At 38.6% G+C, this 239,365-nt stretch overlaps 7 protein-coding genes across 9 annotated transcripts in view; 3 read left to right on the top strand and 4 right to left on the bottom strand.

Annotated features, from left to right (window-relative positions):
• The window catches only part of LOC117393236 (phospholipase B1, membrane-associated-like), an 18,370-nt gene extending 5,857 nt beyond the window's left edge, over nt 1-12,513 (top strand). Inside the window, exons 12-42 of the mRNA XM_033991427.2 lie at nt 51-116; nt 214-273; nt 413-487; nt 568-628; nt 889-947; nt 1,414-1,487; nt 1,567-1,610; nt 1,939-2,047; nt 2,427-2,478; nt 2,593-2,673; nt 3,009-3,074; nt 3,196-3,296; nt 4,215-4,296; nt 4,375-4,479; nt 5,071-5,166; nt 5,247-5,318; nt 5,395-5,472; nt 6,289-6,349; nt 6,433-6,491; nt 7,065-7,132; nt 7,204-7,247; nt 7,363-7,462; nt 7,534-7,585; nt 7,677-7,757; nt 7,897-7,962; nt 8,780-8,874; nt 8,961-9,042; nt 10,352-10,456; nt 10,547-10,642; nt 10,727-10,801; nt 12,120-12,513. Of these exons, the coding sequence (XP_033847318.1) occupies nt 51-116; nt 214-273; nt 413-487; nt 568-628; nt 889-947; nt 1,414-1,487; nt 1,567-1,610; nt 1,939-2,047; nt 2,427-2,478; nt 2,593-2,673; nt 3,009-3,074; nt 3,196-3,296; nt 4,215-4,296; nt 4,375-4,479; nt 5,071-5,166; nt 5,247-5,318; nt 5,395-5,472; nt 6,289-6,349; nt 6,433-6,491; nt 7,065-7,132; nt 7,204-7,247; nt 7,363-7,462; nt 7,534-7,585; nt 7,677-7,757; nt 7,897-7,962; nt 8,780-8,874; nt 8,961-9,042; nt 10,352-10,456; nt 10,547-10,642; nt 10,727-10,801; nt 12,120-12,380 (2,526 nt within the window). The 3' untranslated portion in view covers nt 12,381-12,513. The remainder of the gene's footprint in view (nt 1-50; nt 117-213; nt 274-412; nt 488-567; nt 629-888; nt 948-1,413; nt 1,488-1,566; nt 1,611-1,938; nt 2,048-2,426; nt 2,479-2,592; nt 2,674-3,008; nt 3,075-3,195; nt 3,297-4,214; nt 4,297-4,374; nt 4,480-5,070; nt 5,167-5,246; nt 5,319-5,394; nt 5,473-6,288; nt 6,350-6,432; nt 6,492-7,064; nt 7,133-7,203; nt 7,248-7,362; nt 7,463-7,533; nt 7,586-7,676; nt 7,758-7,896; nt 7,963-8,779; nt 8,875-8,960; nt 9,043-10,351; nt 10,457-10,546; nt 10,643-10,726; nt 10,802-12,119) is intronic.
• A 229-nt stretch (nt 12,514-12,742) lies between these two features.
• bpnt1 (bisphosphate nucleotidase 1) lies at nt 12,743-23,156 on the bottom strand. Of its 2 annotated transcripts, XM_055232287.1 has the most exons (10): nt 23,089-23,156; nt 22,579-22,700; nt 22,328-22,432; nt 21,683-21,790; nt 21,480-21,528; nt 20,810-20,893; nt 20,203-20,294; nt 19,554-19,751; nt 18,025-18,130; nt 12,743-13,253 (listed from the first exon to the last, which is right to left on the bottom strand). In XM_055232287.1, exons 2-10 carry the CDS (start codon nt 22,696-22,698, stop codon nt 13,108-13,110), a joined length of 1,008 nt encoding a protein of 335 aa, XP_055088262.1. In that variant the 5' UTR covers nt 22,699-22,700; nt 23,089-23,156; the 3' UTR covers nt 12,743-13,107. The 2 variants fall into 2 exon arrangements, with proteins under 2 accessions (XP_055088262.1, XP_033846743.1); XM_033990852.2 differs by lacking the exon at nt 20,810-20,893 and having other exon boundaries at nt 12,744-13,253.
• Nucleotides 23,157-23,874: 718 nt separating this feature from the next.
• Nucleotides 23,875-25,464, bottom strand: saysd1 (SAYSVFN motif domain containing 1). The gene is made up of 2 exons (XM_033990950.2): nt 24,991-25,464; nt 23,875-24,365 (listed from the first exon to the last, which is right to left on the bottom strand). The coding sequence occupies exons 1-2, from the start codon at nt 25,159-25,161 to the stop codon at nt 24,045-24,047; spliced, it is 492 nt and encodes a 163-aa protein (XP_033846841.1). The 5' UTR covers nt 25,162-25,464; the 3' UTR covers nt 23,875-24,044.
• On the top strand, nt 25,429-27,060 carry grcc10 (gene rich cluster, C10 gene). Its single transcript, XM_033990984.2, has 4 exons — nt 25,429-25,500; nt 25,742-25,795; nt 26,437-26,613; nt 26,691-27,060. Exons 2-4 carry the CDS (start codon nt 25,744-25,746, stop codon nt 26,828-26,830), a joined length of 369 nt encoding a protein of 122 aa, XP_033846875.1. The 5' UTR covers nt 25,429-25,500; nt 25,742-25,743; the 3' UTR covers nt 26,831-27,060.
• Nucleotides 27,061-27,131: 71 nt separating this feature from the next.
• On the bottom strand, nt 27,132-33,420 carry LOC117393234 (cytospin-A-like). The gene is made up of 12 exons (XM_055232246.1): nt 33,068-33,420; nt 32,233-32,358; nt 29,989-30,438; nt 29,836-29,909; nt 28,807-29,342; nt 28,651-28,732; nt 28,515-28,587; nt 28,413-28,446; nt 28,226-28,322; nt 28,037-28,153; nt 27,791-27,850; nt 27,132-27,707 (listed from the first exon to the last, which is right to left on the bottom strand). Exons 2-12 carry the CDS (start codon nt 32,270-32,272, stop codon nt 27,618-27,620), a joined length of 1,653 nt encoding a protein of 550 aa, XP_055088221.1. The 5' UTR covers nt 32,273-32,358; nt 33,068-33,420; the 3' UTR covers nt 27,132-27,617.
• Nucleotides 33,421-93,028: 59,608 nt separating this feature from the next.
• On the top strand, nt 93,029-117,288 carry LOC117393119 (disks large-associated protein 2-like). The gene is made up of 10 exons (XM_055232157.1): nt 93,029-94,093; nt 98,971-99,188; nt 100,163-100,316; nt 101,414-101,630; nt 114,187-114,545; nt 114,605-114,690; nt 114,772-115,163; nt 115,587-115,678; nt 116,676-116,828; nt 117,073-117,288. Exons 1-10 carry the CDS (start codon nt 93,044-93,046, stop codon nt 117,286-117,288), a joined length of 2,937 nt encoding a protein of 978 aa, XP_055088132.1. The 5' UTR covers nt 93,029-93,043.
• Nucleotides 117,289-122,847: 5,559 nt separating this feature from the next.
• On the bottom strand, nt 122,848-239,008 carry ptprk (protein tyrosine phosphatase receptor type K). Of its 2 annotated transcripts, XM_055232127.1 has the most exons (37): nt 238,670-239,008; nt 195,202-195,324; nt 187,150-187,310; nt 186,206-186,257; nt 186,055-186,113; nt 182,010-182,091; nt 180,070-180,185; nt 178,880-179,054; nt 171,521-171,633; nt 171,271-171,451; nt 157,988-158,170; nt 157,780-157,899; nt 157,218-157,327; nt 156,927-157,128; nt 156,745-156,850; nt 155,867-155,939; nt 155,650-155,772; nt 154,711-154,785; nt 154,549-154,585; nt 147,763-147,898; nt 145,786-145,815; nt 141,944-142,104; nt 138,357-138,544; nt 137,592-137,679; nt 136,844-136,920; nt 132,935-132,971; nt 132,770-132,867; nt 132,568-132,684; nt 132,294-132,448; nt 132,076-132,211; nt 131,180-131,329; nt 130,532-130,705; nt 129,265-129,396; nt 129,069-129,194; nt 128,814-128,977; nt 125,872-126,007; nt 122,848-125,146 (listed from the first exon to the last, which is right to left on the bottom strand). In XM_055232127.1, exons 1-37 carry the CDS (start codon nt 238,740-238,742, stop codon nt 125,090-125,092), a joined length of 4,326 nt encoding a protein of 1,441 aa, XP_055088102.1. In that variant the 5' UTR covers nt 238,743-239,008; the 3' UTR covers nt 122,848-125,089. The 2 variants fall into 2 exon arrangements, with proteins under 2 accessions (XP_055088102.1, XP_055088103.1); XM_055232128.1 differs by lacking the exon at nt 145,786-145,815 and having other exon boundaries at nt 122,856-125,146.
• Between the last annotated feature and the right edge of the window lie 357 nt (nt 239,009-239,365).

The raw sequence follows: 239,365 nt of genomic DNA, 5'->3' as shown, positions 1-239,365 counted from the left end.
TGATCTATTATCTAACTATCTCTCAATGTTGTTACTATTGTTTTTATCAGAGCAGTCCGTCTTATACTGATTCATACTACACAGATAAGCTGCTGGTTCAAATGTGGATACAAGTGGTGAGTTGGCTTTGGACAGCGTGTACGATTCCTCTGAACATTCACTCTATTGTCTTCTCTGATGAAAGATGTACACAATGTATGACTTGTATTGCAGCTACAGCCTCCAGTTGACGAAGCAAAACAAGGGGACATCGCTCTGCCCTGCCCCTCTGAGGTAAGAAACTGGACACAGCCACTCGCATAAGAGACATCCTGTACTATGTCGAATGGCTTTAACTTACTACTACTACTATTACTCACTGCTGTTAGTACTGCCTGTGTGTTTTTCATCTCGTACTTTATCTATCCTCCAGCTCCGGCCCTTTTTGAGGACGTCGTCAAACTCCTATTTAAAGGAAAACAATGATATGTTGCTGCTAATTGAACCAGTGAGTAGTGGGTTAAAATGGTGGATCTAAAGACTTTAGGGGTGGTTGGAATATTAGGGTTAATACAAGTTTTTACTCAGGTTTCAGGGACAGAGATGCCATGTGTGGACTTGAACCCCTCGCCTTCAATACCAAACTCAGGTAAGATACTGTGGGAGGACAGATTCTTTTGTTCTAAGGTATATCATTTAAATAGAATAGTCAAAAGTGTCACTACAGAACACATCTGGACGACTGAGAGATTTTTTTAATGTTTATAGAAAGAGTCTGTTTAATTATCATTGCAGGATCAGAATTGGTATGGAGTCTATTTCTCAGCATTGAAATCAACTTTGAAATTTTTGTATCGTGACAACACTTGATTTAAATAATATGAATATTTTGGTTGTGAATTTCTTTAGTGCATGAGCTGAGACCTGGAGATGTTAAAGTGGTGGCTGCCATGGGAGACTCTCTCACAGTGAGTGTGTTTCACTTAGATTTTAGTAAAAATGTATTCTGAGATTAATCAGGTGTTTCCTATTAATATTTACCATAGGAAATACTACTACTAGTGAAAAAAGTCATACTTAAAATAAGATACAGTCTGTAACTTTCTGGTGGTGGCCCATCACCTGCATTATTCCATGAAAATGCATTCACCATTGGGATAGATACTTTCATGCCTCTTCCAGACCAAATCAAATCTACAAATCTAGAGACCAAATCCTAATCTAGAAATATATTTTACTTGTTTAAGTGTAAATCATCATCAGTTCATATTCATTGGTTGAATATTGATTGGAATCACTAGTCAAAAATTCGATTGTTGAATTACAAAGTAAAGAAGTACTACGTGTACAATATCTGTATACAGAACACACAAGGTTTAAGCAGTAGTCCATGAGGCAGTTCAGTATTGTTTATAACCCTTTAATATTTTACAGGCAGGTAATGGCGTTGGATCAAATCCAAACAACCTTTTGGACGTCCTGACCCAGTACAGAGGCCTGTCCTGGAGGTTAGGACCAGTCTAATGAACATACACCTACTATTTGCAATATAAACTTTATCAGTTATTTTGTCCATTTGTTTTTCAGCATTGGAGGAGATGACAACCTGACCAGTGTCACCACTTTGCCCAGTAAGACATGATGGACATATGAATTATATTTCAGCCATTACAGAAATAAACAGACACAAGCCATGAAGGTTAACAACAGACTATGGCAGAGACCTGCAACAAAGCAAATGTAAAGAGTCTAGGACTGGTTAAGGTGAATGGTGAAGAGGAGGAGATGGTGAGACTGAGGGGGTGATGGTTCTGCTGCTGTGGAGAAGTTGGGACAGTGTAGGGGTGTGACAGAGTGTAAATATAAAAGTCTTGAGAGATAACTGGTTTATAGGAAAAGGTGACAGGCTGAATACATTTCCATGCTTTCAATTAATGTTACCTTGTTTTTTTCCGGCAGACATCTTGAAGCACTTTAACCCTAATGTGACGGGGTTCTCTCTGGGCACAGGCAAACAGACCAGTCCTCAGGCTGCTCTGAACCAGGCTGTGGGTGGAGCCACAAGCCAGTGAGTATACACTTTATATACACTCAATGGTGGTGACACAATAGGGCTGCAGCAATTAATCAACTAATCCTAACTAGTCCACTATGAAAACCATAGTTTTGATCATCATAAACGTTATCTGAACAATACAGCCTCTAAAAGGCATATGAAAAGACCTTTTTATAACAAAGAAAATGGCTTTTTAAAAACAAAAGCATTTCAGATTTTTCTCAAAATTACACTTTATTTGTAAATATTCACTATTTATAAGCCTTCAGTCAGCATACTTCAACAGGACAAAATAAATGGTTATATGTTTTACTGTCCTGTGCTGGCTCTGGAAGGCTGTGGTCCCTTATGTGGATATTCACATGTGACAGAACATAATTCTCTTGTTTAGGAGTTTGCTGACACAAGCCCAAGCTCTGGTGAAACGCATGAAGAACGACTCGGTAAAGCCACACAGTTTTACACAACATTTTGTCATCTACATGATGTACTTTGGACATTGTAACTCTTTTAAGTTATGTATCATTTATAATATTGTTTGTAACATTTCTTTTTAGAAAATAAATTTTGCGGAGGATTGGAAGGTGATCACTATTTTTATTGGGGGAAATGATCTGTGCGACTTCTGCAAAAATTCTGTAAGTATAAATACACTTTGGATTAGTGTTTTATATATATATATTAAAATTTTGAACTTGATTTGGATACTGAGGAATCGACTTGATACTCAATACTGATTCCAATACCACGCTGATTATTAAAAAAAACACTCTTTCTTTAGACAATAGAATGTGATTTTCAACCTTAAATCATGGTATTTTCTTTTATATTCCCATGTGGTCTTATATCTGTGTAATCCTTCAGTATCGATCAGTATCTGATTTCATTTTGACGGCCCTACTTTGGATACATCACAACTGTTATGTTTTCTAAGACGACCAATGACTCCTGCATTTCCCGCTCTTGGTTACAGCTGTTGTATTCTGTGGAAACGTACATTAAAAACGTGCGAGAAACCCTGGATTACTTGCACAAAGAGGTAACACTGCTATACTATGCTACTACTACTACCACCATTACTACTACTACACGCTACAATATCGTGTGCATGTGAAACAGCATTTAGTCCTTGGTTACTGATCATGTAGTTTGTGTTTTAGGTTCCTCGTGCTATGGTGAACCTAGTGGAGCCTCTTCACATCACACCACTCAGAGAAATGCACTTAGACACATCACTCAAATGTCCGACGTGGCTCGTAAAGTGAGTATAAAGTGTGGCAGCACTGATAATGTAATGTACCTATTCAAGATTATGCTACTATTATAATATTATTATTATGCTATTATTATACTATAGAGCTAATATCATAAATAAAAAGGATTTCTGTTGTTTTGAGCAATTTTCATCTACTTTACAATCAAGAAAAAATGAAATAGTGGCATGAAGTACATACTTTCATAATATATTAGCAATGCTTTTTGGCTTTAACCAATACTGACAAAATTTAGTCCATCATGCATCTTTTATTTGGAGCTAAATTAAATTAAATGTGTAATGGTAACACTTTATAATTAATAAACATTAATTAACAAATTGTTTATTAACAAGTAGTGGTCCAAGAAATTAAGAGTAAAAAGGTATTTGAGAAAAGTACTACTCAAGTAAGAGTAACATAAAGTGTAACTGTCAGGTCGTAACATCTGATTTACTATTTAAATTAGAAGGACACATTTAATTTATTAATTTGTCCTTCCAATTTTAATAAATGCACCAACTCTGATATTTTCAAAGATATACACAAAAAACATAAAATCTCCATCATAGCTGAAGGAGCGGTGCAAGAAACACATCATATTGCCAACCTAACTTGTAGACTTACACACAGTGGAAAGAGGAACCAAAACTTTAGTAGTAAGAGTACTGTTACTTCAACAAAATCATTATTCAAATAGGAGTAAAAGTATGCTGCTAAACGAGTACTCTGAAAATGCAAATTACAAAAAGTACAATTTATTTTTAAAAATACTCAAGTAAATGTAACTACCCAGTTACGCAGAGTACTACCCACCTTTGATTAAGTACTAAGCCTGAATCACTCTAAATAAACTAAAGGTGTAGTTATTTTGAAGTGGTGCCTGTGTAATGATTGTAAATAGTGTGTGATGTTGTTTCCTGCAGTATCCTTTGCCCCTGTGTGATCATGCCTAAAGACAACTCTGCAGCGATGCAGCAGCTGGAGACTCTTAACAGAAACTATCAGGTACAAATGTACCCACAATGTACACTGTCGTATATGTCTGTATTTTGCAGTCGTTGTATGTTATTCTTGTGTATTTAGACTGCACTGCATGAGCTGGTGGAGACCGGCCGCTATGACACCCACTCAAACTTCACTGTGGTGGTGCAGCCGTTCTTCAGGGAAATAGTTGTCCCCAGACTGCCTGTAAGTCATAGCATGTACTTATGTATAGTCCATAGCAGGGGATCTTTTTCACCTTGGAGCCTGGTGTTCTCTGTAAAAGGTAACTTGGGACATAATCTCATATTAAATGTATTATATTCTGATTTCTAAAGGCTGCCCTTAAGTGGTCCTACTTTGGGCTCCGGTCATATGGTTAAGAATAATTTTGGCATATAAACCGTATCTCACAAAATATTCAAGCCACATTATAATTAATTATTATATAATAATAATTGGCTAGTCTACTCACTCTTTAGTTCCTGCCCAAAGTCTGTATCCAACTTATTTCCATCCTGTGTATCCTTCTACTCTCATAACATACTAGTGTGGCATTCTCTTAACTTGACTCAAGTTGTCAGAGTGGCTGTCAGAATTTCATTTGTCTTTACTATTCAGTTAGTACCATGTTGGTAATAGCCACGCTGTAACCAACCCATTTCAAATACTTCACTCACCAATGTTGCCCAATCTTTCTGCAGTGAGGTGTGATATAGACTCTTTTGTTTTGTTCCTCATTATAGTGTACCCTAACCATAACTTTAACCTTTAACCCTGATTATTATATGCTTTCAGGATGGACGCCCAGACCGTTCATACTTTAGTCCCGACTGTTTCCACTTAAGTCAGAAAGCCCACAAGCTGATGGCCCGGTCTCTGTGGAACAACATGGTATTACTACAATTTATCTGGGTTTAATCCACTTGTTTCTGTGTTGTAAACTGGCAGTTTTCAATATCACTTCTTTTCAGCTGGAGCCACTGGGCAATAAAACCAGCAAACAGGATTTCATGACAGAAATAAAACTTAATTGTCCAACAAAGGTGAGAGAAAAGAAAAAACAAATAAACAAACAAAACATATATATACATGTATTTATGTATTTGTATTTCTCTGTAGACATCACCATACATCAGAACATACAACAACAGTGACTACATTTACCCAGGCCCCCCTCCAACCCCCAGCCCTATTACTGTAAGTTCTCTAATATATTTTTCCTGTGATTTTTCTTTTCTGCAACACAAAGGCAGTTTTGTACTGTGTTTCTTGAGATATTTTAAATGTTTATATTATTATTCAGAATGTCGTAACATTGGGGGGCTGCTCCCACCCTCTGGAACTCACCCCCACAGCCCACCCTTAAGTCGAGCTCACCACAGAGCTTCAAGTGACTGCTAATAAGCCACGTGCTCAAACTTGCATTTCCATGATCTGATTTTTATTGTTTTTATTGTATTATTTATCTTTTTTATTATTTATGTTTCCTTTGTAATGTAACGCATATGCATATTTACTAATAATTAAAGGTTCACTATGTAACTATACTGGTTGAGGTCTGCTACATGTTTGTCTCCATGGAGATGTTGCTTTGCCTGGAAAGTTCCAAAGTGTGGCTTTAAATAATCTAAATATCTTGAAACATATACTGAAACTGAACTCCCCACCATAGCTCTGTCTTGTAACTTGGCCTTGTAGCGTCACCATTTATTTAGATTAGTTTAATGCCATGCTGTGAAACATTCCAGTTCAAATGTTAAATAGTGCAACAACAACAATTTTCATCACAGAGTACAGAGTAGTCCTAAATAAAACATTTATGAGTCTCATATGAGGTATTTTGATTAGAATTACCAATACCAATGCTTAATTATGTATGATCATTTAACCACCCAACAAAATCAGACTATTAACATTTGACCAACCTTATGTAGCAAGGATATAAATGTTTTAATGACACCCTATTATTTGATTACACAGCGTAATTCCTGACTTAAATATCTTTCCCATCAGAACTGGGGCAGTGACTTCTCGTGTGTGGACCTTGCTCCATCTAACCCTGTGCCCACATCAGGTGAGACAGTCTTTATGGTCTTTGTTCTACAGTGGCTGAATATTATCTATACTTTCTAATGATATCTGTGTTTGAAACTATAGTTCACAAACTCCGACCGGCAGACATCAAGGTGGTAGCGGCGCTTGGAGATTCTGCCACAGTAAGATGATGTTAAGATTTATTACTGTTACGGATGGGAAAATATCTCGTACCACAGGACCTTTCAAGATCAAAATACAATAAAATTATCAGCCAATATTATTTAAATTGAAAATAAGGCAGGAAAAATATGTTAAAAATGCCATAAATTTACATATTTGCTAATAAGTACAACATATTCACAAAATCTCTTCTTCTGTTCTTTTGGTCCCATGTGTGTTATACGGTCTCATGGGAATTATATCATCCCATCTATAATTATTATAAAGAGGAATAGGAAATTAGTTGGGAGTCTAGAACTATCTTCTAGTAGATTATAATGCAACTACTACTTCTACTTGCTCGATATAGCCAGCCATTTATGAAGGATTCCCAAGCCAAAGCTCTTTTTCTATTTTAAGTGATGAAAACAACAATACATCCAAATACAACAGCATATTTTTTATCATAAGTAAATTAAAGCCAGAGTATGAAAGACCGAACTAGTTTTAAACCTGTAAATCTTGTGCTTTCTGCCATTGTGTACTTGAGCAAAAACACTTCACCTACATTGCGTCCTTTTGTCTTTTCACAGGCTGGAGTCGCTGCTAAGGCCAATAACTTGTTTGAACTGAGTAAACAATACAGAGGAGTGTCATGGAGGTAACATAAACACAAAATCACATAAGTCTACGTATGCAATCATAGTTTTACCGATACTTGTACTGTTTCAGCATCGGAGGAGACGCAAGTTTAGAGACTGTGACCACATTACCAAGTACGTTTTTACTCATGGCTTTTTATATTTTTAGCTTTGCCTTTGCTGTTTTGCTATTATAATTGTAATATTTGTTTTAATTATTTATTTATTTATTTTCAATTTCTCTTTCCAGACATTTTAAAGAAGTTCAACCCCAAACTTGTGGGTTTCTCAGTCGGTCAGCTGGCTTTCAGAAAAGGATTCAACATGGCCGAACCTGGAGCTCGGTCCTTGTATGTAAAACCAGCCAATACCACAATCCACTGATAATGGTTGATATTTATTACTCACTATTTTCTTACAGAGACATTCAAACACAAGTAGAAGCTCTGATTAAGGCCCTCAAGAACAACAAGGTCACTTTGTAATCCCCCCTCCCACCTACTCATATTAATATTACTTTGTGTATATTAAAAAAGTGGCAATGTGTTGTATTAAAAACCACAGGAGGTGAATTTTGAACAAGACTGGAAACTGGTTACAATATACGTTGGCGAAATGGACCTTTGTAACTACTGCTTTGACCAAGTAAGTCACAAAATTAAGCAACAACAACAACAATACTACTACTACTACTACTACTACTACTACTACTACTATTACTACTACTACTACTTCTACCAATGTATCAAATTTTTCACTATGTATTTTTAAATTGCTTCTGCAGTACAACCTCACAGCCAAACAATTCAGCAAAAACCTACAGAAAAGTTTGGACATGCTTCATCAAAGTGTAAGCTAAATGTTATTATTTATCATGATTAGTACTAGTAATGTTAAAGGTGCACTATGTAACTTTTAGGGTCCACCACATGCTTGTCTCCATGGTGATTACTCCATGGTGGTTACTGCAGTGCTTGTAATCTTCCACAGTATGGCATCAAACATATATATCTAACATTTATTTAAGTACAGGTGTTTTTATGACTAAAATACATAGAAAAAATGAATTCTTACTATGAGCAGAGTCTCCTCTCCACAGATCTGACCTGTAGCTTGGTCTAGTAGTGTCACCTGCTTGTCTTCCTGTAGATAGATACATTTAATGCCATACTGTGCGACATTGTTTGCCTGAGATCAAGACTACACACTTCTTCAATACTTAACGAAGATGTGAGTCTGGTCACCAATTTTCAGGTGGGAGTGATTGACAGATGGATTAGCCAATCAGGCCATATTGGAAAAAAATATTACATGGGACTAAAAATAACCAATTTCTGCAGAATCAATTAAAGTAGCAGTAAATTCTGTTAAGCTGGTGAGATAAATTTGATTTGATCTTTCATTTCACATGAGTCACTGAAAAAAACAAATCTGATTGCACCTTTGAAATGCAACGGAGGACGTGGGGACCAGACTGATATGAGTCTACATGAAAATACAAAGAGATTTCAGTCTGGATTTACCAAGAGACAATATTCTAGGCCAAACAGTAACATCACTGTGGAGAAAAGCAGGCTGCAGACCCTTCACCAGAAAAGTTACACAGTGCACCTTTAACTTCTTCAAACTGGAGGTGTGCTGATATTTGGATTTTTAAATTTCTTTAGGTACCTCGTGTGTTGGTTAATGTTGCCCAAGTTTTGCAAATAGATCCCTTGAAAACAGTTCAGAGAAACACAATTGGCTGTTCCCTGCTACAGAGGTAGACCATTTTCACATAGGAATTTTTTAATGTAATGCATAAGCTACAAGCTTATTCTTATGCTTTTATTATTATTTTTTTCACAGGACACATTGTCCTTGTGTCGTGAACCCATCCACAAACTCCCCGGAAATAGAAGTGATAAAACGGATAAATCATGAATATCAGGTAAGCATCCCCATTTCACTGTGTCAAAAGAGTAAAAGGGTAAAAAAAGAGAGATCAACCAGAGGAATACTACTGGAACTAGTTAGATTACGTTCAAGCATCAATATAAAAATATGATCTGGTCGCAGTATCTAGAGGAAGAGTCTTAATATAATTTCAGTAATCTTGTAATGCTGGCTTTGTATCTACCATTTCTTTACCATTGTTGGTATTTGTTGTCCATTACCATTGTTGGTATTTGTTGTCCATTACCATTGTTGTATTTTGCTGTCCATTACTATTGTCGTATTTATTGTCCATTACTATTGCTGTATTGGTCATTACCATTGTTGGTATTTACTGTCCGTTACCATTGTTGGTATTAATAACTTTCCTTACCATTGTTGGTACCTTATCCAATATGATGTAACACATAAGTTGCATGAGTCTAACTCATAGTCCCCAATGTAATCATGTAATACAATCATGAAAAGGAAGTAAAGTATGCTAAAGTTAAGAAATAATAGCAGAGGGGGTGGGATTAAATAAGTTTTCTTCTTCCCACTCCTTTTTGGGCAATCGGAGATACTCTTTTTCTTGTGTGTGTTTTGCTTGTCTGTTTTTGTTTATTTTTCCTTGTCTCTTGTATTATGTGTTGATTGACATCGATTGTGGCTGCCTAGGCTATGCAAGAGAAAAGATGTCTATTTGCCCAAGACAAAAAAAAAAAAAAAAAAAAAGATTTTGGTTAAACTCCATATCATCAGAAGCCTATATATATATATATATATATATATATATATATATATATATATATATATATATATATATATATATATATATATATATATATATATATATATATATATATATATATATATATATATATATATATATATATATATATATATATATATATATATATATATATATATATATATATAGTTTTTGCTCAAATAATAAAATAGTTTGCATCATTATATCAAAGTCTATATGATGGGTGTGGGCCGATCAAAAATTCTGATTATCGGTATAGGTGATCAGCCTCAAAAATGATTATTTTTACTGAACTAATTTACTATGCAACCAGTCATACAAACACTATACAAACAACACATACACTGACACTGACATGAAATCAGAGCTTTTCCTGTTTTAGGTCAATTAGGATTATCCAAATTATTTCTATTTGCTAAATGAGAAGGGGAAACAACTATAATATGGTTAAAAGCTCTGAAGTCAATTTTGCATAATAGGTCTGCTTTAAGTCGAGAATGCAATATTTATTCTCATTTCTTTTGTGGCTAATTTAATTTTCGTCTATTTTCAGGTCGAACTTGAGTTTCTACTCTCTAGTGATCAATATGACGGGAAAGAAGACTTTGCTGTGGTCCTTCAGCCTTTTTTGCACAATTACTTTCTCCCATACATTGGAGTAAGCAGCAATTAAAACCAAATACTAAATACAGTTATTATGTAATGTAATATGTCTCTGTATCTTGTTTACTCTTGTCCCATTTTGCAGGAGGGAGAGGTGGACACCAGTTTCTATTCCTTGGACTGTTTCCACCTCAGTGAGCGGGCACAGGCTGAGATGGCCATAGCTCTGTGGAATAATATGGTAAGATTAAAAAACACAAGTCAAAAAGACATGTAAATAAACTCTGGGATGTAGTATTTAATGTAATCTGACTGTGTTTGACAGTTGGAGCCAGTAGGAAGGAAGACAGCCTTTAACAACTACACATACGATCGCTCCAAGATCCACTGTCCCTCGCAGGTAAGAGCAAGTTTACACTTAAAAATAAGATACAAACACAATAATCACAGGCATAATTGATTTTAAAACCAAAAAACAGCTAATACAAAGTAGTAATACTTGTATATCAGATACTAGTCAATAGTTTTAGTAGAAAAATGCCTCCTCCAGCAACTACAGTCTACAGTGGAGGTGGTGAAGGGGATGGGTTGGAGAGGTTGAGAAGGCTGATGGTTCTGCTGCTGCAGTGGAAATGAGGTTGTGGCATATAGCTAAAATGCAGAAAGGAGGGGAAACAGAGAGGCAAACAAAGCAGGATGTGACTGGCTGTTTGTGGGGACATTTACATGGCTCGTAAAAATCAGATAGCTACGTTAATCAACCCAATAATTAATTAGATGTGACTTTTTTTTGTTTACATGCACAAAACAAATCTGATCATTGTCAGTGTCTGTTGTACTTAGAAGACAAAACATATTTTCACTTTAATTTTTTAATCGCACATTAGTTTGCCGTTTGCATATCTTTTTTTTATCAAACCATGCACAAGTGTGAACAAGCCATCACTGTCTATTAGAAGAGAACAGCACTGTATGAAATGTATCTATAATGGATTACTTCAAAAACTGAGAGAATTCCTCACCTGTTTGTTAATCATTGATACCAGAACATTTAATATCAGATCACATGACTGCATAAGACTAAGGAGTAGCTGCACCAGAACAGAGAGGGGAAAGAGGCTTTTAGAGCTTTTGCTTCACAAAAATGGAATATACTCCAAGGAAAAATAAAACTGGATACTTTTTTGACATTGTCGCAGTTTAATAATCTGTTAATGAACTTGTATACACACACCTGCACCTGTTTTTAATGTTTCATATGGACTTGTACACTGAGCCCAAGTGCACTCATTGTGTTCTCCTGTATAAATAAAGATAAAGAAGACAGATAGAAGCAGAAAAAAAATCAGATTACTCACATCAGATGTAACTGGCCGCAGTTATATGCACACTCAAAATCTAGTTAATATCAAATTTGTAGAGTTATAGGTTTTTTTAAATGATATAAGAGCAAAATCATCTAATTCCTTTCAGATCATGGTCCCTTTGACTTTACATGGCCTTTCAGTAATCTGATAAACCCAGAAATCAGATAACGATGCATGTAAACATAGCACTGGTAAAATTTAAGAGGTCTATAAGAAATCTGTACACAGTTGAAAATATGCCCTGACTTCAAAAATATGATCCAATGAGTCAAAATCCTTTACAAATCTTGTTAAAAACTTTTATTCACACTTTACAATTAACCATTATTATGTTCTTGACTCTCCTCACAGACCCACCCCTTCATCTTCACCAAAATGAACAGTTTACCAGAGCTTCCTGCAACTACCCCTCCTGCTACCACTCCCACAGTTTCCACAGCCCCCACCCCTCCTGTGACGGGACACGAGCCGCTGTGCCCCCCCAATGTGCCTGTGTGGGTCCCAGTACTGGCCGCCGTAGGGAGTCTGCTGGCAGGGTTTGCGGTTGCCTGGGTAGTTTGTTCATGTATAAAGAAAAACAGAAGTGTGAATATGAAAGGAACCAGCTTTTAAATATCGGTCACAATAGGAAAACAGCAAAATGTTCCCTGATAGTTTGTATTTATAAAAAAAATATATACTGTTTTATATGTTTGTCATGATATATCTGTATTTATTGACAAAAATACATAAAAAATACCTTTCAAAATGTCTCTGAGTTATTGAAACAGGCATAATTAATTGCTATTTTAAAGAATAGTTTAAGGTATGGTTGAATCTTAAAAAGGTATTCATAAAAACATACAGATTAGGTGATGCTGGTCAAAAATAATTAGCTGTGTCTTTAAACTTAAATGACTTGAAGTGGGTCAAACGTAATGGGCAGAAAGCAAGATCAAAAAAGGTATTATATATAAAAGACATAGAACTCAAAATGATTGTGTTAGTTTTAAATTTAATAATACAAATTAAATCAACAATGTATAGAGACATATATTGCGTAAATTTGTGTACAAAATAGCAATACAATAATATGGCACACAAAATCATAATTATTTTTCTTTAAGTGTAGCAGTTGTAGTACAGTTCACTTTTACCTCCAATGAGGTTGAAACCTCTGATAAATTTTAGGGAAATGTAGTACCTGCAGGCAGTGTTCAGTTTAAGAAAAAATAAGGACACCAGTATTATCAAAAATAATCATATTTCAAAAGCATAATTTATTTGTGTAAAGTAGTGTTATTAACCAAAGATTACTTTAATGATATGTTAAATCCAGCCCTGTAATTGTCAGGGCTGTTTACATGAGAGCCTGTAATACTGACGGAGGCACTCTGCTGGTGTAGTACTGGTGGTTTCTGAGAGTGGCCAGGACTCCGGCTGAGTTCATATGCTTCACGTCTGCTTCATAACGGTACGGGTTTCCATGGACATCTGTAAGTTTACCTGTAAAATACAAGTGCATTTTAGGAATGATGGAAATAATGTAAGGAGAAGACAGAGGTGTAGGCAGAGGGGGCTGTGGTATATGGGTAAAAAAGATTACGAAATAGTGCATCAGGGGCTGTTCATATAGAAATTCTGTGTATTTACAGTAAGAAGATAGCAAATATGTGGGTTAGGGTTATCAAAAATATCAAAAATACAAGATAATACAAGATAAAACAAGTATTGAAACTAGATACTGATTTGATAATAATAATAATAATATTAATTAAAACTGCAAGCAGTGATAAAGGCCCTCGCCACCCCTTGCGACCGCGGGGTACACGCCACCGCGGAGATCCTGCCTTTCGTTCCTGCCTTTCGTTCCTGCCTTTCGTTCCTGCCTTTCGTTCCTGCCTTTCGTTCCTGCTTACATCGCCCCTCCCCCCAAAATCAGCGACTGAGTAATACTACCCCATTCATTCCAATGAGAGCATTCATGACATTGTCACGCCTAAACGGTTGGAAATAGAGGTATGTCTTCATTGGCTTTTTTATTCAGTATGATGAGAGGAATATGTGTACCAAATTTTAATGGTCTATGACACAGTAAATATTTTTCATCCCAGTTAACCAAAACCCATGTATTTCAATGAGAAATGTCAGACATTGCCATGGCAACACCTTTGAAATTAGAGGTATGTTCTTATTGACTTTTTTGTTCAGGTTGCCAAGCCAAATGTCCATGCCCAATTTCAAATGTTAACGTCAAATTAATTTTTTTGGACCGATTCAAAAGTTCAAGGGGGCGCTGTGGAGTAAAAAAATTCTGACATATGTAAATTGTATATCATTTCGTGTAGATCAAGATTTTAAACAAAATGTATATGCCGGGAAATAGGACACTGCATGAGTGAGTTATGCTCACTTTAACACTTCAAAATATTGCTTTTTTCTTTGCAGGCTGGCCACACCCATATTTTATGATGTAGAAAAATCCAAGACAGTTCCCTATAATCCCACATGGGTCTAGTTCATTTTGACCAATTTGCAAATTTTTTGAATGAAAATCTGAGGCGCAAAAAATCCAAATGTGAGAGGTAAAATTTTGAAAAAATGGGGTTCCGTCCACAATGGCCGACTTCCTGTACGGTTTAGGGTGGGGTCATAATATCATTTTTTACTTGTCTTGACATGTTCTATGTTTGTACCAAATTTCATTTGTCTACGATGAAAAAGGTCTCTCATTGCCGCAATGTATTTCAAATTTTGAGGTGGCGCTATTGAGTCATTTTGATACATTAATTTTTTTGAACATCAAAATAATTAATTTTTCACCAATCTTGAATTTTGGGTCCAATAAAATTGACTTTTCGTTAACGTTCAGGGGGTCAAAAGTGGATTCAAAGTCGCGACCAAAATAAGAAGAAGAAGAAGAAGAAGAATGGAAACGCATTTTCCACCCATTATTTTTCTCCTAAACCATAACAGCTACAGTCATGTGACTTTCTCACATTGTGCCCCATCACAAATAAGGCCTCTGTGAATTTTTCCACAAGTCCACAACAAAGCGATTGTCTTCGACGAATTTTTGAATATAAAATTTGAAGAGGGCGCTAGAGAGCCATTTTGTCAGAGAGTGTCTTGATTTGCATATCATTGCGTTCAGCTCACAAATGTGCATAAACGCTGTATTAGCGTTTTCCCAACAAAAAATGTGTGAAAGAGAAATATTTTTTTGAAATATTCATAAATTTGCGATTTTGTTGAAAATTCACCCTGACCACACCCAAAGTCATAATCAAAGTAAAATTGATAATCTTTAATCACACATGGGTTTAGTGGGATTTGGCCAAATTTGAAGTGTTTGTGATGAAAACTGTGCGAGAAAATATCCTGAATGTGAGGGTGCGTACTTTTGTCGTTCCCGGGTTTGATCCAATATGGCCGACGTCCTGTACATTTTAGGGCGCGGCCATAATATAATTTTTGTTATGTCCCAATATGTTCTATTTTTTTATGTGAGTTTCAGATTTTTAAGTTGACTTTTTTCCGAGTCGGGCTCCCATAGGCCCCATAAAATCAAAGTTTGAGGGGGCGCTGTGGAGCAATATAAAATCTGACCTGTGTAAATTGTATATCTATGTGTTCAGATCAACATTTTGAATAAAAAAGTATATTCATGCCGGGACGTAGGACACTAACTGTGTGAGTTACATGCAATTAAAAACTTTTAAAAATGGCTTTTTTCTTTGCAGGCTGGCCACACCCACATTTTATTACTTAGAAAATTCCAAAAGAGTTGCTTATAATCCCACATGGGTCTAGTTCATTTTGACAAATTTGCAAGTTTGTTTAATGAAAATCCAAGGCGCAAAAAATCCAAATGTGAGAGGTAAAATTTTGAAAAAATGAGGTTCCGCCCACAATGGCCGACTTCCTGTAGGGTTTAGGGTGGGGTCATAATATCATTTTTTACTTGTCTTGACATGTTCTATGTTTGTACCAAATTTCATTTGTCTACGATGAAAAAGGTCTCTCATTGCCGCAATGTATTTCAAATTTTGAGGTGGCGCTATTGAGTCATTTTGATACATTAATTTTTTTGAACATCAAAATAATTAATTTTTCACCAATCTTGAATTTTGGGTCCAATAAAATTGACTTTTCGTTAACGTTCAGGGGGTCAAAAGTGGATTCAAAGTCGCGACCAAAATAAGAAGAAGAAGAAGAAGAAGAATAATGGAAACGCATTTTCCACCCATTATTTTTCTCCTAAACCATAACAGCTACAGTCATGTGACTTTCTCACATTGTGCCCCATCACAAATAAGGCCCCTGTGAATTTTTTCACACGTCCACGACAAATCGCTTGTCTTCTACGAATTTTTGAAAATGAAATTTGAAGAGGGCGCTAGAGAGCCATTTTGTGAGAGAGTGCCTTGATTTGCATACCATTGCGTTCAGCTCACAAATGTGCATAAACGCTGTATTAGCGTTTTCCCAACAAAAAATGTGTGAAAGAGAAATATTTTATTGAAATATTGCAAAAATTGCGATTTTGTTGAAAATTCACCCTGCCCACACCCAAAGTCATAATCAAAATGTAATTGTTAATCTTTGATCACACATGGGTTTAGAGGGATTTGGCCAAATTTGACGTGTTTGTGATGAAAACTGGGCGAGAAAATGTCCTGAATGTGAGGGTGTGCACTTTTGTCGTTCTCGGGTTTGATCCAATATGGCCGACGTCCTGTACATTTTAGGGCGGGGCCATAATATCATTTTTGTCATGTCCCGACATGTACTATTTTTTGATGTGAGTTTCGGATTTTTACGTCGACTTTTTTCCGAGTCGGGCTCCCATTGGCCCCATGAAAATCAAAGTTTGAGGTGGCGCTACCGAGTCATCTTTCGTTATTTTTTCTCGGGGTCTTTTGTGACAATTAGAGCTCGTCGAGTTCTAATTTTTGACACCACTCACTGCCATGTCGGGGCGTGTTTACTACTTGATTTTTGCCATTTTCTGGGTTTCGGACGCGGTTTTAATGAGTCCCTCGCCGGGACGGAGTCCCAGGCTCGGGCCTAATAATGCATTAAATTTATAAGCGCCTTTCAAAACACCCAAGGACACTTGGGAGATAGATACAAATTTGATAAAAACATACAAATACAATAAAACATGACAAATACTGATTGATAAAAGATGTGTGATTGGTTACAAGAGGTAGGACAGTCTGAACAGGTGAGTTTTAAGTCTGGATTTGAAGAGTGGAAGAGAGTCTAAGGTGCGGAGATCAGGAGGGAGAGAGTTCCAAAGCTGGGGGGTTCCCCATGGTCACAAGTCGGGCAGAGGGTACAGTGAGGAGGAAGAGGAGGAGGAGGAGGAGCGGAGAGTGCGGGCAGGAGCAGCAATGTGGAGGAGGTCAGATATGTATGAAGGGGCTAGGTTGTGTATTGCTTTGAAGGTGGTAATTAGTATTTTGAAGTTAATTCTCTGTTTTATGGGGAGCCAGTGGAGTTGTTGTAGGACGGGGGTGATGTGGTGGATAGTGGGGGTCCGTGTTATGACCCGGGCTGCAGAGTTCTGAAGGAGCTGCAGTTTCTGGAGGGATTTATTGGGGAGACCAAAGAGAAGAGAGTTCCAGTAATCAATGCGGGACGTTACAAGGCTGTGGACTAGAATGGCAGTGGTGTGAGGAGTGAGGGGGGGGCAAAGACGAGAGCTATTGCGTAAGTAGAAATATGAGGACCGGGTGACATCATTGATGAGTGAGTGAAAGCAAAATGAACTGTCGAGGATGACACCTAGACTCGTGACCTGAGGGGAAGGATGGACAGTTAGTTGAGTTGTTGATGTTGATTGAGCAGGTATCACTACTAAAAAAGAAATGAAAATGAACCTTTCCTCTATAGCTTTAGAACGATCTCGAGCTGTACCAGAACAAGTATAAGACACAGACTAGTATACACCCATGGACTACTATGAAGCCTACCTGGACGACTGAGGGATTACACAGATATAAGGCCACATCTCAATATAAAAGAAAGTGCTATTATTTAATGTTGAAAATCCCATTCTATTGTCTAAATACAGAGTGTTTTAAATTATCATCGTGGTATTGGAATCAGTATTGAGTCTATTCCTTAGTATCAAAATCGATTTTGAAATGTTTGTATCGTGACACTGATATGGGTAGAATTATACTGATTTATGGTTGTATGGAAAATACTGACACAAATTATAAGTGCAGAGGAATGAACAAAATTAAAGCAATGTAGACTAGAATACCTCCAACAGCATGTAGGATAGCCTCAGGTCCACAGGTGTCCCACTTTTTACAGCCAGGACTAGCAAACACGTATGCTGACGCCTTGCCTTCAATGAGCTGGATGATCTACAACATAATATAAGAAAAGAAATATTATCAAAAAGGACATTTTAACATCATACATTAGTACGTTAAAATATTGGACTCAGTCAATTTCATAATTTCATAATCAGTTTCAATATCATCTCAAGGCAGTGGGCTCTGTTTCATGGCCCTTGTGTGTGTGTGTTTTTTTTTAGATTCACTCTTTCACTCAGTCCTTCATTTCATAACAGGTGATGAATTTAAAACCCATCACTGTGCACTCTATGAAACTCTATGAAAAAGTAGGTTGTCCATGATAGACTGCCCGAATATCTCACTTGCTTGTTGAACTTTGATATGGGAACTTTTTAATACAAGATCTCATGATTGTCTACGTCTAAACTGGCCACTCAAACTGAAATGGGGAAAAAAAAGCTTTTGGTTATTTTGCTTCCCAAAAATGAAATATGCAAGGACAGGCAAAACTGAATACATTGGTGCAACTAATGCACTTTAATAATCTAGTGATAAACATTTATACTCACATCTGCTCCTCTTTTAAATGTTTTAAATGGACCTATGCAGTCATTTGTTTTACTTGTTTTTGTTTGTATTGTTCTGTATTTTAACAGGGCGCTCATGGAAAAGAGAGTCTGGTGCTCTCATTGGGCTCTCCCTGTTTAAATAAATAAAAATTAATCTGTATAAACTGAAAATGACTAAAATATGTCAAATCCATTCACCAGTGTTGGGGCACTATGGGTGAAAGAATAAAATTGCAGGGTTAAATTAGTAGCTGTGAGGAAAATTATAAATGGTCTTTTGTGTTTGTCATTCTGTTCATGGCAGCCGTGCGTCATCACTCAGCGGGCATTTTCCACTCAAGTTGAAAGTAAAAATCACGTGACTTAAGTACAATAAGTTATTTAATGTTTTACTCGATTGTGTTTAGATCAGAGTTGCCAAGTCTGCTCACAATTTTAACAGTCAAGTGTTGTTTTTTTTATTGGCTTGTTCCTGAGTGGCACTTTAAAGACATAAAATAGGTGAGTCCTTCTGTTTCACAATAATAGATCCACAAAAGACTGAAATACAGGCTACTAAAAGTTGATTAACGTTAATGCAGTTTTCGATGTTTACCTAATTACTTATTTTTGCACTTATTTTCATGGGGCTGGGGCCACTTGTTTAGGGCTTTTTTTAAATGGCTTAGTAGCTTATTGCTCTCTGAAAATCTGACAACACTGATTAAGACCTTTAAACAACTTAACAATCCTACTATAACAAACATTTGAACACTTTATTCTTGGTGACTAACTGTTTAGAGCTTAAAATTTTGTGTACGCAAACAAAACAAAACAAAAACAATAGCTGTTAGTGTAGGCAAGGTTGAGTGTAGGCAATAGTTTTGACAGAATCCTAGAATTAAAAGAAGCTCAGCATATACATTTGACTCCTCCCTCACCTTGTTTCCAGCTCCGCCCACTCTGACCACCTCGTGCGGCTCCATGGCGTCCACACATGCCGTCACCACCTTGTTGCTATGTGACCTCGTCGTTGTGACAATTCGCCTGTCTCCTGGGACTTCTTTCAGCTCAAACCCAAACGCACCCAGTCCCAGCACACCCCAGATGGTTCGGCCCAGAACTGCGTCTGCTCCCAGCTATCAAGACAAATGTATTAATGATTTATGACTAAAACAAGCACTTTTTACTTTTTGTTACAGTGAATTCAATAAATAAAATGCATTTGTGTTCAATTTGTATGCACAAATGTAATCTGAGAATCTGGTTTGCCAGGCTAGTCTGCATTCAAGCCTATATCAATTATAGAACTGTTGCTTGAATAAGATTTGGTCAACTGATGATTTAAAAAAAAAATAAAAAAAATAGAAGATTTAGAGTACAGTATGTTACTTTCCAAACCATACTTTGAAATATTCCCCAAGGATAAATAAGGACATAAAGACAGTAAAGACACATGTTTCTATATGGTTTTCATTGCAATAAAAACAACAAAAATGACAAGAAACATGCTTTTATTTGAATCTATTTATTGTCTAAAACATTACATACTGTGGCACAATTTATAATTAACAATGACAAAAAAAGCACCTGGTAGTTGTAGAATGGCTGGTTGATGACACCTGCAATGGCCTGTCCCCTGTGAGCAATGCCAATAAGAACGGTCACATTATCCAACAGCCCTGAAATGACAAAATCAAATAGATGCTTTAGACAATCTGATATATAATTAGTCTCTTAAAGGAACCATATTAAGGTATTTTCTGATCTATGTTATAATGTTGTTTCCTTATCAAAACATACCAGGAAGTACTGTGTTCTTAAATGATTCACTTTCACTAGAATCATTTGGTTGATTTCAGCTCTGGAATTATCAGTCTCTACTGAACTAAATGTAAAAAGTAGATGCTAACTTGAAAACTATCTCTACATGACATCACAAGGTGGAGCAGAGCATTTTGAGCTTTGGAGATCTGAAGGCTAATAATAAAGTGTTACTTAAACATGTGTGAATGAAACAAAACACAAGTATGTTTTCGATGGGGAAATAGCATTATAACATGACTTAAAGCTCACAAGAATATGTTTTGTGTTATATAAGACATTTAAAGTAAAAGCATGCAAGAATGAAGACAACAGCAAACATTTTGAGATTAGATGGCTAAAGTTTGTCTGGGCCTTAGTCGGTCACCCATACAGAGAGCAGCAGTGTGAAGCGGAGGAGTGTCCGACCGTGTGAGGGGGGCCCGGGGCTGTGTGTGCAGATGCAGGTGCCTGGAGGCTGAGGGTAGAACAGAGAGGAGCACAGAGAGACAGAGGGAGACAAGAATGTACAGCCAGCGAAATTTTAAATTTGCACTGTCAGTTTATATGATTTGTCATTTTAGATGTAATACTGTACTAGACTTTGACTGACTAACCAAATTAAAATTCCTATACTGTTTGATACATATACACTGACACCAAATTTCAAACTTATTCATATGACTGAGTTCTAGGTATGTCAAGCTTATTAAAGTCACAAAAACTAAAACAATATTAATAATGACAGTTTTAGAAGCAATATGAAGTCATTTTCATTCAATCAATAATCCAAAAGAGGACAATTAATGTGAAGTGCTTTTATCTGGCTGTTCATGTCATCTCAACTTTACTTATAAGATTAAAATTAAGTTGTCAATAATCATGAATAAGTGATATCATGGTGTTTTTTTCTCACTATAATTGTAACACTAACATTTGATATTGTGGAATCTCTACTGTATACACATAATTGTAACTTATTAATATTTTTCTCTTCAGTAACGTATAACAATGTAAAATATACTTGGATAATATATTTGGATATTGGGATAAATTAAATGTACCTTCTGTGTATTCCTTTGTCCCATCAAGAGGGTCCACCCACACCACAAGCTGAAGACAACAGACACAGGTTAAGCTCAACATTCTCCAAACTGAAATTTTAGTAAATATGTTTTATTTCCATAGAGAAGGTTTTCTGTAAATCGGTTTAACAACTGCAGATCTGAAATCATTTTTAAAATAGTTATATAGCTCATGCAGTTACCTCCTCCTCTTTCACATCAGTAAATTCAGCTGGACATGTTTTCTGGAAAATCTCTTCTGCCTGACCAGTCTCTATCAGGTCTTCCCTCACCTCCTCTGATGGGAGATCCTGTTTAACACACAAGCAGCAGGTTTGTTAACCTCAGGCAGTGATAAAGAAGACATGTTAATTAAATTGTTAATGATAGTTGAGACTTAATAGCAATATTAATCATAGGCCTATCACGATAACAAATTCTCAAGTGTGAAATATTGTTTAACTAAATATTGAGGATTAACGCCAATACATAATATGAAATCAAACCATGAAGCAGAATTATCCCCTAAAAAGTATTCGAAATGTGCAATATTATTAAAAAGTACGAGCTGTAATAAATACATGCAGCACTTAAGTAGTTACTTTGTGTCTATAATGAGTCAAATCTAATCATAGTACAGAAACATAACCCAAAAAAATCCCACTAGTCCAAAGAAAAAGTACCCACTTGTATTTATCATACTATCCCACAAAAATTATTGTCCCATCTAGCATGTATTCAACGGTAAGACAATATAGTAATTATCATGAGAGGCCTTATTAATTGCACACTACAACATGCACTGTATCAGACTTCCTACAGGGATTGTAGTTTACAAGATGCACTACCTCCTCTCCAATGATGGTGATTTTGGGGAAGCGCTTGGACAGAGACGCACATATGCTCTGCTGTGCCAGTCTGTCTGCCAGGGTCTGTAGATCATTGGCACCTGTCTTAACCAGATAAAGACTAGGTTTAGTGTCAACAAGTAAAAGACCATCAGATTTATTCATGACCACCACTCAAACATATTGTTAGGGCTTTGGTGATATACACTGGTCAGTTTTTAATAGTGCAATATTCCAAAGTAAACTCTTACCTTCTCCACGATGCCCAGGTCCCCACTGTGCAGGACCTTCCTCACGATGGCCCCCGCCCTCTCCGCCACGCAGTAGGCCGAGGCCACCAGCCGCATCACCACCGGAGGACCCCCGGACATCTCTGGAGTCACACCACAATGATTCAACACTTTTGTTATCAGCAAAACCCGTGGAAGAAATATGGGCGCGACCAAGACTGTACACTATAGAAATGCAGCACCCTTTGTAAACATTCACTTCAAGGATAATTCAGGTGATATGAGCTGTGATGCTCTCAAAAACAGACAGAATGCAGCGCAGCTCAAAACTTACATAAATACGAACGCATTAGGCAACGTGACAAAACACTGACCAACGCTGAATTAAATAATGTAAGAACAATACATTACGAAAAACGTGGTAGATATCTAATCATTTGATAGTGAAACAAGCGATCACATTGTACAGAAAGATAAGAACGACGAGTTCGTATCTTGATGAGTAAAATTAGATAGACTATCCATACTTACTGGTTAAATTTATTCAGTTAGAGCAGCTCACTCCAGGACTGGTTCAATGCCCTTCCGTAACGTGAGTCGAAGAGAGAGAAAAAGCCAAGATAACAGTCTCAACAAATCAGTTTTTTATATTAAAAAAAAAATATATATATATATGTATATATATAAAGAACGAATAAGGACGTCTCTACGTGAGGTTGAATCAAGGTTTATACCATCACAAAGTGAAAGGAAAGGAGTAAAAGGAAAATAAAAATGTGTTGGAGCGTGTATTCTTCTGTGTGTTTTTTTTTCTCCAGTGCACTTCCGTGTTACGGAACCAAAACTCCGGAAATAGGGATTAAACCCTCTTGTTTTGTTCTCTCCACATCCGGGTAAACACAAAATGAATCAATATAAATACAAACTGAAATTACATAAGTACAAAAAGTGCTAATAAAAAAGGTGCTTGAATTAAATGAAAATAAGTATTCAGTGTAAAGTAATAGAATGCAGAAACTGCAGTAGTACCGACTAATACTACTAGCCTATAATACTGTTATTATAATAATAATTGTTTTCATTGGTTTTGGACAGTGTTGGGTTAAACACAAATAACGGTTATTAATTTGTTCATGTATTGTATTTAGGGCCACTACATTTCAGTGTGTTGTATTCCAATTGCTTTTATGCTCTACCTTAAAAGTGCCAAGAACAAAAATGTGTTAACCGCCTTTGTAATCACCTCTTCAGACAAATTAGGTTAAATTCGTTTAACATCTGAACAGCAATATGAGCAAAGAGAATGAAACGTGAATTAAAATCACTTCGTAATATTTATTTGTGTGCTATTTACATCACATACACCCCTGAAACCAGCCACTACAGTTAACAATGAGAGTTAAGCATCTTGCCCTAGGTTGAGCCCACTGCACCACTGTTGTCCGCCCTGTTTTATCTTAATTTGAAGTAAGTTGTATTCAAGTTATTCATCTATTTGCCAGTGGCCTGTATCCCATCTCTCCCTCCAACTGCTCTGCTGTGAGGGTGCCTAGCAGCGGTTGACAGTCCGGGTTAAAGACAGAGTAAGCGCTGAGTTCTCCGGGCTGCCGTGCCTCCGGGCTCCTCAGTCCTTCATAGATCCAGTAAAAAAGCGAGAGGACGAAGAAGGGCAAGCCAAACTCTAGCTCCACAAACAGACCCAGCAGAACCAACCACAAGAGAAGTTTGAGCAGTGTCAGGTTTGTAAAGGCCAGTCTGGAGCTCAGCCATCTCCCAACAGCAGTGTCCAGCAGCCAGTCACTTTTGTCCTGCATAAAACATAAAGAAAATTTAGGGATGTGGTTTATGCAAGTGGTTCTCTCAAGGTTCATTCACATTTGTCCTTTTATAGTCCTGGTTTTGGCCTGATTTAGTCTTGATGTAGACTTGGTTTGGTCCTGTTTTGGTCCTAGTCTAGTCCAGGTTTAATTTTGGGTTTACTCAGTTTATTTAGTCCTAATTTTGCCGTGATGTAGGAGTATGAACAATACTTTTACTTTAATTTTTTTTTTTTTTTCACACCGAGTACCACCTACGAGAATATTTGGCCCTGACCTTACCTAAATCAGGTGTAGTACAGGACTATTCTCAGTCTGAACAAGGCTAAATCACTTATACACACTTGCTATAGTAGATCTAAGCAAGGACCAACCTAAAGGAGTGTGTGGAGAAGCACGTATCATTAGTGGTAGTGGTACCACAGTTTGAGAACTACTTGCCTATGCCATTGTTTAAAAATATTTAATGTATTATTTTACACAGGGAGAGGCCAGTGAGAATACTAGTATGACTTCTTTACTTGGTCTGATCTGAAATGTATCTAGATAGAAGACAGAAGGAAATGATCTGCCATGACAAAACAAGGAAACAAGTTGCTAGCTTTATTAGGCATACCTGGTTTGTTTCGCTTTGTGCTGGGGTAGAATTGACTTGTGTCTCCTTCACTGTCTGTTCCTCCGTAGACTGATCAGCTGTGTCCTCTGGTTCCTGCGGGAAATTCTGGTCCTTTTGGGTGGATTTTGCAGCTTGTCTTCGTGCTCTAAACTCAGCGAGTTTCTGCTCCATCGAAGCTGTGAATCTGTGCTAATGTTAATGCTAATGTAGCAAAACACTATAAAATGCTAATAATAAGAAAACTTAACAGCTGTTTCCAAGACATTACACTCCTCTTTAAACACAGTTAAACACACCCCGCTAATCAATTAGGTTAAATTAAGGGTTTTGTTTCAGTTTTACGAAACCATTCATCTCATTTTGTGTTTGTTTATTTTACGTTCACGTTGGCTGCTCAGGCGGAAGTGATGCCGTAAGTCACACTGGACTGTCGTAAATCACACTGAACTGTCGTAAAAAGTGGTGCAGATTTTCTTCTCATACAAGCTAGGCTCCCTTTCAATCATTGAGGTAAATATCTCTTCTAAACGCTTTGTAAACTGACATTTTTGTGACACCACGCCATTAATGGTCGGATTAAATACATATCTGAACATTACAATTCGCGTGGATGAATTTGTGCGTATGATTCTCGTAGTAGCACGGTGGTAGTTTGTTATGGGTGTGTTAGCATAGAATTACTGTTGTATTATTGTCCTTTTTGGTAAATTATAATGTTGATGTATTGTATATTTGACCATTTCTCCTTCAGCCATGGCTTCAGCCCCAGCACAACAGCCCACTCTGACAGTGGAGCAAACCAGGGGTGAGTAGGAGCTCTTGCACTGCCTGGTACTTTTGAAGAATACATTTTCTATTCTGTATGTCAAAAGTCATCATCATATGTCATAATAATCTTATGTGGATAATAAAACTGCAACCGTGCATATTTCAATTCCATACCCTGATTCTTACACATAAAGCCATCAAACTGCAACCAGTAATTTAAGTATTATGATGGATTGAATGAAAAATAGTAAGTGCTTATGGCTTGTAAATAATTATACTGAATGTGTATAACACCAGATTTAGTGCATGTTTCAGAAGTTAGATTTTTAGAGATTTGGACTTCTCCACAAGAGAAATATTCAATATAATACATGATATAACATTTTTTGTTGTATTTGGAGTTCAGGGCAGAAATATTACAATTATTTATTAAAAAAGGTTGGTGCTGGAACTACTAATAGTAGACCTGCCATAATAATTACTGTATAGACTTCATTCATTCAGTAAACATGGAACAATAATTTTTGAGGGCAATAAATTTATTGTGAAAAGTTTTGGAAGAATAATCCTGCTTTAGGACAATTGTGTCATTGGCATAATGCAGTAAATATTAGAACATGATTTCAGTATTCTATCACTGAAAACAAGTCACTAAAAGTATGGTGTTTTATGTTCCAGTGGTGCTAAGTGAGGTGATCCAGGCCTTCGCTGCCCCAGAAAATGCTGCTCGGATGGATGAGGCGAGAGAGAGTGCATGCAATGACATGGGCAAGATGCTACAGCTCGTACTCCCAGTGGCCACGCAGATTCAACAGGAAGTCATCAAAGCTTATGGGTTCAACAATGAGGGAGAGGGTAACAAAATAAAAACATATTGTCATTACTGCTATATGTTAAACTATATAATGATGCATGACCCATATTTCTTTTAGGTGTTCTTAAATTTGCCAGACTGGTGAAGATGTACGAAACACAGGATCCTGAAATTGCTGCCATGTCAGCCAAACTTAAGTCTCTTCTACTTCCTCCACTTTCAACCCCACCCATAGGGGGCGCCATTCCTGCTTCATAGAGGCTGGAAGTGAGGGCTACAAAATCCAATCATCCTTGGCCCTGTATTAACCACACTATGTCTTTAATTTCTCACCATTTTTAATACCATCAAGGTTTTTTTTTTACTACATTGTATGGGTTTTGTAAACTTTCAAATTGTTAAATTATTTTTTATGTCATATTTATTCTCTGTTGACCATATTTTTTTGCCATCTTTTATACCATTTTATATGTCATTATAGACTGAAGCAAATCTGTTGTATTAATAAATGTCACTTTTTTTGAATACACTGCATTGTTTTAATTGAGCAGACGTTTGTATGGTTATGGTAATAACTTTATTACTACATTAAGATTAAGGCCTAGGCAATCACAATAATTATGATAAATTAAAAATGTCATTTACACATTTACAAACATTATAAACATATATACATGTAACAAGTAATTCAACAAAATTATAAGGCTTTAAAAGTGTGGTTGTTTCTGAACATACTGTAGTTGTCCCACACAACATTTTACCAAAACTAGTAAGTGCCCTGATGAATAAATAAGGTGCTCAACAAAACAACTGTCACCCAGGTGTCATCCAAAAAGTGCACATTTTCTGAATATAAACAACCACTGTATTCTAAATCATCATGTGTGTTGTGCAAAGTCACCCAACAGCCTTATATCCTGTGTCACTACTGTGTTAGTAGAATTCAATCACACACATAAAATTAAGTAAAACTCAAATTGCACAAGGCTTCATTTCACAGTTGATACTATAGAAGATTCAGTCACAAATAAAAAAAAAGCTCTCCTCACATCTCAAAGTGACGAAAGATACTTTCAACATAACTCAGTACAGTCTGCCAGTCTGGTCCATCCACTTTAAGCATGTCCTCCACTGTCTGAGCAAAGAGTTATATTAGAGACACGGGCACATAGGAATTTTATACTTATGCATTGGTTGTTGGTTACTACAGAGAGTTACCAGTGTGGCAGTAATTCCTGCAGCCTCCCCCGTCTTAAAGGCAAGACTAAGATTTTGATCCTGCAAAAAAAACAAAAACAAAACATAAATGTAAATCTCAAGTGGAGTTTTTGCCACTGAATCATGAAATGACACAGACTACACTAGCTGGTCAAGACATTCATTTAGTGTGGGAAAATAATGATTGAATTGTCCAATTTGGACTGTGACATTATAGTCAAAATATTATAGTCAGCATATAATTACCTTATTTCCAGGTTTGAGGGTGTCAAAGGGGATGGCACCAGGTAAATATGTGTGATACAAAGCACAAAAGGCCAGGCCGTCCTCCCAGCTGCTGCTGAAGTTTGTTATGTCAATATTCTGCATGCAGAAATAATAATTAAACATGCAAATAATATTGGGCATATGCATACACTGAATATGTGCACTTACCTCATAGCCCTGTGTTCGCTCCTGGCACCAGCGCAGCAGAGAGTTTCTTCTGGAGCCGCCATGACGCCGCAGCAGGGCACTGAATCCATCTTGCGGTCTGATAAAACAAGGTCAACCCAAGAGTTCAAGAGCTTTAATTGACAAGGTGACAAGGTCGTCTCCAAACATATGCAAAATGTGTGCTTACTTAATAAAATCAGTATCTTCTTTTTTTACTGAAACTATGACCAAATAGACATGTTAGTTTTCAAGATTAATGGTCCGATAATACCCTGTGTGTAGGAGGTACCTGTGTAAAAGCTGGACCAGCTGTCTTGTCGCTGTAAAACTCTGTCCATCCTCTTTCCTTTGGTTTCTTCTTTCTGAAGTTTAACAAAGACTATAAACATTGCACCAGCATTTTTTTTTATATACATTTGTCACACCTTGCATAGTGGCAGTGTTGTGCTTGTGTTTTCTTCTTGCATGTTGAGACCCTCAGATGGAAGGGGAAGGCGAGAGAGACTCCTGGAAATCCAATGTTGTCAATTTGTATGATATTTGGTGAGTGAGAATGAATATGGTATCTGATGTATGCGTACCAGGATCGTTCGGACAGCATCACAATCCTCCTGGAGTCTCTCAGCAGACCAGTCCTCTCCTTCTTTCTCTCCAAAGCAACTAAACTGCGGAGGTAACACTCAGCCACGCCCTTTCCGGTCAGACTAGCACTTCCTGTTTCACTGGAGTTCTCAGTATTTTGAAGCACATCTGGGAACTTTTCCTCAGACTTTTCTGCAACAATTTGTGGCTCATCCTTGACAATCTTGTCCTGTCTTATCTCAGAATCCTGTCTCTCTGTTTCACAGCTCTGCCCTGTGTGTCTGGCTGCTTGTTGCTTCTGCAGAGTGAGCTCTATGAGTTTGCGACAGGCCACTTTGTGATCGGTTTTCAAGTTCTCCAGTTGTGTGTCTTTGTCCTGTTCTCTGGTTAAGGCCTGGAGTAGTTGTTCCTCTAAGGCCTTACATTTGTCCTGCAGTGAGTCCAGAGCCTGATCCGACTCCACTCTCAGTCTGTCAGCCACAGACACTGCCACCTGCAGGTCGCACTGGAACTGCTGCCAGTCCTCCCTCTCTGTCTGCATCCGTAATGACACAACAAAGAGAAAAAGGCAGCATGCATGTAGGTATATATGCACTCTGAAAGCACCAAGCATGGAGCGGAGAAAATGTTCTACCAAATCCCCTGCAATTCCATTTATAATTGCAAAACCTAGGCAAGGCAAGACAATCTTATTTATATCATGCATTTCATACATAGGGCAACTCAATGTGCCTAGCAGTCTACTTAAGAGGGTATGTAATCATAGATTAGGTTTACTGAGAACAATAAATAATAACCTTAACTTATCAATTGGTAAAGACATATATGATGGTCAGCTTATGTTGTTGTTCTAAATGATCTAACTAAAAATAATACATCTGATATGAATCTCTCATTTGGGCTTCCAGTTCCAATACACATTTAGGACAAAAATATGACATTTTTTAGTTATGAAGTAGTATTAAATGCAGAGTTTGAGGGTTGTAAAATGCATATCTTTGATCATTTCATTTCGACATGGTGCTTACCCGCAGCGTCTCCCTCAGTGTCTGCACTTCTTGAATTAATGCATCCCTCTCTGTTATCAAGTGTCTAAGAAGCTCTAGAGTCAAAGAAAAGACTGAAAGTTAAAGCAAAACTAGAGAACACACTTCCATCTGTACAAGTCCATTGCCACATACCGACTGCTCCTGAGGTGAGATCTGGGTTATGTGCCAGTCCCATGGAGCTCTGGTAATGCTCCATCAGACTCAGTAGCACCAGGGACATCTCCTCACTGGCCTTTTCCACTCCAGCCTGTGGCTCCAGCCCACTGTCCCGCTCCTGCCAGCTGTGCTCCGAGGGCGACCCCAATGACTGAGCCTCCTCTCGGGGACTGTCCGGGTTCAGTACTGCCGTAGTATCGCTGCTTACATTGGTGAGACTGTCCACGCTGATCACAGCCCATTCAGAGCCAGTGGACAGCTTGTGTGCCCAGTCCGGGAGGGGTGAGTTGGGGGTGAAGGGGGTGGTGCAGGCTGTCTGCGGAGTAGTGGCTGAGTCAGATGAGGCTCGGGAGGAGGCCATCATTGCACTGAGCAATGACTCTGAGGGAGTGGTGGGAGGAGTCTGGAAGAAGTCCAGAGGAGATCCTGAGAAAGAAGATGTAGATTAGGACTGAAACTATACCTTGTTACAATTTGCAGTAACTTGTCAATGCTCAATTTCTGGTGCACTGTGAAGTCAGTAATAGTCCAAACTTTAATTTTGTCTTCTTTTAAACATTAACAACTTAGGTTCTTTCGTTAAGAGAATACAGGAGGAGATTTACCAAGCTAAATACATCTACTGTCTTAAAAAGAATCTACATTGTTAGAACCCACCAACACAGGAGAACCTCCTGCAGGTAACTGATCCTCTTGCTGTGAGGTAAGTGCACCAACCACTTTGCTACCATGCTGCCCTCTGCAAACAGTTTACACCCAAAACCACAAGTTCTTTTTATTAACTGTATTTAATATAACATTTTTTGCTTAAACACGGCCAGGAAAGCATCCTTCAAAATATACAACTACCTAGATTATATTTGTTGTGTGTCAAATCTTGTAAGTATTTGATCTGAAGCTGCTCATATTGCCACCTTGAGTAGTGTAGTGCGTGTATGGGATATTTTTAACAACTTTAATTTTAGCTGTGCGGCACAAAAGGGTCCATAGATCTCTCCTGCCTCTCTCTGTTGCCCTTGCGTTTTACTGCTGGATAGTGCCGAGTCATTGTTTCCCAGCAGCACCGGCGTGTGATGGGGTTTGATGAGCTCCTGCTGGCTTCACAAAGAGGCTATTCTCACCCTGTTCACACACACAGACATACACATGCACACAGTTCTAGCAGGCATTTAAACCAGCTGCCCCGAAGAGAGCTAACCAGAGCATGCTGCCAACCAGAGGAGATTCCACACGGGAGAAAGCTGCACACTGAGGACTACAGGCTTCTCAAGTGAAAAAAGAATCAAACTTGTAGTATTTTAGAGAAGGCAGTTTTAGCAGCTGTAGTGTTATTCTGGTTAATTTCTCCAAGACATATTGACAAATGTTAATTCTGTGCCCTGTTATTAAAAGGGCCCACTTTCTGATCTATGTTATAATGTTTCCTCATCACACCTGGGCTTGTGTTTTGTTTCATTCTCAGGAAGTCTGCATATTTAGGCTGAGTTCTTCTCTCAAACTGAAAAAAAACCCAAAACTGTTCCACCTTTGATGTTATGTGGTAACAAGGGAAGTGCTCCATTGTGTTTTTAAACTCCTTCACTAGAATCATTTGGATTATTTCAGCCCTGGAATTTCCAATCTCTACTAAATAAAAAGGTAGACGTCATCATGAAAACTACCACTTCATGACATCACAAGGTGGAACAAAGCATTTAGGAGCTTTGGGAATGTAGACAGTCTCCAGGTATGTTTAAAGAACACTTAAATTAACATCTGAAATTCTGTAATGGGATACATTTTGACAAAGAATGCCACTTTAACCAACACAAGTGTCAGGAAGAGACGCTGCTGCCAGGTCATAGCATGAATGCCAACTTATACATGTAGTCCTGGAGCAGGTTGGTGTAAATACTGAAAATGCAGATTAATGTAATGTTTTGTCAGATTTTTCTATAGAGCATACCTACAACAACATACTGTAACATTCTGGTGTAAAGGAACACGCCGGCTATGGCTACTTTTGGCCGTAATCACATCAAAACAAGAGTTAAACAACAGCGCTCTCAACTCACTACAGCCAGTCTCCAAAACAGACCAGTAACTCAGGAATACAACCTTCACATCAACTTCATCAACCGAGTGTCACATACAAAAGCAGTTACATTAACAACACATAAACAATTGCAACAACAAGAAAACATGTCAAATCATTACATTACATAATGCATAGGCTCTTACCTGTGGATCCATGGCTGTCCTTGCCAGCCTGGTTTCCCATGGTGCAGAAGGAGTCCGGAGCTGGACAGTCCAAGGCCCCAACGACCTCCACTCTGTCCTGCGTCGTCAGGCCTACAGGGGTCTGGACTGAGGCAAAATATCTTAAGTTAAGCATTTCAATTCATTTGGCTTTGGTACCTCATCATTACTGTAGCTGTATTGTAAAAATGTTGTCCACCTATTTTCTGTTCAAATATATTGTCTTTGTACAGTATTGTACTGTCTATAGTCTTCATTAGTCAGGTAAATACAAATGCAGTATTTTGGGTTCATTTGAGACATTAACTGTAAGCCACATCTGTGCACATGGACCTGAGAAACCAGAACTCAGAGGTATTTCTCTCATCAATATTTCCATCATCATAATTGAACTGGCTGCCCTCTTTATCAAATGCAACTACAGATGCATTTTTCCATTCCATTTCTATATGTTTAAGATTAATCTCAACAGCTGCAGTCTCAAATGACGATGAATGGTGAAACAAGGACACGAAAACATCTTAAAAGATGCAAATATGCTGCAGCGTAAACAGATCTCACGTGTCCTTAAATCATCAGCAGACAGTTGTGCACATGGTAAAGCTGATCGCCTATGAATACACAAGTAATGCTAGAGGAAATACATGTTACAAGATTTAAACATGCATTTTAACGTGCATATTTGCAATCATTCAACGAACAGTTTAGCGATTAGATAAAATGACGAAAACATGACATCAGATCTAAGCACGTGCGGTATGGGCATTTTGAACATACCAGCGTCGTGTTGGGACAGCCCTGGTTTCATTTGGCTTACCCGGTCTCCTCCAACAGTCCCGGCTCTTTCCCCGGGGTCTCGCTTTTTTTTCTCACGGCCGACTCCACGTCCCAGTGCGGCTTTCCTCTCCCCTCCTTCTGCGGTAGTCACTAGGTCAACTCGCTCCTCCGGACATCCCAAATAAAACCATGAAAACGCAGCTTCCGATCATCTATTATGTGGCGTTTTAAAGTTTCTCTTCGCCTTTAAAAACTCACTGCGACAAAATCTGTGCGTGGATTAAGAAAAGAGCGGCGCAGATGCACGTTGTGAAGGCGTAGGGAAGTTTGTGTGCTCGGTTTGATCCAGAGACGGGGCGGGAGGCGCGCGGGTGATTATGCACAGGTGTGAGCGCGTGCGACGAGAACAGGGGAACACACGAAGAGACAAAAGTCGCTACGGAAAAGGTGAAATGCGCAGCTAGATTTAATTTATAGGCCTATTGAATTGCAGAAAAAAAGTTTGTTTTTTTTCCCTGATACGTTTAATATTCTGCCAATATGCTAAAATATAATTAGCATATACAAAAATATTAGCCTAAATGCCACGTGACCTCTGAGGAAGACACAGCCTACTTTAAGATATAATTATGAGCCTATTTGATCATCATTATTGTTATTGTTATTTTAAATAAGGTTACATAAAAAATTTACGTGATTTGGAGAAAAACAGCATTTTGTGTTCAGTTTGTTATAAGAGATTTCAGGACCATGGATAGCGCCATTAGTTTCTTTGCCGCCATCTAGTGGATCCATGTGAAACAACAAAGTATTTCTGCACAAATCCGATTTTATTTCACTAACACTTTTGAATAAAAGTTATCTGATTAACACAGAATAAAATGTTTCTGTGTTAATCAGATAGGTGAAGATAGACGGATGAACGACATAAAATAAATAAATAAATAAATCCCCATAGTTTTATATTGGCCAATAGGCCTAGTTATACAGTAGGCCTATGTTTATACTTAGCTTGTGTTTTTAGAAAATAAAATAAGCCTATTAACATTGCATTTCCATTTGCATCTGGGCAAAATTACCTTTTGATTTTCGCTTTCACAAGATGCACATTCCCAATAAAGTTTTAATATTCGTTGTAATTATACTCGTTAAAATAAAATTATTATTAGGCCTATTATTATTTAAATTATTCCAATTATCTCTGAACTAAAGGTGTTTGTAACACCCATAGTTACACTCCATATTGTGTAGAGCCTATAGTGTACTACATGACCCCGTTAATGCCTGTAATAAATCTACTGAAGTAGGCTACAGTGGCACAGTAGCGCAGAGTTTGTGAAAATGGCGCCAGTTTATAGGCTGCCTTTACGTGCAGGAGCCGCGCTATCGGTGACCAAAACAACCTTTAGCCCGTCACAAGTCATTTAATATGGGACCAGCTTGGAACGACCCCACGCGTGCAGCCTTCATCCTCCTCCTCATCATCACAGGAGAGTCCGACTGTTGTGCAGATGCTTCCCTGGAACACAGTGACCATCTCCCCGGCTGCAGCGGAGAGGCATCATGGGCACCTCCTCACCTCCGCGCGCTCTGACTCCTGGCTCCGTGAAGTGACCCGAGGAGGAGAGACATGTCCGCGCTCAGAAAGGTACCGCTAAAGATCTGAACGACCAATAACTGTATGGTTCTGTGACTGACCATAATCAGGGTGTAAGGACGCACTATCACTATGACGTCCTCGCGTTTACGCCTGGAGTGGAATTACGCAGTTTTAGTAAAGTTTGTTTATCTGAGTGGTTGCATGCGTGCCTCCCCGGGGTTCTCCTCCGCATAGATTTGTCAATAACTAAATGATGCAGAACAAGCAGTGCGCGGTTGGGATCAGGAGGTAGAGTGTAGGAGAAGGGAGGGCTAGGTTCTAGGCTACATGTCCTTGGTAACTTGAAATGAAAAAATAAATAAATAAATACATTTTATTCTTAATATCACTAACACTACAACACTACAACTATAAAAGTTAATACAATAAACATGGTATGGCTGTTGTCTTTTATTGTAATGTGTTTTTCGATGTGTCTTACATATGACTTTCATAATGAATGTTGGCCTTGTCAAAGAAAAGCTTCTGTCACCAAGAAATATTGTTGTTACTGAGGTTTTAAAGGTAGAATATGCATCTTTTTTGGTATAGGGTGGGTTACCATTGACATGTTATTGCATTGATTGTAATGTTCCACAGTATGGTGTCCACTTTATCTGTCTTACATTTATGCCTATTTAATTATATAGGCATAAATGTAAGACAGATAATGTCCCTTCACAGGTCTAACCTGCAACTTTGCTTGGGGTTGTTCCTGGCTTGTCTCCATGGAGACAGATAATGCCATGCTGCAGAATATTCCAGACAAAGCAATAACATCTCCAAGCCGTGGCAGACTCCCCACTAGAAAAGTTACATAACGCACTTTTAATATTAAGAAAAATTGTATCTTGTTCAAAATAATGCATTTTTGTTTCTATATAAACGCAAAATGATTAGTAGTAAAATTAGTATTTAAGTGTAAAATATTTGTCTTATCATCTACTTTTAAAATGGCTAGTTAGATTAGAGCCGCAGCAGCCAGTGAAGGTCAAGTCCAATCTGTGTGTGTGTGCATGTGTGTGTATGTATTCGACCCCATCAGTCACGGCTCTCCCTCTGTCCCAGGTGTTGCCATGGATACTCCAGACTCCGTGCTGCCTGTTCTTTGACAAGGAGGACTCAGGTAAGAGGCGGAGGAGTGGGGTGCCACACACAGCTGTCACAGACCCATTAACACAGCAGCAATAAAGGGAGCTTTAGTGAGAAAGTTTGAACCACACTGAGATGACACAAGCTGAACTACACAAAAGTACTGTCAAAGTTAGAGCAATTGTTAGTAAGCTACAGTAGCTAAATGGAGGGTCACGCTGCAAGAGGAGGCAAAGACTAAATCTTCAGTTTGAAGCCTGCGTTACTAAAACATCAGTCATACAAAGGATCCTCACTAGATTCTTATTGTCTAGAATACGTAGAAGGGTAGAATGTGTTTTTGTTACTGCTATAATGTATTTATCTATTGTTAGTGCAAATATAGGTCAAAACAATAACAAATTGCAATTTAAAAAAGAATGAATTGCAAAAATTAATAACAGGAATAAAGCATCTTGTGGTGTTATGCGAGAATACAATAGGGACGGGTCAGTCAATCTAATTAAAAACTTTTAAAGTCAGAGTTGTTTATTATAATTTATACCTCCAGACATGTGGTGAAATTAAATATTAATGAGTGATAACATTTTTGCTGTTGATTGTCCAGTCCAGTTGCCCTAACTAGACTAACCCTAAAGAGCTATCTAAAAAGGAAAAGCATATAGCTTCTTCCCAGGTTCTATTGTGATTTTATTATAATTTCTAAAACAGTAAAAGACCATCTTAAAGCTTTAACCTTTATATATTTACTTTCTATAACAACAGACCATATATAAATTATTATATATATATATATATATATATATATATATATATATATATATATATATATATATATCTCAAATTCAGACAGCATTTTTGCATCAAACTTTAAGAGCACTTTGGAAAGGAAATATTTCCAGACTGCAAACTGACATGTAGTTGATTAGTAAAATCTGAGAGGTCATTCATTGTGCTGCTCTAGATCCAAAGAAACATCACCGCAGGGGGCTGCCACTGTACACGATCAAACACGCACCACAAACTTCAAACAGTGCCCGGATTTTACTTCTAAACACAAAAATCATGAAAGTGGTTTGTCAGTTTGAATTTGCGTGGTTATAAATATTGCAGGCAGTACAAATGAGCTGAAGATTTGGTGTTTTAGAGCTAACACATTTCCAGGTCACGTTGTCTATTTTTATTCCAAGGCTTTGCCAATTTGTTTACTTCATTAATATAGCAAGAACATTCTGTACTTCTATTTTTCAGATCGTATTATATATTTAACTATCATCTTGCAAATTCAAGTTTTTCTAATTTCTGAATTAACCAGGTGTAAGTTCAACACAGAAGAATATGTTTTGTATTTTGTTCCCGATGTTGGTTACAGCCAAACAAAGCCCCACTACCTTTGCCTCTCAATCAATTACCTCTTAAGCCATTCATAAAAATCCATATCCATCCTATCTCCACCGCAGCAGCAAACCCTTAGCCTTCTGAGCTTCTTCATGTCCTCCTCTTCACCACATTAAGGCTGTAAAATAACCACAACCAAATAGCAATTAGCAAGTTACGGGCCAATACTACATCATGAGCAATGGAGTCTATGGGGACTTATCAGGGATAAAACCTCGTTATTCTGTAGTTCTATGACGATCCCTCAATTTAACGCAAAACCATGTTAGTTTCCTTTAAAGACTGTATATATACTTCTATTATAAAACCTATAGTCTCCTCTCAAATATAATTATATTTCTCCTGGTTATGCCAAAAGCATGCCTTTTGTTCTAAATTATAACTTTAAAACTGAAATGGCAAAGTCTAATTTTACTGCTTTTGTTTCATAATAGTATGCAATTTCATTTGAGGTTAAAAAAAATTACCTCAAAAATAACTCAAAACTTGTTTTAGATTTTGAAAAATAGCCACTCTTTGCTTTGAACCCTAGTTTGCACTTTTGGCATTTCTTGACCTTGACAAGGCACGGCTGTGAAAACTGTTACAGGGGACTTCATCAAGTGTATTATTGAGAGAAGGCCAAGAGTTTGTAGCAAAAATATCTAGTCGAGTTATTTAAGTATGTGTTTTCTTTGCTGCAAGTGTAGAAAGTAGTAAACATAAAGAACATTGAATAAGGTCCAAACTTTTGGCTGGTAGTGTATTTGAGAAAGATAATGATGAAAAATTGTAAAATCGTGATGCTCCTTCTCTCAGTAATTGCAAAACATTCATACTCAAAAGTCTGAACCATCCTTGAATGCATGACTAATTACCATATAGCTATAGACAGAGGTCTTTGTCAGCACAGTGTGAGGGAGGGAGTGTGGAGGGGGACCTACTTGTTTGATGTGCCATCCACACAAGAAGTGACTCTGCTCAATACCTTAGTCATCTGTTTCTCAAGGTTGAGCCAGAGTAGAAAGACTTGTGGGGTTTTGAAATGTCTTTCTTTGTACCACGAGCAGTGACTATCATTGCTTCAAGTTACACTGCATAAAAATCATGTTGGTTACTTTATGACAATCAGAAGTGGACAAAATCATTCTATTGTACTATTGTTTCAAAATAATTTTGCTCAAGTAGAAGTACTTGAATAAAGTAGTGGTCCAAAATTGCTCAAGTAAGAGTAAAAAACACAAGAGAGGCAGGACATAACATCAGATTTATAATTTACTGCATTTAGAAGCACCAAATATTAAACAATGCACAATGTTTGTTAATTTCAAAGAATCGGCCACAGAAATGAGAAAAAACATTTAAAGGGCCCATATTACACTATTTTCTGTCCTAAGTTATAATGTTTCCTTGTCACAAACACACCTGGAGTTGTGTTTTGTTTCATTCACACATGTTTAACACAAAAAACCCTGCATATTTAGGCTGAGTTCTTCTCTCAAACAGAAAACAGTCTGTTCCACCTTGTGATGTCATGTGGTAATACAGGAAGTGCTCCACTGTGTTTTAAACTCTGTACACCTTCATTAGAATCATTTGGATGATTTCTCCCCTGGAATTGACAATTTCTACTAAACTAAATGTATACGGTAGCTGTAACTTGAAAACCACCACTTCATGACATCACAAGGTGGAACAGAGCATTTTGGGCTTTAGAGATGGAAACAGACTAATAAACCAGGATTACTCAAACATGTGTAAATGAAACAAAACACAATGTTCTGATGAGGTAAGAGCATTATAACATGGCTTAAAGCTCACAAGAGTCCATTTTGTGTAATGCAGCACCTTTAACAATTTCGGAAGAAGTGAAAACACAAATATTTTCAAAACACTTATTATAGTCATCAACATCAAGCCTTTGTCAGATTTTATTCAAGTAAGAGTAGTGTTAAACTGTAAACTATACTGGAAGTAATAGAATAGTGTGCAAAAAGTATCTTTAAAAAAAAAAAAGAAGCTACCTAAGAATGTGTACTTGAGTAAAAGTATCTGAACACTACCCATGTCTGCTGATTGTCCCTGATATTCCAGCCCCCTCTTTCACATATATAACGTATGATTTAAATGTACCACTAGATGGGACTGTTAGCTACTGTAATAAGTGTCCTAGCTTTACACAGTATCCTGGTCTTTCATAACTTGGCATTATCACACTTTGCCAGACTGTGTTCTTAGCAGATTTGAAAAAAGTGTATTTACTTTGTATTGCATAACATTTGGAGGAAACAAGGGTAAACAAGGGTAAAGATGGTGGAACAAAGCATGTAAAGCCGATAATAAACAAATATGTGTGTGTTTGCGGGGCTTTGTTACAATAATCAAATGCAATGTATTAGGTTAAACATGAAATCTGCAGGCCTATTTCCCCATGTGGTTTTTATGATTAAAAGTTATTGGTGGCAGTTGTTTGGAATTGTCCTTGATTAGGTGGCACCATAGACTGTTTAAAGAAGTGGACTAAGGGAGTGTGACATCACCCACAGCGTTTGGCTCAAGACAAATGAAGCTCATCGAGGCTAGCACAGTTATAACTGTGCTAGGGTGAATTTGGAGCCGAGTTCCATGTTTGGAATTCTGACAGCGAGTATCATAGCCACCAAAGAGCCAATTCGGAGCGAGGCTGCTGAAGGTAATGCACCTTCCCGCCCGCACCTGTTGCTAATGCCAGCGGGAGCGACCTCAGGGAAAGAAGGCACCTGATTTTTCTGTTATTAATGTTCATATCCTGACTTACAGACAAAATAGCGAAATATCATTTAGAGCGGGCTAATACGAACATTTTAATACCAAAATTATGAGGCTCACTGCAGCAGTTACAGAGAGAGGGGGACAGTTTTTCAATGTAAAGTGAATTGGATCCAGAGTTGACAGAGCCACAAGCAGGCCCATGCTCACTTCCTATTTGGAACATAGTGTCCAGCAGGTTAGCTATGTCGATTTATATATACAGTCTATGGGTGGCACAGAGCAATTTCACTCTACTTTTTCTGATACTGGTGCGCCTGTAGCCTTCTAGTGTTTACTTGAGATGTAAAATGAGATGATATGCAGATTTTATAGTGCCTTTGAATAAATAAAGCAGAAATGAACCTTCTACTTAATAGTATACTCAAAATAGTATGTTTTTAAGATAATATTTTTGTATATTTAAAAAAAATGCTTTACTATCAGAGCTGCGTAGCAATACAGCAACTTTTTAAAGAGATTGTATGGTCTTATCGCAGTATACTTTTTACTTTTAGCCGAGTTGATTAAAGTATAACTCTTATTTGACATTTTAGCTACTTTTCCCATCACAAGATTTTTATTGTTTATTTGTTTAAAATATAAAAATTACCATAATGTTCTTTTGCTCTACATAATTCATATCTTCACACTGTACTCTGAATACCATCACACATACACAGAAAACAAATGCAAGTCCAGCATGAATGAATTGCTAGCTTGTTGATTTGTTGTGATGGCTGAACATAGGAAGTGAAGGTCTATACAAGTTATACTGTTTATCCATGGATTTCAGAATGAGGACAAATGAGGGTTGTTGCCAAACCAATTTCCAATTGAAAACAAACTATACCTTTTGAATATAAAAAGGTGTCATTCTGAGCACTTTTGACCATTTAATTATTTATTATTATGTATTTTAGGGATGTGATGTGACAATTTTGAGACCATTTTGACATCATTTATGAAACAGTTTGGTTCAATTTATGTGTGTGTGTATATATATATATATATATATATATATATATATATATATATATATATATATATATATATATATATACGGTATATATTTTTATATTTTTGTCTGTCATTGTAGCACTACTTTTTGGAACTTTGGAGCTTCTAAAGACATGTAACTCACCAGCCTGTAACCAAATATAAACACAAAAAAAATCTCATAAGATAATTTTCCACTTGTGGGTCGACGTGAATTTTCACGTGATCTTATCCCATCCCTATTTAGTTTTGTATTGTTAATTGCTGTAGTAACAATGCTAATACACCTATGGATAATTTGTTCCACTTCATATAAGTTTGCAGCAGCTTGATCTTGAGTGATTCTAGTAGTGGACCACTTACATTACACTTTGGACTTTGGCTGGAGGAGTCCTGGCATGTCTTCTCCTTTAGAGAGAGCACTGGCGGTTCAGGAGAATACCAATGAATCAAAGCGCTGGCCTGAATTGAATATGATCCTTTTCCAATCTGCATTTCTTCCTTTTGCTCAGACGTCTTTTAACCTCCGAGCTTCACTGAGCCCTAGGACAGAGAAGGAGAGAGGAGGAGAGGACGTGAGGGGAATGAGACTGTCACCAAAATATTCAGTTTGATTTTGCTATTGATAACTGAATTGTGTTGTCAAATCTCATGTTTTAGCGCCCGTGTGACTAGTAATTCTGAAGTGTCAGTTATTGTTTTGTGGTTTTGTGAGGATCATGTTTGGTATAATCAGTGGTGGAAAGAGTACTGCAAATTTGTATGCAAGTAAAAAAAAATACAATAGTAAAAATGCACTCAATTAGGTATAGATATAAATATTTTTGCCAAACGTGTTCTTTAAGTAAAAGTATAAAGTATTAAGTTTTGATGTAATTTTCATAGCATTTTAGGTCACTCATACAAAATTGATTAGTTAAACAGTTTATAGGTGTATTATGTAGTTTTAAACCACAATCCATGTATTCTCTAAGCTCTGGCCAATGAGAGCAGGCGATGCAGTGCTATAATGTTTGTACAAGTAGAAAGGGACACAGCAGTGCTTTGGGAGGATTGGGAGCTTGTGCTGTACCCAATAATGCCTATGATTTTAAATATAACAATTACTTTGCTATAAGTATACTTACTTACTAATCTTTTAAAAAGTATAATTACCCCAAAAAATCTACTAAATTACAGTAATGCGATTATTTGTACTTTCCATCCTGAGTCTAACGTACTCCATCTCATTGACCACCTGCTCGTGTCCTGACAAACGTGTGCCATTTGTGTGTGACGTCAGCAGAGTCCCGATAAAGAAAGTGCCGGGCTCATTTTTAGCTGCGGTGATGTCATGTACGGGACTGTGGGGTTGGCCGGAGTTTATAGAGCCTGACGTTTCATTACCACAGAGACGTATGACCACTCGCATCGGTCAATAGCAGGACGCAGAGCCGGAGCAGGGCTAGAATACCCTGCAACACGTGCGAACCTGTTGTTAGAGAGAGGCGCCGATAGCAAGAGAGAAAGAGAGAGAGAAGGAGAGGGAGCCACGGCATGTTGGTGAATGTTGATGTGGAGAGTGGGAGCGCTGCAGAATCCTGAATCCTGCCGGTGGAGAGTCCGCGTCCAGGTTTTGCGTGGCTCTGTGGGAGTCCGTGGAACATGCAGCTGCCTGGCACTGCAGCAGTGGAGGAGTAAATGCAGAGCTGACCGCCGCTCGGGCCCATCCACAGCAGCAGCCACAGCCCGGCACACTGCTCCCCGCTCAGCCTCCCCTCTCCTCCTCTTCCTCCTTTCCTCTCATCCACCACCTCTTCCTCCTCTACCTTCTCCTCCTCCTCCGCTCCTCTGACGGCTCTGCACACCCTGACGAGAGGGTAGCAGAAAAACAAGCAGAGAAAATCCCTCTAGCTTCACAGAAACTGAAGACACTCCATATATGTGCTCCAATGTCTCCAGCACGTAGACCAAGGTAAGACCGCTTATGATATATTCTCATTTGCAATCCTGGGTTCGTTTTTCATTCACCCTTCTACGTGCGTTATTTAACAGGTAGATGAGAAGTTGAGCTGCTTGGTATTCCTTATGCTGAATTCGAAAGCTCACATTTCTATCATCACAATCACATGCGTGTTTGGATTCAGATGAAAAGCCTCTCATGTCTTAATCCGAGCGTTCGTATGTGACAGAATGTGACAGCATGGGAGCCAGCCTTCTCAACCAGTATCAGGTTAGCAATTTTTACAATGTGGCCAAACCGCTACCCATCTATCTTTTGACGTCAGGCTCCAAATATCTGGCCATTCCCTTTTCATTACGGCAATTGCTTGGGGTTATGTAATCATTCCTATTGATTCATACCGGCTGTTGGGAGAGAAACCCCCCTTTTTGTATGCTGTAGTGGTCGTAAATTAGACTTGTGAAAGGGGTAGTCGGGGTAACATTGCGGGGTAGGTGGGGATATGAGTTGCTGGGTTGAATGAGAACTTACCCATTCACTTCTGTTGGACAATGCCGGCTGGGAATGTCTGTCAAATCCCACAAGCTGCCGGGCACATGTGGGATTTGGAGCCGGTGATCTGATGAAGATGGTTCATTCACACACACACACACCCTTTAAAATGGCATAACGAGAGGTAGGATCCGGCTGCCGCAATACTGGGATCATGCATTCTAGCGTTGGATTGGGGTTCAATGGGTTTGGACCGTCTTGGTTTCATTCATGTACTGTAACAGCCACTAGTCCTGGAACAGAGAATACAATAGGACCGTTAGATGATTGCTACTGTGCTGTGTTGCCTTGAAGATGAAAGAGATAAGAAAATTTGAGTGCAGATGGATGGTTTATACTGGTAGACATTTTAAGAGTGTACATGTATGGAATCTAAGCATACATTTAGACAGCTATGGACTGGACTAGACTCATTCTAGTGTCTGACTAAGGTGGTCGTTTGTCATTTCTTTCATTTGGATGCAGAGGAGCGTCTCGGTAAAGCACTTTTAAGCTCTCCTCGTTTTTTTCAAATGTACTCTGATACTTCACTACTAATACCTTAGCGTATTTTTTGATGTATAGCGCGCTACATGTTACTATGCTATGAAAGGAGTGTAGGAAAATCTAGCAGTAGTGACTAGCAGTGACTCAATCTGGTCTAATTTCAAGGAGTAATAGACCATTTGGCAAAGAGGGTGCTTGTCCTCCGCTGACACCGAAGACGCTCTGCGCATTCACATTATTCAGATCACAGTAAGATAAAGCAAGAGACTGTGAGTGTCCCAGGTAATGCTTTGTATGCCATTGTTGCCCCACTGACGACTATTCAATTAAGTGAAATTTTCCACTTGGTTAATGGAGTAGGAGATCCAAAGAAGTCAACCCCAACTCTATAGTACCTGGAGGGCCGACCATTAGATCTCTTTTATTCAATGTTCAGAGAGCCAAACAGCCAATCAGTTTCATTTTTCATTTGACAGGTTTGTAAGTCAAACTATGTCAAATGGCCTTCCGATCACATCCAGCTAATTATACAGTGACGGAGTAGGCAATGTGGGTGAAGTGTCTTGCCCAAAAACACCAGCATACTAGCATTTTAACAACAGTTTGTGATGGATTCAAGCCTGGGGAGATTCAACATGGAATAGAATGCTTTATAGGAATTTATTGTGAATTTTAGGTTTTGACCCAATACCATATTTGTATTTCATCTATGGTTCAATTCACACAGAGCCTTACATAACATACTGTAGCTGTTGTGAAAACTCATGAAAATGCTATTTGTCTACGGCGCGAGGTCCTCTCTATCACTTGTTAAATTTCGAGACAATGTGATCGAATTTTTGTTCCTCCTTTGGGTACTGTCTTGGTTAAAATGGATGTAGTCCAATTTCAGACCTGATTTAGATCTAGTTTTTGTAGGTGGTACTTATGTAGTGTGAAACGTTTCAGAACCACTCGTCTGTTATTTTACACCTTAGGATAGGTTATAGTGTTGCAAGGCCATGTTTGAACTATCTCCAGCGTGGTGTTGGAGAGAGGAAATTATGCGCTGATGTTTTGAGTCGATCCCGTTCACAAAAGGTCTGTCCTCCTGGGAACTCAAAGGCGCTCATTAAATTGTGTCTTCTGCAGCGCATGGCTCCACAGTCCAAAAGAGTGTCCGGATAAAAGTCATTACACAGCACTGGAATACATGACAGTGAGCCTGTAGCTGCTCAGAGATAGGCTTTGGAGTGGTCAGTTGTCAAGCGTAAGTAAGTCATTTAATGAGGCTCCAACTAACGATTATTTTAGTAATCAGCTAGTCATTATTTCTTCAATTAGTTGGCTAATCAAATTATTTCTATTGTACACTGAGATTTTTTTAAGCACTTTTTAAAAACTTTCTGGAAGTGTTACGGCAACGGCATGATTCTGTAGAAAGAGAAATTTAAAGCCATACTTCATGGAGATAAATTATATGCCATTTTGTGGAAGATTATAGCCAAGTAAGAAAGAGTCAGTTTTGTAGAGCTGTTTTTATTTTAGTATATTTTTTGGCTAAAATGAGGATGAGACGAAAAATGACGTAAACTTTGTTGCTTAGACCCCAGGTATGTTGGCATTATGATGAAGGGAGAAAATTACAGATTACAGATTTTGCAGGACAAAATATCTTGCTAATTGGTCTTGGCATTGGTGGTGGTGGAAAGGAGGGGTTGGAGAAGCTGAGGAGGCTGGTGGTTCTGCTGTTGCTTAAGAGATGATGTGAACAAGGTGGTAGTTGATATGGCGAGACAAAGGGTGCATCTAAATGAATAGAATAACTTGAAAGGTGATTGGTTGAGAGGCAAAGATAGTAGGCTGTGATTGGCTGACAGTGACAGGAGGTAGCAATGAAGCAACATATTTGGTATGGTCTCCATGGTTGAATTTACACTTAATTTTCAAATCACGCTCTATTTAGTTAGCAGAATGTCAACCACCAAGGTGCCTGTAGCCAAACGCCAGTAACGAGATGTGCAAATCCATCACCTGACACAGTTCATTATAAAAAGGCTAATTTGTTTACCCGCATTTGGAGTTTGAGACGTTTGTTTGTTTTGCAGATAAAAGTGGCGTACAGCTGTCGGTCTTCCTCTCTCTTGTTGTTTTACTGCGGAGGTTTTGGAGGTCAGGTTGAAAATGATTTAGCGGCCATTAACGGAGCTGGACAATTCATTAGTGCAGACCAGGACAACCACAGGACTAGGCACAGTCTGAAATTGGGAGCAATCATCAATCCAGTCCTACCTTCTTCCTTGTTTTTTTAGACAGTTCCCACATTTTCTAATCTCATCAGCTGTCAGCCAGTGTCTTGTGTGAAGCTGACTATTCTGCAGGTTGTTAGCCGTGACTCACAGATAGCACTAAATATGGCTCTATTAGACGCACTCAATTCGAGGCGTTCAGTGGATTTGGATAAATTCATCATCTTCACTAGCATTGTCTGCTCTTAGCCTACTTGAAATGTGTTGTCAGGATTTGACTCATGTTCAATGCGTCTGGGGTTAATCATGTCAGGAGCAGAAGGCGTCTGTAGTTACAGGTTATGAGTGCAAAATGTTCAATGCCCTTACTTTTTAATAATACATATTTTTGTCTTCATTAAAAGCTAACTCATCCTGGTATTTAAAGATGCACTGTGTAACTTTTGTGATGGAAAAAGCGCCACCTTGGTTGTCTCCAATGTGTAGATTTTATTGCATTGTCTGGAGTGTTCCACAATATGGCATTAAACCAATGCATCTCCATGGAGGAGAGCAGGTGATGCCACAGGACCAAGTTACAAGTCAGAGCTGTGTAGAGTGCATGTTTTTTAAGGGATTCGCAAGCAATAAAATACTTGTAATTAAAGAAATTAAAGATAGTTAAGTTTAGTGCAATACATATCTGGCAAAACATCTCCATGGAGACAAGCAGGTAGCTGACCTTCTACTCCCAGGGGTGTCCAAACTTTTTTCACGTATTCGTGAAGTGGTGGGCCACAGATCAGTACAAATACAGTGGATGATTCAAATGGATGCATTTTACACAGTTTTAACAGATTGGCTGTACCTTTAATTAGACTTGGAACAGTAATTTGAGGCCTGTTTCACAATGTGATGCTATTGAGCTAATAGCATTAGAATTATTTAAATTGTACTAAACAGTTCTTCTTATGGTCAAATGGGTCAATTCAGCAGGAGGTCTGAGGGCTGACAAAGATTGGTCTAAAGGCCGCATTTGGCCCCCTGGGGTCTACCCAAAAAGTTACAAAGTGCACCTTTAAACAGACACAGGGGTAAGCTTATTATAGTTGATAACTCAATAGATGAACTTTCTGGCAGGTAGATAAGCCACAAAGTAATGAAGAAAAGATTAAGAGATTTGTTAGGGAAGATATCTCCCCCTGGGGCTTGAATGCTGCCACTGGTGAAGAGAAGGAGACTGAGAGGTTGAGGAAGCTGACGATTCTGCTGCTGCAGCGGAGAAGGGAGAGAATGTGGTATAGCTAAAATGGATGAAAGAAGGAGGTAACTGAGAGTGCATTTATTTGAATAGTATTAGAAGAATATGGCTTGGGAGCTGGTTTTCATGAACTGTGCTATTCTAGTAAAGTTGAACCTGTTTTTAAGTTGACGTTTCTCTTTCTGTGCTATCACATCATCTGCCTGTTAGCCTGCAGTAATTTGCATATTGATCTGGCATTGGCTCTACAAGCGTATGACCTCTTGTGGCTAGAATAAGTAATTACAGATTTCTCTATTTAACAATGACAATGTTCCTGCAATATTTCACATCGTCTACTTTGTCCCTTTAATTTAGCTGCACCGCTGACCCAAAGCCCCTCATGGGAACAATTTAAGTTGGATGCCATTATGTTTGCCAACCACCTGCGCTCACTGCAAAGGTGGGATAGAAATAGGCTCCTGCAGTACTTCCGGGTGTTAAGTCCGCATTACAATACCATGTTGGGTAGTGGTGGTAGGAAAGTCAGTGGGCGTAGGAGTGGGTGGAGGAGCAAATCGGAGTTTGAATATTGAGAGCTTTTGAGAGGCGGATGAGCTGGAAATTGGCAGAAAAGAGCACGATAGATACGGTTTATGACTTTACTGAGAGCGTGTGTATTCAGGCTCTGAGCATCTGCAGAAAACGCTAATGTCAGGAAACTGAGCATTGAATAGTTCACTAAATGTTTTGACACAATTAAATAGTACTTGATTATAGAAGAAAGGTTAATAGTTGGTGTGACTGGTGCAATTTACTCAAGTGCATTTGTATTAATTGACTGAGGAAATGACAAAATTGATTCTTTATACATTTGAGCAATTTGGATTTGTATGCCAATAAACCATTTTTGCCAGAATGGATAAATAGGCAATCATTCATAACATGAAGTAGTTGGGCTACACAATATATCATAATCAAATCGAAATCACATTTTAAGTTGGCACAATTAAGGCTTGAGACAGAGGCTGGAATCATTTAAACTGGATGTCCACTGCAAAGAAGAAAATATCATATCTTTATAGAAACATCTTGTTGTACCTGTGGCCTAAACCTCTACAAACATGTTCTGAAATGCATAGGATTCTTGTATTAGTTTATCAGTTCATATGTCAGTCTTCACTCAAATGTTAATGCTCCTAGAGTTGTTTGCAATGTGCTCTGTGAATCTTACTTTTTAAGCATATAGTAAGTAGAGAAACTTTGCTAGTATGTGAAGATTTTCAATGCTTTTCTATGTCATTTGTCTTATTGGTCCACCTTTGCCATGCTGAGTGATTGACAGGTGAATTTGTCCAATCACAGTGAGGTGTGAATGCTCAAAGTAGATTTTTACATGCATCTTAAAGCAAGAAAAAGCAACCACATGTGTTTAAAACATGATCAAATTGTGACAGTTATAGGAATTTTAACCATATAGCCCATCCCAAACGCAATAGATGATAGCATAGCCCCTAAGCTTTGAGTCATGCCTGCCCATCTAAAGAAACATCTGTCATGGAAGTGGAATGACATGTGTTAATATGAATAAAACAAAAAAATTAAAATAAATCAAGGTTATTGGACCTTGGTAGAGCAAAGAAGCCACTTGTCATGACTATAGTGATGTAACTTGCTTGAGGCTAAATCTTGCAGTATTACTTTATAAAACGCCCTGGTTGCCCTAGACGCTGCAGGGCATTGATTGTGTTGCGCTTGAGGAAACCCCTGGACCAGGTGAAACTGTGTGCAATTAATACTGGCATCAACTGCATGGTGTGTGGTGCGTTTGCCTTTCCCTAATGAGGACCGGATCCTCGGAGGCTGACAGTAGCGGGATATGCAGCCTGTTTCCATGGAGATGCTCAGGAGCTGTAGCATTTTTTTTTCTTCTTCTCTTCACCCCCTTCCTTCTGCTGTACATTCCTCTGAACACCAGCGCTTCACCAGAAATGGGCCAGGCAGGCTGCGTGGTATCTCTACTCCCTCTCATCGCGTCAGTCGCTCGTAGTAGCTGCTAATCTTGAATCCTGCAGAAGTTTGTATGTGTGTGCGTGACAGGGTGAATTAACAGGCGTGCGTGCCACTCCGGGAGCAGTAAGCGACAGTGAGCATGGCGGTGCGGGCGGCCGGAGCTGTTTTCAGTGTGTTGTGTACGTGAGATTATGAGTCACAGCGATGGAGAGGAGGGAGATGAGGAGAGAGACTCAAACAGAAGGACGCCATGATCTAAATGCATAAATCATGGTTAACTAATCGTGCAATTTACAAACACTGTTTATCAGTCCTTTTAAAGGTTTTGCACAGTAATAACACACTGCTCTTATTGAGCACTTAACACAACTGAGTGTATTTTATATAAAGAATATATTTGATAAATATCAGGATACAGATAGGGACTAATTCCTTCTGGTTCAGGAAAACAGCATTTACTCTATACAGTTTAAAGCAGCTATTTTTCAAAAGAAAGAGACTGAATTATATTGTTTATACATTTTAAAAGGTGTTTTGTTGGATGAGAACCATAAGGAAGCATCTGCCAGGAATAGACCGTTTTAATCCGATCCGAGATGTTGTTGGATGAGAAGCAAACAAGCTCTACCTGGGACTATATCACACTATTGCTTCTCTGTCATATTAAGATAAGATGTTAGTGACAACATCCATGGTTGTACTGTGATTATCCAACTATGCCACAAAACCTCCAGATGAACAGTAATGTGACCTGCTTTCGTCTCTGTTCCTGACTGAAGAGCATGTAGGAGCACAACTAGAGTCACAGCTTGTTCTTTCAAGATTAAACCAACTCTCGTCTCAGCTGTAATTGGAAACATCTTCATCAATTCCATATACTGCTCTCGAGATTATTTTATTCTTTAATATAAATCTCTACAATTAAACCTCCATTATAACTTACATGTTTCTGTAATCCCCAGCCTGTACATAGACACACATATTTGCATACTGTGTGGCTGGTTTAGACTAGAGAAAGAAATCCCCTGTTAGTTTAAGAGGACATTATAAGTGCAATTATGCTCAAGATGCACTGTAACTTTTCTGGTGGAAAGTCTGTCACCTCCTTGTCTCCATGGAACTTTGCCTAACATTAAAATAAAACTCTTCTTCTTTCAATTCCAGATAGTTTTATAGCTAAAAATATCTTAAAAAACATATACTGTGAGATAGACTCTCCATAGATCTGATCTGCAACTTGAAAGTGGAATGTTCATCTGTTCATCTAAATGGAGATAAATATGTTTAATGCCATAGTATGGAACTTTCCAGGAAAAGCAATATAAAATGTATTACAACAAGAAGATGGTGGACCCTCTGTCTGAAAAGTAACATAGTGTACCTTTAAATCACTGGTGTCTGTATCTGTAAAAGTTTATTAGAGCTTATAGCTTTGTTAAATATGACCTATTTACATGTCTACAAAACAAGTTATAAAAGCCTGATACCTTGACTTTGTAACCACTTGTGTATTCTCCATCCACACTCCCTCCTGTGTCTGCGGTCGCTCACAAGGTGACAGGGAGGACAGGTGATTCTAGGCAGACAAAAGGCCACTGCAGGGACTGGTCAAAAATAGCCTCTAAAGGACCTTTGTTACTCGGGCCAGTGATGCTGTGTGGACTTCAGCCGAGGGTTCCAGCTGGGCGGGGAGGCCAGGGCAATCCCCGCGGCAACAGAGGAGCCTGCTTTAAGATCAGAGTTCAAGATTAAATGTAGCAGTAGCCTTATACACTACTTTCTATATAACTATGACCACTAATGCTACTTGCACAAAGAACTACTAGTTTTACACAGTCTACAATACTACACACAATAATACCACTGCTACTACTGCTGACACTACTGAACAGCTGCAACCACAACTACTATTACCAAAAATTGCTTTAGCAGAAAACTAATGCTTTTTACTCTAATAACGACAACTACTATTACAGATTCTACCATGGGATTGGCAATGCTACTTGTACAATACAGTGCCATTTTTTTCTCTTTACCATATTTTCTGGACTATTTGTCTATTTGAGTATAAGTCGCCCCGGCGAAAAAATGCATAATAATGAAGAAAAAAACATATAAGTCACATTTTTGGGGGAAATTTATTTTACAAAATCTGGGACCAAGAACAGACATTTTATCTTCAAGGGCAAGTTACAATATTAACAATAAAATAGAGAACAACAGGGTGAATAGCAGTACAGCACGCTAACATAACACATTTATATTTATTCAGCTACATGAAGCATAGACAATGAACTGAAAATGTGTCTGGTATGTTAACGTAAGATATTAACAGTTAATCAGATCACTACAGCAAAATAACAAGATAAAAAGTTTTCTCTCGATCTCACTCCAAATCACTAAATCCATTGAATTCTTCATTCTCGGTGTCGCTTCTGATTTCCGTAAACTCTGGAAGTAGATGAAGCAGCGCTTCCGCTTCTGCGTGGCTGTCATACAAGAGTGCCCTTGTGCAGTTGTCAGTGTGACAATAACGAAGATGTGAAATTACATATTTTAATAACTGCACATATAAGTCGCATCTGAGTGTAAATTCCACCTCCGGACAAACTATAAAAAAAAGTGCAACTTACAGTCATGAAAATACGGTTTGGTTATAATGGAATAAATATTTCTACAAAATACAAAAAATTGAAACTTGTGGGCAGACTGACACAATGGCCGCATATGCTGTCAGAGGTGGATTTACAGTGGCCAGTATAATTCAGATAAGTAGAATGATCAGATCTGACTTTGACTTTGGTTACATCCACAAGGGAAATCTGGAACACCTGGTGACATGGGTCAGTTAATGAATGATTTTTTTTAGAGTAACTGTGGTATTTGCATTTTTTTCTTATTAAAATTGCACAGGTAAGAATAATCAGAAAGAAATCTAATTACTGGATGAAACATGATGTAACACTTCTGTTTTGGCAAATTTGGTTGGCAGCCAGTCTGTCAGGGTCAGAGGAGACAACAATGTCCTTGGAAACAGGGGGTAGTGAATCTTAGTGATTTGAAGTTTTTTAGTTTTTTTTTTTTGCAATTTTGGAGGTGTGAGGTGTACCCTGTACACTACCACATACACAGAAGATCCTGGACTGTTGGAGCTGTTGGTCTGAAGTTGGATTCTTTGCTAACATAATCAAATAAGTTACAATGAATTCAGTTTTGCAGCCTAATCTGATTGAAATCTGATTATTCACATCAGATGTAATTGACATGGTGTTTCAATAATCTGGTAACGCCATAAATCAGATAATGATCAGTTTTGGGCATGTGCATATAAACATAGCCAGTGTGTCTGAGCAAGACATTTCACTCACATTACCTTTTGCAGTATTTGTCCCATCGTGACAGAGAAGGCATCTGACGTAAAAATGAAAAACATAGCATAAAATAGTAAGCCCCTTACTTGGCAGGATGTTGCAGTGCAGAAGGTGCCTGTAGCCTGGCTAATCCTCTGGCGCTGCTTTGTCAATAAACAGCTGCAGTTTGAAGAGCCGATCCCCTCTTTGATTCATGGCGTTCTTCGGACCAGCCTGACACTGCCACGTTTGTCAGAAAAAGCACACTCATTAATCCAAGTGAGATTAACCTTTTCTTTTTTATGCTTTATTCAAACTTTATTCACACATGACTTATTCTTAAAGGGGAAAACACAGCACAGAGCAGTTACCATCACCACATTTCTGAGAGGCGGCAATTATTATTTGATGAGCCAACTAATTAGCAATGTTAATGAATGAAATAACAGGGGAAGCTCTTCATGTGTTGCCTATTGTTAGATGACAAGCATAAGAAGAATAATTTTCTGTTGTATTTGTGATTTTCCCTACTTTTTATTATACAGTAGCTTGGTTACATTTTAATTAAACAATACATTAATGCCAACAGCAGTAACAAAATTATTACAATTCAGATAATTTAATTTTAAAAGGTAAAAGAGTGTTTGTAATAAGTTGTTATTGGTTGCCTGTGCTTATTATTATCTAGATTTGCAACACAGAATTTCATGAATTCTAATAGTTACTGTTTGAAGAAAAACTTTTTTATCATTCATTTTGTCACCACAAATGTCGCCTTGAAACTACAGCACTCACCAGGCATCAAAATATTTTTTCACTATTTGCATCATGAATTTTTGCTGCCCTACACACAAAAACTTAAACATACAAACTGATTTAAATATTTTGAACATACCCAGATTATTTATTGTTTCACTCAAGCAAATTCTAATGTTAGAGATATTCAATTTCTGTGCTGTGCCCTTATCGCCACCTCAGTGTTTGTTACCTTGGCCTACATCATCAGAGCTATAATACTCCCTACAATGGAAACACAGGCAGACTAGACTGGACTAAACTCACAATATCACAATATCTGAAGGGCCATGTCTCTAGGTGCTGGGTCTGACTGATGCTAATCCTAAACATAAATGTGTAAAATATCTTATTTACCACTGATAGGAGCAGTGTGACAACTAAAGTAACTTAACAGAATTGGCATACATGTACAGCTCATAAAAGGGATTTACAAGGCATGTAGATTTTATTGGTAATCCTATAGAAACGCATAGTGGATTTATTGACATGTTATTTGAATCAATAGGCCATCATGCATGAAATAACTCTGTGTGTGTTTGATTCATAGCAGACCAGACGATGTGCTCTGAAGTAGCCTTGAGTCTTGATGCACTGTAAAAACATACGGCGTGAATATTGATCTAGGTCTGTATTGTGACCTGTTCAGAATAATTTAGTAGGCCTAGAATACTGGACCTCTACACATTCATGACTGTGTGTTCATGACATAATTATTTTCTCTCACAGTTATGGTACACAATTGTATTATATTGAATTACAGATCCATTAAAAAAGTATTGTTTTGTTGCCTTCATAAATTACTATCATAAAGAAAGTATGTTTAAAGCTACAAATATGTACCGGCAGTTAGATTGGCCAACCTGCTCCGGTTGTATTGTCACATATCACCACTAGATACTGATTCTAAAACTAGTATCACCACTCATTTGGGCAGGTATTAATATTGAAAAAAAAAATACATAAAAAGTACCATGTTGGACCTTTTCCTAAATAATATGGTTTAGTATGGTACATAGTAATAAAGAATGGCTCTTATTTTGTGTTGAACATTATATTCTATTCTCCTCATAGTTGTTGGAAACAAGGCAGCGTAATCCCTCATTTGTCCAGTAGTGGTTCAATGTAGAAAAGTTTTCAGTGGTGTTCATCTGGGCATTTTCTGTTTGATGGTACTGGTTTGAGGCACTGGGATCGATCCTACTCTGAGTTGGGCCTGGACTTAGTTATGATAAATTCTAGTGCCTCAAATCAGTACCATCAAATTGAAAATGGCCCTTGGATGGGAGCCAAAACATCCTGATGCAAAAAACAATGTCCAAATGACCACTGTTGAAACCTTATCTACAAGTAAATTCTATTGTATAAAAAGGAGTGTTTTAATCATAATTGAAAATACCAAAATTGATAACTATCATGGCACTGTTGTGTTTTTGCAGTGTACCAGAGATGCATATATGTGTGTAAGTGTGTGTGTGGTGTGTGTGTGCACACTAAGGTTAACACTGGACCCAGCCGGTGCCATGATACCTGCTGTGTGGTAATAGCCACAATGTTGTGAGTCATGCCCTGCCAGGTGGTGCGTGTCCACACAGTAACATCACAATGCTAATACCAATATGCTAACACACTAGCTAACACAGGTGCTAAAGGACACAGAGGGGGTGAGGGGGTTACATGGGGAGGCTAGGATCATCATCAATCTGTCACTCCTCGTCACCCCCTGTAGTGTCCTTTACCCTGTTAAACATGGCATAGAGGCTAGTTATGCAGGTGTTTATGGTAATTATGGATGGGCATGCTTATTTTGAATGCGTGTAGGAGCTTAATGAATGTATTTTTGAAAGTGGTGTTGAAAGAAAACAACAACATGACTGTCACTGTTGCACAGTAGTGCAGTACCACCTAAGATCCAACAGAATTAATGGTAAATACATTCTTAAGCAATGTTTATAAAGGTGCATGTAGCTGTCATGGGTGTGGGGCTATTCTAGTCCTGATGTAGACTTGGTTTGGTCCTGGTTAGTCCTGGTCTAGTCCTAGTTTAGTACCATATTAGTCCTAATCAATAAAAAACATGCTTGTTAAAGAATACTAATAATAGTAAAAAAACTAATATATAGATATAGGCTAGAATGTACATCACTTTATCCAGATTTTTCACTATATTGGTGTTTTAGCTTTTATAGAGGAGGCTAGTTTTTACAGCACAAAATATTAGGTTACCTGGAGGACAGTCTCTCAAGTTTTGATTTGACAAGCTGACAGTTTTATGTCCTGTTCCTCCAATTGTCCTTTCCCTCCCAAATCTACACTGACTACATTATGCACAATCGCTCTAAAGCAATCTTTCAACTTTAATTCTCTTTGGCACGTCCATAACTAGGCTGTGATCAGAAGCTCTGCCCACTTGGAAACAGGTTGTAGAAGAGGCTTGTACCGACTGGAGCAGGCTGCTGGCAAACTACTGATGGCCCGGACATCAAGCTCACCCAGCACTGTTTGAAAGAGAATGGAATTAATAGCTGAGTAACTTTTAGCTTTTAGGAGGAATCCACCCAGGCGCTCATTAGCAGTGACACCGATGCTCACCCAGTCAAATGTTCACATTTTAAAAGTATTCCTTAACCTCTAGAGTCATAAGCTACAACACATGCTATTTCACTAAAGCAAACACAAGTTATTACTTACATAATAAAGTTCAATGTTTTCCTTACCCCAAACACTTTATAAAAGTATATCTTTATTTGTTTCAACGGCCACTAACCTGAAACATGATGTAACACTTGTGTTTTGGCAAATCTGGTTGGCAACATGGCTCCAGCCAGTCTGTCAGGGTCAGAGGCAACAACAATGTACTAGGAAACAAGAGGTAGTCAATTTTGGTGATTTGAAGTCTTTTTTTTCTATTTTGTTTAAAATGTAATAATAGTATTGTTTTACTAGATACAGTGCAATGTTTGAAGCTATTGCAAGTGAGTGTGCATAGTGACAAAAAGTTCAAAATACCAGATTCTGAGATGTGAGGTGTATCCTGTACACTACCACATACACAGAAGATCCTGGACTGCTGGAGCTGTTGGTTTGAAGTTGGTTTCTCTGCTAACACAATCAAAAAAGTTGTGTCTGCTGTGCCTAAAATATACATTGAACACAGGCAATTTAATCAAATCCTATATAGTCTCTCTAGTTTACATATTTCTTGTATGGTGCATGGAAGTACATTCTTTGCTACCACGAGGACAGACTCACACTTCATGCAATACACTGAAGCACTTTCTAAGCACAGTGCAGGCAAGTTTATACAGCTTACACCATTACAACATAAGATATAGCATAATATTCTTCTCCACTGCACTTAGAGCACTCAGGAGCCATTGAGCGTTAAAGCGATCTTTTCAGTCACACTTTATTTTGTTATCTCTATGATTAAATGACATAAGAGACATCATGTAGCGGTGTTCACAGCCAGGATGAAGCGGGGAAGCTGTGTTCTTGTTCAAACCATGTTCAGATGGAGACCTTTTAGCAGGCGGTGCTCTCTAATCATTTTAATTGCATAGGATTAGGCAGCTCTGTTTGTGGCCAGTGAAACATTTTGCAGCTTAAATAGCATGGCCTATGCTCTGATGTGACACAACACGCTGAGGTGAGAACAGCGACAGCCACAGTGTAATCCACAACTCCTTACGCCCAATTATGAAGTTCATTTGGGTTTCCTGACAGGAGTCGGAGGGGAGCTGTTGACATATGCCTTTTGGTTGTCCGGAATATAGATCCAAGTTTCATACAAATGATTTTCTGCAAATTAAAAGGTACCATGGCTTGTGTTTTGACCTGCTAACAAGGTGGTTAGGTTTTCGCAGGCAATTAGTGGAAACTGGCTTGTCTGTTAAAAAAAAGAACAAAAAAAAACTGGATGACTGTGATAGCATTTTTTGCTCTGATGATGAAGAATTTTGATAGGGAAACATTTCTTGCGTAGGTACTTTAGATTCTAGACAATTGTGTGTGCATTAACCACAAAATAGCCACTACTACACTATTCACACACACGCACAAGCACACATGTGCTAAAATAATGAGCAGATCCACCTAGTTCTAAAAAGCAATATTCACTGGAATGCAGATTTTTTTAATTTTATTTTTCATTTCCAGACCAGTTGAACCAGTGCAATGAACTGGTAAGACAAATTAATTCATTCTAGTTTTCCTTCTGTGCTGTGTTTACTGCACTGGGGATGTCTCCACAGGTCTGTCCTATAATAACATCTGGAAGTGTCTCCTCTCGTTATTTGTATAGAAAAAGAAAGTCGCGCCCTGTGTTATCAAATCACATGCTTTTACTCAAATCATATTAACAAGTAGATTGCATCTTGTAGCAGCAACACTTCATTTCAATGAGCGACTCAATGTTTTTGATTTGATTTGAGTTCTCTTACATTTGCCTGGGAGCAGTATCCAGGAATAAAACTCTTCACAAAAGCAATACTAGCGCACAAAGCAGCAGCATACTACTGTGGCAGCAGATGGCCGTAATAAGTAATATTGCTCTGTGAAAAACACACTTTGTGCTGGTGTAATTTGCCTCCATTCTTTTCTTTATTAAAATATTCAGAGGCTACATTGAGCTCTGGTCTTTGCAACAGACAGCTTTCTTGTGAATGTCAGAATGCTTTGACAAAGCTCTGGTGAGTGTCAGAGCCCAACTTGATATTGAGAAAGACAAACCAGCTAAGAATGAAAACTTGATTTGAGTTAGTGTGCAATACTTTTAGGAGAAAGGATGTGGAACATAGTTAGGTATAAAAGTTTTGAACTTTTCCCAAAGGTGCACTATGTAAAGTGGAAGTTCCACAGTCTGGTATTAAACGATCTATCTCTGTTGATACAAACAGATAAACTACTAGGCCAATTTACAGGTTAGATCTGTGGAGAGGCGCCCCCACTCACAGTAAGAATGCATGTTTTTACGGCAATGAAAACACCTGATTGAATAAATGCGTGATGGAAAAGTTTAATGCCATACTTTGAAATGTTGCAGGCAAAGCAATAATATCTCCATGGAAACGCAGAAAGCCATGTACAATGCCTGATACTGATTTTTGGTGATAAATTAGTAACTTTAGTAACTAGAGTATTTTGGAGAATGAGAATGAATGTATATGAGCTGTTTAATGAGAAGCAACGTTACCTGACTGTGACTGGCTGACAGTGACGGGCAGGTGACAGGAAACAAAGCACAAACAAGTCTTTTTTGGTTGAATTGACCCTTCAGCTCTTATCCACGTGTCCTTTTCTCTGGCTGATGATGTAATAATGCTGGTTTGCTGTTGCCTGGATACGCTCCTCAGATAGCGGAGAAACCCTGGCCCAGGTCTGTATGTGTCACCGGGACTCTCAGGACTGTGGAGATGTGTTAACGATACAACACCATCTGCTACAGTGGATCAAGCTGTTTTTGATGTGCGCCTTTTAAAAATCCTCATTAGATGTTTTTCCGCAAGGCCAGAGGGTGCTGTTGCCCAAACGTGTTAAACTGCCTTCCTATTACATAACACTACTGCTTTTGAGACGTTTTAATGGGAGTTTGCATCTCGCTTTATCCTTCTGGTCCATTACACTGTGCATTAACAAAAGATACTTGGCCAGGGAGCAAGGATTTTTATTTAAGATTGTATATTAGTGCAACAATCCAAAGGTCTAATGTTTATCTTGATTGTGGGGAGGAGGATCTTTGAACTGTAGACATGCTATTTTCAAATTTTCAAAAAGTGCACTGATGAGTTATTAGAGCTAAAGATAGACATATCAAGCTGATATCTGAACTTTTTAGTTCAGATATCAGCTATTTAAGATGATATCTTGCTTTGGTCAATCTGCTGCCTAAAAAATACACACAAAGCTTTATATTAACACTTTACTATGAAGAGATAGCTGAACAAAAGATGACTATACAGATCTACAGTAAAAAGGGCTTGGGTGGAGTTTGGAGTAAATGTAAATGACATAATTTAGAGAAAATAACCAAAATCGGCCCAAAAATATTGGCAGAGCTTATCGGCCATCGGCTGGTCTGGATTCTAAACAATCATACCAGTCGATCTCTAATTAGAAGTTTAACTATTGGTCATTATTGTGATATTTTAAAGATGCACTATGGTACTTTTCTTGTGGAGGATCCATCACTTTTTCCCATGGGATTGTTATTGCTTTGATTATGTTCTGCAGTATAGCATTGATCTCCATGGAGAGAAACAGGTGATGCCACCAGACCAAGTTACAGGGCAGATCTGTGGAGATCCAAGCCCAGTAAGAGTATAAATGCACAGAAATTGCATGACAATTGCCATAAGACAAACTCTCTTTTAGTATGCCAATAGCAGTGTTAATAATTGCAAAAATAAAAAAATACTATTGCTATTTAAATGAACATCTTTCTTTAGCATTTGCACAGCTAAGACATAGGAATGGATTTATGGAATAATCTGCTCTATGTGTGGAAAGGCTATAAACCATAGTGACAAACGCCCCCCATAAGAGGTACTACCATAGACACGCTTCACCATACTTCTTAATTGTATTGTGAGATGGGGTGGTGCTGGTGACAAGCTCTCTTAGTTCATCTGAGGCAACATGAACCCAGTGGTTACCATGGAAACAGAAGAACTTTTTTACTTGTAAAACTTGGATTATATTTCAAAGGTGACCAAAGATGCATGAAAAAAGCATCTCACACAGCCTTGAATCTCAAAGGACAGGAACAAGTGTTTTCTCTTACTGTACGCAAAGACGAAAATATACATAGAATAAGTCACTAAATATGACAGAACACCTCTAGTTCCAGTTAACTACCACTTAGACCAGTGGTTCTTCACCTTGTTGGAGGTACTGAAGCCCACCAGTTTCATATGCACATTCACCGAACCCTTCTTTATTGAAAAATAAAATATGATTTTTTTCAAATTCAAGAAATATGTGTTTTACTGGTGCACAAAATGAACCGTGCATTAACATCGCTGTGTTCAAAGAATAAAACCAATACAATGCACGAACTCACAACAAATTACATACATACCTTTTTTTGCTCGACATAGTTAGTATGGATTAAAATAATAACCCTTTAGCATTGGATGATATCACCGCCGATAGATTCGCGGTTGTGGAGTTTCCATTACCGTAACTCCGCAACTGATTGTGCTTCATGTAAATTCAAACGGCGTCTCAAAGCAGAGGCATGGGGCTCTTTAAATATGTTACTGTTATTATGGTAATGTGCTTCCGTGGTCCCTCGAAGATGACCAATCAGAGCCCAGTTTTCCCTGGGATTCTCCCAGTCAATGCCGGGGCATCACTCTGACCGTGTCTCATGCCGTGTCTCAATTCACCAAAGTGCCCTTAAAGTCAGGAGGGTACTTCGATAGGCACATCGAAGAGTGCATTTGTCGAATTGGACATGACTGGCGTCTGGAGACACTCGCAGTCCGCAAATCATATTGGGTCTGTGTCTTGACCTCCACCGAACCCCTGAGACTGACTCACCGAACCCCTACGGTTCGATCGAACCCAGGTTAAGAACCTGGACTTAGACCATTAAGCACATTGCACACCAAAAACTACTAATCATCCAAACTCATCAAATTAAACTCATAAGATTTTATAAATAACTTGCCTGTTTCCCTACTACTTTCCTAATTTTCACCTTAGCAGCTAAACCATCAGCCTCCTCAGCCTTTCTCTCTCTAATCTTAGCTCATCATGTCTGTAGGTCCTTGAGGTCCCAGGGGAAGGTCAATCAATCCACCATTCTCCCTCTTCTACACTGTTACAAATTATTATGTAAATGATATTTTTCTCTGATTTTGCCAAATTGTCAATATAAATCACAGTCATCAAAACATTCAAATCATCCTTTATTGAACAAACCTCCCAACGATAACAGTATTTTTTTTCAAAAATAAAAACTTAAAATGCACTGTTCCAAATTATTATGCACAGCAGAGTTTCAAACCATATTATTGTTGTAAAGAACTGTGTTTGCATTGCCGACAGTAAGACAGATCTGTTCCCGGTACATGCTGGACTCTGTTTAGATGGAGACCTGTTGGTTCTGTTCATTGTTTTTATGGACAGAATTTCAGGGACCACAGGATCTCATCTCTGCTGTCTGCAGATGATAGTGTCCTGATGGATTCATCAAACCAGAACCTGCAACATGCACTGGGCGGTTTGCAGCCGAGTGTGAAGTGGCTGGGATGAAAATGAGCTCCTTTAAATCCAAGGCATGGTTCTCGACCGGAAAAAGGTGGCTTGCCCTCTTTGGGTGGATGGTGAGTCCCTGCTTCAAGTGGAGGAGTTCCAAGTTTCTTGAGGTCTTGTTCACGAGTGAGGGAAGGATGGAGAGATTGACGGTGCAACGTCTGCAGTGATGTGGCCACTGTATCGGACTCTTGTGGTAAAGAAGGAGCTGAGTCGAAAGGCAAAGCTCTCGATTTACCGGTCAATCTACGTTCCTACCCTCACCTATGGTCATGAGATTTAGGTAATGACCAAAAGGACAAGATCGTGGATACAAGCAGTCGAAATGAGCTTTCTCCGCAGGGTGGCTGGGTGCTTCCTTAGAGATAGGGTGAAGAGCTCAGGCAATCAGGAGGAGCTCAGAGTAGAGCTGCTGCTCCTTCACGTCAAGAGGAGCCCACTGAGGTGGCTCGGGCATCTGTTCCGGATCCCTCTTGGACACCTCTCTGGGGAGGTGTTCTGGCCACGTCCCACTGTGAGGAGGCCCCGGAGAAGACCCAGGACACGCTGGAGGGACAATGTCTCTCGGCTGGCCTGGGAACCCCTTAGGAGTCCCCTGGAAGAGCTGGAGGAGGTGTGTGTGAAAAGGGAAGTTTAGGCCACCCTGCTCAGACTGCTGCCTCCACGACCCGGCCCCGGATAAAGCAGAAGAAAATGGATGGATTAATCCTATACTGTGAAACATTCTAGGTAAAGCAGTATGCTACATGCTTTTCTCTGTGGAGAAAAGCATGTAGCATACCCTCCACCAGAAAAGTTACACTTTAAAGTAATCATTACAGTCCATATTTATCTTCACGTTGAAATGCAAATCTCTAAGAAACATTAATTCACCAAGCAGATAATGTACGGTTCACCAGAAAAGTTACATAGTGCACCTTTAAGTCACTACAATCGGCAGAAATTATTGAAAAGGAATTTGTGTTTTAGCTCCAGTGTAGAAGCTTCGTGTTTGTTTGGTGACAGAATGGTTGAGCGGTCTGTTGCAGGCTGTTGAGGGGGAGAGAGGAGAGAGAGGGGGGGAGAGTGAGCAGGAGGGTCAGAGGGGGGCGGGGTCTATATCAGCGTGATGACATGAACCCTTCACCACCAGCTGTCCATCACCGATGATTCACTCAAGCCTCGCCCAGTCCTTTTCGCTTGCTGGAGATTTGGCCGTAAGATTGGCAATCGTGATGAATTTCTGTCGCCTGAAAAGCATTTTGAAGAGCCTAATTAGCAATGTGGGGCTCACAGAAAAGAGATGGAGATAAACTATGTGGTAGAAAAAGACTCATGGCTGCTCAGAGCTGTTAGAGAAACGTGGGAAAATTATAAAAGGTTATGGAAGCAAAACAAAAAACTTACAGAGGGGGTATTATGCAAAATTGACTTTTCAGAGCTTTCTACCATGTTCCCTCATCAAAAACATGCCTGAAGAGGTTTTAAATGTCATTCATGAATGATCGATCATCAATCTCCCCTGGGCACTATTCAAACCCTCCTTATGGTTATCAAGATGAGCCTGTCCAACCTGTCCAATACTTAGCCCACAAGCCTACATCACCCATGCTTTCGCATAGTAATTCTCCATAATTCCATAAATATACAAAAAAACATTATACAAAACAATACACTACAACTTCACAAACCTGAAGCGATATGCAGTACTATCATTAGCAGGATGCACACTGATCGGGAGACTCTGAGTGCCAAAATGGCTAAAGTAAAACTTATTAATCTTGTTAATATGATGTTTGTTATAAATATACCATTTTCAGAATTATAAAAGGTAACAAGGGGATATAAATATGTTATGTGTTAACAATTAATACCTCACCGACCTCCAACCATTGTAATGTTACAAATTTGTTTGTAATGTACAAAATTGCCCCTGAAAAAGCAAATGTTCTCTATTAAAGTAAAAATGAAAACTCACCATAACAACAATAGAAGCACATTTGGTCAGAAACACTTGATGTAAACTACAAGATCTATTCTAGTCCTCAGCTCAATACAAACACTGAGGTGTAGTCATATTAGTACAATAGAGGTGAGTAAGCCAGCTAATTACAGCAAAGATCCCACTGAAAGATCCGGTGAGTGGGTCGTGCATCACTCCATTATAAAAGTGCTATGACAGACTGTGGAATTAGCAGAATAATGCGGGGCAGTAAAAGGATGTTAGGCTGAAAACTCACTGTTCCGTTCAGTACTATGAGAAGTGGAACTGTTTGATGTTATTTATTATTGTCAAAACCACCATACCGCATGTGTGGTGCTCAGTGGTAGAGTTGTGGCACATAAGTATGGCAACTACAACTACTGTCCCAAGTTCAAATCCTATGGTTGCTAAATGTCTCTGTCCAACTATATATCAAAGCCTAAACCTGGAAAATAATAAAAACAGCCACACTCAGTCTAGGGATGGGTAAAGGATTTTTTGACAGAAAACCCAATTTCATAATTTTTTTAATCAGGCACCCAGATCACGATTTCCCCCAGATAATACAATACAAGCAATAGTATCTCCAAGGAGACAAGTAGGTGGCAGACCCCTCACCAAACACGTTACATACTGCACTTTTAAGAATGTGGCTTATGCATCAGTCTCAGTTGGTCATGCATTAACTCCTGAAATATAACATTTTTAGTACCAGTGCTAAAAAGAATGGTAATATACTGACGCTTTAACCTGAATTGTGATTATGTTTTTTTTTATATGTGGTGAAGGGACGTGGAAGCACTAGCGTGTTTGAAATCTCCATGCCACCTTTTATGGGACATTTGGCCTGTTCTTATGGATCATTAGCGCAAAGGATGACATGTGCTTTAATTACAGGGAGGGAGGAGCTGTCAGGAAGACTGATGTGCACATGTGCTCCTGCTGCTCCACGCGTTTGAGATTGAACACAAAACGTTCTGAGATGTTGGGACATGTGTGGGCCGTGTTCATATATAGTGCAACCTGATGCATGGTGCTGCTATAGACCTTATTCTGCCCCGCCCATTTTTTCCTCTAAATGCCCCAAACGGCGTTTTCTTTGTAGTGGCACTTCCGGTTAAGTGGGAATCTCATTCATTTCAATGGAGAGTTTGAGAAAAGTATATAAAAGTTTGTTATCAGATTATTAAATTACAATTGTGTCACCAACGTGTCCAGTTTTGCTTTTCCTTGGAGCATATTCCACTTTTGTGAAGCAAAACCGCTAAAAGCCCTCTTTCCCATCTCAGTTCTGGTGTGGCTCGTCCTTAGCCTTATGCAGTTGTATGATCTGGTGTTAAATGTTCCGGTATCAATAATTAACAAGCAGGTGAGGTTTTCTGGCAATTTTTGAAGTAATCCCTTATAGATAAACTTAATGCAGTGCTGTTCTCTTCTAACAGACAGTGATGGCCAACCCACTTTTTCATAGAACGTACAGTGATGAGTTACAAATCCATCACCTGTAATAAAACGAAGGGCAGAGTGAAATAGTGGATCCAATGGTTTCAAAGCAGAGGCTGAAGTCTGCATATACACCACATGCCCATAATCCAATACGGATAGGAGGGTTGCTTGCACTATTTCTTTTCTGTAACTCAATATTTGTTTCTGCAATAAAATGATAATTTAGATTTTAAACTGCTACATAATTCCAAGATATGTCCCCTAAAGGATAAGTTTTCATCAAGCCAAAATCCAAGATATTTATAAGTGTCGATGCTTTCAATGAATGTACCATTTCGCGTGCAAAGATTTGTAGTTTGCATGTTACTGAAATGTTTTTTAGAAAAAATCATATACTTAGTTTTACTTGCATTCAAAAACAGCTTAAGATTTATGAGGGAGTTTTGGATTTCATTAAAATCTTGCTGCAGTTTTAAAAGTGCTTGATCAGCAGAAGGAGCACTTGCATACAAAACAGCATCATCTGCATATAAATGTTTGTGGCTTTCTTTTAAATTGTGACCAAAAGAATTAATAAAAATCGTAAAAAGTAGGGGCCCAAAATTGAGCCTTGGGGCACTCCTTTACTTAAAGTAAAAAAAATCTGATTTAAAACCATTATAATATGAATTAGGGCAGTAACACAATCGAAATCGCAATTTAAATGGGCGCAAGGATTAAATCGCAAAGCCTGCAGTTTGTGAAGTACCATCATGCCCACAAACAATAAAATATTTGAATCTGTCTTTTCGGCAGGAAAAAAATGCTGACCCTGTTTAGATCTGTGCAAACATGTTGATTCAATGTGATTCATGTATTAGCTTATAAGTTCATACACTTATCTATTTGTCACTTCTCTTGAACGTGTTTAAAAATGTAAACTTGAATAAGTATTTAATGATTAAAACATAAATCGCAAATCTAATCATATTATATTTTTTCATCTGCAAGTCCTTAGCATCCCTAGTATGAATTCACATATCTGAGATAGTTTAGTAATCATAAGTATAGTCCATACATTTATCTGCATTTGTGTTGTAACATAAAATAATCAAAAATATTGGACTTTTAATTTTTAATTAGAGTTTTTACATTTTGATACTTTAACTTGTAAATACTGAAAAAAACATACTTGAAACTGTGTATCAAAATATCACAAAAACTGTATTTATAATATTCGACATTATTCTATTGAGTAAACTCTTGCTCACATGTATCCAGTGTTGCCTGGCAGCTGCTAAGCTTTTGGTGAATACTACCATCACATTACTAATTAACAAAACTAAGTTCTGAAAGAGGAAATCAAATCTGTCTGCAAATTGGAGGCATGTTATTCCTCTGCAACTGCTGCTCAGAGAAACCATATGTAAGTTAAGTACAAGTAGAAGCAGAAACTGTAAAAACTTAGTGCCAACAACTTCTGAAAATCAATAATAGGCCATAACGTCTCACATAGTGTCAGAGTGGAATTAGATGCATAATGTGTAATGTAAATGTCTAGAACAGCCTATGTCTATTTTTCTTCTTAAATTTGTTCAATTTTTGGACTAAACTGAAGAAAGAACTGGACAAACTAAAATACGTAGGTTGAGAGAAAGTTAAGATATAAATTCAACCAAGAAGGCTACATATTCCTCCCTAGTTTCCATCTGATGTTGGCCTCTCCTCAGTTTCTATAAATCCACTCTCTCCCCTCCCACCAGCCTACTGTTTCAGCTACATGAAACTCTCCTTCAAACAACATTCACCGCAGACACATTATTTAAAGAAACAGACATGTTCTTATCACTCTTTGAATAATACTTTCCATCACAAAGGCTAAGCTGCTTGCACTTACACAACAGTGTAACATGTTTAATAGGCATGGGATGATAAAATTGGTGTCATGACTGTCAAGGCCAAAATAATTATTAAAGTTGCTGATACTTGTTATGGATATGAATACTTATAATTGTAATATTAGGAATAAGTTATATGTTTAAACAAGTGAACACATCAATGATCTAGTGGAAAAGATTATGGATAAGTAGCTTTGTCTGCACATTCTAGTGATAAAATGGCGATTGTTGACAACTATCACAATTATATAAAATGTCCCACAAATGATTTTTTCTACCTTTTTGATGATGATAAACGATATTATTGTTTATTGTCCCATCCCTACTGTTTAAATGTGAATAAATGGTTGTTCGCAGTTTGCGGGTGGCCGTTCTGAATAATCTGTTTCTAATCACTATAAATAACACGTTGAAATTGAATTGGTTTTAATCAGAGGCGGGTTAGTGAAGACCAGCGCCCTAGGATCACATATGGCTGTCATGTTGATAATGCCATTATAAAACATGCATAGCGGGAATCTCCTTCGTGGGCCAAATGACATGTTAATGGATTCCGAACAGCAGCTGATGGGCCTGTAACTGTAATTATCTCCATCCTGCTTTTACTTTCATTAGCAGCGCATCTCTACAGCGTGCTAAGTGTTAGACAGCAGAATGAGAACAAATGATTAAGACTGTGGCTGAGACTCGGCTTCTTCTCCAGGGAATACACATGATACAGGATTGTGTTGTTGTTGGCTACCTCAAACTCAAATTAATGTATTTATATAAAAACACTCTCTCCGCTCGTCGCTCCCCCATTTCTATTGCAGTAGTAGAATGACCAACCTCTTCAGCTTCTTCAGTCTGCAATAGGGTTGTCAAAAGTATCGGAAATCAGATACTAATCAATACTAAAATTAATATCAAAACTAGATACTCATTTGAACAAGTATTGGTAGTATAAAAGTCAAATTCTTGTACAGCTCAAGATCATCATGGACCACTGTGGACTCAGGGATTACACAGATGATTTAATGTTGAGAATGACATTCTATAGTCTAAAGAAAGAGTGTTTTTTTTATTATCATCGTGGTATCGGAATCGGTATTGAGTACTGACTATTTCATAGAACTGAAATACAGTTTGAAATGTTAGTATCCTGACGACACAAGTCAGCAGTCACACTTGCACACACACAATAATCAAAATTTGGACTTAACTCGGACTTAACCCAGAATTAAACTTCACTATGTTTAAAGATATCCTATGTAACTTTTGTAGGAGGGGAGCTTTGCCACCTGCTGGTCTCCATGGAGATGTTATTGTTTTGCCTGAGATGCTCCACAGTATGGCATTATATCTATATTGCATTCAAGTCATTACATCAGGGTCACCACTCCACAGGTCTGGCTTATTCAAGGGATTCAATCTATGACAACAGTCCCTAAAGCTGCCAAAGCAATTAGACAATCCAAAAAAAAAAAAAAAAAAAAAAAAAAAAAAAAAATATATATATATATATATATATATATATATATATATATATATATATATATATATATATATATATATATATATATATATATATATTCAATAGGGAAAGGAGTGCACAAAATGATTCAAATGTAGAAAGAATAATTTGCCTATGACCTGTAATTCGGCCTGGTGAAAAAAGTTTAATGCCATCCTTTGTTGACATTTCAAGCAAATCAGAAACATCTCCATGGAGACAAGTAGATGGCAAACCCTATTCTAAAACATAGAGAACCTTTAACCCAGGACTAGAACATTACCAAACCAAGTATCAGGATTAATATGGACAGGTCCGGGACGGGTGCGGCCAGCATAATTAAGTTGCCGCTAGTTTGTAGCTGATATCTACTTTTTACAGATAATGACATTGCTAAATCACTGCAGCGTAGTCTGCTTGTTTGATGCAAACACCAAAAGTTCAGCTTTGGAATGTGCGAACAGAGCATCCAACACGTAAACGCACTGCACCAATGGCAGATTCGCAATGCTCTGACGCTTGAAAATGCGCTGCAAAAGTGCAGGGCAGCTAAGATGCGCGTCCACTATAGACTTTGCATGTGAACTCGACGCCCCTGATGTCCTGGTGTGAACGCACCATTATTCTCCCCCTTCAGACAGCTTCACCTGCCAGTGAAGTTTTTAATGTAATAATACAATGTGGCCAGTATTTAAACAAACTACATTGGCTTTTACCATTTCACTGTTTCATAAGTACGCCTTTGTGACTCATCGTCTGTGAACTAGGCTAAATTTCACCAATCCGCACTGTACATTGTCCAAGGCGGTATTGCAGCTTAATTAAAAGGACACCAGAGAAAATAAACTTGGCCTTGGTTCAAGACGGTGCCATTTACGGAAAGTGTGCGCGTGTTCCTGTAGTGCTCTGTGAAAGCGATGCTATTTTCAGACACTTTCCTAACAGGACAGTTTCTGGGGAGTTTTCAGTTTAAACATGTATTATATCATGCATATTTATAGCTAGCTTGGGTTGTCAAAAGTATCAAAAATCATATTAATAGGACAAAATTTGAGCCTTCCTGAACAGTTTTGTATGATTTTGATTTTTTTTTGTTTATCAAAACGAATATAAGACCTCATGGTAAGATAAAGAAACTACTACTTAGGACTTAGTACTTGCATATGAAAATTACATTCTATTACTAAAAAAGGAGCATTTTTTTATCTTTACTGTGGTATCCTAATCAGTATTGTATATTCAGTAAATTTCTTTGTATCAAAACGGAGTTTGAAATTTTAGTATCGTGACAACACTAATAGCGCTGCTGTTATCTGAATCTTTATGCAGGTCTTGGTTACATTTTTTTATGTATTTATTTGTCAGTTCATATTTCAATGTTTAAAATGTGAACTTTGAACAGAATCCTATTATAAAACATACATTGCAAACCTAATCCCAGTCACATTGCTTGTCAGAGTTTTGAGTGTAAATGGTTTACTGCAATAAATCATGTAGTACAACTATGGATGCTTTACCTACTTTTATCTGATAAATAAGAACATTTCTCAATCATTACTTAAATAATTTTGAAATAATCTAATCCTTAATTGACAGAATCTCAAAGGGCTGCGGTCGTAGATTTATCTGTTATCCAGATTTGGAATCAGGGTGCATATCTATACAACTTAACCTTGTAAGGACATTTTCTGTGCTGAAAGGTTACAGGATATTTCAGTGTTCTTGGGTGGGCCTATTCAATTTATAGGTGAACATGTCAATTAACCCAATGTTATGTCCCTGCTTATGCTCTCACAGCTCACATGATTAAAACGGAAATTGTTCTAGCGATAAAATTTAGAAATCAAACTTTTTATTAAATCAAAAACTATTCACAGGCATGTCAAATCTGTTGTATTACTAGCTTCTATGCACTGCCAGGTACTTTTGTGGAGAACCATCGAGAGCAAACCCACTTGTCCCTGGAGTGAAAGTGGCTTGGCGGTGAAGGGGACGGCTGGGCAGGACAGCAGAGAAATCAGTGGCTAATACATTTATGAATGAGTCTCTAATACATCTGCAGTCCTAAAGACACACCGAGCGCCCACCTAATTAAATGAGAGCCGCACTGCCTGTTTAGTTATGCACGCGGTGTCCAGCGGCCTTCAGTAATTCTGATAAATCACTTCCCCTGCGGTAAAATCAATATGGACAGCACACACACACCTGCACTAAACCCTAAACAAACCCTTGGTACAGGCCCCATTTGGACGCGCCATTTTCACTGCCACCGCACGAGTTGTGGCATATCAATAATGCGTAGAGGCTTGTTGTTTATTTTAGTAATAGCTTCATGTGATATCAAAACATTCTGGGGCCAAGAGTTTAAAATGAAGATGGACGGCTGGGATACGAATTTTGTAGTAGGAAAACGTGTTAAAATCTAGTCAAAAAAGCAGGAGATAAACTGGTACAGCTCTAACTTGTTCTTGGAAGCTCTCACAAACTGTCTGGCATGTCATTGGTACTAACATCCATACATACATAGAAGGGTAGGCCACAATAGCATAGTCAATCTGCTCTCATCCAAAAGTGTTATACAGTGACGCATCAGATTTTTTGTTCAGTGATTGCAATAGACAAGCGTTTTATTATTAGATGTAAACGAAACGTACTCTTTCAAAAGGAATAAGGACACCATTAATATTTCAAATACAGAATTTAAAATAAAAGACTATAAACAATATATTGGTCTCTATTTTACAGCATATTATGAACAGGCGTGTAGGACAATATCCAGATATCAACTGATACTACAACTAGTATCTGACATAAATACTTATTTTCACAATACTGAAAAGAAAGTCACATAAATGGGAAAAAATGTATGTAAATTAGTGTTGGGTTGGGAATTTTTTCATCGTATCCAAATTGACTTTAAAATTTTAGTATTATGACTAGGTATGTCAAGATATTGCATTTTAGTGTTACGATTTTGTGAGAAGAAACATCACAATTTAATGATTAGTCCTGCTTATTGACAGATTATTGTGTGTAATAAATGCCCATGGCTATCTTACAGTAATGAAATGTTAATGCAGTTAATGCAGCATAAACCAAAATTTTTGGAGTCTAGACTGAAGCTATGCTTCTAACATAATTTACGATAAACTTAAGATTGTATTGTGACCTGAATTATCACGGTTATTGGTTAACTGAATAATCTCAACATCCCTAATTGTCTGCATTAGTCTGCACTGAGCACAGCGGGGTTACATTTTGTGCACTATTTTGCTTCAGTCTGAATCTGAAAACAACAAATTAAATCCACTTACATTATAGGCTTGTTATTCATTATACAACATCCCACAAGGTTGGCTTAGGTCAGTGCGCGGCAAAATGGAACACTTTTCAGTCGTAATTGGACAAGAAAATGCCACGGCACCTGAGGAGGAGATTAAGGCAGTTGTCAGATATTTATGTCAAAACATATCTTATCAGCGTGGAAGTCATCAGATCTTAAAACATGCGTTAATGTGAAAAGTGAAAATCAAGACTATAGCCTCTGGGGTGTTCTTAAGAGTTTGTAGCCATGAAAAACAAGAAACACAGATATATTAGTTAAAATATTAGAGACTTTGAGAGGGTCCAAATCACATCGCAACATTCTGTAGTGTTTAACTGAATCAATTATATGCAGAAATATTTATATGGTGTAGTTGGATCATTCTTGCAAGATAATGGAGCTTCTCAGCGATAATCCATAAATTGTAATTTGTAGATCTTTTCAGACAAACATGAAAATACAAAATAATTATACAGCGTGTTTACAGTTGCACCCATGTGAGAGTTGGTTTGAATATGATATCTTGTAAAATAGACTTTGTGTGTGAATATTGTTAACAAAAGGTTGTAAAGTTATATGAACCCAAGAAAAAGCCTGCCGGGTCATCCAGTAAAAACATTTTACTGCAAAAGAGTTGTTAAACACTTGAATCTCCATGGCCTTTCACAATGTCTGGGTGTATTCAATGCTTATACTAAGACAGTTCAGTAAATCTTTTGTGTCTCAATAACGGATGTCAACCCAAGTTCCTATTTTTCACTTAACTCATGTGTTTTCAACTGAAACTACCCCCATTTCTAGGGTATTAAAATAATTTCATAAGGGGATGGTACTCATGCATTCACTGACAGCCATCATATAGCAGTTTTCTGTCAAATAAATACGATTGTGTGACAATTATGATTACATCTATAATTGTCACACTGATAATAATGATATATACATTATTAACTGACCTTTTTATAGAAAGAATTACGCAACGCTACAGCCTTACTGGTACTATGGGAACTCAATATTACATGCTAAATATTGGGCTTTGACTTCACTAGACAATATTGACACCTCACTAGTTCTGGAGGCTTCTGGCCGTGTGCAGTTCATCAAAATCTTTAATCCATGTCTAACAAGATAGTACAAGATGGATATGTGTTTGTTTCTTGGACGACTTAATACATTTGTTCTGAAGTTTTATATTTTATCATTAGTTTTATATTTCATGATTAGTGAAGTGTGCTAGCTGTGACCTATAAGGCAGACTGTGAGCTAAAAATACAGAAATATCTATTACTGTTAAAAGTGATAAATGACAAAAGTGAGATCTGAGGAATTTTTATCCACACTGTGCCAAAAGTACTACCTTCAAAATGATATTATCGTAACCATTTTCAGATAGAAGTCTCATGTGTTTTAAAATGCATAACAGTATATTTATGCTGACTACCATCTCCTCACACCAAATATAAACAATGATTTTTATGGCCAGGATACAGAACATTAGTCATCATTGGGATACATTCAAAAGTCACTCCAGATGTTTTGTGTGGGAACTAAATGGCTGCACTGCACTGTAAGGCTATGACTCATTCACTTTAGCATATTAACAGTGTTTATAACTATGGCTTTTATATTGAGAGCTAGACACTGCTATGTCCAGGTGCAGTTAGAATAAGGAGTCACGGAGGGGCTATTCCTGTTTTATATCCTATATGTTAGTCACAGGTGTAAAATCAACTGAATTCACTTATAAACTGGGAAGATGAGGACTGGAGTGTGCAGCTTGCATAATTCGTCTCCTTCTATAGCCTCATTAACCCTCATTAAATACAAATTGGGTTTTAATTATGTGCAGAGGAGATTTTATTGTCAGCATCCAAGTCTCAGTAGATTCAAGAAACAATAACAGCGTTGGGAGTTAGCCCTGTTTTTAGGTGTGGTAATTAGTGACAAATTAAATATAATTCTAAATAATAAAACGCACATTAGCAAGTTTTATTTTGATTATATTTAACCAGAAACCATACTGGTGTTAATTGGTTCATCATTGATAGGTGCTGCAGCGTGTAATAATTGAAACTAAGAAGGTTTGAAGAAAGTTTACGCCAAACTTAAAAATAAAAATGGTAACTTACACTGTAAAATGAACTACCTACTGACAGTTTCTCTGATAACATTTGTTCAGACGCAAACGTAAAAAAAAATATATATATATATATATATACTGCAGTAGAAAATGTGAGTCATGACACCGTCACTGTGTAGCAATGACAAAGGTCAAAAGGACGGACATGAACTAGAAACAAAATAACACATTTATGTCATTATGTCACTGCAGAGAGTTCAAGAAGTTTTAGGGCAATTCAGACTGAAATCAGAGTTTCTTTTCCAAAAAAACACAACACTGGGATACTTGGCTTGATGTGAAAAGCAGGTTTCATGTCATAAACCAGCATGACCAAACATACTAATAATTTCACTTTTAAAATTTCAACACTACAGTTTAATGAGCGCTTATAATGTTGAAACCAGAAGTTTACACACAAACAGTTGCACTTGGGGAATGCAACTGTTTCAGATGCCTGTCTGCTGACCGCCCGGTGATGGCTGGACCCTAGATCCCCTCCTGTGCTCTGATTACTGTTCCATGGACCTGGACCCTCCCTTCCCTCATCTGGCTAGGATGGCCGGCCCACACACTATTATGGATAAGCCCCCCACTGTCCCTTAGTTAAGTTGGCTGTGGCCCTACAGTCTTGAATTCTATCTGTAAATGGATGTGCATTACTCCTAGATACATCTGCAGCCTGCCCATCCATGGGAGTGGATCTCTCCTTCACTGTGGTTCTCCTTGAGGTTTCTCTTTTTTCCACTAGGATTTTAGTTTTTCCTTGCCGAGAAAGAAGGTCTAAGGACAAGGGATGTTCTGGGACAGTTATACATTTGCTTGTTTTCTGTTGATTAATTTACTTGTCTGTTTCATTGTTGATTTTCTAACTTTTTGTTGGTTAAATCAGTTTTCATGTTCAGCCCTAACAGGCAACTGCTGTTGTGATTTTGGGCTTTACAAAATAAACTGGACTGAATTGAAATTGACTATATAAAAAGACACATACAGTTTCACTCGCTGACTAAACTCGGACTAAACTTTTCTTGTTTTAGGAGAATTTTTCATTACTTTCTTAAAAGTCAGATGTTTACATAAATTTCTTCAATATTTGGTACCATTGCCTTTAAATATTCTGTCCTGGGTCAACCATTTTGGATATCCTTCCAGTAGCATCTCACAAGAGTTGGCAGGAATTTTGGCCTTGAACTGTTAACTCAGTATTTCCTCATAAACCGTGACTTCCTAAAGATGGCGGATGCTGGCGCACACTGGCTGCCGCTCTGTCCACGATTCTGTGAGACTTGCTCTACCCTGCTCTACCCTGCTTATGATCTTGCCCTATACGTCTTAAATACTTCAGAGCAGTAAAGACCTGATCATCAGGGCTATCTTTTGGAACATTTTTGCTTACCTGAGCTGAGACGCCCCTGTCCCGCCAACTCGGAGCTCCTGTCCCGCCAACTCGGAGCTCCTGTCCCACCGACTCGGTGCTCCTGTCCCGCCAACTCACAGCGCCTGTCCCGCCAACCCAGAGCGCCTGTCCCGCCAACTCGGAGCTCCTCTACCATCAGCTCGGAGCCCCTGTCAAGCACCAGCTCCTGTCCCGCCAGTTCGGTCCACCTTTCCCGCGCCTGCTCGGAGCTCCTGTCCTGTGGATGTTACACTCTACGGCTCCTTTCCGACGTGTCTGTCCTGCACAGATCAATCTGGAGTAGTGTCCCTCACTGTGTCATCCTTCTGGCCTCAGTCCGGCTGATTGTCCGCCCTGGATTCTGCGATCCCGGTGTGTTCAATATGGCGGGACGAGTGCCCGGCTGCCTCCGTAGCCCTCCAGTGATACACACTCCCCTATGTCGACAGCACGTCCTCAGACTGAATCCCAGGCTCCAGCCTCCCACCGAACTCTTCGCTTGGCGATGCTACACATCCTGTGGACTCTCGGGAGCTTCATTTGCCTTCTTGAATTACAACTTCAGCCACATCGTGCCGGTACTCAGCGCCGAGATGCTAGCTTCCTGCTAGCATTCACTGGTCTGAGGATGCCACCGCTGCTGCAGTACTCCGCCTCTACCTTCCGCCGGCTCAACAACTGCTGCCTCCCGGACTGCGCTGTTTCTCTTCAACAGCTTGGACTCCTCTGCAGCTCCCGTCCTCCACATCGGGGATCGGGACGTGCTTTTTCCTACCACAGCTCATCTGAAAACGCCATCTCGTCTATCTGATCCCACCGCTCTGATACCTCCGCATTGCGTCATCACAACAACCTACATGTGAGTCGGTCCAACCTCCGCCCTGTTCCATGCGCATCACAACACACTGCAAACTCACATCACCTGAACTTCTCCCTCCTCAACACCCGCTCCCTCAGCAACAAGGGACTCATCTTAAATAAGCACATCACTGACAATAAACTGGATTTTCTCTGTTTGACTGAAACCTGGCATAAACCTATGGACTATTTCTCCCTCAATCAGACCACACCCCCCAGTTTCATGTTCATTGAAAACCCCCGTTCTGAAGGGCGCGGTGGCACAGCAGTTATTTAAAAAAAAACCCCATTAAATTAACCCCTCTCTCTCTCAAACTTTCACACATTTGAATATACTGCTTTCAAACTGTCCGGTCCATCTCCACTTGTAACTGCTATTATTTACCGCCCCCCAAAGCCCAACCCCTCATTCCTTCCAGACCTCACAGACTTTCTGACTCAGTTAAGTGCCATATCATCCTCCATCCTTCTGCTTGGTGACTTTAATTTCCACATTGACAATGTCAACTCCAAACCCGCTGCTGAATTCATGGACCTTCTTCAATGCTTCAACATCACTCAGTATGTCAATTTCCCCACTCACACTCACGGTCACATTCTTGATCTGGTTTGCTCTACTGGTCCCACAATAAACAATCTCTCCAGCCATAACCTCTGCATATCTGACCACCTTGCCATCACCTTCAACATACAAATTCCCCTCACAGCCCATAAAGCAAAATGCACAATAACTTTCAGAAATCTAAAATCCATTGACACTCCAGCTCTTTCTGTTCTTCTCTCCTCCAAACTGGCTACCTCCCCTCCCCCTCTGTCTGAAAACCCTTCTGAACTTGTCTCTCATTACAATAACACCCTCTCCTCCTGTCTTGACGAACTGGCCCCCACCAAAACTAAAACCGTCTCCTTCACCCATACTGCCCCCTGGTACACCCCTGAGCTCCATCAAATGAAGTCCCGTAAGCGCCAGCTTGAGAGACTGTACAAGAAATCTGGTTTAACTGTCCATCTCCAAATCTACACAGACTACATACAGCAATACAAAGACACACTAAACTCCGGTCCAAATATTACTCCAACCTCATCCACTCCGGCTCCAATAACCCCAAAGCTCTCTTTTCCACATTAAACACACTCCTAAAACCCAACTACAACACCTCATCTTCCTTCACCACTGACAAATGCAATCAATTTCAATCCTTCTTTCAGTCCAAAATAGATTCCATTTACAGTTCAATAGACCTCTCTTCCTCCCACACTGCTCCACCTGATCCTCCTCCGCCCCATCAACAGCTCTCTCACTTTACACCCATTTCCCCTGCTCACCTGACAAAACTTTTTTCCGGCATTAAAACTTCTACATGCTCCCTGGATCCCATTCCCTCTCCTCTCATCAAAGCCTGTCTTCCTGCACTCTCTCCACTGATCACCCAAATCATAAACTCCTCCCTCTCCTCCGGTTCTGTCCCACAGTCTCTCAAGCTGGCTGCTATCACCCCCATCCTCAAAACACCCAACCTTGACCCTGATAACTGTGCAAATTTCCGTCCCATATCCAACCTTCCCTTTCTGTCTAAAATCCTTGAACGTGTCGTTGCCGCCCAACTCCAAACCCACCTCACCTCCAACAGTCTTTATGAACCCTTCCAGTCCGGCTTCCGTCCCAAACACAGCACCGAAACAGCTCTGCTCAAAGTCACGAATGACCTCCTCCTCTCCTCCGACTCTGGCCACCTCTCCATCCTCATCCTCTTGGACCTCACTACAGCCTTTGACACTATCAGCCACTCCATCCTCCTGTCCCGCCTCAAAAACTCACTCAGCATCACCGGCTCTGCTCTCCTTTGGCTCCAGTCCTACCTCACAAACCGGCAACAGTTCATCCCCTTCAACCATTGCTCCTCTTCCATAGCCCCCCTGCAGCAGGGAGTTCCCCAAGGTTCGGTACTTGGTCCTCTCCTCTTCATTCTCTACATCCTCCCCCTCGGCAACATCATTCGTCGTCACGGTCTCCGTTTTCACTGCTACACTGACAACATCCAACTTTACATCTCCACAACATCCATCAACCCCACAATCCACTCCACTCTCACCCACTGCCTAACAGACATCAAAAACTGGATGAATCACAACTTCCTCAAACTAAACAGCGACAAAACAGACTTCATCATCATTGGTCCACACAACATCACCAAATCCTCACAACACTTCACCTTGCACTTTGACAACACCACACTCTCTCCATCCTCACTCATCCGCAACCTCAGTGTGCTCCTCAACCCCACTCTTTCATTTGAACCCCACGTCAAGCACATAACCCGGACTGCATTTTTTCACCTCAAAAACATAGCCCGTCTCTGCCCATCACTCACCTTCTCTGCCGCTGAAACTCTCATCCACGCATTCATCACATCCAGAATCGACTACTGCAATAGCATCCTCTACAGTACACTATCCAAAACCCTCAACAGACTACAGTACATTCAGAACTCGGAGCTGCCCGGCTCCTCACCCACACCCGCTCACGTGAGCACATCACCCCTGTCCTCCACAAGCTCCACTGGCTCCCCGTCCCTCAGCGCATCCACTTCAAAATCCTTCTCATCACATTCAAAGCTCTCCACAATCTGGCCCCTCCTTACCTCACAGACCTGCTCCACCACCACACTCCATCGGGCTCCCTTCGCTCCTCCAGCTCCAACCTCCTGTCCCTGCCCTGTAGGACCAAGCTCCAAACTTGGGGGGATAGAGCCTTCTCCATCGCTGCCCCCACCCTCAAAATTGTTCAAAATTGCTTTTAATGTTTGATTTTATGTTGTAACTTTTGTGATATTTTATTCTTGTATGTATTGTGAAGCGACTTTGAGTATCTTGAAAAGCGCTATATAAATAAAATGTATTATTATTATTTTTTATTATAAAGTTCTTTCCTCATGATGCTATCTATTTTTTTGAAGTGCACCAGTCTCTCCTGCAGCAAAACAACCCCACAAAATGATGCTGCCACCCCCGTATTTCTCAGTTGGGATGGTGTTCTCAGGCTGCAAGCTTCCCCCTTTTTCCTCCAAACGTATCGATGCTCATTATGGCCAAACAGTTCAACTTTAGTTTCATCAGACCATTTTTGGAGACATGTCTCCAAAAATGAAAGCTTTTGTCCCTGTGTGCATTTGAAACTATAAACTGGCTTTTTATGTTTCTTTTGGAGTAAAGGCTTCTTCCTGCAGAGTGTCCTTTCAGCCCATGTCGATACAGTACTGGTTTCACTGTGGATAATGACACACTCTTACCAGCTTCAGGCACATCTTCACAAGGTCTTTTGCTTTTGTTTTTGGGTTGATATGCACATTTCGGACCAAAGATCATCTCTGGGACATAGAACCTGTCTCCTTCCCAGTATGATGTCTGGACATTCCCATGGTGTTTATCCTTCTGTATAATTGTTTGAACAGATGAATGTAGCACCTTCAGGCATCTGGAAACTGCACCAAGGATGAACCAGACTTGTGCAAGTCCACAATTTTCTTCCTTATATCTTGGCTGATTTCTGACAACTTTCCTGCGATGTTACACAAAGAAGCAGTATATTTCAGGTGTGCCTTCAAATACATCCACAGGGGTGGCTCTAATTATCTCAGATGTTGCCAATAAAGGTAACAGAAGCTTCCAAAGGCATCCATAATCTGGGTTTTCACAAATTGTTTCAATGCATAGCAATCTTGCTGTATGTAAACTTATGGCTTTGAAGAAAGTAATAAACAATTGTCTAAAAAAATCCTCTCATTATTCTGGCATTTAGCAAATAGAAATAATTTTGGTAATCCTAATAGACCTTAAACCGGAAAAGTTTTGTCTGATTTCATGTCAGACAGTGAGAAAAAAAGCATATGTGTCTTTTTACATAATGTATGTAAACTTCAACTGTATACTACCAGTCAAAGGTTTGGACATATCTTCCATTTATGTTGTTTCTTTATTTCTATTACTATTTACATTGTATATTCACATTTACAAATTTTTTTTTTTAGTTAATTAGCCACCCTTTGCTTTGATCACCGCTTTTGACAATTGGCTTTTCTTGACCTTGGCTTGGAATTTTAATCTAAAATATACACATTTTTTAGCTGTGTTCATCTTTTTCTTTGTTACATAATTCCATACATCCTGCATCTTGTATTTGATGTGTGTATCTAAAATGTTGAACGTAGTAAACAAAGAAGAAAAAAAAGAGTGAATGAGAGCGTGTGTCCAAACTTTTGACTGGCAGTGTACCGAACAACAATTAGCATCATGTTGAAAATTATAAACTATATTAATTACGCTAACAATTCCCATGGTGATTGTTCAAAACACTCTTCACAAAGCTACACAGATAACCCATTGTTACTTTCTCTTCTGTTATTGGTCAGTACCAGCAGACACTCTCCTGTTGAAGTCTTTGTAACCTTTAAGAGTGTCTGCATCCTCAGGGATTTTACAGTGTTTGAGAGCCTAGTGAAGCTGTCATTGATACCTGTGTGTGTTTAGGAGCAGATGGGCCTCTCTCGTAGTGCGCGTTGGCCTTTCTACATCGTCACTGTCACCTCTCGTGTCAGTCTGTAGGACAAAGATGACTGGTGTGAGTGTGGCAGAGAGTCCAGCGCAGTGGCAGTAATGAACGCAGGGATCTGGTGGTTACAGGTTGGCCTCAGCTGAAGCTCTGACTGTGGGAAATGCGGTGAGTGACAGATGGACCGTGCCGCATTGCTTCTACAGAGGCACAGGGGGCGCTGAGGGGGCATCTCGCACTATCAAAACAGCTCGTTATTTGAAAACTAAGGCTGCGTTCAAACTTGCACATCAACAGCAGGACTGAACTAGGACTAAGAATTAAATCAGGACAATTTGAAGGACGATATATTGCTACAGAGAAATACTGTGATAAATGATAATATTGAAACTACTTTGTGCCTGTGACAAAATAACTTTAAAGCAGGATAATCCCAGTGAACAAATGCTTAAAAAGACAGTATCATTAAACGACATGAGCAGCAACAAATAAATTAAGAATGAAGCAATACTTCACCATAGAAATTACCTCTTTAACTCTCTGCAGCTCAAATCTTATTGTATTCCAGCAAAAATAACAAAAAATTCACCATTATTGTTAAGAAACTATACACATGATAAATATTGAGCCCTAAAATATATTGTTCCAGCTTCATATATTGAATAAGTTGTTCTAGTAATTATCCTGACAAGCCTACAAGGCAGTAATCAAACCAAGACTACAACTGGGCCAATACCAAATCAGTGTGTGAACACAGCCTTATGTAGGGCTATATATAACAGTTTAGTATTCAAATGTCATCAATAATTTTTTTGGTTAGTCAACTAATCAGATGATTATTTATATTGTACAAAGAGAGTTCTAAAATAACTGAGTGACTGAAAGCTTCTAAATAAAGACTATTTATAAAATGTGTTATTGGTAAAAATCAAATCTTGTTTGTCTTTTGATATTTTGATGTAATAATATTGCTGTCTTTGTTGTAAAAAGTCTCCTGGCACACATTTTAGAGTCTGTATAATCCAAATAGTAATTATGATCAGCAAAATATGTTTCAACATAGTCATCTATTCCATCTATTTTTTACAATGCTTTACAATATTTCAGCTCAAAATTAGATGGCAGCTACTTCTAGACGTATAACCACAAGCAACACAGATTTTTCAGTTATATGCCATTTAGTATTTGTGGACTTTGATATTTCTTGCCATGTTTTTTCAAGTGATGTAGAAGTGATCAGGTCAATAATAAAATGGTTATGCTTGATTGAATAACCAGAGTGCTTTTGTACAACTCTAAAGCAATAGCATTCCCCTCCCAGTAGAAATAAAAGAGAGTGAAGTGTCCAGTGCCTTAAATAATAACATTTGTTCTCTTCCCAGTTGTAGTATAAAGAGGTAAGAATGGGACCAAGATCCCTCATTTATCCAGGGGTGGTCTGACAAAATACAATATACTTATTACTAGGGCTGCAACTAATGATTATTCTATTGTTATTATTCTGATTTGCACATCGAGACTAATACAAGACAAGACACATAAAGGTTAAAATATGATGACAGTCGAGGTAGAGAATATTACAGAATAAAATGTATTATTGATGAAAATAATAAATTGTTCATTATTATTTTTTATATTTTGATTTAATATAGTCTTTATATAATCTTTGTTATAAAAAGGTCTTTTCATATGTGTTTGAGTCTGTGTAGTCCAGATAACAATTACAACTATCAAAATATGATTAATCGTTGCAGCCCTACTTACTACTTAACAACAGTAAGAATGATGCCGATGATAAAAAACAGTCCAATTATTTATAACTAGGGTTTTTATATTGAGAATTCTCACATGATCCAGTATGAAGAAATGCATTGTACTGGCTTTGTAACTGTTAAAATGAAAGATATTTTTTACTGGTGAACCGCTACTCTCCTCCCACATGCAGTAGTTCTGCTGCTAACACTACTTCTTTCATCTATCAACCGTTTCCAAAGATCATATAGAAATTTAGTGGCTTGAGTGTGGCTCTATAACCAATCTTGGTTTCTCTCCTCTAATAAAAGAGCTTAATTTGTCATGTAAATCCTTCAGTGGATTTCATGAAGCTGCCTTTTATCCTGGTGGTGCTAGACATGTGGTTGCCACAGAAACAGGCATTTATGTGGCATATTGTTAAGTGTGAGACAATTGCTGTGACCTGGTCTGGGCATCTCTGAAACACCCGCTACGAACGTAGAAAGTGCTCTGCTTTGTTACATAGAGAGGAAGTTCAAACACAATCAGCTGCATTGGATGTCATAAGACCGGTGTTAATCACATGGTGTTGCAAGTGTTAGTAGTGTTTAGGCAGCAGTGTGGGAAAGAGCTTACCACAGCAAGTCCCAGCATGAAGATCTATTTGAAGATGATGATCCACCACAGTTTACATGGAAGCCTCAAACATTCCAATAATTCCAAGAGAAGTAGGACTGGTCTGAATTTTTTTCTATATCAATAACTGTCATTTGCTGTTATGACTGATAACACATATTAGCTGGCATCAATATCAATATTTTTAACATTCATGGCAAGAGTCACAGTTAAAGTAAGCAAATTAACTTTTCCCTTTTGTAAAATTACAATTATATTTTTACAACTATTTTATTATTATTTTTATTTATTTAATTATTTCAAGCACATGTATCAGATACACTTAAAGGACATTTCACAAATTAATCCTTATATAAGCTTAAAAAGCTTAAATCCCACCCCTACCTTCATTTAAAAGTAAATTCAACGCTTTGTTTACGCTTCATCATTTGTTGTACTTGTTATGATGATAATGTAAACATACAGCCACCTCTTCAGCTTCATTGCTTGATTTGTGGGTTTCAGAATAATAAAAAGTAGCCATAGCATTAAACAAGACATATTGTGCTTAAGTCTGCTAGTTATAGTCTATGACACACATTATCATTTTGCCATAATTTGGACACTTTAAATCGCAATACTGATCTAATAAAAGAAACAAGTCAACCGTTATCCCAACAAAGAGCCACCAAATTGTTGGTACTTATGATGGATAGCTGCACATCACACTAGCCAGTATATGGCACTATAAGAAAGCAGAAATGAATGAATATTCACATTAAACGTAAAAAATATGCAGAAAAAATACTGGCTCAGGAAACACCCCCCTATATCACCAGTACCGATATTAGCACAGATGTCACCATCCCCCTAAAGGGAGAAGCAAATTCTACAAAAACAGCGGAAGAATATGTAGATGAAATGGATAGAAAAATTAAGCGACTGAGCCAGAGGTACTAAGGCATTATAGTAACCCCAGTAATCCAGTTTCACCTAAAAAGCTTAAAACCCAGGTGGTGCTATGCTTACATTAGGAAGACTATATACATATGGGATTAACGATCATTCAGGTTAGATTTTGGTTGCTTTCATGTTAGAATGGATTATTTTATGTTTGGAAAGGAATCAAGCATCAACAGAGCACCACAAACTAGTAGTATTTTTTCTTGAGCTTAAGGTCTCGGGCAGCTCCCCTGTTTACTATACTACTATTACTACTATTACTACTACACATACAGCCAATGATTTGTTTAAAATGAACACAATTTACCAATCCATATATGAAGTCAAAACTCTCTATACCCCTGAATGTCACTGTTGCCAATAGCTGCCATCTATTTCTACTGGTGTGATAGTTCCATCTGTCTCCAGCACTCGCCTGTCCTCCATATTTCACGGCCTTCACATTTGGTTTGGCATTATTAAAGCTCGACATACCACACAGGAACAATCTGATGCAGGCTACAGCAGAACTCCTGTGTGTCACCTGCCTTCATGTCTCTCCCTGTCAGCTCCAGCTCAGGCAGACAGACGGAGCGCTACATGACAAAACAGCCTAATTAAGAGAGTGGTGCACCACTCATTTCCTACATGTGCAAATTCTCCCCTGAACATGTTGGCAGCCAGACAAGAGCAAACCATCATTCATCTTGTACTGACAGGCTAAGTGTTACTAAAAAAACATCTAAAATGTAATGTAATGTAAAATTAAATGTAAGCTGGCTATTCTTAGACATACTCGGCAAACTCAATATTGCAATGCAAATACATGCAACTTTTTAATATGTGAATATGTTTGTTTAGAGATATAAAGTAAGACCCAGTTCAAATCATTATGTTTTATTGTTTTGAAAACACTACATTCACAGAAAACAACATATTAACATATTTTCCAGGTTTCACTTTTGTTTTTGACACTCTGAGTCTCCCCCTCCTTTGCTCTGCAGTCACTCCCCCTTTAGAGCGCTTTCGCATCACAATCAGCATGCATCCTGCTAATGAATCTACTGCACAGGTTGATGTTGTGTGTCATGTTTTTGTATATTTATAGAGAATTGTCAAGAGGGAACATAGGTGAGGTAGCTCTCACAGCTAACCGTAAGGACTGTTAGTATAGATAGCTTTACTGAGACATGCAATGATGACATCTAAAACCTCTTCAGGCATGTTTTTGATGAGGGAATGTTATAACATGGTAGAAAGCTAAAAAAAAAAAAAAAAAAAAGTTTATATATATATATTTTTTTTTTTTTTTTTTTTAGCTTTCCACCATGTTATAATAGTCAGTGTTGGGCATCTTACTTCAAAAATGTAATTAGTTATAGTTACAAGTTACTTCTCCCAAAAAGTAACTGAGTTAGTAACTCAGTTACTTTTTGGGAGAAGTAACTAGTTACTAGGCAAAGTAACTATGCCGTTACTTATTATGTTAAAACAATAAAAACACAACCGATGTGAACCTTTAACATTTATTTCACTTTAACAGATTGCCACTATATTGTATTTGTTTACAAGTAAATTATAGAATGTATCAAAAATAAAAAATATAAAAAAATGTTATTTGAAGTGCAAATAAATCAACATGTCACGCAATTTCAGACAACTGTACTTCAAATATTTTCTTCATTATAATACTGAAAAAAATCATTGCAATGTATTGCAAAACTAAGGCATTCAAATGTAAACTATGTAAAATAAGACAAAACCTTTAAGCTTTTCTGGCCACACACTGTAATTCTCTGCCCAGTATTCAAATATTGATCACTCTCATTTCAACATAAACTGAACTTTATCCAACTCTTTAACATTCATTAAAAGATTCACACAATCCCTCTAACACGTATCTATTCCTTTATTTATCTATCTATCCATCCAATAAGCTGTCGATGCACGTGTGGACAGGACATCATTTCCCATCATGCATTACGCGTTTGTAGTCCATGCAGGCGGCCGCTCGCGGTGGAGGGCTGCTGCGCTCGCCTTGCTCAAAAACTTCCCGTTACAGGTTATGTCAGCGCAAGTCGGTGGCATCATGGACACAAAACTAACCAGCATGCACCGCACACCGATCGACGGTGATAGTATCTGCGCCCGCCTCATCTCAAACAAGCCTTTTATCTCACCCCGAGCCGCGTTGCAGCTCCGCGGCTGAGAGACTCTGATGAAGAGAAGAGTGCACTGAATTAAAAGTAATGCGCCACATTTTATAGTCAGTAACGGTAACGGCGTTAGGACGCTGGGAAAAGTAATTAGTTAGATTACTCCGTTACTGAAAAAGTAACGCAGTTAGTAACGCCGTTATAATGTAACTCCATTATTCCCAACACTGATAATAGCAGCCATTATGATTTGTGAGCTGAAAATCATAATTCTATTAAAGGTGTACTATGTCTTTTATCCACCACCTGCTTGTCTCCTTGGAGATGCTATTGCTTTGCTTGGAATGCTCCAAAAATGCAAAAGGTGGATAACAATGTGTTTTTATTGTTTAAAAATATCTAGAAAACAATGCAATCTTACTGTGTCTTTATGGAGATAAATAAATTTAATGTCATCCTGAAAATTCCAGGCAAAGCAATGGTGGCAAGCAGGTAGCGAATCATCCACCAGAAACGTTACATAGTCTACAAATAAGGAAATCTATAGCTATATCATAGACTGAGTGTGATGTCACCCACAGCCAAATGAAGCTCATTGAGGCTAGCAGTTATAAGGGCCGAGCTCCATATTTGGAATTCCGATCGCGAGTGTGATAGTAACCAAAGAGCCAATCCAGAGCGAAGCTGTTGAATGTAGCATCCCTTCCTGCCTGCACTACTGAGTTGGCAGGGGGCGATCACTTAGCAATGCTGTCAATCAAACCTATTTCTAACGTTAGCGGAAGCGACCTCACGGAAAGAAGGCAGTGGAGTTGTATGTTATTAATGTTCATATCAAACACAATAGAGAAATAAAAATGAAAGGATCATGTATAGCGGGTTAACACAAACATTTTAAGACCAAAATGAAGAGCCTAACACCAGCAGTTACAAAGAGAGGGGCATTTTCTAATGTAAAGTGAGTTGGAGGCAGAGTCGAAGGAGCCGGAAGTGTGCCCATGATCACTTCCTATTTGGAATGTGACAACTAGCATGTTAGCCATGTCCATTTATACATAGTGTATGAGCTATATGGATACATTTTACAGCCACGTTATTTGCCTACTACTAGGATAAAACAATGCGAGAGTAATATGTATACTGAATATATTTAAAATGCACAAATTTAAATATACTACATAACTGCTGCGAGGCATGCAGGAGACCATGCCTGTTTTTCCCATGATCTGCAAATGATTATAACCTAACTCTGCTGCATTGCTGGGAGCTACTGCTGCACTATTCCATTAAGAAAATACACTATATTAATAAAACACACCTTAATGGTAATGTGGTGCTGGCTGGATATTATTTATATTTATGAATAATAATAAGATGAAAGAAGGGTGCATTTAAAGTCTGATAATCTCACCATACACAGTTACGCACATTTGATAAACCCATTGCTCTTAGTAACAAGCAATAAATAGGAATGAGTAAGTTTAAAGATGTCTTATAGTTATTCTTGTTTCAAGAAAAAGCAATGGGTAAGATGTATGTTCAAATCTCCACAGAAGTTTGCTTTGGGATTGACCTTTACTTTCACTTTGAAGCATATTTTTGGCCTGCAAAGTCAATGTACACACATACACATCTCAAATCCTATATTGCTACTCAAATGGTGGTATTTGGAAAGAGTGGAACAGTCTAGCAAAGGTGACTGGTGCTGTATATTAGAACTATATAGAAGTCTAAATATTTTTCAAGTATTTAACGACAAGCAAATTGTAGCCTACACTTGTACAGGCTGATTATGATATGCCATTATAATGACATGAACAGAAGCTTTAACATCTTGTTTTATATTGTAAGCTAACACTAACAGTAAAAGTGAGAATTATGCAATGGCTAAACATGGTACACAAGCAGTTTCCATGGAGATGTGTCAACATTTATACAGGCTTGAATGAGGCGAGTCGAGATGCCAGCCTTAAGCCTCCTACACCTGTTTTTCTTATTTCCATATCATATTGTTAACCAGCAGCAGGGAATGATTTGTGGCATTAATGTAAATGTCAAACATGGGCCATAGTGCGGTGTTCACACACAAACCAGGCAGGTTTGTGGTTGGTTCAAACCTGAGCACACTTGTCTCTAGAGGTAAGACACTTAAACTATACTGTCCATTCCAATCTCAATAAGGGAGGTTGTCAGGCACAGGAATCTTCAAGATCACCATGATAATTAATTAAATGAATTAGAACCAAAAAAATTTTAAACAGTTACTGTCAGACTGTAGTTCTCATAACTTGCCAAAAAGAGATGTTTTAACTTTGGACAGCTAAAAAATATTGTACAAAAATAAAGTATATGTAATTTGAGTTTCAAACACATGCGAATGCAAACATGCTAGATAACAGTTTGAGCCCAAAGAGTCTCATAGCTTCCTCTGAGCTGATTTTGTGGTGTGGGAGGCTGCTGCTCAGTGGGTAGGTCTCAACAAATTCCTTATTTGGCTCTTTCTTCCGCTGAAACAGACCAGGGCCATGTCCAAAGAGTATGGCATCACTGCAGTGTCTGCTTGCTGCAGAGAGGAGCAGCGGCTGTGGGCGGCAGTGGGTGGGAAATCATCAAAGGTGAAGCAACCATCTACTGCAGCTACATCCAACCAAATATCATGTGGACTCTTCCTTGCAGATCTTCAATAGTATACTTTATTTTTAACAAAACTTATGTTCAGTCATAAAATGCAGACTACTTGTTGGGATAGTTGATATTTAAAAAAATGTATATCTCGATATATGTTTACAATATCCCCTTGACAATAGCAATCAGAAATGTGCTAAAACATACATGTAAACATTGAATTACTTGTAAAATGTTTGAAAATTTACACTGCAAGTATATATTAGCAGCCCCATTTGCAGTCCTTTTTAAATTAGCAATATAGACTTTACTTGTTATTTTAATTTTATACATGTCCAAAATAACCATTGTGCACTCAGTGTAAACCATCTAAAGCAGTAAATGCTTTTATGTGTTTGCGATTACACTTAACAACAGATTTTTCCAGTTGTCAAAATGCTTTTACTATGAAACATGTAGACATTGATTTCAAAAGCTCACAGTCCCCAGCAGAGGCTTCAGACAGACAATCCAAAGTCGTTTATGCTGCAAACTTGAACAAACCCAGAGTGGCTAGCACTCTCACTTCACAGCATAAAGGTTCCGGGTTTGACTCCCGGGTCTTGCATTTTTTCCCAATTTCAGGGTGGGTTTCCTCTGGGCACTCCGGGTTCTTCCATTATCCCAAAACTTGCACTTGTAAAATCCTCCAGTTAGGGGGTCCTGATGAAGATGAGCTCAGGACCTGGTGTTTGGTCCCCAGGTGCTATAGAGCAGCTGTCCACTGCTCCTGACAGGTTGCCCCAGCAGCACTGTGTCAGTACAACACAATGCTCATGGCTAACCAAAATGGCTGAAGAAAAAAAAAAAGCCTATTTTTCTATGTGTACCATATCGGATCATCCCTTTAAGCCACGTAAGCTGTTGCAAGACAGTGCATATTGTTGTGTTGTTAACTTATTGGTTTTAATTGGTGCCGCCTGGATTTGAAACTTACTCTTGATACAAAAAAGTTGCTTAGGTCACCAAAGGAACTCAGCAAACTCACACATGAATCAATAAATCATTTAACAAAAGATTTCAGGAGCGCTACAGTTTGGCTTCCTGTTGCTCTCGTCTTCCTTGTGGCATTCAGTAGTGTGGAGGAGGATGCCTCATTTATAAGTTACACAACCGTCTTGGGAAAAAGCTGGCCAGCCACTGACTCTAGGATAGCGCTGCAGTAGCAGCCAGTAGCTTCATGGTTTCTGTAAGGCTTTCCCTTCCCTTCTCTACACTCTTTCTTATCAAATGCGCCAATCCTAATCTCTCGGCTGGCAGTGTGTAGCATCTGGGGAGGTGCTGACAGGGGCACAGTTAAGGGCAGAAATAGCCTGTTGATCATGCACTGAAGCTGTTGTGTAAGCTGTGATCTGGATGGGTGTATGTGTGGGGGCTCTCATTAATGTTTCATGGACTTGCAGTGTGAGCATGAAAAGGCATTAGCATTTTGGTAACATTCATTCATATCAAACAAAACCTGTCTGTTCAATATATTTTCACTTTTTCATCAGAATACGAAAAAGTTGTTAGATCATTTTGATAAAGATGAACTATGTAAGCTTTCAGTTCCGAGGGTCTCTCACATGTTTTTCTCCATAAAGTAAAGTAGGCGAAGCCTCTTCACAGATCTGACCTGTTACAGGTGACATTAAAGGTCAGGATATAAAGAGGATTCCAGGCTGAAAGGTTATATAGTGTACTTCCAATGTTACTGTACTTCCAATGTTACTGTAGTAATAGTGGTACTGCAGTGTTCCATTGTTAAGTTATAGGATTAAGAAATCACAGCTAGCTGTAATGCAATTTTCTATAAAATATTATACACTTTTCATATGGGGATTGGCAATAGACAATGTATTTGTCTATGACAGAACAATTGATACATAGGCCTATATGTCCAGTAAGCAAAAGCTCTGCTAATGTATCAAAAAGGCAAATATAGCAAACTTTCTGTCTCTGAACATGTACATATGTCTTTAACCTGGTTTAAATATAATACTTTCTATAAATCTAATGCATTGATATTAAGAAGATTAATAACTGCAGGTTAAACTGCATTGACGAGCTCTAGAGTACACCATTTCACTGTTGTTTAAAACATTGTGTACTGGAGTTGAGATGCTTCCCAGTCAACATGGTCCAAATGGCAGCATGTTGAAGTGGGAAACACTTAAAACAGTCACGGCGGGTGAGTCTGACTAAAGGTGCTTGTCCTGTAGCGAGTGGGTGTATTGTCCAAGATAGAGTGGAGAAACTCATCCTCCCCTTATGGGTGGTACAGACTGCAGGCTATGACACCGCCAGCTCTGTTTCAAACTTCCCCTGCCTCAATATCACCTCACCTACCCCGTACTATTAGTCCTCCAGCCGCTACGCAATGTAAAGAGACGCTGTAGTGCAAATACTGGATGACATAAGCCTCCCTGGACCGTGGGCACTACTGTTGTCATACTTAAAGTTGTATGGTTATCAAACTGCTGATATCTTTACTATAAAGGTCAGCTAGCACCTTCTGCTATGTCTGTTTGAGGCAGTATCAGTTCAATTCAATTAGTCGACACTGTAAATATTGTGTTTGTGAAGTTGGCACAATGTCTGAGACTTGAAACATTAGATTCACAGCCTGGAGAAAAAGCAAATAAGCGACTTTATCAAGAGATGAGTCTGAACAAAAAAATATATATTTTGAAGTTGTCCAAAAGCAACAAAATTGATATTAATTCTATCACTTCCATGTATTATACTGTAGAAGGCTAAGATATACTTGATTGGGTTTTATAGCACAAAATGACTAATTAAACTAGAATAAGCTAAAAGAGTTAAAAATGAAATATCACTAAAGCATATTTCATTTGTAGAGCAATAAATATGCACAGTAGACTTCATAGGTTATAAAGTCAATCAAAATGAAAAGATTAGTTTCTAAACGACTGATTATGGGCTTACCACCCCAACAGTGGAGAGTGTATTTAGGATCCTGTGGTGACAGAGACACACAGCAGACCTAACTGACAATGAATAGGCAGCGCTCAAGGTAACAGCTGTTGCATGTGGGTAGCTCTTGGTGCAGAAATATTACTAAAACAACTGAGCCGATCACATGGTCTTGCTAGAGGTATACAAATATGTGTCTGTTTTCTGGTGTTCTGAAATAGGCTACTTATTGTGCTAAATGCAAGTACTATACAGTAGAAAAAATGTTACAATGTATTGTGTTCTCTCTTGCATTAGCTCCTTTTTATTCACCACAGGAGACTTCCTGCCTCTGGTATCAGTATCACAGTGCATACTCTACTCTGTGTAGCGTTTTGGGGGGTACATAGGATCCACCCCAAACAACCTTGAAAATCCCATTACATTTCCAAGATTTTCAGCAGTGGTTGCTATGACAACAGTGCATTTTATTTCTGGCTCTTTTGAAAAGTGTGTGAGATTCCAGTTGTTATGTAAGATGCCTACTGTGCTCCAGACGGGGGTTTTCCTGCTGCAAATTAAATTAATTATAGGGCAATGGTAGATATTGTGAGATGTAAACAATGCTTTTTCCTGGATTAATTTTCTTGTTACACAGGTGTTTTGAGTACATATGTCAAAGCATAAATAAATAAACAGTAGGAATATATAAATAATAGTTTTTATTGAATTGAATTTAGTTTTCATTTAGAATATATAAAATTACAAGTGGAACTGCAATGGCTGGTGGCAAATTAAGATACGATTTTCAGGGTATTTAAAAGAATCTGGAAGGACTTTGATCATTTATCATAACCAACCCTTTGATAAGATAAATGGTAATAGTGGGCTACATTATACTTGGGATGGCTTCAGGTGTGAAAACACATTACAGGGTGATTCAACATTGACCCGCTGTTTTCTGTAGATAAAGGTGTCTGCTTTGGATAAGTTTTACATGCTGTCACATATCAGAGCATTGATTGTTATAGTACCACTATTACTTTGATACAGTAATAATGACTTCTCTCGGTAATCTGACATGTGGGACATCACATTATCAAAAATAATGAAAATATCATTTGGAAGATCACAAATGACAGTCCGTTTTTTTTCCTCCTTTGTCTTTTGAAACAGATCAGAAGTGTTCCCCTTGGTCCCCGTCTCCAAAGTTCCATGAAGGCAGACGCTCCCCACCGGGCCGTAACATGAAGGGCTTATCGGGGAGTCGCTCCCAGCACCAGATCCCTTTAGCTCACGGCTTGGACTATGATCCTCATGTCCACGAGGTCCATGCGCACCATGGCCCCGAGTCCCGCCACACGTCCTACCTGCTCAGCCCCACGGAGAGCTGCCCCATGGACTTCCACCAGCGCTACTCTCCGCGGAGCTCCATTCACTCCGACTGCATGCTGTCCCCAGTCCTAATGGCTCCACCTGCCCCAAGCGAACACATCTCCAGCAGTACTTTCCCTCGAATGCACTACAGCTCTCAGTTCTATGACACGCCGATGCGAGACGACTGTGCAGTGATCACGACTTCGGCCACTTCCCCTGCTGTGGCTGCTGCTTCCTCCCACCACCCGAGCACCAAGAGCAATCGACTTCCCGCCAACCTGCTTGACCAGTTTGAGAAACAACTGCCACTACATCGCGACGGCTTCCACACGTTACAATACCAGCGCACCACTGAGCAACGCAGCGAGAGCCCTGGGCGAATCAGACATCTTGTTCATTCCGTACAAAAGCTCTTCACAAAGTCACACTCCCTTGAAGGATCATCCAAGATGAATGGTACAAGAGGGGACAGTATAGGCGGTGGGGGAGGAGCAGGGAGTTATCACCATCATGGCCATCATCCTTCCAAACACGGGAGCAAAAGGAGCAAGAGCAAAGAGCGAAGGCACCGCTCAGGAGGCTGGTGGAGTTCGGACGACAACTTAGACAGTGACAGCACTTACCGGCCCGCCAGCGTCATGTCCCGGCACCATGGGGAGCATCATATATGCTATCCCGACCACATGCACAGCCACCACTTTGGAGACCATTCACTCAAAACCTCCAAAAGTAATAATGATGTCAAGTGCTCAGCCTGTGAGAGCATGGCTATGGCACCTGAGGGCAAGTTTATGAAGAGGAGTTCGTGGTCCACGTTAACAGTGAGGGAGGCTAAAGAGCACTACAGGAAATCATCCCTAAATCTGGACAAGCCCATGATGCACACCGACCTCAAAACTCGCACCTGTCATTACCTGCAGGTATGTGACCTTCTGCTGTACATTTCTTTTCCTTTAGAAAATCTTAACTGTTGTACTGCTGTTAGCTACCACAAGGCCGGCTGCACACAAGAGGATTTTTAGCCTGATTTTAAGTCCAATTTGTCTCGCCATGATTTTGGGGCCCAAGGAACGCATCTTGTAAGCAACTATTTGTCGTGGCACTCCTCTTATCTGCACCACGTTCCAAATTATTATGCAAATTGTGTTTAATTGTCATAAAGGTAAAAATGTTTGTTTTCCAGTGAAACTCATGGATGGTATTGTGTCTCACGGCTCTTTCAATCCAATCCATCCAACTTTATTTCTAATGCACTTTAAAAACACCAGAGTGCAGTACACAACAGACATTTTAAAAACACAGATAAATGACAGACATAAATAAATAACTACAAACTGTACACTATAAAAGTCAACATATCAATGAAAAGCTAAAAAGAAAAAGTGCATTTTAAGAGCTGATTTAAAAGTACAAAGTGACTCAGCCTGTCTAAGGTGCAGGGGCAATGCGTTCCGCAGTTTGGGACCAGCCACAGAGAAGGCAAGGTCCCCTCGAAGTTTCCTCCTCATTTTGGGGACCACTAACAGTGAATGATCTGCAGACCTGAGTGAGCGAGCAGGAGCATAAGGTTGAAGCATGTTGGACAGATATTGTGGAGCGAGGCCGTGGAGGCATTTAAAGACAAACAAAAGGATTTTAAAATCAATTCGATAAGAGACAGGGAGCCAATGTAAGGGCATCAAAACAGGTGTAATGTGTTACCAGTTTTTTGTACCAGTTAAAAGGCGAGCAGCTGCGTTTTGAACAAGTTGGAGACGTGCGAGAGAAGTTTGATTCAGACCAATATAAAGTGCATTACAATAATCCAAATGATTGGTGATAAAAGCATGAATTAAAATCTCAAAATGATGCTGTGAAAGGACACTGTTCACTGACAAGTGCCGTGCAACCCTGGATGGTCCAGATGGATGGAGTGGTGGATGGTTGGTGGGCAGCCACCATGTACCAACAAGGCTGCAACATCAGCAAGGAGGTGGCGGAGTCATGTTTAGTCGGAATCATGGTGAGGGCTGGTCGGCCCTTTTAGGGTCCCTGAAGGTGTGAAAATGACCTCTGTAAAGTATGTGGAGTTTCTGACTGACCACATTCTTTCACGGTACAAAAAGAACAGTGCTTTCCATAGCAAAACCATCTTCATACATGACAATGTACCATCTCATGCTGCAAGGAGCACCTCTTCATCATTGGCCGCTATGGGCATAAAAGAAGAGAAACTCATGGTGTAGCCCTCATCCTGGTGTGGCCTTTACAGGCTGAATAGACTGTCGTGAGAAAGGTTTTACCCTACTGATGATGTGTTGTTGCAATAGTAATCTTGCTCAGGATGAGAGGAACCGTAGGTTCAGACATTTGGTGCATGTGCTTGGCTGAGGAGCCAATGGGGCGACGCTACCATCTATGGGATTATGACTGAACACCTAGGTCAGAATCCCCCCTAAACGTGATGATACTGTAGCACTGTGGATCTTTGAGTGGTCAAGGATAGCCGGCCCGCAGGGGTTGGTGAGCAGAGCTGTTTGTGACAGGGCTGGGGCGCAGCCAACACGGGTCGCCCCTCTCCTATCTCGCACCTCATGTTTGTGGAGAACCTTGTGCTAAATCACTTGCAGATGACCTGATCCCGCCATTCGCTTTGTATCAATGTGTAGTGGTTTTCATTAGAGCATCCCGTTCGATCATGCAACACATGTCGCTGTCCTTCATTAAAGAATGAGACAAATAATTGTTGCAAAATGTCCTTATATCTGTGGTCTACACAGTTTGTGTCTCATCTTAAAAGTGTATACAATTTTAAAATCCTCTAGTGTGCAGCCGGCTCATCACGTTAACAAGATGGTAAAATACCTAGAAATGCATTAAAAGCTATAGAACAATCTCACAACACTCAGCAATATTTGTGTGTAACAAACAGTGTCATGTTAAAACAGAAAGCTATGACTTATAGCTAATCCTAATTTAGGCTGTCCATTTATGGTATGTTTTTTACACTTAACACAGCCCAGAGTGACGGGAACACCTTCCACTGCACGTTGGTGCTGCATGTAATCATGTAAACTGCTGAGATTCAATCCCAGTCCTGACCAGTGCATACTCTTGTGAGCATCATGAGGCTCTTTTGAGGCTCAAAAGGGCAATGATGTTGTCACAAAATGCTTTAAGCTGAGGTTAGTGTTTGTGAGGGATGAGTGTGTAATTGTCTGCCCTCAGGCCAACAATAAAGACATTTTCTCAGGAAAAGCAACAAATGAGCTCAAAATTAAGGTAATGTTATTGAGCCAAATACATAGTCCACTGAGTAACGGCTGCCTTGTTAAACACAGACCTGCACAATCAATGCTTGTATATAGGGATAAAAAAAACTGCTTGCCTTTATTGCCGTCTTAAGTTTGATTAGAGGCCAGAAGATTGTTGCTTTTTATTCCACTCATGCGGGAGCGGATAAATGTATTCATAGCAAATTAGTGAATGTGACAGTTTTAATAATGAATCCTTAAGGCTTGGAGAAACACATCTGCATACAACCACCCTAAGTAAAGGGGAGGAACTCCTTTTTGTACATGGTATTGTGTTTATTTTAATGCACTTTCAATAAATGGTAAGGGCTAAAAAATATATTATTAGATATATTATATATAATATTTCTAATTCCCGCGCATGGACCCAGAGGCGGACTCGTCCATCACCCTGGCTGAAGTCACTGAGGTGGTTGGCAAGCTCCTCGGTGGCAAGGCTCCGGGGGTGGATGAGATCCGTCCTGAGTACCTCAAGTCTCTGGATGTTGTGGGACTGTCTTGGCTGACACGTCTCTGCAACATCGCGTGGCGGTCGGGGACAGTACCTGTGGAATGGCAGACCGGGGTGGTGGTCCCTCTGTATAAGAAGGGGGACCGGAGGGTGTGTTCCAATTACAGGGGAATCACACTCCTCAGCCTTCCCGGTAAGGTCTATTCCAGGGTACTGGAGAGGAGAATCCGACCGATAGTCGAACCTCGGATTCAGGAGGAGCAGTGTGGTTTTCGTCCTGGTCGTGGAACACTGGACCAGCTCTATACTCTCCATCGGGTCCTCGAGGGCTCATGGGAGTATGCCCAACCAGTCCACATGTGTTTTGTGGATCTGGAGAAGGCATTCGACCGTGTCCCTCGTGGTGTCCTTTGGGGGGTGCTCTGGGAGTATGGGGTCCGGGGCTCTTTGCTAAGGGCTGTCCGGTCCCTGTATGACCGGAGCAGGAGCTGTGTTCGCATTGCCGGCAGTAAGTCAGACCTGTTCCCAGTGCATGTTGGACTCCGCCAGGGCTGCCCTTTGTCACCGGTTCTGTTCATTATATTTATGGACAGAATTTCTAGGCGCAGCCAGGGGCCGGAGGGGGCCTGGTTTGGGAACCACAGGATTTCATCTCTGCTGTTTGCAGATGATGTTGTCCTGATGGCTTCTTCAGGCCAGGACCTGCAGCAGGCACTGGGGCGGTTTGCAGCCGAGTGTGAAGCGGCTGGGATGAGAATCAGCTCCTCCAAATCCGAGGCCATGGTTCTCGACCGGAAAAAGGTGGTTTGCTCTCTCCGGGTGGGTGGTGAGTCTCTGCCCCAAGTGGAGGAGTTCAAGTATCTCGGGGTCTTGTTCACGAGTGAGGGAAGGATGGAGCGTGAGATTGACAGGCGGATCGGTGCAGCGTCTGCAGTGATGCGGTCGCTGTATCGGTCCGTTGTGGTAAAGAAGGAGCTGAGCCGGAAGGCAAAGCTCTCGATTTACCGGTCAATCTACGTTCCTACCCTCACCTATGGTCATGAGCTTTGGGTAATGACCGAAAGGACAAGATCGCGGATACAAGCGGCTGAAATGGGCTTCCTCCGCAGAGTGGCCGGGCGCACCCTTAGGGATAGGGTGAGGAGCTCGGTCACACGGGAGGAGCTCGGAGTAGAGCCGCTGCTCCTACACGTTGAGAGGAACCAGCTGAGGTGGCTCGGGCATCTGCTCAGGATGCCTCCTGGACGCCTCCCTAGGGAGGTGTTCTGGGCATGTCCCACCGGGAGGAGGCCCCGGGGAAGACCCAGGACACGCTGGAGGGACTATGTCTCTCGGCTGGCCTGGGAACGCCTTGGGGTCCCACCGGAGGAGCTGGAGGACGTGTCCGGGGTGAGGGAAGTCTGGGAGTCCCTGCTTAGACTGCTGCCCCCGCGACCCGGCCCCGGATAAGCGGAAGAAAATGGATGGATGGATGGATGGATGGATTTCTAATTCCAAATTCTTGGCTTACATTTTTTTCCCCGAAAACTTAAGACATAACCATATTAATGAAAGTGACTCCTGTCAGCCATATGCAGTCTAAAAAAGCCTGACATGGTTTGATAGTGACAGCAGCAGTGTTAGAGACTACAGAGCCTTACTCCATAGCTCCAGGTGAAAAGGGGAATAAGCTAGTCTGTGTAAGAAGTGCTCAATGACTGTAGCAGAAAAGTAGCCAAGCTCAATGATTGGGTGAAGTGAGGGGAATCAGAGAGAGGCAGAGGGCAGACCTGTCCAATGGGAAAAATACATTTGAACCAAAAGTGTTCTGTAATGTATACTGGATCAAAAAGCAGGCAGGGAACGTGTATTATGAGATACCAAGCACCAGCAGTGACCAGCAGCTTATGGATAGTCATCATAGCCAAACTTGTGTATACAGCCAACAAAGCTGCACTTGTGTATACAGACAAATTAATTGCTGACATTATGGCACAGAAAGACAGACTTTGTTCTGTGTAGTAAAAGAAAAATGAACTGAAGTATTGATAATACTGATGTGTGTTGGCTGCAGGTGCCCCAGGATGAGTGGAGTGCCTACCCTGGAGACAAGGACGAGGAGATCCCATGTCGCCGAATGCGCAGTAGCAGCTATGTCAAAGCCATGGGGGAGATTGATGATGAGAGCGGAGATTCAGAGCCGAGTCCCAAAACTTCACCACAAAACGCCATACGACCGGACGCACTGGTCCTGAAATCAGCCATGAGCAGACCTCATTTAGACTCCCACAGGTAGGAGGGACCAAGCGTCTGGTTTATTACAATTCATGTCATTTAAGCCATGGAGTTCTGTGTGCAAGTTATTGTCTTTACGCATGTTAAAGTATGAGATATACTGTATAACAGGGGTCTCTATTAGTTTCATGATGATAACAAATTATTGTTAATTGTTGCTGTAGTATTCAATGTGAAGATGATTCACAGGAAGAGGAAATTCAACTTTGGGGACAATTACACCGTTTTCTAATGGGAAACACTGTGAAGTAAGCTGTCTGGCGTGAACTTATTAAGTGCTGCATTGTTAGCCTGCTCTTAAGTGCTCCTGGTTAAGTAGTCATTCATATTCTGACAGAAGTGCTGTGTTACAAATAGGCCTCTTTATTCAATCACTTCAATATTTGTGTGTCGCTTAGAACTAGGAGGTATTTAGACCTCACTCATTACAGCACGGCTGAAGGAAACCTGTCACGTTTATACAGTGTGCCAGCTGCAGAAATTCTAAAATGTGTTACTCAGTTAAGGAGATTTGCAGAATTGTTTTGGGGAATTTCAGTAAAATGTTAAAATATTGGAACTTTAATGAAGCCAAGTATTGAGTATTGACTAACTTGGATGTGAAGATTTTTAATTCTACATGTTCTCTGCTGCTGGTAAATCAACAACTTCAACAATTAAAGGTTCATGTTTGCATTTACATTGTCCTTCCCTGAGCTGCTACTTGTTTTTAGCCTTTGCTGTTTACAGAATGTAACCAAACCTACTGTAACAGTGGAGAGGAGATCAGTTTTAATGTTCAGTGATTTGTTCAGTCATTGTTTTTTTTACCAACAATATTCTCAGGGGAAGTTTATATTTGAAAAAAATATGCTAACTGCACTGTACTGATGAAGAGATAGATGATTGGACAAATGCTGCCTTTGTTGAATTTGTTGTGTGGCTGTTGAACTGTGCACTCGTGTCCACCCCTATCCCTTATCCTTGTCCAGCCAGGGCTACCAATTGCAAACCAGAGACATGCGGCCCCACCATAGCGTTACACTGGACCCTGCCACCACCTTTCACCCCCCACCTTTCCGCTCTCGTAACCAGAGCTACATGCGTGCTGTCAGCACCCTCAGTCAGGCTAGCTGCGTAAGCCAGGTGAGTTTAAAGACACTGTGCCAACTGCAGGACACAAGAACACATTACACTTGCCAATAAGAAAATCAATTTACAAGTTTGAATGTTGGGTCAATATAATTTACATATTTCAATTGCATTTAATCATTACAAAAATGTAAAATTATGATCAGTGATTTTCCAAATAGATTGATAACAAATGTAGATTTGACAAAAAATATGTATATACCGTACTTTTTCCACACTATAAGTCGCACTATTTTCATAGTTTGGCCGGCGGTGCGACTTATACTCAGATGTCCCTTACATGTGAAATTATTAAAATATATAAATTCACATCTTCATTATTGTCACACTGACAACCGCGCATGGACACTCTAGGCTTGGGTACCACACAGAAACGGAAGCGGCGCTTTATCTACTTCCAAAGTTGACAGAGTTCAGAAGCAACATCGAGGATCAAGAATTCAATGAAGATCGAGAGTAAACTTGTTAGCTTGTTTTTTTTTTTATTTACTGATTAACTGTTAATATCTTACCTTAACATACCAAACACATCTTCAGTTTGTTTTCTGTGCCTCATGTAGCTGAATAAATAAATGTGTTATTCAGTCTGTTGTTCACTATTTTATTGTTATTACTAAAACTTGTCTTTAAAGATAAAATGTCTGTTCTTGGTCTCGGATTTTGAAAAAAAAAAAAAATCCCCAAGATTTGCGACTTATATATGTTTTTTCTTCATTATTATGCATTTTTTCGCTGGTGCGACTTATACTCCATAGCGACGTATAGTCTGGAAAATATGGTATATATATATATATATTTGTAATATTTTTAAAAATGCAATCAATTATACACACTGTGTTTGCTTAATGTTGTGCTATACATGTCTGCAATGTTGCTTAACACACACTGAACTGATTTGTTTTTGCTGTGCTGTCATTTGCATTTTGATTTAATTCTGACGTTCATCCGTTCAGTTTAAGGTCCTTATTGACAGTGGCATGTCCTTATGCTAACGCTGCTCCATATTTGCTGTGCAAAGGGGAAGAATCAAAGTGAGAAAGAGAAAGGAAGAGGAAAAATTAAGGACTGCTATTCCTGTTTTTGTCTCTCAGGTGAGTGAGACTGAGATCAATGGCCAGTTTGAGTCAGTTTGCGAGTCCGTTTTTAGTGAAGTAGAATCCCAGGCTATGGAGGCCTTGGACCTGCCCGGTTCGTTCCGCACTCGAAGCCACAGTTACCTCCGTGCAATTCAGGCTGGTTATTCCCAAGATGACGACTGCTTGCCTTCAATGACATCCTCCACTGTCACTTCAACTCTCAGATCCACAGGTAAAATGATCCCCCCCAAAAGAGCAAGGGTTTAGACCACATATCCCCATACATAATCCTATACATACGCACTACTGTAGCATACCTACATATGTACAGTGGGAACCCTTGAGCTTCAGGGATGCCAGGCTGAATGACATCCTTTCCCTTAGCCACTACTGTGTGTGTCTGTTACCTCTGCATACCCCCCACCCTTCTGATCTGCCTGTTGTGTTAGTTTGCACGATCTCTGACATAGTATTTCAGCTTCTGATTGGCCACTTGTTGTTACAAAGCCTCTAGGTTGAGGGTGGGATGGTCCTTTCATGTACACACTCACTGACAAGACACAGAACCACTAAACCAATACATGGCATGCCTTAGTTGAGCAGGCTCTACCCTAAGCATGTGATACTGTGGTGTTAAATGTACTGTGAGTTACTTAGGGAGGGGATACATTTAAACATATGATAAAAACACACATTTTAGAAATGCAAGGTAAGTTCCCACAGAGAATATTACACACGTTGATTGCACAAAGATGCTGTCCATTCAATGATCACATTATCTTGTGTTGTTTCAAAGTGTTTTGAGTAATCACAGGACATACAATTTTCCTGACACTGAGCTGCAATTAAAAGTAGGGAATGATGACTAAATGATAAGCACCATGCCAAATATGATAAAGAATAAATGTGCCTCTTTGTGCAAACATACGCATTAGAAACCCTCACTAAGTGCATTTGTTTGATGCTTGGAGGAGTAAAGCTATGAACCCTATTGAAACATTTTTTGTAAATTTTTGTGTCTTTGTGGATAGTAAATTGTACTTTTTGTATTATTTATTTAACCTATCAATTTGGACTTTTGTGATCTTCAATTGGGGTTGCTGTCAACAATCTCTGAAGCACTATGGACAAAGGGGTGCTCTTCAATCCCACCGTCTTATTTGCTGAACTCTTCGAGTAGCTCGTTGCTCCTACGCAAATAGTTAAGTTGGATATTTAAAAAATGTGAAAAGGTAATTTAACAATTGCCAAATGTGGAGATATTCCAAATGCCATAGAATGTGTGCTGGCATTGGCATTGGCCCAACAATGGGTTAAATTTGATGGATTTATCTATTTGTTAGTATGTGGCACTAGTTGATGAGTTCATGTGAGGTTAGGAGGGCCCTGTGTGGTGAAGGGCAGACGAGCAGCCAATCCCTCTCCATTTGACCATCCATCTGAAGGATAACCAGGGGAAAAGAACAACTGGATGATTGTTGCAGGTATTTAATGTTGACACGCATACATATATCTATGTGTGTTTTTGCACTGCCTTCTCAGTAAATATACAAGATAAGACCTTAGAACTAAGAAGTATAGATGGTAGAATTTGTTCTTTATAGTAATTCCACCAAAACACTTCAGAACTCACTAACACTTAGATTGTGACACTGTGCATATTTATTGGAGCTAAACATGCTTAAACAAAGACAACTACAACAACGAAAAATGTATATAGATATTTAAAAAATAAGATTCTCAAAGTAGCTCTATTTATGACATAAAAAGCCGTACATGACATTGCCACTGTCTCCAGTCAATTGTGGGAGCTGTCTAAATGAGTCTCAAGCGTGGCAGTAAATGTGTCAGCTGTCTTTGACTGTGGGATTGCAGCCTCTTCCTGGTGGAGTCCGAGGGCCGTGACCCTTCCCCTCACCAGGTTTTCTATCTGCATGGTCTAATCCACCATCTTGGACCTGACATGTTCAATAGGGTTCATATCTGCCTCTTAATCCAGTCGAGTGTGATTATTCTAATTTCTCTTGACATCTTTTCTTTTGCACAAAAAGTTCAATTTCAAGGTAATGACTAATATTACCAAGTCCTCTATAAACAAAACAACTTATATTCTAATGGCTATAACTATGTTAATTCATGTATAACTCAATGCTTTATTGTGCTGTGCTGTGAAAAGATGGAAAGAAGCTTGATGAACCTTGAGTTGACTGAGAAGGCAGTGTAAAACATTGTGAAAGCCTACAGTATGTGAGAGTTTTACCAATTTATGATTTATTACCAATGTATCAATTCAATTCACAATACACACAGTATGAATATAGTTAAAAAAAACAAGGGCTGAAGCAGTCCACTCTTGCTCTGGTTCTCGCATACTGTATGTTTTCCATAGATATTTGTTTGTTAGTTCAGATTCCCATTCAGCCACATTCCAGCTGTTCCTTTCACTGTGAATATTCTTTGCATATCCAATCTATTTTTCAGAGGGATATGATGTTGTGGATGCCACCTCTTTACTAAATGATGACATGATAGAAGATGACGATGGAGCCAGCTCATCTGCATATGTAGAGCTGGAGAGGCTGGAGAGAGAGACAGCTGCTGCACGCAGCCAACACAGCACTAGCTCCACTGTAACAGCCATTTCTGTTCCACCGGCAACCCCTCCTTCATACAGGGTTCCAGGAGCTTCACCTATAGCCACATCTGAACCTGCAGTCCCTCAGGCCATTCAGGCATTCAAAGAGTCTGCCAACATGGTTGCAGCTTTCAACATGCAATGGAAGGATGAAATCTCAGCAATGCGCTATGAGTTGGCGGAGCTACGGCGAGACGTCTGTGGGGAGTTGAAGACTTTTAACAGCAACTTTTTCAACTTCACTCAGTGTTACAATATGTGGACTCTGTGCCGGGAGCCGTGCAGTGACAGCACCACTCAGACAGACGACCGTGTGTCCATAGGGATTCAAACAGGCTCAAGCTGGGCTGTTCGACAAAACACAGAGGATAAGTCAGTTATGTGTCAGCCAGAGCCAACACCCTTTAATATTATGGACTTCATGGACCCTCCACGAATTGAGATCATTGAGGGTACTCCAGAAAGCACCCCCGAGGGGTCTGGAAGTCCTGCAAGTCCCCTTCCAATAGAGGACTTTCCTTGGGACATCAACAAAAAGCAAAAGGCAAACAAACAACAGGACATTATTTGCCACACAGGTGGCCACAGAAGCGCCAGTCTAGAGTTATGGAGCCGCAAATACACCAGTGGGCCCATGTCATATCTGTCTATGTCATTTTAATCATTCTTACATGCTGATTCTGCTACATGCTCTGCTGCATTAAAACCCGCCTCTAAAAGTCGCTGCTCGCCCACTTTCTCTGCTCAAGTTTGTTGTGCAAAGCTGTGGAGGAGGATGCACGGAGACCACAACTTCATGACATAAAAGTCCTTAATTAAGACCAAAATATGTATTTATCCAGAAGTTGAAGCGCAGACAAACAAAATGTGTTTTCTCTTTAACAAGGGTAACTGAGAAAAATACTACCAGTATATGAACGAATAAATGTGTATTCGTCCTTAAGCTATAGTACATAAAATCATATATCATTAGTATTGTGATGAAATGTCTGTGCGGAATGTATTTACTTTGCAAATCCAGATATTGTTTCCTTTTGTGTTTGGCAAGTTCTGAACTGAAATGAGTTTGATTCAATCAGACTTTGTCTTCAAACAAATAATAATAATAATACATTTGCTGCATAATGATGTTCCATAATTACGGCAGGGGGCATGCTGTATGTAGTGGAATCAGCCCGTCTTTGTGCACAAGAAAAAGATAGGGAGATCTCGAGATTAAAATAGGACACCATCAAGGGTGAGACAGTGTGGCCGTTTCATGTTACTTTATGTAGACAGAGTGCTTAACCATCAAACATAAATTGCAGCAATGGTGACAAATGACTGTAAAAGATCAAACTGATCCTCAAGTGCCAATAAGTACACCTATGTGATACCAAACTTAAAGTAGCTGCAAACTATGAGGATCTTTTAAAAAGTATTTAAGTATGATGAAAAAATTATACACCCTGCACATGAAAAATGAAGCTCATTTCCATTCCAGTGCATAGGCAGTAGTATTACTGGACATACAGACTAACATTTTCAGTTTAGATAACAAAGCGCAAACCACGTAGCTGGAGATGTTATTAAAAGCCAGAATTAATATTTCGTATTAGTGCCTAACAATGCAAAATAGCAATAGCTATTTTTCAGACACAGGACCACAGATCAAGTGTGCTTTAAAAGCCATAGCCAAACAAGCAAGGTGCTGAACATTGTATTTAAGGACACAGCAATACTGGTATCTGGTATTGGCTCCAATCCAGGAGAGTTTAGGGAATCTGGTATTGGTTCTAGGATACCCGTTAAGGGTTAGGCCAATCAATTTAAGTATTAAAACAGTTTTACAAGGTGTAGTTGGCCCAAAAAGTATCTGTATCTAATGTTATTCTATAGTTACTTAAGGAATAAATAACAGTTACATTACATATTTGGATCACTTTTATGATAATTTGTATGGACTGTCACTCGCCGCTGTTAATTACACCAATAATGCACACAAAGAACGAAACATTAGGCCTGCTATTAAATAATGCCCCCTGCTTCATGAGAAAAGATCTAATAAGAGAGCCTTGCTACTAGGTTCCTCAGTTCATTAATCTACTGTCTATGTACCATTTCCTCTTTTTCCTGAAGAATTCTCTCAAGCACCTGATGAGACAGAAAAATACTGTGAATAATTTTAAAAATAATATTTTTTTACCTGTTAAGCATTAATACATTTGGCAATCAGTTTAATTGTAGTAAACAATAATTTGTTTAAAATGTACTTTATTTTATTGTTTGTAGCCTTTTCCTTTTAAAATATAAAGCATATATTCAACAGCTGTAGAGTAGTAAATAATACAGTCATACACAAATATAATTGTGAATCTATTAAAGCATTATGTATTACACAAAACACCAAAATCTCAAATGTATGAGAAAAAGCTGTTAAAATGTTTACATCACATTTGACACAAGTCAGCAAAGATGACAATAAGGGTTTTCATGAATCATACTGTATGAATGTACTGGCTTCAATTCATTCCAGCACAAACTTCACTCATGTTCAAACTGTGGATATGTATATAATGTACTGATTTGTACAAAAAAGTATTCTATCATTGTAAAAAACTACAGTGTTCTAGCGGCGCTTACAAGAAAGTACATTTATCTTTTTTCTAATCAAATGGGGGTATTAATACAAAATACAATTTAAACATTTTTCATTTTAATCAATGCCAAATATAATTAAGATCAACTGATGAAAAGTGGTTGATGAGAACCCTTCTCTAAATGGCAATGTCCAATGAGTAACAGCCCTGCTAAGAAAAGCACTTTGAGTCTTCATAGGCCTGCTGCATAGTTTTATAAAAACACATTTTTTTTGTATCTCCTTCCTCTTTTCTGAGTGTTCTTAATCAGTGGACATGTTTTGATTTTTCAAGAGCCATCTTATGGTACTTAAAAGCCATAAGATCCATGCACCATATGATCAGCTTTTTAAATGCCACCTTTCTGTAGTCATAAATGATATAACAGAAGGATGAGGGAAACTGGTGGTCCTTAAATATAGACAATCAAGGGCCGCGAAGGCTTCTACCTCTGATCGTTGTGTTCCCAGAGGTGCAGTGCAGTACTGTAGAATGTACTACCACCGCCTCACTAGTGACTAGTAACTCCATTCATAATAACAACAGCCAATGGACAACTTTGTATTATTGTGGTCCATTATAACCATTGACTTTGTCTGCCATCAATTATCAATGTCAATTTGTTAGGTCCATGATTAGAAATTTGTTTCTTTGTCCTCACTCAAAGGGTTGAGAAGGCAACTATCACTGCACGCTGTAACAGCAAACAGCAAAATAACACTAGAGTGTTGTGGCATTTTGAAAAGGTGTTAATTTAACAATAACAGTTTCTTTTGGATAAATTCACCATAGACTAAAGACACCATAGCTCTGCTCTTTAAAAAAATTAATACAAAACCAATTTTTCTTAAAATAAAAAATAAAATCTTTTTTTCATGACTGCAATATATAATTAAGTCTTTAGTATCCTGACATACTTACTGTCGCTACAAATCCAAATAGAAACGTCATTTTATTTCCAGCCCAAGGTTGGATTAGCATATCATCATTTTAGTACAGGGCACACGACTGTGACTATATTTATTACTGTATATTATTAGAATATACTATGTGGATTACTGGTATAAAATACTGTTCATTTTTGAGTTATGGAATCAATGTTTACATTTGTATTTTTCTTATTTTCTTGTTTCACTTTGTTTCCCATTCTTTGGGGGAAGCAAACTAATATAAAGGTGCTTAAGAGTGGCCAGTTATGATGTCTCCAATTTTCATTCATACATTCTATGCAAACTCTGTTGTATAGTGTCAAGCCTTCATATTAATCATGTTTAAAGGCTAAGAATGGAGTAGTGTTTGTAAAAAAAAAAATGGTTTGGTATTGAGGTTGCTTTTTTTTTCTTTTTAAACCTAAAACCCTGCAATACTTTTAATAAGGTGGTATTCCTCCTATCGACAAGAAAGCCTGGCTGAGCAGTAACAAGCTTAATGTCATTAAAAGTGCTTAGAAGGGATATGGGTGTATCAGAATTTCGGATGGAGTGTGTTAAATTGGGCTAGCAAAAAAAAAACAAAAAAAAACAAAAACAAAACATTGAGGTTACGTGTGTTCTATTGCCAGATACTTCACTTTAGTGTGACATAAGAAGCTGATGACCAGTCACTGTAAAGAGAGAAAAGGTGGATATGCTTGTATCATTGTCATGATAGTTAAATTTTTGTGTGTGTGTTTTTTTTTTTACTCACAGTTAAGTTCATTAAAAGACAACTAAATTATTACATCTGAACTAATAATCATAGTTTTTTGTACTTATTTGTAGGGTAAACTAGCCTAAAAATAAGTACTTTATTTCACAATTTAACTTTATTTTATTTTAAAGCTACCATTTGTGAGTTTATTTGATTTGATTTTCTTTTACCAGTAGATGGTAGGTGTGAAACCTGATCCCCCCCTTCCCTCACCTAGCTGGGTTGGCCAATCTAAAAATGGTAGCTTTAAATTTAGCATTATATGTCTTTTTGTTTTTATTTTTAAACCTTACATGTAAGTAAGTAAATTATGTAAGTAAATTATTACATTTTTGGTCATTGTGAATTAATATTAAAATGGTATTTAATAGTAATGTTAACCTTAGTTTATTTTTGCTTTATTGTTTAGCCCAAAGAACAAGACCATTTGTTTAAATGTAGCAGAATTCTTGAGCAAAATAATCTATTACTATATAACCACAGTGTAAAAAAACTACTACAACTTTATCAAGAGTTATCTGGGATTAAATTATTATTTTTTCATCACACATATTATATTGTAAAAACGTAAATGTTTACTGTAGTGGTTTATTTATTTCTATTTGGAGATTTGAAGCAACGGCTGTGTCACATACAAGGATTTTGGGAGGACCAGACATTGTTTTACATTATGTTCTTCTCTGCCTTTATCTTGAAATTAATGCATTTCTCTGTTCTGCATCAGCCATATTCCAATTTTCAGGGATCTTAAATGGCATTGTTTAGTGAAGCTTATTTTGTAATTTGCAGTTACAGTTTCTTTTGAACAAATTAAACTTAAGTATTTGATTGTTGTTGTGGTGACTTACACTGGTGTAAATGTAAACATTGTGCAATGACAGTATACTATTGTATTTAAAATCAAAACGGGCTCATAGCTTTACAGTGAGGACTTCCACAAGGCACACAACACTAAACATACAGCATGGGTAACGCACTGTCTGACATTCTGAGCATCTCAATGAAATCAAATGCTTTGTACTAAGTTATCATCTTTTTGTTTTGTTTGTTTCTTTTTCTTTTTCTATTTGTATGTCATTTTAGGCGCCCGTAGCTTAGCGGGGCGTAGAGAGTACGGTAGGTCTGGTAGGGAACCAGTTTATTATATCTTTTTTTCTATGTTGTCCATGCATTTTGTCTATTTTGTGTCAACGTTTGTCACTAACTCAAGGAATATGTTATCCGTTTACCATAAGTACCCTACATTTAAATGTGTTTGTCTGCTTTTAAATGAACTCTAAGTGCCATGTTAACAGTACTGGACAGACTGGTCGATAGACTTCTGTACTGACTTCTGTCTGACTATAGGTCATTGCTAGTGCTTCTACTGCATTTGAACAGAGGTAAACAGCCTGTTCAAGTATTATGAAAATACATAATTTGGCCACTGGATAAAACAACAACATATGTTCTTAATTTGTTTGATTTTTTTGTTCATATGTTTTAAAGTTATAGTTCTGTTCAGACTCATTGATATTTTCTTACTTTAATCATTGTATTCATTTGACTCAGTTTAATCAAAGGGAATGAGGTCAGCCGACAGAAGCTAAAAGCCCTTTTGTGGTGCAAGACAAGATTGGCAATATTTTTTTCCCCAACCCATAACAAATCAATGCAGCAAAAGTATGAATTATAAACAAAGGCAAAGATGTCCAAGGTCAGAAAGGCTCCTCTAATTATTCAACATCTATGCTTTACTGACCCCTTATGGCTATAGTGGGTATGCTGATATGCAATCAAATGATATAAAAAACACATGTAATGTCCTTGTAAGTAGCTAATATGACATAGTATTTCATAGATTTGTAATGGTTCTTTGTATCACAAAATAGAGGTAAATCCACCCTGCATCCATGGGGGCATCACCACTGTATGTATATATGTATGTAAAAGAAAAAGCAACATGTTTTACTGTGGAGTTGTTTAAGACTCAAATGCCAACTGCCAGCTAAATCAGCTGGGCAATGACACACTCAAAAGTCCATATGTCCTCTGTCAAACCATCCAAATGTTCATTCACACAAGAGCCCTTTTCATCTATCGTCATGAATGACAAGTAGGAGGTCAGCTGCATTGTGCTGCGCAAGGGTCCAGAATAGCACAATGCTATTAAAACAAAAAGCACTCATTGATATTGTACATTCAGTGTTTTCTACAACCATCATCTTAAGGGTAGCCAACTCATTGTACCAACAACTTTGGTGAATTGGTTCCAAACAAAATTATGTTATATTTTATCTCCCCCTAAAAAATCATTCAGCTACAGAATTCAAGTTTATTCAGCCTCAAGGCTAAAGTGAGTGCAAGAGGAAATCTGACATTACTAGGGGATCATTGAGCTCTGTTTCATGTAGGCACTTGTCCACTTCAAACCAGCCCTGTTGAACCCATGGCCCCAGATCTCTCATGTCCATTTGTTACATTTCCAGCCCCCATGCTCATGCCAGTCATTGCTCACCATTAAGCCACAATCGGTCCTAACCTAGGTGGGACAAACATGTCACCAGCCTGAGTACACAACCAAGGCACAAGTGGAGCGAGTCGGGACGGAAAGGGACAGAACTGACAAAACAACCAACGTCGCTTATTCTTGGGAAACTACAGAGTCACACCTTACTGCATATTCTGGATATGGAATTTCAAAGAATTTTATATTTTGTCTAAATGTGTTTACAATGCCAAAAATAAGTGGTGTGCACTGTGCAGCAATGACTTCCTTCATGTAACAAAGTGTGAACTCCAGTAGTAACAGCCGTTTCCAGCTGCTGTAAGGTGTGACTCTGATGTTCAGACAGAAACCATGGGAGTATAAATCTGTCGTATGCGCGAAACATACTTTATGACTTCAAACACACATTGGCAATAACATCTGCACAGTGTGCAGGTGATCTCACAAAACGCACCAATAAAGAGAACTCTCTTTTAGATGTTTAAATGTAATATAACAAGACCAGCTTTGCTTACAGTACAGTTAGCAGTTTTTGTGTAGCAAAGTTTCACATTATTTGCAGTGTTCATATGAAATACATAAAATAATGAATAGAGTTTCTTTGTTCTCCTTAACTGTTCATGTTTCACAGATGGACATGGCACTGACCCCCCATTTAGACAAATACATTGCTTTAGTTGTGCGGTCATATTCTTGTACCCATTCATCTGATCTGTTCATTGTATGCATGACCCAAAAAGCCGCACATGCAAAATATTCTGTGTAAATTGGGGGTCAGCTACACCATGATGGATTTAAATTTAAAATGAGTAAGCATCCATTTTCATGAGTGTCAAATTTGCAAGAGCATCTTTCAGGAAAGTAAATGACAGGTCTTATGAACTTTATCAAATGTTTTGAACTATCTGATCTATTTTTTTCTTGAGCAGAATAAACCAAAACTCCCAACAATATACATCTCAAACTGGGTAAACAGTATTGTTGCAAAATAGTGTAGTGTCTTTGTCCGCCAATGACCCCCAATGGACTGTAAAATAAGAGAGATCTATTGAAATCCAGCAAGTGGCTTACAGGACATACAGTCTTTTACTTCTATTTGGGTTATGCTCTAGTTCTTGACTCACCTCCTGGAAAATGTGTTTATTTGGGTACACTTTTACAGGTAGGTCTCTTATTAAGATACAATATTGCATGTTTTTATGAGTGTTGTAATGTGGAGTCATTGCTGCCTTAGGCCTTAGGAACCCTAGGATACATGATAAAACCTGGATTGGGCATTTCCCTTTCGCCGCTCTAACCTATTTTCGATACTGGATCATGTGGCACACTAAAAATATTGACTGTAAAGTGGCTTTTTTGAGCCACAGGCCACAAAGAACAAACTGAAATAATCAAAATAACAGCGGCCATGACTACATTCATGATCCAGATGTTATTATATATCCATGCAAAGTATAGCTCAGAGGCCAGCATAATGAGGATAAATGCTTGAAGGAAAAAAATCTTTATTGAAACTATAGAAGCTTTAAGTGAAATCCACAATTTATTTGTGGTAGGGCTGCACAATCAAAATTTCTATTTGATTTGGTACAGTTATCAAATTGCAAAGTATTTAGATATTCTATTATCTCTGCAAAGAACAAAATAGCCCCTTTTATAGAAAAAAAAACAAAAAACTATTGTACCATCTACAACCATGTTTTGAAAAGCATGGGATTCTTGTGTTAAGTTTTATCAATTCTTATTTCAGTCTTCTCTCAAATGTTAATACTCCTGGAGTTGTTTACAATGTCCAATTTGAACAGAATCCTCCTTTCTAAACATATAAAGCAAATCTAATTTTTTTTTTTTATACAAAAATTGTGTAGCCGTGGTAGAGTAAGAATTTTGTTTTTCAAGACTAGCCTCTGAGCTGTCTATGGGAAATTTGGGACAGAAAACACACAAAAGCTGGAGCTTCAACCTGCGTTTAATTTTCAATTTTGCTATGTGTAGTATACATTGTTTGGTGATTAATTTTACTGCTAAATGAACATGAATGTGGCCAGTCAAATGATTTTTTAAAATTAATTCTATGATAATTATTTGTAGTACACCACCTCCATGGCCTATAAAGCCTGTGTTTTCTGTCGCTGAAAGTGAACTACTCCCCAGAAGGTGACCTATGTACCTGTCAAAACATCCAGCATTGTCTGTTCAAGTGGAAGAGTTGTCTTGGAGTCTTGTATAACTGGACTGCACTGTGCTTTTCACAGGGATTCAGTTTCGTCTCCCAACTTCGTGCAGTGTGGACCGAGCACACCCGCCGCCAGGTACCGCTGTCCTGCACACACTTTATGCTAGGGCCAGTCTTTATTCAGTTGCTGTCATGCATTCATCAGTGTAGGTCTGGATCTCCAATTACTGCTGATAGAGAAAAACAGAAAAGTATGAAAAACAATAACAGAAACTATAGTGCACTCACTGTTTGAATGTTGGAATACAAATAAATGTTTCAGTAAATGTGACTAAAGAGATCACTTGTTTGAAGATTGCAAAACTACTACAATTTTTGAATTCATTTTAATTTCGAAATACAGTAAAGAAATATTTAATTTCTAGAGTAACTCCAAAGCAATGCACTTGCTGAACTTGGTCAAACAAAACTTAGAAACTCTGTTATACACTGGAGTGTTGGGCACCCTCTGGTGTTCATTCATTAGCACTGCTGTATTCATTGTCTTCCATATGCCTTTTATGAGTAGTAGCTCAGAGTAGTTATTAGCATATTAATGTAGAGTGTAGAGTTTAGATTACTTCAACTGCTGATTCACCCCAAAATTTAACACCACATTTTACCATAAGGACTGGATGACTGCCAGTCAGCTGCACATAACTTTTGGATTATCAAAAGCTCTATGAGCTCTAAATAGTAAGTCACTTTCATTTTGGTATCCACCTACATATCTACAACCAGTTTTAGTTGGAAAAAGTCAGGCCTGAAATAGAACTTTTCCCTTATGTCTGGCTGTATGACTGTATGTCAAACAGTACTCTAATACTTAATGCACAATACAGTATATGCCTATTAACTTTTAGTAAGGTGCTTTGTAATTTGTCCAAAACACAAACTGGTGCCTATGTGGGTGGATTACCATCAGATTGCCATTTTCACATATGCCTTTTTGTCACACATTCATACACGCCTAGAGCTGCAGCCATTTCCTTCTCCACAGCCCTATGGTGCAATGCTCTGATATGAGTGAACTGCAGCACTTGGCTGTAAGCTTCAAGCTACATTTTTTCATTCACACTTTCTTTTTATCCTCTACCTTGTCGTTCTTTGTTGTCCTTGTCTCATCGCGCTTGTGCTATCCAGCAGTATCATATCCTCAGAGTTATAAGAAGACTCCACCTCCTGTGCCCCCACGCACCACCACCAAGCCTATTATCTCTGTAACAGCCCAGAGCAGTACAGAGTCCACGCAGGACGCCTACCAGGAGGGCAGGCATCCTCGGGGCGCTCTTTGGACCACCGACAGCCTGGGCCGCCCCATTTACAGCTCCACAGACAGCCTGGATAGCACCAAGGCGGTCACCATGGCCATGGAGTCTGCAGCAGGCAAGAGGCATGCATCGCTGGGCAGTCACAGCTCAGTCCAGACATGTGATAAAGCAGTGCTGGTGTCCAAGGCTGAGGAGTACCTCAAAACCCCGCGATCTTCCATTGGGATACAGGTAAAGCTGACAGGTGCACCAACACAGACTTTACAGATTACATGTGTCTTTGTTTCCAGGTGGAAACTGTGACCGACTCAGAGACAGAGACTAAAGGCCTCCCTCAGTTCCACTCCATTGGGATCCAGGTTGAAGACCATAAACGGTAACACAAAATGATTTATTAGGATATACTCTCTCCTACACGGTACATAGCTTGTTTTTCAAATTGTGCTCTAACTTTTAGTCGTGGGCGAGTCAAGCGCTCCAACAGTGTGACCACAGCAGTGCAGGCAGACATGGAGCTAGAAGGCTTCCCCTCGATGGAGGACAAAGGGCTGCAGTTCGGAGGAGCCTTTGGGCGTCACTCTGAGCCCAGTACACCCACTCAGTATGGAGCCGTGCGCACTGTGCGCACACAGGGCCTATTCAGTTACAGAGAGGACTACAGGCCCAGCCCGCAGCCTGAGTCCTGGCTCATGCAGCCCAGCCTGGAGAGCACTGACACAGGCCGAGTGTCCCCGATCCGCAGGGACGGCAGCTGGTTTATGCAGCTTCTTCACAATGAAACTAAGCGGCTGGAAGGATGGTGCAAAGAGATGGAGAGAGAGGCTGAAGAGCATGACTTGTCAGAGGAGAGTGAGTGTCTTAGGGATATTAACTATGGCTTGCTTCTTGTAAATGTTTCACAAAGAGCTTTTTCAGCGTTGTGTGTTAATTCTGTCCTTTTTTCTTTCTACTGCAGCATTATTTAAAGGTACTTTTCACTACCTTAATACTAAAATTGTAAATGCATCTCTCCAAAACCATATTTTTTTAATTTGCACTTCATAATCTGTCTGTTCACAATTCACCCTTACTTTTGAGCACCCATGAAGTGAAATGATTTGACTTTAGAAGTGACAGCAGCCCACGGTCATTGCAGCCAAGCTAACAGTCACAGCATTAAGTGCTACATTGTGACAATGGCAGCAGCGTTTGAGAGCAAAGAGATCACTCATATTTGCCCATGGCCGGCTGTGAGTACTGACACCAGCTCTTCTCTTTCTGTGTGTCCATCAGTCTTAGGAAAGATCCGAAGTGCTGTGGGGAGTGCTCAGCTCCTAATGTCTCAAAAGTTTCAGCAGTTTTACTGGCTATGTCAGCAGAATCTGGTGAGTGGACAAATGTGCCATTTATGTGTTTTAAACAAAAAGCAGCTTAGGGCCAAGTTGCTAATAGGTTTTCTATTTCTGGACTTGCCGGTGGCCCGGCTTTTGCTTCTTTTCAATAGATCTCAAAAATTGATTGTTCCACAACTGACCCTTCACCAGTCCCTATGGGAATACGAATAAGAAGCCACCCTAGTGCATCCCTAGCAGCCATTTCAATGGGATGGCACATTTGAACACCATTGTACTGTTTTCCAATAACACAATGTCAGGTAGAAAAGGAAAACTTTCATAAAGCTTACTGTCCAGAGTCTCACAGCAGTTCACTTAGTGAAGAAATATATAAATAAATAAAGTTAAAGTAAAATTTCAGATATTCACTGCACTCAATATTGTTTAGATTTTTGAAGATCATAGTGCAGATTGAGTGTTGAAAGGACTCTTTAGTTTGCATACATTTTTTGAAGAAGGGACTAAATTGACTTTGTGCAAATGGAAGTTTTTTTTCTCCCAAAACATTTCCAAACAATCACACTTTTGCAACTTTTACAATTAGCCTTGTTGCAATCCAGAGACTGGCACCTATGCTGCCATACAGTGCTAAGCACTCTGAACCTGAGCTCCAGTAGATCAGTTAACAGTACAACCGCCCCAATATTGAGTGCGGATCTAATATCATTGTGATCTACCTGCCTAAAATGTGCCTAAAAATCACACAGTGAAAGCCCACTTTAAAGGATTCCATTGTCGGCAAAGAGCTGAATTGGTTAGTCCAGGGGGAGGCAGATAACTGGTTAATGTTGACAGAGAATAGGGTGAGATCCAGAATTGATCCCTGAGGCAAACCATGAATGTGGAGGCTTTGAAAGTATTGATTTTCTAATCAACCAGAAAGATAACTGTTGAACCAGAATTTAAAAAAATATTGACAATGTCAATGTCAGAAAGTTACCCATGCATTTGAAATTACCAACTGTATCTGTCTCACTGCCTCCCCCAGGACCCCAGTGCAATGCCCAGACCCACCTCTCAGGACTTGGCTGGATTCTGGGACCTCCTGCAGCTCTCCATCGATGATGTCACTGCCAAGTTTGATGAGCTACAGCAGATCAAAAGCAATGCCTGGCAGCTGGTCGAGAGCCCTGAGAAGAAGGTAAACAGAACCCATTACATTTTCCCCATAATGCAAGTTAACTTCATTACAAACAGCTGGTGAGGTTTTCCCTTTTGATTTGATTTTACTGGCATCAAAAGTACTTAAGTACAATTATGGAGGTGCAATGTAGCTTAAATTAAAAAATGTTGTAGATTGTGTTGAAGAAGAAATAGTACTTTTTTTTTTTTTTTTTTTTACCAGACTTTGAGTGTAACTACAACAATATTTTGTCCACATTTAGGAGACAAAGTGGCCGCCACCTCTGACAAAGCGGCCTTCCAAGGGCCGTGGTGGTATCACTCGGGAGAGATCTCTGGACCTAGAGGATCGTCAGCGGCAGGAGGCCCGCAGACGCCTGATGGCCGCCAAACGAGCAGCTTCTTTTAGACAAAACTCAGCCACTGAGAGAGCAGACAGTATTGAAATCTACATCCCAGAAGCTCAGACCAGGCTCTGAGAGCGTGGACTGAGAAGCTCCTCCATCTCCACCAACACCAGCCACCCACAGCTCATCCACTGTCATCAGTCCACCTTCCTCTAGCTGCTCCTCTTATTCAAGGCACAGTAAAGTAAATGTGCTTTATTTATTTTTCCAGCACTGCCAGGGGACAGAGTCCCTCTCTATTGGATCATTTGTTTTCACTACAAACTTCAATTAATAACTAGTGCTGTTGGCCATTCTGCTTTGAAGTGTAGTCATAGGTTATAACAGAGATTTAACTGTTATAAGCAACAAGGTGTATTTTGTTGCAAATAGGCCATTATAACAAGAAGGGACAATGTCTAGAGCTGCTTTGAGCTCTAATCAGAGAAAAAATGCTGCTATTCATTCACATCATCCAACACTCTACATTTATGCAGAAAATGTGTGTTCATTTAAAGAAAATAATAAAATGACAAGTGGGGACACAGAGTGACCAAATCATATGGCCCCTTGTGGGACATATGATATAATGGTCTCACTAGCCAAAAGTCTAAAGAGCATGCTCTTGATACCTTAGGATTTGTTCATGTCAGGATTTAAATGGTTTTGGCAGTTTTGTGCCCACTGGTTGTCTGTCAGGGTCCTTCTTCTTAATAGTGCAGCTGAGAGTACTGTTGCTTCTTTCATCCATCTCATACGGACATTGACTCATTCTCATGTGCATGTTGCATTCTTCTTGGGCTCCGTTTTGCAGAGGTGTGTCAATTGCTGGATACATTTCCAATGCAGAACAAATATGAATTATCAATAGACAATGTTCCTCTACTCCAACAAGGTGACTTCATTGAATAATGCAATTAGCACCTTATTATATTCATGTTTGTATTTCCAAGGGAAATGTAGTTGATGATGCTCATGTGATATTGTTGCAGTTAAATTGCAAGGAATGTTATGGATAATTCATACAAATTTGTACTCTTTCAAAAAAAGGTTCTGTTTCAACAATATTATATTTCATTTATTTAAGACATTGATCAGCCTTCTCACAGTTCCAGCTTATTTATTTGAAAAGTGATCACCCAACAGCACATACTGCACAGAGACGAACAGTTGTGCTTGAGTTAGTGATTTAGTCCTGGTCTGCGCAGGACATTTATAATGCCAACCTTTAGTTCTCGTTGAGCATTATTCTGATCTGTTTATGTGTGGTCTGGAAATGACAACAGGTGCAACAGACACTTTAACAGAATACAGTTACTATAGTAAATGGTGCTGCTTTTTACTCTAAACTGTTGTCCTTTACCCTGTCCTATGTGCACGCACACACACTCAAGGACTTTTTAATAGAGATTTATTCCTTATGGTGCCCACAGTCCTCCTGAGACCTGTGGTAAAATGTGACTTTAGAAAAGACCATCTTTGCAATGCTTTTGCCCTCATACCTGTAAAAAGAGAGAAGGTTACAAAGGAGATACAAGCTCATTTTGACATTTCATTTCACCATAACAAGTGTGGTATATTTGTAAACCCTAACCCTAGCACACAACTCCCTGGAGTGGAAATGTTCAGTTGTGTACTGTTAACCAAGACCCAAAAAAATGGATCAGTTTATTTCATGTTACATTTTGTGGACAGATACTGCAAGTTTAACATCCCTGCTCTTTATAATTCATTTCAAAAGTGATCAGAATGACTCACACATGAAGTGTGTCTTGGGCTACACATGGTAACTGTTCTTCCTCCTAACACAAGTAATGCAAATGTATAACTCTACTTCCCAGACTGCATACTGTGACTCCATCACCATTAGCACTAAGTGGAGCTTTTCTTCAAAACTACCTAAACATGCAGCTTTTTATCTGCAACTCATTATTTAAACTGTTGGCAACATCTACAGGTTATGTGGCTAATTCTGCTAGCCTATCCACACCTGGCTCTGTTGCTTCTTACTAAACTGGTTTTGGGTCACTACTAGTAGAATGGACAGCTCAGTCACCACTCTCATGTGCAATGTATCATTGTTTATCATTGTAATGTATATACTTTTTAATGTCACAATAGCCAAAATGATTTGAGGGGCTTATAAGAATGGCAACTATATACATGACCAATCCTCAGGTGCCTTACAGTGTCATTCATAAAGGAGTTTATATAGATGTGTGCTTTGGCTGGTGCTGTGTGCAAGTTTATCATTAAAGTAATATAGTAAAATAAGGGCTGGATATGGGTCTGGGACAGATTGCTGCTTCAACACAGCACAAAACAGTTCAATTTTAGGAGATCAACTTCTACACAATGTCATAAAATGGTTAAGACTTATTTTTAAGATCCTACACTATATTAAATTAACTTTTTGAGTTTTTAATCTAAACCTGTAGTCCAGTTTGGAGAGGTAGTTTCTTTCTGAACAAGCAAAAGCACTTTAAGCTAGGAGGTTCCACATGAAAAAAATTGCATACACCTTCATTGGACTAATTTGTAATATTTCAATTCTGAAGCTCTTGTGGTCACTGTTGTCATAGTAGATGGTGGGGGTGTGTTCTTGAACTGAAAACAGATGCTGCAAAAGGTGTGAAACATGAAATGCCAATTAAAAAGTATCAACATTACTTTAAAAGGCTGAATTAAGCATATTGTGGGATTTTAAAGAGAGTTTGCAAAATCTGGTATAGTAAATAGAAAAAATCTTGGCTTTGAATGAACTAGGTGTCATTCCCCTCCACCATCATCTGCCTGATATCCCAACCAGCTAAATAGTGCAATAGTACTTCATCTAAAATATATATATATGTATGTGTGTGTGTGTATATATATATATATATATATCTATACACACACACACATATACATACACACACATGCACATATATGAGAGAGAGACAGGGAGATAGAGAGAAAGAGAGACTCACTCACTTATTCACAGCTGATTACCTCACAGATAGTTAAATGCTTTAGTAAACATATAGGAATACATTACACAGCCTGTGCACTATGCAGCAGAACTCAAAGGGCTGCAAGCCCCAGGTGCAGATCTCATTCATTCTAAGAGTAGTGAAAGCACACTGGAGAAAATGTGTCACTCTCATTTCACAGCTACACATCACACACTCCAAAAAAAAAAATAAGTTAGGCCATCACTTGCATTACTATACACACACATGAAACCACAAAATATTGCATTGTAACATGGAAACCTCAGTGAAATCTGTTTGGGTGCTCAATCAATCTAGTTCATTCTTCGTAGTAAGCTCTGTTTTTGTTTTCTACAGACAATCAGCAACACACCAAAAACATGAGACAAAAACACCACACAACTAGCACTCATACAGAGGCTGAATGCCAGATGGGATTGTTCCAAAACAGTTGCACTGCAAAGATGTCTTTCTATTGCTTGCTCTCTTTTCTTATAAATCATCAATGGGCTACAGGAGAGAGATTTTGACCACCATATTGACCTTATTATAAAAACAATGCTTTCCCGGCAAAAAGTTAAATCAAACTCTTGATTATGCTTTGGCTCAGACCTAAACAAACTTGTATAATGGATGAATGCTGCCAGAAAGTATCGATGGATGGCAGCTCCTTAAAGACATACACCATTAATCATATAAAAACAATATGACTTGCAGTCCACCGTTTATTGGGTTGTAGTAAAAGAAAAATATATATAAAAATTGTGTCGTTTTACATAAAAAGCTGCAATGGATCTGAGAAACTATTATAAGTGATCAAGCAACAAATGACACCATGGCATTCATGAGTTTGTTTACTTGTTGCAAATATAAGCAGAAACTTGATACATATTTGGGTGCTGCTGACATTTGATCAGTCCCATCGTTTCTCCTGTGATATCATCATTGGTTGGACTGGTTTGTGAGAGGAGAGAGCATTCACAGTCTGTTTGCTTTTTGGTGAAGCACTGTCTTGTGTTGTGGCTGTGGGTAGAGATTACAAAGGGCCTCTTACTGGTTTTGGAAGTGATTTAAAAATATTTGATAGCCTAATAAGGTTTGTGGTTAGCTTAAAATATTTTGAAATGTTAGATATAAATAAAGAGGATAAATATAATGCCAAATATTCAGTATTTGTACAGAAATATACATATATAAATATATAATATATGCCTAATTTAAATTAAACTATTTTCCGCTGTTGACCAATGTCAATTTTTGTCAACATTATTTTAAAAGACCTTCAGATAGCATGCAGGATAGTGAACTGAATGTATTATTTAGTGTTTTATGGCTGTTCAATAATACAGCATCTACAAATCTGTTTGAGTACCTTTAATTTAAGATAATTTCATTTTCAGATTTTAACAGAATTGTAAACTTTCTTTTCTAAATGCAAGATTAAGAGATTGTTTTGACACATTCAGACATTTGTTTAATTTACTGCTTTTCCGTGTGGTTTGTTAAATTTGCCTCTTCTGCGATATATCCCATACAGTGTAAATAATTATGCAAATTAAACTTTTTTCAAGATAAAAAATTGGGTTTCTAAGAGTGTGTATTATTAGTTGTTTTTTAATCAACAAATTCATCAACAAAAACCAAGCAGAACATCCCCTGTCCTTAGAGCCACAGTGAAGGAGAGATGCACTCTCAACCTCTCTGTGACCTGTGATCGTCTGTTCAAGTCTCGTTTTAATTACATATGTGACGTTGTAGAAAAAAAAAAACAAGCAGGCGCAGGCAGAAACAGATAGAGCGCAGGAGACGTGCTCGCTTTTAGTTAGTTTTAGCTCGCTTCAACTTACATGCACTCACCCGGGGTGGTGTGGACATGGAGGTACATCCCTGGGTGTGGGGCGCGGACACTGGACTTCTTACGGGTACTTCAAAGGGAAAGAAGTTGAACATGAACTTTCATTAAAAGAAACACGTTTACTGAATGCTGTGCTACTTTAGGTTCAATTTCTCCTTACCTGTAATCTTTTCTTTTTCATACAACTATGGTAATTTCCTATTTTAGAAGAATTCGCCTGTCTCTAGCTAAGTGTAAACGTAAGCATAAGCGAAATCATAGCTAGCTAGCAAGCTCAACTAAAATGCTTGCATTAAAGTTCGCTTATCGAAATTAATGTTAACGCTAAATATGAATATCTTACAAAATTACGTTCGCCTCTCAAAGCAATTATTTACTTATTACTTGCTACTACACAGCTATTCTGAAGCATGAACTAACCATTTTGAGCTAACCATTTTGAGCTACCTTAAACGGTGCGGAGTGATATTTGTGCAAAACCGAATCACCTTCATCTCATCAGCAATACAATATGCTTCCGCAAACAGACAAAATTTAATGTTTAAAAAAAAGTGAAAAGATTTATAGAGGGAACTTGGGAAGAGTGGCCAAACTTTCACTCACGTAAAAGCACCACTAAATATATTACTACTTAAGTATGGTGTTTGAAAACTAAGAACAATGTGTATAAAGATTTGTAAAAGAACAATTTGTATAAGAACTTACTCACATGCCAGCTATGTGATGCTAAACCTCTGATAACTAGGACTGTGCATTAGTAGTCTACTCCATGACTTATTTCTCCAATAGACCGACATGTTCTAGTCACAAGAAGCACGCACAGTTGTAGTTAAAGAAGTGGTCTTTATTACAGCAAAGAAGCCAAACATTACATATAATATGAGGTTTTTATAGATCATTTCTGGGCTCTCAATCAGACACCTTCATTAGTGACTTTTTGAGGCTTCAGGTTTGGCGATGGTACAGTCAGTGGGGATCCTAACATGTTCATTCACTGCTCTTTGCATGCTGTCGACTTGATTAGGGCTCAATGCAACTCAGTAGTAAGTCTTTGTAAGTGTGTAGTCATGGGTATCTGACAGTCTTAGGGTCAGACTGGAAATCTGGAGAACAAAAAAGTCAGCAAAATAAAGAATCTGTCTAAACAATAACTTTTTGAATATTCCTGGCGTACAATCTTTGACCTTTGTATCTATAGCAGAACTGATGATCTGCCAACCATTAGCCCTATCGTTCCAATAGAGCCTTTAATGATAGTCTATTTACATTAATATCCCTTTTAACAGATGACCGCAGGCCCATCTTATTATTGTATTATATTTACAATATTTTTTTTTTATTCAAACATTTTTGTTCACAACAGAAGCACATACTGTGTCATGTAAGCTTGTGCACTAAAGATGTGGACTGGTTCTGGTGAAGAAAAACATACCTAACAAAATTCTATTCAAATGGTGATGGTGGACAAGAACACTCTCAAGCGGCACCCTGGTAGCAAAGCAGTTCAAATGCTTGCATCAACAAATGATTAGGCACAATAAACTGGTTGGTTTCACAGTCCTGCTAGCTTCACCCACTAAGCACATCTGGGGAAATGCTAAGCAGGAAATGACGATCAAAAGCTTTCCCCAGCATTACGAGGGGCAGGTGCTTTGATCCAAAATACGTGCACAGAAATGCACTGATTGAGACTGTCTGAGGCAACTACTCACCACAAACAGCAATGGCATTTTATACAAAGAAAACCACAATAACATCACATTGATTCAATAAGGGAAAACAAGACAATACTACTGAAGTCCACCTAAATACTGAAAATCTATGTCTAATGCTTTAATATACAGCTTTGATGGCAAGGCTCTTTTCTCAAACATAGCTGGTGTTGCCTTTTAGTACACTGTTCTGGACCAATGGGGCACCGATGCTAGTAAGAGTAGACATGACATGAAAAAAGATTGTTCTTAAAAGCAATGCAGGTAAACAATAAATACAAACAATGTGCTTTAACTGTATAGACATATTTACACAAAGTCTTTGGCATATGAATAAACATCAGCTACAAAATGAAATTTCAACAAAAAGAGAAAAGTGTTGGCCACCAGTGCGCAAAACAACAGGCTTGGGACACTTCCAATTCAGTTCAAAACAGAAATGGAAAAAACACACCTAGCTTCCCATAATTTCAGTCAAAAAGTAAACAGACCTTATCTCTTTAATATAGATTTACTACCGGTTTAAAATTACCATTTTTGAATTGGAAGAATTGAAAGTGCATTGGGCCCAGCCCTAAAATAAACATGATTAAGCAAATATCACATATGGTATACATAATTCAAAATGCTCTAACCAGTAGACTGTTAATTGATGCTATTCAAATAAAAACATAGGCTATCATTTTAATCTGCAGGTCAAAAGGCTGTGATGTCTCTTTTAAAATATACAGTTTGTAAATACTTGTTCTACATTTAATCACTTCATGGATTCAGAAAATAAAACAAATGGCCAATAGTATAATGTAAACTTCTTCACAGTACATGACTGTATAAAACCAATCAAATGGATTAGAATGGCGATTGACCTGTGTAATAATTGATATATTCAATGAAATGATATAAAAATAAAAGTTGCACAATGGATGACAAAGTTATATAAGATTGTACTTGAAACAAACAAGCTGCAAATACCAACAAAAAGCAAAGCCCAACTCTCATGATGTGGGAATCTAACTTGCAGTCAAGATGCTCCTCGTGGCCAAGTGAGACATCTACTGTCCAAACTGGGTATTGCAACTCAAAGTCTACAGTCGTGGAAAAAAGAGGCATTAAACATCTTGAATGGACCCCCTGGCACTGGAAACAGCTGTACAATAATAAGTATATCCTCTTCTCCCTTCTCTGGCATGCTTTTTGGTCCATGTCCAAGCATTTCCCTTTAAATGAATGGGCCATTTGTAGAGGTGCAAAAGTTCTGCTCTTTAGGCTACAGAATGGCTGCTGACCAGGGGAGCTGGCACCAAACTGAAACATGGTGTAAAGATGTTCTGCTCTCTCTCCTGTCTCATCTGGTTTTATGAAGAGGACTCGATGAACTCAAGTGCCAGATCGTAGCAGAAGCGATACTGCTCCTGTGAATGCACATACATTTAAAAGTGTTAAGACAAAAAACGAAATAGATCCATTTACCCGTATATGCATTTATATTTATCCACGGGGTAAATTAAACTGTTTGTATCCTAAATTTCAGTCCAACTGTTAAGTCATTTCAACTCCTTTATATGAATATTGATTTTATTTTATTTTTTTTAACTTATAGTCATATAGAAAATAAATACAAAAAAATCTTTGCTTGTTTAAAAAAGCACTGTGCAACTTTTCTAATGGAAGGTTGGCCACCTATATAAAGATGTTATTGCTTTGCCTTGAATTTTCCACAGTATGGCTTAATTTTTTATATCACCACGGAGACAAGCAGGCAAAGACTGTGGTGAGTCGATAAAGTTCAAGGTACTTGAACAATATAAACACCTGCATTTACATAATTGCTTCATACATTTAATGTTGTCGACCATTCCAACCCAATAGCATCTTCATGGAGACAAGCAGGTGGCCAACCACCTATGAGAAAAATTACGCAGTGCACCTTTAACCTTTAACATAACAGAGATTTTCTCAGCTATTTTCAAGAGCCTATATTTTGTACATAAATTTCATCTTGTGCACGTACCAACTAGTCCACAGATATTTACAAATTACACAACTAAACCAACAGTAATGAGTAACTATTGACTTTCTTCTAGATACAAAGTAAAAAGGTATGTAAATATTGTGTGATTTTCTGTGCTGAACTGACCGGAGTGTCCACCATGTTGGGCTTGCTGTTTCTCAAGGTCTTGACTGCATGGAACACATCGACCACACTCTGTCTCTTGGCCATTTCACACACGATGCTGCAGGCACAGAAAACTCCACTCCGCCCACCGCCATTTCTGCAAAGAGACCATGGTAAACACAGAACCATGGTGACTGACTTATGAGTCACTGTGATGATGATCCTTTTATCATATAGAATCCTGTTACACATATTACTTATAGTATAGGGTTATATTGAAGCATACAGCAGGGGAAAGAAATGCATTGCAATGTTACCGGTACTAGACAAATAGGTTGTTCTTTTCCATTTTTATGCAAGATCTGATTATATGAGTGATCATACTCTTTAGTCCATAAATACTAGGGCTGTAAGCCTTTAGTTGTTTAGTTGATTAATCGGTCCATGGTGTCTGAATCAACCAAAACAAATCATTTTATTTAGATTATAAGGGTTTACATGGGACATCATCAGAAAGACGTTAGTGGGTGAGTGAGCTGAAGATTTGGTATTTTCTGATATTTACATGTAAAAAGGTTAAGCTCAAGTTTAATCTGTTTTAATATAAATACATTGTTTCCTTTTTTTTCCTGCATCAACTGTAATTTTTGCATGAACTTCTGTGCAGGCATAGTCTTTGTGAGTGCAATTTTGGTCAGATACATAGAGATCCTAATAGTTTTAGAGAGGACAGGCCTTTAGTCGATCAGGAATTTCTTTAGTCAACTCCACCCCTAATAAATAGGGATTAATAGCCATATAAAATATGGCTATATTATATTAAATTATATTATAAAATATTATATAATTTAATATAAAAAATGCAATGTGAGTGAATTTGAAATTGACCAACACCAGAAATTGGCAACTTGGTATGATGCAGTTCTTATAGAGCAGGGGTCTCAAACTCAATTTACCTGGGGGCCGCTGGAAGCAGAGTTTGGGTGAGGCGGGGCCGCATTAGGTTTTCCACAGGAAATGCTGTTAAAAAAGGGCTTACATAACTTCCAGCGTGACAAGTGCTGTCCCATTTCATGTACCCGACAAATGCAGCCAAAAATGTGTCATGTGTTTCCATGGAGATCGGCCGAGCACACTTCGCGCACTGCTATATCCGGACTAATCTGTGTTCTCTGGTTTATAGACTATGAATGTAAAAATGATACTGTTACTTCTGTCTCTGTTATTACATTTTAACAAGGTATATTTTGTTATGTAGAAGCTACAATTGGGAAAAAATCACCTCGACCCTTATATTTGCCTATTGATATTCAAAGGGAAAGATTAATTCCTTACTTCATTCAAGTTAAACAGAAATAAACGGCTGCGACGACGACACCTTGACTCTTCTATTAAATAATGAATACTTAAAAAATAAAAACAAATTATTTCAGCAACGTCACGTAAGATACGTTACGTAAGCGCACAGACAGAGGTTGAAGTTCGCTCCCTGTCCCATTTCAGCACAGGAGGAGTCCCCTTCCTTGGCCAGGTCCTTTGAACGGCACTTTGAACTGTGCATGTGGCGAATTGGGACACGGCTCCCTGCTGATGCCTCCATGCTGGGTTGTATAGCCTTTTGTTTGGCCTGATGGGTTCGGACATCTTATTTTCGTTATTTTCTGTAGGGAAAGTTTATGGGTTGTGTTTTTTGGCAGGGTAGGGACAGCGGTGCGCTGGCAGCTCCTGCAGCTCTGTAAAGGGTTGGCCTGTCCAGTGCATCGTCCTTATTTTACATTGGCCGGCTCATCATAGTCCCTTTCCTTTTTTTTTTTTTGGTTGGGCATGGGGTTTTGTACTTTTTTTTTTTTTTTTTACCTGTCTTTTCATTTTTGACCGACACTGAAGCACTATAAAAATAAACACCTGTTTGAACCCTTATCCTTGTTTCCTGTGTCCTTTCATAAATGTTTGATATAAATGTTTGATTCCTTTGGGTCGTAACAGCAGCAACTTAAAAAAAAACTTTTTTCAAGTGCTGTGAGCGCAGTGCGCTGGGACGAATGTCCGCGTGTGCCCAATAGAAACGAGGCACCAGTCACACACGGAAGAAAACACAACATGACAACGCTGCTGTAACTTTCACTCACTGAGAAATGTTTTTCTGCATCAAGCCCGATGTCCCGCCCCCAGAATAGTATACCCCACTGTGATTGGTAGGTTCGTTCAGCTCCGCATACAACACTGTAAAGTGCCTTACATATCAAACTTATATGTAAGGGCCGCATAAACATTAAACTTTCATATTAAGGTGGGTACCGCAAACTCGGGGCCCCAGGGCCGCAATCGGCCCCCTGTTGAGACCCCTGTTGTAGAGCTTACTGTCTTGTGACCCCTGGTTAGGTTCTCTCTCAACAGTATAAAATATGTACACAAATTTACCATTGTTGGTATTGTTGTCCATTACCATTGTTGTATTTTGCTGTCCATTACTATTGTCGTATTTATTGTCCATTACTATTGCTGTATTGCTGTTCATTACCATTGTTGGTATTTACTGTCCGTTACCATTGTTGGTATTAATAACTTTCCTTACCATTGTTGGCACCTTATCCAATATGATGTAACACATAAGTTGCATGAGTTTAACTCATAGTCCCCAATGTAATCATGTAATACAATCATGAAAAGGAAGTAAAGTATGCTAAAATTAAGAAATAATAGCAGAGGGGGTGGGATTAAATAAGTTTTCTTCTTCCCACTCCTTTTTGGGCAATCGGAGATACTCTTTTTTGTGTGTGTGTGTTTTGCTGTCTGTTTTTGTTTATTTTTCCTTGTCTCTTGTATCATGTGTTGATTGACATCGATTGTGGCTGCCTAGGCTATGCAAGAGAAAAGATGTCTATTTGCCCAAGACAAATAAAAAAAAAAAAAAAAAAAAAAAATTCAAAAAAGTGATCAAAAACCCGTTAAACTGGACTCACAGGCAGTGTACTATGGTCCTCCCCTCTCCCTCCTCTCCCTCGCGCTGCCACTGGTCCACTTGCAGAATCAATTTGAGGAAAGAGCGCTTGGAGGCGGGGACTTCTCTGTGCCCCGCCCACCCCAGATACTGGAACTGACGAACCATCAGATAACCTTCCTGAGGCTAAGAATGCAAAAATATAAAATGGAACATAATGAACTGTCAGCATCTTGCCAGTTTTTCAAAGGTTGACTTTAAAAATAGCTGTACTCACCCTGGTGAGATTGCAAACTCTAAAGAGCCGACTAATAACATCACAGTCCATGGAGCAGGACATACATTCTACCTGGACAGGGCCATAACGGAGCATGCCCTCTTCTGGCCAGTACTGAGGACAGCCCTGTGGACAAATACTTCAGTTAGTACAAGGTGAGAAGTATTTTAAGAAAGTGTGTTAATGGTATTTTTACCTGGGCCAAGTCAATCTCATTCAACATCACAAGACTGGTGCATCCATAGTCATACACCAGGCGCCAGAAGTCTTTGACAGTGTTGGGCAAAGGATGCTGGGTAACGATGAAGGCTGCGGGTTGTCTGTAGCTCTGTTAAAAAAATTTAAAAAAAGATCAATTTTTCCTGGCAGAGAAAGCAAATTGTGATTTCTGTCAGTTTGTCATTCCTTTCTTGTATTTCCCATTCTCACACATACATTAACAGCATGGTGGGACAGGAGGCAGTACACGATCATGCAGTGAGCCTTTAGGAACATGCGTCACCACAGATACACTGGGCATATGAACATGTGTAGAGCTGCACAGTATATTTTGTATATTGTAATTGTAGACCATAAACATAGCACAAGTTCGTGATTTGGGTGTGTTCCTCATACTGTGAAGCTCTACACCACAGACACAGGGTCAGTTGGCATGGGGCGCTCAGCTTTATGCTCAGGTGACTGTGATGGGAGCTGAACAGAACGCTGGTCTCTAAATGAGCAGGGGCAGCCAGATGGGAGTGGAGCTAGTGGAGTCATTGGGTCATAGCTGAGGTCTACAGTACAGAGGGGAGGACATTTGTACAAATGAACCTGGAAGCATAAAACACCGAAGCCATGAAACAAATCCAGTATTGGAAATTTGATGTGAAATCCCATTACCTGGAACTCTTCTGACAGCTTGTTTAGAGAGAGGCCAAAAGTGAGTTTAACTAAGTCTTAGAAAGATACTGCTCAAACGGGAAAAAAACCCCTTACATTCTCATCTTGGAGATTGAAAATGTTTTACAACATGCATTACATTAGTTAATAAGACCATAAGAAAGATCTAGGCCCTGCCCCCCTCACACTGACGCCTTACCTTTTCTGTAATTTTTGAGTCAATGATAAACAGGCAACACACGAGTGCCTCATGTTGCCAGCGTAAAAACAATAAGACACGTTTGGTGGCCAGAGAAGCTAGCGGTCTTTTCAGAAGCTGGATTTGTCTCTAGCCTTCTGCTTGAACCACAAACACAGCATCACACAAACAGGGAGGGGAGTCTGTGTGGAGTGTGAGTGCATGTTGTTTGTACCATCTGAATATGTACTCTCTTTTACTTTATACCATAATATATTTTAAGACATGTTAATAGCAGCATGCTTTTGTAAGAAGGCATGTTCCTCTTTAGTGTCTCCACTCGCCACATGTTTTTGTGAATGTACTGAAAATAAGCTCTGCGCTGTAGCTGAGTATGACTTACATCCATCAGAGCGGCATTGATGTAGTTGCTGCTCTCTCCGTCTATAGTAATCAGGAAAGGCAGGCATCGGTCTGGAGGAAGGCCATCCATAAACCGGTTTTTGTCTTGGTTTCTAGGCAACAAAGCGATGCTGCAGTCTTCAGGCTGTGGTTGTGGAGTCACCGAGTTTAAGGTCTGCAAGATCAAAGTTTTGTTAGCATGATGTAATGTAGTAATGTAATATAACATAATACAATGATTTGTAACTAGATGGTGATTTGTAACAAGCTGCAGTACATAGATTCTACTAAAAGACTGTAAATATTTTTTTAGTACTTTTGTAATTTTGGTGAAGTTTATCGTTTTACTTCCTGGTTGGACATAGACAGCAGAGATGACGTACACAGAGGTAGGTTACCTAGCAACCACAATGATGAAAAGGGGCAAAACTTGTCTAAATTACACAATAGTTATGATGGTATTTCGTTTTAGAATTCTTCCTGCATTTTCTAACTTTTTATTTTCTAAATTTCTTCACAAACTGCCATATAACTGATGTAAAACTATACTGAATATTTACCTTGGCACTATCTCACCAAACCAAGGAACATTTACAAAATATATTAATCTGTCAAATTGACTTTAATGAGAAGTAAATAAAAGTCTTACCTGAAACTCATCTTTCAAATGTGAGGAGTTGGTTTGGGAGTCGATGCGGATCAGCTCATAGAAGGCTGCTTTGAACTCGCACACAGGGATGGCAGTTTCTCCACACAGACAGGCCTCTAGTATGGCATCGTGGATGAAAATGTACTGCTCCTGAACACACAGTCAAACATACTCGATTGTATCATAAGGAAAAATATAAAAAGAGTATACTGAATCTTTAAAAAAAGAACTGCTTTAGGTGTTTCTCTGTTTCTCTACACAGGCGTGATCGTGACAACACACAAACATCGTGAGTGAAGGATGGAGGGTGAGATGGAGTCATGACTGGGATCAAACATTCACATACAGTCCCGTGATTTTAGTACATATCAGAGAGCCTGAGTTATGAATGCTAAAAAAGATACAAATAAATTAAATAAAAACTATAATTATTACAACACAATTAAACCAACCTAATTAACAGTGCAAAACAAACAGGTTATATCTATTCTATGCATTTGAAGTAAATAATATATTTGCTACCTAAATAGTCAACTTGTCGCTCTGTTGAAGATTGAAAGGGTAAATGAATAAATACAATTTATATAAAATAAAAGCTATTTAAAAGAAGTTCAAAGAATTAAAAATGTCTACTATGTAACTAATGTAGCCATACTATGCATCTACAGATAATTTCTGTCCATTTGATTGCTTCATGCATTTTTTGTCCATGAGCAATACTGCCCTCTGGTGCTAAAACACACAAACTACAGTAGGTTTTCCACATTTCTGATGACACTGCCAGCACCCACACCATGCTATGGGTGAAGTGACACTGACATCACCAGTGCGTTTCTTCTTTTAAACTCTATACACTTTTAATGTGGGTGAAGATGGAGGATGGGTAATGCAGTCACCTCAGTCTGTACCATGTTGATCCTCCGTGAGCGTAGGGCTTTGACACAGTTATAGATGTCCACCACTCCTTCTCGCTCCGCCATGTCCAGCATTATGTCGATCACGATGAAACAACCTGTGCGTCCGGCCCCAGCACTGGAAAATGTTATAAAATTAACTTAAATAAGGTGATCAAAAACTTGTTCACAGTACTTTATATGTAAGAAGTGTCTCATACCTGCAGTGAACAACAATAGGCCCAGCAGACGGAGGATTGGACATCTTGACTCTGCGGATGAAGGAAAGTAGTCCCGTGGCGTGGTATGGGACACCATGATCAGGCCAGCCAGTGAAGTGGAACTGCTTGACTTCACGCACTTCGTTGAAACCACGCTAAAAAAAAAAAATCAAAGGATACATTTAACATAACATTGTATACAAAACCAGGCAGATCAAATAAATATGCATATGGATTTGAAGTTTGAGTATTTTTCCTACTCTACTACTCTTACCCTCTCCAGAGTAAATGTACGAACAACATATTCAGCAAGAGGTTCGACTTCCACAAACGTCACTTTGAAATCTCCATAGACCTCTGCATCATCTGGCCAGTACTTGTAGCACTTAACCTGTACATAACAAAAGCATACATAAGCATACAGGATAAAATATTATATTTTTCTTTTATAGAAAACAAAAAACTAAAACTCATACCCTGCCAACCTCCACCAGATTGGTTACCATCACGATGCAGGCGGACTGTTCCTGCCACACCATCCTCCAAAAGTCATAAACTGTCTCATGAACTGGACCTGTATAAAAAATGCATCAGTGAGTCAAGTTATTATTTGAATACATATATACATTTTGTTCTCTTACCCTGAGTGGCAATATAGTGGCTTGGTCGCTGATAACCCTAAAAACACAATACAAAGAAGAATGAAGCAGTCTATATCAAAATATGGGATATTTTTGTGACATGTAATATTTCAGTAAAAAATTAAGAAAACAACTTTTCTGGTGGGGTGTCCATCACCAAGGAGATCTCATTACCTTGCCTGGAATGTGCCACAGCATTGTATTAACTTGACCTAATGGTGTCAACATTGAGATAGATCATATGCTATACTGTGGAACATTACAGGCAAAGCAATGACATCTCCATGGAGACAAGCAGGTTGTTGACTGTCTGACAACTCCTCAGAGCACCGATGGCGCTGGAGCTCACTGATTAAGCAGGCCGCGGTACCAGTGCTGATGAATTGCTGTCGGCTATTAGCTACTATATTTACATATATGTGCAAAGAAAGAGCTCAAGAGGTGGAGTCATGGTGTTGTTACGTAGTGTGTATATACATAAAGGCCGTGTGTCAAAATTATACAAAATCTAAATACTACATGTAAAAGTCCTATATTGCAAAAAGATGTATTCTTGTGAGCTTTAAGCCATGTTATAATGTTATTACCTCCTCAAAAACATACCTGGAGTTGAGCTTTGTTTCATTCGCACATGTTTGAGTAATCCTGGTTTATTAGTCTGTCTACATCTCTCAAAATACTCTGCTCCACCTTGTGATGACATGTAGTGGTAGTTTTCAACTTAACAGCTACCTTTTACGTTCAGTTCGGTAGACATTGGCAATTCCAGGGCTGAAATCCAAATGATTCTAGTGAAGGTGTATGGTGTTTAAAAACACAGTGGAGCACTTCATCACAAGGTGGAGTGTTTTCTATTTTAGAAAATAATTCAACCTAAATATGCATGGTTTATGTGTTAAACATGTGTGAGCTAAACAAAACAACTGTTTTTGATGTGGAAACTTTATAACATACACTGCCTGGCCACCAGAAAAAAGGTCACACACTCAATACTTCATTGGACCACCTTTAGCTTTGATTACACCACACATTCACTGTGGCATTGTTTCAATAAGCTTCTGCAATGTCACAAGATTTATTTCCATCCAGTGTTGCATTAATTTTTCACCAGGATCTTGCATTGATGATGGTCGAGTCTGACGCTGCACAAAGCCTTCTCCAGCACATCCCAAAGATTCTCAATGGGGTTAAGGTCTGGACTCTGTGGTGGACAATCCATGTGTGAAAATGATGTCTCATGCTCCTGAACCACTCTGTCACAATTTGAGCCAGATGAATCCTGGCATTGTTATCTCGGAATATGCCCGTGCCATTAGGGAAGAAAAAAAAACATTGATGGAATAATCTGGTCATTCAGTATATTCAGGTGTCAGCTGACCTCATTCTTTGAGCACAGACTGTTGCTGAACCTAGACCTGACCAACTGCAGCAACCCCAACATATTTGCTTAGTTACATCCAGGTGGCAACTTTTTTTTTTTTTTTTTTGGCCAGACAGTGTATATCAGAAAATAAGGGCCCCTTAAAATTCAGGGACGAGTGAACTTGATTTTGAACTTGAAATGGATTGGTCAAACATTTATAGTTTTAATACTGTAATTTCCTAAATCTTGACAAAAAAAAAATCTTTAACTTGCTCCCTTTCATATGTTTTCAATATTGAAATAGGATTGTTGTATGTGCTCTATGTATGTGTAACGTATTATGTAGTGGCTGCAGCCCAAAAGAAATATGATATTTATTTCATGCAGCAGAGGCCTCAACAGTGACAGACAGACGGACAGATAGACGGACAGGTGTACGGGAAGGATGTGGTGCCTCGGTGCGTTCAAAGGAGTGGGTAAAAAGAGTGATACTTACATCCCTGTACAGCCAAATCTACAGGCCAAGGCACAGGCAGAAAGAAGGAGGAGGAGTGGAGGAAAGAAAGCACAACAGTGTCAGTGAGAGTCAATCAGAAAGGGAAAAAAGTTGTATTGATAAAATGGAAGCTTAAACTACACATGCAAAAATAAACTGAAATTGATAAAGCAGACTGGAAACTTTGTGATGTTTTTCTTGTGTCTATTGTTATAGATGAGGGCCCGGGCTGTGAAAAATATATCATTTATTTATTTTAGAGAATAATTTAGTAAATATAAACAGTTGAGGAAGTTGTAAGATAATGGAGCTCAACAGTTGAGTCTACTCTAATTCAGAAAAGAAATTTTCCATGATTTTTTCCCATAGACTTTTCATCTATCCATAGTGTGGTTGTTTTAAGTCCAAAAAGCAAGTTTAAAAAGCTATATTCTGCAAAATGTTTGAGTAACATTACTTTCAAGTCTGTTTCTAACAGACTTTTAGTTGTTTTTTTGTTTGTTTGTTTTTTTCCAGAAAGTCTATGGGAAAGATTTGTGTGAATTTTACTTTTGGAACAAGGGGGTGGGTGGTCACTGTTGTGCTCCATAGTGGCAACAGAACTTTTCTGACTACTTTTCTGTAAAAAGTATACTTTACTGAATGAGTTTTACATTTGAGCATAAACATCAAGAAGTGTCCAGACTAAATGGTCTAATTCTAGCTTGAAATGTTTTTCTGAAGCAAGCAACACATAAAGTAATGGTTAATGAAAAAATATATATAAAGCAGGGAAATAAGCAGAAAATATGAAAAAGCACAAAGTGAAAACATGCAGATGGTTTGTGCTAAGAAAATGTCCAGACGATATGGAATGATGATGAGCCATATGAAAGTGTATCATTTTAGTTTATGTTTAGTATATACATAATGTGCTTGTTAGACTGTATCGGAACATGAAAGAAAATCATTGGGAGTTCCTAGCCACAATTAATAAAACAAATATAATTCTTAGTATTGTTGTTTAGTAATCTTGGCTGTCCATTAATAGAAGTTTAAAGTGTTAAACCCATGGATCTATCTTGCAGATCTAAAAATTTACATGGCTACAATCATTGCAAGAGATGGTCAGTGCCTTGGCAGAAATTATAAAATGCACACCAAATTGTAGTATCAAATAGTTGCCTTCTTTAAATGTTGAAATGTATTATCTAATCAGTAAGCACTTTTTTATTTTAAATTATTCAGAAGGTCTATAGTCTAACTCAGGCATGTCCAAACTATAGCCTGGGTGCCAAATGCAAACCTCAGACCAATTTTTGTTTTGTTGACCAATTTTGTTTTTTCCTACTGAATTGACTAAAAGTATAAGAAGCAATATTTTTAATTTGCAAATCCCTTTACAATCAAAACCTCAAAATGTTCACATTATGGTGTGAGGCAGACCTGATTTGAGGGTAGCAAGTTGCATAACAGTATGGGGGACAGTAGGGCTGTACTTAAAGTATTGATACAAGAATATATCGTGACGGACTTCTTGGCAATATGTGAATCGATACAGAGATTTGTATTAAGGCCACTGTGAACATGAAATTCCAATGTGTATTGTTAATCATCAATTAATACATAATCAAAACATTGATTTAGTAAATGTTTAACAACAGTTTAATGGATATCCATGCATCGTATCAAGGTCCGAGTATTGGGATATGTATAGTATCGTGAACCCTGTATTGGGATATGTATTGTATCACGAGGTACTTGACAACACACACCCCTAGTGGACAACCCTGGTCTAACTTGTTGTAACATAAAAAACATGAAAACTTGAATATACAACTGTTGAATGTATGATTCCAAGACAGATGGATGGACACTTGTACAACATAAAAACATGAAAAACACCAAGCCGACAGCACTTAAATGTTGATGCATTCCATGATCTTTGATTAGTGGGATGGATGACTAGGTGACGCAATAAAGGTATAGAGGCCGGACATACGAGCGAGGGAGTGTGGTTTCTCTGGTTTCGTTGGGAGCCAATAGTAGCATTCGATGCGTTTCCACTTACATCGATGTAGTTGGCGTTGATGTAGTCGGAGGAAGGGTCATCTTCTATGGGCTGGAGGATAACCCTAGAGTGGTCATCTGGAAGGACAGCAAAAATGGTGTGGGTTTAACAGGGCAAGAAAATTCAAATACGTAGAAAAAAATGTTACAATGGAGAATCACTCTCATTAGTTTGTTTAATTATTGTTTATATAGACTGTCTGTTGTAATGTATGCAAAATTGACTCTTGTGAACTTTAAGCCATGTTATAATCTTGTTAACTCCTCAAAAACATACCTGGAGTTATGTTTTGTTTCATTCACACATGCTAGAGTAACCCTTTATTATTAGTCTCTCTATATCTCCAAAGCTCAAAATGCTCTGTCCCACCTTCTGATGTCATGTAGTGGTAGTTTTCTAGTGGTAGTTAACAGCTACCTTTTGCCTTTAGTTTTATATAGATTGGCAATTATAGGGCTGAAATCACCCAAATGATTTTAGAGAAAGTGTGTGGAGTATAAAAAAACACAGTGGAGCACTTCTAGCACCCAAATATGCAGGCTTTGTGAGTTAAACATGTGTAAATGAAACAAAGCACAGGTCTAGGTATGTTTTTGATAAGGAAACAACATTACAACATAGGTCAGAAAATAGAGTAACATCGGCCCTTTAATGATGAAACCTTAATATACTTATCTTATCTATATTATCTCCATCTCTACACCCAGTATTTGTAAAACTGTCTAGGAGATCTTGCATTGACACTTACAGGCTATAATGTTGCCGTAGCGATTCTTGGTGCGGTTTTGCTCCTTCTTGGCCACATCCCAGGTGGCGGACTGGCCCTCAAAGAAACTCTGCATCACCAACAGTAGAGGGAAATGACAAAATTATGATTACAAGGCAAAGCTGCGCCGATAAAAGTTGACGACTGCAAGGAGTGCCAGAGCTGTAACACGGTTAGGGTTAATAAGGTGGAACATGGCACATTTTATTAAGGGCACTTTGAGGCACTGAAATCTTTAGCATATATTAGTGCAAGTAATTCTAGACTTTGACAAAGACATAACTGCTACTAAACCATGATAATTACATTTAGACATTCATCCTGGTTGGGTGGATTGTGAAGTGTCTTGCTTCACAACACCATGTCTGTTCAACATTAATTTGCATATGTCACAAAAATATTGTTAAATCAATCTGAAATGCTTTCTCCTGTCCCTCTCGGAGATACTGTAAGATCCTAAAATAAAAAAGTTCAAATATCTTACATACATATAAGAGATATATTACTCTTATATCTTAAAAATGTCCACCTAAGATCATCTATTTGAACAATGTCTCTTGTGGTTGCATCATAATGTACTCTCATTTCCTGAAGAATGAGTTTATCAAAAACTTGTCAAACCTTAACTTAAACTCTAACCTTAACCTAAATTAACCCATATCTTAACAAATAAATGTTAAATAAATGTTATGAATACCCGCTCCCACGCGCTCACATACAGAGTCAGAGGTATAGTACTGTTCCTACCTCATACTCCTCTTTGAAGCCGTAGCTGTCCGAGGTCTTCATAAGGTTAATGTGCTGTAGCAGGTCAGCCACCCTGATGGCGGGGTGCAGCTGACCCGTCTGGTAGGGTGACTCGGTGCCCTCGCAGTGGTAACGCGGCACATCCAGGAGCCGGCTGTTCTCTGCTGCTGAGCCTGTGTGGTTCTCATCTGAAAGGAGCAGCACAATGTAGACGTAGTCATTCAGTTACTCACTGTACAGTCTCTTCTTGTATTTGTCCTTTAAAACATAACAAAAGCAAAACAAACTTGTGCACTGAAAAAAGGAAGTTTTTCACATTTAAAGGTGAAATACGCAACTTTTCCCAGTGGATGTCTGCCAACTGCTTATCTCCAAGTGAATGTTGTTGCTTTTCTTGGAATGTTCCACAGTACAGCATTAAACATATCTCTATGGAGACTAGCAGGTGACACCACTAGCAATATAGATAAGTTTAATGCCATACTGTTGAACATTCAAGACAAAGCAATGACATCTCCATGGAGACAGCAGGTGGTGGACCCAAAAGGTTTTTTTTTTCTTTTATTGAACGGCAAATTTGTTGATATGCTCTATACTCACCCGTTATTGGGACTACAAATCAAAGCAGCAGAAAAGGAAGATAACAAACGGGTTAGTGCTATTAAAGACTTTAAGAAAGAGTAATAAATACAGGAATTATGAGTAAACGTGTAAATGGACACTAAAATGGAACAGATCTAAAGCAAAGTCTAGTTCACAGATAAAAGGAGACACTGTGATTCATATGTAAATCATAAAATGACCAGTGACACATGTGAGAGGTTCAGATGAGATGATTTGAATAGCAGCTCGCATCTGACAACAGTTATATTGTACTTGAAGCTCCTGATGCTAACGGGGCATTGCATCTTACTTATAAGTTAACATCAGTTAAAATTATTTACATTTAATTTTAACAGAGAATCATCCCTAAATATAAAAGGACCCATATTACATTATTTTCTGATCTATGTTATAATGTAGTTTCCTCATCATGTGTTTTGTGTCATTCACACGTTTAACACACAAACCTTGCATATTTAGTTCTTCTCTCAAACAGAAAACATTCTGTTCCATGTGGTAATACAGGAAGAGCTCCACTGTGTTTTTAAACTCCATAAACCTTGGCTAGAATCATTTGGATAATTTCAGCCCTGAAATTGAAATCTCTACAGTACTAAAGGTAACAGGTAACTGTTAACCTGAAAACTACAGCTTCATTACATCATAAGGTGGAACAGAACAATTTCAGCTTTGGAGATGTAGTCAGACTAACAATAAAGGGTTACTCAAATGTATGTGAATGAAACAAAACATAACTCCAAGTATGTTTTTTAGGAGGTAATGACATTTTAACATGGCTAAAAGCTCACAAGAGTCAATTTTGCATAATATAGGACCTTTAATAATTATAATAACAAACACTTCTTTTCTGTACAAAAGTCATATATTATCAGATTATCAAATTGGGTAAAAAATCGATGCACCCAGTGTCACTGTAGCCCTATTAGTTAGTGACAGCAATTCTACCATCTAACCCCAGCTTGTACCTGCTCCGCGGACATGTTGGCTCATTATAAATGGTTACCCTCATCAGGCCAATTAACAGCAAAGATGACCCGACACTGAATTCGAATTCCCTACTTCCTGGAACTCCTCGAAAGCCCCGTGATGTGATTGGCTGAGACGGACCTTAGCTGCAGCCATCACTCTGCATTAGAAAACACGGCGTAGTTAATTAGTGTGGTTTGGTGGCACTGCGCGATGCAAGGCCCTTTAGGGTACGGGAGAGCTTTGCATCACCGCCGTAGTGTCATCACACAACTAAACTAAAGATAAACACATCTGAAGTTGGCGAAATAGCTCACTTGGCACCGCGTTCACATCACACAGAGCAGTACTACCAAGCCAGTATGGCAAACAAGCCCAAAGGAAAATGATAGTAGGTACTAAAGCAGACTTCAAGCAAAAAACACAGCATTTTTGCCAAGTTCTCCAAGCGCTCAGATGTGCCTGTCATTTGGAAGTCAGAGCGTTTAGTAATTTGCAAAGCCATTTTATTTTTCAAATTATCAGTCTCCTCTTAAGTGTTTTTTTTTTCCCTTTTCTTTCTTTTTTTGGAGAGAGAGGCGATGGCATGGCTTAAAACAACGACAAGCTGTGGAGTAATGAGGCGTCAGAGGGAGCGTGATGGTAATTACTGTGAATATCAACAGTGATCGACTGGGAACATGAAACACAGGTGATGACATGAGGCTGGCGAGTTTACAATGTAGAGTGTGGTTGGGTGAGAATCTATGTGACCAAGCCAGAATAATTCAGAATACAATTTAAAATGACATGAAAAATCAGGGGCAGCCCCATTCACTTATTATTTTAAAATATAAGTTCCTTTCCTTGTGAGCCCTGGGCAGACAGAGGAGAAGCCCAGAGGCTCAGCGGGATGTAATAATGAAGACTTTGACTGAGTTTGACATTTAAAGTGCAACAGTCACCACCAATTAAGGACAAACTGGGCCATATACTGTAACTACTGAGACAATGGGACAATGGGGACAGGCCCAGGGGGACAGGGAGAGTGTGGGTGGAGATGGAGGGGTGGACTCTATAGGACACTGTGAAAATAGAAGGCCCATCCATGCTCAACATCTCACCTAACACCGCTGTGGGCACCAGGGGGTCGTTGGGCACTGTAGGAGGAAACATGTTGAGGAGGCGTGCTTTCAAATGATACATTCACCTTTATAACACATAGACTTATTGAAATTTAAGACAACTGTAATAAACTGTGAAAAGTGAAAGATATAAGTATTGAAAGGTGGATACTAAAATTATGCAATGTCAAGTATAATAAATTTGTATTCAATTGAAATAAAAGCAATGACATATGTGCATAGGCCTCTCATGATACCACATTTTAGAACACAATATATCGCCACAGAGAAATATAACAATAAACAATAATACTGAAAACACTTTATGCCAGTGATGGCAGATTTAAACCTATTTTTAAATATATATTATCAATTAATGGTCTGAGCTGCAACACATGAATTAATAATTAGCCAGAGAAGTTATTTATTCAACCTTCTGTAGCTCAAATCTCTTTGTATCACAAAATCTCCCCACTATTGCAAACAAAATGTAACACGATAAATGTTGAGTCCCAAAATATATTGTTCCAGCTTTCATATTTTGCATAGTTAGCTTTTGGATATTTCTGCCAATTTTATCAACAGGGAAAACTGGCTCTTGCCCCCCCATCTGGGAGTATGACATCATTACATTTAAGAATCTGAAAACTATGTTACTATGTTAAATATGTTACAAAATTTTAAATGTAAAAATTATTAGTAAGTTTCATGTAGTGATGGCTACATATTTCAGTTAAGGTAATTTTAGAATTGTTGTTCTCTCGTTAGTTGCAACTTTCACTTCACTTTGAGAAATCACAAGCAATATAATGTTTCCTTAACTAAACTGGATAGGAATAACAAACAGGATTAACTATCACATCTTAGATTATCATTGAAAGTAATGGAACCTACATCTGTTGTTGTAGTTGTGGCTGTCCATGAAGGTCACAGCCATGGGGTCATCTCCGTGGAGCGTGCTCTGGTCGGCATAGCTACGGTCCATTGCGTTCACCATGTGTGTCATTTCCTGTCGTGTCGTCCCAATGGCGTCTTTACGTTTTTTCGCCAGTTTCCTGTTAAGAGCAGAGACATAGTAAAAAGTTAAACATTTTTTATCGTTTACAATATTAGCCCACTGGACAATTCCATATGAAGTAGTTTAGGTAAGGACTGCAAACCATCATAGAAACTTTCAAGCCAGGAAAAGTACCAAGCAAGGAGAATAGAGGAGAAGCTTATTACGGTAACGGCAGCATGTACCAGACTTAGAAAGGACCAATATTAGGACAGAAGCATGTCTTGTAACCCAGGGAAAAGTACCAAAACATATGAGAAGCAATGGGGAGAGTATAACTAAAGGTAAGAATGAGTTTAAACCAAGCCACCACCAAATAAACTACTACTACTATAACTACTGCTTGTACTATTGTATTTTTAATTTTAATATAATGTATATTTTGTTTATATAATATAATGTATATCTCTATGACTCTACCCACTTTAGTTGTAGTCAAGAGTACTACAGTTATACTACTGTGGCTGGTTCATCAAACAATCGACAAACTACTTTTTCTACTTTTAACTAAAGGTGGGTCAAGTATTGAAATAGCAATAAAATTGTGAATTTGAAAATCAAGTGTATCATTCATATTATGAAATGCAGTTGATTTAAAACATTATCGGGATATTCCCCCCAAAATACTTAGATATTCCTTTTTGTCAATATCACCCAGTCCTACTTTTAAAGGGCCCATATTACACCATTTTCTCATCTATGTTATAATGTTGTTTCTTCGTTGTCTCTATGGAGTCAAAGGTAAAAGGAGCTGTTAACCTGAAATCTACCGCTTCATAACATCAAAAGGTGGAACAGAGCATTTTGAGCTTTGGGGATGCAGACAGACTAATAATGCAGGATTACTCTAACACGACATGTAAATGAAATAAAACACAACTCTGGGTATGTTTTTGAGGAGGTAACAACATTCTAACATGGCTTAAACCTAACAAGAGTCAATTTTGCGTAATATAGAAACTTTAACATGCATATTTTTTCTTTATTCATAACATCAGGTTGTATTTTTAACTTTCTTATTTGTCATATTGAATTGTTTTTCTAGCATCAGACAGGTGCCCGGTGAAGAAAAATCACATCTTCGAGCAGCAAGCATAAAAGTATGGCTGTTTAAACTTTCTCTCTCCAAGTGTACGATCCATCAAATCCTAGGGCCATCACTGCAAAGGGATTAATATGTCAAGCATGACAGAGCGTGCAGGAGAGTTTGTACCAGAGCCGCAGATACACATCAGTTTGAACAACGAGGGGACCAATGATAGTGCTAGGTTGTGTCTCAGCTTGGAGTGCAACAACAGTACTGTGCTAAAGTGTGTTTGTATATGTGTGTCTTTTTATTTTATTTTTTTTTAGAGTAAGGCTATAAACAAAGAAATTTCATTCAGTGTGATGGATTTACAAAAAGGGACAAAACAGAGAACAAAGCTCTGCCAAGACACTTCTGTGGAAAACAATATTTTTTAAAGTGGAACCACACACTAAATCAACTTTTGTTTGGTAATAAACTGTGTATATGGCATTTTAATAGCACATTCTACTCTTCATAGTGTTTTTTGGGGGGTTTTTTGGCAGTTTTAGTGCAAACTAGGTAAATGTGCAGCTCTGTGTAAAAAAAATAAAAAATACCGCCATTTCAGGTATTTGGTGACACCACGCAACACTGCCCTGATTACAGCCAGGTGTTTCCGATTACAAACACATGGCTGCAGGGATGTTGTTGTGTGGATACCTGAGTTAGACCAATCACACTCTTCTTCATATGTCCAGACCCCGCCCCTTGTCCCTCCTCACTCTCACCTTTAGTCCTCCAGGTACTGCTCAGTTTAACAACAGCTTGAAATGTAGTTTTGGATAGAGTTTAAGTGTTTAGTCCCACTTTAAGCTCATATAGCTCTTTGAATTGATCAATAATTTCCTTATTTCGGAGACTACATACTGTATCAAAACATTTCCTTGGATCACCACCAAAATTATGTATCTATGGCTAATTATGTCCACAACATATATTAACATCATATTCTTTTAATATATAAACACTTCTTTTACATCTCATTAGACTTTGGCACAGTACTGTATTTTTTGTTGTCAAACTGATACTATGAACAGCTCGGACTTCTTCCTGACAAACACACAAAAAGCATGCTGATTTTATTCAGTGTTTTACCTCCAATTTCTCAAAACACTCTCCCCTTCTACGATGCATAAGTCAGTACGCATACACTCACATCAGGGGTAAAACAGGTTTAGCTAAAGGATTACAAAGTTTGAAAGAAATTTGGTACAACTTAATCGTACTAAATGATGTTGTTAAGTAAGTTATAATTTAGACATACACACATTGTAAAGGATTCTGTATGTCGATAAGAGAACCATATAGGTATACTTGTTTGTGATGCCTTCACTATTTAATAAATAAATACACTTTGTGTACTGTTGTACAGATACACAATGAACCCTGTCTTAAAAGTGCCAATTATAAGTTACCAATGTGTCCTTTTTAGTGTAGTCACGACTAAAATTTTAAACTCTATTTTGATACTTGGTACCCATTCTGATTCCACAATGACAATAAAAAGCCCTCCTTCTTCAGACAATAGAAAGTGATTACCAACATAGTACTCTCTTTTAATTTATCATGTGCTCTTATATCTGTGTAATCCCTCATTTGTCCAGGTAAGTTCAAAAGTGTTCCATGGGAGTACATTAGTCTATGTAGTTATATAGCTTCGATACTATAGTGTTGTAAATCACTGTAATCCCTCAGTCATTCAGGTCTGCTCCATAGTAAAAGCCAAAAGTTAAATCTATCAACTGGACAAAAAAGTTGTAGGAGCGAAGACGTTTCGTTGCTCATCCAAGTCGCTTCTTCAGTTCTGGTCAGATTGCTGGTGGACACTGCCTTATATCTATCTGAAGGAAGGAGCTAACTACACTGAAACTGGAAACAGCTATTGTTGTAAGTGTAGCTCAGCAGACTTAGCCTACATACAGAAACTGTAAACAACAGCTGTTTCCAGTTGACATATTTTACTTTGGCTTTTACTATATGGTGCTGTATGTGATTTTCAATACTTTTGACAACCCTAATCCATTTTAGACGAGCCAGTAAAAAACATGAAGCAATAGTCACAAGCAGAATATTCCCATTAAAACAATAGCCCTTTGTTAAAAACTAGTGAAGCCAGAGAAGCCGCCATGTTTGTCTGGACCATGAAACCTGTGAGGTGATGGGCGATGGATGGTCACATGACTACATGCACACAAAGAGCTACAGTTCACAAGTGCAGCATCCTTTTTTCAAATAACACCTCAGGTTTAAACAGCCAACACTGGAGTTAGCTTCAGAGCAACTTTGGAGCATGTAGAGGGCACCAGGGAGAGGTCCATTCACTTTTAAGTTCAGAAAAAGATACCAGACATATGGCTTCAAATGTATGTATTTATAATTAAGATAAAAATATATATTTAGTTTTATAATGATCCTGAACTAAAAATCCAAAGTGAATTGACCTCTATCCTGGCAAGGCGTCAATGAAGATGGTTTTGACTGGTTGATCAGCTGAAAATGTGTTCTTGAAAAAAGTATACTGCATCTTTAAAAAAAATTATAACAACAACTAAGCCACTAAGTCGCCCAATAAGGTAACAGCATCTGACCGTTGGTTAGTAGTTTACTTACAGGTAATAAGAGTATGAATAGTAGGTCCTCCTGGGGTTGTGAGCCAATCAGAAAGCAAAGAATGAGACACAAGGGTCATGAATATGCAAATAAGGACAAAGCCTGCTGTCCTGTTCCAACCAACATCGACAGAAACAGAAAAAAAAGCAACTTTGAAGGCTTCCACTATAGCCTAAGGTTCATGCATGGGTTTAAGATACAAACTAGGGGCTCTCTTTTTGGAAATTAAAAAATTAACTAAACTAAAATTCAATCTTATTTCTCTTCCACATGCAGTATTTTGATAGCTAAACGTGTTGCTATACTCTACTCATGCACTAACAGCTGGCTGACTGGTGGTGTCTAAGACTTGTCCCTATATTCATTCGCCTGCAGCGCCTGTGAATCTGTAACACCGGGTTTTCAGTTCAGAGCTAGCATGATGCCATCACAGTGCCATCATGTCCCACCATTTTAAAGATGCAGTATTGTTCAAAGCTGAAAAAGGATCGATGGGATAATGATGATTGATCTCCCCAGAAACTACTGCAAACTCCTCTCTCTGCAAATATCAATGCCACAAATACTTCAGGACACTAGCCTATAATGGAGTAATGTGTGTATATAGAATAAAGGGTTAGGATTAAGAGTCATTAAGTGTCAACTGGTTGTATATTATAGAATAGGACATAATAATTTTACTTTTTAGAACTTCATTATTAAATCAAGTAACTACACCGTTTCATTTTAAAATAGATGTTTTGAAATATACATGTATATTTATCTATACTGCTCACTAGAGAGAGTGGTGATGTAGCCTTTTAAAAAAACTTTTTTTGTTTATTTTTTATTTTTTTAAACTGGATGCCCTTTCTGTTGCAATGTACATTTTTTCAGACTTGAGACTGGCAATAAGTGTAGAGTGTCTTGTGGCCCCTTGTGACAGGTTTCTCCAAGGTCTCTATAGTAGCTACAATATAGCCATAAGCCCTTTTAGTCACATTGTAATATAACATAATTACTCTCTCACATCCAGATAACTACACCTCAAGAACTCATTACAGTTTGGTTTAAAAAAGAGTTTGCTTTAGTTCATTACTGAGTGCATTCTAATTGTTTTGGATTTGCAAAGTGCCGTCCTGATTTCTCCTAATGAGAGTGAGGGCTGGATTTTCCTAAAGCCTGGGGCCAGATGAAATGTTTGGGGGTAATTACACTTTTCTGAAAGTGTTAGGCTATTTCTTTGATGTTATTAGATCAACGTTTTCAGGAATATGTCAGAACAGAAGTGCTCCTGCTAAATTCACTGCCGTTTGACTTCACTGCCGTTTGAAAAAAACAAAAAAACAAAAAACAATATAAATAAAATATGGTCCATTTTCCAAGTGCATGTGTAATACTTATATAGATAAAGTAGTGTTTTTAAATCCCCTATTATATTTAAAGGTAAAAATAAGTATTGAAACTGAAGAACTAAAGAACAACAGAAAGGAAATTGTGAAAGCTGTTATGATATACTATAGCCACATGGGGGAGCCCTGTACCAAATAAACACAGACTAGGAGCGCAAACCTACATTAGTTTGCTTGTTTCAAGAGACTATTTTTAATGTTTTTTACTTATTTCTCTGTGGACCTTTTACATTTGCATTGCACTGATTCAATTAGAGGTAACATGCATGGTTTGTATGCTTATGATTTAATATACAAATTTTAAACGATTGTTTTAGGCAAATATATATGAATTGTACTTTAATGTTTTCTCTTACTGTTTCCAAGGGGAGATCAACATTCATGGTGGATGGATGGAAGATGGTGTTACACTAAAGCGAGTAGCGCACTGCCACACAACAATATATGAGTTTAAACTTTAAATCCATGTGTGTTGCTCTGTGTCTGCTGCATTTCTCAGTGCATGTACCAAGTGCTGCAATATGCTGTAAATATTACATTATCATCTGAACATTATGTCAGCGTATGTTATGTTTGACTGTCTCACCTCTTTTTGACCAGAAGGATGGCCACCAGCACTAAAAGGATGAAGACCAGGACTCCAGCGCTGATACCAGCTATTTTGACCACACGGTCGGCTCGCTTTTCAGGATCTGGGATGACTTCTGGCTCCTCTGTAGCACCTACAAGTAATACAGTAACAGTGGACATGTGAATACTTTGAAACATTTTAATACTTCAACTCATCCAATAACTATGTTGCCAGTAACAATGTATTTATTTTTCTCTAACTTGGAAAGCAAATAGCTGTATTTGCAAGTCAAAATCATTCAACTGACCACTAGTCAAAAGATCACTTTGTTTTAGCTGCACGACTGCACTTGCTACAGACAGTACCAATAGAGTACAAATGTCATAGACACAGTGCTCTAGTTTCATAGACTTCATATTGACTTTAGCCTGTTCCCCAAATAAAGCTAAATATTGGCACAGTGTGACTATTTACAAATCCTTGAGTGACTTGAGGCTGCACAATGATGCCACTTCACAGCTTTGGGGGGTTCTGAATGGTTTCTCAACAAAATGCCCCGACAACAGTGGAGTGGTGCAGGTGATAAGGAAACAGGCGGTATTTAAAAGACTCTCTAATGATGTGATTAAGTGCAGAGTAAGGTAAGGCAGCACAGACAGAGGCTGACACATGCACCATGGTAATATGCATTTATAATGTAATTATAGCTCAAGCTCTGACAAGCTTCATTAGAAAAGGGCTTATACGTAATACGCCTGGTCTAATGATATATCCTGAAATACCTTGGTAACATTATCACTGTCATTAACAAGACCACTTCAACAAATCCAAATATTAAGGGTTCATTTTGAGTTGTACAAGTCTGGATAATGAAACAACATTTTATTATATTTATATATTATATTTGCCAGAAGTAAGAAATATCTGTAAAGTGAAGTAGAAAAATATTATTAAAAGCAAGAAATTCAGAGAGATTAGTGAACATTTTTGTGTCCGCAGCACAGATGGAGATTTTAACACTTTCAAACACTGGACAAAAGGCTATCTATTGATTAGTCATAGTGTAAGATGACAGAACTCCACTTTAAAGATTTTGTCGCAAAAGAAAACAGAACTAATCCATTTGCTGCATTGAAATGTCACAGCACTTTTTCTGGGACTTGCATGTTCCACGTTTTTTATCTTAATTAAGCCTTAAACAAGTTAGAAAGCCTGTAGATTTATTTTACACTACATTAATCATTTTAAAATTTCTCTATGATCTTGATTTTCTGTCTCAATTATAAAAGTCAGAGGTACACAATTCTGGAAATTTAAAGGTGCTCGTCTTTTACGAAATTGCTTTGTCTGGCATGTTTCACAGTATGATGTACTTATCTCCATGGAAACAAGCAGGGGACACCACCAGACTGAGTTACAGGTCAGATCTGTGGAGATGTACTGTACCCCACAGTAAGCTTGCAAGGTTTTCCATGTATTTTTGAGCAGTAAAAAAACATCTGTAATTGAATAAACGCAATATAGATAGATATGTTTAACACCATACTCTGGAACATTCTCCCTGTATGAATAAAGATAAATTTAAAAAAAAGAAATTTAAAAAATCCACAGAAAAAAGTTACACAGATAGCATACTTTTAATCCACAATCAAATACTGCTTAAAGGTCCTATACTACGCAAAACTGACTTTTGTGAGCTTTTAGCCATGTTATAATGCTGTTACCTCCTCAAAAACATACCCGGAGTTGTGTTTTCTATTATTCTTATTTTTTATTATATATCAGAAAATAGCGCGATATGGGCCCTATCGGGTCCTATCGATACAGTACTAATATAAAAATTATCATGACATTACCACTCATTTAACATTGCAGTGGAAATGGGTGTACAAGGCTGTGCATTTTTGGCTCAACTAATTCTAAACAACGAACATATTAAGGGGCAATATGTTTCATGCAGTTAAACGTTGTTTTCCTGTACATTATAGCATTTGTTTGAAATGGGAGTACATGATACTCCACCTCCAGACTTGCTGTTCGCGTTCTTACGTAAATTTTGAGCACCTCATTTTTGTCATACACAAAATATTAACACAGATTTTTGCCATGCAGAAGTTTCATAAATGAGGGCCCCTGTGCTGGGTCAAGCACAGAAGCAGAACAAAAGTAATCATTCCCACACACTCCCAGTCTTCCCTGTCTGATTTAATTGGGCTTTCTCACTGGAGCGGCATGTAGTAAATCAATTAGATGTCTTTGGGCTGTAACCACACAAACATTTGTAATAAGACCCCTTCAACGTTCAGTCAACTGTGAGTTTTCATATTGTTTTTTTGTTCATCCCTGGCACCATTCCACTGCTCCCAAAGGGGAATCGCTGCTCAAAATGTGATTTGACTGGAGCTGTCCGGAACGTCTCGGCTTCGATGTTGTTGAATATTACTTGTACTCAGACTCATTTCGCCGCATGATGACTTCAGAGGATTGAGCAAACTCGCCTGATTTGGTCTGTTTTGGGATGTAATTTACCAAGTCTATGAGCATGAGTTGTTTGGTTTAAAGTGGAAAGACTATGGTGAGGTTGTGGGCGTATAAAAGGAAAAAAGCATCTGTTTTTTTGTTCCTAATCTCTACTTAGCGATCATAGTTCATGCGCTGCTATAAGAATATTAGCGAGCATTATTATAATCCCAATAATCCAACAAGACCTATGCAAAAACTCGATGTAGAGCAATACATCCATGGAATAGTAATCCATTCTCTTAATACGAAATGTCAACAAATCAGTCTTTATCTGCTGTGGTATTTGCAATATTACATGGCTATAAAATGTAACAGGGAGATATCATTATGCAATGTTATTATCATTATGCCCCAGAGTGCTACAGCCCTGAGGCAGATGATAGAACAACCATAGGTGATAGATTTAATGCATGTTTTGGTATTAAAGGTATACAATGGAGGATTTGCATTGAAAATATTCTACGGGTCATTGTTAGAATACATAGATGTATCGCTAGTCTTCATTTTCTTGTTCTGCATGAATGGGTTGTTGATTATTTCTGCCAACCAACAGTAATATCACTCAGTTTTAGTGACTTAATGACCAATCTACATGTTTTTGAATGTGAAATCTATCAGTCAAAAGCGACTAAGTGAAGAAAACATGAAGCAAAAGGAGTCAAACTGTACTGGGTGTTTGTGTATTTGCTTTTCTCCATACGATATATTGTAAAAACAGCCCTTGGTAACAACAGTAGACCGCTGAGCACTGTCTGCATCTAATAGTATTTTATTAATTAAAAACCCGGAAGTAAAAGTAAGAGTCTTGGAGGTCAATTACTGCCACACTTTGATGTGTAAAAAAAAAAAAAAACTGTTCTAAAGCTGGGTATGTGCCCTAAAATGTATACATGTTAATACTGTGCCAAATGGTTCGCAAGAGCAAGAAATGAGTTTGATACATTTAAATACTTGTGTCTTGCATTCCTGCTTTAAAATATCTTTGTTATGAAAATTACTTCTCACCAACACACTTGACTACACAGGGCCGGCCCGTGGTATAAACATATTAAGTGTTTATTTGGGGCCACATCCTCAAAGAGAACTGATATGACCTGACCAAATTTATTTTAATCAATTTGAAGCATACCACAAGCACTTGAAATACAGACTAAAAAAAAAAGATTTGTGCTTAAACGTATCAGTGTCATCAAATAATAAAATGGCTCCTAAAAGAACGTTGAGGAGTGGGGCTGAAACATGAAATTGGAACAAGAAAGTGTGAGCTTTTGTTTATTCTGCTAATATGTCATGGCAAGTTAGAACAACGTCAGTGAGATACAGCTACAGTTGGCCCTTTGGTGTATTGTTTTTTTTTTTAAATCATGTATGCATTAGGGGGCCGTAACCAAAATTTTGATAAGGATCACTGAAAGCCTAGAACCAACCCTATGACTACGAAACAACATTGATAATAAGTGTGAATTTGCCAATGACAAGAGGGATTTTAAACAGAAGAATGTAGCTAACAATAATACAAATTTTTATTCGAATTGCTAACATCATCTATTAGTCTATTCTGAAAAAATACACTTAAAATGCATGAGACAACCTTTTCTTTGTGTTACCTAAACAATATCCAAGGTCTGACCTGCAGCAATAATTGACATCAGACTGAGGAATAAGAAATGCAGACTCGTACTAGTTTATTATTCATTTAAAGGGCAGTTGTTAGGTCATGAAAATAGCTATGTGTTCTGATGGATCGGCAGAATGGAAAAACCCCACCAAAGTCATTCTGTATTATCATTTAGTGTCAGGTTTTGACTATTGTCCCACTGTTATTCACCACTGGGTCAGTCAAATCCACATGGGAGGTGGGTCACAATAGTCGTCACAGCAAAAGCAGAAACAGTTCGTGAAAAGGCTTTGGGTTTGACCTCATAATGGCAGAGGAAGCTCGTAATGTAAAACGCATTTGGGTCAGTTCGCTAACAATCACAAGCCGCAAGCCCCCGGGCAGTAAAGTCAAGATACAAAGGCCCGAGTGACCTAATGGGGCCGTCTTGTACTGAAGGTGGGTGGGAGGAAGAGAGGGAGGGGAGGAGGAGAGAGGGAGTGCCAAGGGGATGTGAAGAATAGGATAAAGCATATTGTCCATTAGGGTATACTGCATAGCAACAAAATAACAACATCACAATCCGTCTAAAAAGCTTACATTTCAGCTGGGACTTGATAGGACAGTAGTTTAGGTGCTATTAGACTTATGTGTTTTAAATAAAGGAACTAAATAATATAATACAACTCATTCATCTTTAAGGCGTTTCAGGTTAAAATCCGCAACTATGATCTTAAGTTGGCATATGGCCACTTAGAACAGGGGGTATAGAAACTCAACTGTGTCATTTTAGCTTTAATGTTATGACAAATTTTGTTATTAGGCTTTTAAAGCTATAGTATGTAACTTTTTAGTCAATATGTGCCCTTACTCTGAGCAGGCTTGTATCTCCACGTCACTCTGCCTACGCGTTTCCATGGGAATGTTGTTCATTTGGCCAGAATATTCTACAGTAAGGCATAAAACATATCTATTTCCATGGAAACATGTAGTTGACTTTCCACCTCCGGAAAGTTACATACTATTACTTTGAGCGACTTTTTTTTTGTTGAACTGCCAAAAAAAAAAAAACTAAACAAAAACAAAAGCACATTGGTAGTGACCACTAATTACTCTCACATTTGGAGAATCAAAATGAAGTCATATTGTATATTTTACCTAACTTTTTAAAACAAAGAACAAATGCACCTAATTTATTCTAATATTGTTTAATTCATCCATGTTTTTAAAAATAACAATAATAACTAATAACATCCCAACTGCCAGCTGCTGCTACGTCAGACACTCCACTGCACTGGTGTTAATGTATTTTGCTGTTTATCCGTGTTCTTACTCCGCCGGCTCACCTCTGATCCCTCTGCTGCGTTTCAGAAAATCTTTCCTGAAAACAGTGTGTTCCTGCGTGCCTCTGCACCAGTGTCTATGTGTCGCTGTTTGTGCTCTATCCTGGTAGATTAAAGCCACACCATCTAAACCGGCTTGATAATCTCTCAGGATACAGCAGCCCGCGGAAAACATGACATTTAGATCCTCACTAGTCACTAATAGTTATTACATCAATTTAACAGTTTGATTTGACCTATTGGTGGAGCTTTGCTTAAAATGTTCCAGAGTACGGCATTAAATCTATCTATTTCCATGGAGACAAGCAGGTGAAGCCAATGCCAAATTCCAGGTCAGTTCTATGGAGTGGTGACCCAGCTATATAAATGGAAGGTATTATTAACATCTTCCTGATAAAGCAGGTAGCAGACTCCATTTATCCATTTTCTTCCAGTTATCCGAGGTCGGATCGCAGGGGCAGCAATCTAAGCAGGGAGCCCCAGATTTCCCTCATCCCGGACCCTTAAGCTCCTCCAGCAGGACCCCAAGGTGTTCCCAAGTCAGCCAAGAGACATGGTCCCTCCAGCGTGTCCTGAGTCTTTCCTTGAGTCTCCCCCCAGTAGGACATGCCCAGAAAACCTTCCCAGAGAGGGGTCCTGGAGGCATCCATGCCCAAACCACCTCAGCTGGCTCCTCTTAACGTGGAGGAACAGTGGCTCTACTCCGAGCTCCTCCCAGGTGACTGAGCTTCTCACCACATCATCTCTAAGGGACCACCCAGCCACCCTGTGGAGGAAACCCATTCCGAAGGCTTGTATTCGCAATATTGACCTTTTGGTTGTTACCCAAAGCTCATGACCATCGCCTCAGCTCCTTCTTTACCACAACAGTCCGGTGCAGACTCTCAAATAGTAAAGTGCACCTAGTGCACCTTTAAGTTACTCATGGTACCCTTGCTTGCAACGAAGTCTTATCAGGTTTTGCACTGGTACAAATAATCAATATGCATTATATATTCTAAATACAATATTGCGAAAAAATGCACAATGACCAGTGGTTGCTAAGAAAAACTGTAAATTGGGGAACTATTAATTTGACTGTGAGAGTGGCTCGCCTTTGTTACATAAACAACATGAATGAATAATATCTTCATAATTAAAAAAGAAAATGTAATTGTGCATTGACAATTTGTGGACAGCTTCATTGACAGAAAGAGGACAAAGAGAATAAATTGGCTGCTGCATTAAGCTAATTGTGCTAATGACGGCTGCTGCGACTAAAATGTTTTTCTTTTATGAATAATTAGCAAAGCGCTCCACGTCAAATGTCATTTGACCAAAGATAATTTGTTTACTCACTTTTAGTAGCTAGCCTCAGACACTGTGTTTTGGTCTCCTGCAATAAAAAAAATAAAATAAAATAATTAGGAATTGTTTTACTCCAATGATTAGTTAAATGTGTCTGTGAGGTTATATGTATGTATGTGTTACGAGTTATTTTGATAATTAGTGAGTCATTACCCTCTCAGTGCTGCTCACGGCTTGGAGGTAAATGTTGTAGTTCTTTCTTGGAGCCAAAGGAGGATTCCAGAAACCCTAAAATAAAAAGAAGAATTAATAAGGACTAACAACACAGTCAATAATGCATATTTTTACTGATCGGCTTATAATTGTTTATGATGCCAAATATGTACATGTGTTTGTTTTTGTTTTGTAACACATATGCACACATATGATAATAGTTTGATGGATATTGTTACAACCTATTTTGTGTAATAATTTAGTTATGGTGAATATTTGGCTAAGCTGTCTGTGAATATCAATTTCCAGGCAACAGTTTTCAAGAGATGGTATTACACTCTTATGGGGTAATCATTGTTAACACATAACATATTTAATTCATCATGTTACCTTTGATTGTTTTGAAAATGCTATATCCTAATTCCCCAGAAACAACAAATTAACATGTATAATAAGTTTCAATTTGTTTTTTTGCCTCCTCCATTTACTCTCTCCGCTAAGTCACTCCCCCTTCCGAGTGCTGTCATAACGCAATCATTAGCAGTTTAATACATTCTGCTAATTAAACTGCTACACATTGCATCTAGTTTGTGAAGTTGCTCTATTTTGTGTGTGTGTGTCCTGCTTTTGTATATTTATGGAATATTGCTGCTCTGGACCATGGATGACGTAGGCTGAGCAGTGGACAGGATTGTTCTGCTAACCGTAAGGAATAGTGCCTGGGAGAGATCGCTAGAGCGCTCAAACATGCATGGATGACTTATAAAAACCACGAGCATGTTTTTGATGAGGGTTTGATGTTGCTTCAAAAAGCCAATTTTGCATAATATTCCCTCTTTAAACAATTTTACTTTCAAATAGCTCTCTCTAAATAATTATAGCCCTGGACTGAAGAACATAATCTGGTGAACATAATCTGTGATGTCATAATAAACTCACTTGGTAGGTTTTGTTGTCTCCCACTGTAAAGGGGAGAGGCTCAGGCAGGTTACTAGGCGACAACTGAGCGGCGTAGTAGTACGGAGACCCACTGATAGATGCACTGTGGTAGGACACTGGCACCTGAGAACACATAACATGCATAAATAAACATTTAGAACAACCCATATTGACAGATATATTTACATCTATTAATCCATTAATGTATATTAATTACCTCATAGCAGTCAGAAGAAGCTTGCCGGCGAGAGCGCTGTGGGTTCACTTCTGCGACCACAATCTGGTATGCACTGTAAAAACAAATTAATTATAGAGCTGGCAGAAACAATGGTAGTAGGCAATAGTAAACAAAATAGAGTGAGTAGTGAGACCTTAATATTTTAATTACTGTACATTGGTTGTGCTTGTCCCACTCTAACACCCACATAATGAATGGGTACTGCTGAGTCTAACCTAATATCTTTGAAATGCATTACCTGTTGCATATAAATAAAAATTAAAGAAAGATCACAAGAAATCACACTTTATTTAGGAGTTAGGAGTTATGGTATTCATTAAGTAGACTTTATCATTCTTCATAAATGTATTCATAAAACTGTCATTATGAATTAAGTCTTTGTTCATGCTTTAGGGCTAATTAAAAGGCCCATACCTGACCTGTATTTAAGCAACATTTGTCTTGCTCTAGTATAGATATATTGTATAAATAGCTCTTGAGGCCAAAATATGTCTGCTGTGTGCTGTCTGCATCTAATCAGAATAGATTTTATTGTGCAATAATCAGGAAGTGTCTGTTAGCTCGCTAGTGGTTGTTGGCTTTACCGCCACAGCAAAAGTTCACACTGGTCTCTGAGAGTTGTGAAAAGGTGGTGAATCAGTAGGATGCTCAGAATGCTCAAGGTAAGTGAAGAATAACTTTGGACCACTGCAAATTGTTTAAAATAAACTAAATCTGTTTTTAAAATAAAACATACATCAAAAAAACTGATACAGCAGCTTTAATAAACAAGTCTATATTCATGTTTTATTGTGGCTAATTAAGGTGTAAATATTATAAAGTTTTACGTCAAATCATTTATGCAGATGTGTATTTACCTTATTGGTGCTCCTTTGGCTTGGGCTGGCTTGAGTAACACTGTAATAGTTGTTGCAGTTTCGTTCAAAAAGGCCTCTGATCCATCATACTCCTCCAAAGTAGGAGCTATAGAAACACAATGTATATTTTTTTAAAATTCATTTTAGAAAGAAAAAATGTTGAGCATTATTTGAGCTCTTACCTGATATATTGGTGGTGACATTGAGCGTGGTTGCTGGTCCAAAGCCTTTGGAGGTAGATGCCCTGATTGACAGCTGGTAAGTGACCCCAGGGTGGAGTTGGGAAAAGAGGTGATGTGTTGCATTGGAGGGCAGAGACACTGTTATGCCCAGGCGCTGGAGGGGTACCGATGGGTCGAAGGATCGCAGTCCACTATAGGTAAGCTGTGTTTGGACAGAAATAGACAAAATATTGGGTTAGGATTGTGAAAATCCTAAAGTTGATGTTTCACTATCAATATATAGAACTATACCTCATATTGAATAATGATGCCATTGGGCTCTGTTGGTTCTTTCCACATAAGAAGAATCCTGTCCTCAAAAGGAGTGGCTTTCAGAGACTGGCTGGGAACAGGTCCTGGGACTGTTGATGAAGAAATATACAAATAAATGTCTTAAGCGTATTAAGTTCACAAAATATCAAGTTTTATTCTTTATTTAACTATAAGTCTAATATTAATGTGTTAAATTGTTTCCACGGAAGAGAGGTTGTAATTTCTCATCAAATATTGTAATTTAAATTAAATTTTAGCTACAAAAAAATTGAAATTCACATAAGAAACATATTATATTCATATCATATAATATCACATTTAACATTGACTATTAAATATGATATTATATGTAGTTTCAATTTAATCTTATATAACTTATACTTGTCTGATGCACATACTTTGTTGTATGTTTGTTATCTGTTTGACATTGCCAGGTTAGTCCATTGTTCTCAAGTATCATATGTAGTGGTACATAAAAATTGTCTTGTCACTCACACTGTTGGAGAAATATATACAATGTGTCCAATTTTCAAATACATACCATCCTCATCTGTTTGAATGATAGTCTCATCGCTTTCCTTGCGTCCCTCTGGGTTGGTCAGAATCATCTTCAAACTCACATTGGTGTAGGGAGGCAGGTTTCCAACTACGTGCCTTGGCGCTGAAATAGTAAAAAGCAAACACTTTGGTTAAAATGGAAAGTCTAGAGAAAATCAGAGACTGTCACAGGGACAAGTGGGTGCACTCACCCTTGGGGTCCATGTCCAGGCAGTCGGCCTTGCTGCGGTTGTTGGCGCTCATGTAGTGGTAGCAGATGGTGACGTTGAAGGTGTGACAGCGTGTGATGTTGTAGCCCAAAGACTCCCAATCCACCGCGATCAGACGAGAGCGGGTTTCAGCAATCTTCAGGCGCTTCGGGGTCCGCATGGGCTCTGCAAAAGGAGAAACAACTAATTATGAGTGACTACTGTGTGCAATTCAAGTTTTGCAATTAATATTTGCTTGGGGCTTGACTTTATGATAGTAGTGCAATAGCACATCATCATTTTAAAGAACACTATTTCTCTACTTTTACACGATGAACGCTATATTAAGTTACTAGATTTCACAATTGCTGATATTGTGTGTTGCTTGAAACCCAGGGGCATGGCACCATTAGTTGATTTCTTCCCTAAATGAACAGACTATGGCATAAATGTGCTATGCATTGCCAGGAGGACCCACACACCGGGCGCTGAGTCAGCACTGTCCCTAAGTACAACAACAATATTTTATGAGCCTCTGTTTCTGCTCCTTGATGCCATTAAGCCATTTGTAAAATGCAATAACTCCTACAAGGGACGCCTCTGATTTCTATCCTACGTGGATTGAGAACTGTTATTGTCAATATAATCTACCTCCTCTGCTTTCAGCCAGGGGCTTTAATTACCTTAACTGGCTCATTTAACCAGATCGATATGCCCCCAGATCCCCCTACATTTACACACACGTACAACAGGCTTTCTGCAAATGAGCCATAGTAAATCATGAGTACACCAAGACAAAACCAACACTAAACCAAGACTAATCCAAGACTAAACCAGGACCAAACCAGAGAGCAGAACTAAACCACTTACCTTTTCATGTTTGTCAATACTCAGTGATGTCTTTAATAGTTTATATCTAAATATATTGTGATAATATCATAATAACATCCTTACTAAGAGGAAGGATTTAAGCCAAAGTAAAATGAGGATCCAGGACAAAGCATAATACTTAGTCCTATATAGTTCTTTTGTACACACCCAGATTTGGTGCAATATTTTATCACTCCACAGTTACATGCGAGTAGTCACAGCTGCCCTGGGGCAAACTGACAGAGGCTCAGCTGGCAATTGGTGCCCCATCATACCAGTCACTTGAACACTTTAAAACATTTGGGTAAAGTGTCTTTCCAAGGATGCAACAACTTACCTGGAGCAGGAATTGAACCAGTAACCAAAATCATGGCTGTACCAACACTAAATCAGAATATGGGATTGGATGTAGAAATCTGTGATACACTAGTCGATTCTGGCTTTATATAAATATATTGTTTCCTAGTGCTTGTTGCTGCATAAATAGTTGTTTTGCATAAACTCCCATGCAGGTGTAGTCTTGTGAGTGCAGTTTTGGTCAGATACATAGAGGTACATAATAGTTTTGAGAGCTTTTACAGACATAGACACCAGGACAAAACCAGTACAAGACTAATTTTGAAGCCTGGATCCTTTAAACAAGAAGTTTCTCTGCAAACAGTGAACCATGTCTTTTCTGTCAGTTCATATCCTTGCACTAAATTTCCTCTCAGAATGACATGTCAAGTATGTTAACCTTCCAGAGAATCCCCAGCCCCTGTCCGCCACTGTCTGACCACCTCACACCAAACAGCTAGGCCTTTAGCTCCTGTGGCAACTCATCTATCAAGAGCAGCTGCCAACTGAAGAAAGCTTTTATTCAATATTTCTCAACTTTGATAGATATCTGCCGTGTCTCCCGTGGTCCAACAGAAACACAGAAAAAGACTTGTGCCTTGGTGCTATAAGATGAGGCAACTGTGGTCCAAGAGTTTAAGAATTATATGATGGACAAAAAATGTTATTATTCCCTTTTGCTTTAAAAATTTTGGTTTGCATGTATGTTGCAAAACATTGATTTAGCAATAGGGTGTATACAAGTCTACAAGTTTTAATGTCTACAGCCAATTCTATGTCAAAAAGCACATGTGTTTTTGTGTTGAATGGCAATGTTTAATGGATGTTTTTAATAAGACAAAATATAACTGAATTGAGATGAATTAATATGAGGGGGGAAAGTGTGATTTTTTTGTCATATTGACCCTTCTTAACAGTGGGCAAAACAATTGCACCTGCAATGTAATAAACTAGTAACTCATCAAAAACAAAGACTAAACAGATTAATCCAAAACTAAACCTAGACTTGAGCAGGTTTAGTTTAGTGTTCAAGTGCTAGACCAGGATTTCAACACAACTAAATAGGAACCAAACGGGACATAATTGATTTTAAACCTGGAGTAAGTCAGGGCCAGTAGACAGCTTGAAAAATGTCACCCTTAAATTGGTCTAGCTACATCAACAAACAAAGCACTCCAAAAAAATACAATAATACTGTCAACCATTCTACCCACAAAATGGTTTTCGCCATTGTTTTGGAACGCCCAAACAAGCACTCTTATAACTATAATTAAAACTCATCTTTGTCCTACATACAACTTAAAAAGCAGCCATTTGCCACGACACCAGCCGCCCCATCACATCACGTGTTGACTCTTCATTTCTCAATATGCTCTCCCTTGTGTCATTCAACTGTAGCCATGCGCAATACTGAATACCATGTAAATCTACTGAAGTAACTTTACTGAGGTTTATTCTGTTTATATGCTGCACTGTTAGTCTTTTGTACATAATAAGAAACAGTCTGTTACATTAGAGTCTATTTTTAGTTTATTTTTAAATTATTTTAAGCTATTATCTATTATCTCGTTTTATTGCATGTTACAATTTTCCTGCTGTTCTTGAACTGTGCGGTGTAATACTGGAATTTCCCCACTGTGGGACTAATAAAGGCATATCTTATCTTAACTTTAATAATACTACAATTCCACCTTAAAAACATGTATACTCTCCTCTATCCTCAACATATGGTCATGTTTTTCCTTAGGCTTGACTCTCAGAAGGGGGGAAGAAGAAAACACAAGGACACAAACTTGTCGTGTCTTCTGACAAGCCATTATCTATGTGTCACTCACGCGCAGGCAGTTATTACCCCGGCCACGGCGCACACGCGGGCTCCAGGTTGTGACAGAATCAAGATTAAATCAGGAAGGAGAGAGAAAGTATTTGTGTGTGTGTGTGTGTGTGTGTGTGCAGGTCTTAATAAAACTTCTAATAATAATACAGCTCTGTCAAGGGCGAATGCAAGTCGTATTTTTAAGGCCCACTAGAAAGTATTTTTAGTTTAGTCGTAGGGAGTGGGTTAAAATATCCACTGTGTAATATTGGTGCATAAGAGGAATCACTAAGTACTGCAAATTTGGATATTGTGACCACTGATTTGCTATGCTCAAATACAACTGTCCACTTTCCTTACTCACTCTATTAGCTGGTGTTTGTCATATTCTGAGATAGTGACAAGCAGATTCAACTAGGCATGTCATGATAATAAATTTTGAAGTGTGATATATTGCTGAAATAAATATAGATGATAAAGGATAATCATTGAAACCAAATCATAAAGCAGAAGTATCCCTCAAAAAGTATTTTAAATGTACAAAATTGTTTAAACAATTATGAGCCGCAATAAATAAATAACAGAATACAACCCTTAAGTAGTTAGTTAGTGTATATATAACGAAGATAGAAGTTCATATTCAACTTTCTACAGCTGAAATCTCATTGTAGTACAGACGAAAAAAACAAAACATTACCAACTGTTACAAACAAAAAGTCCCCATGATAAATATTGACCCCCCCAAAAAACATTTGTTTTCATCATGTATTGAATGATAAGTCAATATAGTAATTATCGTGATAGGCCTAGATTTAGCTAATCACAGTAAAGATTAAACTCTCAGAAAAACTTACCTTTCATCACCTCAAATTAATGGTATGAAAATGGAACCCGGATTCTAAGAAAATTGTGATAAACATTTTTACATACTTTGCTTCACAATCTAGATTTCATAATCAATTAATTAATTATTGAATACTGTCACTTATTGTAGACCTATGATTATTTTTGTACAGGGTTGTGGATCTGAATTATCCATCACAAAATATACTCCATCTTTAAGAAGTGACAGTATATTAAAAATTGCCCTTTGACCGCTAAAACGCACTTTGGTATTTGTGAATATAAACATCTTGCTAATAACAGTGCAGACGTCGATGTGAAAGAAAATGAAAAAAGATGGCGGGTGCAGGGGTCAGGTAATTACGGGCCGAGCAAATGGGACTTAAGCGAGTGTGCATGTGCTTAGAGGTCAGGGCTTTTCATTTTTCCCTCTGTCTCCTGTTATTGCTGGGTTGACATTTAAATGCAGTAAGATCCAGCGCTGCCTCCCTCTGTCTATCTCTTCCGTCCCGCCTGTCTCCTGGTTTGGGATCGATACTCGCGGTCCTCCCCATAAACTCGCCTATTAGGGCCGGTGCGCACACGGTTAGGCCGGGGTAATAAATTGTATTGATTTCTGGGGTCTCTTGATGCCTAACGGTGCTGCTCACTGGGATGGTTTTCAACATGGAATTAAAAGTAAATATATGGCCACCCGCGATCACTCACACACCAATACACCTGCATTATAGAAAGTCATTTCCCCCATGACCCATAATGCATTGCTGCTTATCTCTGTCTATTTACTGTGAAAGTGGGGAGAAGAGACAATATGGTGGTGAGTGAGGTGGCGATGAAGAAAAAGCAAGAATGAAAAATGCCCAGGTTTAGTAGGTTTCTTCTGTGTTCAGTTACAGCTGCAGCTGGCGTCCTCATGCACATGGTCTAAGGTATGTCATTTTATATAATGATTATGATGTAAACAACTATTATGTGCAATTATGTTTTCAATGGTTTATGTGCAGTGAACAAGCTTCAACCATTGATTCATTCTTCATTCTACAACTTTATTTTCTTAATCTGTGATTCGCGTATTCCGCAGTGCCACAAAGTAATTTTGGTACAAATGAAAAAAATAAAATAAAATCTGTTATTCGCTAGGGTAATGTGCAGCTATCCATAAGAGGGGCTGACAGCTGCACCTGTCTTTATTTTGATGATGTTTACAGTGACGTTGGCTCCCACTGAGCCCCACAGTTTTCTATCACAGAAGTCCACAGACTTGTTTCTTTTACTAAGTTGTTTTGGATGAATATTGCAATTTAAAATGTCTAAATTATAACATAATGATCTATGGGTGCCATAGGTTATAACTATATAGCATGCTCAAGCACCATACGCTGCAAGATGACAAATACATTACAATAAAGCTTAGATATTCTCAAACCAAAAAAAGTTCTAATATTTTTCTTACAGAACTTCAAATGAAATTGTGTGTGACTTTACATTGGGTCTTCTCAGTCATATTTAATCTTTGTTAAGTTTGTATTTTAATTCAGTTTGTATATGTATAAATTAAGCCATTTCCTTTTTGTTCTAATATAATTGAACTCATTCTGACACAATGGTGTATTTACATTGTAAAAATATAAGTATTGCTATGATTAGCAGTTTTTGAAGTTTAGATTTTTTTTTTAAGCAGAGACAATTTTGCTACTGAATATTAAACCCACTACCTACGCTAATGTCCAATACTTAACTTACACCTTATCTCGGAGTGGGTTAATATTCCCTTATGAATAAAACAATGAATATAAAGTACAACCACGATTGCCATGTACTACTTTATAAAGTATTCTAGCTCAGTTCTTGTGTTTGAAAAGCACCTCATCGCAGGAGGCCTTTCAAAGCCATCCTGGACACATTTGGCTCCACTTTTGTTTTGGGATAGGATCTCTCAAGTGTCCTGGGCCACCTCAGAGCCGTCAAATCTGAGCACGCAATCAGGATCGCATCAAGACTGTTCAAAACTGGCATTCTCACAAGCTACTGGTGAGGCAGAGGGAGAGAGACAGAGGGAGAGAGAAAGGGAGGGAGGACTGAGAAGAGGAGGAAATCAGTAGAGAGCTCTATGCAAAACCAAACCCTGTGTAGGGAAATAAAAGTGAGAATCAATAGAAGGAAGGTAAAGAAAGGATAGAGAGATAATGAAGTAAAAAGGAGAAGGAAGATGAAAAAATAAAGAAGAGGGGGAAAGAGAAGGGGAAGGACAAAGAGAGGATGAGGGAATGAGACCTGAGAGAGGGAGAAAAGGAGGTAAAGGATATAAAGTGTTGAATGAGAAAACAATGGAGAAAACAATAGAGAGACAAGGGACAGAGAGCGAAAGAGAGGGGGAAGAGAGAAACAATGGAGAGATAGAATAGGGGGGAAAGAAGGAAAATAGGGAGATAGGAGAGCATAAAAGAAGCTAAAAGAGAGGAGTGAGAGTAGGAAGAGAGGGTGGGTAGGGAGAAAAATAGGAGAGACAAGGGAGAAAGAGAGATGGAGAGAAGGGGGAGGAGGTGCACAGAGTAGAGAGAAAGAGGGAGGAAGAAAGAGAAAGAAGAGATAAAAAAGTCTAAAGAGAGGAGGAGAGAAGAGGAAAGAGAATGTGGGTATGAGATAGAAGAAAATAAAGAGAGGAGAGAGAAAGAAAGAAACACAGGAGAAAGAGGGAAGCAGAGGAATAGGACAGACGATAACTAGTTTGGAACAGGGCCAACAAGCGGGAGCGCATCCAACGGTGAACCACAGAGGCCGCCTTGTCCCCCTCCCCTCCTCCGCCCCAGACGCACAAGCGGCGGGATTCACGTCCGGACTAAACAGCCTTTGTTCTCCGCAGGCACAGCTTTGAAAACATCAACAATGAACCAATAAATACAAACAATAACAGCCACAACCAGGCCCGTGCCCGTATCACCCCAATCCAGAGGTGGGAATCAAAAGGACATGGCGCAAAAGGAAATGAAAGTAAATTGAATATTGAAGTCTGAGAATGTACAGTTGTTTGGGATAAAGGGAGGGCAGAGGGAGGATTATATTGTACATGAAAGGCAGGGGGGAGAAGAGAGGGAGGCAGGTTGGCACAGGCAGAAAGGTAGAGAGGATCTGTGGCATAATCCAAGTTAATCTGTCCAATTAGTTCCTGCTAATCCCTTCACTGTCATGGGCAAGGCGACTCTACTCCAACTCAGTGTCTTTGCCTTACCAGATGTGGAAAGTAAAATAAAGGTGGGACTTTGAAATTAGTGATCTCCATCGGGTGTTAACAAGAAGATGGAATGGAAATTGAGATTCAAGATGTTCATAATCTGAATTACTATTTATTTATTTGAGATCAGTTAAAAGAGCAAGGGAATCAACTTCTTAAAGATGCACTATGTAACTTTTCTAGTGGAGGGTTCGACACCTAACTGTAGACTGAGACACTATGGCCCTTAACTTATCTGTCCTGCATTAATTCAGTTACATATGTTTTTATTCATCATAAATCCCTGAAAAACATGCATTTTTACAGTGAGTGGGCTCACTTCTTCACTGATCTGACCTGTTATTTAACCTGGTGGTGGAACTCTTGGCTAAATTTAATGTTGTACTGTGGAACCTTCTAGGCAAAGTGTCAAATATCACAATAGAGATAAGAAGATGGTGAACCTTGCACTAACAAGTTACACAGTGAACTTTTAAGGAATCATAGCACAGTTGTTTTACTTGTGTACATGTGTTCATGAAAATGTCAAAATCTTTCGCATAATAAGGAGCAATCAGACAATTTTGTAATCCATCAAATTTGTATTAAAAAGTGCCTGTACATGCCTTGGCTGAGGTTCACATATGGGACCGTTAAAAGTAGAAATATTCGTAAATAAAAATACACTGCACTATAAGTTTGAACTTTTTGCAGCTTTTTTTTCATAATTTTCTTATTACAATTCTTACTAGAATTTCAAATGTCTTGAAATCAAAATAACTATTCAAATGTATTTAGAAAGTATGTATGTAGGGGTGTGTGTGTGTGTGTGTGTGTATATATATATATATATATATATATATATATATATATATATATATATATATATATATATATATATATATGAAACTCCCACATTTTATAAAATGAAAGTGACCAACAATTTTATTTATTTATTATTCAATAGATCTGATAGAAACCTGCCTTTCGGCTGACATTGTGCCTTGAATCTTCTATTTCCTTTCTAATATCACACTATTTGAGATTCCAGCCCAACCTCTTTTTTCCCCATTCTATTTTAATCCAACTGATGCTGACTTTGTGCAACATATGTGAAACGTGGTGCTGGCTCTGAACTGTGGACTATCTGTGTGTGAGTGCAGCTGTAGTGGCTCTGCTCTGTGCCTCCATAACCTGCCGTGACCCGGAGGTTTGGAGCAGAAAATTCCGGATTTGGATTAAAAGCTACTTGTGTCAACTTCACCTTCTTATTCTCCCACTGCTGCGGCCTCTCTGTTCACTTCAAGTTGATTATTTTTCACCCTTCAGACAAGAGCAATAAATCACAGCAGAAGAAAAACTGAAGAAAGGGAGAGAAGCAGGCACAGAACACGTCCAGATGATATGAAATAAAAAATGTACGAAAAAAATATCTAAAATAACAAAAAGATGGAAAGGAAATTAAGTTCTCTTTCATGCAATATCACCATATGTATGAACTATTTATCTATTGACTGAGGTTCCTTCCATCTATGTCTTATGTAAGGGATTAGGTTTAATTTAATATTTACTCTATAATTCAAGTTGGACTGAACACCTAAACTCTGCCCACAATCACATTTCAAACAGGGCTGCTACACTGGGCAGTACGTATGGACTAAAGAAGAGAGAGGGGAAGGGGCGGGATTTGGCGGTATAAGGAATAATGTGATTGGTGCAACATGTATCCACACCTCAAACTCCGCCCTTGCAGCCAGGTGTAATCAGAAACACCTGGCTGTAATCAGGGCAGTCTTGTGTAATGTCAGTAATTACTTAAAAGTGCAGTGGCCAATGAATTAAGCACAAACTGAGATTTAGGTGTTTTGGACTATAAAGCAGCAGATTTCTCTCGCTTGCACTGAAATTGTCAAAAAAAAAAAAAAAAAAAAGGGGAAAAAAATTGATTTGGTGCTTGATTCTACTTTAAGTAATACATTTTACTAATGTCTGTGTAATCTCTCAGTCATCCAGGTATGATCCATAGTAAAAAAAAAAAAAAAAAAATCGAATCTGTCAATTGGACAAAAAGTTGTAGCCGCTTCTTCAGTTCTAATGCTAAGTTTATGTTAAGCCGATTATATTTGTTTATAATACATATCTGTTTTTAGAGTAAAAAAAAAAAAACACAACCATGTGATCATTATGCCCACCATAACAAAGGGCAATTCATTTCCTTTGCACTGGGCACCTGACTTTCTGATATCACCAGAATTCTCCATAACATTTTACAACAACTACAATGACTGTTTTAGTCAGTTTCACAATCATAAAACCCCAAAACAATATTTGTATAACTGCTCAAATTGGTGCATATGAACTACTTTAGTATTTTACATATTCTAGTGTATTATTTCATTTATTTCATCAAAGTGGTTTAATCCTGGTGACTATTTCCTGTAATATAATAAATTTAACTATAAAAGGCATAGTAATATAACTAGATGTAGATTTCCTATTGTGTCAAAATTATTCTTTTCCAACAGTTGAAATTCTCGTGATTGTAAATGAGCCCTATCACGGCTAACTGCACAGTGTGTTATGCCTCCTCAGTCTTTTATTAGCTGTATTGGTTTTTAATGAAGCTGTGATGTGTGTGGTCACAGGCCTGGCTCTGTCCCTGCTCCTTCGCTGTGCACACATCGCCGAGTGTCTGTGCATTTGCATGTCATCATTACACCGGGCTAAATATTCCCGCTCAAAACTACAGGTGGCAGGAGGAGACAAATCTGGGTAAACAGAAAAGGCAAAGGAATCATTACCATTTAAATAACATTTCCCCTACTCTGTGTGTCTTTCTCTGTCCCTCAGCAAACTGTTTGTGTGGCTGTAGACACAGGAGGGCAGGGGAGATATCACTTACCCTGTATAATAGAATCGGAAAGATATCGGAACAATCTAAAACTGCATTAATTATTTCTGCATAAATTGATAGAGCGCTCTGCAACATAGGAATAAAATACGACCCTGAATGTATAATCTTTGCATAACGTTAAAAACATGCAACATTATAACAAAAACAGCAAATAAAATAAATAGTTTTTTATGAGCTTCTAAATGGTAATAGAGCATGGAGAAGGAGCGACTCCACCAACTGCCAGCATCGCCTCATTTGCTTAACAAATTGTTTTAACCGAACAGAGTATTAAAGGGATTTTAATGGAGTTGTATTGCCTCATCATGTGGATATATAGGGTCTATTGCATTGGGTTTTACAATGTACAGTTGATAAATGGTTGCTTTAAAGTTTGGTATCATAATGCATTTTAAATAGGATATTTTTATTGTATAATATGCTTGTCCAATTGGTTAACAAATGAGGGGCTAGTTTCAATTTAGATTTTGATACTAAGGAATAGACTTGATATTCAATACCAATTCCAATACCACAATAATAATAAAAAAACAAAACAATAGTACTTTATTTTATATTACCAGGTGATCTTATATTGGAGTAATCGCTCAGTTGAACATTGTCTTATACTTGTTCTGATATAGCGCAAAATCATTCTAAAGCTATTAAGGAAAGGTTCATTATTACAGGTTTTAACTCTGAAATCTTCACTTTTAAGGTTCACTTCATAATGATTATTTGTGATTACTTATGTTTTGATATGTTGTATTGTGATTTGAATGTCCTTCTTATTCTGTAAAGCACTTTGAATTACTTTGTGTACGAATTGTGCTATACAAATAAACTTGCATTGCCTTCATTTCTGCTCTATGAATGTGACTTTTTTAGTATTGATACTTGTTCAAATGAGTACCTAGTTTCAAAAATAGTTTTTAATTGATTAGTATCTGCTTTTCAATACTTTTACCTAAGACGGGCCATAGTGAATATTGTAAAATTCATGTCATTATACCGAATTTCTTACGACATCTGCGACATTTCCAGTAGGAATTTGGCATGTGATATTACTGATAGCGGACATTGTGGGAAATAGACATTTAGAGAGCCACAACCCTCTTCTTTAGTGTGAAGGCTAACCACTCTGCCACCACGCAACCCCATTCAATAAGATTCAATAACACTTCAATTTCTCTTCCACATTCAATCTCTGATATCACAATAAAAATATTGCGGGCCTGATGTCAACAGACACAACAAAGCATTTATGAATGAACAAGACTGGAAGATTAATTTCCGCTTCCTCTTACACTATTAGATACACTGAACAAGACTGACTTCCTATCTATCATTGGAACACACACACACAAACACACATATATGCACACACAGGGACACACAAAGGTTGTCACACATCAGTCAATCTTATGAGTTTTCATCTCAAGAAGAGACCTATTTCTTGCCATTCCTCCTCAGTTTTCTTATTGTTCTGCACCATCCCTCTCTCCCTCTCTCTCCCCCAGGCTGCGCGTGTTTATATTTCACTCGTTTATTTCTACAAATGTCAGACAGCGTTTCTGCCCTGCGTCTATTGATCCACAGAGAAAGAAAAGAAAGAAAAAAAGAGAGAGAATGGGGGGTGCAAGAACATGAACAATGCATAAGAGTGAGCTGGGAGATATGAGAAGAAAAGTGTGTGCGAAAAGGTAGAAGGAGGTAAGGGGAGGCTATAGTGTTTTTTAATCAAATGTTTTTCAGCTCAGTGAACAAACCCAGAGATTTTTTTTTTCAATTCCCCAGCCTCCACTTTCCAGGATCAGAGTACAAATATTAGTCCGCCTAAAATATATTCTCCAGACAAGATGAAAAAGTGATAGGGTCACTGAAGCCTGAGTTCACAAAGTCTTCTCAGGAGAGGAAGAAGTATCAGTAAAAAATAGTGAAGGCTTATAGGATGTGCAAACCTATGTTAAGGCTTCCATTCACAAAGCTAAAAGTTTTTCATTGGATTTGAAAAAGCCTAAACCTTGACTTTTCAACTTGCCAAACAAGTTTAAATATGTGTTGTGGCAAAAGCGTTTAACCTTACTTTTACTTCCTGCACATTTTCTGTTCTAGAAGTGTCCTTGGGCCATTTAAAAAGTAGTGCATACTCTACAGATACAACTGTGCCTTGCCATTACAATAAAAGCTAAAAGGTTAAAAATGAATCAAACTTAACTGTGGAGAGAGGATCAAAAACTAGTGAGTAAAGGAGGCAAAGCAACAACTTTTAGATCCTTATGGTCCTTGAGCAATAGCCTGTGAAGTTTGCACACACATGAGAACATGTTTTTTGTTTTGTGTTTTTTCTTAACTGCTGTTGGCATATTTTGTTGTGTCCTTTGGCAAGACACTTGCCAAACTTGCCTGAATTCATGTTATGGTATGACATTGCAATAGGTTGCATTCATATTCTAGATTATATTTAGGGGGGCTATAGGAGACTCACTGATGTTGAAAGAAATGTCCAAACTTATGACCCACAATTGCTGAATCAGATCGGGTCCATAAACTTGCCATTTTAATCCTTTGTCTTTTTTTTTGGGTTGAATAAGGGCACCACTTTCTTAAACCTGAAAGTGTAAAACTGACTTATGTCGATTTGTGCTGACAGGGAAGATGATGAAGATGCATTGATCCAGCTTTTCCAGTTCTGATACCAATTTGGATACTATGGTTTTAAGTATTTGCCGATACCCGATATCAACTGATACTAGTACACGGACTAAAAATAGACTTTATTTTCTTAAAACAAAAAAAAATTGTATGACAAAATGTATCATATAGCTGTTAATTAACCCTAAGGTAACTGCAAAACAACTTTGCATCAAAGGTTCAAACATTATAAAACTTTCTGGACCAACTATGACCAGTAAATAGTCTTATTATTTATAGGCCCAACCAGAATATCAGCAGAACTGATATTTTGGATTCGACATTCCAGCAAATTTTTATGAATCAGTGCCGATATTTGATATCAGTATCTGTATCGGTGGATAGGCCCAGCATTTAAAGAGCAAATGACCATAAGCTAGGTCACCAAATCTGCAATCTGACAGTTGAACAGAAAATTCCACCATAGAATTCTGTCCTGTGTGCAGCTCAGTTTAAACTATAGGGAGTTCAGAATATTGCAATGTCACATGAACGTAACCTATTGGTTGTAGTTGGGTTTTGTCCACCATTTAAATGAATAATACACCAAATTGTGTAAACCCAATATAAAATAATAATAATAAATCTTTCCGAGGTTATTGGAAATACTATGGCTGACAAACCTGCACATTTCGTTCTGGTGATGAGAGGTGGCCCCGCTTTTCCTGTGCCTCCTTCTCCGGGCCGCGTCAGCAGCACCCTGATCTCATACTCGGTGTCTGGATCGAGGTGCCACAGTTTATAATTGGGTGAGTTCACCGCGTGTGTCTCTGTCCAGGTCCCCGAAGTCATACGATACTCCACCTGCGCCATTTTGGACATTGTTACTCCCACTATTACTCGCCATTCACTCGTCTTGAATTAAACACTCACTTCTTTCAGTATAATGGGCCCATCTCCGAATATAGAGTTGGCGTTGAGTTGAATGAGGAGATAGGTGGGGCCGACTCCCAGGAGCTGCGGAGGGGCGATGGGGTGGGGGGGCTCTGAAAGGTACAGAAAAACAACAAAAAACAGATGAGATGCAGCTTTCAAAGTTCCTCACATCACATCAATGTAACAGCATTATTCAAACAAGGTCAGGGCAGAAAGGAGAAGGGTGTGCCACTTCAAAGGATAAAGTAGACACTGACTTACAAAGCAGACTGCATGTTATCAGCTGAAAGAGGATATCCACTTGTTTCTTGCACGTACTGGTTAATGAGCGACAATGCTAACAATGCTAACAATAATAGTGGTAATATTAAGGGCCCTACACTGGTGAATGAGGAAATGACACTTTAGAAGTTGTAAACAGAGTGGAAAAAAACTTCTTCGGAAAAGATTTGCTAATGTTATTGTCATAATTATACAATAGAATTAAACAATAGCACTATTATGTATTCTGTACTTATTTAAAGCAAGATCTGAAATAACCTCACTTCCATCGTAATGTTCTACCATTTAGATAAACCACAATCAAAATTTTACTCATTGAATTTGCACCTTACAATCGCAATCTAAAGCGATTGTAAGGCAAAACGCCATCAGAGGTATAATACTCCTTACAATGGAAGCATAGCCAGACTGGACTGCACTAGACTGGAATGAACAATATTATCACAATGTCTTGAGGGTTCATGTCTCTGGGTGCTGGGTCCTGTACTGATGGCAAATAGACATCTCCCATGTTAAAACACACTAGCATCATGCCTCTTCTCTTTACCTCTTGGTTGTTTATACTACAACAACAACGTTATCATTGTTGGTGACTTAAATTTAGCAGTTAGCAAGTTACTTAAACTTATTATCACAATAAATATGTAAGTATACTATCAAATGATTATGTAGCTACACAATCCTGGAGTGCCACCTACATACTGCATATTAAAACATGTTTTGTAATCATACTTATGAGCAAGATCATTTCGTTGGTTAGTTGCAAACTACAATTTCGACGCCTACTTGTTGCACTTTTGTAAAAATTCTTCACTATTTTCAAAGTTTATGGCAGATCCCCATTTCCCAACAATCCCCTTTTGGCTTGTATCTATTATTGCATGCAACTAACCTTGAAGTTCCCTACTGCTCCATGCTGGTCTATGTGAATAAATAAAAAAGTGTACATAAGTATAAGTGTGATGGTTCAGGGCCACTTACACGGACTCGCTCTCTGTCAGACAGCAGTGATTGACAAGGCGAGTTTGCACAAGCGTACGGCACACAGCATCAATGATTCATCTGCCTGACACATAGACACTCACTGATCAACACATGAATTCATCAGAAGGCTCCCAGTACACTCCACACTGCGTCTAATCTTTTACATACACTAAATCATTCAGATTTTATCTCCTCCACTGCACCACCAGACCACAGGGCTACACTGCTATCACCAGGGAGATGGGAAGAGTTATGGCTTTTTCCAATCCAACTGCGGCAGCATCATATCACTGTGGGGCTTTTGTAAATACCTGGAAGATCACTTGACGGTGCTGTTTTGATCTACAAAGACATTAATGAAGCATGAAATATTGATAACCTTTCGGTCAACAATCAGACAAGCATATGCTTTTTATGCATCAAAGACATGGCAAGATTAAATTATTTCCACCGATACCATGTTTGCTATTTTTAAGTCTTTTTAAAAGTTAGAGGTTACCTTTGTTGACAATTCTCAGAATTATATAAAATGTTTCATGAATTATTATTGTCAACCTTTTTATCACGATAAATTATATTATTGTTTATAGTCCCATCTCTACTCATAATACCTCATTAAGAACAATGTGACGTACTGTGTAACAACCTGTAGGCTTATAAGATAATTTAGGTTAGTTATTAGCATACTAGTTGTTGTTAACTTTAGCGTGACCATAAAATTTCTCTGGTCTCTGAAAGCTGTAAAAAGTGCTTATGAGCTCACTGAATAATTAGAATGCTAGGAATGTGGTCAGAAAGTAAGGAATACATTTGGACTGCTTCAAACTGGTATGTTTTTAGGACAATAAAACAGCACATTTAACAATGTAGGCACAATTTATCAAGGATAGTGCTAGTGCAAATTTGAGTACTTTAGTAATTGTTTAATGGGATATTTTGCACATTAATCCAGTCAATGAAGGTTCCAATGAATTGTTACCAGGCTTAAGACTGACTGGGCACTGTTAAATGAGCAGCGTGTAACCCTCCCCATGCTCATTTCACTATATATAGTGCTATTACATGTCCAAATGTGTGTATAGCTCTATAAAAAGCATTCGGAATTGCCGTCACCTCATTCTCCCCCTGTATATGAGTACGCCTATGAATACAGCTGTCAGAGAGGAGAAGGCAGGAGTGTCTTTTTAAGCCACAGATGAAACACCATAGTTTGACATGTACTTTCTCTCTCTCTCCCTCGCACGTGCAGACAGAACCCCGTCCCGATAATGAATGTTGAAATAACTTCAGAAAAACCCACAACGTCAACAACATGTCAGCGCGCAATACCATCAAATAAACACAGTAAACAACTTGATCATTAACAAATAAAGAAATATATCTGTTTATTTTCCGTTAAAAGGTGAGGATTTGCCTGTCTGCGCATTCCCCTCCTCTGCATGAAAAGCCTATTGTGCTACTGAAAGATACTGAAAACACATAAAAAGGATAAAAGTGGGTCATAATGTTACTCATGAGAAAACAATGTTGAAATAGGTTTGATTTTTTTTTTCCTCTCTCATCACTTGTCATCTTTACAGTTGACCTAAAAATATAACGCATCTTGCTGTTTTGTAGAAGGTTGGTTGTCACTATTCCTTTCAATATTAATGTGTGAGCCCCCTTATCTTCCCTGAGTTTATGGGGCAAATGAAGAAAACAGCAAAACAAACCAAGATGGAGGCACTTCAAATGCCGTAGCTAACTTAGCAGAGTTGTAATTTTGTTTTATCTGTCAGTCTGTCTCCTCAGTGATGTGAAACTCCCGTGGCGACGCTTGGAGGGGGTCGATTTCTTAGATTTTGAAAGATCATGTGGGGTTTTGACATTTTGAAATTTGACAGTGTTTATTAAGGATTTATTGAGAAGATTTATACACAGGGTATAGAATTTAGCAAAAAGTGGTATATCTTGTATCAAAGCTGTTGTAATGAGCTTTATGGCAACTGAACCAAGATGGTGTCCATATTACAGAGGTTTTAAGTAGGTAGGTCTTGTTTCTAAAGGGGTATACCCGAATTTTCATGTAATAAAAGCAAAATCTGTTTTGTGACAGAACAGATATGCTGTAAAGCAGCTCTTCAAAATTAGACCTCTGTGTGCTGTCCTGCACCTAATTATAAAGCATTTTATCCTCCACAAATCAGGAAGTAATACCGGTGCGCTGCATGCTAATTGTTCTTAGCATTACTGTAATGGCAAAACACCGCTCTGGCCCCTAACTTTTGCGAAACATGCTAAACTCATTGTGATAAATAATTAGGATGCTAAGAATGCATTAGGAAAATTAAGAATAACTTTTTGACCTCTGCAAAAAATTTGAAGACAATGAAAGTCAGGCACACAGCCTTTAACTCTGTAACACTGCCTAAAATGTCCAAGAGTTATCATTCTGGACTAAGCTGTATTTTCTTTTTTAAATAAGCGAATATTTTAAAATGGCAAAGATAGCTTTTAATGTCATTACAAGTAAAGTAAATCAGTTTGTGGAGTAGTGACAGCGTTCAAAACTGCTTTCTTAACAACCTCAAGATATTCATGCTTACATCAGCATTCTTGTCAATAAAGTTCATCTGTAACAAACCACTGCTGACATCACTACGGTGTCCACTGAAGGACATTTGACCTCCAGCATCCATGTGGCCTGACACCAGTGGGATTTTACACCTTCCTCTAACACCCAGCTAAACTTGACAGTTCACCTAAATGTCTAGAAAATCGACATAAAAGAAACAGTATTGGATCTTCCGTTATTTTTCTCATCCAAATGCGTGTGAGTGAATGTGTGGTGTGTGTGACAGTAATGTTGGGGGAGCTTTTTAGGCCATGGTTTTGTGCGTAATGCAAAGTGGCGTGGAGTGTTTGTGTGTTGTGTGTTTGTTGATGATGCGCTCTGTCGTAGAAACCAGAGGGCATGGCATCATGGGAGCAAAGTGCTGACCAAACCACAAGTGACACACGCACTGAGAAATAGCAGGGATAGACTCTTTCAGAGCTCTTCAGGCCTGGCTATAGGCATCAGATGACTTGAGGAAAAGCATTGTTTATGAAAACAATTGTGAGATTTAGAGGGTTATAGTTACAGTATGGAACTACGGTTCTGTGAGTCCCATATGACTTGGTGGTTTTTCTTCTCATTTAGAATTTATGATATAATTGTATATAAAGTAAAGATAGATCTTTGTTGTTTAGTTTTTTTCATGAATTCAAAGCAACCGATGGTCAATAATTTCTGATAATCAATAGTTGAATCAATAGATGCAAAATAGTATCAATGACTACCCATATAAGCAAATGTACACAAATGAATGCTTATATGAAAGTAATAATTGTCATGTTTTTTAAAGTAAATTTTACTCATCAGAAATGTCTTCATGAAAAAGAAACCTGTGCTATGATTTTTTTTATTATTATTTTTTTTTTCCTTGATACATTTCAGTCAGTCTTCACTTTCGCCCTTTAGAGGCAGCCCATAATGGCCCTCCTGTGTCATCTCCATGTTATAAATATCAATAGCCTGGCCCTACCTGTTCTGAGGCAATTTCAGTAGAGTAGGCCACTTTTGCTACTCGCAAAAATGAAACCGATACCACTGCCAATCATTTTTAATGTATACAATTTATGTTTTCGCACATCTTTATGAATACATTTCCTGTATTATCAGTCACGTTCATAGATAGCCCTTTACTTACTTATCTCTCTCGCTTGCATGAAAATTTGAATACAAATATGCAAACCATAATGCAACTGAACTGCTCCACTATTCATGGTCGTCTATGTCCCGTCAAAAAATATACTATTATTTCAAGCAAACATGCTCTCCATCTTTGATTTCTGGTGGTTCACAATTCCATTTGATTTTTCTGATACATAAACATGAGAATCGGCTGCTACTAGAATCATAACCTGTTTCATTGTGAAACATAAGTCTCCTAAATCAATATTCATAATCATACTGCTTAGAAAGTACACTTCTTTTGTGTTGACTGCAAAAGTAGCTCAACATATAATGGACTTAGACATGTGTTTTTTTCATATATGCAGATTGGTCCCCTTAGTTGTTTAAACCTCAATGCGTATTCAAAAAATTTGCATTAGCAAAGTGTACTGTATTTTTCCTAAATCAGCAAAAGCTACTATCAAAAGTGCCAAAATTACATTCAGCATTTTATTTACAACCCTTAATTTTCTGCACTGGCCACGTGAGAATTGGCCTGGACATGTGTGAAAGCCTCATTATCTGATCTCCATTGGTTGACATGAATATTTATTATCCCCTGCTTTGATTTATCATTGCTTTATACATATCTTAAGAATAATGATACACACTCCTGGGCTGTTTTCATATGTGAGCTTGATATGGATATAGTATAAGTTTTTAAAATACGAAATCTATTTACATATAACTTATTCTCTCGTCCCCAATTATATCTGTCGCCGTCCTATCACTCAATGCAGATCTGTAATGCGTTTAACTTCACCCCCATCCTTGTCCCCATATCTAGTGTCTCTCTTGATACATTTTAAATGTAAACTATTGGGTGTGAATGAATAAAGCATCTCCTCTGAAACACACACATTGGTGACACCTTATTAAGCGCATGTCATAGCCACATGGCAGCTGCTAGCACACAGCCATCCATACACAGGCAACCTCTCATTAGGCTATATTGTGTTAGCGACTTACATTGTAGGAGTGGAGGCGAGCTGATTGTGGAGAGACGTTTTGACATGTAAGTTAGCGTGAACAGGGGGATACAGGGTCATGGTTCAAGATTTGAAGAGATTGGCACAAAGTCAATTATCCTCCAGGCAAAGGGGTCCAAGTTAATGGAATAGAAGTATGTGTTTCTATGTGTATTGTTGTCTTGAGATCTTTTATAATATGCAGTAAATCCTAACACAAAATATACTTAATTAATGCATGGTGCTCTTCTGTAAGGCTATCGACGTAACCACAATACCACAGTATGATCAATCACACCGGACAAGGGCTCAAGTGACTGCAGAAACTGCACATGACCAGTGTGCTTTTACTATTCAACTATGAACCAATTCATGTTTATGTGGCTCTAAGCTGCAGAAACGCTGGAAATATGTATCAGAGGACAGTGGTCAGAGAGGAAAAGGTGCCTCTGCCCCTTTAAGAAAAGCCCTGTAGGTGCTAAAGCTAAACTGTTGTGTGTCCCTTCATTCAGAGGGCTGGAATCTGGAGCAGGCGGGGGTTTACCGTGGGTGTACAGGTTACTTATTGGAGGAGCACAGACCATGCAGCTCAGTGCTAGACAACCTGCGCTCTGTCTGTGGAAAAGTGTCAAACGTCTCACATGAGTTTAGTGCAGGACAGTGCACTAACATAACAAAATAGTATATACTCCTAACTCGTCTCTAAAACTACATTTAGTGAACAGGACTCATGCCTGGCTGTTGTTTTATATCAGTATTTTAGAAGTACATCTCCAATTTACATGTTTTATTATGGGCCTATGTGCTTTACCGCATACACCGCACAATGCGATGTTGAGGCACACCGCAAGGGAAATTCTTAACTGTGACAACCCTACTCAAAAAGTGATACTGAAAATTGGAAGTTAAATTGCAACAACTCAATATTCGATAACTATGCTAACACCATTAGATGCTATCTACATTACTGCAGTCTGATACTGTGCCAGCTTTGGCTTGACAGGAGAAGACCAGAGAGCACAGGTGACTCTGAACAAAGGCCAGGTGAGGGGAGGGGGGAACAGGTTTCACATCTGCCATCTACCAGTGAAAAAAATCAAATATCATTGCAATAGCTTTAAGACCCACTAATATTCAAAATTTTAGTATTAGCAGGAATTACCACATCCATTGTTAAAAAAGATGCATTATTTACACAATAAAGCAGATCTTTCATTACTCCATACATAGAAATACACTTTAGTTAGATCAGGGGTGTAAGTCTAATTCACATATTGTAGTAGCAGGTCTCAAAGACACTTGATTATTCACCAATAAAAGATTATAATAATATTTCCTATACAAAGCTAACATATAGACTCTTACCTCTGACAATGAGTCCAGCAAAGTTGGAGACCCCAGAGCCGCGCTCAGACTGTGTCACACAGCGGTACAGGTCCTGATCCTGGCTGCTCACCTCGTTCAGGTGGAAGGACGCAGCAAAGCGACGATGGTTTATGTTTTTGGTCTGAGCCACCGGTATATCCTCTCCATTTCTCCTCTAAAATAAGATTACAAAACAGACAGAGAGACCAATCAGCTGCCTTAAGGGGGGCCCACGGGAGGGTTAAGTACCTTGCTCAAGGTCATAAGGCAGAATTGTACCATGTATTCTAGTATAAACGAGACACATTTTAGTTGATGGCAGCAGGTCTGAAGGTCAGGACTACAATAGAGCTATAATGAAATCGTCAGCTATTAACCTCTTAATTATGTTAGCAGGGAGGATGTATGGCCCGGGGCGGACTCTAGGCACGCATAAGAGTGACTGAGTACATTCTGGTACAAGGCTTCCACGGTCACTCTTAAAATTATATTATATGTTTTCTTTTTTCTATTCTGATCACAGTCTGAACATGCAAAGAGCTACATTTTAACTGCTAGCATTTATTGTTTTGGTGTCACTGAATTTAGACTGAAAAACTGACAAGAAATAACAGAAATGGAATAGAATTGCCAACTATAACTACTTTTAATTCTGTCATGTTTAAATGTCCATGAGCACTCAGACTTTGAAGAAATGTATTCTATTGTATTGTATTTGTGTTCAAGGGCCTGTACCTGATTTTGTCTTTTGTTTCTTTCTTAAAACAGTTTGCAATGGTCCAAAGTTATTCCTCACTTACCTTATGCATTCCAACATCCTAATTAGTCATTGTGATTATAAGCTTTTCACAATAATTCACAATAATAATAACACAGACAGCACACAGCAGACTTTTGACCAAAGAGCTGCTTATACAATGTATCTGCACAAGACAAACTTTGCTCAAATACATGGGGGGAAATTAGGTACAGGGTCTTCAAATGGCATTAAAAAGACTCTGACTTGTTCATGTTCATAAAGTACTGAAAACCATTTTTGAAAATAAATAAAATGAGCTTGATGAAAATGTTTTGCCATATCACCAAGTCCTACCCATACAACTGTTTTACTAGTAAGTTTGCATTTATTCAAACCTTTGTGGTACAGATATGTGGCGGGGACACTAACACACAGACTGAAGAGTGCTTACCTGTAGCCAGAGCTTATTGTTGGTGGTGTCTCGTCCTGTGGCAATACACTGAAAGGTGGCGTTCTGCCCGGCATTCACCTCCACGTCCCCCAGGCGCAGGAAGTGAGGGGACTTATCTGTGAGCATACAAGACATGTACAGGAGAGAGTTAGTGCCAGATATATTTTTACTTTTAGTAAGGTAAGGAGCAAAAATAAGTTCATTTTAGCTGCATTCGTCTAATTTAAACAGATCTGAGATGAAACCATAGCCTCATTTCTGCATTGGCTCAGAGCAGAGACGCCCTTCTCCTAAAAGCTGAAACAAAATAAGAAATTCAAGTCCTGACGTTCCGAGGGCTATTTTCATTCTGCTTTAGTGATTGCAATCATCGTTAGCTGCTAAAAACTGACACACAAACGGGTCATGCAAATGTGTTTAAGCACACACACACACACACACACAGAGTCCAAACCCGCGTGTCCAAATGCAGCTGTGAGGATGAATGCTGCCACTGTGTTGCTTTGCAGAGACTTTGGCCTTGAAAATATGTGTACCTTTGAAGGTCCTATATTATGCAAAATTGACTCTTGAGAGATTTAAGTCATGTCAGAATGTTGTTACCTTATCAAAAAATACCTGGAGTGGTGTTTTCATTCACACATGTTTGAGTAATGCTTTATTATTAGTCTGTCTAAATCTCCAAAGCTCAAAATGCTCCGTTCCACCTTGTGATCTCATGAAGCAGTGGTTTTGAAGTTAACAGCTCCTTTTTACCTTTAGGTATGTTTTTGATGAGGAAACATCCTTATAACATGAATCACAAAATAGCGCAATATGGGCCCTTTAATTTTATTTGTGACAAAAAAAATATACGTTTGCAAAACTTGTATAATTTAATATTAAAATAAAACAAAATTGACTCTGTATTTCTTGTAATTTCTTTGTTTTTAGTAGTGGTCAGTGCACCCATTTGATATTATGGTTTAATTTTCTCATAGTAATACATGAATGACCTAGACCCATTAAATGCTACATATAACAGTTCTCTGCGCCGAAACCCCACAGTCCGCAATATTTCTAGCTCATTAAAATCTTGTAGTCGCTCCATAAAAAGGTCATTGCTGAGATATTAGAGCTAGTGTTTGAATTGGTCCCTCTTATTCCTATACAAATTACAGAACGTGATTTGATTGCACATTTAAAGGACGTGACAGTCTTCTAGAATCATTTGTTGACAACAATATCTTGTGATTCTTGTGCTCATACTCATATTGACAACTTTTTGACATAACAACCACAACATACCAATACCTCAACAGCTGTACAAGGGAAAATATACAGGACAGTTTATTTCTATGACTGATAATCAATAGAGTCTAATAGGGAATAGAAATGTCCCTGGGGCTTTCTGAACCACTGCATCTACCGAATACAGATGTTAATTGCTACTTCTTGCTACTAGAGGGCACTTGGAAAATACAGCTATATTTTCTACATTAACAGACACTTGTTTAAAGTATCTAGAGCTGATTGTGGCGAGTGGACTTAGGGCTCGAGCGTGGAGGGTAAGTCTGAAGGGGACTTGAAACGTAGGGAGAATTTCAAATGGATTGCCGCCCTCATCTCTCAGACAAGACAGCTAGTGTTCATAGTGTGTGTGTGTGTTTGCAAACTGCTGAGTGGTCGGAATCCTCTCTACTCATGATTGCCCTAATACTGGCTCATTTCTCGCTTCGCTCTCCTCCATCCTTTCTTCCTTTCCTCTGCTTACAATCTCTCCTTTTTTACTTCTCCTACCCTGGCGCGTATACATGCCAGTCTCTCCCGTGTCACCTTCCCACTTATCTGCCCACTCGGCTGCGACAGAAAACCATCCCGGGTACAGTCTAATTAGTGGCCAAAGCTATCAGCGTTTATTCAGCGGGCTATGGCTAATTGCTGCCATGCTAACGACTCACCGCACGGGTAGCTGAGCACCTGAATGTCGTCCACGGCAATGAAGCCCACTTTGCTGTCCGAGACCTCGGCTTCAAAGATGACCTGGAGAGAGAAAATAAGATTCCCTTAACAGAGCTGTTTCTTTACTAACATTGGAATACATTACTTATTCAGTTAATGTCAATTTACATGAAATCCAACAATAGTCACTACCAATCATGACAAAAAAATGCATATTAATAACCCATGTGCAACCCAAAAATTACGTCCTAATTGTGTACAACATATATCACATATAAAATATAATAGTAGTATTGCTATTGTACTGTTTACTAGAATGAGTACCTAAAAATGGTCAGGTTTCAGATCATGTTAAAAATATGTAAGTTGTCTACAAATCCATTAAGAAATACCTTGCAAGTGCTAATAGTCTAGTTAATAACATCCTGCTTGGTAGAGTGGTAATATGGTCACATTTTTATATGGCACTTTTCCACGTTCAAGGCACTCAAAGCGCTTTGCGTCAAGGAACCACTCACCCATTCACACACATTCATACACCAGTGAACGTTGGAGCTACTTTTACTTCCTACAAAAATAACCATGAAGACTGGGGTGAATGCCTTTCCCATAGCCCGTGGGAATCTACCTCCTGCATGTTAGGAGTGAACAAGGCCCATGTCTCTGCTGTTGTTCAGCTGTTGTTGAGTTTCACTTTCTTGAACGAGATCAACAGGTGACTGTGCGGTGCACAAAGGAGGGAGCCGTCCTAATTCAAAAGTAATGGCAGCGCTTTGTCTTGCGTAGTGGGATATTGTGGATGTAAATGGCCCTATATCTAACCATCAGCCCTTCAGCGGTCTTATGTTAGCAGTCTTCTTCTGTCATCTCTATCCAAACACTGCCTCCGTCTGCGGCTTATGCTCTTTGTTTTCTAAGCGTGTTTGCTCAGAGGAGTGCTGTAATGAAGAGCGGAGAGGAGAGGGAGGAGATGGGAGGGGGTGGGAGGAGGGCAGTCGCAGTAAGGTATAAAGAAGTGCCAAACGGAGCAGTAGTTGTCATTCATCACCTGAGGAAAAAGAAATCCGTCGCAAACTGTTTACCCGAAGCTTACTGTCCCGAGCGCATCACTAGCTCCCTCGTCTCACCCCTTACCCCCACACCCAACCCCACCAATCTAGTCTGTCTCCCCTCCATCATCTTTCACTCTTAGTTCATAGTGCTGCCACCACCCAAAGACATCAGTTGACTTTGAATACCTCCATCTGGCTTGACTTTTTCATATAGTTTTAGGAGCCAACCTTGTTTATTTAGATAAACTACAGACTGCACAAGAAGAGCATTGTTTTTGTACACAAAGGAAGTGAGTCTGAAGTTGTTCAATGAATTATTTTTTTCAATGAATTATTTTTTCTAGCTTTAAGTATGTTTATTAAGAAGGCAATTGTCTTAATGTACTTTACTTTAACTCAAATGTAAAGCAGCGAGAACCCACTTAACTAGTGTCGTGCAATTAAATATTTGTTTTGCAGTCATTTTTTACTTTTCATTTGTCAGATGCTAGTCTCCATAGGGATGAGTTTGTTTTTCCTGGGATGTTCCACAGTACATTAACATTATCTTGTGTTTATTCAGTTACAGTTGTTTTAATACTCAAATATACCTAGGAAAACATACATTTTTACTGTGTGCAGGATTGCCTTTCCACCGATCTGACATTCACCTAATTGTCTCCATGATGCTAGATACGATTAATGTCATAACGGTTTGATAGAGACAAGCAGGTGGCAGACCATCCACCAGTAAAGCTTCATAGTGTGCCTTTAAATGGCACTTCTTCTTCTTTCAAATTAACTCTTCAAATAACAAAGGAGGTTAAATTTCGGGATAGTCATCACAAAACTGAATTCACAACATCTCCATTGGAGCCATGTGAACTTTATTTGCTGTAGCATGCGCCCTGTCCATCAACTGAACGTAACCCTGCTGAATGATATATTGTTTGTAGATTAACACTGCATACATCATTCAAAGCTCTCCCAGATATTACTCCCTGGCCATCTCATTTATACTTGTAATATTTGCATGCAGTGAGATGGGGAGCTGGACGGTCCATGGATCACCGCGGCGACAGACTCTTACTCATCTCATAAAAGTGAAGCGTGACAGTTTGTGCTTTTCTTGGGCAAACACTGTGGACGTGTCATCAGTCTAACGGGAGGACAGTGTCTTGTCTCCCTATCAGTCACGGCAAATATCACAGTAATGTATAAAGGTATAGGCCCAGAATATATTTGAATCTATAGGAGACCTCCCCCGGCATATGTGTGAGTTATTAAAAGTGTAATAATGTTGGTATGCAAAGGCACACTCCCTTTCTTTTGCATTTTCACTTCAGAGGTTGCCGTAGCAAATCATCAGTCTACTTCTAGTGTGCAGTGATTTGTGTGAAAATGTAGTGTGGCATAGGCTTAAGACCAGCCCTACCTTACTTGGAGTTTGTTCCAAATCAATATCACTTAGACCATAAATTACCAAGTTATTTTGGGGTCAAATTTTGTATACATTTTTTCCCAAATTGTAGTAGGTAAAAAGTATTTAGCAGTAAATGACAGCAACCACTATAAACTGTTTTTCATGAGGATTACATCTCCAGTGTAATCATAGTTACAATAAATGTATTTCTGTATGCCTTGCTACTTTATTGCAGTACTTTAAAATAAAATGTATAAATGTCAAACGCAGTCTGACACAAAGTACTTATTAATACATTTTATTTTTATATGAGCTTTAATTAACAAAAACTGTAAAAATGAAGTCTCAATACCTCTCTTCTAGATGCATTGATGAGTGCGCACATCCTAACTAATCTCAGTATGCGCATACATGTGTCTGCCAGCATCTATCCCTCCCCCGTCTCATTAGAACTCCAGCTAAAGTGCAAATACAGAAACATGTTCAAACAAGAAGAAATAGCTTCATAACGTGTGATCCCATAACGTATGCGCTCCCTTAAAGTCTGGGCAAACCTCTCTGATTATGTTTAATTAAAACATGTTGACACACGACTCTCATGATAGAGGGGGCTTGGGTTCCAGATGGGCCCAGTGAAGGATGCCCGGTGCAGTCAGAGTAGTACAGTGTCCCTAGGGTTGGATCTGTTAACATGATCCCTAAATGCGTGTGTGTGTCCCTGTGTGTGTGTCGGGGGGTGTGTGTGTGTGTGTGTATGTAGGGGTGTGTGTGTGTGTGGGGGGGGTGAAGACTGGGAGGACAAGCAATGCAGCCACAACATGTAACTCATCTGTCAACACCAGCAACAACAGTAGTAAGCTCTATAATTATACACAGGCATGGAAACTATGCTTAAACACTTAACCAACAATGGTGGTCTTATGTAAAGTTATATATTTAAAATTATAAAACTTTTTTTTTTCAAGAATGCCACCTTTTTAGCCATAGTGTGCTTTTTTTTTTTTTTCAATTTCTTCAATTGGTAATGGGTTATAGTGTTGTAGGGATATGGGTTATAGCATATGTAAGGACCCAAAAGTCAGAGGATCTTGCTCTAACTGAGTTCTGTTCTTGTGTCCTTAGGCAAGACACTTTACGCACCTTGTCTAGTATGCATGTGATGTGTTTGTGTGCGTGTGTGAGTGATAGGCGGAGATCGGAGGGGCTAATGACGCAGGCAGCTGTGGCTACAACATCAGCTTACCACCACCAAACTGATTCAATACACTTCTAAATAAATAATTCCACATTTACATTTTCAAAACTAACACATCTATGTAAAATCTGTCCTCCTATAACAGCATCCAAAGTTGTCCACTGATTCCATATATAACCTCATTAGTGTCCAGCATAGGCCCACACAACCTCCCCATGTCTTTCTCAGTGCCTGTGTAGCCTAATCGTCACCTCCTGAGTCCCAGTCAACACTGATAAATCACCCGCTCTCCTCGCCGCATGCGTTTGTGCACGTTGTCTGATTGTATTCCCATAACAAAGCCTTAACATTTACCTCCCCTCACAGACCCATCATCACCCACTATAATGCTTTACCTGATATTCATTGGGCCAAAATGTTGAGACTGCCAGCTCAGCCTTCAGCCAGCCTTTACCTGAGAATACAATGGAAAAGTCAATACAATGATAGAGTAGCTAAGTGAGTAAAAGTGTGGATGGTTGGTGGCCTAAAGCAGGTCTATCTCACCAGTGTAGGATGTCACATTCCATATGGGGTTAGCCAGGGGACCTTTGTTCACCTATGGAGACACAATAAAAAAGAATGTACACCACTTGAAGTCTATACAAGTCTCAACAAGGGGTCAGGCTTGAAGGACAATTTGACAAAGCAGTTCTGTCAATTAGTCAATATGTATGTGAGTGCTTGTAACAGTATTGCATAATGAAGCTCAACAATATGACAGCAATGACATAACATAACTATGAATGTTAACACTGCAAATTAGACTGTGGCGTATTTTGTCTGGTATGTCTTTAGATGTATCGAATCAACAATAGAACACTTTGATGAGCTATATGACTAATAAAGATCAGGTCTGACCAGTTTAGTAAAGCAGAACTTGTTTGCTTAATCCCACTTTAGCTAATATAAATGTTTGTGATGGTGACTTATTATTATAACAATGGCGTATTTTATATGAAAAAAAAGTTGAATATTGTGATGATATTTGAGTTTTATTAGAACACCGTAACTCCATTGTAATCTATTGTGAAAGTAGCGTTGTCACAAAAACTTGATTTCAATAAGGAACAGATTTGATACTCAATACCTTTTCCGATACCACAATGATGATGAAAAAAAACAAAAAAAACACCCTTTCTGTGGCCTTATAACTGTGTAGTCATGCAGGTAGGTTCCATAGTGGTCCATGGGTATATACTAGTCTATGTGTCTTATACTTGTTCTGATACAGCTCAAGATCATTCTAAAGATATTCAGGAAAGGTTCATTTCTGTCCTGTGAATGTGGCTTTATTGATACCTGATTTTCAAACCTTAATAATAGTAGTCATTGTCTGTGTAATCCCTCAGTTGTCCAGGTTGGTTCCATAGCAAATATATGTTATTCTTGCATTGTGCTTTCTCAAATGTGATTGCAGATGATGAATTTGAATGGGTGTGTGGTGGTACCTTGACCAGAATGTTGAGGGTGCCTGGGCTAGAGCCATCTGGACTAGTGAGGAGGTAGTTGAAGTCAATGCAGTGGGTGTCGTTCTCCTTCATGACAGGGAGCTGAAAACGTGCCTTCTCTCCCGCGTCGTACTGAGACACGTCCACAAGCATGTAGGATCCTGGGTGCAGAAAATACATAAATGTTATTACAATTAAGTTTATTTGATGTTTCAGTATGGTAATCACTTTTTGTTATTTCTGTCACCCCCCAATATTTTGAAACGGTTAGGGTTACTCCAAAAAATGCTGTGTATGCATGTTTCTGTATGCTTTACTAATCTACCTGACTTAAACCTATAATGTGAACCTCCCATTGCCTCTGGAACAAGACCAAAATTGATCTATATCTTGGCTACTGTTTAATTATTACCAGTCTTTGAAAAGCAAAAACAAGAACTGTAAGAACTGATCTTCATAATCATATTTCAGATAGTGATGCACCGATCCAGCTTTTACAGTTCAGATACAGATTTTGATATTGTAGCTTTATTTGGAGATCAACAGATACCAGTGCAGAGATGAAAATGGTAAGTAAAACAACATTTTAAAAAAGGATACAAATGTGGTATGTAGCTGTTATTTTTCTCTAGTAGTCTGATTACATCAATTTATATGTCCGACCAACATGAATATCTGCGGTATTTAGAAGCCAATATTTGGAAGCTGCCTATTGCTATGATCATAACGTAGAACTGTGGACATTATAAATTAAACATAGCTGAACTGCTATAAAAGTAGTGCCTCAAGTCATTGTGCATTTGAAATATTTGTTCTCCTAATTGTGCACACTTTTGTATCTTGTAAACCACATTGATTCACCCCGGTTGCTAATTTGCGCTGAGGGCAGGACTGTGGCTGAAAGAGAGATAAAACTGCTTGTGCTAATTTCAATGGGGGGAGATGTTGGCACTGGCATAGCTTGGTAGATGGCAGGGTCCTGATGCCACTCTGGCACATGAGCAGTGAAAGAGCCAGTTGAACATTCAAGCGCTGGGGCCGGGAGACTCCATGGACTGAAGCAGCGCTCTTGACTCATAACGTTGTCCGCCAGTACCTCTTTAAACATGGCCGCCGTGCCATTTTCTCCCTCTCTCTTGTTTTTGAATGTGTGATAATATTATGCCAGTGGAGGAAAGAGATTCAAACGAAGCACAGTTGGGCTTTTTCATCCGCGGCATGGACACTCACATAATGACCCGTCAGCATTGGAAAGCAGTGCTAACCAGAGCCAATTGAATGTATTGACAGAAATGGATGCCTCTCTCAGTAATTCAGACAGGCCCTTCAATGTAATGACTTCTCCTGACTTGGAAGCTGCTGCTGTTATAAACTCCCAATCACAGCAATTATGTGGAGTAACATGGATGTCGATTGGCTGTTTTATTTATCCTGAGAAGTATTTAAACTGGCAATAATAAATGTGGTATGTGCCTCCAGCTAGCCACTATGGTAATGTGTCTATTATTTGCATTTGATAAGTATTTCTGTGTTATGTTAAAAATCTTTTACTGTTCTTTTACTGCCTCCTAGCATATCAGTCTGGCCCAATCTTGCATTTACACAAATCACTTTGAGAAAGCCTGGAGTCAAATGGTGATATGAATCCGGAATAGGGTTGTCAAAAGTATTGAAAATTGGATACTAATTGATACTAAAACTAATAAATACTTATAGATACTCATATGAGCAAGTATTGATATTGCAAAAAATCTAAATTGAACCTTTCTTGAACAGTTTTAAGTTTTATCAGAACTAGTGTAAGACCACATAGTATAATGAACAAATACTATTATATAATACTAATTTAGAATTAAAAATGAGAATATTGTATAAAAAAGAGCTTCAAAATTTAATTTGGGTATCAAAATTGCTTGAAAATTGTTTAAAATTTTTGTGTCACAACAACAATAATCTAGAATACTACAATTTTCTAAAAACTTTGGAAATACTTTTTTTTTTTCATTCCTGAGTTGAATAAAAAAAAAACAGTTCAAGATGGGGGTATGGGGGACGTCTGCATCCCTGTGGTAATTACTTTAAAATTGTATATTGTGGGTTTGAACTCATATATACATAACATACATTTTATCCCTCAATAAAATACTTCAAATGCGAGCCAAGGAAAAAAAAAAACTGGCAGTGCCTTATGTTGAGCAATACGTTCTTGGCACCCCATGTATTTTCTATAGTCTGATAAACCGCCACCATCATAACATGTTGGAGGTTGCTATATTTTGAAGGTATTGGATAGCAGAATTATTCTGGCACATTTCTTTGTTATTAAAATGTAATACCCCACAATATTGAAAACAGATAAGCAAAACGCTGTATTTGCCATTTTGCGTTTGTGTTTTTGACATATCTGGGTCTGTGACTGATAGGAATATTTTTAGCAGCATGGCAAACACCTTGGCAGCCATGTTGAAGAGTCTGTTCTTGTCACCACTCAGTATGGGAGCCAAAAGGAGTGATACACGTCAAGACATTTATGGATCGGTTCTGATCACACAGCATTCTGGTTGGATTTGGTGCTACTTGTCAAACTTTGGTTAATTTGATCCAAACTAGTTGAGAAACAAGGCAAAATATTAAGCGAGTGGCCATTGATGTGTGAGTTAGGGCTGTAAGCCTTTAGTTGTTTTTTTTCATACAATTGGTTGATGGTTTCTAAGTCAACCTAAAATTTGTATTAGTTGACTATTAGTCATTTTATATGGGACAACAGCAGAAAGGAGATATTAGTGAGTGAATTAGGTATTTATTTGTTGGTATTTGTATGTAAAAAGGCAGATTAAACATTTCACATATATCACATTATAAAAATACATTGTTTCCTACTATTTTTTCTGACTATGTACTAATTTTGAGATTTTTTGCCACGCCCCCTTTTTAGTCTATCAAAGCCTTAGTGTGAATAGAAATAAAGAAGTATAATATGAAACAGCCAACATAATTCACTGTCCACCAGAAAAATGCTGGTCCACAATATTATGCTGAGGGAGGGATGGTTTGGAAAGGCACTGGGCCGTGGAAAGGGGCCAGATACTTGTCCTCCACGTTTTGAATTGTAGATGTTAAGCTGAACTCTGTGGAGAAATGTGTTTGTCACAGTAGATTAGCAAAAACAATAACGTTAATCACAATTGTTCCGGAGCCCATTGTACTTAGAGCATAAAGCATGAATACAGTGTGCAAATAGAATTAGTGTGGGGCTGTTTGTCTACCATTCTGCAATTATAAGTCCTTAACAATTACATATTTTTACAATTTACATGGGTTATTATAATTAATTTAAACTATAGTGAACATTGAGTTTTATACAGTTTTTATGAACTGGGGAGTGGTTGTAGTGTAAATCGAGGGTTGATGGTTCTGATTAAACTTAAGCCAGTTCATACTGTTGTTGTGTCCTTGAGCAAAACACTTCACCCACTTCATTTGTGTGAGAATGACTGATGTTCTTTTAAAAATAAGATAAAAAAAACAACAACAAAAAAACATCAGTTTCAAAAATAGAGAGATGGTTAAGGTCATACATATTCACATATTGAGCTTTATTAATAACTTCATGTAACTTCCATATTCAATGTTCACATTGTGAAGATATTATTCGACTGGTTCATAGCATGTTATATTATATAGGACATTCATTTTAGCATTAAAGCCATATAATCATCTTTAGCCTGTTGTTGTGCTGTACCCTGTCACACAAACCGTATTATTGCTCCTTTGTGGGCTGGCACGGCTTCATTTGTAATAAACTAATGTGATTTGAGAGATTAAACAGGAGTAGGAGGGGATCATATTTCAGCATATTTCACTGCATCAACATCTGGTGCAGGTCTGAGCTGATTAGCACAGCATCTGGACAGGCCGACTCACTGCCCTCACTCACAGATTATCTATTATTATTCTCAGTCTTATTATTTTCACAACTGCTGGAGAGAAGCATGTTGAGTTTAGATAAACTGTGTATATTTTGTTTGTGGCCACTTCATAAAACAAATCTGGTGAGCTTGTAACTATGAGAATTATAATGACTTATGGGCTCCTTGGCACTAGAATGTTTTTAATTTGACTTTTATGTTTACTTACTTATTTATGACCAAACCTAATGATTATTTTAGTAGTTGACTGGTCAGTAATTACATTTTCGATTAATCAACTTGTGGAATGAGTAATTATATTGTATTGAATAAATAAAGTAAAGCCTGAAATATGATGACTGAAGGCTTCTGAATAGATCTTTTTTTTTTTTTTACATTAATTTTTTTTTTTCAAAAATATTGTTAAATGAGACACAGGGGGTATCCAGGGGGTATCATAGTGGCATCAAGTCTGGCCATATTTATCTTGATCTTGATCTTCTGTCACTACGCCTGTCACACTAAACACTGTATCAACTTATTGTTTAATATATCAAAGTTGGAACGATATATTTTGGGTCTTTTTTGCAATATTGGGGAGATTTCAGTTATTTTGGTTGTAATACGATCAGATCTGAGCTGAAGAGAGTTGAATAAGTCACTCTTTTGGCTGATTATTGGCTCATTCTGCTTTATGTTGTTGGCTTTTGTCTGTTTAAAAAGGCTTTGCAGGAATTACTTTTCTTAATTTTAATCTTAATCATTGGCATACATAGTTTAAATATTTTTGCTTACTGCAATATTTCTCCGTAGCCGTGGCCGTTCTCCGTATATCGTGCTTCAACATGTGTTGTCATGACAGGTCGGGTGCGGGTCAGTACATGTCCATTTTACTTATGTCCTAATTCCCTTAACAATGCATATCCCCAGCACTACTAATCAGCTAAATAGACCTGCTCCCCACAGCACCGCACCCTGCCAAATGCTCTTAACAACTCCCCTGGTCAGAAGTGCTCGTCCCTTTAGCTCCAGGGGTCAAAAGTCAAAGAAAGGTTAGCTTTAAATCTGTCCCGTGCCCTCGAGTGTGAGTCATGGACAAATGAGGAACTAGCTAGCTTCATGTTCTGTTGTAACTTGGAAACTGGAATAGGATGTAGCTCTTTGGATTTGGAAAGTAGCAGAATTTTGATGATTTCTTTTTTAATATATGGTAATTCTTACTATATGAAGTGTGAAGTTTTTGGATCTACAGATGTTAGTGTGTCGCCATTGCTGTTCGCTGGATGTCTCTACCCTCTCTCTCCCCATTTCACATCTGCAAGTGTTTTGTCCAATGGAAACTACAACCCAGAAAATGTCGCATTGAGGAAACACTACATAGACCATCATTTGCTCTATTGAAGTGAAAACTACATAAAAAAAAAAATTGTGATACTGAAACATTTTGTAATCTTCATCTTTTAAAATAAAAAAAAAATGCTTAAAATTTTTCTGGCTTTTTTTTAATAAGTAGAATTCAGTGTAATAGAATTATAATACCTGACTGTGAGATTTATATATTGTTACATCCCTAAAACCAATTTAGCCCTAAGCTACAAACCAATTTTCCTGCTTTGTACTAATAATACAAATACTATCCTTATCTCCAATTCCCTTAGGGCTTTTCCTATTGGCCGCTGTACTGTCCCATACCCTGCTGGCATTATTAACACATCAAATGTCACTCTTGGGCTGCCATACCTCCAGGCCAAGCACCCCCTTTAGCGACAAGCAAACCATTAAACTAGGTATGCCGTCCACAAGTATTTAACCTACACTGGCTCTGCATAGTGACAGCATTCCATACTGCTATTAACACTGCCAAATGCTAAGGTCTAGGCAGGTGCCATTGGGCAAGGCACCTCACCTTTGTTGAAATACCAAGCGGACCAGAGAGCTTGCCCACATATGAGGCAGTCTGTGTGGGAAAAATATCATTATGAGCTGCTGGTGAACCGGACCTTTCTCTAAATGTCAACAGGACTGGACTGTCATAATTATTATCGCCAACAATAAACAACTCAATTATGCCTCCGTGCATAGGGGGAAAGCTATAGCTCGTAACAAAAGCTATGCAGAAAAACTGTCTCTATCTCACAACGTAAAAATCAAGTTCATAGGAGAGAATGCATCTTCTTGTCTGGTTGAGTTCTTTTGCTAACATCTTGCGGTGAGTTAGTGTGTGTTTATAACAAAAATGTATATGTAGTCAGCCATTTCGTATGACCTTAATAATCAACTCCGTTTGCTACATTTAAGGTTATGGCATTCTTTACAATCCCCGTCCTTATGTCGGGGCAACTCATCAGAAGCAATGAGTGGCCGCAGTGCAGCACTCGGGGACCTTCTGTATTTATAATCACGGTCAGGAGTATCTTACTGCAGGACTAGCTTACGGTACGTGTATTGTTGTTTCTTTTAATTCTTTTACCTAATCAACATTCCTCCTGTGCTGTTTTCATGTTGTAAATTCTGAATCATTTCAACCTAGCTGGTCACTGTTATAACATTTTGCTTTTAACATTGTAAAGTATATGCAACCTTCCCTGTTCCCGGCTGTTGATTAATGACCTCATATTCTGTTAATTAGACCCTGAGCCCGCGGCACAAAGATTTAATTCCCCCTTCATCATCATCGTCGGCGAATTAAAAACACAACTGATTAAAGAGTAGAGGTCTCTGTAAAGATGGGGGACAGGAGGACACAGGGATGGAGCGCATGCAAAAACTCCATCAAGTTTAAGGGAATAGTTGAAGTATGGGTAGATAATCACAACATGTTTATAATAATAACTTATGTTTATCTGGAGATATTTATCATTACATCCATTTATATTATGCACATTTCATTGATGTGTGCCTCCTCCTTCCCACTGTTGTTGGCTTGATTGTCCTCATAGACTGTATAAAGAACTAGACTAAGTGAGTGTAATGGCACCCATACTGTTCGGCTCCAGTCAAATGAAGCTCATCGAGGCTAACAGTTATAGGGGCTAATTTGGAGCCAAGTTCTATATTTGGAATTTCAAACACAAAAATCATAGCAACTAAAGGGCCAATCCGGAGCAAGGCTGCTGAAGGTAAAGCCCCTTCACACCGGTTTAGAAGGGAGAGGATGCTTAGCAACGTTGCCAATCAAACCTGTTGCTAACGCTAGCAGGACCGATCTCGGGGAAAGAAGGCGCCTGATTTGTCTGTTATTACTGTTCATATCTTGACTTAGATTTACTGATTTATATCTTGATCACAATAGTGAAATAAAAATACCAGGATAATGGAAAGTGGGTTAGTAGAATAGACAATTATATTCTAACAGTTTCTAGAAAGGGTTATTACATTAAAAATAGGACATGTACCAGACAAAATGGACACTGCCCCAGAAAAAAAGTTAGTTTAATCCAAGCAATGAAGTGAAAGGTTCACTATGCAACTTTTCTGGTGGAGAGTCTATTACCTGCTCAGAAATACCTTGAAGAACATAATGTGAACAGGCTCTCCTCTCCTTAGCTCTAATCTGTAACTTCACCTTGTTTGTTTCACCTGTTTGTCAGTTTAATGCTACACTATGGAACATTCGAGACAAAGCAATAATATAACCATGGAGACAAGCAGGTAGCGAACCCTCCACTAAGCCTGTCAAGATAAGCACTACATCGTTCAATACATAATGGGTGGAACAATATTTTTGGGGGTTTAATATTTATCATGGGTACTTTTTTTTGTAGTAGTGGGATTTTTATTTTATTTTTTTCCCAAATTGGACAAGATTTGAGCAGTAGAGGGTTTAATAAATAACTTCTATGATTCATTACAGATGCAAACTAAGTACTAAAGTGTTGCATTCTGCAATTTAGGTTTTGCAGCTCGTATTTTTATATTGTACTTAGCATAGTTTATGGTTTGGTTTTAATATTATCATTTATCGTCTAGATTTAAATCAGTAATATATCATATAGCACTTCAAAATGTGTTATTGCAACAGGCCTACCCTCCACCAAAAATAAGATGGTACACATTTAAGTTGATTTAGTAATGATGCTAACATGTGATGTAATTAAGGAAGTATTATCTAAAAATGTATAGTAAGTGAACAGTAGAGTCTCACCTTGAGGCAGGTCGGGGGACACATATGGCACTTCCTGTGTGTTGATGTGGGTCCAGTCAAAGTCGTCATATGGATCCTGTTGGTAGTCGCACTGAGAGAAGCCTTCATCGAACGTACAGCTTCCTGCAAAACAAACAGCAGCACAAAATGACATTAACCTTTTATAAGCACATTATCTAAGAACATACTATTACATTTTTGTACCCCCTTACAAAAATATTTGGCTTAAAAAAGACAAAACCTCCTCCAAACTAATGTTGTCACAGTACTAAAATTTCAAACTCAATTTTGATACTATGAAATAGACTCGATACTTAATACCAATACCTTGATAATAATTTAAAAACCTCCTTTCTTTAGACAACAGAATGTGATTTTCAACATTAAACAATATTACTTTCTTTTATTTTACCACATGACCTTATATCTGTGTAATTCCGTGTAATTCTGTGTAATTTAATTAATCAAAGCAATTATTTTCCATAGTAGCCCATGGGGGTACATTAGTCCATATGCTCTTATACTTGTTCTGATACAGCTCAAGATCATTCTAAAGCTATTCAGGAAAGTCTCATTTCTGTCCTGTGAATGCGACTTTTTAGTACCAATACCTGGTCAAATAAGTATTTAGTTTTGGTACTAGTTTCAGTATCGATTACTATCTAGTCCAAACCAAGACATATCCAGAATTCAACTAGAATTAACCAACTAAGACAGTACAAGAAGAAGCCGCTACCACTGTTGTGCGCCCAACAGTTTGAAACCAACCAAGCACATTTCATCTCTATATTTATCCATGTTGATTGCTCCCTGCTTACTTATTTCTCTTTTGCATCGGATGTCTTAGCTCATTAGCGAAACCACCGGGAATCCAACATCACTCAAGGCTAGTTGGGACCACCTCTGACTCAAGTACCCCCCTCTGGCTGCCCATCTGAGCCCGTTTAGACTGCCCCGAGAAGGACATGCGGATGCGATGGCGCCCAGATGCACCTAAGCAGGGACATGGTCTTAATTGAGAAAGACGCCGCTTGTCCCTTCTGGCCGTTTGAACCAATCAAGTGGCGGTGATATGTAGCTGGTTTGCTGATAGCGGGATAGCGGCAGTGGCACGCTGTTTACTGGTAGCTATCTGATTCATAGAGCCGGCAGTGTGTTAATAAAATGGCCAGTAGAGATAAAGCTAAGAAAAGCCACCACACCGTCTGATTCATGTCTCTGCGAGCTAATGGGTGTCCTCTGTGCGTCTTTTGTTGTTGCAATCTGAAAGTGCATAAGTCAATTATAAACTAAAAGTAAATGTGATTATGAACTGGTCTTTAGATGGTAAAAGCTTAGACATGAATTAAGATAGACAATAAAAGTAAAATGATTTTGATATTAAAATATAATACAGCTAAACAAACTGCAGGTAGTTTAATAATACACCAAGAAAAGTCCATGCTAGCAAAATACTCTTTAATACAATCAAACTATTCAGTCTTAGCTTTCATCAATTCCTTGAATATAAACATTAAAAAAATCATTGCCATTTGGCACCAAAAATTTCTTCCTCCAAAGTCTGATTCTTGATTAAAATTCTAATAACTGCACAACTCTAGGTTCAAGTGAAAATACAAAACTTTTCTTGTTCATAACTGTGATGGTAAAATGAAGAAATAAACAGTATATTAGGCCTGTTATGATAATGACTATATTGACTTATCGTTCAATATATAAAAGCTATTTTGGGGATTATGAGTACTTTTTTGGGGTCAGTATTTATCATGTGTACTTTTTCTTGCACTACCGGACATTTTTTTGGTTATTTTTTGGCTATATGATAAGATTTAAGACCTAAAAGATTAAATTAATAACTTCTACTCATTAACTGTCATCTACTATTAATAAGTTCTAACTTCTGACTCATTACAGATGCAAACTAAGCACTAAATTATTCCATTCTAGTATTTATTCATGGCAGATTATAATCTTTTAACAATATTGTAGATTTAAAATAGTTTTTGTGGTTTAAATCTCCCCTTGGATTATTATTTCAGTTCCATAAATAGTGATATAGTTTCAATATGATCTTTTATCTATGTCGTCTATATTTACTTCAGCAATATACTGAACTTCAAAATGCATTATCATGACAGGCCTTCATTATATCACTAAAATTTGACATATTAACATCTCTACTTGGGAAAAGCACCGCTGTCTCCAACTATTTTTGTTCCATGTCTTTAAACACACAACACCTGCGGTTGCACATCTTGAATCACATCACATTGAAATTCATCAGAAACTCCTATCAAACGCCATGATGACAAATCCACAAATCTTCTGTTATCGCTGCACTTTCCCTACCTGTGTCCTCCAGCCTCAAGTGAGGTTTTGACAAAGAGAGAAGCGACAGTCTGCCCCCTACTCTCCTGCCTATCTGCCCTAACGACACAATGACAACCGCCGCCCGCCAGCCAAACAAGTTAACATCAAACTCGGCAAGTGACGCTATACGCATGCCCCTAAAAGCAGCCTCTCTCCGTAGTCCGCTCCCATTCAACTCAATTAAGTCTTTGTCACAGCAACTTACCTCCGGTCATAAGTGAAAAAATTTACGTCGCGGGCATGACAAGTCTCGTTTGTCTGCCCTGGCTTGTTCCATTAGAGACAATCTAATCAAGCCATTTGTACAAAGCGCTTCTAGAAATTGTATTGTAAGTAAAAGAAGCAGACATGGATATGCCTCTCCAAAAACGTCAGGTAGGTCTGTCTGGATAAGTTTTAACATGAAAGCGTGCAAGAGCAGGCATTTAGAGACTTTATCTACATTTTATCTCCCAGGAACCCTACAGCTACGATTACAGTGTACAGTAAGGCCATTGTCATGCCAGACGCTAAGTCAATGGGATCATTTTGGTTCTGCTGTTGCTGAAGGCATCATTTCGCATTGGAACTGTTTTTCTGACCTTAACAAAGTGGTTTATTAGCAGCTCATTATTGTTATGACTAGGAGAGGACATTCTGGAGTCGGAGTTAGTTAGCTACCTACCACTTTCTTGCGTCCCATGATTGCTTTAGTTTAAAGGGCCCATATTACACTATTTTCTGATCTGTTATAATGTTGTTTTCTAAAAAAAAAAAAAAAAAGAAAAGAAAAAGAAAAAAAACAAACAAAACATGGACAGAGTTGTGTTTTGATTTATTCACACATGTTTAACACACAAACCCTGCATATTTAGGCTGAGTTCTTCTCTGAAACAGAAAAAAGAACAGAGGTTCCACCCTGTGATTTCATGCGGTAATACAAGTGCTCCACCGTGTTGTTAAACTACATACAACTTTAGTAGAATCACTTGGATGATTTCAGCCCTGGAATTGCCAATCTCTACTAAGTTAAATGTAAAAGGTAGCTGTTAACTTGAAAACTGCCACTTCATGACATCACAAGGTTGAATGGAGCATTTTGAACTTGTGTGATGTAGACAGACAAGTAATGCAGCATTACTCAAACATGAAACAAAACACAACTTCAGTTATGTTTTGATGAGGTAACAACATTGTGACATGGCATAAAGCTCACAAGAGTCAGTTTTGCATATTACAGGACCTTTAAATACTTTAACTTGAAATAATAATAATAATAATAATAATAATAATAATAATAATAATAATAATAATAATAATAATAATAATAATAATAATAATAAAAGCTTATATGATCTAGTTAGTTTAAAAGTAGATCACCCAGCTGGCTCAATTTTTTGACTTCATATCAGTAACCTTGCACCATTTAAAAACTTGTTTGGCCTTGTCACTACAGCCACAAAGAACCAAAAACATGCTGTAAATACTTAAAAAACTTCAGCACAGAAAAGGCTCCAAGCTTTTTAAAAGGCAGTGGATTTAAACAAAAATGTACTTTGGCTTTTTCACAAGTTCTGAACCAAATTAAGACAAAAAATAGAATCCTTGAGAAATATTTTGTTTTCATATATTAAACATTGAGCATTACTAAGTAGGAACTAATTTACAGGCCAGAAGCAATACTGAAAATAAATCTTAGCCAATCTAGGAGTAAACCAAGGCTAAACCAAAACTGGAAACTGGACAAGACATGAAGAACTATTTAGGGCAAGAACTAATCTTTGGACATAAAATAATCTATCCAAGACAGGACTGAATTTGTCAAAACCAAAGTCTGCACCAGCATCTGAACTAAACCAAAAACTGACTTGGCAAAACTAGATAATAAGATAAGATAAAATAAAATTAACGGTAACAACAGTTCTAACCTTTGCGTCTCTCCAGAGTGCACCACAATTTGAAAACCACTCTGGTAGACAATTTTTTCCCTTATAACAAACTAAAGAAAAACGCAGCATCGGAGCAGAATCAGGGGTACAGTAGATATCAAATATGTGTGAAACCAGCTCCACAGACACCCATTGAAACAGATCTCCACAGCCCGCCCACATTCACAGTTAGCACTTCTCCCTTTCCTCCATGTCCTGCCAATTTGGACCGATGCGCGGCTAGCGGCTAACCTGGTTGCCAATAGATGCGAGTGGAGCAGTCCTTGAACTATCATTTTGCCTCTTGTATGAAGGGGAAAAAGAGGTGACAAGCCAACACCGCTGCTTGCCAAAGTTTGTGCAAAACAGGTCCATGACAATAATCTCTAAATCTCATTGTAGATTAGAAAACATTATAAATCAAGGTAGTTGTCATGTCTCAAATGTTTTATCTTTTGGCTTGAACATGAAGTATACTGATCTTTATGGAGGAGTTTTGTTTTGGAATTCTACTGCAATAAAGGATGAATTTTTTTTTAGAAAATCGTGTTTGATCTTTAGTCTTATCGGGAATTCTGGTGTTCTGTTTTGTGATGTAAAACTATGTGTCTTTTGTAACTATAACTTCAATTACAATATACTGAACAAGTAATACTGTCAGTACCAATATTCAGACTGGGAAAAAAAGAAATATATTGCTAGTTTTTAACCCACTTCTAAGATAAATTGAGAGATTACTGCAAAACCTCTTGCTACACAACATAATATAACTTTTCTTCATTCAAGGCACATGCCATTCAAAAAAGAAGCATTTAAAGATGGGGTATTAGGCAATTTGTTTTTTGTTTTTTTGTTGTTTTTTTTTAGCTTTCTACCATGTTTCTACCAACGTTTCCTCATCAAAAACATGCCTGGAGTGGTTTAGATGCCATTCATGCATGTTTCAGTAATTTAGCGATCTCTCCCCAGCCCTATTCAAAACCTCCCTACGGTTAGCTGTACGATTCTGTGCAATGCTCCTCCCAAAAGCCTACAAAACCCATGCTACCACACGTGTTAATACATTGTTTTCCCCATAGAAGGAAAAAAAAAACTTTAAGACATTTAAATTAACACTGTGCAATCATCAGAAGTGCTAAAAAGCTGTTTCAATAAGTCTGTCCTTACCAGACATCCAGGATAAATACACTAAAACTAAAAGCTGAAGTTACAAAACCTGTCAGTCTTTTAAGCGACCAGTTGGATTCAGATGTGACCTTCATATCAAAAGTACTAATTTGTCAGGCTGAGCACAAGGTTTTTTCTTTCTGTCTTTTAATTGACTCAACCATGTGTTGGAAGAGATTTATACTGTATAAAAAGCCAAACATAGAATTTTAACAAAAAACGAGGTCAACGGATCCACCAACCAAATGAATGCAGTATTTACAATTTAAACGCACAAACTGGGAACTTGTGGGAGACAGGTTTTAGAACTATCCACACAACCTTGAATGGATAAATTCAATGGACTGAATTTGGACTTCCATTTTGGTAAAATAAATACATTAATTAAATAGGATAAATAAAAATGTAATAAAGCAAAACAAAAACATCTTCTTTTATGGGTCATAAAACATAGGCCTCAAATGGTGCAACAACAAGAACAAAGCAGGTCAAACTCAGAACTAAAACAGGACTAACTAGATCTAAACTAAGATATTAACTCAAACCAACCAAACCAAAACAGGCCCACACCTGCCTTGAATGAGAAGCTACCAAAACACCACCAGCTGTACGCACATCTCACATTGCAAACCACTGTACTAGACTGTAAAACTCTTAAATTCAGCATGCGGCAGTGTGTGTCCAGATGGGTCATCCGTGCCCCCCGCTCCCTCCCGTTCACAAGGACACAGAAAAAGCTCCCCGACTGCATGCTAATCACTTCCTAATCAGCTTGTGTGATTGGCTGCCTCGCTAATGAAATAATGGCGCCTCATTTGCATAATAAAATAATTAGAAGGACTTGATAAAGGCTCAAGGGCAGAGAGGAGGCGTTTACACACACACACACACACACACACACACAAACGTACGGGAGATGGTGACACGGGACAGACGCCGACTTTTGTAAAATATCGGTGAGTGGCATCTGACACAACATCTGCCAGCATCACTCACCATCATTTAGCAGCGATTCACACTGACCTCCACCTTGAGAAGGAGTCACACATGAGGACTCAGTGTGGGCAAATATACAAGTATGTGCAGAATGCAGGAGGCTAAGCTAAGGAGGAGTCTATGGAGTTGGCAAAGTGCAATCAATTTGAAATTTTGTTTTTCTTATTGCTGAAGCACAAATGACAAAACCAAAGTCTAAAACTGGATTGATGATAAACAAAAGATTGGACAAAACCAATTGTCTGTTGAAATTGGATTAAACAAAGTCTAAACTCGGAACCAAACCAGTACTTGTACCAGGACTCATTTTAAACCAGGATCAAAACTGGACAGTATCAGAGATAAACCAGCTCTAAACTGTGTTGGCCAGCTAAGAGGAGAGGATAGAACAAGACCAGAACTAAACAGGTGGTGAACAGAACTAAACCAGTGCTAAACCTGGGCAAAACTGGATAAGAAAAGCAAATTTTAGGTTCAACTAAGTCTAACCACAATATCAAAGCTAAACCAGTTCTACCAGTGCCAGTGGTAGATTTGAACTAAATATAGTAAATAGTACAGTTAAACCATTCAATAGGAAAAGATGAGATAAGAGATCACTTTAGTAATCCTGAAGGATATTCTTGTGCCCTTAAAAAAGACATAAAATAACCATAAACCAGGACTAAACCGGGTCTTGAGCAGAATTCTCCACACTGCTCTGCTTCTTCTCAGTCTCTGCACCCTAGAGTCTTTATCTCGCAGCTCTGTTTCGGTCTGAAGCTGCAGATGCTATCACGGGGCGCAAGATAAGACCAAATGAATGAGGAAGTTGAACAAAGGAGTGAAAAAAAAATGTTCAGAAAATCGCTAATTAATTCTACCCAGATCACACTAAACCTGTTGATTAATTATGATACTGCAGATATTAGTATGCATATATGCCCTGTTCATTGTTAATTATGGTGGTGTAATTGTGATCGCAATCTGTTCTTGTGCCTGCAAGAGGAGAAAGAACGCATTTGGAGAGGATGAAAAGTTTAGTGACAATTCAAATCCAAAATCTACTTTACATGCATTTTTAAAAGTGTTTCAGTAAATAATCTGAGGTATAAAGTTGAGTATTTTTTGAAGTGTTCAATCTTTTATTTTTTTATTCTGATCGAAGACCAACATGGCTAGATTTTGATAAATAATTTAAGACAAAAATTATTTGCTTGATATAGAGAATTCTCAGTCATTTAACTTGACCCCTGAACAAAATGATCCATGGTATATTTTTTCACCATTGCGAGATATGTCTAATATGTTACTGGAGTATTCTGGGTAGTTTCAGTTCATTGACTTTGTAGTCCGTTGCTATATGCTTAACTTCCAGTCTATAATTCTTAGGATGGCAGGGTGGTTATTTGTCTAAGCCTGACCCTGAAGGACACTAATAAACCTGTACCTTATCATTTCCGCTCAGTGACGTCTCTACCTTGTGTCCTGGCCCTCTCTCTCGTCTCTTTTGTCTCTGTATGAAAAATAGGTGAAATTAGCCTGAAATGATACAAGGTGACATGAGAAGCGCACACACTCTCCTAGTAGTCGTTGCGCTTCGGTGGTCCCTACTTTCAAAGACCCCTACGCCTCCTCCCCCCTCTCCAAAGTGGTATGCGTTTCCAAACACACACACAGATGACTTCTCCACTGGTTTAATTGGAAGTGCAGAAGGCTGAGGAAATTCCGCCCTTCATCTTGCAGAGTTGTAATTGAATCCCGTGTATTGTGCGTTCGGCTGATTCAGGGTTTTACATTGACAGTGACGGTGAAAACTGAAATGGGTTGGATTTTTTCCCCTTCTTTGCCCCCTCGCTGAGCGCCTCTATATGGGGTTAATACGGCTTTTCAACTCAAATTCAAAGCTCAAGCACTTTTCAAACTGAGGATTGTCTTTTGAAACTGGCGGTGACCTCGAAACCGTATAGCGTCCATTTCGAACAGGACAAATGGTGAATGGGGATTTCCCTTTTTAAGATTATTTGACAAAAACTGTAAAGAGTAATTGGCAGAAATGTACAAAATCTCTCGTTGAGCTCAAGATAAACATTAAAATCTGCAGAATTTAGAGTGTTTTAAATTGACATTGGGCATTTTCTGATTGGCTGAGTTATATAATATCTTGACTATAGGTTTGACCTATATGGATAATTACTAAGAGAGATGTTTATTGTAGTGAGGCCTGTCATGATAACACATTTTGAAGTGTGATATATCATTGTAATAAGTAAATATAGATGATAAACGATAATATTGAAACTAAACTATAAAGCAGAATTATCCCCAAAAAAGTATGAACTGCAATAAAGAAATAACAGAATGCAACTTTTAAGTAGTTAATATGTATCTAAAATGAGTTATAGAAGTTCATAATTAAAATCCTTGACATCTTAAATCTCATCCTAGTACCTAAAAATAACCAAAACTTTGACACTCGTATAAAGATGAGCTCCAGCCCTGTATCCATAAATCTACTAGACTACGTTTGGTTAAGTTTTGTCTTGCTATTTAAATTATTTTCACCATAATCAAGCCAAACAAGAATTTCAGTTGGACTAAATGGTGGGACTATATCAACTTTGAACCTATACCATTTGTAAAGTGAAAAATAAATTCAAAGCTAAATTTGTATTCACAGACAAAGTTGCCTTGTCCAAAAGTATAAATGCTAACTATGGTAACTATTTGGTCGATGACAAACACAAGAAACACTCGTCATTGCCAATCAGGTGTAAAGTATTTTCTAAGGACCTAGCATAGCAGTGTCAGTGTCACATGTGATGGGGCTGGAAGCTATAGCAGTCAGTCAGAAGGGCTCTTTTGATGCTTCTGAATTAGCTACAGGTTTCCGCATGGCAGTGCTGTCATTACAAAGGCTCAATCAAAAAAGGAAAAAATCTCACTATTTTCAGCAGCCTTGCATCAGAAATATATTTTTCTATTGCAAGTCAAGGAACGCACGTCACTCTTGGATAAAATGGCATTGACAAACTTTCATCTATTGTCCCTTTTCCAACAACTTTCCACAATTTCTTGGCTTTTTACTAGATGAAGAATTGAGAAATTTCAGAAATGAGCTCAATTTTGAAAGGATATCATTAGAAAATTTCAATTTTCTAATGATATCCTTAATTTAAATTAAACTGAGCTTGAGGTATGCAAGTGTTTTTCTATAGTCTAAAGTAGTGTTGTCACAAGTATCGAAAATCAGACACAAATTAATACTAAAACTAGTATGGAAACTAAATGCTCATTTAAGCAGGTATCCATACTAAAAAATGTCACAGGTCAAAAGGACAGTAATGAACCTTACCTGAATAGCTTAAGAATGATCTTGAGCTGTATATAAGACACATAGACACATGGACCACTATAGAATCTACCTGGACGACTGAGGGATTACACAGATATAAGGCTACACGGTAATATAAAAGAAAATACTATTATTTAATGTTGAAAATGACATTCTATTGTGTAAATAAAGAGTGTTTTATTATCATAGTTGGTATTGGAATTGGTATTGTGTATACAGTCTCTTCCTTAGCATTGAAATCGAGTTTGAAATTTGAATATCGTGACAACACTACAGGCTAGTATTTTTCTGTAGTCTAAAGTATCTAAAATGTTTCAATATAACAGTAAACTATGTCATTCAAAACAATTATGCATCAATGGCTGCTTTGTTTGCACAGTATTTTCTGGGTGGTTAGCCGTTAGCAACATTAGCAGAGGTTCCAATCTCTTTACCCACTATCTTCATGACATTCACCTGGTGGCAGTGTTTTTCCTCTCCACCTCACTCCCTGTGTCTATCTGTGCATCGTTTATCTCTATTACTATTCAAATGCTGACATTTAAAGCAACTTCACAGAGCCGTGGACGGGGTAGTGGTAGATAAGGCAAGGGAACAGGAGAGGGAGGGGTGAGTTATTCCAATTGTGATATCAGATGGGGGCGTATTGCATGATTTCTTTGTTGTTGGATAGAAAGTTTAGGCAACCTCTCACCTCGGTGTTACCTGGCTCCTCCCCCAGCGCTGTCCTTGGATGTGTGTGTTTTTGAATGAGCTCAGCACCGGCCCCTGGGGGAGTCAAATTACGAGTTTTTTAAGGAAATTCAAACAGCCCCTCTTTCTTTGTTTGATGACACATTTACCTTTCCACAGACCCAGGCTCCAGGCTACACTTTTCTATTATTAATCTCATTGATAATTTCACACTAGCAATGCAACAGCAGCATAGTTACTGTATGTGTTTTTATTTGAACAGTTTCACAAAAATAACAAAGATATATAATACAGAAGGCTTTGTTCCTGCTAAAAGTTTGAGCTCTATTTGTTTTTACTCTATACTTCCACTATAACAATGTTTTCAATAGTGTGACCATCCCTCTTTGTATAAGCTACAACAGACTTGAAAGAATCCAACTAAAAACACACCCATCTGAGAGGAGAAAGAAACTACAGCTAAAGTTGCCCAAAGGGTTTACCTTGAAGTTTCAACTTTCCATCCAAACATAAATACTTTTTCAAATGTCAAAAGCCAGATAAGTGTAAAACAAAACATTTACATCTTCATGGATTCAGTTTACATTTGTTGACAAAGACGACTGTTTAGGATTACACTGGAAGAGGGCTTCTCTCAATACATAAAAACCCTAAACCCAAGCCGGGATCAGATATCTCCTGTCAGTGTATGTCATCTTGAATGAGTCAGGGGGGAGTAATTATGCCCTTAGACGGTACTCGGCACATCTTAGCCCCGGGTTCTTCTTTTAACTAAAATCCCCAACCTGCAAGTCTCAACAGGCTGCTGTTATAAGCTCCACCCATTACAACGCACTTGACCTCCAAAATGCTGACTGGCTGACTCACTGGAGACGATGTAAACTTTACCAATACAGTGACTCAAAGTGGGAAAAATCCAGGGAGAGGTTAATAATTTATGGCATGATTCCACAGACATGTATCTAAACATCGAATGCTTATGTGTAATTTATCACAGTAAGCAAAATGAAATTCTAGTAGTTGAATACTACTGCACGGTGTGGACAAACATGGATAAAAGCTCAAGAAAAACAAGACACACTGTGTAACTTTTCAAGTAGAGAGTACACTGCCTGCTGTTGCTTTGCTTGAAAAATTCCACAGTACAGCAATCAACTTGTCTTGCTTTTTATTTTATTTTGGGACATGTTGCCAAAAATGCTAAGTAATATTGGCAAACTTTACTAAACCATTAATTAACAGTCTAGAAGTTGAGCATATTGCAGTGTTGTTATCAGATTATATGACTTGAGGCGGAGTGCATTTGCTGATGCTAACACTCCTCCATAGATGTTGCGTTGGAAGCCAGATGTTTTCACTGTGTATGGCTTGCTCTACCTTGAGGCGCTGAAGCACAAGGGATTTGGCAGCAACATCTGGCCCAAGTACAAAGAATCAGACGCCAACCTGCTATAGGTAATTAAGCTTGCTTGTAATGCTATATTGTACCAGGAGCAGTTATACAGACACTAATATGTGCTCTACAAAACAGTGCAGTGGTGTGAACAAAACATGGATTGCGCAAATATATGTTAAATTACTACAAATGCAGTTACTGAAAGTTGCAATACAAGATTTTCTGTTAGATACATGGCATTGGTCAAAGTTTTTATCTTGTTTACAGTTTCTTTCTAACTTGGCTCTGGTTGATCAATTGCTCCATTTGCATTTTGTGCGACACTGATTAATGCATACTTGGATGACATCCCCCCAAAAACTTTAAATTTAAGCAGAATCTTTGTTCAAGCCTAGCCCACGATTTTAAACACCTCTGGCTGTTCCTAAATCCAGAATGGGGCCTGGATGGACACGTCCCATTGAGTTAAACAAAAGCGCTCTGGTCTGTAAATGGATCAATGGAGGACAGAATGAGGTCAGAATGATTGCTAGTGTGTGGTGGAGGGCTATTTGGGTGGAGCACAGCGAGCCCTTGCACCTGTATGTACCAAGAAGAAGCATAGTGCAGCCATTTTAGTTTTCGCTTCTTCTTTACTCTACGGTCATTTATCACCTCGATAGCCAAACGGATAAATTACCAGGGGAGAGTAACGTTTCGAATAATGCCTTTTTGCCGTTGCACAGGATTTGAACGGACCAATCAGGGAGCTGGGCAGGAGGCCGTTTGTGTCTGAGCCAATGGGGCCACGGCAGAGGTTTTGGACGCCAAAGCAGGTCTGGTGTGGCTGTGATAAGGAGCAGAACAAACACACACACTCCCCCACAGTGATATGCACATACACTCAAATAAACTCACACAAGGAAGGTAAGGCCAAATGGAAAGAGGGAGGATGGGCGGATTGTAGGGGAAAAAACAATAGATGAGTTGGTAAAGTGAGAAGAGGAGGAAACCTGAGTGAGCGCTGAGGAAAAATCCCAGCCTGAAGCAGCAAATCTGAAGCCAAACAGCTCAGGAGCAGTTAGTAGTACATTATCAAGCAGGAACGGACATTTGAATTGTTGGATCTGACAGAGTGTGGTTGACAGGCAAGTCACAGGCCTGCATTAGTGGCCAGAAGATTGTAACTAGCGGTTATTTGTCTAATGAAAAATTAATTTGTAAGTTGGAACAGTGAATAAAACCAGATCAAACTATATGTCACATCAGATTGAGGAGGGAATTGTATACATTTTAACTGAAAACGTAAATATTTCTTTTACCAGTTTTGCTATCATATATGGATATAAAGTGCCTTCTTGCACAAAGCTTGCTTCACTTGAATAAACTCGGATCATTTGATTTCTTAATTGACTAGCACTTTACTAATTGCAGTTTCATTTCTGGTAAACTGCATCAGCTCCATATTAGCTGTGATCCTCTGCTGCCGCTCACAACTCTTCGCAACAAAAAGACAGGAATCCTTTGGAGGGCATGATCAAGCTAACAGCAGAGCGCCAATAAGCAATGCATGTGAAGGCATTGAAAGCTAGCCAAAACCCCTGCCCGACGCTACTCTAAGCAGGTTAAATGCGCGGCCACAGTAGCTTAGCGTGTCAGCACACAGGCCTGTGACACACAGCTCTGCCCGATGACTCCTCCAATTGTCCGGGCGACCTGCTTCGGAGCCTGTCCATGGACTGGCGGGCTCGGGATTTAGCCTGGTCCCGTTTTTGTGCCGCTAAAGCACTTCTGTTGTCGGACAAAATGCCGCTCTCTCCGGCAACGCACAAAGAACAACCTGAAACAGCAGTTATACCAGTGGGACTGATAGAAAGAGACGCGCAGAGAAGCTTGGCATAAAAATACATCCAAACATCAAAGACTAGCGAAGAGTTCTAAAATAACAATAGGAAAATGTAACTGGGACTTTCAAAATCCAATAAAAAATTATGTCAAAGAAGCTCTTTTATCTGTGACACAGTTCTGTCTGCACTACAAAAAGATGCCTAACGATAGCATTTAGTGTCCTGGAGGAGATTTACTTTTGGCAAGGAAGTAAAAAAAAAAAAGAGCAGCAAGTGGAAGCCATGGAGATGCAAAAACAAAGAAAAATCACATACCGGTGGGAATAACACTGACAAGACAGCGAGTAGTGCAAAGCTAAACATACATTACACATTGCTATTAGTCTATGGGGAAGGGGCACGCTGAGGGGGTAAGCAGAGTGTCGGCAGTGATAACAGGCATAAATAAAGAGCGTGACTATGTCGAAGATTGAGTGGAGATATAAACAACAAGAAAAGATATTTACCTTGGCTCGCCGGGAAGGTGAATTATTTAGAAATGTAGTGTTTAATGTAGCCTAGGTAGAGTTTAGATACTGGATAAACATGGATGCCAGGGCTAAAATATTGTAATTGCAGCTATAATGGCAGTTGTTATAGGATTCTGAAGACCTTAAGAGAATTAGACAGAACAGGTATAAACATCCATAACTTTAAGCAAGACGGCCGAGTTGAACATTGGCTCAGTATTAATTTTCTAGCCATTAAAGTATCACATCTTGTAACTTACTGTTACTGTTGACTTGCGCACCCAAATAAAATATATTTCCACAATTAAAGGTCCAAAGTTTAATTTACAGCAGGATGACGTAAAGTTATTAAGTTTGTTTCGTGCCGGAATGAATGTAGGCTAAAAAAACTTTGAACAATGACTCTGATATAACTAGAGTTGAAATGTTGGCAGTAGGCCTGTCATGATAAGTACTAGATCGACTTATCGATCCAACGCATAATAGGTAGAACTATATTTTTTGGGAGTCAATATTTATCATGTGTATGTTGTTTTTTTTTGCACTACAGGGAAATTTTTGGTTATTTTTTCGCTATATGAAAAGATTTAAGCCATAAAAGGTGGAATAAATCACTTTTATGACTCATTACAGATGCAAACCAAGTACTAAAGTGTTTCAATCTGCTCTTTATTTATTGCAACTCAAGATTTTCAACGATATTGCAGATTTAGAACAGTTTTTGAGGTTTAAATCTGGTCTTGGGTTACTGTGTCAGAAGCATAAATGAGTTTCAGTATTATCATTTATTGTCTCTATTTACTTTAGCAATATATCGCACTTCAAAATGTGTTATCGTGACAGGCTTAGTTGGCAGAACAATTTCTACCAATATCCTATTTCGCATTTCAAAAGCTAGTATTGAAGTTTTCCAATACAATAAGAAAAGGATTGTCCACATTACAAATCATCGAAACCTCTAGGGATGTGAGTACTTTCTCCCTTTCACCACCACTTACAGTCTGTGCATACCGTAGTGTGCATGGAAGTATGTGTGCAAGTTGTCACCTTGTAAAATGTGGTCAAACATGACTTGGGGCTTGCTGCTGGATGTGAGACAGGAGGATAGACAGGCAGGCGAGGGCACAGAGAGGGAGAGAGGGGAGCAGGAGGGGTGCGACAGGCCCCCCTCCCAACAAGGTGCTGGGATGCGTGGCGTGGCGGCTTGTGCGTGTGTGCTTGTGTGTGAGTGTGCGGGCTAAATGAGTTTGGGGAGTTGTCGTCTCTTTACGATAGCTGTAACTGGCCCGAGGACAGCTGTTATTACACTTTACAACAGGGAAATAGTGCATGTTCTGGTAGTGTGCGTCTGTGTGTGCGTGTGGGAGAGAAGGGAGTTTTTCAAAGACGCGAATGAAGAAACGTTTCTGTTGTGGAGCCGACTTTGAGTTTAATGACAGGGAAAATTAAAGATGTTTCGGATGGGCCCTTTTCAAAATAAGGCTTTTAGAGCAAATTATGTTCATTTAGACTGATTTCATTAATGTTCCGCAGAGTGCCATGGAGACCGAGTGCTTTGATTAGAACAAAACAAGGAAACCAGTTTTGTATTGAAAGTGGGACTATGTAAAAATGTGGCAAATGTGTCATTGTTAGAATAATAAATGCAATATCAGACCCTGTACAAACCTTTGTACTTTTGTGTTGCATTTCCATCACAGCCTTTAATTATTGTTGGCTACTTGATATATTTAAGGCTGATACAAAAAGTCCTGCTTTAGTCCTTTTTTTTAATTTCTAGAAAAAGTTAGCTCCCAAGTAGGCCTGTCATGACAACAATTTTTGAAGTGTGATGTATTGCTCAAGTGAAGAGAGACAATGAACAATAATACTGAAACCAAACCATAAAGCAAAATTATCCCCCAGAAAAGTATTCTAAATGTACAATATTGTTTAAAAAAAAATATGAGCGACAATAAATAAATGTTCATAATTCGACCTTCTACAGATCAAATATCATTGTGGTACAGAAAATGAATTAAAATTAAATATTCCCCAGTAGTGCAAAGAAAGTCCCGACAATTCATATTGACCCCAAAAATGATTGTTCGATTGTATTGAACAATATGTTGATATACTTATGGTGGCAGCCCTACTCCCAACCTTTTGCAAACAAGGGACAGGACTCTGACGCATGGAGCTAGTAGCAACTAGCTAGTAGTAGTAGTGTTTTAAGGAGCCTAGTACTTCAGCCTAAGTATGTTAATATCTAAAAACACACTCTGGTATGATAGTAAAGGACAACAACATCCAAGGATAGAGCAATTTCCCACAGTGACATCAGTTGTGACTAGCACTTTGCGTAGGCGTCTTTATCAATGTTTATCAGTCAATGATAATCCATGTGAGTTAGTAGGTCAGTAGTCTGATACCGAAGTCTCTATAGTCTCCTGTAACTGTGAGCTAAGGAGTGGCTTTTGGGAGTGACAGTAGCCTACAGGGAGTGCTCTGTCAATGGAGTTATGACAATGTGTGTGTCTGTGTCTGTGTGTGTGTGTGTGTGTGTGTGTGCATGGTTCTAAATGACAAAGCTGAGAGCAGGAAATGAGTCCAACAGGTTTGTGACTCAGACAGAGTTTTGAGAGCAGCGCCGCAGGGCCACACACCACTACAGACACCAGACAGCATTGTTAAAAGACTTCTCCCTCTGCATCCAGTCCACTGACAAATTTACTGCTGGCTTTCAGGTTTAGTGGTTGAACAAAATAAAGGAAAAGGTGGTTGGTTTAAATCCCTGAAAGCACACAAACCACGCCAGGACAATTAACTAATGGTATGCCTTGCTTTTGTTAGGGGGAAGGCTATTGACTAACAGTGCACTATTGGTCACCAAGATGTCATAGTGTCATTCTTCCAGGCAAAGTTCCCAGGCAATGAAGTTTAAGACAAGGATGATTTTGGGGGATTCGTGGATTGTCAAAAGATGTTGCAGTTTAAATTGAAATTGTGCAATATTCCTTTTAAAAACTGCATATACTTACATTGTCCATGAATAAATGAGTGATAATGTTATAATGGTGTATTTGAATTGGTAGAAATAGCTGAGAGATGACTCGTTCCATTAAATTAGAGGAAGTCTGGTTTTGTTTTACATGACTAAGCCTGGATACTTTCATTACGTTGAGCATTTGCCTCTTAACTCTTGCTCAAGTTGATGATTACACAAGACTACAAATAATAAACTGCATTCCTGAAACAAATCTCGGGAAGGCTACTCACCATGTATTCCAGTAAGAGGCAAGTGGGCTTAGCTCTGGTCAAGCCTTTGCCATAGACTTACATGTTATAAATTGCATACTTGGCCCTAATATGCAATTTTCAGTCTGCTGTGTTTGACCCTGAGATGCCCGGTGCAAGGCTGACTGAGTGCACATTTGGAGTGGCTGTGGCCTATAGCCCAAAGGCGCCAGGACTCAACCCAAGATGGACCCTTTAAAGTCAGTGCTGAGAGGGGGAGCTGTGTGGGGTATCGCTGGAGCTTTGAGACAGTCCAAGAAAAACAAAACTGCAGGCTACACAAGCTGGGCGCATAATGACATTGGCGTATGTCACAATAGTGACAATTTATCTATAATAATATATTTATATATTGAGAATTTAAGTCAGAAATTGTCCAAATTTGCCAGACAACAACATATGTCTGGAGATTATCATGGATCATGGATATTCATTGTTTAAGAATAAGTAAAACTGTCATCATTCAAACTTTATTTATTCAGTGGAGAGATCATATCTGTATTTATAATACTAAGTCATTCTTAATATATTTGAGACAGCATGTTATCTGTTTAAGTTGTGTTCCCAAATAGGAGTTTTTATTTTCATTTGGTAGTACTATTGTTACTACTGTAACATGTGAAAGTATTGCTTGTATTTAGAACAATGAGTTACCTTTTTACCCCTATGAGTGCTGGCCTACATCCCCAAACTTTCCCACAGCGCTGCTCGTCCTCTGCCCGTCTCTGCCACACTGTACTTTCCTTCTCTTTGTTTTTTTTTTACTCATTACTCACTGCGGCTCACACACAAGGCTCCCATTGTGACCGCATGTATACGCTGCAATGAGTGCCAAGTAATTAACGCTGTTTGTGTTTGTTCTTGTTTGGGAGACTGATAATAGAAAACAAGCAGAGACTGGCCTTGTTCATTAATCACCAATCTATCCACCAGGTCTATAGCTTTCATTAGCCAAGTCGACCCCTTTGGGTCAATATCCTGCCCACCCAATAATGACTTGATATATAGTCTTTAGTTTTAACATAGTGAGATCTGAAGTGCAGCCAATGCAAGATCTATGGTGTATTAATATTATTATAGGCTACTATTATTCTTTGTTATAAATCTTTGCTCTACTCTAGGAACTAGTTTAAGACCACAAAGACTAGTATATGCCCATGGACCACTATAAAGCCTATCTGGATGACTGAGGGATTGCACAGGCCACATGGTAATATAAAAGAAAGTACTATGATTTAATGTTAAAAATTATATTTTATTGTCTAAAGAAAGATAGTCTTTTATTATCAGCACAGTATCGGAAACGGTATCGAGTATCGAGCTTATTCCTTAGTATTGGAATCAGAATATAATTATGTGACTTCTTTATAATTTAAAATCCAATGACATCCATAAAACTTCTTATTTGACTTTTTTTTTTACATTTCTACTGTTGAAATTTATGTTTTGTTAAGAGTTTTCATAGTCATCAAGTATACTCCATGTTGTTAAGTACCAAATGACCCAAAGCAGAAATAGGCCAAAATGGTGACTTTACATTCTCAGAAGCCTTTGTGAACTTATACAGCACTCCACTTATTAGCATCCATTTTGCTTATGGACTCATGTCAGGCCTTAATGCATACTACTAAGTGTGCAGTGTAATTCTGAGCACTCACAAGCAAAGCCAGAGTCTTCTTCATGCTCACAATAATGTAAGTAATCAAAGTGGACAAGGGGCTTTGTAGGAAGATAGACTCCACTCCAATGTCCCGTGAGCGAAATGGGGGTGGGGGCGTGAGGGAAGGGGGGGCGAATGATAGTGACAGAGACGTAGAAATATGTCCCAAGATGTGATGAAAAACCAGATCAAACCAGTTGGCCATTTTTGCACCATTAAGAGCTCATTCTGTCCCCAGCAATGGCAGACATTTTTATCCTTTCAGCATAAACAAATCCCGGCGAAGATCACTGTGCACCATTTACCCAACATTTACGGTAACGCTAATGACTGTAATTTCTTCTAAATCACAGCATGATATGAAAGTGTGAGGGAGCAGCACTGATGGAGCCCTGTCCTTTGATTTACAAGCCATTTACATCCATCTGAGAGAATATACCAATGTCAGAGATGGAGGCATTATGAAAAACATAAACCCAACTATGGCGTTCTTAAGGCGCAATGTGTAAAAATAGTGAAAGCATTTATTTTGATATTTAAATGCAGTAAATGTGACCTATTTTTTTGAATTTCGGTGTTTTAACTTTTTATTGGGATTAAGTGGGTTAAACATTTACCAATAGTCTAGTCGGTTGTCAGTTGACCTCCAACCTAAGCACATACTTTCATGTCCTCCTCTATTGCCCATCCCTGGTACAATAATGGTTGGTTGTGATAGGAAGGGCATCCAGTGTAAAACAGATTAACAATGAGACAGGTTCAATAGCAACTCTTGCAACAAAAACTGAAATATTTACTACCAATTTGATTCAAAAGTTAAGTACTCCAACCCAATTAACAATATAATGGGATTTTTTACAATGTGACTTGTGCTTCCTCTAGTGAAGGCTAAAACTCCAAGTCCCATACTAGGATAAAAGAGTTATATTATCCAACTAAACAACAAATACTGTTAGCAGTGTAGCAATAGCAGTGAGTGCAGTGACATTTTTGGCAAGTAAGCTATTCCGATCTGGCTGTAGGTTCATAGCCCTTTGCTATGGCTGCAACTTCAATGAGCAGAAAACAGAGCGAAAATGTATATGTTGTGATGCCATGCCCAGAGGAGGAGGGGGGAGCACAATCACAAATACTGTCTCTCAAAAGCAATGTGTTTTTATGCCAAGGGCGCTGTGTAAAATCCTCTCAAACAAACAACTTGAGGAGTAGAAAAGTGCCTTCCCTGGACCGAATGCATGACCAGGGGCAATGTGGCGATGCAGAGTGCGTTGGTTCACTGTGGATGGGCCCGGGGCAGTCTGTGTGTGTGCGCGCGCACATGTGTAGAGTGCAGAGTTTCACGCCTGGATGGACATGAAAGGTAGTCAGAGAGAGAGAAAGAGAGAGAGGATGCCCACACAACAAACTGTACAAACCTTTGGCCATAGTGGCATTCATGTGTAGTGTGCATTCTTTTATATTTTCTGAACCAGGCGCAAAAACAAGACTGCGGTACTTTGAAGTATATGAGAAATAAATAGAAAAGATTAGTGTGTGTGTCCTGTGTCCATAATTATTTTTTGGTTTGCTTTCGTGACAAATATAATGAGTAAAAATAAGGAAGTCAGTGTAGTTAATAAATGTTTGCATATCACATCAAACAAATATCTACTTAGAAGCAACCAAGATTCACAATTTGATTTGTGCTTTGATATTATGACTTAATCCAAACCTCTTGTACAGCATTCAAATGTATTCTGGTTTAATTTAATAACCTCAAACCATAAATGGATATTAGCATGGCATGTAACAGGCATCTTACTCTCACTGACACAAGTTTTAACTGGTGAGATTTATTAAGTTCTTATTCAAAGTAGTCCGCACGGTTGTCCCAGTTGCTCGGACGGAGGAAGTCTATCTACTGTCACTGATCTGGGGAATATTAAACGGCTAAATCTGTGTGTAAAGCAGAAATGGGCCTGAATGGTGCGCCGTGGCCCATACAGACACAGCTGATTTCATTATAGATAAATCACATTCATCTATTCAATCTCTCCTTCCTCCTCTATCTGTCTGCCTCTCCCCTCTCCATGTGTCTCTTCTGGAACCTTTTACTTTTTTACTCACTGTCTTTCTCTATTTCTGTCACCCGCCCAATATCACTCTCCTTATCTTGGTAATATAATAACTGCAATATGGGATGGGATTGAGCTGAAAAAAATTCAGAGATTTTGTGTGAAGCTCATGGTTTTGGTTTTAGGTTTAAGGACAGGACCCCGTTAAAGACAAATCTTACTATTAGAAATAAAATGTTGTGAATGTACTATCTTGTACAGAATACTACCCATGTTTCATGAAGGTTCCCTAAGTTAACACAAGAACATCTAGTGTTCAAATCCCAGTTCAGATGTGATACTTTTGTTTTTGCTAGCATGTTCTTTATGTATGTGAGTGTGCATTCCTTATGGTTGTTTTACATCTCAAACATGCACAGTAGGCAAAAACTTCAGCTTGGTACTCTTTGCCAAAACCTGCTGAAGAGTCCCAAGTACCGCTGCATGGGCTGGAGGCAAATTACAAATTATGGGGACAATAAAGTAAACCTTGATCAGACTGATCAGTCATGCTAACAGTTCACTACAAGATTATTACAATGGAACTCCTTGTCCGAAATTGCACGTTCCGATGTGCCAAGAGAACTGACTAGCAAAGTTTGAGACTTATTGAAAGTAGAGAGGAAGTTAGTTATCTTCTCGCACCTTATGAATGGTTTTGGCAAAGGTACAAAAGCACAAAGAGCATGAGAAGAAGAGCAGTAGGAAAAGCAGCTCTGTGTTAAAAAGCTGAGTCCACCGGAGCAGTCAAAACAAATTCATCTCTCTCTCTCTCTTTCCCTGCACACTTTTGTTCGTGCGTCTCGGGCCGCTCTCGGTAATACAATAAAGGACTTCTTGGCTCAGCGCGGGCACAGTTTGTGTGTGAGTGTGTGGGTACAGCAGACGACACCTCTTACTCCCTTCTCTCTGTCTCATCATTGCAGCTGTTCCACAGAGGTGTGTTTCAATATATCACGCTGTCACACATACACACGCGCACATAACCACACACACCAACACAAAGAGGCCCCATGCTTAATAAGCGCTATTCAGAGCTCCTGGGTCCACAGAAGCTGAAACTGCACTCCAGCACAAATCTACCTCTCCGTGTCCTTTGTCCCCATGTTTCTTTTGCGCTTTTGCATCTTGTAGATTCCTTTCTTCTTCCAATAAGTCTAAAGTTGGACAATTTTGAGATTTAGCTGTTGTTTTTAGCTTGACTTTCAAACTTATATAGCTGAAGTCAAATTAACAGCCAGCAAAAGTCAAATAGATGGTTGAGAATGAGGGACCCTTTGTCTAACATCGACTGGTTTTGAGATCTCCAGTTTGACAAAATCCACCCACACACCATGACTGCGTTCTATATTGCAATATAGAAAAGAAGAAAGTTATAGCATGCTGTAGAGCAAGAAGGTCAGAAATAACAACATGCGTCTCCCAAAAAACAATAGTTAGTGCGGTACCGTATATTTAGACGATCCTTTGTGATTGACAGTTCATTGTGCAACTTGCAGTAAGAGATATTACGACTTCTGACCCTTATTTCCATGAAGAGCCGGTGAAGCCTGCACTATATTTTAACTCGAGAGCAAAGACTGCATGTATTTGCCTTCTGGGTAATTCTTTTGGTTCAATATCGGGGACTAGAATTGTATAAGGTGGCATTTTAAATTTAATCTTCATAGGGGTTAACATATATTATCAGATTTATAGCCTGCATTATTTCTGTTACTGATTTAAAGTAGAAGGGCAGAAGATCAAGTAGTGGTAGACCTTTACATTTATATGTATAATGCTAGAAAGTATGCAAAACAGGGTCTTCTTTTCAAATATGAGTGAAAATGCTTATTACTGCTTGCTGTAAGCCAGATGTTTTTGTACTGTGAGATTTATTTGAGATCGACAAAGGCAAAATAATAGCATTTAATATGGCTTGTGCTATGGTTAGATAAAACAATGACGATACAATAGATCTTGTCACTGATATAAACTATCTGGTCCAACATTTAGTAGATAACAGGGATGTAACGATATCCAAATCTCTCCGTATAGTTTCACAATATGCATCTCATGATACAATATTTATTGCGATATTTTGTGGAGGCTAACAAAATTGTGAGTACGCTAAATTTGCTTTTAAAATACCTTGACATGCCTTTGTTCTGTCTTAATAATCCAAAGAATTAAGATTACAACAGTTAATTCTCCAAGTGGTCTGTACTGAGACAGTAAAGGATCACTGTATATGTAGTTCCTTCTGTTCCGCACCATAACAATGAACGATAATGGCCCACAATTATTGTGAGACTTTTGACGATAATATCAAAATATTTCAGTTATTGTTACGTTGGTAGTAAATAATTTTGTGATATTTCTTTGACAGTTTGACATAATCTGGCCTAAACTGTGAGTGACTTGAAGCTGTTGACCCATATGCAATGACAGGAGGTACAGTAGGAGATAAGATGGAGTGATCCAGCCTGAGGGGAGGAAGTGGACACCTGGATGAGTCGTGCATCGCGGCAGGAGGAGGGTCCGATGGGGGAGGGGGTTGGGAGGTGTCTTCAGCTGTTCCTTGGTATGGGTGCTGTGGGTGTGTGAGCGTAGCCCATATGCGCCTTGGAGCTGGAGGAGATGAACGGGGGTCGGGCCAGATGGATGCACATAGACGCCCACCACTAGCCTCCAAACTGCCACGCTTCACTTTTCACGGGGGCAAGAGAGGGTGAAGAACTGGCATGGCAAAGTGGCTATAACAAATGTGAGAGTGTTCCTGGTGGCTTGGTTTTGTGTTGCTGGGATTTCAGATGATATTGCAACAAATATTCAAATTTTTTTATTTTTTTTTTATGTAGTTATATAAATAAGTAGGGATTGGGTATTGGCTTCTAAATATTATTTCAGCAGATATCCTGGTTGGGCTTATATGTTTATATAAGACTATTTATTGGTTGTAGTTGGCCCAGAACGTCTCATAATGCTACATTTACATACATTTTGTGCTTTTATGCTATTTTCAGTCCCTGCACTGGGATCGGTTAATATCTGGGATTGGGATACTTAAAGTCATAGTATTGGAATCTGTATCTTAACTGAAAAGGCTGGTGTGTAATAGACCTTGTCACAAACATAAATTGTACATTTATTTTTATTTGGATATTTATGCAGACTTCAAGGTTTTAGTCATATGAAAGTTTGAATTACACGCTTTTCAATCTATGTTTTCGGAAATACTACCAACCTGTGCACTAAAAGTCTGCTGCTGTGACTGCAAATGGTCAACACCTGTTCAAACAGAGACGACTGCAGGAGGGGTCAGAGCTGTGGCCCCAAAGAGTGGGGATTTTCAGTTCTTCAAGTGGTTTGAAAGACTGTATTTTACAGTTACATGTGTAGAATATTTTTGAAGTGCATTGTACATAGAGATTACTATAATTCAAACTAGTCTAGTCCATATACTGACTTATCGTTCAATATATGAAAGGTGGAACAATATTTTTTGGGGTAAATATTTATTATGAGTACCTTTTCTTAGCACTACTGGGAATTTTTTGGTTATTTTTTTACTATATGACAAGATTTAACCCATAAAAATTTGAATAAATAACTTATGACTCATTACAGATGCAAACTAAGTTTTAAAGTGTTTCATTCTGCTTTTTATGTATTGCAGCTCATGGCTTTTTAACAATAATGTAGATTTAGAATAGTGGTTGTGGTTTAAATCTGCTCTTGGGTTACTGTGTCAGTGGCATCAATTTTTTTCAATATTATTAATTATTGTCTATATTTACTTCAGCGATATATCAAACGTCAACATTTGTTATCGTGACAGGCTTAAGTCCATACTCTGTACTTTCTCAAACACCATAACCACATTAAACAACAATTAACAACATTAAATTCAGAAGTTGTTTGTTTCACTAGATGTTATTAGTGCATCATTTTAGCAATTAACCCTTGCTCAACCAACATTTCCATGACATTTCCACACATACAAAAATTCTGCCTAACGTCACTCCCAGAGCACTAAACCGCCTCTTTGTGTCAGTGCCTGTGCTAGCATAAGCCGGGGTCAGAGGCTAAACGATAGCCATTAAGATTCATCTCGCAGCGCACTACGGCAAACCAAACACACCCCATGTCTATCTTCACACAAGTATGTATTGGAGACAAGGGTGCTCTTCCCTGTCATTTGGTCCATTTCAAAAGCCTGCCACATAATAGGAGCCAGTAATTGTACGTTGTGTATTGTCAAGTGATTTTGACTCGAGATGAACAATCGTAAATGTGTTTTTTCCCCCTCTCGACAGATCTGTTGTGACATGCCAGCGACACATTTCAGACTATTTGCCCTCGCTGCTCCTCTGCCGCCTCCGGGGACGAATAAAAGGCAGAAGAGGAAGACAGAGAAAAGTAACTTCACACCCCAAGATTAAAAATGCCCAAGCAATTTCCTATCTTCGCAATTTCGCCAGCACAAAACGCCAGCGCCTTAAATAAATCACTTTGGTAGGAAGCAGCTAACTGGCAAACTTGATTTTTTTTTTTGGTACGCAAACACACACAACTCACAGTGGGAAAACTCAATAGCCACAGTGTCCTCTCCCAGCATGCCTTTCTGCTCCCGGTTCTGTCAGCGCCACGGCAACTGTCAGGGCGCATCATCAGTAGCCCTGGCGACTAATTAAGAGCTGTCCGTCAGGTCCGTGGTCAGTGTTATGTGAAGGCAAATAACATGGCAATAATTAAGTACCTGTCACATACGTCCAGTGAGGGCCTGCTATATACTGCTGCCGGAGCTGCCAAGTCTGAGTTTAGTCACCCACACGCCCACACTACACTCCCACCTCGCCAGGAAACTCTGCCTATGGCTCTCTGCTGGGACCCACTCCATTGTGCAAATCTATTAGTTCTTGGAGCCAAAGTCCGGGAAATTCGGCAACTAAACTGGGCCTCTGTATGCAAAATTAATTATTTTGTTGGGAACGACTACATGACTTGGCTATGTTATGTATAGTTAACAATTCTGAAATAAAAGTTTAAAGGCATAATCTGGTAACTAAGGTCTAATAACAGGGTTGCAGATGACATCACAGTCTATTGTTTCAGTGAGATGGCGGCAGTAAAAATAATAATAAGAGTAACTATTGTTATGGATTGTGTAGGATGAAATATAGATATTCCCGTAAATATCACAAAATGATAAAAGTAACTGTTATGTGTTAATTGTTTTACCGAGAGTACAAGTAACCAATAGACCTGTCATGATAAATATCAACTTATTGTTCAATAAAGGACAAATGGAACATTTTTTTGCGGGGGTAATCTTTATTGTGGGTATAGTTTCTTTGCACTAGTGGGAAATATTTGGTTAATTTTCAGTATCACAATGAGGTTTGAGCTGTACAAGGTCAAATTATGAACTTCTATGACTCATTATAAACAGAAACTATTACTTAAGTGTTGTATTCTTGCATTATTTATTTACTGCCGTTCATATTTTAAAATAATATTGTGAATTTAGAATACTTTTTGGGAGATAATTCTGCTTTACAGTGTGGTACCGTTGATCCTCTATATTTACTTCAGCAATATATCGCACTTCGAAGTTTCTCAAATCAACAGTATAGCTCTTGGCAAGGGGCTTCTTCAAACTAGGCTACTGTTGTATATCATTAAACTCCACTTGACCTCTCGTTCTAGCCCGGTGACAGTAGTGACCATCCACACCACATTAAGCAGTATAAAGTAGTGCCTGTAATAGTAATGAGGTGTGACTCCATGTGTCAGGGCGGCTTGAGTGATCGGCATAATGAATAAAGGCCAGACACAAGAGTTGTCAAAATAGAAACTATATGGGACTATATTTTTCCTGTGACAATATCATGAAATCAAAATCTATTGTTTTATGCTTTGACAGAGTAAAACTGATTACGCTAAACTCAGTGGCACTAGATCTTGTATGATATTTAAGATGCAAAATGATCGGAAAGTAATATAACCACCTACTAGAACAATGGAATTAATATTTTGGTACTTTGGCTTTTTATTTTTTTGGATTTTTTTTTTTTTTTGCCACACGAAGAAGTGATTCAAGTGTGTCTTGCACATCAAATAACAAAATGCTATTAACAACCATGCAAACAACCATGTCTGTAACTACCTACCATTATTTTGACCCCGTGAACTACAAAGACCAATTAAGAATGTGGGAAATAAAATATCAAGATAATCATTTTGGCTTAATCTATACAGCTCTAATCCTACATCCATCCAGAAACCCAAAGAATGTGATACCAGAGCCAGGCCCCAGAAAGACAAACAGAGTGACTTGGAACTTACCAATCTCTGCTCAGGACTGCACCAAATAGACATGTAAACAGTGTCTGTCAGTGCACCAGAACAGGGAACAAAGTCCATTTCTCATGCTGGAGTGGGGGTTGCAATTTGGCCTTGTTTGAGACTGCACCAAAAGCTCACACCATCTCCTAGTACAATATTGAAACTTCTGCTGAAGTTTGTCTTGATGTAAGTAAGTATGTATTGTAGTGCTGGAATCTTCATGCCTTGAAAATCAACACATTCTGTAGTGGTTCATCGGGGATTCATGGAGATTCTTTTCGGTCACTGAAACCATCCCCCTTTAATATTTCAATTCTACTTCAGTAATTTAAACTTAATAAACAAAAGTTGAAGTTTTGTTTCCACCCAGCAAGGCCAAGTAAAGCCATCCAAATAAGATGAAAAGTCATATCTTGGTAGTATCAGAGCACTTCAACTTTCTCCCTCTTCTTGCACTTGTCTTTGGCATTCTTATCAGACTGAATGGAGGAGGTAGGGAATGAAAAAGTACAGCTGCGTTCAGTGTTTGTGCAGTGAGTTTCTTATCACTCTCTCTCTCTCCCACACACTTCACACTGCCCACTTCATCTCAGGATCATTTACTGCCATTTCATCCTCCGACTCTTCATCAAGGATTACAGCCGGAGCTCGGATCGCCGAGGTTTTACAGCCACCTCATCTGAGAAAGTCTATCCAAGAGTTTATACAGTTTGCTATTGGGTCTTTTCTTACTTTCTTGACAGCACTGGTCTCCTTCCTTCTTGTTGAAACAGAAAACCAATTCCATTACCATTTAGTGTCTATGTTAGGCCTGTCACTATAATCACTATATCAACTTATTCAAAATATGAAAGCTGCAACAATTTTTAGATCAAAATTTATCATGTGTATCTTGTGTTTTCTTTGTACTACTGGGACATTTTTTGTCATTTTTTTCCTATATGATAAGATTTGAGCTGTAGAAGGTTGAATTAGTAACTTCTATAACTCATTACAGATGGGTTATTGAAGTACTAAAGTGGTTTATTAATTGCAGAAGAATATTTTTTGTGGTTTCTGCTCTTTTGTTATTGTGGTATAAATTAGTTTTAATATTATCATTTATTGTTGATATTTCCTTTATACAGCAATATATCGAACTTGAAAACTTTGTTATCATGACAGGCCTAGCCTATAGTGATTTCAACAATTAGAATATGATTGACACTATTGGATGTCTTTTCTGATTCAAACCATTGCATCTGCCCAGGCTTGAGACCCATCAGTTATAGAATGGAAGTGGAATAACTTATGTACAATTTGTATTCTTCATACTATGTAGACAACTAGATTTCACATTGAAAGTCACATTGAATACCATTTGAAGTGATAATGTTAAAAAGTCAGAGACAAAAGTAGAAACAGTTAAAGTAATCTTGTAAATGGTGGTGATTATTTACATCAAAAGCTGATTGTTTGCCGCCCCAAACTCTGTCCTTATAGTCATCATCCTCCAGTATCCCATCTCTGCCAATATGAACCTTTCTTTCACATGCACTTAGTGGCCTGCACACTTGACACACTTAAGTGAGCTCCAGTTCGGAGTACACTTGAGAAGATTCAAGTTCTGTACTTTTAAAAATCACAGCGATGAGTCACTTTAGTACAACGCAACAGACAGCAAATGTCTCATTACAGGGCCACTAAACCCTGGCTGTTGTCTCCACTGTGAAAGGCTGCAATCCACATGTAATCTCAGGTCAAATTACAGTTGTCATGTAATTATAGGATGCAGCTCCCATTGGTAGTGATGGAGACTGAAATCTGACTGTAGAAAAGACTTTTCACTTCTTTAAAGATACTTTTTAACTTAAATTATACAGTTTCATGGAGCTGCTCCATATATTATTTAAGCAGTTTTTACTGTAAAATGCACTTGATTAACAATGGCCACCGTTCTAGGTGCAAGGTTCACAGGTGTGGACCACGTGAAATGTAGCAGCTACAAAACAGTGTGCTCTGCTTCACACAGTGCTCCTAGGACAAATAGGAGGTTAACTGGGCCCCTCCTCTCTCTGTCCACATGCCTTTAGTCTGACAGAGCCCCAGCCACATGTGGTTCTGGTTAGCCGCACTTTCCCCCACCACTCTCCCTGTGCTGGCCTCAAACTAACCTACTTCATTGCGACCTACATATATCAAATTATTCAACCGCTCAATGTAGATAATAATGGAAACATCAAGAACTATAGTGCTAGGAATAATTATTTATTGGCACTGTGGTACTAAAATCCTCCAATCACTTTCATTCACATTGTCTAAAAGATCACCGTTTCTCTAGTACTTAGTATCAGACATGTCCAAAATCAAACTTTTAAAATAATAAAATAAACACAACATCAACTGCCAGATGGAAATGATTTTTGTATACGATTATACTGTGACCCGAATAATACGATTATCAATCTCTATCTCGAACCAGTCAAGTATAAGTGCACCAAGGTTAGCGGCCCTAGCATATACAGTATTAGTGGTGAATGAGATGAGATGTTAACACAGAAACACCTAATGCATTTAATGTAGCGCAGTGTGTGATAATTGTTTCATCTGCGCTGCTCCTGCTGAAGCTTATAGTTGTATAGCGCATGAATGGGAAACTTTACAGGGGATTACAATAAGCTGCCCATAAAGGGTCTGTCTTTGTTCCTAATAATAGATACAGTAGTGGTGCTCCAGTCATCCACTGTTCTGCTGTTATAAACATCTAAGAGATTTTTATGGAGTTGGAGGAACATTTAATGTCCACTTCAGAGGAAACTTGATTGATCTGGTTTGACTGTTAAATTTTTTTTAGCTTTTATGCAGTTTCATGGTACTTTAAAGGCCCTAGCAAATGTGAACTGGTGTTAACTTGTGTAAAGACAAATGGGCAAGACAGTGTTTTATTTTAACATGTTATTTTGGACATAGTATTCTTGTAGATTTAGCTTTTTAATTTTGCAGTTTTGATTGTTGTTGTACAGTAAATCTAATAAAAATCGTAAGGGTTTTGTAATCACATATTTTGCTCTCTTGACATTTCCAACAAGGAGGATCATTTCAGATATATTTTATTTTTCCACTCCACTCTGCCAACCTAAATAAGTGGGATGACCTGTGCATTGCTCATAGAAGTGTGTGGTGGTATTTTACAAAATACTCAAAGCTCCTCTGGGATTCCTCGCTGTGTGACTCATTTCAATCATACTGTTTGAATCATGAGCTTAATGTTACTTTCTCCATCCAACACGTTCTGGAGAAGTGTGAACCTCCCACAGTTGGAGAAGACAAAACACTGCTTTGAGATGGAGACTTGTAACACAGCACAAATGGTCAGCTCAGCAGGAGGTACTTTCTTCTGGCTAATGAATAATTACCAGTCGTGTGTAAATTTTATGTAAATCAGCTTTAATGATTACAGTGTAGAAGTAGGCCTGTCACGATAACACATTTTGAAGCACAATATATCGCTACAGAAAAATATAACCCATTCATCCATTTTGTTACGTTTATCTGGGGCCAAATCACAGGAGCAGCAGTCTTAAGCAGGGGCTCCCAGACTTCCGCCACCCCAGACAGCTCCACCGGTGTGACTCCAAGGTGTCTTCTCCGTGACATCCTACTGGATGGACTATGAAGAGTTTAAGAGCAAGGCCAGGTATGTCACCCAATCTGGGTGATGTAACTGGCCTTAGGGGAGTCAGGCCTGTGATGGGTGCTTGTTAGCTCGTCAGAAAAATATAAGGATAAACAATAATATTGAAACTCTTTTTTGCCACTGACACAAAGCCATAAACAAAGCAATTTTTACATAGTATCATTTAAAGGCCTGAGCTGCAACCCATAAACAGCAGAATGAATTAATAATTAGCCAGATAAGTTATTTATTCAAATTTAATTGCAGCTCAAATCTTTTCATATCACATAAAAATGGCAAGAATCTCACCACTATTGCAAAGAAAATGTGACACGAAAAATACTGACCCCCAAAATATATTGTTCCAGCTTTCACATATTGAACAGTAAGTCCAGTGATTATATAGTGATTATTGTGACAGGCTTAAGTAGAAGCATCATGATAGAAATATTAGAAAATGACTGTATTGTCACTATTGAGGCTTGATAGAACATAAATACATGTACACAACACTTTCAATTTGAGAGACATGCCGTTAAGATCTTTGTTTTAAATATTTTTAAGTACTAATTTGTCATTTTCTTTGGGTATTTTCCATTACTAATACTACTTTTGGAATTAGCGTTTGGTGCTGCCATGATTTGATGTTCCTCTGTTTAGTAAATAAGGACTTAGTGTAGGTCTTTGTGCCCTAAGTACACCCTGTACTCCTGTGTATTTGAGTGTCTGAGCGTTAAATAAATCAGGGTCTACAACAAAGCGTCCATATGTGTTCTTTTAATCTAGCGGTCCAAAGACGCTGAAGGCTGTAGTTTTCTTTCCGACCTGTACTTAAGTTGAGCTGTGTCTCTTTGAAGGCCTAAGAGTGCAGTACTTTGCTTCAAGGTAGCAGCGTAGTACATGTGAGGTTGACGCTAAGAGACAAGTAGTGTCATGAGGAGGTAGGGCTGTATCTGCTAACCGTTACAGCGACACGACAGCTCGCTCAGCTCAACCAAACACACGAGATGCTATTTACCTTTAGCCCAATATAGACATGGTGACAGTTAGGCCAGCCACTTAATACAAAGCGACACTGTCTTCTACATGGACTTGGATTCGGGGGGAGAGAAGAAGAGGAGAAGGAGGAGGGTGGTTTGTGTGAGTCCATGTAAATATGGCTTAAGGGAAAAAGAGTTGAAAGAAATGCTAACAAAGGCATTCCGCAAACAGTAAGACAAGAGGAAGACCTTGGTGAAGACAGGTGATGAACGATTTATGGTGTGACAAAAGTTTGCTAAAGAAAAGTGTTCTGTTCTGGTCATGGCATTGAATAAGACGCGTGGCCTCAGAGTAATACAAAGCTATATGTTTACATAGCAATTTCTGTATGTGGTAAGAAATTTGAACCTGAAATATAATACTGCTTTTTAGTTTAAGTCCATGAACTCACAATCTTGAGTGTGTAATATTCAGTTGTAATCTTGCCACAAAACTCTCTTGTAACAGTCAAATGTGCAATTATAGAATCTGGATTCTCAACAACAGAGTGACAGTGAAAAACACAATTATAGACTTGAGACACATTTATCTCTATCTTGATTTGTGGCCAGTGAGATCTGATTGAAGACTTGGGGCAGGTTTAGGCTGATTTACGATACGCTGCATCCAAGTAAGGTTGTCCTGGGACTATTCGTTCAGCAGGGGCTTGGGCTATCAACTGTAGATCATCATTTCAGGGCTCTTGGTTGGAGAGGATTTACAATGTATTTCCATTTCTTTCTTCTTAAATTACATTGAGCTTTTATGACAAAAACGTATGCTGTTGTTGTTGCCACATTCACCATTATGAGTTTTTCAAATATTGTGCTGGCTCAGTGGTAGTCATTTGTCTTTACAAGGAAAGTTTCCACCCTAAACTGCATCCACAATCTTCAAACTCCCTGTAATTCTACACCACTGACTGTGGATTTGAGAGAGTGAAATCCCACCCTGTTCTGTCTTATGGCTCTTTAGGGGATGTGTGGAAACTGGATAGACTGGGAGGAGATTCGGACTTGTAGACGAGAGTCAAAGGGGGACAAGGGACGGGGGAGGGTTTGATAAACGCTGTGTTTCTTTGTTTAGGTTGGTGAGTCGTAAATTCCAAGAAAAAACAGGGGGGAGTAGGGGCTTAAGTAAAGTAGCCGTTAAGAAAGGGAGAAGGGTTCTGCATGATGTTTAGAGCAGCAGTTCTCAGTACAATATTGAACTGACTGAACCAGACATGTATCATAACCAAACCAAGTGAAACCCATATTCAAAAAGTTGTAAAATCATTATTATAAAGATTAGCCATATATGCAGAATGGAAAAATAACTTAAACTATGAACTAACAAAAGAGGGCCTTTTAAACTTAGGGCAATACTTACTACCAAACCTGTGTCATAGCATGGCCAAAACAGAGAAGTAATGGTTTAGAAGTACACAAAAGAACACTGAAGAGTGCAGGAGGACTAGACTTAATTCCAGACACTGCCGAGTCTGGACAGTGTCAACATCACACCTCTATGTGTCCAAACTGTTTGTCCAGAGGAATACCTTTGCTTTAGGAATTCCACTTCTCTGTGAAAACTTTCTTGGATTTGTTGTATCGATTTTTAACTTTTTTACTGTACAATTTTTTTTAGACAATCTTGGTCACATTTTTGTACAGCTGTGTTTTTGACCAAGGCCTCCTCTTCCTTATCGCTGCCCGTGGAAACACTTTGCAACTTTCACAAAACAAGAAATTCAACAGGGCACAACTCAAGGCCAAGGTTCCCCACAAATACATGCTTGTTCCCAGCCACATAACCAGCAAAAAACATGCAGGCCCCAGGGAACAGTTTAAGATTCATTCAGGAAAAAACTCAACACTTGTTAACTTTCACAAAGTCATTGAGGGGGAAAAAATGCCTCAAAGTCTGTTGATGGGTCTATAAATCTGACATTATAACTAGAGATGTGATCAAAAGGGTCAACAGTAATCGTTTATGGGACATTTTAACTAATCATGATAATCGCCAACATAGGCCTGTCACGATAATTACTTATCACTCAGAAACCTATCAGAGAAAACCTACTTCTCTGTGATGGTCTCTTAGATCACTGTTGTTTTCACTTAAGACAAAGTACAATACTATAAGAGCTGTTTAAATATGGAACCTATACATAAAATTAGAATTATATAATTATTCATATCCATAACATTTTAAACTGTCAGCAACTTTAATCATTATCCTGATATAATCTTTAATTGTAATTATTTTGATCATGATAATCATGACACCAAATTTCAATATTGTTCCATGCCTAACTACAACACTCACACAAGTTACCATTTCATCACAACAGCTGTATGAGCTTTTTTAATTATTATTTTATTGTTACTAAATTAAAGACATACATTCAAAAAACTGCAGTTAGCAATGTAAATATTGTTTAAATTATAGACTAGCAGTTTCTAAGCTATTTATTTACAATTTTACTTGTGAATGTGTTTATAATGGCAGTCCACGATGCTAACATTAGCACATGAATTACGACCATATTTGGGAATAACAGTGGGGGCTGTTTAGTTACATTTGCACGCAGCATGCAGGTCCCATCCTTTTGACAGTGTTCAACAAATCATGTCAAGTGGAACAAACCTGAGCCCAGACAGACAGATGTTGACTGTCTAAACGTCTACCTGGGTGATGGAGTGCATGTACAGTCTGTATATAATATGTGAGTATGTGAATTCTAGCTGCCCATGTGTCTCTCTAGTCATTTGCAGACAGCTGACAGACAGGACAGCAAGACACTGACACATCACTATCGCAGAACAGATTATATAAACCTTTAGTGCTATAGATAAGAGTGGGGGGAAATCAGTAGGAAGATTTAGATCGGCTCCAACCACCAACGGAGGAGAGAGGAGTGAAGATGCATGAAGCGGGCCAGTAGATGTTAATCTTAATGGACTGGTCATCTGCCTGTAAGCCCTTGTTCACGCGTGCACATACAAAGGGGAGCTTATATGCATCTCCAAAGATTCATACTGCTCTTGGGTGCAATCAGCTTAAAAACACTAGCAGCCAGTGGATGTATGGCTTTAAGTGCAAGATCAGATAAGAGAATAAGACTTTAATATGTGATGTGGTGCACACTTTGCTTGTGGCTACTCCTGTTAATGTGCCCTTATGACAGATGTCTTCTTAACTGGACTAATGGAGCAGCCAATGCCCCCTGGGTTATGTCAGTCAACCACAAATCTACATCCTAAGGCTATGTGAGGCGCAACTCTTGCCCTATTGTCTCTTTTACTCAAAAACAGAAACTGCCTGGAGAATTAAGATGGCATCATAAAACTAAAACTACTAAAAAGTAAATACTCATCTGAGCAAGTATCTATACAAGTCACATTCACAGGACAGGAATGAACCTTTCCTGACCAGCTTTAGAGTGACTTTGGGCTGTATCAGAACAAGTATAAGACACATAGACTAGTATACACCCATGGACCACTACAGAACCTACCTGGACGACTGAGGGATTTCACAGATATAAAGCCACAGGGTAATATCAAAGAAAGTATTAAGATTTAATGTTTAAAATTACATTCAACTGTCTAAATAAAGACATTTTAATTATCATCGTGGCATCAGAATCAGCGCTGATTCCTGTTCCTAGTGTCGAAATCAAATTTGAAATTTGTCAAAGTGACAACACTAGTTACATGTTCAGACTATGCAATTTAGGGGTAATGCCAAATCTATATAAAACATGTTGGCATCATTAAAAAGATTTGGTTGGATTTTACAATATTCAGTAAAGGTTGGCAATAGACTCATTATGAGGCTGATCACCATCTGGATTCTCTGACAGCCTCTAGTTGCAAAATTCCCAAGTTTGGATTTAATTGTCTCCAAAATAATTACAAAGAGTCCAACATCAGTGAGACTGCTTATTTGATCCTCCCATTTGCATTTGGTTTGGAAATTCATAAACGGCTTTATGTCTCCTCACCTGGCTTCGTGTTTCACAAGTTTTGACTTAAATCTGCAGAATTTGACTAAAGGTCCAGTGTCTCCTTACCTCTGCCTCTGTGTCTGCCCCCCTTCCTCTCTCTGATCCTGCTCCTCACCTTCTTTCCTCTCTTTTGTCTACTCCTGTGCTTCTCGTCATTATAATCTGATTTACAGAAAGTAAATGACTTTTTTCTCACAGTTTATGAGTGAAACTTAAGCCCTAATTTAGTGCATGGACATCACATGTGTTTCCACCGATAAGGATAATGCATGCATCAAGATCGATCAATATGGGGAAGAAAATTGTGATTCTTTTTTTCCCATATCACCAAGCCCTAATTAGATGTGTTAAAACCCTTGTTTTGGGGCATGGCTGTTGATTGTTCTGTTTGACTTAAGTGAGATTAACCGGAGATTGACCTTGTGTAAAATAAACTGTGAATTTTGCTCATTTATTGCCCCAAAACTTTACTATAAACAAAACCCTGTATTGGCTTTGACTTTGATGGTGGCTGTCTTTGCAAAGCCTTGTGGGATACCAAAGCTCTTGTGTCTGTCTCCTCTGTGGATGGCGTCTGTGGTGCGCACTTTACGAGCCTGTCACTTTCACAGAAGAAAAGAAAAACAACAAGTCGCTCATTAAGAAGCTGGGACAGACAAAAAGATGGCGGCTGTGATTGTGGGATTCTAATATCGACAGTTTAGGATGGAGAGATTGAACTGGGCCCTTTAATAAAAACTTCCAGTGTGTAAACAGCACCTGGGAGGTTCAGACAGCTGTCCTACTCCACAGACAAGACGAGATCTGTGCGAGACAAGCATCGGCAAATGGACAAAGTACGCAGACAGCAAGAATACAAGAGGGACTCATAGAATGCTCATACTCAATTACTAGCAGTGAAAATTTTACAAGGCCAAAATATTTTATGTATGGAAAAAAATGTACTCCTGCTGAAGAATTGTTAAGACTGGATCATCACATAGTGTCATATAGAAATCCTTTTGTGATATGAGCTTGAAAGCTGATATACAAGCAGCCAGGACTAACACTTCACTTACCTTAACCCAATGCATAAGGAATAAAACAACCTAATACATGTGACAACGACAGAACAGTGAGCAGGCCCTGCGCGAACTTTGGATCATATGAAACACTAAAGCGATCCATCTTTAAAAGACATTACAAATACAGATATACGAATATAGAGTAATCGTGCATTAACAGAAAGTAAATGGTTAGTACAGAAATGGCAACAACCATGTGATGAGTACAACAGAACCAAACTCCAGTAAAATGGAATGGAGAAACCCCAAGATGATCTAGAATGGAACGTGCTAATGATGATGGTGCTAATGGCTACACTGGGACTATGGAGGTGACTGTGACAGATGAAGCTAATCGTAACTCACCCTTTTCAGCACGTCCCAAGTGAGCTAGGACCGAGAGGGGCAGCAGAGAGAGAACAAGACACAGTTAGATTTTCCGTGGTGCACAGAACAATAGTCACATATTTGCAGCTGCGAGGCATTGGGCTCTGTCTCTGAGGAGCAGTGCAAGCCCAGGGTCATACAATATGGTCAAGTGTAGAGGAGGAACAACGTTCACTTGGTTTGTGCCGGTTTCAGTTATGAATGTATAATGATGATCCCTAGTTTAACCGACTGTGAACTTAAACGAACAGAAAGCAAGTTGCACATCTAAAATAAAACTCCCAAGACGTATGGCACGTGTTTGCCCTGTTATGAACTCTGAACTCTGAACGGCACATGCGCGACCTCACCTGTTCTTTGGTGCTTCAAACGGGCCTAAAATAAATGTCATCTGTCACTTCGAAACATCTTAATTGTCCTCATTTTACAGCTCACAGAAAGCAGTATGGCCACAATGACTTTGAAAATAAATGCCTGTCCTTTTCTATGCTTCATTCACTTTGCTTCCTTTTTTGAATATGATTTGGCACGACATACATTACAATATAAGCCCACTATTAGATAATTAAAGAGTCATAAAGTCATTTATCTGCAGCTCAAACTCCAGGAGGTAGCAGCCTTTCCAATCCAGTGCTGCACACAACAGTTCACATCTGTGTATGGGCACAGTGGGCAGAGTAATGTAATTAATCAGAGAGGCTTGATTACTTAATCCGTCATTAGCCAGCCATGTGTGTAACGAGTGCATTTAGTCTTTTTGGTGGGACCCTGGTAACGACAGCTGTGACCGGTGCTGAACAGGGCCACTCTGGAGATGGATGACACTGGACTAGAGCCATCCTTCATCCAGGAGATGAAACCCCTGGATTGGATGATACTCAGAATGTTTTTGTTTTAATAAACACTGAACTTTAATCTTGTTAGATAAAAATGAGAAATATTTCAATTCTCCAAGGGCAGAAATTGATTAACAGTTTTAAATGAACTGAAATCATAAAAAACCTTGCACCCTTGCAATTGCATAGCTCTACAGCCAGATATGTGCTGTTATTTTGTCCACTGATACATTTTGTTGTTGACTGCCTCACTGTCTAAACAGTCTTTATCCCAGTACAGTACTTTGTTTGTCTTTTCATAAGACTTAACCACTACTGTTGTGTTGCCATTGTTATGTTCTCAGAGCGGCTTTCTGCAACTGTCAGTTCTTCGGCCAATAATTTAATGCACATATTTCAGTTTGTGCCAGAAATAAATGGATTCAGATGAAGAGATGGTGGGTGGAGGAGAGGGTTGGAAGTTGAAGCCTTTTGGAGACACTTTCAGTTAAACACTTCAGGGCATGTTTTAGTGGGTTCTACAAAATAGGTTTAAGGCGTAAAGTCTTCTACAGGGAACCTACAACAGTGTTTGAAAATCATTTTTGATGTTTCTTTACAATGCTGCCACAAAGATAATCATTCAACTAAACTCAAGTGCGTGGTCTGGACTTGCAGAAAGTGGAAAACGCCTTGAGATAACTTTGTTATTTGGCACTGCATGAATGAATATGATTGCTCTTTGATTACAGTTGTTTGATAATTATACTGAGAGATTGATATAGACACAACATTATGTCCAAAGCATCACCAGTTTCAAGTTTGTGTTTTTTTCAGTTAATTGTCTTTGGTTTTAAGATTGAGATAGAATACAGTCCAGATCAGCTGTGTGGTATAAAGGCTCTTGGCATCTTAAAATAGACTCATGCATTGTATGGAAACTTGAACTGAAGCCAGCCTTGGTCCTGGTACCTCTTCACTAAAAACAATCCGACATTTTTTCACCAAACATTTGAGCTTGGGCTGCCTCTCACGCATGTGCAGGGCAAACGGGGGATTAGCTAATGAATTCTTGCAGCACATTAATTACTTTTTATACTTCAAACTTCATCCCCAAATGACTGGCGACTGCTGAAATGAGACGCTATACTTTCAAAGGGAGCGGGAGAGAGTTTTAAATTGAAATCTGAGGAAACATGTTGGCTTTGAGCAAAGATTTAAAACTTAAGCGACAGTGATCAGAGCGACTGTAGACTGTAGTGGGGTTTTAATGAGAGGATAAATGACTTTGATTTGGATTTGTTTAAGCTTGGCACAAGAAGAACAGAAGTCATTTCTTCTTATATCTGTAGTAGGTATCTCTTGTATCTGTAGGAGGTATTTTTAAGTCTTTACCACATTGTGCCAGATGCAAATAGTATCAAACTTTCATTATCAGTGTGCCTAATAGACTACTACAGAATATGTCTGGTAATTATAAATATCAGTGTTACTCCTGATTAGACGTTGTTTAGTCCAGCTTCCTGGTTAAATCTAGCTAAGTGAACTTTTGCAATGGCACTAGTAGGGTTGTCAAAAGTATCGAAAAATCAGACACTAATCGATACTAAAACTCGTATCAAAACTAGATACTCATTTGAGCAGGTATTGATACGTTTCTGAATAACTTTAGAGTGATCTTGAGCTGTATCAGAACCACATAGGCCACTAGACCACATAGACTAGCATACACTCATGGACGACTACGGAACCTACCTGGACAACTGAGGGATTCCACAGACATAAGGCCATCTGGTAATTTAAAAGAATGTGCTATGATTTAATGTTAAAAATAATATTCTATTGTCTAATTAAAGAGTGTTTTTCATTATCATTGTATCGGAATCGGTAATCAAGTTTGAAATTTGACTATGGTGACAGTAGTCATATTGTTAATTGCAATATTTTTTTATTATTTGTACAGCACTACATTGTACTCAGAGGACTACAGTTGATCGCGACATCCCTTTTCACAAACACATAGGCTTCAACAGTACATCTCTCCCTCACTCTCTCTCACTTTCTCTCTATCACTCTCACTAGATTCACAGAGATGCCCACAGCCAAAACCAGCGCTTTTCTTGTTTTCCCCCTGCTTCTCGCGCAGCTCCCTTCTCTACCCTCCCATACTCTCGTCTTCCCTTTCCTCTGACAAACACACACAATTTCATTTCATATTTCAAATGAGGCTAAAAAGTAATTATAATTAACTTCTTAACGTCTTAAATGCTGAAAACTGCTAAAATAATTTACAGTTCCAATTATAACCAGCTCAGATGTGGGCTTCTCGATCCTCCCCTGGTCTATAATGGAAAACAATTATTTCACTTCATTAAGATTAAAGAGGCGGAGATCAGTGTCACAACTCCATCAGAGGAGGCAGATTTAGAAACTTGTCAAATTAACATAAACTGGCTTGGAGACGTGGGAGGAAGATGCATTTATTCTCAACGACTTTCAAACACACGGTGTGATAAGACGAGACGCTGGCTTGTGTAAATGTCACAAAGCAGGGTTTTTTTAGAGGACGGACGTCTCAAAGCCAATGTGACTTTTGTTAAGATTTGACAAGACTAGTTCATAATGGTGGAATTAACATTGAGCTGGGGGACAAAAATGTGTTTGTCATTTGCTCAAAACAAGGGAAAAACAGAGGAAATGTGCGTCCTTGTTGCCGATGACATGCTAGGTAGTCATAATTAAATGAATCAAAGGGAGAGAGAGATGTTTTGCAGGTTTGGAATACTTACTGCAAAATGGCTTGCGCTTATTTTTCATCTGACACCTCAACTTCAATAGTGGACTGAATAAACAGTGATTCATTGATTGTATTGATTTTTTGCAATAGAACAGGTTCTCATACTCATCACTCTAATGCACTTGATTATGTATGTAACAGTTAACACTTACCCTCCAGCTTTATAATTATACATTTTATATACACAGCAAAAAAAACATTCTTTCATCTTATGCCAGCTTCCATATATAAATCTAGTTTGTTTTTACATCACAACACCAGAGACTACTACTTTTTCCCCCTCTGACCATCTCCCTTGACAGTGGAGCCGCGTGTTGTCTTGTATTTACTTGCAAATTAACAGCGCTCAAATTCCCAGAGAGCGGCCTCAAAGAAATTCCTCACATTTGTTACCCCTGAGGACCAAATGGCCACGAAGAGGAGGAGCAGGAGGGTGGATACGGGGCATTGCCTACAGCCATGGGTGCAGAGAGGGAGGGGACATACAGGGAGGTGAGGCAGCAGTAGTAGGACTGGCATTGACACGTTCTTGTGTAATTAATTGACTAATTTCTATGCAAATCGTAAAGCGAGAAAAGCAAAGAGCTGAAAACTAAGGCTTCTGGAAACGTCTCGGGTTTAATCACGCGTAAAACGTCCTTGAATACAAAGCGCAGCAAGTTAAACAGTAGGATTTTAGGAGGTCAACTTTCTAACGCACGGACCTGGCAGGCAAGATACTTTTCATTCCCCGAGAGGTGAGCGATGAAGCCGGAAATAGTGCATGCTTTACGTTTAGAGGCAGGTAAAAGAAGCCCAAAGGAAGAGCGTGCAATTTGAGTTACTGTTGATTTTGCTGTTTCCAAACAAGAACAAGACACAAAACAACAGCAAGTCGATCACATTTAATACATAACTCGAATCCCTGTATGAAATGTGTTCTAATTCGTTTAATGTAGCCTAACCTATGTTATTACAGTGATCTTAGACGCTTGGAGAAGTATTTGCAAGTGAACGTCAAAGCAATAAAACGGTTCCTGTTCGTGCATAACTAAGTCATAGCGTCACACTGGCTTCTCTAAGTTCGTATTCACCCAAATTACAAACAGCAAAATCAACATTTACGCACGGAGCGCATATGGATCAAGTTAAAACGCAAGTTTGCAGCTCCGGGTCAGATCGTGTTGCAGGACTGCACGGGTGTCTTTAATCAAACATGCCATCATTGTGTGGACACTTTTCACGTTCATTAGGTTTCACTGCATGCAGCGGGGAATGAAGTTGGGAGAGGGAAACGGGTCATTTGGCTTGCAGGGGACCGGGGAGCTGCGCGGAGCTTTAAAACCTAACCGACCGTCTCTCTTCCGTCCTCAGCCACTGAAAGAGACTGAACCATAACTTGTAATGAGTCAGTGTAATGTCCTTATGAATCTCAGAGCGAATAAAGTCAACACAGATGATCGAGTATGAGCGATATCCGCAGCGTACGTGCCCGTGCGTGCCAAACTTTTACCCCTCGCTTGTGGATACGAGGCTGCGTCGTGCCCATTGCTTTGCGCTCTTTTAAACATTATCAGCAGGTCATCGTGCGTAAAACCAAGAAATGCAGATTACAGTAGCAGTCAATGGGACTTGTATTTGCAAGTTTATGACAGTTCGTCGACCTCACTACCTGGTGCGCAATGATATCACACTTTACAAAGAACTAGTGCACATTTAACCCACTTTAACCTTTTAAATGTAAATACTATGCTAAAGGTAGAGGTGTGGTGACAATGCCAGCTTCGTATCGCTCACGGTGAGAGTGTAAAGCAAATAGGACATTTTTTGCAAAGTTCAGTCACAGGTAAACCGCAAAATTCCTCAATACAAACAACTTTTAATTGAGTAAAAGCGTGGAAAAATAGCATTATCTAAGGTTGGAGGGAGCAGACAACTTAGCAAACCGTGCGAGTTCAAAGAGAAGCCGACAACAGTCCACGGGCTACGGAATACGAGTCGGGGCAAAACACCTTTCACGCCTTTTAAACGCGAATAAAACACCTATAGAATGTTAATAAAGTTACACAGGTTAGTTAGACATTCACAACAAGTGGAGTAACTTTGAATGTCCACGTTGGCACACCTGTGAAACATTAAAGCTTTACGAGGATTTACCTCATGTCGCTCCAACTTTTTCTCGCAAAACTAAAGCAAAATTTGAAATGAAAGCAGCTGTTACCTGTTGGAATTTGTGCGGATACCGACGTGGAGAAGAGAAAGACAAGTCCAAGAAAAAAGAAAAGTGTATCCATGTTTGAACCGTAGTGTAAAAGTTTGAACCCGGCGATTCGTTCTCTCTCCCCTCGTCCTCTCCGCCGTGTATCGTTGGAAATAGAAGTTTGTTTGGTAGTTAGTCCTCCAGCGACGGTAAAAGCGTGGTCCCCATTCTCTCGAGGCTTCAGTCCGGTGTGTTGGCGGGTGTTGGGTCGCTCGTTTTTTTTCCCCGCGGACGGTCGGACGGAGACGGAGGATAGTAAGTACCACACACCGGGCTAAGGACAGGAGTGAGCACAGCGCGAGACTGAAGAACGGAGAGCGCTCGAGCAGCCACAGCGCGAGCGAAAGTGCGTGACGTCAGCAGGCACGAGCTGATTGAAAAAAAAAAAAAGAAAGAAAAACATAAAGGTACGTTTAAAATGAAGTCTAAATCAACGCTTTATAACAGCCTATAGTTTAATACTAATTTTAAAAACGAAAAGATTTTTTTTTTTACTTTTAATTGGGAGTTTACAAAGGATGGGTCATACCACAAAGTTACATTGCAGTCTATTTATAATAACAAGTATAATATTGCTGTATAATAAACACAATAATAAGAAATAATTCATTAAAAATAGAAGTCGAAAAAAATCAAAGAATGTATCAGTGAGTCCCA

This window comes from Periophthalmus magnuspinnatus, chromosome 24, assembly GCF_009829125.3.
Source record: "Periophthalmus magnuspinnatus isolate fPerMag1 chromosome 24, fPerMag1.2.pri, whole genome shotgun sequence".
In the NCBI taxonomy this organism is placed as follows: domain Eukaryota; kingdom Metazoa; phylum Chordata; class Actinopteri; order Gobiiformes; family Gobiidae; genus Periophthalmus; species Periophthalmus magnuspinnatus.
The sequence above is the reverse complement of the archived record's forward strand: the minus strand, read 5'-3'. Positions and strand labels throughout refer to the sequence as shown.

Bases quoted from the DNA above. Each gene is read 5' to 3' on its own strand.
- bpnt1 (XM_055232287.1), bottom strand. From the start codon at position 22,698: ATGTCCGGGGGTCCTCCGGTGGTGATGCGGCTGGTGGCCTCGGCCTAC. The intron at 21,529-21,682 runs GTAACTGCATGA...TGTTGTCTTCAG, and splicing joins CTGATGTGAAAGAGGAGGAG to CTTGTGGTGTGGGTGGACCC. The intron at 20,295-20,809 runs GTATGGGTGACC...TTGTCATTTCAG, and splicing joins GCTTCACACTGCTGCTCTCT to GGCTGTTGGATAATGTGACC.
- saysd1 (XM_033990950.2), bottom strand. From the start codon at position 25,161: ATGGAGCAGAAACTCGCTGAGTTTAGAGCACGAAGACAAGCTGCAAAA. The intron at 24,366-24,990 runs GTATGCCTAATA...TGTTTTATGCAG, and splicing joins CACAAAGCGAAACAAACCAG to GACAAAAGTGACTGGCTGCT.
- grcc10 (XM_033990984.2), top strand. From the start codon at position 25,744: ATGGCTTCAGCCCCAGCACAACAGCCCACTCTGACAGTGGAGCAAACC. The intron at 25,796-26,436 runs GTGAGTAGGAGC...TTTATGTTCCAG, and splicing joins GACAGTGGAGCAAACCAGGG to TGGTGCTAAGTGAGGTGATC. The intron at 26,614-26,690 runs GTAACAAAATAA...TATTTCTTTTAG, and splicing joins GTTCAACAATGAGGGAGAGG to GTGTTCTTAAATTTGCCAGA.
- LOC117393234 (XM_055232246.1), bottom strand. From the start codon at position 32,272: ATGGGAAACCAGGCTGGCAAGGACAGCCATGGATCCACAG. The intron at 29,910-29,988 runs GTATGTGGCAAT...CTTTGACTCTAG, and splicing joins TCTCACCTCAGGAGCAGTCG to AGCTTCTTAGACACTTGATA. The intron at 28,447-28,514 runs GTACCTCCTACA...ATTTGGTCATAG, and splicing joins CTGGTCCAGCTTTTACACAG to TTTCAGTAAAAAAAGAAGAT.
- LOC117393119 (XM_055232157.1), top strand. From the start codon at position 93,044: ATGAAGGGCTTATCGGGGAGTCGCTCCCAGCACCAGATCCCTTTAGCT. The intron at 94,094-98,970 runs GTATGTGACCTT...TGTTGGCTGCAG, and splicing joins GCACCTGTCATTACCTGCAG to GTGCCCCAGGATGAGTGGAG. The intron at 116,829-117,072 runs GTAAACAGAACC...GTCCACATTTAG, and splicing joins TCGAGAGCCCTGAGAAGAAG to GAGACAAAGTGGCCGCCACC.
- ptprk (XM_055232127.1), bottom strand. From the start codon at position 238,742: ATGGATACACTTTTCTTTTTTCTTGGACTTGTCTTTCTCTTCTCCACG. The intron at 179,055-180,069 runs GTAAGCACTCTT...ATCTTATTTTAG, and splicing joins ACAATAAGCTCTGGCTACAG to AGGAGAAATGGAGAGGATAT. The intron at 132,972-136,843 runs GTAAGTGGAAAC...TTGTGTTTTTAG, and splicing joins TCAACGCCAACTACATCGAT to GGTTATCAGCGACCAAGCCA.